Below are 202,067 nucleotides of genomic sequence, written 5' to 3'. Positions count from 1 at the left end.
TAGCTCTGTAGAAACTTGCAACGCCAAACTGCTACTGGTCAGTGGGGAGTCAATTTGGAGTGGGTAAATCCACTGTGGGAGCTGTTATGATCCAAGTTTGCAGGGCCATTAATCGACTTCTACTAAGAAGGATGGTGACTCTGGGAAATATGCAGGACAGAGTGGATGGTTTTGCCGCGATGGGGTTCCCGAACTGTGGTGGGATGCTAGATGACAAACATATCCCTATTTTGGCACCAGACCACTTTGCCAAAGAGTACTTAAACCGAAAGGGATACTTTTCAATGGTGTTGGAAGTGCTGGTGGATCACAGTGGCTGTTTCACCAACATCAATGTGGGATAGTCAGGAAAGGTGCATGATACATGCATCTTTAGGAACACGGGTCTGTTCAGAAAACTGCAATCCAGAACTTTATTTCTGGATCGCAAAATAACCATTGATGACGTACAAATGCCAATAGTGATCCTGGAGACCCAGCCTACTCCTTGCTCCCATGGCTCATGAAGCCGCACACAGGCCACCTGGACAGCAGTAAGGAACAGGTCAACAATAGACTAAGCAAGTGCAGAACGGTGGTGGAATGTGCCTTTGGATATTTAAAGGGTCGCTGCTGCAATTTGCTTACTATGTTAGACCTCAGAGAAAGCAATATCCCTATTGTTAGCACTGCCTGCTGTGTGCTCCATAATATGTGAGGCAACGGAAGAGAAGTTTCTGCAGGGGTGGGGTGTGGAAGTGGATAGGCTGGCAGCTAATTTTGAGCAGCCAGATATCAAGGCAATAAGAAGAGCTCAGCAAGAGCTCTGCAACTCTGGGATGCTTTGAAAACCTGTTTCAGTAATGAGCCACAGTAATGTGTGCCGGTTATCTACATTGTGCCTTCCCATACCATTCCTTCCATTGCATCAGTTTCCCTGTACCTCCCCTTCCCCTCCCCCAAACCCCAATGCTTGGAATAAATAAAGAGTAATTAGTCTCAAAATACTGATTTTTATTGTCCATAGAATCACAGAAGATTAGGGTTAGAAGAGACCTCAGGAGGTCATCTAGACCAACACCAACTAAATCCGGGGTGGGCAAACTACGGCCCATGGGATGGATCCAGCCCGTCAGGGCTTTGGTTCTGGCCTGCGGGACTGCCACCCTTGTGGTGCCACGGGCCCCGCGCCACTCTGGGAAGTGGCCAACACCGCGTCCCTATGGCCCCTGGGGGAGGGAGGGAGGGAGAGGGCTCCATGCGCTGCCCTCACCTGTAGGCACCGCCCCCTGCAGCTCCCATTGGCCAGGAACGGGGAACCGCGGCCAATGGGAGCTTCAGGGGAGGTACCTGCAGGTGAGTACAGTGCATGGAGCCCTCTGCCCCCACTCTCCCAGGGGCCACAGGGACGTGGTGCCAGCCGCTTCCTGGAATGGCATGGAGACAGGGTAGGCAGGGAGCCTGCCACCTGGCACTGCTCCAGGTAAGCAGCGCCAGGCCAGAGCCTGCACCCCGAGCTCCTGCCCTGGGCCCCCTGCTGCACCCCGCATCCCTCCTGCACCCCAACCCCCTGCCCTGAGCCACCTGCTGCACCCCTCCTGCACCTCAACCCCCTGCCCTGAGCCCCCAACCCCCTGCCCTGTGCCCCATCCTGCACTCCGCACCCCTCCCTGCACCCCTGCTCTGAGCCCCCTCCCGCACTCAGCACCCCCCACTGAAGTGCAAGCCAGAACATAATTGGAATCTCTAGCTATTCAATGAATCGGTTTGATTTTCCAGCCATGGTGAGTATGGCCCAGCAGCACAGGCAACAGGCCTTGTGCTGCAACTTGTGGGCAACCCGCACTGGGATCACAGGTGGGCAGGTGAACAGTGCCCCCTTCCCTTAGCAACATGGACGGTGCTTGGAGACCGGGGACCAGCGTTAAATCTCCCAAACTGCAGCTTTTGTCAGCAGCGGCCCTGGGGCCGGGGGGGAGGGCGCGGGAGGGGCATGAGAGAACACAGGAAACCCAATCCCCGATGCCCCCATCACTGCTTGTAGCAGTCACCCTTGGCTTGTAGATTCTGAGGTCAATGCCAATCCCTGCCACCCACACCACCGGCATGTTAGGGAAATTATGGTTGAGGGACCCGGAAATCACCATGCATTGGGGATCACATGCTCTACTGTTTGCAGTATGAACACTTGTAATGAAAACTTCCACCATCCCGTCTCGGTGTCCCTATGTGGTATCAGTCTCCTGGGGGTAACAAAGGGGGCAAGGCAGCAGATGCTGCAAGCATCTGGGTACAGACCTGGTCCTTATGCTGCTGTGCTGTGTACCACAATGATGCCAGAAGAGTTAATACTGGAGTGGCATGGGAAAAAGTCCTACCGTGGTGGAAGAAATAAGGCAGCCCTCCCTAGAAACCTTCTGCAAAGGATTGCAGAGTACCTCCATAAAAATTTCCTGGAGATCTCCATGGAGGATTCCTGGAGCACATAAACATCCCTGTGCACATAAACAGTCTTTTCCACAGGGAACTCTCTGTGTAGCTGGAGTGCACACTGGGAAGCAGATACCCACAGCACCTCACTTTTTCTTCATATTAAACATAAGATATAAGAGCATGTAACCCCTACCGTTTGATTGGCATTCACACTCACCAAGGATGCCTTCCCCACCATCACCGTCAGCCATGCTGTCCTGCAACCGGTTGGATCCCCTGCTCTCCTCCTCCTCCTCTTTCTTGTCCACAATGTCCTCCTCATTGTTACTTGAGGTGGACCGGGGGTCAGACTCCTGCGAGGTATCCATGCTGCGTTTGGGGGTAGTAATGGAGTTTCCACCAAGAATCGCATGCAGCTCATTGTAGAAGAGGCACATCTGTGGTGCAGAACCAGAATGACTGTTCGCCTCCCTTGTCTTCTGGTAAGCCTGCTGCAGATCTTTGATTTTCAAGCAGCACTGCTGCGTGTCCCTGGTGTAGCCCTTTTCCCCCATGCTCCGTTCGATCTTTTCATAGATGTCTACGTTTCTTCGGCTGGATCAGAGCCGTGCTTGCACACACTCTTCTCCTCACAGACCAGTAAGAACCACCACCTCCTGTGTATCCCAGGCTAGAGCGCGTTTGGGACATTGAAGCACTAGGATCAGCTGCGTTGCTGAGCTCTCCATGCTGATCAAACAGGAAATGGGAATTCAAAATTTCACGGGGCTTTAAGAGGGGAGTGGATGTTTCCTGTGTACCTGGCTGCTGTGCAGCAGAGTTGAAAATGATCACCAGATCCGTCACAACAGAGCATTGAGAGACACTTCCTGGAAGCCAATTCAGTTGACATACACACTGCTGCGTCTATATTGCCTCTCTGTTGACCGATCAACATCAAATTAAGTGCTATGCCTCTCGTGGAGGTGGAGTAATTAAGCTGACATAACAGGTGAGTTAGGTAGGCAGAAAGGACCAGTGAGTGTAGACACATACATTATGAGGTTGATGGAAGGCAGCTTCCATCAACCTAAGTTTGTAGTGTAGACCAGGCCTAAGATAGCCCTACCTCTACCCCAGAGCTTATTGTACCTATGCACTGAAAGTCCCCTAGCCTGACTGTAGCAGCCAAAAAGAGTATAGTAAGGGAGAGAGGCGATCAGTCGAAAGGATTAGATTATGAAGGGCTTTTATTTTATTACCACTATTAAGACCTTAACTTGTATCCTTTGCTACATAGCAGCCAGTGTGGATTGCAGACCCCATAATAAAAACCTTGTTTGTTCTAGTGCCTAGAAAAAAAGGAACAAATTCAATAGTTCTGTGCTAGCCTTGGCTCCATATTTCCTTATTTATGGGAGTTTTGTGTCTCTGTCTTACATTAAACTCAGATATTTAAATAATGTTAAATCTGATTATCAGGCCATGGAAGTTGTGCTCCATAATCCAAGTTGTCATTTAAATTTAAAAAAAAATATATTCTAGACATTTAAATGTGAGGATAACCTTCCTAAAGCAACCAATGCTGAAAATATTTGTTTGTCTGTGAACAGCCTGCAATAAGATCTCTGCCCCTCTCAAGTGGGTGTTAACTTTGAAATCTAATTATGTAAATTTCACGGTCAGCTGTTTAAGTATGAACTATTTCACTCCTGATCATACTAATCTGCAGTTAATGTGTTTATCCAACAAACCCAGAATGCCTCCTATATCTTCCCACATTCAAAAGGCCCCAGCTGTCCACCACTTTCCAAGACAGTCATGGTCCCCAACAATTTCTATAAATACTATTTGTCAATACAAAATTCTCCAGTGTATTAAAAACGTAGGGGCAGAGTAACTAGATAATGTTGGGTTTGTATTATTCATTTTCATATTTCAGTAAACAAACACCTAAATTTTAAGCTTATTGGAATCTGCCAAAGAAAGTCCAATCTCCTGCAATGGAGTACTGCAGAATGCAGAGTTCTTGGTGTACAATTTACACAGGTTATCTGTGGAGTACAGAGCCTTCCCTATTTATTAGCCTGAAGGGGAAAGTAATATGAGAAGTTATGACCTCACCCCCAGCTGGCTCTCTGTTGGTACAGGATTTCCCCATGCAGGATCAGGGCCTAAGACTGAAGATTTGTAGGAGATCTTTTAAGGCATTATCATTTCAATTTTTTTTAACGTGTGAAATAGGGTTTTGGTTTTTTTAAAATATATACTAGAAACGTATCTTTTGTGTAAACATTGCGAGGCTACCCACCAAAGTCCACGGTCAAAAATATTGCAACCGTTTAGCCTTATGGTGGACAAAATCAGTTAGGTGTGGAATGGAGGATGTGTCAAAAAATTGTTTGCAGACTTGCCAAAAAATAATAAGGGTGAATCCAAACAATAAACAACACTCTCCATAGCAAGGGGAGAGAAAAAAGGCATCATCATTACCAAGGTGGATTAGAAATTATGTAATACAGCATTGCCAACTCTTGCAATTTTATTGTGAGCCTCACAATATTTGGTTTCAGAGGAACAGCCGTGTTAGTCTGTATTCGCAAAAAGAAAAGGAGTACTTGTGGCACCTTAGAGACTAACCAATTTATTTGAGCATGAGCTTTCGTGAGCTACAGCTCACTTCATCAGATGCATACCGTGGAAACTGCAGCAGACTTTATATACACACAGAGAATATGAAACAATACCTCCTCCCACCCCACTGTGTTTTTCTTAAAGCCCCAGCTCTTGGATTCAGGTGAGTAGGTAAGAATCTCAGCTTTCATTTTTTAAAAAAAGTAAGTTTCTAGTCCCATTGGTTGCAAAGACAAACTTGAAAATATGACCCTTGAAGGCTCCAACACCAAAAGACAAATAAAAAGACCTCAATTGCTATTAAAATCATGATTTTGGGGGGCCTAACATGTAAATTTTGAATTCCTAGAATTAACAACATTGTTAATATAAATTAAAGACCGTCATGAAACTGACCTGGAGAAGAAAATGGAATAATTCTCTTTTTCAATATCCTGAAGTACATAAAACAAAAATAGAAAATATGGGGAAGAGTTATAGGAAAATTAATTAGTTTACAAAGGGCTGGTACCAATGATGAACTATATTTAGTGGTTATTCCCCTTATGCAATTAGTTTCCCTACAATTATCATCCAGTACGTAGGTCTGTATTCTTTTATTACCAGGAGTATAGACGCAAACTTTATCAATGTATTTAAAATGTCATTCACTACAATAGACTCATAAACAGCAGATCTCTTTTTAAGTCAGGGTCCCAAGAGGGAGAAACTACTGCAGGCTGTTCAGACTCAAGCAGACATTGCAGCATTGGTTTGTACTCTCTTCACAAACTTAAATGGCTAGAATATTTTTTAAAGGACAGTTTGGATTATGAAGCACAAGGGGTAGATTCTGCGGCAAATTCCACAGCCTGGTAAGGTTTAGCATTATTTTAGTTTCTCAGTTTAATTTAAAACAGACACACAAAATTCCCATAAATAAGGAAACTTGGAGCCAAGGCTGGCACAAAACACAGAGGTAATCTACCAATATCCTTCACATACCAGCTGGGCTATTGCTTCCAGCTCTGTATTTATCATCTCTCTGAAGAAGCATAATTTATCATTTCTTGGTTTACTCCCGGTAAAAATATAAAACCTTGTTACTTTCTTGGAACAACCATGCTGTCTAGAAGCCCTCTCTTCGATTACTTAATGATAATAGTATGTGAAACAATAAAATTGGTATAATGATACAACCAGTATCATTGACTGCACAGTCCTGTTTGTCACTTTTGACCCACTCCCATGACTACAGATTTAATGTAGCTGGAAAACAGGATTTTTCTCATAAATTTAGTACAAACAAAGGGCCTTTCTTATATTACACTAGTGGGCAGCCAGTCACCAGTAGGGTTACTGTGATTATTGGACCTAAAAATGTACCCTGAGCTCAACTGTGTGAAGTACATAAAAGTTCACAAAATGTAACAACCACCTAAGACTTTTTGCCTGCCTAGGAATTAACCATTGAAAACGGGTCAAGTTGTTTTCAATAAATGAATGTTATGGACAGGTGCAAGAAAACCAAATAGAAAAATTGAATTAGTCCAAATAAAAATGGCCTACTGATATAAGTCAAGGACTGTGGTGAGATATTTAGTAAACAAGAAAACGTGGGAACAAAGTTACCTATGCCAAGTGTGGTTTTACAGAAATAGATTTAATTGGTGTACAAAATAACGAGGATAAAATGTGTCATCCACTGTTACTCCCATTTTTGGGGGGAGAGGGGGTCGAGGGGAGATCTTAAAAAGACACTATCCCCAGCTCATCTGCCAGCTTGCCAGCATTGCAACTCATCTCAGCTGCCTCAAGTCAGAAAGAGCAGATGAGGCTAAGGGACTTTCTTCTCAAGAGGAAAACCAGCTACCCTTATCCTTGTTTAAGGAACTTTGTTTTCATCTGAGAGTGCTGAAAGTCATTGCATCATCATGACATCCAGTCTTCATATCAGTGGGGAATCTCTAATTGCCCCTTCCCTTGTTGTATTGCTTTCTATCCCCCTTCTTTACTCTCTCATTCTCTGGGCTTTTCACTGAATCCTGAAATCAACTATAGTGCATTCATCCTTCCTTGTTAAGGAGAAAGGATCCAATCAGATGACATCCATGACCAGAGCTTGAACCAGGGGGTAAGCAGCAGATGTCATGTTGACTTGTCAGCTAAAGCATCCACTTGTGATTAACCAGCTGTCCAGTCTTCCAAAAATATCCACAAAAGACATGTTTCATCCATTTATTTTCTATCCTGTTTCTACACTACCTTGTCTCTCTCTGTTAACAACAGGATAAGTGAATGCCCTTCACACATCAGGAAGATTATTAATGATGTTTTTACTCTAAAAGGAAGGAGACTGATAGGGTCTGACTAAGTTTGTTTTGTATAATCACTCAACCACAGTTTCAATATAAAAGTTTGTTTTAATTCCTTATTCTCTTTTTTGTTTAATCAATAAACTGTCACCCTGAATGAATGCTTTTGCATGTCTGCCAGTAACCAAGTAAATCCAAGGTTTCTGTGAAAAATAACTCTGAGCCTATCACCGTTTAATGCTGGACAGTGAAAGAGTTTACGAAGATCTTTAACACCTTAGGCCTTTAAAATCAGTATCAATACAACAGGGCCCACTGTTCTAGGTGCTATACAATCATAATAAATAATGGTCCCTTACAATTAATGATACAGTTTTAAAAACTTTTATTTAAATAAACAAAATAAATATTTGTAAAAAATATACTTTAAATAAATCGAGACCACAGCAGTTTTTAAACATAGGAATCCAGCACCACCTTGTGGCCATCCAGTGAAACAATTATTTGTTAGAATCATAGTATCATCCAGTTCAGATTCAGAACTTTTAGTTAATGGATACATTTTGGAACCATCTAGGTTTTGCAAAAACAAGGTTTTACTAACTCTCATAATTTTTTCCATGGTTTTGTTCAGATGTAGTTATTCCCCTCTAACACATACAAACTCACTTATTGCAGGATTGGGTTAACACAGGAAAGCTAGAAATAGTGAAACTGACTTTTTTATATTCAGTGCCCAAGCTGAGTGATATGAGTAGTAAACAAACCATAGAAGTGTTATAAAGTATAAATTTGTAAAGCAGCCTAAGAATAAAGTGCTTTGGAGTGTGTTCTTTCAAGGTTCTCTCTGTCTTAAGACCACCATTTGCAAACCTGTACTCATGAAAAGACTCCTGCTGGGAAAGCACTTACTAGACCAGGGTCTACACTGGTAAAGCCTAATATAAATGTTGAGAAGTACATCAGAAACACAGCTTCACTATTCATACACTGACAAACAGCACTGAGAATAACTTGCAGCCTTATTGAGTATTTGATGTAGTAGGGTCAGATGAGTTCATTCAAGTTGTTCAGAAAAAATTGGATCAAATGCTACTCGCAGGTACACCTATTCACCCCACTGGGAGTGAAGGTGCATTCATGGGAAGTTACCAGGACTGCATGAGTATTACCAAATGTGGCCCACCGTGTCTCTCTTCACACAATCTAAACAAGGGAATCAGAAGTTATCTAGTTTGTTTTAAGTAAGTTTAGCTTGGTAGCCATAACCACGATTGCTTAAGACTCTAGGACTAAAGATGTGTTTACTTTAATGCAGCAAGCAACAGATATGACAGGTTCAACAAATAAGTTGTACCTACTGAAGGCAGAAACTGCAGCTGTTTGTTTCTAACCAGAACACTTTCTATTGCCCAAACCAGAAAAATTCTTCTACCATTCTAACAGTCCAACTTTTTCCATGTGTGAACCATTTTGTAACATATATAATTAATAGAGCCAACCTTTTCTTAAGCCCCCAACGGTTGATAATCCACGTATTTCATTCTGTGCAGATACAAGGTCCAGAGACTGGAGAATAGCTACTCTTTAGCTAGGTTTAGCATACAAATTTCACAACCTTATATGCAATGGACTGGAAAAAGCTTTTGTTGATTTGCATCCTATCCTGGAGAGCTTCTCAAAGTCTTAAAACATTTTACAATCATTTAAGAATTATATGCTTTCAGGCACAAACCCACTTATGTTTTGGCTACTAGAGACAATTGATAGTAGCCAATCACTGCACTGATATTTGAGGAGCAAACATCTCCAGAAGTACAGAACTCTGCGAGTCTTTTCCACATTGACAGCCAAACATTGGGGTTTTTTTGTTCAAGAAGAGCAGAGTCCATATAGCATTCATCAGCATTTAACCAGTTCCTTGCTTGTAGGTGCTGAGACTACTTCACCACACACAAACTGTTCCTAAAAAACCAAAAATGAATAGTGTTATAACTAATTTCCACTGCCACTCCCACAAGCAGTACAATGTAAGATAATTTTGTTTTATGGCAAAACAGTTTTATTATAGGCACGGTTGAAACTGAAGCCTGAAATTAAACTTTCATATAAAAATATGCAAGAACTGATAACATACAAGTTTGTTTAAATAGGCTTGTCACTTAGCTAACTAAAAAACATCATTGCAAATTTGGATTACGGAGGCGTTACAATTAAGGTTGTAACTAGCTTCCTCTTATAAGAACCATTTTATCTACCCTCCTACCAAAAAGGAGTTTATTTTAAGGTATGTACTGACTGGGTAAGAGGGAATTGGGGAAAACAATTAACGTGAATTTTGGAAAAAAATTCTAATTCAATATTTATTTTCAAAGTTTGAAAAATAGTATCAACAACAACTAGCACACGTACATGGCATAGAAACTTCACATTTGATTTATGTGAACTCCTTGACATGATCTAGTCAGCGCACAGGACTGTTTCTGCTAGTTTGAAATATCTATTCACTCTGGGTTTTTGAACATATGCATATATGATTAGATCTCAATGTTTATGAACTTCAAAGCTGTGCTGATGGACGGCTGGGGCAGTGAAATGTGAAACACATAAGAAAACAAAATTTATTTACAATATATGACTTTATCCTTAGAGAGCCCCTTTAATCTATAAAAAAGCACAAAAAAATGCATCTACAATGACTCTTTTTTCTCATGGAAGATCTCCCACCATTGCTGGCAGTGGTGGCAGCATAAATGTAAACTGGCTGTTGGCATTACCACTGTTATGCCACATAATTGTCTGGAACAGATCTAGCCACATGATGGAAAGACTGTCTGCAGCCATCTATACTAACTCTCATGCGGGTGGTACCACTGCAACCACACTGGTTGCTGAAATACAGGTAAGAAATTTCCTAATGTAGGCAGGGCCTGAGCGCAACTTCTCAGGAGACAGTGACCTACCTGGATGAGCCATTTATAGCTACCAGTGGCAGCTGTATGCCTGCAGTCAGATGTCCTGGCTCAGAACATGTCCAGACGAAAACAGTGTGTCAACCAACGTGTTATAATTAACATGTTTTTAAACTAGTGTGGAGGTTTAACATCTTCACAAGTGTTTTACACAGTCACAGCTGACCATAGGGGAGCTTGGGGTCCTCTGGGACAAGCCAGCATGCTGTTAATGTGATAAACCTTGATTGGATTTAAAGATGTACCAGACACCTGTTTGCCTCGATGGTGTCTCCCGCTGCCACAAAGCCACTGAGGAAGACAGACACTTGTGTCCCCACGCTCCCGCTCACCCCTAGGCTGGCCCCATTCTCACCTGGTCGTAGATCACCCTCACAATCAAGGAGCAGCTGGGGCAGGTGGCCACATCCTCCCCATTCTCCAAATCCTCCTGCAACAGATCCAGGGACACAGTCATTGCTCCGCAACTGTGCAGCACTACTGGTGTAAGGTTGCATTCCTCCGCCTGAGCCAATGTGCTGCTTGGCTATTATAAGCTTGCTCATGTGAGCTAGAGTGCTCACTAATATTTGTTACCCTCACTCTGCCCTTACTGAGGATTAGCTGCCTTGCTAGTCACAGGGACTAAAGGGAGTAAATTGGAGGGGAGGGATGGGCAGAATCTGTGTGTGTGTGTGTGGGGGGGAACCGGGACCGAATACACAGGAGGATTAAACAGCTCGAGGAAGGAGAAGGAATGAGAGGCAAAATCGGGGACAGGGTTAAGAACCAAGGTGCCGCACTGCCAGATGGTGGCAGAGGAAAACTCTGAGATAGGGAGGGGGAGAGGTGACATTACCCCAAATGGGAGCCATTTGCAGTGGTTACAAAACTACGGCAGGGGGCTGCTGCTCCCACACCCTCCACTTCAGCACCCACTTCCCAATCTATGTTCTTAAAAATTCAGCACCCAATGCCTAGACAAGGCAGCTCTTCCCATCTGATATGATGTACTGATCTGCTAAAGGAGTGAAATATTTTTACATGTACTCTCCTCCAAAAGTTATAATTGTCACACATGTTTAGTGTTTAAAAGAATCTCATATTAGTTTATATCTCTGCATACAGCCACACAGCAGTTCACAGATTATCCTAGCTGCTGTTCTGATTACCTCGGACTGCCTTTTTCTACATTTACAGTGGATTACAAGTTTCACTCCTTTAAATGATTCTTTTAAAATGTTATTTTTGTTACTCTTAGTACTTCATCATTTACCTTTGTTAACACTGTGCAGATGGATGTTACTTTATTTGCTATTAAAAATATAAACAAACACAGTATCAGTGAAAATATTTATAGTTGCTAGTAGCTTTAGCAATCACATCTCACAACATTTCTAGTATTGTGATATTCGTTTTTAATTCTAAATTTGTGTTTCTGTTTTTTTTTATTACACAATTTTATTCTTTGGCATCATGTGACTTCCAGACTGACTGATTTCCTGGGTTCAGTGTCAAAACTTCTTCAGTTTCCTTTGATCTGCCAATGGGGACTGTTTTTGTCAACTGTTATTTGCCTCCCTATTCAGCACCCTAGTGCTTTTTCCACATGTCACCACTTATGTATAGAACGTGGCTCCAAAATAATCACTAAAGGCCAAATTTTTAAAGGTTGAAAGCACCTAGATACCTTTGAGAATCCCCCTAGTAGCCTAAATACCTTTAAAAATCTGGTCCCAATGGCACTGTTCTACCTTGTATGAAATCCTTCTCACAGGCAAATTTTTACTGTTATTTTTATATGCAATATACAATAAAATATACAACCCCAAAATGGATTCTTGTGGCTCTCAATCTAACAATCGTGTTATGCACCTGAAAGTCATGCAATTTAAAAAAAAAACATGAAAGTCATGCAATTTAAAAGAAAAGGCTATTTGCCTTTTTGTTTCTGTGCCTTCAGGGGCACTAGCTTCATACTTGTGCTGTTACCTCTCCCAAAGAATCCATATACAGTAAAAGCTGTTTTATCTGGCATGCTGGGGGGCTGGGGCATGCCAGTAAGTGAAAAACACCAGTTAACTAAGAGGGAGGGAGTTTGGGTGCGGGGCTTGGGCGCAGGAGGAGGCTTAGGGTGCCGGATCTGGGGAGTGCTCACCTCGGGCGGCTCCCTCCAAGCGGTGACCTGTCCCAGCTGCTCCTAGGCGGAGGCACGGCAGCCAACTCTGCACACTGCGCCTGAGTGCTGGCTCCACAGTCCTACTGGCCGGGAACCATGGCCAATGGGAGCTGCATGGGCAACGCTTGCTGGCAGGGGCAGCACGCTGAGCTGCCTGCTGCGCCTCCACCTAGGAGTAGCCAGGACAGATCGAGGCTTGTGGGGAGCTGCCCAAGATAAGTGCTCCCCGGATCTGGCACCCCGAGCCCCCTCCCCTCTCTTGTACCCAAACTCCCTACCAGAGCCCACACCCCCTCCCTCACTCCGAACCCCTCCTGGCCGTTCTTCTGCCCAGGAGCGGCAGGGACAAGTCGCCATTTCCGGGGAGCCACGCGGAGCCAGGTAAGGAGCCTGCTGACCCTGAGCTAACCGGACTATAAACCAAACTTTCTATGAAGATTAGAAATACCAGCTGATAAAACCTTCCGGTTGGTACAGGGCCGGATAACACAGCTTTTACTTTACCTAAAATGGATGTGCATTCCTATAACATTAAATATGGGTTTGGACCTCCAGGAATGTGACCCCCACCCATTGTAACTGAAAATTTATTAAAAATCCTAATTTCTGTAAGTAAACTCCCATCCTCTAAACACTATGGTGCACAATTTACTCTTCTATTACTTCACTTGTTGCATACATAGATGTTGATTTTTCTAGTAGATTATTTATACTTCTAATTGCATATTTCAATTTCACACCCTTTTATGTATGCTACATATTTTGTTATGATACATTTCAGTGATGTTCTTCATTCTGACATATTGACTGTTCTGTACTGCCAAAAATAAAGGATTCTTAAAAAATGAATGATCCCATTACTCTTTTTCATTGAATTGGGTGGGAGGGCATACTGCTGATCTCATCTAGTTTGCTTTTTGGTGGAACTAAAGTGCCTTGTCTGACTCTACACTACGTTTTTACAAGGGGATAGGTAATACATGTTCGTTACCATGGTGGAAAAATACACGTCTTCTTAGCACTGAGGACACAGATTACAATGCTGACTCAGGTGTTAATGAATCATTATTATTCATAGTCGACAACTCTAACACTCAGACGTTCTTGTCAACTGCTGGAAATGGCCCACCTTGATTATCGCTACAAAAAGTCCCTCCCCCCCACCCACTTTCCTGCAGGTAATAGCTCACCTTAAGTGATCACTCTGGTTACAGTGCATATGGTAACACCCACTGTTCCTCATGTTCTCTCTGTATATAAATCTCCCCACTGTATTTTCCACTGAATGCATCCAATGAAGTGAGCTGTAGCTCATGAAAGCTCATGCTCAAATAAATTTGTTAGTCTCTAACGTGCCACAAGTCCTCCTTTTCTTTTGGGGAACACAGACTAACACTGTTTCTAAGTCATCAGAGGTATTTGTCTCTGAATGTCTGCAGCCCCACCCCATTTGTACAGGTGTCACAGATAACTAGTTAAAACTGGGGGGATAAAAATTGATGAGGAAAAGGCCTGAGAAACAAAATCGGAGGGCAGCCTGGTCATACGTTTGTGCCAAAATTACTGCAGACTCTCTGTGGCCTACCCTGCAGTGGAAAGAGGCTAAGGAGGACAGACAACACCTTCCTCCCGGGTTTTACGTACAAGAGCCCCGCGGCTAACTCTGCAGAACGCCTGCCCAAGAGGCAGGAATAGCCTGACTTTACCCGGGCCACGCCGGCCGCAACCCGCCCTCTGCCCCCAGCAGCGCAACGCTCCGCCCCCGGCCAGCGAGCGAGCGAGCGAGCGCGGCAGCCGCGGGGCGCAGCTAGCTCTCAGTAACGGCTACCGCGGGCAGGCCGCGCCGGCGGCCGTTGGTAACGTTTCCCCAGCACTGGGGCGAGGCCGGACTCTGTGCACTGCCGCCCCGCGCTCCGTACCCGGGTGATGAGGAAGCGGTCCCCGCACGGGCACGGGTAGCTGTATGTCTCGGTCTCCTCATCGAACTCAAAGTCCTCGATCTCCACCTCATCGTGAAACACCGACATGGCCCCACGCCGCCGGCGCCTCTCAACTGCGCATGCGCCGTCCCTTTTCCCCGGCACTTTTCCCCGACAAGTACGCCACCAGTCCACTTCCGGGCTTGCTCGGCTGTGTGCGCCAATAGCCTGTCAAGCCGGAAGCGCACTGCGCGTGCGCCGGAAACCGTTTTCCGGCCGGCCACCGCTCATGCGCCATTCACGGTCGAGACGGCGGGGTATTTCTGCCACAGCCCTCCGCCACATACGTCACAGCCAGCGGGGAGCCAATGGGGAGAGAGCAGGGCTTGCCTCAGAGCTAGCGGGGGGAAATGGGGCTGCCGCTCCCCTGTGAGCGCAGCTTCAGGGGCGAGAACAGTTATTCCCCCCAAGCCCCCCGCCCTGGGGCGCAGCTTCTGGTGGGGCAGGCGGTATTTCGCCTGCGCTTCGGACCACGGGTCCGTAGGCGCCAAGGCGAGCGGCGGGGGCGTAGCCTTGATCACGTGACTATGGCACTGGCGTCGCGGAAGGCGGGCGCCCCATCACGTGATGCGGATGCGCCGCCGGTAGGGCAGCTGGGGTGCCGGGTGCACGTGCGCGGGCGGGCGGTTGCGGGAGGAAGGGGGAATGAGTGAGTGAGTGGCCCGCGTGAGTGTGAGCGCCAAACAGTCACGCAGCGGCCGCGCGGAGAAACAAGTCCCCGACTCAGCCGCCGCCCCGGCTGAAGAAGAGGCGGAGGCTTGGCTGGGCCCCTCTTCTCTGTCTCCGCCCGGGACCGGGGCCGGGACCTGCTGAGGCAACCAGTCCCTGGTGCGGGCGGAGAAGCGGAGCAGGGCCTTGCCAGAGAGCGAGGGACGAGAGGTGCGTCGTGCCGCACTGAGCGCCCAGAGCGGCGGCGGCGGGGCCTGGCCTGGCGCGGCGCGGGAGCCAGGGACCCCCCAAACCCGGGCGCTGGGCCCGCGCGCGCCGAGCTGCGTGTGAACGGCGCCCCCCTGCCCGCGACGCTGCCCTGCCTGCGCGGCGCCGCTGAGCCGGGCCCGGGACTCCGCCAGCAGAGCGAGCAGGGAGGCCGGGGGGTACATTGGGCCCAGCTGTCAGCGGGAAGCTAAGGCGGCCGGGTAGGACCCGTGCACTTCCTGCGGGCAGTGCCCTGCTCAGGGGGAAGGGGCGGAGTTAGTTTGGCCCTAGCTTTGGTCGGATGTTTCCTGTGCCGCAGGTTCCACCAAGCGTGACAGAAATATAATACAGGCAAATAGCGATATCGGTTCCAAAAGTGACATTCGTAAGTGGGTGTGAGTGGCTGAAAGCAAATGTTCCCACGTGATGCTACAACCTAATCTAGCGATGTTGGTCCCGTATAATGGGTTGCACACATGTATACACATACATAAAACCTATTGCTTGTATATGCTCATTAACAGTGACAGCAACCAGTTTTAGGATACCTCTAAAATAAAAGTTTGCAATTATGACTCTTCTATAGAAGCAACAATATGTTTTTAAGGCCCTCTTGTTATGCTATTAAGAAAGAGGAAAAGACGACTGGCAGCTTTTTGTAGGTACAGTAGAATCTCAGTTATGAACACCCTGGGAATGGAGGTTGTTCTGAAATAATTCTGAAATGTTCATAACTGAATAAAACATGGTTCTTTCAAACGTTTACAACTGAAAATTAACTTAATATGGCTTTGAAACTTTAGGGAAGAAAAATACTGCTTGTAACCGTCTTAATTTAAATGGAACAAGTACAGAAACCGTTTCCTTACCCTGTCAATTTTTTTAACCCCCCCCCCCTTTTTTTCAGAGTAGTTTATGTTTAACACAGTACTGTACAGTATTTGCTTTTGTGTGTGTGTCTGCTGCTGCCTGATTGCCTGCTTCTGGTTCCAAATGTGGTGGTTAACTGGTCATAACTTCACCGTTCATAACTGAGGTTCTACTGTATATTGTTTTCTAACAGAACATTAGTGGAGTGAAATTTATAGTAGTGCACTCTGCAAACATATTTTACTGTCATCTTCTAAAATGGCTTGCTGTCCTTGAGAAACTGTTTGGAAAAAATATATATGCTTACCGTGGTCAAACAGAATTTTAGCCCTGGGTGAATGGGCCAGGAGCGAAGCATCTCCTGAGTTACTTGCTCCGTTCTTAGAGAGGGAGCAAGCAGACTGGGTCCACTGTAGTGCTGTCCTGAGTGGAAGGAGAGGAACAAGGAAGTAGCACCACATCTCTAATAGGATGGAGGGGGAAAGGGAGGAATAGAGTGATTGGAACTGCTGCTGCTTTTCTTGGAGGGAAGGGAGAGGAGTGGAAATGGGAATAAGGAATGGAACAGTTCAAATGAAGAGGTGCTGGGCAAATGAAAGCCCTCGTGCCCATCTAGGAGGGCAGTAGCTCCAAAATAACGTATTTTGTAGAGTGCTTATTGTCAGAGCACTTCATAATCTTTTCTTTAAAGATGCACTGCAAAAACATTCAGTTTGTCTGGTTTGTTTTAAACAGTTGTGGTTTGAATGTGTTTGTTTCCCTTCAGTAGTTTGATAAAGTTGAAGCTAAATCTTCTTTCCACCTTTACTTGATAGTGCTATGGTTCATTAATAGGTAGGGGTGGTTGTCCTTAATTCATTAATGGGAACAGAAAACGTCCAGAAGTAATTTCTAGGGTGGAATTTCTAGCGCAGAATTCATTCACTTAGGGAGAGGAACTCAAAACTCATTTATAGGAGAGTTTGGAATTTATTATAGGGTGATGTGTTAGAATTGATTTAGTTGGGGGTGGGAATTGATTACATGGCAATGTAAATTATGTAGGGGTAGCTTTGAGGGAGCATGCTTGGCGGAACAGATTTTTTTCTACTAACTAGTAGGGCTTAGCCTTGGTCTGTGCTACCAACTTATGTTGGTATAACTATGTTGCTCGCAGGTATGGAAAATCCTCATCCCTGAGCCATGCAGTTATACCGACCTAACTCCAGGTGTAGACAGCACTATGTGAGCGGGAGAACATAGCTACTGCCTTTTGCGGAGGTGGCGTACCTATGCCAATGGGAGAAGCTTTCCTGTCGGTGTCACAAAGTGCTACAGAGGCGCTGTAAGTGTGGACAAGCCCTACGGTCATGTTTACACTACCACTTGTGCCGGCAAAACTAATGTTAGGGGTGTGAAATAGAACACCTCCTGAGCGACTTAAGTTTTGCTAGCATAAGTGATAGTGTGCATAGTGCTATGTTGGTGGGAGAGCTTTTCGTTGTGGTTTTATTATGTTGACAGGAGAGCTCTCGCCTCTTGACGTAGAGTGGCTACACGAGTGATCAGTACAGCTATGCCTCTACAAGCTCGCTGGTGTAGACACGGTCTTAGTCTTTAGCTGACTATTGTGTGTGCTAAGGGAATCTTTCAAGCCCTGAGTATTACAGCTCTTACAGCAAAACTCAGTCTATTTTTTTGTGTTCACTATAATGACTTACTATTCAGCTCATGTTTTGGCCTTGCCTTCCCCCATTTTTAAAGTCTTAGTTTAAAGATAAAAAGCACTCCCCTCTTGAAGGAAATGGCACTGTCAAGCAGGGCTGGCCTTACCATGAGGTGAACTGAGGCGGCCGCCTGAGGTGCCAGACTGTGTGGGAGTGCCACTAGGACCCAGGGTGTAGAAAATTGTGTCTGCTGCTGGTGCATATGTACTCTCTCTGCTCTAGATGCACAGAGATGGTGGAGTGCTGTGCTGGAGGAAGGAGGGCACAAGAGACATAAGAGGCAGGCAGGAGAAAAGGTGAGAGGGAATAACAAAGCAGCAGGAGTTGCAGGGAAAGAGAAGGAGGAGCCTTTTATGTACCTTTCTAGCACCCCAGGAGCCTGGACTGATTAACACCAGCTTCTCAGGGAGTTTCCTGTTTCCTGCTGCTTCCCTGAACCCACTTGAGGCGAACAGGCAGTCAACTGAAGTAGCAGGAACCAGTTAGGCCCTTAAGACGCTGATATCTTCCCTCACTCAGGCCCTGCTACCAGCCTGCTTATTTGTCCCCTTTAACTGAGTGTTGAGAGCCACTATAGCTGGCACAGAATAGCAGTCATGAGTGAAAGAAGAAAATGTCCCTCTGGGGCAGGATTCAGAAAAAGAAAGAAAGCAAAGGAAGCTTTTCTATCTAAGCAGGAAGGAACTCTCCTGAGATACATAGACACAAATGTTCACGGTGAGCCTTCTGGCCCCAGTGAGGATGTGAGTGGTGAGGAGATGCCTGATCTTCCAGTTAGAGCGCAGGTGACCTGGCAGCTACTGCAGCATCTGTATCTCCATCTCAAATGGATGTAACCATGCAGATTCCTGAAGAAAAGTGTAGATCAGAGAAGAGTGTGGTGGAGGTGCAAGAAACAGCTGCTGCTGAGTTTAGTTCCTTAAGTCTAAATGATCCAGGACTGTGGACCCACTTGAGCAGTATCCTGAGGGACTTCCTTGTACTGCATGGGCCACAGCAAGTGAAAAACTTCATGTTCCCGAAAGACAATGAAAATAGAAGTTTCCATCCAACACGTTACTGGTGTGAAATCCCTAATGGTGACAGAGTGGAGAGGCCATGGCTTATGTACTCAAAAACCCAGAATGCTGCATACTGTTTTTGTTGCAAACTCTTCCAGTCTAATGTTCCAGCCACATTGGGTTCTACAGGAACAAAGGACTGGAAAAATCTGGCTAGAAATCTGGCATGCCATGAGAAGGCAGCAAATCACCAGAGAGCATTCCATAGGTAGAAAGAGCTTGAGATGAGACTAAGGTTAAAGGCCACCATAGATGATCAGCATCAAGAGAAGATTGCATCAGAGTCTCTTTACTGGCAAAATGTTCTGAAAAGGCTCATTGTCATTGTGAGAGTGCTTGCTACCGAAAACCTAGCACTGCGTGGCACTTGAGATCAGCTGTATGTGCCAAACAATGGAAACTTCCTTAAAACTGTGGAGCTGATGGCTGAGTTTGATGCAGTACTCCAGGAGCAACTAAGCGGAGTCACCACCCAAGAAATGTACGCACACCACTACATTGGAAAAACAATTCAAAATGAGATCATGCAGTTACTGGCAACAAAAGTCAAACAGAAGATTGTGGCAGATCTGAAGTCAGCAAGATATTACTCGGTTATTCTGGACTGCACACCTGACACGTGCCATATGGAACAAATTACTTTAATGGTGCGTTTTGTAACAACAACAACAGAATCTACTGAAAATGTCCTTGCAATGGTGACTGTCAGAGAACATTTTCTAGAATTTATTGACATTGATGATACTACAGGAGTTGGTATGACAAATGTGCTTCTTAAAAAGCTGGAAGATATGGGAATTGCGATAGCTGACATGAGAGGTCAGGGCTACGATAATGCTGCCAACATGAGAGGAAAGAGCAGAGGAGTGCAGACACGCATCTGAGAGTTAAACACTCGAGCTTTTTTTTGTCCCATGCAGTTCTCATTCATTGAACTTGGTGGTCAGTGATGCAGCATCAGCTTTTAATGAGGCTGCTGAATTTTTTAATGTAATTCAAAGCATCTATGTATTTTTCTCTGCATCAGCTCATTGATGGCAAATTTTGAAGCAACATTTGGGAACATTCTCTCTGACACTGAAACCACTGAGTGCCACACGATGGGAAAGTCGAGTGGAGGCGATAAAGCCTATCAAACACCAAATTGGGAAGATAGATGATGCCATAGTTACCATTATGGAGGATAATGCTATGACAGGAATTGTTCATGGGAGGACAGTGGCAGAGGGCAATGGAATCACCAGAAACATACGTAACTTCAAATTTCTGTGTGGCTTAGTGTTGTGGCATGACTTACTGTTTGAAATAAACGTTGTAAGCAAGAGACTCCAAGGTGTTGACCTTGATATATCTGGAGCAATGGAACAACTGGACAAAACAAAGTCATCCTTACAGTCTTACTGGTCAGATGAGGGATTTCAAAATGTTCTGAAGAGTGCACAGAAGTTGGCAGAGGAACTTCACACTGAAGCTATTTTTCCACCAATTCAAGAATACAAGAGTCACCGAAGAAGAAGACATTTTGATTATGAGGCATGGGATAATCCCATAAGAGACCCCAAACAACAATTCAAAGTTGAATTCTTTAACCAGGTGCTAGATTGTGCAATACAGTCAGCTGAATGTTTCATGCAGCTCAAGGGACACAGCAGTATATTTGGGATGTTGTATTCCAAAACTCCTCACTATACCTGAAGAAGACCTACACCAGCAATGCAGGGCACTAGTCAGTGTTAACACATAATGACATGCATGATATTGATGCGAGCGATTTAGGTGATACATTTCAGCAGGATCAACTCCAAAGGCTGTTCTGAAATATATGTGCACAAATAAGATGACTACCCTCTTTCCAAATGCTTTTGTTGCGCTGCGCATACTTCTAACACTTCCTGTAACAGTTGCCAGTGGAGAACACAGCTTCTCCAAGCTGAAGTTAATAAAAACACATCTATGCTCCACAATGACACAGGAGAGACTGGTCGGCCTTGCAACCATCTCAATAGAGCATGAGCTGGCCCAGACTGTGGACCTTCAGGAGGAAGCAGTTCAAATCTTTGCAACCGAGAAGGCACAGAAAGCACTACTTTGATTATTCAAACAGATAAAAATGCCAGTGTTTTTACTATGCAGACAAGAAAAGTTACGTTTGCTGTGCAGGCATTTGAAAATTAATTGTTACTTAAAATTTTTGAACAAGGCATTTGAAGTTGTTAGTTCTCCTTTATTGGGACAGGTAGCAGAGGAGTACCATGAGAGGAGTAGAACAGGAAGAAGGCAGAATTGAGACCTTTCTAAATTTTGGCCCAAGTGAGGGGGCATGGAAGCATCAATTTGAGCTCCCCGCCTCAGGTGCCAAAATGTTGTGGGCCGGCCCTGCTGTCATTTAAAGGTGGAAAGAAGGTTAGCTTCAATGTTATCAAACTACTGAAGGGAAGCAAGCACATTCAAAACACAACTGTTTAAAACAAACCACCCAAACTGAATCCCTAAAAGTAAGTTGCAGTGGGATTCTGAAGTTAGGCCATTTACCAGCAGATGTTGTTATGGTTAGTAGAACTGGTTTTTAAGGATATTGGAGGATTAAACAAGAAGCATCTCTGAAAAAGGACAGTGATGTTACTTGTTTTATATTTTTGTCGATTATGTCAAAAAGCCTTAGATATTCTGATATCCGTTATTAACAGTTGGCTGTTGATTTTCTGAAATGTACTTAGCATCTTTGCTATTGTGGTGATGTCACATGATGTTACAGTTATCTGCCAGTAGCAGGGTTTGAAGTTAAGGGAAAAAGCTAACTGCTGTCTATTCCAGTCTTTTCCTATGCTGATGTATTCCAGTCTTTTCCTATGCTTTTCTTTTTGCAAATACAGACTAACACAGCTGCTACTCTGAAACCTGACGTATTACTGTGGCTCTTTGGCAATGTACATTGGTAAATTCTGGCTGCTTCTCAGGCTCAGGATGGCCCCTGTTCTAAATCATATACTGCAGGAAAAAGTTTTGATAAACCATTGTTCAGTTCTGGTGCCTTATGACAAGACACTTTTATAGAATCCTATATTAAAAAGTTGTAGTGAACTGTGCAGATAAATGCTACAAAGTTATCACTAATTGAGAAATGTTAAAAGTAGCAGCAGCAGCAAACACTTCTTAAATCTGAAATTGGGCATTTTAAATAAATAATAAATGCATTCTATTTCTGAGGGATCTACTTAAGAAAGCTCTGCCTTCGATTTTCACGAGAGTATAAACAGGAGACTTTATTCGGTAACCAGCCAATGCAGTTCTTAGTGAAAGCCTAGGAACATACAGTATAATCAGTCAGGCATACCGGATTGTTGCCATTTTAAAGAATTCAGAGTGGAAAAAAAAATCCTTTCTAAAATCAATACATAAATCCAGTGTATGTCAAAGTAAGATTTTTAAATGTGAATGAGAGATTAAGAATACTTGTAGAGCTGCAGGAGGCTGCAACATCAGTGAAATGCATCCTGAAAATGAGATCATGAGTTATGGTAATCCAATCTCAAAAAAAACAGAGGCATGTACTAACAGAAAGACATATTGGTTCATTGGGGACCTAATGCTGAAAGTGAAGCCAAGGGGGTTTCCTAGTTTGTTTTCTTGTACTATTCTTGATCACTTTGCTTTTGTCTGGTCGGTTGGTGCAGCTGCTTGTTCAGATAGTAGGTGGTTTTGAATCTTAAAAGCTATATTCTCACCGTATTATGTAACTGTCTGCACCTTCAGATGAAAATGTACTGCTCAGGCTTTTATAAACATGAGTCTTATTGAGGATATACAAATCACTATAGTGCAATATTATGCTTATTGTATCATCATGCTGTACATTCATCGTTTTTAAAGGTAATTTTTGAATCGTTAGGAAAGATCAGGGTGTGTGCAAGTGTCCTAGGCACTTTGCTTTATAAGCTTTCCCTTGCTGTCCAACCAGTATGCCCTCAGTGATGACCTGGAGGGACGACTTGTAAGGGTGAGAAGATAGTTGTCTCCGTGCCTGTTCAATTCTTTGCTATCTTTGATATTACAATTTTGGTTGTGATTTTTATGCTCTGGGCACCTGCCCCTTGGGAGCGAACTGTGACCAACCCATTCCACATGGACGGCTGAATGAAAAAAACTTTAAAAAAAAAAAAATTAACTAGTATTTGATGGATATAAAATATATACTCAAAATTAACTATGTTCATAGTTTAGGATAAAGGGGAGATGTTTACTGGATATTGGAGGTTTTGAACTGTTTTCAAACCTGATGCCTGTTGATTTACAGATGAAAGCAATCAAGTTGAATAATAAGAAACTGTTGAATAATTATTTTAAATTGAATTTTTTCAGGAGCTGGTGACTTTGACCAGGGAACACCATGGCCCACACTACCATTTTTGCTGTTCCTCAGTTACTGAGAGGTACTGCTCGAATTTTCCCCACTCTTTCTGCATTGTTACGGTTGAAGTACTCTGCTTTGTTACACTGCACAATGAATGGGTAGGTTATCAGTCTCCAAACACGACTAAATATTTTGTTTTTAAAGAGATTGTGATGATAAATGTCATGAGTGTCAGAGGCTGAACAAACTTTAAAGAACTATAGAAATACTCTATCAATCACCTGGTTGTATTTTAAAGACATTAGTAAATAAGGCTGGCTGTCAAACAAGAATTCCATTCACAAAAAATGTTGAGGTGTTCAAACTGGGTTTTTGAAATCTTTCAACAATTTTTGTGAAAAAACATGAGAGGGAGACATGAATAACCTAGTGCTTAGGGCACTTACCTGGGTTGTGGGAAACCCTGGTTCAAGTCCTTGCTCTGCCTGACCCAGATGAGTGCCCTAACCACCAGGCTATAGAGTTAGTCTCTGTCTATCTCTACTATTAGAGTTGTTCCATTTTGTATAACTAGGTAAATATTCATGGACAAGAGGTTCTACAGCCCAGTGGTTCTCAACCAGGGGTACATGTACCCCGATGGTACTCAGAGGTCTTCCAGGGGGTACATCAACTCATCTAGATATTTGCGTAATTTTACAACAGGCTAGATTAAAAGCACTAGCGAAGTCAGTACAAACTAAAATTGCATACAGACAGTGACTTGTTTATACTTCTCTATTTACTATATGCTGCAATGAAGTATAATGTTTATATTTCAGTTGATTTTATAATTATATGCTCAAAATTAGAAAGTGAGCTATTTCAGTAGTAGTGTGCTGTGACACTTGTATTTTTAGGTCTGATTTTGTAAGCAAGTAGTTTTTTAAAGTGAGGTGAAACTTGGGGTACACAAGACAAATCAGACTCCTGAAAGGGGTACAGTAGTCTGGAAAGGTTGAGAGCCACTGGTGGTTAGGGCACTCACCTGGTATGCAGGAGATCCAAGTTCAAGTCTCTGCTCTTAATCAGGCAGAACATGGACTTGAACTTTGGCCTCCCAAATTACCGGTGAGTATTCACCAGGCTTGGTTGTTATGGGGTGTGTGTGTGGATCTCTCTTTCTCTAGTTGTGACCAGAATTTCCACCCTGGACCAGAGAAACCTGTGTGATGAAAGTTTTGTCAAAACAAATGTTTCTGTGAAAAGTTTTGTTTTTGGAAAACGAGTATTTTCTGTTGAAAATTTCCCAACCAGCTATTAGCATTCTAAGATTAAATCTGAGGTGAGATTAGTGTCTGACTTCTTTTAATTTTTGTTTAAATTAACATTGTGTAGAATGGCAGATTGATTAAAGTGTTTACATTGTCAATAGAAATTTCTACCTTTTAAGCGAAGCACTAATACTTTGCAGTTGCAATAATGATGTTAATCTTGATTTGCTTTTTGTTGAAGCACAATGAAATCCAAAAGGAAAACAGATCATCTGGAGAGAACGGCAAATAACTTTCGACAGGAGGTTAGTGTTCTGTTCTACAGAAGGGAAATATTTTTTTTGTGTTATGAAGAGACTAGATAATCCTATTTGATGGTGATTAGGCTTCTTTTTTTTCTATATGAGATTTTGTGCCATTTGTCATTTTTCTTTTTTGTATTTATATTACGAAGACACTGTTATAAAAGGGCATGTTTTCTTTTGGATGGGTGAAACAAAATGATGTTAAAGAATCAGTGTCTGTCATTCCTTTTTGACATGTTTAATCAGGAATTAGTTGTCCCCTAGTTCAGTTTGGATTGTTTTAGTTAGGGAAATCTTAGGCACTTATTGTTTTGTAGTACCATCATTGATACATAGGCTTTTAAGGAACCATGCGATTTTCCCCTGTTTTTAATTTTATTTTCTAGTGTTTTAAAGGTTACCTGGAAAGGAAGAAAAATAGCTCTTGCCTTCTTATTTTATGATGTATAAAGAAGGGCTGAAAAATTCAGAGATCATTTGGTGAGGGAAGGATTTTTTTGCTTCTGTTAGGTTATAAATGTAAGGAATGTCAAGTCTTGTCCTTCATCAGAACCAAAGAACATCTTCAAAAGGTATCTGATACGTACAGTAACTCCTCACTTAACGAAACATTAACTGGGACGTCATTATTAGGTCGTTGGTCTATTAGAGAACATACTCCTTTTATGTCCTACAGTGTTCCCTTAGAATGTTGTTTGGCTCCCGCTGCTCCGCCCACCCGGTGCTTCTGCTGGGGAGTGGGGAGAGAGCACGGGGGCTTGCCCCATTCCGCCTTCCCAGCGCTCCTGCTGGAGTCCACTTGCCCCGACTTCACTCCCTGCTGGAATGCTGGGCAGGCGGAGTGGGGCAAGACCCCATGTCCTGACCCTGCTATGCCCCTGCCTCAGCCAAGCTTCACAATCGTCATTGGTGGGTACAGTATTACATGGTTTGTTTAAAGTTATTTAAAATTTATACAGTATATGTATATAATGTCTTTTGTCTGGTGAAAAAAATTTCCCTGGAACCTAACCCTCCCTGTTTACATTAATTCTTATGGGCAAATTGGATTCGCTTAAAGTTGCATTTTTCAAGAACATAACTAGGATGTTAAGTGAGGAGTTACTGTATTGTGAACTTCCCTATACTTTGATTTAAGGGATGAAAGTGCTGTATCTTTAACATACAATTTTTTTCTTTTGTTTGTAATAAATTAGTTTAAATAAGTTAACAAAAGAGTTGTAAATATTCTGAATATAAATAACTTGCTTTCTCCATTAATAAGGTTTCACTACTAAAGTGATTCTACATCCTTTTTTGAATTTCAATGTGTCTGGGAAGTGGAGGTGTGTTAAGGGATGGGCATTGGTTAGCTTGAAGAGGGTATGAAGAACTGTGCAGGGCAAGTAAAGGAAGGATGGTTCAGTGCTGCGACCTCAACTTTCTGGAACATCTGGGAAATTTTTCTCCCATGCTGAATTTATTCTTAGTTGTTACATGTTGTCACTTGATTTCTGACCGGTTAGAAACTGGTCAGTTCAAATCTCCTGTTCAGCTGTATATCCTATGTAATTCGCTTCCGTCTCCACATTACCTTGCTTGGTTTTTGTAATCCTTTGGAAAGATTAGTGTAGGATATTTGTGTTGCAGTAATGTGGATGAGTACACTAACTATCACATACTCAAGGATGTAGCATAAGTAGCAAGTGCAAGAAAGAGGAGCTGAAACTTTGTCCTCCTTCAGTGAAATCCAGATTAAAAGACCCAGACATTCATTTTTTTTTTTTTCTTCTGCCAAATCTTGATCTGGGCCAGTTGGTTACTCTTATGGATGGTGAGAATCTTCTTTGAAGGTCCTTGATCACCCTACATCAAACTTAGTTTTCTGCACCAACTTACTACTGAATAATAATTAAAATTCCAGTGTTTTGTCAAAAAGGCCAAAGAACAACTCGGGGGGGTGTTGGGGAGGGAAGGGGAGAAGGGATGTCAAAAGTGTGTGCACATTTCCTGCACTAAGACCTTTACATAGGAGAAACATTTAAATAGCCTACCTGACACTTGTCTCGTTAACCAGTGTGACTGCATTTCCTGTTTAATATTGTCTATTAAAGTGGAAAAGAAAAGTACACTACTCTAATTTTGTTTTAAGTTGGCAAGTGTTCTGTTCTTTTACTGGACAGTAGACATGTTCAAATGTTGTTTTATGGAGAAATTCATTTCCTGTCATGTGTTTTAAATCAGAGCAAGACTGGTTAAAGTTTCATTTGTTAAATTATTTGATCTCGTACAGATGAGAAATGGCACAATCATGTGTTATAGGAAACATCAGACTGGGAGAGCTATTGTAGTAGATGGCATTAAACATTTTTAAAATGCTTTACAGCCTAGGACATAGACTGGCCTATTTACTAAACTAGTTATAGTAATTCTGTTTTGCTGAATTTTCAACAATAACTAAAAAGTCTGTGGGGGAAGGAGGATGGACAGGTATCATGCAAGTTAGCTGTTAATATTATAAAACAAGAATTGTATGTTTTGATACACATTGCTGACAGTCTGTTTGTATCCCTGTATTATTGAACATTAGTATGATTGATTGTTTTATCCTGTAGATCGGGGCGGGCAAACTTTTTGGCCTGAGGGCCACATCAGGTTTCTGAAATTGTATGGAGGGCTGGTTAGGGGAGGCTGTGCCTCCCCAAACAGTCAGGTGTGGGCCAGCCCCCGCCCAACCCCCCCTGTTCCCTGTCTTCTGATGGCCCCCCTGGAACCCCTGCCCCATCCAACCCCCCCTCTCCTTCCTGACTGCTGCCCCCATTCAACCCCCCTTGTTCCCCACCCTCTGACCACCCTGACCCCTATCCACACCCCTGACCACCACTCCGAACTCCCCTGCCCTCTGTCCAACCCTCCTGCCCCCTTACCAGTAAGGGTTCAGCATTCAGGAACATCTTAAGGCTGCCCTCCCTGGGACCCTTTCTACCACCCACTTTGTTTTCCAAGTTTTGCTCTCTGTTGTGAAAAGGTAATAGAAAAAGAGTCTAGCAGATCAGCTCATCTTCTCTAAGAGTTGGCTTGTGCAGTACCCCTCACAGGAGCTGGCAGGGTAGCCTTCTCTCTGCCTTGTAAACAGCTCTCACCTTCTGAGCTGTTCGGCTTCCTTTTAAGCTCCACCTTAATTTGGAGCATGCTCTGCAGCTGCGGCTGGGCTGGGTCATCAGAGCACAGAATTGCTCTTTAACCCCTTCAGCTTTTGTATGAGGTTTCCCATCACACAGAGAAAAAGTTTGGGAACCACTGGTGGTAGCCCCAAATTCACCAAAGATCACCTAACATCCAATTTAGCAAGCACAGTAATAGTCCCATGAAAACTGATGGAACAAGTACCTTGCTGAGTCAGGGCCATAGTGACTGTTTATAGTAGTTCCATTTTAGAGATTTTTGGATATCTGAAAAGAGTCTTTATTTTGAAGATTACGATTTCCACTGTCATTCAGTTCACACTATTTGCGGTGTGTGAATGTTGTACATTATAGATGTTCAGTAAAAATAGCCAGATGGGGATAATGTTGCACGTTTGTATCTAGATCAGGGATGGGCAAATTTTTTGGCCTGAGGGCCACATTGGGGTTCCGAAACTGTATGGAGGGCCGGGTAGGGAAGGCTGTGCCTCCCCAAATAGCCTGGCCCCTGCCCCCTATCTGCCCCCTCCCACTTCCTACCCCCAACTGCCCCCCTCAGAACACCCGACACATCCAACCGCCCTTGTCCCCTGACCGCCCCCTCCCGGGACTCCTGCCACTAACCGCCACTCTCGAAACCCATCCCCTATCCAACCCCCCCAGTCGCCTGTCTTACCCGACCCCTATCCACACCCCCGCCCCCTGACAGGCCCCTCAGGACTCCCATGACTATCCAACCACCCCCTGCTCCTTATCCCCCGTCTGCCCCTTATCCAATCCCCCCACTCCCTACCACCTTACCATTCCATTCAGAGCATCAGGACTGGCATCCGCGCCGCCTGGCTGGAGCCAGCCACACTGCTGTGCAGTCTAGAGCACTGGGGCAGGCCGGCGGCTCTCGCAGCCGCACTTCACGGCAGGAGCTCGCAACCCCACCACCCACAGTGCTGGCTGCACGGTGAGCTGAGGCTGCAGAGAAGGGGGAACAGTAGGGGAGGGGCTGGGGGCAAGCCTCCCTGGCCAGGAGCTCAAGGGCCGAGCAGGAGGGTCCCGTGGGCCGGATGTGGCTGGCTGCCCGCAGTTTGTCCACCTCTGATCTAGATTTATCTTACTTTTGTTTTAAGAGGTAACCAATAATCTAGAATGTATATAGTTACATCATTTTAATCCAGATTAAATTGAATTTTATACACAGGTTTAGATTAACCCTGATTAAAATTACCAAAAAATCTTGGAGTTGTAATATACATTTAATGAGGTGTGGTTTTCTGTGTGATTCAATTATTATTTTGCCACTGTGGTGGATACTTCATAATGTTTTAAAATTATGAAATGCTATAGTTAATGACGCATAACTTCCACGGACGGTCTCGAGGACATTTGCTGAAAATGACACCACTGTAATATAATGATTCATTCTTATTTCTCTAGGTTATATCTCCAGCAAAAGTGTGTGGCATCACCAATGAATCTGAAACAGTTAAAAGACTTCGCTTGGCTGTCACAAATAAGGATTTTACTTTTAAAGCAGGACAGTGGTAAGACTTCTCCCTGATTTTGTGGTGGGAAAATTGTTTACAGAAAACCCAGGATGATGAAGTGATAAAAGGAAGATACTGGGATAATGCATCTCCATTATATTTATATAACATACTATTTTAGTCATAAATGATATATAAAACAGCTGATAAATTCAACCTCATAATTGTAAACTGTTTTATTAAATACATCCATATTTCATACAAATAGAAAAAAATAAAAATTAATATTTGTCAGTTTTCATTTTCATTTCTTCAGTGATGACCTGTGGTTTATATCCATTAACTTTTTGCTAAATGAACATCTTTACACACTACTTGTATTCCATTACTCTAGCTGCACAGTGGAGCAGAGACTGAGTGCTGCAAATTTGAAAGTTAATTTTAATTTGGTTTTACAGTTTTCTAATTAAAAAACCCCAAAAAGTAATGTTGACCTTTGTCCCCCTAACGTTAGATCTGCTGGGTTAGTTTGGGTAGGCGTATACTTGAAAACAAACCCAATTCACTGCTTAGGCCATTCTATCGATTAACTGTTGACACTTCCCAGGGATACCCAGGGCTTTATGGCTCCTTGCTACCACCTGTCTTTATCATGAAGAATCCTTGTCTGTGACTTTTGGGGGTCAGCTCCCCAATTCCACTGGCCATGAGCAACACAAGTACTCCCCTCTAAGCCTTACAAGTCCTGTAGTTACTCTACAAGTAGTAATTAGCACACACTAATCCTCTAGCCCTCTAATCATTTCACTGGAGTGACCAGCCCCTCGTTCGCTGGTTGCTTGCAGTGTTCACAGATTTGCTTCTTCCAAAGAAACAGTACATCCCAGTTTACCAATTCCACCTCAGATTGCTGCTCTACTGAACATGGAGCTCTTAGATATATTTATGGTGAAATCAGGAATAAGTTTCTTTAACAAAGCATGGAGATTCAAAGTAATAGCAAATAGAAGTATTGGAAACAAAAATGGTTACATATAAAATAAAACTATAACACGCATGCTAGACTCTAAACATAATTAACAAGATATTTCATGTCTTATTAAGCTTTGCTCACCCAAAAATCCTTGCAGCGATTTATAGCTAGGCTGGCTGTGATCCTCCTTTTACGAGATAAGCATGCTGTCAGCTTGCCTTCTTGGTGAAGGACCTGGGGGTTTGCTTGCATCCAATATATAACAGACCCATCCTTTTTATTTATTCATAAACCAGAGCACCCCTCACGTAGGTGTTTGTTTGCCTCCTGGGAATTCACTCTCTTCTAGATTTTGCACGCTCTTAGTTAGCGTGTGGCTCAGACGGTAAATAGGCATCCATTGTGAGGTATACAACACACAGATGACCAGACAAGGACATAGGTGTCTGTTACCTCCTGCCTGAATGGAACATTTCTGCGTTATGTCACCTGCCTTAATTCAAGACCTCAAGAATGTAATTTTTAGTATAGATATATAACTCCTTAAATATTACTTTGTGTACATTTTGCGCTGAGTATGATGACCAGTGGGTGAACTATTATGCATACATCTGACGGATACTTGTAAAAACCTATGCACCCCCTGTACCCTCTGGCAGTTGGCACCAAGCAGTCCCTGGGTTACAATTGCTATTTAAACAATGTTACGGTTTTAGGAGTGTTAGAATTTTTCAGGATCAGGAAGAATTTCATGTTTCAACTCAAATACTATTTTGTAGGATTAGTTATAATCTGGACCTCTCACTCTTGACAGTGAGAGACAAGGTGGATGAGGTAATATCTTTTATTGGACCAACTTCTGTTGGTGACAGAGAGAAGCTTTCAGGCTTACACAGAGCTCTTCTTCATTTCCCAGATCTGAAGAGGAGCTCTGTGTAAACTCGAAAGCTTCTCTCTATCACCAGCAGAAGGTGGTCCAATAAAAGATATTACCTCACCCACCTTGTCTCTCTGATATCCTGGGAGCAACACTGCAAACAACTCTTCACAGTGATCCTTTAACTTTTTTTTTTTTTAAACTTCCTGTTGGCTTAGTCCAGCTGGAAACTGCTTTTGCTGGAATCAAAGTTTAACTGCTAGGGTGTTAACAGCATGTGCTACCAGTGTAGTCTTAATATCCAGACTTTTACATTTAGAACCAGAAAAACAAGATGTTGATTGCAATAATTTTTGTTTGTGGAGCAATTTGTTGCAGTTTTTGCACATGTGGAGTGACGCATATTAAATTCTTGCTTGCCAGTTCTTCGAAAAACACATTTAACCATCAAAAATGTTTTAGCAATTATCACTCTGAAAAATGAAAGCTTTAATTATAATTACTCTTTTCATATTTTTTTTCCTTGAAAGTATTCTAAGGCTGTTTTTTGGCATGGCAACTTCTCTGTACTGGAAGCTATAAACTGAGGTCATGTTTTCTGAGGAACAGTGCCAAGAATCAACAATTTCCTGAATAGAAAACCCTAACATGTCAGTGACATGTGATAGTGAGATGCCAGAGCTAAAGTTTGTCTTCACAGCATAAACACAAAAAATGCAGTTTACATAAGCAAAAAAAGTTGATTTGTTGTCCCAGGATATAATAGACTTTTGTTGTCTATCAAGTTACAAGTAATAATTAAAATGAACAAGAAGAGATTTATTACTGTAATAAGGCATTTTGAATGTGACAGATTGTGCATGCATATGTTTGTTTGTAAGTATCATGAAGGACAAAGGACCAGTAACTTTGAACTCATCTTAATACTTCTAACTTCTTATTCCAGCAACTGTTGGATATTTATCTCTTTTCTGAATCTTTGACTTTAAAAAACTTTTAAGAGACAAAGGAGGATATGTGACTGAGACATACCTAAAAGTTTACAAATTCTCTTTCCTCTTTTTAAATGCAGCATCTTCCCTTATCTTGGCTTCCCCTTGTTGGATGGAGATAGATAGATATATTTCTAGAATTACTCCACTTAAACCATCACCAGTAGTGTATTACTTTGGAAGTCCTCCCATGTCTTCTCATACACTGTTAAAGTAAGGCAAGCCTTCAGAAGCAGCAGTCAGTTTAAGATGATATACTACAACATAGTACGTAGCCTACTAAAACATCTGCTGTCCGGAGTGAGCTAAGTTTAAAAAATTATGTATTTTTTTTTTAAACTACACACTTGCATAAATACTGTTTTAGAAGGTAAAATCTTTACTTAAAAGTCATGCTTTTTAATAATTTTTGAATTTAATGTGATCTCAAACAGGGTTTTAAGAAACTAATAATTTCTGCTGTCCATAACCAGAATACTTACTTTGGCATGATTGTGGACCATGATTTGTGGTTTAAGTGCCCTCCATCCTAGTCTGAGCATTCCAGTTTATTCCTTTCCTGGAGACAGTGGTACAGAGCTTTAGTATCCTCAGTTGAGGTGTTCTTTGGTATAGTAAGTATTACAGCACAGAATTGGATCATCTTTACTCAACTTCCCAGTCTAATTACTTTAGAGCCTGTTTACCAGAAGTGCTCAGTACCGACAGCTCCATTTGAAGGCAATGGGAGCAGCAGGCACTGAGGACATCTGAAATTCAGGCCCTTAATTTCTCTAGATTAGGCAGTCTCCTCAGGCCTCCTGTTCTGTAAAACAATGTTTCTCAGCCTTTTCAGGTTGGCAACCCAAAAAATGACGACCGTACATTTACTATAAAAGAGTAAAAAATGTATTAATGATAAGCCTATGTAACGTGTGTGTGTGTTTGAGAGATTGATGAAGAATACTTCTCTCTGAAGGGCAAGGGTGTGCTGTGAGTGGATATGAAAGATTTTCTGTGCTTTAGATAATAAAATTGTCAGTGCCTTGCCCTACCTGCCGTTTTATAATCTCTTTTGGGATCACAACCCACCAGTTGAAAACACTGCTCAAAAACACCCATGCAATAGAAGTTAAACCACACTATTGCCATCCTCATTTAACTAGCCAACTTAATAACTCATTGTGAATTATCTGGGGCTATTAAAGAAGCTGACAGACATAATTTTGATCAGAACTGAATATTTACAGCATTTTGTGCGGGGTGTCATCTCAGGCCTTAATTGACTGATCAGTCATTCTCCCATATTTAGCAGTCATTACCACTGTGCTCAGTTCACAAAGGGAGCAGCCCAACTGACTTTAACATAAAGTTTATAATAAGAGTCCAAATTTTGGTGTTTGCAGCAGAGAAGTGGGAATATTATTGATTGAATATTAAGGCAGCTCTCTTTAGGAGTTTGAAAAGCACCAATAGAAGATTCCAAGTTAAGACCCTGATTTTCAAAGATGATGGAACACCACAACTCCCATTGACCTTGGTTGATGCTCATCACATCTGAAAATTACCCCTAGTTTTCTGAAGTTATTTAAACTGAACTATGAGTATCTGTCTTTCATTTGTGAGTGCAGCTGGATGAAAATGGAAGACAAAGAATTGTAATGTTGTTGAGCATTGAATTTGACTTTTAGCTGCTCTGAAAGTAACATGACCTTATTTTTCAATACGATGTGAAACACATTTACTAAGACTCCAAATTTTTTTAGTAGGCTTCTTATATTTTATGATATATTGTTGTTCTATAGCTTTATTAGCATCATTTGGGAATGATCCACATGCACAGAGAGAACCCCTGATGGCAAAGGCTTGTCTTGTAACTTGCCAGCCACTGATATACCTAGCATTCTATAACATGTTAATTTCTGAACTTTAAGTTCTTAAGCATGTGTTTTAAATTTAGTTTAGACCAACACACATTATAAAAATGCTTCTTGTACATTATCAAAATGTTGTATGTCACTAGAGGGTGCTGCAGTTTAGCATGTGAAGCACTATCACTTATTTTAGTAGCTTTCATTTTTTGACATTTAAAAATAAATAGGTATGTAAAGAATTTTTTACAGTCCTTTTTCTTACTCTCAGAAGAATGTATGTGTATGCCATTAAAATCTGTTTTCCTAAATTAGTTTTCCAATCCCTTTCCCAGTAAGGTACAATAGTTTGAAAATGAAAGGGAGTATCTGTGGTGCTGAAAATGGTGGAAACTGAGTCCTCTGGCTGGACTATATTGACTTTTTAAATACATAGCTAGACTTAAGTAAATGACTAATACTTAAATGACTAATAGTATTAGTAAATGACTAATACTTTTATACATTGCACTTAAGCCTCAAGAACAACCTAGAAATGTGCCAGTATAATACAGATGTAATTTACTTTCTGGCAATCTGGAAATAAAAAGAAATAATCCTGTCCCTTTACATTCATAGGGGAAAAGAATTCTGATTTGATGGCATTACTCAAGCTGTGTGTTCGGATGCCAAATGCTTATTATTAAGCTAGTAATAACAAGTGGTTACTCAACTTTGTAAAAATTTTGTTCAGTTATTTTGTTATCAAAACATACAAATACAAAAACTGCTAGTGCACTATCTCTGTTGGGTTCTGAACCTTATAGAAATCAAAATGCACACGTTTTGGTAAACACAGAGTAGCTGAGATCAAGCCAACCGCTTTGTGTTGAAGGAAACTCGGCGAACATTCTCTCACATTGTTTTTAAAGTTCCTTTTATTTAATTGTTTCTTAGGGTAGATTTCTTTATCCCTGAAGTTGCCGTAGTTGGTGGATTCTCAATATGTTCCAGCCCTGGTCTACTGGAACAAGAGAGAGTATTGGAACTGGCAGTAAAACATACTGTACATCCTCCTGCTCACTGGATTCACACTCAGGTAAACATTTGCAGATGATTACACACTGAACAAGTCATTTTTCACTTAGAACTTGATTCTGTCCCGTTGAAGTCAGTAGCAAAACTCCTATTGACTTCAGTGAGTAGGGTATGGGCCCTTATTAATACACAATTTCTAAGCATCTCATTTAATTGGCCCTAACTTTCATCATGAATAAAATAATCTGCTTTGTAAGAGGCCATGAAATAACGTAATTCGTGTATGGTAACCTGAGTCTAAAGTTGTGATCTTCTAACTTGTTGGTGCCTCTCTTCTGAATCTGGCTCTTAGATACAGCTCTGTTATATTACATAGATATATCTAACATCCTGAATTTGTAGAACTTTCCAGCAATCATGTCTAACTGAAGGGTCACAGTTAGTAAGTTTAAATGTTTATACAGTTACAAATGGTTGACAGACAAAAATCTTATGTTATAAAAGGGACCCTTATGTCAGTAATAAATAATTGGTAAAGCAACACAATACTTCAGAGCTGACAAAATCCCAATACTCTGGATTACACTTTGAGACAATTTAAAGCCTCTTTTTGTTTGTTTTTTTCGTTTTTGGTCATGCTAAGAGTGGTCTGATTCTTTTCTCCCCTGCTGTTTTGTGATGGGTGGTACTTGAGGCCTTGGAGCATTTTTTACATTCTACATTTTACATACATTCTCCTATTTACCACAGTTTAATTGTGGTCACGAGATTTCCTTCCACGCTGTTGCTCTTTCGTTCAGATATCTTTCCTCCTACTTACTATCCTATGCCTGTCATCCATAGTTCTCTAAGTATGGCTCCAAGGTCTAGGCTAACAGAGTCTTCCAAGGTTACAGCAATTGCTGCTCTGTTTATTGACCAGAAGAGTCACAGTAAAAATCAAGCAGTGAGAATCCCCAGGTTGATCCTAACCCAGCAGTTACCATGTGACCTTGCACTGCACTTCTGCTGCTGTTAAATCAGGTTAGTTTCATGCATCACTGGACTTCAAAAGAAATGACTTGTTTTGAAAGGCTATGTAGAAAATGTAGGACCAATGTCACTGGCTACACACTTAATGATAGGAAACATCCCTGTATACTATTCCTTTGGTGTTGCTCAGTACGTACTACTGAAAGCCTAACTTAATTTTCCATTTCTGAGGCATCTCTGAAGCTGTTATCCCTCCTTAACACTGCTGTTGAATTTTTTAGGTGAATTCACAGGAAAATACTCAGTTCACATGTAAACTAGTTCAAACGCTGATGCTGCAGAAGAATCCTCAGGATATGAGCTGAGTTTTCTATTAAGCAAGTGCTTTATTTCTGTAATGAGGGAAGGGGAAGGAAAAAATTTAATGACCTCTTTGAATCTTGTGACATTTATTTGGTAGAGAAGCCGTGAGATTTAATTAATTAAAGTTAACTTGTAATGCATTTTGAGATTCCAGGATATAGGACACTTTAGAAATGCTAAATATTATTTGTCTTATTTACTTATTGCACCTGTTTTTTTCAAATTGATTTTTTCATATTTAACTTTTAATACCTTATTTATAATATATTTCATCTGCACATTTCTAGTACACTTGTGTATAATCTTAACAACTTCAAGAAGATACACTTCTGTGGATGAAGTTGTAGTGTAGTTTTTTTGCTTTTGATCCATCTTCTTTTTCTCTCTGCCTAAGCCATTTCAATGCAATGCTTGCAATTTTAGTAGAATATGCTAATTCTATGCTACAGGGTGATGCTTCCCCACCAAATCATCCCAGAATTAATAGTCTTCACTAACATGGTGACTCTTAATAATAAGCTTCTTCTCTAATGTGGTTCCATTAGTAGAGATGCCTAGGTGTGTCTTGCTCATCTGTCAGTCAGGTTATTCCATTGGTCCCTGAACTGCACAGGGGGCTGCTGGTGTAAAAAACAGTTGCCTAAGTCAGAGCCACGCCCCACCCTGAGGCCTGACTGTGCTCATTCTACAAGAGGCCAAGGTGGTGAGGGATACAAAGTGGACAGGGATGGGCACTTTTGTCTCTTCCTGTTTTATTTTCTGGGAGAAAGTCTGTCTTCCCCTATTCCAAGTGGTACTTGACCTCTTCTGAGGCCTGGAAGAAAGAAGGTGCCTCTGTGAGGCATGGAAGAATTGAAAGAGCCTGCCAGTGTGTTGGGAAAAGGAGGAGGAACTGGGCTCAGAAATAACACATACGGATTGTCTAATACCACTTGACTGACAGATAAGAGGAATTTACTCATTTGTCCACATTACACAGTGCAATTAGCAAGGAAAGAAACATTTTGGGCTTTAGGGTGATGATGGTAGCCACTGAAGATGCAGCACACCAATACGTGATGATATTAGCTGGCATGATATGACTTTCGAAGACCAATCCTTACTGATGATAAATCTGACTCCTCCAACATTTCTAGCATCATCTCCCTTTCCGAGCCTCACAGCGCTTCCATCCTTCCAGTTGACTTCCAACTCCTTCTTTCGTCAGGTTTCACAGATACCGAGGGTATCACATCTTATCCTTTTCTTCTTCTCCATCAGATGGTTTAACGTTTCCTCCCTTGCCAGTGACCTACAATTGTAAGAGTACACAGCAAGGGTTGTCCTTTTCCATGTTGGCCTAGCACCTGACATTTTTAGCAACCTCTCATTGCTCAATTTTTCCTCCACCACTGTAAAACAGTTCAATGATGCGCAGGGAACTAAGACCCATTTACTCATGTTGTTTTAGCCATTAACTTCAAGCCATACCACTGGCTAGGCGGGCAGGCATGCATACCTCCTCAAGCTTAGCTAGCCTTCAACCTCTAAGGAGAATGAAAAGCGCTCTTTCCTCAGAGAGCAATCCCCCTCCCTGGATTGGATAGTCCGAAACCTTTGTAGCATGGTTAGACCTACCAGGGCATATGCCCCGCTACCATAGCTGTCAGACGGCCAGGGTCACAGCTGCACCACGATGAGGTGGTGAGGTAGGATTTTGCAGTGGCTTTTGCATCTTCAGATGGAGTCAAAAGCGACCCTCAAGGTCATCCAAGCCTACAGTTCCACAAGTGCAGGTGAGGACGAAGAAGTGGAAGAATTCTACCGAGAGCTCGAAAGAGCCCTTGCGCAAAAGTTCACTTACACTGTCATGATGGGAGATTTCAATGCCAAGGTCGGGCGAGGGAAAGCTGGCAAAAAGTTCATAGGGAGGTATGGCAGTGGCGAAAGGAATGAAAGAGGAGAGAGCCTGGTAGCGATGGCAGAAACGAAAGAACTGTACGTGTCAAACGCCTGGTACAAAAAGAAGACCGCAAGAAGGTGGACATGGATCGCACCAAACGCGAAGAGCAAGAATGAAATTGACTATATTTTAGTCAATAAAAGGCGCATCGTTCAAGATGTCTCTGTGGTGCAGCCTTTCAACACTGGCAGTGACCATACCTGCTTAGAGCGAAGTTGATTTTCGACAAAGCAGTGGAAAAGCAGGTATAACAGATGGCAAACGAGAAACAGCGGCTGAAGACATTTGATGAAGCAAAGCTAAAGAAAGCGATTTCTGGGTTTGACTGGAGCCAGATGGAAAAGTGCGAGGAGAACTGTAGTATCTTTGCTGACAAGCTGAGACGTTGCATAAAAGCAGCTGAAATTGAAAAGCTGAAGAAGGCGAAGGGAAGACTCTCGAATGAAACAAAAAGCTTGTTGGAGAAGTGGAGAAATGTGAAAAGGAGCTCTGATAATAACCTCAAGTACTCCATCCATTCTGTGCAAGCTTATACGTCGAAAACTGAAGGACAACTTTGAGAACTTCCGGAAAGAAAAGCTCCTCAAAACAGCTGAATCATGCAAGAGCCTCAGGTCATGCAAGCAGGAATTGATGCAATATAGATTGAGCGTAACAGCATTGAAGAGCAAGGACGGAGAGACGGTAATTGACAGAGCAGGGATGGAGGAGGTCTGCAAGGACTTCTCTACAGAACTGTTCAAATCAAGAATCAACGTCCCTCTCCCAATGCTCCAAGAGTCAGAAGAACGCATCCCCCCAGTAATAGTCAGCGAAGTCCGAAGCCCACTACACCAGATGAAGAAGGGAAAAGCTCCAGGCAAAGATGGAATAACGTCAGAAATGATTTCTGCTGGAGGCAAAACGCTTTGGAAGGCCCTCACTTTAAGATTTAGTCGATATCTTGGAGAAGGAAAGATAACATTAAACTGGAAGGAGTCGAATACCATCTTGCTGCACAAGAAGGGTGATTAAGAAAATCTTAAGAACTACTACTCTGTATACCTGCTCTCTCACATCTACAAGCTCTTTACAAAGAAGAACAGTCTCTCACAGAGTCTGGATGAACAACAGCCGAGAGAGCAGGCAGGGTTTTGAAGAAATTTCAGCATGATTGACCATATATTTACCCTTAGGCAGCTCCTAGAAAGAGCGAGGGAATACAGACTCCCGCTGTCCATTGCTTTCGTCGACTATGAAAAGGCCTTTGATAGCGTCGAGTTTAACGCAATATTAAAGGCACTCGCAGAGCAGGGCATTAACATGCAGTACATCAGTTTGTTGAAGGAAGCAAATACTGGATGTACAACAGACATTACTCTCCTCGAAACTCTCCTCCGCATCCCAATCGAGAAAGGCATAAAGCAAGAAGATATGATTTCACCGAAACTATTCACTGCCTGCCTCGAAATGGTTATGAATAAGATCAATTGAAGGAGTGGTGTCAACATAAACAGAAAACGATTATCCCATCTCAGATTAGTGGACGACATTGTACTAATTGCCGAAAGCACCAACCAACTGCAGAGCATGCTACGAAGACTTGACAAGAAAAGCAGTCAGGTCAGCCTGAAAATGAACCGCTGCAAAACGAAATACATGCGATCAGACATCTTACGAAAAGCCCGAATAACGGTAAGAGGAGAAGAAATCGACAAAGTGGTACAGTACATATATTTGGGCCAAGAAGTTAATATGCGCCAAGACCTGAACGGAGATCTCTCACGAAGGATTCGGGCAGGATGGTGTGCGTTTAATTCCATCAAAGACATCCCAAAGGAAAAATCGACAAGACCACACGTACAAATATCTTCAGTTCAACAGTGCTGCCAGCCATGCTGTATGGCAGTGAAACGTGGGCACTGACGAAGAGAGAATAGCAGCTGTCTGTAGCTGAAAGGGCAATGGAACAAGCTATGTTGGGAATTTCCCTTCTGGATCACATCCCAAATGAAATGATCAGAGAACACAGAGGTGTGAAAGGTATTGTTGTGGAAAGCAAACATAACAAGATGCGATGGGTGGGCCACACAGCACGGCTCACGAACAATAGGTGGACCACAATCATTGCTGAGTGGTACCTGCGAGAACAGAAAAGACGACCCGGTTGGCTTCCAAGAAGATGGGAAGATTACATTGTTAAACGTTTTGGATGAATGTGGAGAAGAAAGGGAAGAGCGCGAGAAGAATGGCAGACGTGTTGTGATCAGCGCAGTCTTAATGACAGCTGAAAACCAATTGATCCAGGTGATGGTAGTCACCTTTAGGGGCCTCCTGCTTCCTTACAATCCTAGTTGTATGTAACACTCTGCTTCAAAGGATCTTTCCTCATCTTGGTACAGGTAGTCTTTTGGGGCATGGACCTTTACTTAATATATGCCTTTCGCTGATGGAAATCTACTCTTCATAGTAGACGTGACTGACACAATGTCACTTAACTCTAAGCCCAAGATTCGCCTTTTTGATTTTGCTTTACTTCTTGGTTTGTAAAGCACTTAAGACAGTAATTTCTCGGTCTGTTGGAGCCTGACAAGTGACTAGCTTAATCTTCAGGTTCACTTCATAAATGGTTTTGTAGTAGTAGCATCCCACCAAAATGACAAATAAGGGTCAGTCTTTTAGCCTCCTGCCTCAACATTTTCTTTTTAGTTTTTTCTCACCTTAACATGAAGTGATTTGGCCTCGTCTGTTTCAATTGCTATTTCCTGATAGTAGAAGCGACTTTCTGGAGGCAGCACTTTTTGTCTGTGACTGATGAATTGCTGTTCCTGGAAGATTTTTTTCCCCTTTTCTTGTATTTTTACCTCTCCTTCTTTTTTTGTTTGTCCCTCTTTCCTGTTCTTCCCCGTCTGCGTGGTCTAGAGTGAGAACATACGATTCTGATCAGGAGTTCTGTCTTCTGTTCCTGGTACTGCTGCTAACTCGTGACCTTGGACAACTTGCTTAATTTCTCTATCTCCATTTCCCCCTTCATGCAAGGGTGTCAGTCTGAAATTGAAAAAGCTTTCTCATATTCCAAGAGAACATTATCCCAGTGTCAGAGTAGCAGCCGTGTTAGTCTGTATTCACAAAAAGAAAAGGAGTACTTGTGGCACCTTAGAGACTAACAAATTTATTTGAATATAATCTTTCGTGAGCTACGAGTTGTAGCTCACGAAAGCTTATGCTCAAATAAATTTGTTAGCCTCTAAGGTGCCACAAGTACTCCTTTTTCTTTTTATTATCCCAGTGTGATATACTTAAGGCAGTTTCACTTTTCCATGTAATAAACTTTCTTTGCAGAGTTGCTCCCAGAAACTACCTCTATTCATATGTGGCTGGAATTTTGATTTTGAGGGGGAAAGGGTTACCATGTGATTTTTGTAGTAGTTTAATAAAGCAGATAGAAATATCACTATAAGAGAAGTTTCTTTTAGGAGGTTCTCTCCTTTTTTTGGAGTGGCAGTGGGGAAGACTGTCCTTTTAGGTCCACAAAACTGCAACATGACTTCCTCCTGTAGCCTGACTCCTTTCCCCTTAGCGGAGCCTTTCTGAGAATAAGGGTCCTGGACTTAATGGGAATCTCAGACTTTAACCTTGGATCTTCACAACAACACACATTTTCATTGTGAAAAAATCCTAACATAAATCACTCCTTAGTGTGAAATATCCTGCATCAGCCCTCATAGGGGAATGTCATCAGTCCTTTATCAGGGCAGTGCCTTGGCCTGAAGGCAAAAAACAGGCCCCTTCAGGGCACTCAACCAACTGACTTCAGATAACTGGGTTGATTTTGAGTGTGTGTTTTTAAAATACTTGGGCTTCCCCTCACGGGTAAAATATGTAAAAACTAACATTGATTATCTTATTCTGAAGCCCAGCTTGTCTTATGATTTAGTGATGAATGACAACTTGTATTTTGTCCATTGCTTTTAGTTAAAGTTAAAATATTATCTTTTTTTTCTGCCCCTAGTGCTCCCTTGACTCAGTAGTGGCTCTGCGAGTGGGAGGCAATTTCTTCTTTGATCCTCAACCTGCTGACTCCCCTGTAAACCTTGTGCTGATTGCAGGGGGAGTAGGAATCAACCCATTGTTTTCCATACTGCTACATGTAGCAGATTTTCATAGAAATCAAGAGAGTGAAGAAAATGGGTATAAAATGGGAACAGTGAAGCTGTACTATAGTGCAAAAAACACAAATGAACTCTTATTTAAGGTAGGTAAAAGGAAAGAGGTTTTTTTTAATTGTTTTTTCTTTTCAGAAGGCTTATTGTTCAGTTTGTTTGTATTAATGTAGTGAGGAGGAGTGCTACTCATAGACCAGGCCCCTCTTGCGCTAAGTGCTCTACAAACCCAGAACAAAAAAAACTGTCCCTGCCTCAAGAAGCTTGCATATCTTTTTTCCTGCTCCCATTGACTTCTGTGGTGCAGAATCAGGCCCTGTATGTGTAAATGTTCTGCCTTTCCCCCCTTGTTGCTATTTTTATTGAACTTAAATACCTTTGATTTGCTTTCTGTTTGCGAACATCTGACCTTATGATCCAGTGTAATGGTTGCCAAAGAGACGATTGAAAGTTAGTCACAGGGTTGTCAAGTCGATCTATAAAACCAGTTCTACTGGAAAATGTCTTCTGAAAAATTCTTGCTAAAATTACGTACAGGCCCATACATGTTTGTGTATCTTCAAGGTGCCCACATTTGCAAAAATTGCAGTCAGGAAGCAACATCAGTACATGCGGGGGAACTTCTAAACTAATATAGGCTTGTGGCATTAACCACAGTTGCAGTTAAAGCACAAACGTTTCCAAAATAAGCCTTTCAAATTTCTAGTCAAAAAGCTATGATTCTTGTACAGATCTAGACAAATTACCTCCTCAAAGACAATTAGCCAATTTTTCAAAAGTTGCATCTTATTTTTGATGCCTCTATTTCTGAGTACTCTTCTTAAGACACTGATTTATCATTCCTGATAATCAGACCTTTGGTATTTAAAGCTGAGTATATGAAACTAGAGACCACTCTTGAAAACAAATTGTATAGTTACACTGATGGAATTTCAGAAAAGCTTGATTCAGCTTTTTTCCGATTATGTGATTCACATTCTTGGCTTGTACAATAAGAATTTATCAAACTGATCAAAATCGTTGCTCCAAAACATTTTTGCTCCATGTACACCATAACTGAATATTGAGGTATTACACCCTGTTGAATATATCTGTACACATCGAATGGCTGAACATATTTATTGGTATTGTTTCAAAAGATTTGGTGAATGTAGTGCTGTTGTTGGATTGATAGCCCCGCAGATTGATGTCCTTTCCCCACAGAACAGCAGCATGTGTTATGCAGCATTATTTTTCAGCATGCAGAAGAGGTACAGGTGAAGTGTGAAGTGCAAGTTTGTCAACAGTATCCCGCAAATGTGTGTCAGAATCCTGGTCCAGAGATTAAAGGGTTATTTGGTCTCCCTGTTCATTTGGTTCTTGCCCTCCCAACAGAGGTAGCAGCAGTTCTCCTCTGCTTTTTTGTGATGTGAACATATGCACTAGGACAGGTGGGAGGGCCACATCTGAGTATAAAAATTGCATGGCGGGCCATGAATACTCACAAAATTGGGGGGTTGGGGTGCAAGAGGGGGTGAGGGCTCCGGCCGTGGGTGCAGGCTCTGGGGTGGGGCAGGGGGTGGGGGGTGGAAGGGCTCCATCTGGGAGTGCAGGCTCTGGGGTGGGGCTGGGATTGAGGGGTTTGGAGGGCAGGAGGGGGATCAGGACTAAGGCAGGGGGTTGGGCCCGGGATGGAAGAGGGGGCTCGGGTGCAGGCAGGCTCTGGGAGGTGCTTACCTCAAGCAGCTCCTGGAAGCAGCAGCATGTCCCCCCTCTCGCTCCTATGAAGAGGCACGACCAGGCAGATCTGTGTGCTGCTCCATCTGCACGCGCCACCCTCGCAGCTACCAGAAGCAGCGGCATGCCCCTCTACAGCTCCTACGTGGAGGAGTGGCGCCGGCCATGTGGCTCTGCGTGCTTCCCCGTCTGCAGGTACCTCCCTTGCAGCTCCCATTCGCCGTGGTTCCTGGCCAGTGGGAGCTGCAGGGGTGGTATTTGAGGCGGGGGCAATGTGTGTAGGAGCTGGAGTGGGGACATGCCACTGCTTCCAAGATCTGCGCAGCAAGACCCTGACCCCACTCCCCGGCGAGAGCTTGAGGGCCAGATTAAAAGGCCTGATGGACTGGATGTGGCCCACGGGCTGTAGTTTGCCCACTCCTGCACTTGGAACTGGAGTAAATTATACATGGACCACTAAACAGCTGTCATATAGTCATGGCTTGTTCATTACAGAACTGGGCTGGATTTAGTGACCTCATGGTGAAAAGTTCTCATTAACAATCTACTCATTGCTATTATTTTTAATGTATCAATACTATTTCAACCAATGGAAGGAAACTTTTTCATAGAGGTATAGTGTATTTTTATCTGTATGCTCTGCCTTACTGATGTACCCTGTATTTTTTTTTTTTTACTGTACTATTGTTGACCTGCTATGTCAGACATGCCAACCCTCCCTTATTTTTGGTAATCTCTTGATTTTTTTTTACATGTAATTATGAAATTACTATGTCAGCCTTAAATCTTTCAATTTTTCAAGTGTGCACACACGCGCATATATATATATATATATATATATATATTTTTTTTTTTAAATGTATGCCTGTCACTAACCACCACTCAGGTCCTACGAATATAGCAAATAGTATTGTGGCCCCTGTGGCACATGCCCAGACTGCACAGTGAGGGTCTGATAAGAGGCAAGCCATGATGGTTTAGAATGGGTTGGGGCACTGCTGAATTAACCGCTCAAACCACAGGCTGTGTGTTGGGCTCTAGCTGCCCCGTGTATACCCTGCTGGACTATGTTAATGTGCTATATATACCTAGAGCATGCCAGGAGGGGCCGCCTGCAGCCGTGAGAGCACAACATGCAGCCTGTGCTGTGGCCCTACAGATAGTCACTGCAGCTTGTCTTCCATTAAACCCTTACCAGGGAGTCTGTAGGGGAAGAGAAGCCAGAGGGGTTGGAGGAGGCAATGACAGTAAGAGTAGGAGAGAGGGAACGTGACAGAGGAGAGAGAAGAGGAGGATCATCATCCTGGGAAGGAGGTCCAGGGCGAGGACTGACCAAGATAATTGAGGCTCTAAGTGGCATAGGCGGGCAGCTTTCCGCTTCCCTCTGCCTGCCTTTGACCATAGACATGGAAAGGATGGGGGAGGTCCTGGTTTCTTTAGGGGGAAGGGGAGGGAAGGGAGGTGGGAAGAGGTCCAAGCAACTTCCCTAATTTTTTTCCATAAACATCTCTAAAAGTCTCAGAGCAAAGTTGGCATCTCTGTTATGTTTTGATTATATCTGGATGTAATAAGCTGAATCTATAACATTTTTAAATGTAACCAAATTAAAAATAACATAAATTTCACACCCAGAAATGTCAAGAGACTGAGAATTTTCTTGCATAATTTGAAAACACAAAAAGTCACTTTTTTTTTTTTTGCATGAAATTTTGCATATGTGAATTTCAAATAGCTGGGTTTGGTCAAATTTATACTCAAGAGTTTTGACAAAATTAAGTAGAGATGGTAGCACAGGGCTGGGAATAACGCTTTCTTACATCAATGGGGTGCCAAGGCTAAAAAATATTAGCAATTATGAGGTGCTCAGAATTTGCTAATGCTAGGTGTGTAAGTACCGATATAGATTTTCTTCAAACAACATTTTTTAAGTTGCTTCTGTTTCCTAACTCAAAAATGTGAAAACACAAGTTAATTGGGGGAAAAAGCTGTTAGTTCTGTGTTTTTGCCAGCCCTAGTTTTGATCAACCATCATGTTGGTGCTACATCTCATAATACTGTGTTCGTTGTTTAGTAGAATAGAGTCCTTGTGATAATACTTTGCCATCATCTCAATGTTTGTGTGACAGTTTAAGAATTGAGTAGTACAGCACTTGGATGTAGGGTCGCTGATAATACTGTTAATGTCCAATCAGCACAGCTTCCATAAGGGAAAATTGTCTCTCTCTAATGAGTTAGGTTTCTCTGAAGAACTCAGTGGCTTTTGGTCATAAAGGATTGAAGAAAATAAATACTAGGTAAAGGGCAAAGATCTGTGTGGATCTGAAAAATGGCTGATCAGTGTGATCTGCTCCTCTGAATGTGGATAAGTAAATGGGTTGAATGCCTGAGGCTGGGGTCACTACTGGGTTTGGTTTTATATATTAATGACTTGGAGGAAGTAGACAGTGAATGGGTGAAAACTTCAGGTGAAACAATATTTTGGTTTGCAAAGACTGAAGTTTAGGAAATTATCACATTAGGGGATTGAGTAGCAAGATGGCTGAGGTTAACCAAGGTAAAATGCAAGGTGAAGCCTGTTAGTATAACATTGTCTAAAGTGCTCATATCTGCCGGTAGACTCTGACTTCTGTTATTCTCCTGAGTGAAAAAAAGAGTCAATCTATCCATTGCATAGCCAAATTAGAATAAAATAATTTCTTGCATATGAAATGAGTAAAATAATGCAGAAGCTGTTGTGACATTTGGCAATGATTTGCCCTCATCTAATGAATTGTCTGCATGTTTGATCACAGCACTTTAATGATATAGTTACAAAGGCAAGGAAGATGGCTATAAGAATGTCAGGGCTACTTGTATCCAGTGATTCTATAGTGGGGTTGTTTAGTGTCTCAGGGACAGGAGTTAGGGACTTAATATATTAAACTATGCAAAGAACTGATGAGTCTCTCTTCTTAGTTACTAAAACCCTGTTGCATAGTATGAGATGACGCTATGAAATTAAAAGACAGGCTATTTAGATATAAAAAGTAATGTTTCTTACAGTGTCTGTAAGAAAAAAAATCTGGAAACTGTATGATGCTTGCAGCAAGTCCTCTGTTTGTCATGCTATTTAGATTACAAGGTCTTTGGGATGCAGACCATCTCTCACAGTGGGTCTGTATAGTGTCTAACAGAAAGGGGCCCCTTATTGGGGCCTATAGACTTCATTGTAATACAAACAATAAGCAATACATTGAGGGGGGGAAGTGGGTAATTACATCATCCTTGTTTCTCAGTTGTGCTAGGCAAGTCAAAATTAATCAAACCTTATGCATCCAGTTGAAAGGTAGATTGTCTGCAGGACACAGTAAAAAATTTTCCTTCTACACGCAGTATTGCATAATTAAGCCAGATGCATCCTGCGGGGCAGAGAAGATGTTTGCTTCCACTAAAGCATCTAATGTTCTTTGCTGCTGGGGGCAGAACAACACACTTGCATCAATAGCTTCATTCAGTAGAACAATTACTAATGTTCCTGTGTGTTTTATAAATAAATATATACCATTTTTAATGGGGGTGGGGGTGTCCATACGTTCTAGAAAATCTACCTCTGCAATTTTGTGAGAGCATAGCCTTTGTATTTGAACATTTTTGCAAGAGAACGGAGTGTGATAATGAGATGTGACTAGAGATTGCATTGCCACATTTGAATGATTTATTATGCATGTTCTTTCTTCATGATCTCTTGAAATTTAGCATTCAGAATATGTATGAAAATGCTTTGATAAATTGGTACACCAGGATGGGGCACACATGATCATGGCTTGGTGCTCCTTGTTATGAGACAACTCCATAGTAAACTCCCCAGGAAACCTTTAGTGCTTCAGCAAGGATACAGAGGACCCTTTAACCCCCAAGAAAAATACTTGTGAAGTAGACCTTCCTTTCTGTCACCTTGTCAAGTTACAATAAATCATTGCTCTGACAGTTACTCTTTTGCATGCTCTTAAGCAACTTCATAGGCAGTTACTGTTGCTTAACTCTTTGAAAATGTAGCTCTATGATATATTACCCACTATATACATTATGCCATATTAATGTAGTTCCTGCCAGTCTCTGCTTAAATAGCTCTCTCAAGTTTCTTTAAATGTGAACGTGACTGTTCTTCCCTTCCCACCTCCCAGTCACTATGCGAAGGGAGATCTTTTCCCCAGTGGGGAATCTCATTGTCCAGCTGCCATATCTGTTTTGTACATTAGTTGTCAGTTGGCAGATTCAGCCAGACAGAATAAAGAAAACCACCTCTGGCGCAAGGATGCTGGGGAAGCACTGCCTTTCTCTGCACCAGTTTTTGTCCCTGAGGTTTGTGTAGAATCATGGCCTGCACTCCTTGAGAGTGAATGTATAGGCAATACATGCACAAGTAAGGGGGAAGTCTGTGAATCTGCTTGGGAACCTGCTTAGCCAGGTCCTGATGTCTCCAATCTTTGGGAGAAGATTTGTCTCAAAAGTACCACAGAACACTGCACAGTTCCATATTATTGCTAACTTCCGTTCTGAAGATATGCAGGGAAGTAAAAATGGGTCCGTATGAGGGGTATTGGCAGAGCTGTTTGCAGAATTGTCTGCCTGTATGCCTTATCCTATTTGAAGTCCTCTTACTTTCATGAACACTGAAGTTCACCCCCAAAATTAAAAACAAGTCTTCAAAGTGAGTTCAAGAACTTCTCTATATACCTCTCTGTATATACGCTGCAGTCAGTCTCGTTCTTATTGACTGGGAGACCCATGACAGTTTGCTCATACTAGTGGGTAAACAAACAAATGATAAAACAATCCAGGATACTATCACAGAATAGTTTGGTTTTACTTCATAATAATCTAGCAAATATACTATAATATACTTTCTTTAAAATGAATTTGTAGAGCACTACCAATGCCTTTTATAGTTATGAAAGCCCTAAGTAGCTTAGAATCTAGATCAGGGGTGGGCAAACTACAGCCCGGGGGCTGGATCTGGACTGCCAGCAGTTTTAAGCCGGCCTTGGAGCTCCCACTGGGGAGTGGGGTCTGGGGCTTGCCGCACTCCAGCCGGGGAGCAGGATTGGAGGGTGCTCCACGCTGCTTCCAGAAACGTAGGAGCCAAAGTGGGGACATAGCTGCTGCTTCTGGGAGCTGCTTGAGGTAAGCACTGCCTGGAGCCTGCACCCCAAGCCTCTCCCCGCACTCCAACCTCCTACCCCAGCCCTGATCCCCCTCTTACCCTCTGAATCCCTCGGTCCCAGCCCGGAGCACCCTCCTACACCCCAAACTCCTCATCCCCAGCCGGAGCCCTCCCGCACCCTGAACTCTTCATTTCTGGCCCCACCCTGGAGTCTGCACCCCCAACCCCAATTTTGTGAGCATTCATGGCCCACCAAACAATTTCTATTCCAAGATGTGGCCCTTGGTCCAAAAGGTTTTCCCACCCCTGATCTAGATAGTAACTGATGAAGTCGTAGTTGTGAGATCTCATTACAGCACTTGTCTAGTACGTTTTCACTGAGGCTTGGCATGAGGCCACTGGGGTTTTGGTGAGAATGATCACATTTGTGGATTACAGAATTGAGAATTAGTGAGTTTCTACTCAGGGTATTAATAGGATTAAAATTTATCCTGTAGGTGGTTTTAATTTTTTTAAAAATAGGCCAGTAACATTACCAAGTGAAGGTGGTTCCAGGCTTGGACCTAAAGCACTGAAATGTACAACTTGTTCATTTTAAAGTAAAAACATCAGGTTTCTGGAAGGTGGAGGGAAGAAATGGGGACCACTTTGCCTTTTTTGACAGCTTCACAGCTGCAAGAGGAGAAGCCACAAAAGAGCGGAAATAGTTATAAGATGCAAGTGTGGATTAATTACAAACAGTTGCAGAAATGGAGAAAAACATCAGCAATATAATTGGTTGCATATTCAGATTCCAGATAAAGAAGTCCAAAGTCCTTAAAGTTCTGGCTTGTTAAAACTCAAACCATCAAATTCTTAAATAGAGAGTATGATGTGCAGAATCTTAGTAGATAGTACAATCAACCATGTTCTGGGATTCTGTGTACACATCTGCTTTGATTTAATAGACTCTGTGGTATGACCAAGTATGTTTAACATTCCAGAATAATATCTTTGGTTTGATGAACGAATTTCCTGGAAAGATCACATGCAGTTTCCATGTTACCCAACAGAGTTCACAAATCTGTGAAGAACTTCAGCCGTATATCACTGGTACGTACTTTGTTGATGCCTAGAGATGTTAAAGTAATTGATTCAGTGGGAGTTATGACTTTAGTGTTGTTCAGCCTATACTTTTAGAGAGGTTTGATGTGCATAATATAATGCTTTACAATATCTAAAAAATTATCATACAAAATGGGTAGGAGCCCAGTGGAGAATGGGAAAATTTGTACATGAGAAACATGAATGATTTAATTTTATGTACTTTTTGGTCCTCTGAATTATCTCAGGAGTGCTTGCACAAGTTCTGTGTTACACTTATGGCTGAATTGCTTCTACTTGCTGTTAATTCTTATTTACATTTCATACCCAGTCCACTTCCCTGTGTGTTCAACACTTATATTTACTTTGCTTAAAGCTGCAATGACAAAGCAGGATAAACCCATGGCCTTTAAGGTGTCCTTGGCATAGAGAGAGAGATCTATTCTCAACGAAATATGGGATATTTTAGTTTTACAGTATTGTGTTACTCTTAATGGTAGTTGAAGAACTAATGTCCTGTAAATTGACACTGTATTTTCTTAAACACTGATCTACGCTTTCAGCTTACTAAGTGGTTTTGGATGCCTCTGTGTGGGTGTGGTTTCCTAACTTGAGCAACCTTAAACAGGCCTGATTTTCAGAGGACCAGTGTCAAAATGCCAGAATCACTACTCCATGTTAGATATTTATACAGTCAAAAGGCAGTGACCTAAAGTTTCTATCTTCATATGAATTTCTGTTCTTAACTACGTATGTTCTCTTTGGTAGAGGGAAGAATATCTGAAAAGGAACTAGAAAAACATGTGTCTAAGGATACTTTATGGTACATCTGTGGTCCACCTCCAATGATAGAATCTATATCCAAACTACTAGAAAACTTTGGTGTTTCTACAGACTGCATTTACTTTGAAAAGTGGTGGTAGCAACAGCTACTTAGCAGAAAATAAAAACTGAAAACTAATCTATGTATTTTGATAGATAAAAAGTGCCTGAAATGCACAGAAGATGGACTCTACTATGACCTCACTGACTGCAAGATTTCACTTTAGGCACATGAAATCTTCTTGTATCTAGTATCAATTCTTAAATTATCCTATAATGCACTCTGATTTGGGTCATTATTGTTTGATTGCTTTTGAAAAAAAGCATAATGTATTTTATATTAAAGACATGAGCCATTTGATTTTTGTATTTCACTCATTTGCTATTGATTTTGTGTAGTACTTTTTTTTGTTAATTAGGCAGCTTTTTAAACATTTAAATACTATTTTCATTACAACTATAACTTGCAATTAACTAAATGTGTAAAAATGACCAGATGTAGTCTGTAATGTATTAATTCAGACCCTAATTTTGTAAGCTAAGCAAGGCCAGACTGGGTCACTAGTTGGTGAGGGTCTCATCTCCCAGCTTTGCAGATATTGACAATACCAATATTGGCACAATTCCTAGAGTCCTATTTAGATACCGCAGCCTGATAAGGGTGCTGTTTTCCTGAGACAACTCTTCTTCGAATGAGATTTAAAATAGTTCTTGACCACTTCCAGGTATTAAAGATCTTATAATTATATTCAAAAGACTAGAGCAGTCTCACCTTTTCTTGGGCTAATTCTAAATTACATTCTGCTTACCTAAACTTTCTTTTATTTAATGGGCTAATTTACCCATTCACTTTCTGTTGTACAAGGGAAAAACCCATTTAGAAGGACTTCTGTATGCCACTGCCAACTGTGTTGGTGGTAAGTTAAATGATCATTATACTCTGGTATGAGTATAGTTTGTAATTATGTGAAACGTTTTGAGGCCAACAAAGTGCTAAATAAATTGCATAATACAGTAGAATGTCAGAGTTATGAACTGATCAGTCAACCACACACCTCATTTGGAACCAGAAGAATCAAGCAGCAGTAGAGACAAAAAAGTGCCAAATACAGTACAGTACTGTGTTAAATGTAATTACTAAAAAAAAAAACTAAAGGGAAAGCAGCATTTTTCTTCTGTATAGTAAAGTTTTAGAGCTGTACGAAGTCAATGTTCAGGTCTTTTGAAAGACCAACCACAATGTTTTGGTCAGAGTTATGACCATTTCAGAGTTATAACATTTCAGAGTTATGAACAATCTCCGTTCAGGCCCAAGGCGCGTTCATAACTCTACTGTAGTATGATTTGTTAAGATACTTAAACATGCATGTGATTTGTTTGTTGAAGACTTTTCTCTTTCCTAAGATTGATAATGAGCTTACTGATTTTCTCAGCATCCACGCAGAAGAGAGGATTCCTGATCCGAGGAAGATCACCCCGGAAGGATTCAAATCATCTTAAAGCTTTTTTCACTCTGGGCCTCAAAGACTGAGAAGAAGTCTCACTTACTGCTACTTAAAGCATAGAGTTAATAGGAGCAGTGTAAGCTTACCTTCCAACAGGAGCGATTCCAAATTATAGTGACTCTCATTGACTGACTTAAAGCTCACTTAGACACCTCCCCCTACCAAGCCTGACAGTTGGTGGCTCACCTACAAATTTAGGAAGCTTCCTACTTCCAAATTCCATGGGAAGCACAGCTACATATAAACCACTTAGAGCTTAGTGCCATCCACTTGGCATTCAAAGCCTTCCTACCTCCATCCCAGATAGCCACAAGCCAGCTGCTGACAGACAGCGCATTATGTTAGGAGACAGGAAGGACCAGGTTCTCTCTGCTCTGCCAGAAGCCCAGTTGGCTCTGGTCTTGGTGTATTTACCACCAGATCACACCACTGCTCCTGCATCTGCCAGACCCTCAGAACTCACTAGCAGATCACTTCACCAGACAGGTCTCAGACAACACTGAGTGGTTGATCAAGAACCCAGTGCTACAGGGAGTCTTTCACAAACAGAGCTCTAGACCTATTTATTTGCCACAACAAGAAATGCCAAGTGTTCCGCTTGAGCGGGGAGCTCCAATCCAAGCTCACGGTCAGACACTTTTCTCATCCCCTGGATACTGGGACTGAGGTATTCCTGCTCCCCGATCTCCATGATACTTAGGGACTTGAGGAAACTAATGCAAGAGGCAGGGTTGATTATTGAGACATCTGGCCAGCAGTTCTCATATTTCGATCTGATGAACCTCTCAACACATTGCCTCAGTGGTTCTCAACCTTTCCGGACTACTGTACCTCTTTCAGGAGTCTGAGGCAGGGCTGAAGCATGTAACTTAGCTTCATGGGTCCCAGGCAGTTGCCACCCCGTAACACCGGCCCTGCACTTGCAACACCCCTAAACTCATCCCGCAACTTCCCTGGGGGTCACAACCTCCAGGTTGAGAAACACTGATTTAGAGTTAATGTACCCCCGGAAGACCTCTGCATACCCCCAGTACATGTATCCCCGGTTGAGAAACACTTTTATGTGCTCTGCCTGACAGACCCTACACCCAGACCCAGCTTTTTACATTTGACTGCCTAGATGCTTGGCTGGATGATATCACCCAAAAGAGTCTGTTCACCTAAAGTTCAGAACATTGTGCAGCAAAGCAGGAAACCCTCAGCTGGAATGACTTATAAAGCTAAGTGGAAGAGTTTTCTATGTGAGCATCTCAGCATCCATTTCTTTCACACCAGTTTCAGCACTATTGGCCTATTTGCTATCTCTGAAGCAATCTGGACTTTCTGTAAGCGACAGAAGTGTTCGTTCAATGGTAATAGCTGTGCATTACCCTCCTACCCAGTGCCACATATTTTCTCATCCTAAAGGTCCGGATTCTTTAAGGGCTCTATTCATGTTTTTCCTCCAGGCAGAAGCCTCCCCCCCCCTTGAACCTCAATATCATAGTAACAATATTGAGGAGTCCTCAATTTCAGCTATTAGCAACCTATTCCCGTTACCTCTTATTGATGAAAATTGCCTTTTTAGTAGCCATTACATCAATTTTAGGGATAGAGGAGATTCAGGCCTTCATGGCAGGTTCCCCTTATAAGGATCAGGTTACTTTCAGGCCTCAGCCCAAGCTCCTGGCCAAAGTGGTTGCAACGTTCCACATGAACGGCGGATGGAAAATTTGTTACTGATTTCCTTTCTGTGACTGATTTCTCTCCCAGTCCATTACTAGCAGGCTGTAGGGACCAGTAAGGAGAAATAGTAGGATACTACTGTTTACACGGGGATCATCTTATTTCCAAAGGATGCGACACAATAATAAAGAGCTAGCTGGTAGTGTATTGATATGGGGCCATCTAGCAACCTTAGCAATTTCCTGTGTGGTAGTTGCTCTTTGGGTTCAGGTTGCTGCCCAAGAGCATTAGGTTTTATATTGTCACCTGTCATTGTAATAACTGGTTCCTGTAGCTCCTATTGCTTTTCCTGGAGCCAAATATGGTTCTCTGATGCACTATTTTATACTTCTGCCAGCACCATGCCTATCTAACAGCACCCACGAATGGGGGTTTCCTACTGCCCCTAACAACAGTGGGGCCCCTGGAAAAATGAACCACACCACCTCCCAGCACTCTGGGAGAAGGGATTAGAACTATTTGCTTTCCATGGGTCAGGGCTGTGGGAAGGCGTCAGGTGTGCGGTTTGCATTTGACAGCCGGCATTCCCACAGACAGCAAATGTAAGTTCAAAGGGGTCCGTGTGGCAGCCTGATATTGCTGTTTTAAAGAAAAAGTGTCTGGTTTGCTCACACCAGAAGTGCAGAGGGAACAAAGCAGTTGTCCACATAAATAAATGTCAGGATCTGTTGTGTTAAAGAGATCAGAACTAGCGTTTCAAGGCTTAGTTTGGAGGGAAGCCATCATCTTCCTGAAAAGTGAGATTCTGTGCCATTGGCCGTGCTAGAGCCCTAAAGAAGAGGCCAGAAACCAGTTTCCAGTGTGCTTTCCATTTCCCAATTAAAAGTCAGTCTTTAAACATGGATTCCCATTGACTCTTAAGCTATTAAACCGGTTTACACTATATCAATAGGGCATATTCTCCTTGTATCACAAATATCATCCCTTTCACACCCTGCTCTCTCAAACATAAACATTAACAGAAAGTTAAACGAAGATGGCCACTTAACAAATGACATTTCATATCCTTTTGCTTTTGTAATTATCACCTCCCCAGCACCTCTGGCATCCCATGTTACATGCAGATTGAGACAGGGAAAAGGACGTCTTGTTTATTGTAAATGGTTATGTACAGCTGAAGTATTACAAAAATAATTTCAGCAACATGACCATCTGCACTAATAGGCTCAGAACTAACAGATGTAATTCAAAAAATAATCAGATTCATAATACATGTTTTCTTTCCTTGTGACCTTTTAGCCTGTTGGCGAACGCACAGGTTTCCTTTGATTACCCTGAGCACAGAACATCTTAAATTCATACACAACATGGCTGTTCAAATTCTGACCTACCTGGAAAATTTTCTTGTGGTCCAAAAATCCCCATGTAATTGCTACACTAAATTATGTTCTTTAGACTGTGGCAAATTGCCAGCACTACTTTGATGGGTCTTGCGCTTTCTCTTTTTGGGGAGGGTTCAGGGCACCATTTCTTGCCCTCGAACGGGGGTATAAACTGCCCCACTAGTGTCCTAGAGGAGGGGAGTGGAGAGGGAGGGACCCGGGCCCGCTCTCTACTCTGGGTCCCAGCCCAGGGGGCCTTAGGGATAATGGTAAACTGCTTGAACTAGCAGTTCCTTCCCCTGGGCTTCTTCTTTCTCCTGCCCTTCAGCTTGTGGGGCTTCCTGCCCACCCTCTGCACAAACCAGGTGTCCCTTTACCTAGGGTCTTGGTCTTCTTAGCCCACCGCAACATTTCTCCGAACTCTCCTCTGCTTCCCTCCAAACTGCTCTCTGCTCCAACACCACTTCACTCTGCTTCAACTCCTTCCCTTGTCTGATTGGAGTAGGGGGGTTTTATCAGGTGACTGGCTTCAGGTGCTTTAATTAATATATAGCAAACTTTCTTCCCTCTACAGGGAATAAGGCTCCCTTCTAACACTCTCCTGCTGCCCTCTGGCCATGCTGTATCACAAGACTCATCACTAACTAGTTGTCTGTGGTGATTGTTTACTTATGAAGAGTTTGGCATCTTTCTTCTGCATCTTAATGGTCTAATAGTGAAACACCAGCATTTTCAAACCACATAGTAATTTATAATTCATTTGCTCTGAAGCCATCTTAATGGAAGAATTATTCGTGCAGCATACAGACATTCAGGCCAGTAGCAAAAGTGTTTATTTAGCCTATAGTGATAGGAAACACGAAGAAACCTCTGCTCTTTAAAGGGCACAAATTTAAAGAGAAACAACAATCATTCTGCTGATTGTGTTGAAGAACCATAGCATTTCATTTTGGAAAAGTGTTCTTCAAGCTTTGTGTGGTAAACAGGGATGGGCTGTTACTAGAAAAAGTGAGACACTAGAAAAAAAACCACAATTTTGATGAGCTACAGCTCACTTCATCTGATGAAGTGAGCTGTCGCTCACGAAAGCTTATGCTCAAATAAATTGGTTAGTCTCTAAGGTGCCACAAGTACTCCTTTTCTTTTTGTGAAGACAGACTAACACGGCTGTTACTCTGAAACCTGACAATTTTGATGAATTCTTATATCTTTTTAAAAAATGGTTTTCAAGGTACCTTGTGTTGGTACTATTATTAAATTAAATGTATTCCTAATTCCCTTTGTATCACTCACCATGAGCTCATTTAGTATTGTGGGTGTGATGAGATACTCTTATAGGCCTTCCATTAATTAACTAGAAAATGTTTTATGGCTAGTTACCATTAGCACATCACAGATATCCACTGCCTTCGCTAACGGAGTTTTAGAACAAATAAAAGAAAGCTCTTAAATTGTGAAGACTTTTTCCTCATATGGATGAAGTGCTGAACATGGTAACTGACTCCAGTCAACAGTATAGGTACACTGCTGCTGCTGACAATTTTTGCACTGGTAGTCAGCCCCACTTAAATGAGACTCATGTCACCATTAGCAGGCTGGACCTAAATGAATTAAACTGTGGGTAAAAGCTGTAGAAAGTTTGCTGGTTTAATAAAGGTACATTTAATGCTAAAATAGTCACATCAGACCTGCGCATCACTGGCATGGTGTGGTATTGGCACACCCTTTGGCTGAGCTTTCACTGCGCCAAGCACACACAGACCAGGATTTAACTCACCTGGAAGCCCTTTCCTCACTGTGCAATCAGTGCTCTTTGTTGTGATGTCAGCCCTCTACAAGGCATACAGCTCACCCTCTGGCATGGAGCAAGTCCCTGGGTTGCTCAACCTTGGTCTTCCCTTGGTTTCTTGTTCAAGACATAGGCATAACAGGTAGCAGACAGGCCTGTCCCACTGAGTACTAGAATCTGTTGACCACAGCAAGGTAATTCTCTGTCCCAGCTAGCTCTGGCTTGAGGATGGTGCGGGGAGGGGTAGGAAAGGGGACTAGCTACTCTCCCTGCCTCTTGCCTCTGAGAACCAAATTGGTTTGTGGGAGAACTATCTGAAGGGGGGACACTGCTGTAAAGCTGGGTGCTTGTAGTTGGTTATGTTCCTCTGGCTGAGAAGCAAACTGGAGCTCTCTTTCCTACAATGCACAAAGCAACAGAGAGACCTTATCCCCTGCAGCTGGAAGCCAACTCCCTTATCTTGCCCCAAATACCATGCTTGTTTGGATTGGATACCCGTGTCTGGGCAGTCCCAGCCATTTGCAGGCTAGACTGAGTATGATTGGTTGTGTAGGCATGTCAGTCAAACTCCTCACCTAGCAATTCCTTTTCTCTGGCCCAGCAGCTCCCATTGTCCAGATTTCAAGCACAGCACCTGGGCAGTCTCTTTCACGTTCTTTGCCTCTGTCCTGCTCTCTTTCGAGTCTCTGAATGGCAAGGAGAGCTAACACTGACTAAATTAAACAATTGCATGATCTTATCATTGGAACCTTGCTCTCTCTCCTCCTTTCTCCACCCCCATCACAGCCACCCTTGGGACAGTGAATGAGAGTTTTCAAAGTCAATTATGGGATTTACCCAAACAGGTCCTGTTCATTTCAGTGGAATGTGTGTGGATAAAGCCCTACTTGCCTTTGAAAATGTCAACCATTGCACTTGGGTACTGGTAAGTAATAAAAATCTGTGACTATGAGGTGTCTTGGAGTGGAAATCATTGCCAAAATTGGCCCTCTGAATATTTCAGGATTTGGAAATAGTACACACAAACTGCTAGGGTGTGAAGAGGTCAAATGCTCCCAGAGAAAGGGTTTTTAAATTTTCAGTAATTATAACCCAATAAAAGAATAGAGAACTGTTTTTTCTAATCGTCACTGAACCTGCAAGTGACTGAAAAGTACATCAATTGAAAAAAAATGTATTGTACCTTCTAGGGCAATATCTCCTCAATCTTGTCTACATGGAGGAAGTGGCATCAGTTTAACTGCATAATTTTAAGCCAATATAGTTAAAGTGGTACAAACACTTTGTGGTTTCAAAGCGGTTTATTGCAGTTTAGATTAAACAGGTTCCTAATTGATTTAACATAGACCACATTAGCCTAGTTTAAATTGAAATTAAACAGGAGTTTAATTAAATCAGTTTTAAATCACACCTTTAATCTGGTACAAGGGTTTAAACTCAGATCCTTATGGATATTTAGGCTCCTAACTTCCATTAAAATCAATGAAAGTTAGGAGCCTAAATATCTCTGAGGATCTAAACCTTAATAGCCTCTCCTTAATTCTTTCAAATAAGGGCCAGTGAACTAGTTAACCAGATTTGTAACATCAGCAATTAATGCTAATGGAATATTGCTTAAACCACCCACCAGCATGACTGATCATGCTTATTTGTAGGCCAAGCTAATGGCAAGAGTGTAAAATAAGATGCCTCCCACTCACATTTGTTTCTTCTTTTAGTTTTGTAAACGTTTGGCATCCAATTAGAGCAAAGTACATCATAATGTGCAACCAAACAAATGTTTTCCAGTGGAAATTCACTATTTAACATACATGGCCATGATATAACTATTTTCCTAGAACGCTGGTTGACGTAATTTTTTAATTCAGAGAAACTTAATAAGACACAGGTTGCATTTTAAGGACCAGCTTTATACTCAGTGAAAAGATACTGTGCCAATAAAATCTGCAAACAAATTTTGCTAACTATCCAGAGCACAAAGAAAAGGAGTACTTGTGGCACCTTAGAGACTAACAAATTTATTTGAGCATAAGCTTTCGTGAGCTACAGCTCACTTCATCGGATAATAAATGAAGGAATGTTTAGGGTATGGGAACAAACCTTTGCCTCAGGGTACAGAATGAACTCACTGTAAAGTCCCATAAGGTATTAAAATTATTTACAGTCCTGTTTTTTTAATATTCCATTAAAATAAATACTCTTCCATTACTATGGGGAAAAAATACTAACGTTTTCTGTGCATGAAATGGAGTGATTTAAATCTAGCCGTGATTATCCAAATTACATGGGCATTTGAAGTTGTATGATTATTTTCTCCCTGCAGTGTTCTGCAAATTGCATTATTGCTTTTAGATGTGGACTGTAGTTTAAAAAAATAGCTTGAACATGCATGGTGTGCACTTAGAAAACATTTTATTGAGTCAAAATACTGTGCAAAGAAAGACTAATGAGAATTACCAGGCACAAATCAGCCTATGGGAAAAACTACATTGAACATAAGAACAGTCATACCGTGTCAGACCAATGGTCCATCTAGCCCAGTATCCTGTCCTCCAACAGTGGCCAATGCCAGGTACTTCAGAGGGAATGAACAGAACAGGTTATCATCAAGTGATCCATCGCCAGGTGCCCATTCTTAGCATCTGGCAAACAGAGGCCAGGGACACTTCAGAGCATGGTTTTGTATCCCTGCCCATCCTGGGGTAATAGCTATTGATGGACCTATCCTCCATGGACTTAGCTTGTTCTTCTTTGAATCCTGTTATAGTCTTGGCCTTCACAACATCCTCTGGCAAAGAGTTCCACAGGTTGACTGTGTGTTGCATGAAGAAATACTTCCTTTTGTTTGTTTTAAACTTACTGCCTATTAATTTCATTTGGTGACCCTTAGTTCTTGTGTTATGAGAAATAACACTTCCTTATTTACTTTCTCCATACCAGTCACGATTTTATAGACTTCTATCATATCCACCCCTTAGTTGTCTCTTTTCCGAGATGAAAAGTCCCTGTTTTATTAATCTCTCCTCATATGGAAGCTGTTCCATACCCCTAATTAATTTGTTGCCCTTTTCTGTACCTTTTCCAATTCAAATATATCTTCTTCTTTTTTTGAGATATGAGGCAACCAGATCTGCACACAGTATTCAAGATGTGGGCATACCATAGATTTATATAGAAGTGATATATTTTCTGTCTTATTATTTATCCCTTTTCCTAATGATTCCCAACATTCTGTTAGCATTTTTCACTGCCGCTGCATATTGAGTGAATGTTTGTAGAGAACTAGCCACAATGACTCCAAAATCTCTTTCTTGAGTGCTAAGAGCTTATTTAGACCCCATCATTTTATATGTATAGTTGGGATTATGTTTTCCAGTGCGCATTACTTTGCATTATCAACATTGAATTTAATCTGCCATTTTGTTGCCCAGTCACTGAGTTTTGTGAGATCCCTTTGTAACTCTTCACAGTCTGCTCTGGACATAACTATCTTGAGTAGTTTTGTATCATCTGCAAATTTTGCAACCTCACTGTTTACCTCTTTTTCCAGCTTATTTATGAATATGTTGAACAGTATTGGTCCCAGTACAGACCCCTAGGGGATACCACTATTTACCTCTCTCCATTCTGAAAACTGACCATTTATTTCTATCCTTCATTTCCTATTTTTTAACCTGTTAGTAATCCATGAGAGAACCTTCCCTCTTATCCTATGACAGTTTACTTTACTTAAGAGCCTTTGGTGAGAGACCTTGTCAAAGTATTTCTGAAAATCTAAGTACACTGTATCCACTGAATCACCCTTATCCACATGCTTGTTGACTCCCTCAGAGAATTCTAGTAGATTGGGGAAGCATGATTTTCCTTTACTAAAACCATGTTGACTCTTCCCCAACAAACTGTGTTCATCTATGTGTCTGTTAATTCTGTTCTTTACTATAGTTTCAACCAATTTGCCTGGTACTGAAGTTAGGCTTACTGACCTGTAATTGCTGGGATCACCTTTGGAGCTTTTAAAAATTGGCATCACATTAGCTAGTCATCTGGTACAGAAGCTGATTTAAATGATAGGTTACAGATCACAGTTGTTAGTTCTGCAATTTCACATGTGAGTACCTTCCGAACTCTTGGGTGAATATCATCTGCTCCTGGTGACTTATTGCTGTTTAGTTTATCAATTTGTTCCAAACCCTCCTCTAATGACACCTCAATCTGAGACAGTTCCTCAGATTTGCCACCCAAAAAGCATGATTCAGGTTTGGGAATCCCCCTCACATCTTCAGCTGTGAAGATGGATTCAAAGAATTCATTTAGTTACTCTGTAATGGCTTTATTTTCCTTGAGTGCTCGTTTAGCTTCTCGATTGTCCAGTGGCCCCACTGGTTGTTTAGTGGGCTTCCTGCTTCTGATGTACTTAAAAATGTTTTGCCATTATTTTTTGAGTCTTTGGCTAGCTGTTCTTCAAATTATTTTTTGGCCTTCCTAATTATATTTTTACACTTCACTTGCCAGAGTTTATGCTCCTTTCTATTTTCCTCGGTAGGATTTAACTCCCACTTTTTAAAGGATGCCTTTTCCCCCTCTCACTGCTGCTTTTACTTTGATGTTTAGCCATGGTGGCACTTTTTTGGTCCTCTTACTATGATTTTTAATTTGGGGTATATATTTAAATCAAGCTTCCATTATGGTGTCTTTAAAAAGTTTCCATGCAGCTTGTAGGGATTTCACTTTTGGCACTGTACCTTTTAATTTCTATTTAACGAACTTCCTCATTTCTGTGTAGTTCCCCTTTCTGAAACTAAACGCTACCATGGTGGGCTGCTTTGGTGTCCCCCCAACCCCAAAGGGATGTTAAATTTTATTATGTTATGGACACTATTACCAAGTGGTTCATCTATATTCAGCTATATCCTGTTGACCAGATCCTGTGCTCCACTTCAGATTAAATCAAGAATTGTCTCTCCTCTTGTGGGTTCCAGGACTAGCTGCTCAAAGAAGCAGTCATTTAAGGTGTCAAGAAACTTTATTGTTTATGGAATTACTTTGTTTACAGAAAATGAAAAACAGAAGGTATTTTTTAAAAACACCACGCAGGACTGCCTAACTAATTATAAACTGGGACTCTTTGCTTATTAAGAAAAGAAAAGCTACTACATGTTACATTTTTAAGCTGACTAAAACTGTTTAAGAGTATATTCAAATATGATCTAAAAAAACTGTTACACGTACATTTTACTGTAAAGATTTTAATATACCTCCAAACATGAAAATGTTGACCATTTTACATCATAAAGTTTGTATGTCAGCTGAAAAACATGGTTACCTGTTGTAAAAGAAAGGTTTAGTCATCAGGTTGTATTCTTGAGGGTCATTTGGTAGCTTTCACTGACATTTGCCTGGTAGCTATTTGATTTTAAAAAAACCCCATCTTTCATGTGACACACACTACTCCAGTTGATAAACGATGAAAAGTCACATAATAGCAGTGCTAGCAGATGGTGAGCGTATCCACTGTTAGTGAATATGTACAATTAATGAGTTACATTTTACGTGCAGTTTTCATTTTCTTTTCTATTTCTTGAAACCCCAGCAAGCATTGCCAAAGGGCTGATTAGCAACCTAAAAATCCAGAACACCAAAATGAGAGAATAGGGAATCTTAGGCATTATGTTAGAGCCATCTGCTTAACACACAACACGCATTCATCAAGAGGTTTGTTTCCCCATCAGGTTCCCGTTATGTACCTACAATATTTGTGGTCTGTTTATTGCTTTATATATCTGCAAGAGTAAACTAAATTCAAGAGAATAGCAGTGAGTAGATACGTTATTGAAGATAAATACAGCTACAGCCACTTTATCAAACTTCCCAGTTCCAGCCTCTGTAAGCCTCAATACCATTTTCTTGACAACACAACAGGGCAGGGTGCAATAACTATTTCAGCAATGATACTTTGATAAAATTATTACATAAGGAAATTGACTAAAAATGCTTCTCCTAAACTAATATGAAATACTGAATACAAACCTGTTTTTGTTAAAACAGCACAGAGCAGTTTAAATGTCAGTGGTTTTTCTTGAGTCACAGAACAAGCCTGACTATGTTTTCATTCCCAGCTTGGTAATCACAATACATTTCATCTGTACCTTTAGAAACTAAGGGCAGTAGAGCCAGTCCCATTCTCAGTAAAGTCAATGGAAATTTTGCCATTAACTTATGTGGGAACAAAAGCGGGCCCTACAGTTAGTTGGAACTTTAAAGATGCCTGTGTATGTTAATTGGAGAGAATAAAATTGTATAGGGCAGGTACAAAGCCAAATTAAAAGTTGTATTAAGCAATGAAGCTAGTGAGGATGATTAGCAAAACTTGTCCTTTAGTTTGGCAAAAGATCTGCAACTCTTTCAATAATCTCGAGATGCAGGTGATTAATTGCAGGAAGCATCCATGGCTCCAGCCCCATTGTCCCCATCCCAACTGTCAGTTATTAGAACACAGCTTCCTTCATGCATGATCTGGTTCTCACAGTTGTCCAATGCATCATTGTGACTCAAGCACACTTCCACTTCTTTTTGATCAGTATCATGACTTGGATGCCATTTTTCTTCTGATTCCTCATTGCCATGGATCGATGTGTCTTTGTCCTCTCGTATCTCAGATGCCTTGTCTGAGACACTATCCAGCTGGTCATTCAAGACTGGTTTGCAGTTCCCAACATTTTCAATTGTTGACAATTGTGCTTCTAAATTTCTTGTGTTCTCTATAACTTCACACTCTGGTTTTTCTTCTGCTGTTTGTTTCTCCCTCGAACTTAGTTTAGCCTTGATTGATTTCTTCGTTTGTTTGTTGTGCATCTCTTCTTTGGAGAACCTCCAGTGAAACTATAAATAAAAGATTTGAAAGTTAAAGGTCACTTTAAACAAAAATAAAAACTCAAGTAGAGATTTGCTTTCTGAAATAATAATGGTTGATCTGGCCAAAGGATCCAACCTCAAAATATATATTGTATATGAGTACCCAGACTACTTAAAATTGTTACATTTGTAGCTATTAGACACATGTAGATACAAAGCTTCTGTTCCTTTCTGTCTCTACTGCTTTGTATGCTTAGTAAGTTTCTTGATGAAGGATATTTCAGTGCTGAGGTAATAACCCACAACATCCTGGCAGACATTCCAAACTGTTCTGAAAGCAAGAAAATGGAAAGCTGTGCTAATGTAGACAAACAGAGGAAGAGATCCTGGAATATTATTCCAGTTTTTCAACAAGTTAGCAGTAGAAGTAACAAAGCCTGACTGAGAACACAAGCGCACACATTCACTAAGCATGTGAAGACAGCAACTCAGAAAAATTAGAAATTCAGCTTTTAAGGTGGAATCCCACTGCTTGTTTTATGACTATTTATCCTCTCTCTCAGATACGTGTAAGTGTGTATATAAAGTGTGCTATGTACACATTGATATAAAACCAAAATGTGAAAGAGCTGTGCAAGAACAGTTTTATAAGAAAATCATTCAAGTATTGTCTATCACATAGAAAAGTACTGTACTTCTATCCTATGTACTGTTTGGAGTCTGCCACAAAATAACTCTAAAGGGTATTCTTTTTCAGAAGCCCACAGTTCCCACAAGACCAGCATTTGCAAGATTAAACCAACATTTTGAAACTTTCAGGAACTTTTCCAAGTCAGTTTGTGGACTAAAAAATTCCAAATGTATAATCTGAGCTGCTTGTGCTAAGCCATACATACAGTGCAGAATCCAGAAGTGATTTTACAGTACAATGTTTTAAACACTGAGCATTTAAAAGACCAAGTGATAAACAGTGCAAGTAAGTAGCAAAACATCCTGAGCCATTTGTACAAAAGTTTCTGGGGGAGAATGCACAAGGCCACCTCATACAACACACACCACAAGACTCATCTTGACCACCATTTTGGATGATCTGTGTTGACTAATGCTGAAGGCTCTATTTTGACTAGCAATAAAAGTAACTATGGTTTCTTGAAATGTTGATGCAATAGTCATAGAATTAAAATCAGAAGGGACCACCAGATTGTCTAGTCTGTCCTCCAATATATCACAGGCCACCAAAACCACCTACCACTCACACACTGAACCCAACAACTGAAATTAGATCAAGGTATAGCCCTCAGGAGACTATTGCGTGCCACAGGCAAAGAATAGGAGAGACTGAGGTGCACCGATGCCCAAGGCCCCTGCAAGGGCAGGAAATTGATTGAGAGGTACCCAGATGAACCTGGCAGGCAACTTGGACCACATGCTGCAAAGGAAGATGAAACCACCCCAAGACCACTGGATAATCAGTTGAACATGAGCTCCCAGTGTGATGCTGTGGCCAAAAGAGCTAATGCGATCCTGGGATGCATAAACAGGGGAATCTTGAGTAAGAGGAGAGAGGTTACTTTACATCTGTATTTGACACTTGTGCACCCACTGCTGGAATATTGTTACTCTTCGGGGGATTCTGCGGGACTGTGCACCCGCAGAAAACACCCTCCCCCTGCAGATTTCCTGCTTTTCCCTGCAGAAAACGGCAGGGAAGCTGCGCTTGGGGGAAGGGGGGGGCGATCATGTGTGCAGTTTTTTGCGGGGGAGCACACGGGGTTACATTTCTGCAAATGTAGAGCTGCCCAGCTCCCCCAGACAGAGCTGAGGCATGGGCGGGGGAGCACACGGGGTTACATTTCTGCAAACGTAGAGCTGCCCAGCTCGGAGGCTGCATCTCGGGCTCCGCTGACTCTGCATGCAGCCTCCTGGCGCCAGTCGTGCTCCCCGTCAGTGTGCTGGGAGCCTTCCTGTTTTCTGTGGAACAATGAGTGCCCGCAGCGGGGCTGGGTAACGGTGGGAAATGAGGGAAGGGGGCTAAGGGGAAGGGAGGAGTGGAACAGGGCCGGGAGAGGGCAATGTGGGAGTGAAGGGAGGGGGAGGGAGAAGAAAAGGGAATAGGGGAATTGTGGGGGGGAAGTGGGAGCCTAACATGCTTGTCCCCTTGGCAGCAGCTGGGGCTCCCCCGTTAAGCAGGCCCATCAAACTCTCACCCTGACAAGCCGTACCCCCCGCTACACCTGCACCCCTCTGACAAGGCCCTCACCCCACTAAGCCCCAACCAGCTGCACCTGGACCCCAACACCCAGACCACCCCGCACTGAGTCCCCATCCCCCCACACTCAGACCCCCACCCCCGCTGAACCCAACCACGGTCACCTGAACCTCCTGCAGAGTCCCATTGTCCCTGCACCCGGAACCCCCCAATGAGCCCCTGTGCAGCCAGATCACCCATTGAGCCGCCCACACCCAGACTGCCCCACACAGAAACCTCTCACCCCACACCTGGATCCCCCCACACTAAGCCTCTCCACACTTGGATCCTGCTGGGCTGAGCCTGCCCAGCCACACCTGGCACAGGGGGGCATGACCCCAGGGTGCTTCTGGGGCAGGCCCAGCCCTTGCACTGTGTCAGGGTCAGTTGCAGCCTCACTGCTGAGTCCTTGTACTGGGGGAGGTGGTGATCTCCCACCTCAGTGAAGCCAGTGGCCTGTGCTGCCATGCTGGAGCCACATTTATTTACTGACAAATAAAACTTGCAGAATTTTAAAATGTTGTGCACATAATTTTTAACTTTTTGGCAAAGAATTCGCTTAGGAGTAATATTGTGTCCAGTATTAATGCCCACAATTCAAGAAGGATGTTGATAAATTGGAGAGGGTTCAAAAAAGAGCCACAAGAATGATTAAATGATTAGAAAACAGGCCTTATGGTGATAGCGTCAAAGCGCTCGGTCTATTTAGCTTAACAAAGAGAAGATTAAGGGGTGACTTGATTACAGCCATAAGTACCTACATGGGGAACAAATATTTAATAATGGGCTCAGCTGCCTAACAGAGAAAGGCATAACACATCCAAGCGATGGAAGTTGGAGCTAGACAAATTCAGACAGGAAATAAGGTGTAAATTTTTAATGGCAAGAGTAATTAACCACTGGAATCATGTACCAAGGGTTGTGGTGGATTCTCCATCACTGACAGGTTTTTTTTACTCAAGAACGGATGCTCCTCTAAACGACATGCTCTCAGAATTATTTTGGGGCAGTTCTGAGGCCTGTAGTAAACAGGAGGACAGACTAGATCAGGGGTCGGCAACCTTTCAGAAGCGGTGTGCTGAGTCTTCATTTATTCACTTTAATTTAAGGTTTCGCGTGCCAGTAATACATTTTAATGTTTTTTTAGAAGGTCTCTCTCTATAAGTCTACATATTATATAACTAAACTATTGTCATATGTAAAGTAAACAAGGCTTTCAAAATGTTTAAGAAGCTTCATTTAAAATTAAATTAAAATGCTGATCTTACGCCTCCGGCCCGCTCAGCCCACTGCCAGCCTGGGGTTCCGTTCACCTAGGCCAGCAGCAGGCTGAGTGAGGCCTGCGGCCAGGACCCCAGCTGGCAAGGGGCTGGTAGCCAGAACCCCAGACCAGCAGTGGGCTGAGCGGCTCAGCCACTGCCATTCAACCCACTGCTGGTTTGAGGTTCCGTCCGCCGGGAGGGTCCCAGCTGCCAGCCCCGCTCAGCCTGCTGCCAGTCTGGGATCCCGGCTCTGCCCACATAGAGTGGGTACCTACCATCTCCCTGGTTCTAGCCCATTCTCTTCCTCTCTCTCTCTGCATTGAGATGAGGGTGGGAGTGCGCTGAGCACAGGGCTGGGGGTGAAGGAGCAGGCTGGGGGTTGGGGTGTAGGGTCTACCCGGGAGCTAGAATGAGGGAGGGGGCTCAGGGTTGGGGCAGGAGGTTTGGGTGTGGAGTGCTTACCTGGGCAGCTCCCATTTGGTGCGAGGGGTGCAGGTGGGAATGTGGGAGGCAGGTGCAGGAGCTCCCATTGGTGCTCAGGGTGGGGGTGAGAATGTGGGGGTGAAAGAGTCAGGGCACAGGGTGTGGGGGGGCTAGGTATGTGTGGGGGGGTGCAGGGGTCAGGGCAGAGGGCTGGGGTGTGTGTGAGGGGGGTGCAGGGGTCAGGGCAGAGGGCTGGGGGGGTGGGCTAGGGTCATGGGGGTGCTCCCAGCCCCCTGCCCAGAGCGGCTTACGGCAAGGGGCTGGAGGGGATATACCCTGATTCCACCCCACTTCCCCAAGGCCCCATCCCCACCTCTTCTCCGCCTCCTCCCCAGAGCAGCGAGCTTCTCCCCCTCCTCCGCAAGGGCCATCAGCTGATCGACGGCAGGAAGGGAGAGGAAGGGCAGGAACCCAGCACGCTGGGGGAAGAGGCGGAGGAGGGGGGACCTTGCCTGCCCTGCAGCAGCCGCCGGCAGGACCAAGCTTCTTCACCCTGCCCCCGGGAGAGGGTAGGAAGGGGGCAGGATTTTTAATGGCATGCTACTGTCTGCCAGGGTCCCAACCTGGGTTCGGCAGCAGGCTGAGCGGGGCTCGCGGCTGGGACCTGGTGGGCCGCAGCGTGCCATTAAAAATCGGCTCGCGTGCCATCTTTGGCATGCATGCCATAGGTTGCTGACCCCTGGACTAGATAATCATAATGATGTCTTCTGCCTTAAAATGTATGAATCTATTAATCAGACCTAGGGGAAAATTCCTTCCTGACCCCATATATGGCAATCAGTTAGATCCTGAGCACGTGAGCAAGAACCAGCCAGCCAAGCACCTAAGAGCACTGGCCAACTCTGTCCAGTGTCCCATCTCCAGCTGTGACCATCTCTGAGGCTTCAGAGGGATGAAAAGAAAAAAGAAACAAGGGGGAGGAGAGAATCCCTTCCTGACCCCTAATAGGTGTAATGTGCTTATAATATCCAAAAATTAGTCAGAGGGCAAAGGATTTATCTGCCTCATCCCTGAAGGAAAAGTCAACCTTCCCAAGCAAAGTCAGCCGAAACTTTCAAGTGGTTAGTTACTTCACCATTTAAACAAATTGCCTCACCAATTTGCCAGCACCCAGGTCCCACTCTGCATCGTGCTGCATGCCAACAGCATGCCAGCTGTCAAAAACTCAGCAGCAGCTCCTATCGGGGACTGGGCAGATCCAGGAAGTGGGACGGACCCATTACCTGAGAGCTCACCAGCAGGGAGGGTAAACTAAGGAGTCGGGGGAGAAGGGAGGGAGTCCAGGAGGGTCAGGTTGGTGAGAGGAGGGGAAGGTTAGGCTGGTGAAGGGCACTTTGCCTCACACATTTGCAGTTCTTCTGGCACCCATGCTTTCCATACTACATAAAATACGGGAAGCTGTGGACCTTAGCTTTCTCCTCTGCCTGTCCAGCTGGAGTCCAGAAGTCATTTTCCCAATGCTACAGGTCTATACCAAAGACCACCAAGAGGACAGCTCACGTTCACAAATCTTTTGCCCTCCTTAGCAATCTGATGCAAGAGGACCACCCAAAACCATATCTTAGAGATAAAACATTTTCCAAACGAAATTTTGAAAACCAGACTTCCCCATTTTGCACCCACAAATAACCTACAAATAACTGTAAGCACAAAGTCTGCCATTTGTGATCCGGTTCTGCTCACAGATAAGGTAGTTGTGTAAATCCCATATGTTATGCCCACAGTTAATTGCACATGCAATTGCTTGCAAGCATACAGAGGCATGGTTGAGACCCTTACTTCATAATGACAGGTTTCAGAGTAACAGCCGTGTTAGTCTGTATTCTTAAAAAGAAAAAGAGTACTTGTGGCACCTTAGAGACTAACCAATTTATTTGAGCATGAGCTTTCGTGAGCTACAGCATGCGATGAAGTGAGCTGTAGCTCACGAAAGCTCATGCTCAAATAAATTCGTTAGTCTCTAAGGTGCCACAAGTACTCCTTTTCTTTTTACTTCATAATGCTGAAGTAATGCTCCAGCTGGTCAAACTCGGAGGGAGCAAAAAATCTCCTAACAGTAGCTAGATTTAGCCTATATTCTTTTATGTTTTATTTGAGCCTAGATGTCGTTCACCAAATGTATCTTGCATATAAATATATTAAAGCAAACACTGCAATTTTTTAACTTGAGTGTCTAAATTTAGACACTCGAAAAAAGTGTCCTGATTTTCAGAGGTGCTGAGCACCCACAATTCCCATTTAAATCAGTTGGAGTTTTCCCTGAATAGAGGCTACATATCAGGCCCAAAATGTTAAAAAGTTTCTTCTGAACTAAGGTCAGCCTTTACAGGGTTTAATGTTCATGAAGCCTAATTTCTGCTGAAATGAGCCTTAATTTTGTCTCAAGAAACAGCAGATAAACTTCATGAGTAATTAGATTAAATCTGCAGCCTGTGATGGGGCAATGAGAGATACAGTTATCGCTGTCTTACAGGAGAGTTTGTACAATTCCTTATACGTTTCCTTTCTGTTCTGCTGGCTGAACTGCATAGCACCAGACTAGTTCATATGTAGGATTTAGTTTCCACCCCTGCAATTTCATTTTAATCTTATCAGCACCTCATATTTTCCCCCTCCAAGTGTTTATTTACAAAAAAGTTTTAAACATGTAATCAAAAATTAAATAAAACTATCTGATCTTAGTGCCTATGCTTTTGTGCTGTGCAGAATGCTTAGCAACTGAATCAAATGTAAGGAGGTTTATGTCAGGCGTTTACCAGCAGCTGAATAACAATGATAGCTTTTTATAGAATTAGTATGAATTTGGATGATTTTACCTCTCCCATATTTTTCTTGAACCTTTGACTGAAAACCATCATATTTTATTACTTGTATTTTTGTACTACATTTATTTCAGACTCCTGCCCCATCCAACCCCCCCCGTTCCCTGACCACCCCCCGGGGACCCCTGTCCTCTGACCGCCCCCAGAACCCCTGCCCCTGACTGCCCCCCGCCGTCCCCATCCAACCCCTCCTCTCATTCCTGACTGTCCCCCCAGGACCCCTGCCCCATCAAACCACCCCTTCTCCCTGCCCCCTTATTGCCCCCGGAACCCCTGCTCCTGACTGCCCCCCGCCGCCCCATCTAACCCCCTCTCTCCTTCCTGACTGCTCCCCCAGGACCGCTGTGCCCATTCCCCGCCCTCTGACTGCCCCAACCCCTATCCACACCCCCGCCCCCGACCACCCCTGCCCTCCATCCAACCCCTCGCTCCCTGCCCCCTGACCGCGCTGCCTGGAGCACCGGTGGCTGGCGGTGCTACCGCCGCACGGCCCGGCTGGAGCCAGCCACGCCGCCGCGCAGCACAGAGCACGGGTCAGGCCAGGCTCTGCAGCTGCGCTGCCCCGGGAGCTCGCAGCCCCGCTGCCCAGAGCATTGCGCCAGCAGCCCAATGAGCTGAGGCTGAGGGGGGAGGGGCCGGGGGTGAGCCTCCCGAGCCAGGAGCTCAGGGGCCGGGCAGGAGGGTCCCGTGAGCCAGATGTGGCTCGCGGGCCGTAGTTTGCCCACTTCTGCTTTAGGTGGTGATCCACATTGGCACCAATGACACTACACCTGGCACTATTCCAGAGACTTCAGGGATCTAGAAAGGGAGCTGAAGGAGAGGAATATCCAGACTATCTTCTGGGAATCCTTCCTATGCCTCAAGTGAGAGAAGAAAGAAGAAATCAGAGGTGAACAGTTGGTTAAGTAAATGGTGTAGGGGAGAAGGTTTTGTGGGATACTGGGGCACCGATCTCCTGGGTGATACACCAATGAGGGTATCTGGGAGGGCTTTAAACTAATCAGAAAGGCAGAGGGTGTTAATGGAGCAATCGTGGTGCCAACACCCAAATATGTAAACCAGCCACATGGGTGTCATGCAAATCCAAGCACAAAGGGTAAAGGTAAGGGACACATTTTTAATCAATATTCTGATGCTAGGAGCCTAAGTTATAAACAAGAGGAGTTGGAGATGCTCATGTATGAGAAGAAGTATGATATGGTTGGTATTACTAGAACTTGTGGGATGGTTCATGTGACTGGAACATTAAAACTGATGGTTACAACTTATTCCATAGAAATAAAGGAAAAAAGAGAAGGGAGTAACACTTTACATCAAAGACACAGGAGAGTGTTACCCAGGGACCTCCTGATGCCAACTGGCAGAGGGCACAGGAGATGCACAGAGTTTTACATGGATCCCCTGCATCAGGTATGCACATAATAATTCACCAAAGGGTGATAGGTGAGGACTCTACTGAGAGCCAGTAGTCCACTGATCATCATAATCATTTTGAAATGTATGTACAAGTTAATATTTAAGGAGCTATGTATCTATAATAGAAGTTATAGTCACAAAGCCTAGGCCTTAAGGCCGGTAACCAGGAGATGATGTGACTCAGACTGATTCCTTCTGGACAGGATGTAATAAATGCTTATTGCCCTGTCTGGGCATTGTGTATTGTCCATGGCACAATATAGATCTATTTGCATCTGGAGCCAAAATGCTAATCAAGGGATTGTGAAATCTTCAAGAGAGGAAATTTACAAGAAGAAATAAAACAAAAGGAGGGGGATCCTGTTTATGAGTAAAGAGAATGAATTGTTGGAGTATATGTGGGGGGCAGAGTTCTCCCCTGCACAGTATCCCCCCGCACCCTTCCTTGAGTAGGCAAGCTGGCAGTGTGACTTGTCTCACAAACAGAAGATCACAACTGAGCCTGGCTTGTGAAACGCTGGGAGGACTTTGGGATGGGCGTTGCTATATAAGACGGGAAAGTAACTTGTTAAATAAATCCAGGTTCTAGAATGCAAGTTATGAAAGTATTTTATATGTAACTATTTGTTTCCAATATTTCTATTTGCCGTCATTTGAATCTCTTCTCTTTGTTAAATAAACTTTTGCTTGTTTTTCCCATAAATATATCTAACTGCTGTGTGTTAAATGGAACTGTGATCTGAGGTGAAACTGGTAAGCTGGAGTGCTCTGCTTCTTTGGGAACAGCAAATCTGTGAATTCTGTGAGTGTCCAATGGACCAAGGGCTAGACGCTCCTGGGGGATGCTTGGAGGGCTTGGCAGTTGAGTGTTCCTATCACTGACTTGCAGAGGGCCAGAGAGAGGAGTGCTTGTGTTGCCCAGGGCTGGTGGAGTCAGGGAGTTGACACATGACAGACACAGATAAGGCTTCTTCATGCTAAGGGCAGGTGGTAGCGAGGTGCCTCCCAACCCTGGCTAGTCTTGGGAAGTGTTAGAGTCATAGAGGATTCAGAATCACAGAACCTTGAAAGCTTACGGATTAAAGTTCTAACTAGTAAAACCAAAGATGGGCTACTGGTGGGCATATGTTACAGGTCACCAAATTCCACTAGTGAGCAGGATGAACTGCTCATTAGGCATCTGCCCATAAAGGGTAGAAGGAAAAAATTGTGTTATTGTGGGTAACTTCAGCCTGGTGGACATTTGCTGGACATTTCATGTAACCAGTAATGAAATGTCCTTAAAGTTTCTAAACATTAATAGCTGATGATTTCTTAAAACAGAAAGTCCTGAAACCAGTATGATGGTGTGAGGGAACTCAATAGTGGATCTCATTCTGATGGCCAAAGGTGACTTCATAGCAGGCCTAAAAATCAGTGGTTGCCTAGATACTAGTGATCATGATCTGATTATATTTACTTTGTGCAAACAGAATATGGCACCAACTAGTAATATGTTTATTTGGAACTCTAAGAGGCCAACTTTTCAAAGAATAAGGCAATTAATTGTCAGTATAACTGACGGAATATAAATTTAAAACGGGAAGCGTTAACAAAAATTGGTAATTGATCAAGAACATCCTATGGATGCCCAACAGCCACGAAAAAGGTTATCCTGGACAACAAATCATCCTGGTTAAAAGCAGTCCACATGGTGGGACTACCCCAGAACTGTAGACCCTGGGAGCCCTGGCAGTAGGACAGTGAAACCGACAGTCTTGCCAGTTTTGATGCTGCTACTAATAGTGATGAAACTGACAAGACTGTCAATTTTACTCAGTAGCTGTCTGAGACTGGGGAGCAGATTTTACTTTGGAAACTCCGTATGTCAGTGATTCTGAAACAAATTTTGGGGGGATTTCTGATTCATAGGAAATAAAAAACAAACTGAATTAATTCCCATTCGGAATGAAACCAAATTTTAAAACTATAAAATTTCCTGTGAACTGGAAATCCTGTGTTTTGGCCAGCTCTGCTCCTAATGTCCAACTCCACTTAATAAGCAGGCTCAACATTCTGCACTAGCTGAACTTCTGAACGGTCCCCGGGTGTCATCCCATTGCATTGGTAACTAATGTCAGAGTAGCTGCAGTAGATAGAGCAGGAATAAAATGGAGGCAGCTCTAGTAGCTTCTTCATCCTCTGATGGCTTGCTTTCACTAGATGGGTTGTATTTCATCTTCATACTTCACTTTTTTGGCTCCCTTGCATGCAGGTTGGGAAAGGTGAAACACATGTGAACAAGACCTGCTGGTCGGCAATCTGCCATTTTTTGGCTTGTACAAATCTCTGTATTTTCTCCTATCCTTTAAAGTATGACATGTTTGGGCCAGGATTTCTGCATGCTGCTCATTTAATAAAGGGAAGTGAAACACCTCAGGGAAGTGGGAATAAAATGAAGATGCACTGATACCTGTCAGCTGCATGCTCCATTAACGCTAGCTTGGTTTGGTTACTTTTTATAGGTTAGTGAAATTCTCCCAATCTCATATGTTAGTATTTATTTATATTTCAGAAGCACCTAGAAGCTCCAACTGAGATTAAGGCTCCACTCTACCAGACTCTATCCAAAAATATAGCAAGAGACAGTCCTCTGCCCCAAAGAGTTTACAGTCTAAACAGATAAGGCAGACAAAGGTGGGAGAAAGGAAATATTACGGTCCCCATCGCACAAATCATGAACAGGGGCAAATAGAGATTAAGTGACTTGCCCAAGATCACATAGGAAGTCTGTGGCACAACCAGGCATTGAGCCTACATCTCCTAAATCCCACTCCAATTCCTCGCTGTGTTTACTGTTTTTAATAGACCACATACTCTCTAGCTCCTTCCAATGGAAGGAAGAGTGAAGGACAGCACCTTTCATGTCCTTTGAGTATTTTGTTATTTCTTTGGTTTAATAGTTCACACCAGAGTTCTAAAGTGTTCTGATAATATTCAGCAAACCTTCTAAGTCATTAGAAATGTTGAAACTGATGTGGAAAATCAATTAGAATATTAGAGTACTGCCACAATAAACCTACACAGGAATTCAAGGTCATTTACCTTAGATTCTTTCTTCTTTGCTTTCTGGGGTAGAGAGGGTCTCTGAAGAAAGACAATCTGCTTAGTGGCTAAATTCCCCTCCCTGTAAAACATAATCCTGAAAATGAGTCAAGCTCATACAAAGTAGGATTCAAAATCCAAGAAATACCTCAGTCATTTACTTAAACTGGGCAAAAGAGAACCACCAGAAATAACCTAAACATCTGACTGTCTCAAATGCATATGAATAGAATGGTATTTGTTGGGAACCATCATCTTAATTTAGGCTCATGTCTAATTTGATACACCTAAAATCCCAGTTCAATCGCTGATGTTTTTTCTGCCAAATGTTTTAGAATTCAAGTATCAACACAGAATAAAGTTTTTGAAAAAAAAATCAGTCTATGTGACAGGCATAATAATCTTTATGTGCACTACAATGTCAATTACACATTGCAGTGTGCTTTTACTAGCCAAGCAATAAGTGCTGCCAGATTCTGCAATAGTGATAGCACTGATTAATGCACAGCTCGGGTGTGTAGGAAAGCACAAGGCAAAGCAAAATGCCTCCATCACTCAGGCTGTGCGTTAATCAGCACTAACGACCAATCTGAAGCATTTTATGGAGCTAATTATAAAATGGTTGACAGAAAGGAGTGGAAAGAAGGGAGAACACAGGACAATGTTGCAAAAAGGGATTAAAAATCCTTATTTGTGATTTTTCATCCACTGATTTATTCAAGAGTGTATGAAAAACATTAGATTAGAATAACTCCTTCCACTGGCTTTCCCAGCGTGTTTGGTCTTTATAGACTGTAAGCATTCAAGGACAGGAACTGTCTTCATCTGCGTCTCATACACCACTGGACACAATGTTGGTGCTTTAATAAACAACAACTTGGCAGATCTATTTTTTTTATTCATGAATGATGAAGTCACCTATTTGAAGAGCAGTTCTGGAATGTGCAGTAGTAAGGATCAACTGCTGTCACATGCCTGTATTTTTAGCCAGTCCCCATGAAGAATGTTTTAAAACTATTTACATTTCTATTAATATAATTATGCTTATGATGTAAAAGTAGATATAAAAATGACCAAAACCCACCAACAAAGGAAATTCCAACTGAAGGCTACTACAGTACTATCAGTATTATTTCACCCACTTTGCTGAGCTACTACAGCAAACGATATATAACACCACACACTGTTCTGATAGCTACTGATGAAAGACAACATGTGCTTCTACCACTAGGCCACACCACTCTACAAAGGGAACCACAGTTAGTTTATTTTTTTTTTAAATGGAGCTAAGAACTTACACCTGCAACCCGGCACTCCACATACAAGTCTGGCAGCATTCTAACACCCACCCCCACCCCCTTCCTGCCCGCAAGATTTGTGACAGGGCTGAGGTGGGGACAGAAGTGCTCAGACTGGCCCAGTGGCAGCTGCAATGTGGCTTTCTTGGACAGTTTAGTGCACATGTGCAAGGAACTATATGCTAGGAGAACAGGGAGCTGTCAGCACAAACTATCATGCTGATACAGAGACTTCCTTAACCAAAATGCAGTGCCCACACAGTACCTGTTTGTCTTTACAATTGGAGTAGGAAGCACACAAGTCAGCTGCCAACCATATACCGCGAGAGAGTTCAACAGTGGAATATAATCTGTCTGCACTTCAACTCCCTGGGAAAGAAAAATCAACTGTTAGGATTATCGCTTGATGTGTGACAATTTTTTTTTTAAACAGTGTTTTGTGTTGTTTCTTTACAAAGTTAGATCATTTTTGCAAGTTAAGAAAATATTTGAAAACGCAAGACATGTAGGATCATTCTCCAGTTCTCACTGAAGAGTTAAATATATTTGTTTAAACAGTGCAAATATGAAATTTCTTTTTGGGCTCTAAACCGTCCATATGACAGCTGATGAATCAGATAAACAGGGCTAATTCATTTTGTTTTATCAGAGCTCCCTTGGACAAGTGGCCTCCTGCAATCTTCATTGAAAAAAGAAGAATTACATCCTTGCAAACAAAAAGGAATTCATGAGGCACAAAAACGCATTACACTGTGTGGTCAAGATTCTGCTCTTGATTATGCTGGTGCAAATCCTGAGCAACTCTCCTGAAGACAAGCAAGTTAACTTCTGCTTTACACCAGCAGAGCTGAGAGCTAAATTTGGCCCTCCGATTTCAAAGCATTTCATGGGGAGTTAAATGATAGTATGGTGGTAATGAACCCATGTTATTTGCATCCAGCAGCAGAAAGAAAATATAAGTACAATTTGTTTTATTCCTTTTGTCACCGCAGGCAAATAAACATTGCCTGTTTGTTATTCTGAATCAGGAAATATGTGGGTGAGACCAAAACGTTACCTTTTAGTGTAAAAGTCTAGCTTCACTCAGAGATGCTGTACAATAGACCCTTGCTAATTCTCCCTCTGCTAATCTATAAACCCAATAATTCGCTCGAAAGGAACAAACAGTAGTCTCAGTAAAGATTGCTACAGGGAGCACTAATCGTACAAAATGATCTATTGCACATTTACTCTTCAGTGTTACCAATCTTACTGAAGTATTATCATAAATTGCTAATACACTTGTCACTACAAATACTATTACACTACATGACAGTATAAATTCTGCTTGCCAAAATAAATGCACAAATACATTCTGTGATGCTGTGAGTGTGTGTGTGTGTATTCATTTTCTTGTTAATTCTCAAAATAGGGTAAAGCATCATAGTTTTACCAGTGATCAGTGTCAATCAGTAAGGTACTAGTTCAAATCAAAGTCTATACATATTGTAATAACAATAATTTGAACAGACATAATTCATATCCTACTGTAGTATTTTAAACAGAGGACCTGATTTTCAGTCTTAATTGGGCTTTCCTTTTTGTGCATGCGATTTATGTCACTTAGATAGCTATATAACTGAAAGGCAGCTATAGCTGGGTAACTAATCACTTACATGACCTAAACTGCAAAAAGAAAAGGAGTACTTGTGTAGGAGTACCGTAGAGACTAACAAATTAGCTCACGAAAGCTTATGGTCAAATAAATTTGTTAGTCTCTACGGTGCCACAAGTACTCCTTTTCTTTTTGCGAATACAGACTAACACGGCTGCTACTCTGAAACATGACCTAAACTGTATATGAACTAACTAAAGGAGCAAAACTGTACCCATTTAAAGGAAAGCCATGATTTGAAAATCTGTCCTAAAATATGCACATGAGCACACATTGGATTAACCTTGCTTTGGGTTTCTTCACAAAATCTGTCAGATGCTCACAATGATACACCTACTTACAGAGGTGAGACATATTTGCAAGGACTGGCAGCATCACCTTATATAAGACAGCATGAAGGTACAGGAAAGGAAGAAGATGGCTTTTAAGAGAAAAGATAAATTCTAATTTAGCTTCTGACTCAATTCCTCAGAAGCTTATCAGAACTTCTTCAAGACTACCATGACAGCAGAAGTGTCATGTTTATGGAGCTGCAGAGCTGCACCAATCAGAGATTCCACCAACCCCACCATCTTTGTCTTCCCTCCCTCCAGCTGCCAAACTGACTTTTTCCTCTTTTCAGTTTTTAAAATGGCCTAGTGCCTGAGGAAAATCTATTAAAGGTACAGACAGATGTCCAAATGCCTTTGAAAGCAAATACTAGGAAAATACTAGTTATTTTGGAATGAATTTATAACAAAATCGGAGATTTGTCAGAGAGCTCAACAACTCCTTATTTCCAGAATTATCCAGAAAAGAAGATAGTAATATCCAGAACAAGGATAAAGACTGAAACCAGAACATTTGCTGTGGCAGGCACGCCACTGGGCAGCTGCAAAAGGAGCTGATTGAAAAAAATTCCCTCTATTGCACAGTACCATGAGCAGGAAAACTTTTGGGACTTAACAACAAAGGACATGCAAAGAGTGGCTCAGGACAGACAGGGATGGCGGAGCCTTTTTTGTGCCCTAAGCGATGTCTGATAGTGCAGGAAGGATTCAGACTTCAGATTCAGCACCTCAGGGCTAAGATTATCAAAGACAGCCTTCCTGTTTCATCGAGAAATGTGACAAACATGTCAAAAACCGAGAGTAGTTATGGCAACCAGGAAGAGCACCACGACAACACAAATCACATTTGGCTGCTGCAGGAGTCAAACCATTTCAGCAATGCGTTGTCTCCTGCCACAGCCAGTTTTCTCAGCAGGCTCCTGCAGCCGCAAGACAATGAAACCCTGTGGGATTTTGACCTGTCTGACTTGTCAGATCTATGCATCACCTGTAGCAGATGATGTTATATGTCTCAACAGACGCTTAGAGAGAGAAAAGAGCAGGCTAGGGTTCAACAAAATTAAAGCATTTATTAGTTCAGAAGGTTGAAGTGTATAAGAAAATTGAAGGGGAAGGATTAGGAGAAAAGGGTGGATAGAAATTGTTCTAAAGGTGGTTTCTGTTTTCTGTAAGTGTTAGTCTCATGATGCCTTTTTATCCACCCTTTTTTCCGAATACCAGTCAGCTGGGTTTCTAGCACCCATGAGAAAGCATGTCCATACCCTGCCAAGGTACATACCTGGCCCTAGAATCACTTCCATGGCCCTCCTTAACAGTTCTGCTGGAAGTCACTCAATGCCTCTGTGGAATCAGCCAAAGTACCTCTCCCCAGGTCACCATGCCAGTGATCTGCAGGCACACACCTCCTGCCCCATCCCAACTAGCTCTGTTCAGTGGTGGTAGGTAGGGGAGAGGACAGCAGCCTTTTTTCACCTTAAGTAATTTTTTTTTTCAAGTGGAGCTCAAACTCTTCACTGGCAGTACTAGCAGCTTTAGAACCAAGAGCCACAGAGGCACTAACATGGAAGGGCAAAAAGAGGCCATGATGTGTAATTGTATCACAGCTGGAACTTGTGTTCCACCAGGAGGCATAGCTGACTACGACACATGGGAATACACATATTCATAATAAGCCTGAGTGTGGTACCATGCCCAAGTGTCACCGTTATAGTTCTTTCCAACACAAAAAACAGCTAAATACAAAGTAAATTTTAGCACAATCTTGCCATGCACCAAAAAGCAGTCTCGAATCTTTTAGTAAATGTAATTTATATTCTTATATTAAATGTAGCTATATTAAGTTCAAATACAGAAGAGCATGAGATTTAACTACTGTAATCAGGATGTTTTTGAAGCTCAGGGTTGGTTAGATAGAAGAAGTAGAAAGTACATGACAGAGCTCTGATGAAAAAGAAGGTGCACAAATAATACCCTGTATCAAACTGGGAGACATTTCATTCTGTGAAGGGAGCAAAACTGTAATTAACTCACTTCCCACTCTCCTGTGGTTGATAAGTAATCTCTGATCACACCTTGAGTGTCAAAAAACTAGAACACATTGAGCTGTGTTTTTTCCCTGATTTGCAACACATAATAAGATTTCATTTTTATTTATTGTTTTGCTGTTTGGTTTCAACATTTCTTTCCCCCACAATAGTCTCAGCTCATTAGAAAACTAGAAATTCCTAAAACCTGATTTTAAAAAAAGGTAAAGATAATATCTAGGGCAAACCATACAACATACTGTATTCACAATATTCATTTTCTTCTACAGTTGCAGTTTTAGCCACCGAGCAACACACACACAAAAAAGACTGCTAAGTTCTTGTACGACTGAAAAAAATTCAGTCAAAATGATTTATTTTTCTTGAGTTAAGTAAATGTAGTTTAGTTACAAGTAAGCCAACTTTGGTCACTGCCTAATGTATATTTTCTTGCAATGTGGAGATGAAACAGACCAAGATTAAGGAATAAAAGGTGGAGCATCCCATTAAATAAGTCTTAATAAAGCACGTAAGGCAAATCCGGATGAGCTGTGCACTGAAAAGAATCATAGGGTTTGGAGGTGGAGAAGGAATCCTGGCAATCAGGATGGGGAGCAGAAACGCAGACAAATTGTAACTGTCCCCTGCTTCTCTGGGTTGGGAAATGGGTTGTCAATTATTTTTATTTATTATTTGTATTGCCATAACACCTAGCAGCCTCATAATCATACAGGGAATGCACACCCCTGTATCAGATTCGGACAACCTGCCCCCAGTCACACTGCAGTTATGACTCTCCATAGCCCCATGGGAAGGGGAAGTGGGGAGAGCAGGATTTGCACCACAGAAAAAGAGAGAGGAATAAAAATGTGTCTGGCTTGCTGAGAACAGGCTGGTGAGGGTCTGCGGGGAATGTTTTATGTCCTCTGTGCATTATGAGGTGAAATAATCCCTAATATGGAGTTGTTAATGATATTTCTGTTCTATTTTTGCACTCTTCCCATGAAGTCATTTGGGCTGATCATATAATATTATTGATCTATTTTAAAAAGATATTTATTGTTAGCAAAAGATTAGTTATGTGTCTGGGTAGGGTACAGCAATAAAAGTTGAACTATCCTGCTCTCATATTGGGATCATCCTAAATTTCAATACATAGCACAACAGAACATTGCTAGTTTGCACTGACTGGGAAGTCCACGATGGATTACCAGCTTTCTAAATTAGACACAGGTCCTGCAAACTCATCAGCTTGGGCAAACCCCTGCATCTATATAGAGCCCAGTGACTTCCAGCTGGTGTGAGTGATATCTACGCAAGCAGATCAGTTTGCAGGATTCAGACATCAGTGAGTAACAACAACAAAATCGCAGGGAGGCCTTTGCAAGTTATTCTGGACAGGTGTAGTTCAGACAGTTCATGGTACACGTGCACTGTGTATATTTTGAGAAAGTAACAATGCCTTAGTACAATCACTACAGCACATTGCTATGACAATTTAACTGAGAACAGGGGTGAGAGACTACCAGTTGTTTTGTAAGAATTTTGGATTTGCGGATTAGCTAAATGAAGATGAGAAAAATTCTGCTCTATCAGTTACATCTTCATCCCCCAGCTCCACTGTGCATGGGCCAAATTGCATGCTCCTAAATGCACCCAAATGTCACAAGTCCAAAACTGCGTGTGTTGCTGAACAGTCTTAACACCTGTGTGCATGTCAACGGTAAATCTCCTTTCCTAGTGGGTTTTGTGGATGCAGATTCTAGCCCGACACATGCACACGTATTAGGATTGTTCAAGTGCTCACACTTGGTGTTTGCACCTGCAGAGCACAGACATGTTTATGTAGAGATGCGATTTGCACAATGGAGGAAGAGTATAGAGGCTCAGCTGTAAATATGGCTCTATGCGGCTAACACACCGATACAGTTCACTCATCACTAGAAAGTGTCTTTGTAAATGTTTTAAACTAACATTTCAATGGCAATTCTCACAGCCAGTACTGTGGGAAACTTTCACATTCTTGGCCATAGGGTATGAGAAATATAATCCAACAATTTTTTATCAGTATATTTTTTTAAACCAATTTATCTAGACCATAAATGCATCTGGTGTATTTCAGTAGTTATATTCTTGTGACACCTGTTTAATTAGGCTCTACTAGACTCTCACATAGCTTCACTTTGGTACTGGTTCTACTATCTGTCAGTCAACAATGTTTGGAAAAAAATTAGCTCATTTATTGTTCAGGAACTGATATCTCTGATGATAGCCAGGCACACTTCATAGCAAACACTGTTCAATGTTGTTCATTCAGATTCCCACTGCAAGTCATTCAGGGTGAAATTCATCCCCCTGCCTGGACAACGCCCAAGTAATCAGCCTTTGTGATGACAACTCCATGAGTATGAAATTTACCACACACACCACCACAGTCTTTAGGCAGTCCACAGAGCTAAAGAGCAGACCCTTCACCATCACTATTCCAGTCGATGGAAGAGCAGCCATTGCCCTCCTCTATGCAGGGTTGGGGCTACTGGATAGGCGTTGTCATGGATCCCCTGGCCTGCCTCCAAAGATCCCTCCAACATACAGGCCTATTCAGAGTTAGTCTGGAGGAGGGGGATGCACAGCACCCAATTCCCTGTTCAGCTGCTTCACTCCCATCTCCACTGCATGGCTTAAAGGTGACCTGATGAGGGAATGGAAATGAATTTGTGCCTTTTTGGTTCTTTATGAAGTATAAAGAAGGGCTAGAAGAGTTTTTTTCCTGCTTGTTTCCAGATGGGAAATTCAGGTCTGCGTCTGCCCTTCCCAATTTTTTCTTGAAGACTCTATGGACGAGTGGACAGTTAACACGCTTATGACAAAATCACAGACACCAAAACAAAACATGAGTCAGAGGAAAAGTGATCATTATTAAGAGTGTCTAAAACTCTGTATTTTGTCTGCTTTTGGCAACACCTATTTAACTCAAGCCCCCTATAAGTAGACAGAGAAAATGCTGTCTCTGTTAGAATTTTAACATTCCTGTCCTTGCAGTCAAGGGCTGAAAAAGGTCTGAATACACATTTCTAGATTCCCCAACTAAGACCTCCAGCAAAACCAAGGGAAGATCAGACTTGGCATTTCTGTTATTTTTTTAAGATAAGAAACAAACATTACAAAAAAAAACCCCAATGCCTTTCCCCAAGCTTTTTAGCTGTATATACATGATAAAGGAGCAAAACAAGGACAAAGGGCCAATATTTTCCCCACTGAGCAGACTACTTTTATGTGGTACAGGCCTTTCATAGGACTGAATTTAGTAGTCATCACCTTCAACCCTCCTGCTATTCTAGTCATGGGTCTTTCTCATGACCACAGACTGACAAGTGTAACAAAGTGAGGAGATCAAAGTCACTGGAATCTAAGGTAGATCAGATTTAAAACTAAATTAAGGCCCGATGTCCAGAGAAATTTCCAGAAAGAGCACTGAATTAAGGAAACTTGTGACCCAGGCTTAGCTGAAGAAATAACTTTGCTTTGTCTATTGGGATAGGTACCACATTATGAACATTTACCACACCTATAGCTGATACTATATCACATGACTTCCATTCTACCAGACACTGAAACATCACAATATATCTGGGAGCTTATAGTTTAATTCGAGTCAACACGCTGCAGACACAGAAGAAAAAAAATATTGAAGCGAGAGCTGAAGATGCACAGTGGGGAAATAGCCTTTAGTCAAGGAAAATATTTTCAGAATGACTGTTACTCACGAGTGAGAAACAATGCAAATATTTGAAATAATTGTTTATAGCACTTCATTTTAATAAAGTACTGGTTAATTTGTCAACATGTTGTTTCTTGGGTACAGGAAAGAGAAGGTGACAGATTGGAGTTGGGGAGAAGGGAAACCAGACAGTTCTTGATTAATCAGAGCTGCCTACCCACATTTGCCTGCACAAGCAGAATTAAAACCATCAAAGATGTTTTAATGCTAGAGCTCACAGACTTTAGTGAAAATAATGTGGCCTGACATTTTTAGGGCTAAAGCAATACGGTCGAGGGAAGCATTTAGTCATTAAGAGTTCTCTGGTCATTTGCAAAGATACCACAGTTCTGTTCTGTCTGAGTGGAAACAGTTAAATAACTCAGAACTATTACATCCTGTCGGTTGCTTGGCGGACCGCATACTGTGACAGCTGCAAGCTTTACATCCTCTTGCAAACTGACATTTTACACACATACCAAGTGCATCAGAGTGTTCAGATTGTTCTCGCCATTAGATTTGGAAGCATTACTGTTGTTTAATAGCAATTAAACAGGCAATATTTTCTCTGTAAAGAGGCATGCCAATTCCCCCTCATTTGCCTTTATGATTATTGGAAAGTTTACCTTTTATTTAGTCTCAATAGATTCACTTATCTTTGTAAAGCGCGTTGAGATCTGTTGATGCAAAGCACTGTATAAAAGTGGGGTATTATCATCTTTTTATTTATTACTTTATTATTGATGGGACTGGAAGATATATGGCATCTTTTCTTTCATAGTTGTGGCTGCATTTTTTTAAACTGGAGTACACTTAAAGAAACAACATATTTGATAAGACAGTTCTCATCCCCAGAAGGAGCACACAAACAAGGGAAGTTGGATAAGCTCTGCAGAAATTACACTGAAATGTACATATAATTCTGATTCCATCCCCAAAATTCTGAAGCTTCAAGATAAGCAGGTCTGATATAAGCTCAAAATGGGAGTCAATTTATCCATGAATTTCTGACTGTCCAGGGATGTTTCTTCCATATGTCTGGTGCAAGACAGACATGTTCTAACAGGATGGAATTTTAGAAAAGATGAGCATAGCCTATACTGCTCCAACCATGAGCTTGCATAAGGATGAGAAAGTCTGGATTAACCAGACACTTCACCCCTCTGGAAAACTCTGCTCATGATTCTTTGGTGTAACTGTAGTAGAGGCAAAGCACTTATTAAGGTTCCAGATAACTCCACTGTGTCTCAGTGAGTTCTTCTGTCATCCATGAACCTAAAGTCCCTCTCTCTCCAGCTGTGATCTAATCTTCATCTCTGGCAGCTTGATTTCCCTGCATTTGTCTGTGAACAAAGGTGAATTCTAAGAATATCTGGCTGGGAGACAGTTTGGTCTACTGGACAGAACACTGGCGTAGGAGTCAGACAGCCTGGGTTCTAACTAGAAATGGTTGGGAAATTTTCAGTAAATGTTGTTTTTTGGTGGGGGGTCAGAAAATGCCTATTCATTGAAACATATTGGCTTTGACAAAACTTTCTCAGGTCCAGGATGGACTTTCTGGTAGAAATCACAGAGAGAGACCCATTCCAGAATAGCCAACAGCCCAGTGGTCAGGGCACTCATCTGAGACACAGGAGAGGCAGATTTAATTCCCTGCTCTGAATTAAGCAGACTTGAACTGGGATCCTTCCAAATGCCAGGGGAGTGACCTAACCGCTACAGAGTCAATCTTGCTGACTCAGTGAATATTTAACTATTTATATAAGTGGAAAAATTCCACCAAGAAAGATGGAGAAGAGAGTGAGAGACTAACTTTAAAAGCCTGAGAGATTAGGGCACTTGCCTGGGATTTGGATATCCCTACTTTGAAGCAGGCAGAGCAGAAACTTGAACCTGGATACCCCATATTCCAGGATGAACACCCTAATCACCGCCCTAGGTGTTAGTGTGTCTCTCATTCTCATAAAAGTTTGTTCTAATGGAAAATGAAAACAAAGATCAAAACCTCAACATTTTTCTGAATTCTTCTTTTTCAGCCATTCCCAATTCCAATACCACCTCTTCCACTGACTTGCAAACTTCCCCTCTCTGCCTCTGTTCCACCTTCCACTGTCTACCCTGTCTATTTAAACCAGTGGTGGGTAACCTGTGGCCCGTCAGGGTAATCCGCTGGTAGGCCACGAGACAGATTGTTTACATTGACCATCTGCAGGCACGGCTGCCCACAGCTCCCAGTGGCTGCGGTTCACCGTTCCTGGCCAATGGGAGCTGCGGGAAGCAGCGCGGGCCGCAGGGACATGCTGGCTGCCACTTCCCAGAGCTCCCATTGGCCGGGAACGATGAACCGCGGCCACTGGGAGCTGCAGGCGGCCATGCCTGTGGACGGTCAATATAAACTAACTGTCTTGCAGCCCGCCAGCGGATTACCCTGATGGGTCACAGGTGGCCCGCAGGTTGTCCACCACTGATTTAGACTATAAGCTCTTCAGGGCCAGGACTGTCTCTTAATGTGTTTGAACCTAGCATAGCGGGGGCCCGATCTCAGTTGGGGACTCTAAGGAAAACAGTAAGAATTATAGGAATACTAATACTGGGCTAAGTCTCTTAAGGGAAAGGATGTCATGGATAGCCAGCTTACATGGCTTCCCAACAAACCTCTGAGATACTTTTCTAGCTATAAGGAAAGAAGTACTTGTGGCACCTTAGAGACTAACAAATTTATTTGAGCATAAGCTTTCGTGAGCTACAGCTCACTTCATTGGATGCATTCAAATAAATAAATTTGTTAGTTTCTAAGGTGCCACAAGTACTCCTTTTCTTTTTGCGAATACAGACTAACACGGCTGCTACTCAAACTTTTCTAGCTATGTGATAAATTCATTGGTTCTCAATCTTCTTGAATTGGTTTGGATGCAAGAGTTTCTTAGGATCAACACAAACATAAAGAGCAGGATTGCCAGGTAGCATGCAAGCCATCCTGATCTCAAGTTACATCAGGTGATGATTTAGCCATGGCACCTGAGTTATATAAACCTAGATCCTCCCAATTGAAATCCACATCCTAACCCAGTTAATGACCTATCTCACAACCAAGTCAAGGGAACTGCACAAGGGATTAATTTGGCCCACACGATGTGTACCCCATCTTATGTGCATGCTACCTGCTGTATGAGTACGGATGATTTTAACACCTAGTCTACTACAATTATACCTGGATATCCTTCTATAGCTTGAATAATGCTGCATGCAAAGAGCCTATCTTACTCTGCATTTTGATGAAGTGTTTGCTCAAGAGGATTACTTAGCCCTAGAAAAGGCAAAAAAAAAAAAAATCTGAAAACTTTTTTGTACTCAAGAGACTTGGAGAATCTGTCCAATTAGCACTGGGTCCAAAATCCATCCCAAAAATGTTCTATGAAGAACCACTGTGGCTGACAGATAATTACAAAGGCAAAATGTGAGGGGTGAAAGAACTGCACACCCTGGATACGGATATGCATGGTACTCTTTTTTAGGTCAGTCATTTCTGCTTGTTGGCCCATTGGCTTCTGAAATGTGTTCATTCTTGCCTTTTTTTAAAAAGTCTTTTGAATTGTTTCCACTCCCTCAGAAGTCACTTCCAAATTTCACTTCTCAAAAGTCTTAGATGGTTTGAGGGGAGTATTCTCATGCCTCAGCCAGTGAGGAAAACCTAACCCAAAAATTTATCAAGATAAACTATCAAGTGATATAATCAATAAAAAGAGAATACAATTGCAACAATCCAACTGAAGCAAATGCTATAAATGTTTAAAATATTATACAGCAACAATAGCAAAGAAAATATATAGTTTTAAGGCTTGTACCTTGAAAGAAACCAATAAGACTTCCAAAGGTTCCTGTGGAAATTCACAAGACGAGTATTTATTGTTTTCTCTGAGTCGCCTGATACTTAACACCCAAAACAGTTAAAATTTATGAAAACCAAAGTAAAGCATTGTTTATAGCAAGAAAGGCTTTGTAGCTTTCAAAGGGTTTTAATTGTTTATATATCCTCTCTTTAACAATTCAATTTATACAATTGGAATATTTATCAGGATAAAAGTCAAGCTCTTTCAAAAATAAATGCTGAAATAACTTGGTGTTAAAATGCATTCTTAAAGCACAGACAGGCTAGACTGTACCTAGCCCGTATGTGGGTAAGCAAGACAGGGGAGGTCAGAAAGAACCTTTCTCCCTGACTCTCACACTTATATAAGAAAATAAAGGCTGACCACAGTTTTATTGTGTGCTCCTGAGCATGAGGACTGCTTCTGTGTAGCACGGTTACAAGCAGCAGTCACCCTAAAACTGGAAAGGCATAGGCAAGGCCATGGAGGTATTCCCCTCCTTACCCTGGAAAGGAGCATATGCTGCAGCTTCTGTAAGAATTTCTGCAAGGGCACTCCCTAAGAACACCTGGAGGCCTAGTGCACAACTAGGATACAATGCCTCTGTGAGATGCAAAGGCTCACAGGCACTCTTTGCAAAGCTCTGTCTTAATGCCAGAATTTAGCCCTAAAAATGTGCAAAAAAGAGCCTGTTCCAACTTACTTTCAAGAGTATAACTATCTGTATTAAGAGTGAACAGAATACCCAAATTATTTATTCAGACACTTTTAGCCACAAGAGGACCCACCACTAGCTGGTTAACACAATGCCTGTATTGTTCTTTGATTAGATCTCTGAACATTACTGTATGGCCATTTTATTTCACTACGCCACAAGCCATCCCTTGATCACCACTAAAATCGGTGGTGCTTACTTTTAATTGCTTGGGATTTTACATATTTAAACTGGTTGTTGCCCAACATTTTTTGTTATGCATACTTGTCGTGAAACCATGCTTTGTTTAATCCTCTCTCCGGATTTTATACCCTTTTACTCCACATAGCAAACTAGACGTGTAGCCATTATCTTTTTTAATACATATTTTTTTCTGGCAGCACTGACATAGACATACAAAAAGCAAATTAAAGTAAAAATGTGGGTGACAATACACACGCATTGTTCCATTTGATCCTTCATTTTAGATGCAAAGAATTCTGAAGCTCAGTTTCGTTGAACTAGTTTTGCCTGCAGTTGGAGATATACACCTTTTGGCCTGATCCAAAGAGTCTTTCTACTGACTTCATAGTAATAAGGTGATATGCTGCATGCTTAGTTTTTCTGCACTCTGCTCCCATTTCTCACCTTTAATCTGCGAACACTCAACTCTGGTTAGTGCTGACCGTCATTCTGGCCAAAGACGCATCTCTGCTCATCCCTTGTCAGTTCTTTTTGTGTTGGCCAGAGAGGTCACTACAAAGCGAATTACTAGTTATGTGTACTCATGGCATCTATATCTATCTAAGATCTTTTTAGTACCACTATCCCCGGGATGAATGTAACGTTAGAACTTGAGCTAGCATGTGTGATTATGCTGCCATGACAACTGATGGAGATTCTCTTTATAGTTCATGTAGCAAAGGCATGTTTTTGGAACAGAAGGGTCTTGAGTTCTATCTGTCACCACCACTCATGCCGCTCAAACAGTTTAGCTGAGAACTCCAATGTACAACACACGAAACATCTCTTATTAAGCCACGTACACATCCCACTTACGGTTAACTTACCATGTCATTATGTTTTCAAGCCCTCTTTCCTTTACCTCAGGGAATATCTATACTACCCGCTGGATCGGCAGGCAGTGATCGATCCAGCGGGGGTCGATTTATCGTGTCTAGTCTAGATGCGATAAATTGACCCCCGAGCACTCTCCCATTGACTCGCAGGCAGAGTCGACGGGGAGCAGCAGCAGTCGACTCACCGTAGTGAAGACACCACAGTGAGTAGGTCTAAGTACGTCAACTAAGTTGCGTAACTTAGATCAAACCCACCCCCCCCCCTCGGTGTAGACCAGGCAGTAACCCATGAAGTATGTGGAAGTCTATTACACCAGCTTGCCAGCTTGTGATTTAGAAAAATATTACAATACCGTGATGGTGGAAACAAAATTATAGTAAATGATATACTTACTTCCAGGACAGTCCATTGTTCCACAACAATAGCATCATAGCCCTGTATAGTTTTACTGTCTTCCATGGAAAGATCTTCAAAGACAAACACTCCATCTGTCAAGTCCTGCATGGAATCTACAAAAACAAGAGGTTTCTGTAAGCTGCATGGTACATACCTTACACACAGCAAGGCATTTTACTTTGTTAATGATCAAAATCTGATCTTTTCCCCCAGCATGTTAATAAAAAAGGACACAGGAGGAGACCCCCATACATTACAGTTCAGCTAAAGTGAATGAGACTAATTCATCTTGTAGTTTTAAATAATACCCTTGATTCTGTAAGAGCAAGGTTCATGATCACTTATGTGTTCATGTGTTTATTTTCAACAACATAACTACTTCAGTTTGAACATGCAAAATGAAATATGCCCACGTTAGGCCCCAAACCAATGGGACTGCTCACATGCTTAAAGTTATACACATACTTATACTCTTATGGATGAAGACCATATGACATAATATTTACTGCCAAATTTTCACAGGCCTCATTATTTATGCTTACAATATTAACGAATACATCTACTAGTCCACACAAGTCATGTAATCCCACTGCACTTGCAAGTGCAATTACCTAATCTACATGCACAAAGTAACTATTAGCATATGCAAATTAAGGATTGTGTGAGAGCAAAGATGTGCTCACAACTATTGCATGAATTATGAAAGTACTTTGATCACTAGGGCCAGTGTCCCCTACCCCTTTTCAATCATATATATAACTGCATGTTCAGCCTTTCTTTTGGTTTTCATAGATCATTACTAAGTAATTTTAGCAGCATGTTCTCCTAGGCCTTAGTCATGTACTCATAAGTAGAAGTCACTAACCAATTCCTTTCTTTAATGTTTTGCAGTATGTGCTCTATTAAGGAGCTATTTTGTAAGATACACAATTGAGAAGCAATTGAGTTACTATTCCTTGTAAGATAAATAATCTAAATTATGAAATAATCAACATATATTTCAAAAACTATTACAAAAGATTACTCTGTGTATGATAGAATGTACTGTGAATTATTTTTACATTGCTTAGTAAAACATGTTTTCAGCCAGCCTGCCTTAAAATAGCTCCTAAATAACACATTTATTTTGGATGACTGATTATAAAAGATCTTGCACATGTTTTCTCTCCCTGCAAAAAAAAAAATGACATTTTATAGCGTAATTTCTTTTAATTTTTAATTAAATTATTTTCTGCACATGGCCATAATTTGTCATTTTGGAGGGGAACCAGATATGCCCAAACAATAGATCACACAGAGCTGATATGATAACTAATGAAAATCACACACATCCAAATAAAAGCAAACCTAGTGATGGATTCTCCATACAAGAGTGACTCCAAGGGCACATTTTGTTCAGTAAACCTGTTATTAAAAGGTTTTAGTAGTTGTCATATTTGCTATTGGAAATATTGCAGGTAAACCATACAAATTAGAGCTAGAAAAGACGTTTTCAGTCTGAGCCAATGCCTATATTTACTGTCTAGTGCCTTGTCAAGGCTCTGATCATTTCCTTTAGTTGGGGTCTTTATTCATCTACATTTACCTGGAGGGAACAGAAACTATCCACACAGCATTTCTTTGACAATTACATGAATGTAGAGCTGACAACCCATTTGGACAAACCCACTGGCCTCTTTTAAAGGCCAATGATAAAACCATGGGCTCAACTGCTGCTTTTTGTCCATGGCTCACAAAGGAGGTGATGTAGAGCCTCGCCATTCAATAGGAGAGCCAGGCATCACAGTACCCCCCAGAACTCCCAGACATGCAGGGAGCAAGTACACCCACTGCTGCGCCCCTGACATATCTGCTTGTCCATAACAGTCTGCTTTGCTCTGATCCCATCTCCTTCCCACACCCCCTTTGGAATGTCTTGAACTCACGGGGTGCTAGAAAGATAGCACTGCTGCCTTCAAGGGAGAACACATCAAAAGTGTGCCCAGCTCAGGGGTGGGCAAACTTTTTGGCCTGAGGGCCACATCTGGGTGGGGAAATTGTATGCAGGGCCATGAATGAAGGGCTAGGGCTGGGACAGGGGGTTGGGGTGCAGGAGGGGGTGCGGAATGCAGGAGGGGGCTCAGGGCAGGGGGTTGGGGTGCAGGAGGGGGCTCAGGGTAGGGGATTGGGGTGCAGGAGGGGTGAGGCAGGGGGCTCAGGGCAGGGGGTTGGGGGCTCAGGGCAGAGGGTTGAGGTGCAGGAGGGGTCCGGCAGAGAGCTCAGGGCAGGGGTTGGGGTGCAGGAGGGGTGAGGCAGGGAGCTGGGGGTTCAAGGCAGAGGGTTGGGGTGCAGCAAAGGTCTCAGGGCAGGGGTGCAGGAGGGGTTCAGGGTGTGGGCTCCAGCCTGCTGCTGCTTACCTGGAGTGGCTCTGGGGTGGCAGCAGTGCGCAGTGGGGCTCACGCAGGCTGCCTGTCTGCCCTGGCCCCATGCCGCGCTGCTCCCAGAAGCGGCTGGCACCATGTCCCTGCGGCCCCTGGGGCAGGGAGGAGGGGGCAGAGGGCTCAGTGTGCTGCCCTCGCCTGCAGGTACCTCCCCCAAAGCTCCCACTGGCCGCAGTTCCATATTCCTGGTCAATGGGAGCTGCAGGGGGCAATGCCTGCAGGCAAGGGCAGTGCGCGGAGCCCTCTGCCCTCCCCTCCCCCAGGGAACGCAGGGATGTGGTGCCGACCGCTTCCGGGAGTGGTGGTCGGAGACCCCCTCCTAAGTGGGACGGAGTCAGCCATCTGCTGTTCAGACTGGGAAACTTGAGAAGTGTGCTGCTTGCCTGGAGCTAGAATTCAGGATGTGATGAAGTGTCTGCCGAGACTGATCAAGCCCTCAGATCGTTACCCCTTTCTAGTTCTCCAAGTGGGCACCAATGATATTGCCAAGAATGACCTTGAGCAGGTCACTGCAGACTATGTGGCTCTGGGAAGAAGGATAAAGGAGTTTGAGGCGCAAGTTGTGCTCTTGTCCATCCTCCCTATTGAGGGAAAAGGCCCAGGTAGGGGCCATCAAATTGTGGAAGTAAATGCGTGGTTGCGCAGGTGGTTTCGGAGAGAAGGCTAGATTCTTTGACCATGGGAAGTTATTCCAGGAAGGAGGATTGCTAACGAAGAGAGGGAAGAGCATCTTCGCAGGCAAGCTTGCTAACCTAGTGAGGAGGGCTTTAAATTAGGTTCGCCAGGAGATGGAGACCTAAGCCCTGAGATAAGTGGGGAAATGGGATACCGGGAGGAAACACAAGGAGGTGGGTGAAACAGTGGAGGCCTCCTGATTCATACTGAGAAAGTAGGGCAACCAGCTAGTTATCTTAGGTGCCTGTGCATGCATGCAAGAAGCCTGGGAACCAAGCATGAAAAATTGGAAGTCCTGGCATAGTCAAGGAACTATGATGTGATTGGAATAACAGAGACTTGGTGGGGTAACTCACAGGACTGGAGCACTGTCATGGATGGGTATAAACTCTTCAGGAAGGACAAGCAGGGGAGAAAAGGTGGAGGAGTTGCACTGTATGTAAGAGAGCAGTATGATTGCTCAGAGCTCCAGTATGAAACTGGAGAAAAGCCTGTTGAGAGTCTTTAGGTTAAGTTTAAAGGTGAGAGCAACAAGGGTGATGTCGTGGTTGGCATCTACTATAGACCACCAGACCAGGAGGATGAGGTAGATGAGGCTTTCTTCAGACAACTAATTGAAGTTTCCAGATCATAGCCACTGGTTCTCATAGGGGACTTCAATCACCCTGACATAGAATCATAGAATATCAGGGTTGGAAGGGACCTCAGGAGGTCATCTAGTCCAATCCCCTGCTCAAAGCAGGGCCAATCCCCAATTTTTGCCCCAGATCCCTAAATGGCCCCCTCAAGGATTGAATTCACAACCCTGTGTTTAACAGGCCACGGCTCAAACCACTGAGCTATCCCTCCCCACCTCTGCTGGGAGAGCAATATAAGAGTGCACAGACAATCCAGGAAGTTTTTGGAGCGTGTTGGGGACAACTTCCTGGTACAAGTGTTGGAGGAACCAACCAGGGGCGGTGCTCCTCTTGACCAGCTGCTCACAAACAGGGAAGAATTGGTAGGGGAAGTAGAAGTGGGTGGCAACCTGGGCAGCAGTGACCATAAGATGGTCGAGTTCAGGATCCTGACAAAATGCAGAAAGGAGAGCGGCAGAATATGGACCTTGGACTTCAGAAAAGCAGACTTTGATGGGCAGGATCCCCTGGGAGGCTAATATGAGGGGGAAAGGAGTCCAGGAGAGCTGGCTGTATTTTAAAGAAGCCTTATTGAGGGCGCAGGAACAAACCATCCCGATGTGCAGAAAGAATAGCAAATATGGCAGGCGACCAGCTTGGCTTAACAGAGAAATCTTTGGTGAGCTTAAACACAAAAAGGAAACTTACAAGAAGTGAAAACTTGGACAGATGACTAGGGAGGAGAATAAAAATATTGCTCGAGCATGCAGGTATGTACTATGAGCTCCACCTATTGAAGCTACTAAAGGTATGTCTACACTTCGAGCTGGAGTTGTAAATTCCAGCTCAAGGAGATATACCCACACTCGCTCTTTTTGAGCTAATGCACTAAAAATAGAGTGTGGCCAGAGTGGCATGGGCAGCAGGAGGGGCTAGACACCCCAAGCACATTCCCAGCAACTTGGACAGTTATGTACTTGGGTTGGCTAGGCCATCCTGCCGCTTGCACTGCCACAGCTACACTCTATTTTTAGCACAATAGCTTTATCAGAGCTAGTGTGGGTATGTCTCTGTGAGCTGGAATTTATATCTTCAGCTCAACATTGTAGATATACCCTAAGTATATACCCTAATATGCAAGCACGTGTGTGATCTGGGACATAACCATCATGTCTCAAGTCGAGAAAAATAGCCATCCAAAATTTTGCAGGCCACACAACAAGACTCTCTTTTACAATTCCTACAGTAATCTGCAGTAGTTACACCATCTACCATGCCAGCAACTTAACTTCTCCCTGATTCCTGTGTGTTTTACTCATCTTTCAATAATCTCTTCATTAGTGTGATTAATCTCTTGGAAGTCAGTGTATTACATTCAACCAGTTAGTTCTCAAATACTGTTAGCAAGCCCTGTGCTGCAATCAAACATTGGGCCATTTCCATTAGTAATGGTTCATTGGGCCACACAGCTGGTCATGCTATTAAAAGAAACCCTGATTCGATTTTGTCTGGTTCATGGTGTCATTTTCCTCTCCATCCTCCTAGCTCATGCAACTTCATTCTTTCTCAGAGTGAAGGCTCAGAATACAAAGGTTAAATCACCCTCCTTCACCAGCAAATGGTCCATTATCACTGCATTTTTTATTAAGGTAAAGATTCTCCCCCACTGTGCACAATAAGCTATTTTCACTCGGCTGTATAAATATTTGATGCAGATCTTTTGGCAAAATGCTGCTGTAATGTTCTTGCTTGTGATTTAAACAAAGGGTATGGAAAAAGATTTCTTAGCTATACTAGTTTTCCCCACTGTTGTCTTTGAACTATTAAGCCACCACATCTATGAAGCTAACCTTTATGTTGTTATTGTTTTAACTGAGTGAAACATACTGGCATAAACTCTACTTGGCATGTGATCTGTGTGTTAGCCTTTGGCTGAGCGCTCTCTCTCTCTCTCACACACACACACACAAATTGAGCATAAGTGACAAGAATCCCAGCCACATTAGCTAATTATATAGGGAAATAATAAGCCAAATGCATCCTGGGCCAACTCCACTGAGGTCAGTACAGTCACACGAGCAATGATTATTGTCCAGTGTGACCAGTAATGTCCCAAACATTTTGTTTTTCCAAGCAACTCTTCTATTTTGCTTTTGTTTTTTTTTTGCACATTGTAGATATTTTTTAAAAGTCCAAAAGTTGGAAATTCAGAGTTAAGGTAACGAGCAAATGTAGGAAAACTAAGAATTTGGAGCAGTGGTCCTCAAACTAGGGCCGCCTCTAGTTCAGGAAAAGCCCCTGGCTGGCCGGGCTGGTTTGTTTACCTGCTGCGTCCACAGGTTCAGCCAATCGCAGCTCCCACTGGCCGTGGTTCGCCGCTCCAGACCAATGGGGGCTGCGGGAAGCAGCGCGGGCCGAGGGATGTGCTGGCCACTCTTCCTGCAGCCCCCATTGGCCTGGAGCGGCGAACCGCGGCCAGTGGGAGCCACGATCGGCCGAACCTGTGGATGCGGCAGGTAAACAAACCGGCCCAGCCCACCAGGGGCTTTCCCTGAACAAGCGGCGGCCCTAGTTTGAGAACCACTGATTTAGAGGACTATAAATCAACAAAAAACCTAAACAACATAAAATCTGGAAATACTCAGCTAAGGTATCAAACACCAAGCTTAACTCTGACCCATTTGCCTTCATCTAGCCTCTTCTTACTGGTGGAAGAATTGCACTAGCTGTCACATGAAAATCTTTGTATATTATGACAGGTTTCAGAGTAACAGCCGTGTTAGTCTGTATTCGCAAAAAGAAAAGGAGTACTTGTGGCACCTTAGAGACTAACCAATTTATTTGAGCATGAGCTTTCGTGAGCTACAGCTCACTTCATCAGATGCATACCGTGGAAACTGCAGCAGACTTTATATATACACAGAGAATATGAAACAATACCTCCTCCCACCCCACTGTCCTGCTGGTAATAGCTTATCTAAAGTGATCATCAGGTGGGCCATTTCCAGCACAAATCCAGGTTTTCTCACCCTCCACCCCCCCACACAAATTCACTCTCCTGCTGGTGCTAGCCCATCCAAAGTGACAACTCTTTACATAATCAAGTCGGGCTATTTCCTGCACAAATCCAGGTTTTCTCACATCCCCCCCACCCCCATACACACACAAACTCACTCTCCTGCTGGTAATAGCTCATCTAAACTGACCACTCTCCAAGTTTAAATCCAAGTTAAACCAGAACATCTGGGGGAGGGGGTAGGAAAAAACAAGAGGAAACAGGCTACCTTGCATAATGACTTAGCCACTCCCAGTCTCTATTTAAGCCTAAATTAATAGTATCCAATTTGCAAATGAATTCCAATTCAGCAGTTTCTCGCTGGAGTCTGGATTTGAAGTTTTTTTGTTTTAAGATAGCGACCTTCATGTCTGTGATTGCGTGACCAGAGAGATTGAAGTGTTCTCCGACTGGTTTATGAATGTTATAATTCTTGACATCTGATTTGTGTCCATTTATTCTTTTACGTAGAGACTGTCCAGTTTGACCAATGTACATGGCAGAGGGGCATTGCTGGCACATGATGGCATATATCACATTGGTGGATGTGCAGGTGAACGAGCCTCTGATAGTGTGGCTGATGTTATTAGGCCCTGTGATGGTGTCCCCTGAATAGATATGTGGGCACAATTGGCAACGGGCTTTGTTGCAAGGATAAGTTCCTGGGTTAGTGGTTCTGTTGTGTGGTATGTGGTTGTTGGTGAGTATTTGCTTCAGGTTGTGGGGCTGTCTGTAGGCAAGGACTGGCCTGTCTCCCAAGACTTGTGAGAGTGTTGGGTCATCCTTTAGGATAGGTTGTAGATCATTAATAATAATGCGTTGGAGGGGTTTTAGTTGGGGGCTGAAGGTGAACGCTAGTGGCGTTCTGTTATTTTCTTTGTTAGGCCTGTCCTGTAGTAGGTAACTTCTGGGAACTCTTCTGGCTCTATCAATCTGTTTCTTTACTTCTGCAGGTGGGTATTGTAGTTGTAAGAAAGCTTGACAGAGATCTTGTAGGTGTTTGTCTCTGTCTGAGGGGTTGGAGCAAATGCGGTTGTATCGCAGAGCTTGGCTGTAGACGATGGATCGTGTGGTGTGGTCAGGGTGAAAGCTGGAGGCATGCAGGTAGGAATAGCGGTCAGTAGGTTTCCGGTATAGGGTGGTGTTTATGTGGCCATTGTTTATTAGCACTGTAGTGTCCAGGAAGTGGATCTCTTGTGTGGACTGGACCAGGCTGAGGTTGGTGGTGGGATGGAAATTGTTGAAATCATGGTGGAATTCCTCAAGGGCTTCTTTTCCATGGGTCCAGATGATGAAGATGTCATCAATATAGCGCAAGTAGAGTAGGGGCTTTAGGGGACGAGAGCTGAGGAAGCGTTGTTCTAAATCAGCCATAAAAATGTTGGCATACTGTGGGGCCATGCGGGTACCCATAGCAGTGCCGCTGATCTGAAGGTATACATTGTCCCCAAATGTGAAATAGAAATACCCACCTGCAGAAGTAAAGAAACAGATTGATAGAGCCAGAAGAGTTCCCAGAAGTTACCTACTACAGGACAGGCCTAACAAAGAAAATAACAGAACGCCACTAGCGTTCACCTTCAGCCCCCAACTAAAACCCCTCCAACGCATTATTATTAATGATCTACAACCTATCCTAAAGGATGACCCAACACTCTCACAAGTCTTGGGAGACAGGCCAGTCCTTGCCTACAGACAGCCCCACAACCTGAAGCAAATACTCACCAACAACCACATACCACACAACAGAACCACTAACCCAGGAACTTATCCTTGCAACAAAGCCCGTTGCCAATTGTGCCCACATATCTATTCAGGGGACACCATCACAGGGCCTAATAACATCAGCCACACTATCAGAGGCTCGTTCACCTGCACATCCACCAATGTGATATATGCCATCATGTGCCAGCAATGCCCCTCTGCCATGTACATTGGTCAAACTGGACAGTCTCTACGTAAAAGAATAAATGGACACAAATCAGATGTCAAGAATTATAACATTCATAAACCAGTCGGAGAACACTTCAATCTCTCTGGTCACGCAATCACAGACATGAAGGTCGCTATCTTAAAACAAAAAAACTTCAAATCCAGACTCCAGCGAGAAACTGCTGAATTGGAATTCATTTGCAAATTGGATACTATTAATTTAGGCTTAAATAGAGACTGGGAGTGGCTAAGTCATTATGCAAGGTAGCCTGTTTCCTCTTGTTTTTTCCTACCCCCTCCCCCAGATGTTCTGGTTTAACTTGGATTTAAACTTGGAGAGTGGTCAGTTTAGATGAGCTATTACCAGCAGGAGAGTGAGTTTGTGTGTGTATGGGGGTGGGGGGGATGTGAGAAAACCTGGATTTGTGCAGGAAATAGCCCGACTTGATTATGTAAAGAGTTGTCACTTTGGATGGGCTAGCACCAGCAGGAGAGTGAATTTGTGTGGGGGGGTGGAGGGTGAGAAAACCTGGATTTGTGCTGGAAATGGCCCACCTGATGATCACTTTAGATAAGCTATTACCAACAGGACAGTGGGGTGGGAGGAGGTATTGTTTCATATTCTCTGTGTATATATAAAGTCTGCTGCAGTTTCCACGGTATGCATCCGATGAAGTGAGCTGTAGCTCACGAAAGCTCATGCTCAAATAAATTGGTTAGTCTCTCAGGTGCCACAAGTACTCCTTTTCTTTTTGTATATTATATATGAATCACAATAATATGGTCTTTTGTTCTCCAATGACATAACCTGCAGCTACACTTCCAACCTTCCTCAAGTACAGGAGGATTTCAAGCCCATCTTAGAAGGGCAATTAGAATATGGAGGGCCCATAACTCATTAGTTCTGAATGAATATAGAAAATTTGACTTCTGACCTGTGTTTGGAATATGAGGTTTCTGACTAAGACTGGGAGAGTAAATGGGTAGAGTCAAGTGCTATCATCTCATGGAGAAGCAGGGACACCTAGATGTTTTATTTCAGAGTAGCAGCTGTGTTAGTCTGTATCCTCAAAAAGAACAAGAGTACTTGTGGCGCCTCAGAGACTAACAAATTTATTAGAGCATAAGCTTTCGTGGGCTACCTTTACCATGAAGGTAGTGAAGGGGCAGGCTTCTAGCTGCTACTTAGTGGGTTTAGCCACAGTTTATACAATGTTCTATGGCCCAGAATTGAAAGAGATTAAGGATAAAGGGCAGAGTTAAGGACAGTGTTGGCACAATACTGACTATTTCTAAGCCTCATGACATTTAGGTTGAGTCTACAACAATGTTCTAAATTCATTATTTCCACACTTTTTTCTTGATTTTCAAACTTTTTGCTTTCACAATAATAAAATTCTAATAATATTGTAAATTAATGGTCTGTTTACAACCTTTACTCTAGCTTAACTCTGGATCTGGTCATTTTTACACAGTTCTAAACTAACTGTACTATTCTGTTTGTTTATAACATTTAAGACTTACCCTCTTCACCGCTGTGTGTAGGCATTTTCCAAGCACTCCTCAACATGGTATCTGAGTGCATGAACCTCCCCCAGAGCAATATTATGTAAAAACACTTTTAATGTTTAAATAACATAAGAATACTTTTCATATGCTGTGTTTAACAGTACACTGATGAGGGGCCAGGAATAAATACTTGCATTAAAAAGCAGACATAATTGGGCATATCAGGCTCAGTGACTCATACTTTATAAATTTCAATTTTATATACACAAAATAAATGACCATTTGTTTCTAAGCAAGTTAACTACCAATTACAGGATTTGCCAGGAAGCTCTGAGAAATCATTCCATCATGTGAACTTTGGACCTTCTCTTTGCTGCTATTTGCTGCAGAATGAAAAATTAGGACTGACTGTTAATTTCCCAATTGAATTTTAACAGGATAAATTAATTTTCTTGTGTTTTATCATTGGCCAGGAGACTTCTGCCAGCAGCAAAAGAGGAAGAAAACCTTCTGGCAGCAGTCCTTGTCTCACTTTGCCACAAACCTTGTGCCCCTAAATCAGCGCTCTAGCCAGTGAGTTAATACTAAGGAATGGCTAAACAAACTCAATGAAGACAGTAGAATGTGAAGGCACTCAGCATTCATAGGATCAGGGTCTTACTTCTCTAGTCTTGAGAGGACTACTACCATATTCTTCCAAGAAAGTTAGTTTGTTGTCTATGACCTGCACATTTCATTTTTGCCTTACATTTTCCCTCCGTTGGCCCGTCTTTTCCTTTCCATCCTTTCTGGGTCCGGAACACCCCTAAGTCAATATTGTACTTCTCTGTAACAGGGCTGAAGGCTTGACTTTAAGTAAAGCATTGTGGCCAAGTATGTTCTAAGTACTGGTTATGGAACCAAGAGAGCAGGGTTCAAATCCTGGCAAAGATGCTTAATTTTCAGAACAAAACCACCCATTTATTTGATCTACTCTTCTCGCTATAACATCAACAAAACAAATGAACCACCTCCATTTTCCAGCACATATTCCAGATCGGAGAAGGCAAAGTAAAAGAGAGATTATATGTACATTTTGTAATTTTGTGAAGAACTCAGGTGATGGGTGCTGCATAAGAACCTAGACAGACTGATTAGATAATGGATAAACAAAATCAATAGTGTCTTTGCAGTCACCTACACTCAGACCCAGAAGCAGTGTACAGCAGGGCAGTTTATAGGAAATGCCTCCCTTAGTTTATTTCAACTGCTTTAAAATGTTGAGATATTATTTCACGAGCTGCTGTGGGGGTGAAATCTACAAGTAATCTTCACGTATGGTATGTGATTCCAGAGTGTAGTTAAAAAAACAGGCTACTCTTTGTTAAAACCTCAAAGATTAAAGATCAAAAACTGACTCATGTAAATAAGCAGAAGCTATCTATGTTTCCATACTTCTGTGAATGCAGAAGCATCTCTACAATGTACACAAAATATAATGCATGATCTCAGGTTTCCTCATTCAATCACCAAAGTATTTCCTGTACTTGGTATTTCCATCACTGAAATAGGTTGATCAAAACCAAAATCTGCTTTGGCTTTTATCCTAAAAACACCTATCAAATGTCTTCTCTTCAACTACAGTAAGCCCCTTAAAAGGAAAAAGAGAAAAAGAGTCACAGGGTAGTGCTTTCAGTAAATTCCATACCATTTACCATTCCAAGGCTGAAGATGGCGTTCACCAGCAAGCCTCCTTTCCTGAAGTGATCTGTCATATGCTCCAGCCAATTTGCTTCTAAGCCGTTGACAGTCTGCCCATTCCTGGAGATCTTCATAGGAATCATCACAGTATAGTACTGGCTGCATCTTTGTTGGGTCTTTGGCTTGTTGAAGATAGCAAATATTTCCACTGCTAAAAAAAAGTTTTTAAATAGTAATACTAGAATAAACATATTGTGATATCATTATTGTTTCCTATTATAACTATCATAATCACATCCTTCCCCTTTTGTCTGCTTGTTTTTCTATAGTAACCCTTCAGAGCTGGGTCATCTCCTTTACGTGTTTATACAACGCCCGGCACAACAGGGTCCCAAATCCTGACTGGGGCCTTATCATAATATAAGTATTTACTAGTTGTAATATGGAACTCCCTCTCAGAGGGACAGTCGACTAGCATAAATAAATAACATAGTGGAAACAAATGAGCATTACTAGTAGAATTTATCATCGTAGAATTAATGTATTATTAGCAAATTCACCCGAATTGTATACTTGTTTGCCTCTGTGTAAGCGCCACAAAGGAGATAGCTACTAACTGTGATATCAAGGACATAGCTCAAATCTGAGATCTTACTGCAAATTTAGGGCAAGTTACATTTCCAATGATGTGACCTTCCACTAAAGAAGTAAATAACTTATTTTGGTGTTATATGGGCTGCGCACAGAAATGGCAAGTGGGAGAGCCAAAATCAGGAATGTACAGTGTATCAAACAAATATTGAGGCCAAATGGATTATTTAGTTGATTTACTCCGTGTCTGAGAAGAGGCAAAGCAGTAAGAGATGAGCAGATGAATAGGGAGGAAAAATGGAATTCCGAAGATCCTTAAAGATGAGGACATTAGCTAGATACCAGTGTGTGTGATGTAGCTTCCAGCCCACCTGAGGAGCGACGAATTTAAATCTCATCATTAGGTAAGTCTCTGTAGACAACAAAATCATCACAGACATCTGCAGTACTGGGGCTAAGTGGAAGTTAAAGAGACAATCAAAATTCCCAGGAAGAAAGAAACACTAAACTTAACAGTAAAATTTCTACAATGTAAACTATTAATATATTGTTATTTTACATATTAGTGGCCCGATTAATGGCCCAGTGAAGTCAATGGTAAAGCTCCCATTGATTTCAAACACAGCAGGAATGGAACCCCAATTGAACTGATATTTTTTTTAAGGAAATAAAAATAATAAAAAATTCAGGCAGCCCATTAACTTGGAAGTATCTCATATTATATTGTAAAGATAATATCTTCTAATCCCAGGTGTTACTATGAGAGAGTCACTCTGACAGTTCTTTCTTATGGAGGTCTCATCATGGAACTAAAAGAACACAAAGCAAACAGGGACAATTTACAGTAAGTCACTACTCAACATGAACAACGATGGTGGAACTGGGTTCCATGGGATTATAATGCCAATGACTTAGCTAAAGCCTGGTTGAAGTAAGCATGGTGGGGAGCGAAAAGGGAATGAAGGCTTAATCAAGTATAGAGAGTGTACCTCAGAGAAGAGCTTAATACTCTCTCTATATAAAGGAAGGCTGGGAAACAACAGTTCATGAGTCCTGGAGGAAGGAGATGCAGAGAAGAGACATAACTCAAAATTAATACCAGCAAAGGGAATGTTAACAGGAATTCACTCACTACACACCACTTGTTTAGAAAGAACAAAGTGATGATAAGGTGACTCAAAAGGGTATACTACTCAAAAAACCATATGAACAGAGAACATAAATAAATCAGGAGAGACGTTAACTATCTGGAGATAAACCAGGACATGATTATTAAAGGTAGAAATAGATGGAGAAGGTTTTTTGTGGATATGATAACTATAACACTTTTCAACTTGGAAATGACGGGAAGTAGGGAGGTAGCTATTTTGATTTGGTTTTGAGCTGTGCAGGTCTGATCCTACACACATTTGTGGTCAATTGGATTCTTTCATTGGCCTGAATAGGCATTAGACCAGGCCCTTGATGACGTGAGTGAAAGTGTAAATGTAGGCACAAACAATAGCAAGAAAAATCTGGTCTGGTTTGTAATCAGAACTAATTTGATACCAAAGAAGTCCTGTCTACACTTGAAAATAGACCATTGTTCACAATGACTTTCAGCAAAGTGTAAAAAGATCAAAATCCTCTTCAGTACAGTTTCAGAAAGCATGGTATTTTCTGAAATGTTATTCAAAATATTTTATCCTGGTTACACGTGCACTTAAAATCATTTCCAATCCAGGTTTGGAGGACCCCTTGATGAAAGCCATTGTCAATAATGGTTCAATTGTTGACAGGTATACAAGCAGAAAGGACAAAGATTCTGAATTTCAAAAGCCATAAGAGAAGTGAGGAATGGAATTCAGTGAAGAAGAAAAACATAAAAGAGAAATGTTCAACTACTACTACTATTATTTGTGTAGCTAAGTTGGGGGTTGGCTCTTTACAGGTATAAAAATAAACATGTTGGCTCAAGAATGTAACAATAGATACAGATAATAAAGTCAGAAAACAACTTCTACATAAGGGGGGGATTAGCTAGGTGACAAAACAAAGGCAGGTGGGGAAAGCACTTGGAAGAATTTCTTGTGAGAAAGTACTGTATGCCTGTGAGTTGTATAGAACATTTGGCAATACATACACATGAGAATAGAAAAAGGTCAATGTGGATAAACAAAGACATGCAAAGAGTAATAAAAATGAGAAAAAGGCATATGGGCTCTACAAAATATTAGGCAAAGACACAAATCGGCAAACGTAACAATGACATTGTAAGAGTGTAAGAATGAGAAACCCAAAGGGTTCATTTATATTGCAGCTGGAGATGTAATTTCCAGCTCAGGTAGACATACACATGCCAGCTTTGATTAAGCTAGAGCACTACAAGAGTAGTGTAGCTACAGTGGCAGCACACGCTAGCTGCCTGAGTACAATCCCATCCAAGACCCTACATAAGTACTTGAGTGGACAGACTACCCTGCTGCCCATGCCGCCATGACTACCCTGCTGTTTTTAGCACACTAGGTCAATCAAAGCTAGTGCAGGCATGCCTACACAAGCTGGTAATTATACATCCAGCAACAGTGTAGATGTACCCTAAATTAAATAATAAAATGAAGACTGCACAAACTGTAACAAATACTACAACCATTTCCAAAAGATGAATTCAGGAGAAGAAAAGTCCAAGAGAGAGCAGAGAAAGAAAAGGTGAAAGAAAAGGGAGACAACGCAAAAATTATGCAGGGATTCCGTGTTTACAAGGGTGGGTGCAGGATTGATGCCAAAGACTGAAAGTCATTTTCCAGGGAAGAAAAAGGAAGTGCTGAAAGAACTCACTGTCACTCAAGAATAATAAAGAAATCAGCTATATGGTGGCGACAATATATTTGGAAAAATCCAGCTACAGGTGAGTTACTTCATAAAACTGTCTTCTCAGATCCCCCTTTTTGGAAAATGGAAGCATTACCAACCTGTACACTGGCTGAGAAGTACTCTCAAATCAGAAAGCACTCAGGAGAAAGAAGTTAAACAAAGGTCAGCAGAGACTGAGAAACTGAAGATCTTGTCTAGTGAATCAGCAGCTGGGGTGAAATTTTGGGGGGTTTCAAGAAGGCCTTAAAATAAGTTCCACAACTAAAAGTTTCAGTACAATTGTCAGAAACCTGGGCACAAATGAGCTATCTCAGAGTCTGAAGATAGACGGAATTAGGGAATGGAAACCGTTTGTGCCAGACAGACAAGTGGTGCCCTTTAGGAAACCAGATTGGAACCGGTTTTTCCTCACTTTATGTATCCAATGTCCTGGATAAACTTCATAATACATTGTACAGACTACAAGAATGGGAAAATGCAGTAAGAGGCTCATACAATTCAGTGTAGAAAAATGTAAAGCTAAGGAGAATATAAAACATGGGAAGTGAGTATTCTCAAAAGTACTCTTATGTAAGAAAGAGAGAGTAATTTGCCTGGATGAACTGGATGTACCCGTTATTTAGAAGCAATTGTAAATGCAAATACAATGCTGAGATGCGTAAGGGTCTAATACAAATCTGGATAAACTATTCTAATAAGAGACAAATGCAACCACTTTGGGATATACTTTGGATAAATCTGGCAACTTTACTGTCCCACAAACAATGAAGAAAGTTCAGTAAAAGGTGGCCAGTTTGAGTAAGCCCTCCCCCCAACCTAGTTATGTAAAAATACAAAAAAATCAGGCCAATATTCTATGGAGGAGGCTAAGAAGTCACTCTCACAGTCAGATACAGAATCCTGAGAGGAATAGAACAGTTTGGATGAGCTTATGTAAAATATAAGGCATGGGAATAAACTACAACCAAGGAGATGATGGTTCTGAAAATAAGTTAGGTGGAATTTCATTATATAAAGTAATAATTAATACCAAATGGACAACTAAGCAAAGCAGTAGTGTAAAAAGTGTTCTATAAGAAGCTAGACAAGATAGGGAAAAATATTGTAAGGTCTAATCGTTAATCATGAGATTCAATTCAGAATAATTTGGGAAAAGGTAAGAGTACACATTTCCTTCCCCCAATGACACTGTGTGTTTCTAAATTGTTCTAACCCGTATCTTATTTGTAATTGCAGGTGAAGTTATTGAATTGCAATAATTGCAGGTGAAGCTACATAGAAGTAAACAGATGAAATAGGGAGTCCAGTGGCATCTCCCTGCCAAGATATTTTTTTTTAAGTGGTGAAAAATGGCCCATTTAAAGTATAGTGTGCAACTAGAGGACAACAAAACAGACACAGGAAAATAGTTTATGATGAACCTCCCTCCACGAACAAATACATAAGAATAAGAAGATGAAAATGATCAAGTGTAATGAATTTATGAGAATGAACATTTACCATGAATAACTACCCCTTCCCACTTACTGCTATCTGACCCTGTCCTAACTGGAGATCTGCAACTACCATCTCCACCTGTCTGAGAATCTAGATCCTCTGTGTTCTCAGAACTTTTGGGCTGGTTTATTTTCTGCTATGTGTTCACCTACAGTGGTGTTGACACACACTGAAAGGGTTTGAGGATTGTCCCTTTTGTGACTCAGAACTGTAAAGCCTACTCGGGCACCTTATCATCTTTTCAGATGGGCAAGTAGCAGATGGAAATCAACCAAGCTCAGGAGCTCTGAGGACTTCAATACCACAAGCAGGGAGCAGTAGCACACAAATCCAGTTGAACAGCAAGCATATGAACTTTCCACATGAGAAAGAGGCAAAAATAAGTTAAAGAGGGAAGCCCAAATCTGAGATGACAACTGCCCCCTGCAAACGACAACCCCACTAAAATAACACAGAAGGATTAACCTAATTGGTCAGAATGGAGTTGCACCTGATCGTCTGTTGCTCCTGTGAATGCCTAAACACTTATGATTAAATGATCATGAAGTGTGCAGCCAAGTTGAAAAGTGGGTTAAAAGGTTTTATTATTCATAGTGTGCATCTTTTCCCTGTTGCAATGCTACATTTACTTTTCCAAGATGCTGTGAACATAACAAGGGCAGTTTAAAACTTGCTTGTTCATATCAAAGGTCACCTCAGTACTTACTTCCAGTAAGTGGTTCGGCACATAATGCTGATGTGTCGCTTTGAGCTACCCCTTCTTGATTGTCTGTTGCTTCTCTGAGTCTTGGTGAAACACTTGGGCTCTCTCCTTGAAACTGCTCTCCATTCTCCCCTGCAGAGTTTAAGCTCAGATGCTCAGTAACTGGTTCTTCCCCTTTTACATCCCCACTGGGCTCTACACTCTGGTCAACATTTTCCTCACTTGGGGCTGGTGCACTGCATCCATTAGCATCATCTGCTTTCTTGCTATCCAATGAAGCGTGATTCTCTGAATAGTTTGATGCATTTTTGACATCTTCTGGTTGTGCAGAGTTGTTACTGGTGGGTGCCACAGTGGTGCTGGCCTGAGAGTTCACCGGGGAACTGTACTGAGGTATAATTCCAACAAACTTCAAGCCTTGACTTGCTGCATCTTGAATCTACAAATCAAAGGAGATTATGTTTGAATCTGCATGTTGTCTTATAGGACTAGACATATTCTGAAAATAACACACTTAAAGGGAACTAGCATGTAATTTTACTATTTCATCTGCTACTATAGGAAATTCTCATAATTAGCTTTACATAAAATGTTAAATTCTAGAGAAACAGAATGACAAGTTCCTTCAACTGTCTGTGAAATGTGAAAATCAAAAAAGAAAGAGAAAGGCCTATGCAATAACATGCATTGGATTTCTTCATTGGGAATGAATATCTGTGTTTGAAAGGCTTTATTTATGACACATTACCAGATGTAGTTTTGCCTAACCCAAGTTTTATAGTGCCAGCTTAAAGACATTTGGAGTTGAGGAGCAGAATGTTATATACTCTGATTACTCGATGGATATGCAAGTGAAAGTCCCACAAATTCCCTGGGCTACATATACATCTTTGTTAGCCCCTTATTTTAAACTGAGGAACAAATGACGAATTTTCACTTAATGAGAGTACAAAGAACAAAGTTATTGTAGTACCTTTTTAGTATTTGAACTAGTTCTAGAGATAGAGATACATTTGGAGTAAAAATGTCTGTGTGGGTAAACAAAGAAAAATAATGAATAATCATCTTTGGAACCCCGCTTCAGGTAGTTGAAGGCTGCTATCAAATCCCCCCTCACTCCTCTCTTCTGCAGACTGAACAAGCCCAGTTCTCTCAGCCTCTCCTCGTAAGTCATGTGCCCTCTCCCCCTCATCATTTTCGTTGCCCTCCACTGGACTCTCTCCAATTTGTCCACATCCTTTCTGTAGTGAAGGGCCCAAAACTGGACGCAATTCTCCAGATGTGGCCTCACCAGTGCCGAATAGAGGGGAATAATCACTTCCCTCGATCTGCAAGCAATGCTCCCTCTAAAGCAGCCCATCATGCCGTTAGCCTTCTTGGCAACAAGGGCACAATGATGACTCATATCCAGCTTCTCATCCACTGTAATCCCCAGGTCCTTTTCTGCAGAACTTCTTCTTAGCCAGTCAGTCCCCAGCCTGTAGCGGTGCATGGGATTCTTTTGTCCCAAGTGCAGGACTCTGCACTTGTCCTTGTTGAACCTCATCAGATTTCTTTTGGCACAATCCTCCCATTTGTGTAAGTCACTCTGGACCCTATTCCTACCCTCCAGTGTATCTACCTCTCCCCGCAGCTTAGTGTCATCTGCGAACTTGCTGAGGGTGCAATCCATCCCATCATCCAGATTATTAATGAAGATGTTGAACAAAACTGGCCTCAGGACCAACCCCTGGGTACTCTGCTTCTTCAAATTTTAGATAAAGATGAATGATGGGAAAATGTAGGAATGAAATTGTAAGAATGCAAGAACAATAATGAGACTGTACAAGTAATAACAAATATATATGAATGGAGCAGGAAGTAACAGATGGAAGGTCCAAGACAGAGCAGCAAGAGGCTGTTGAAATTCTCCTTCTAGTTAAACAGGCGCAATGCTACTGACTCAAACTCCCATTGACTTCAATCTGTTTGCACCAGTAGAATTGAGAAGAGAACCAGGAGAATAAGCTAGACTTTTAAAATGTCAGGGAGAGAGGTGACTGGCTGCTAATTCATGCATCAGTATTCCCCCTCTCCCCCGCCCCCCTCCGGGAGAAGAAAGACACTAGTGACTAGTGGATTTCTGGTGCATATTCTTAGTTATTTTGATTTAAGCAAAACCCCAAATTATAAAAAGAAATGGCCTCAGAATACAGGAGTTCTTCAGCCTCAGGCTAATACTGTGTTTTCAAGGCAAATAATCCAGCCGAATCGGAGCATCCTGGTTATTCTCTACAGTTCTGATTAATATGAACCTAAATAAAAGCAGCTCAGGCTTTTCAATTGCAAGTGAAAGAATGAATTATCCATTGAACCCATCACATTAGTTCTACAGCACTGGGAAGTGAGGTGGGCGGGGTAGACGTTTGAGATATTAACAATTTTATTTAACACTAAAAAATAAAGAGGAAGCTCATTTCTGCATTTTGCCCCCACCCACAGACATTTTTTATGAATCATTATTTCCTGAGAATCACATTACTGTGCTGAATATATACACAACCTACAGGTGACATCTGATCAACACAGAGAACTTCCTCTTTCAAACGACTGGGATTTTTCATGTTTAATTAACTCTTAAAGAGTGTGATGGTAGGAACTGAAGCATGGTTCCCCAGGAAACAGGGTGACAGTCAGCAGGGTGAGTTTGCAGATGGACAGGAGCTGCTGACTGGAGTGAGGCTCATTGCTAAAATGTAATAATTACCACAGCGCAATCTCATCTCAATTAACAGGAAAGTAAAAATGCTATTACAGTGGCCTATTTAATAGAAGAAAGCCGGACAGCATTAGAGGTCTCTATAAATAAACTGAAGCATGTTATTAGTATTGGGCTAGAAGAAAGTCAGCACCTGACTGGCTTGCTCAGTTGATCCAAGTGCATGCAAACGATATGATGCACTCATAATAGCCTAATGTGTCTGACTCCTTGTTGCAATTTTACAAATACTTGTAATACACTCATTATTAGCAAGTGTTACAAAGTCTCTTCATCTTCCAGTGCTAATCTAAACTGCATTCGTATAGTAGAATGTCAGATCAGTTAATTATAGTAATTTAACTAGTAGGCAGCTGCCAGAGTTTGAGCACAGTACAGGTATAATAATTTACTGGTCTTGGAACACTGGTTGTCACCCCATAGCAGGCTAACGCACACTGTGCACTGAATTACAGCAGCATTCACAGGTACTGCAGCAAGATCTCAGCACATCCAGAAAAGGTGTTTGTTCTTAGAAATATCAGTTCTTGTAAAATGGCTCTTGTTTTTAGAAGGGACAGAGGGGAACTGAGGATAGACTGATATTCTCATCATGATCAACCTAGGATTGTAACCATATCGTAGAGACTTAAAAAACCCATGTAGAATTTATTTCAAGGCACTTTACAAATAAATTAACCAGCAATAAAGCAGTAACCAGGATATAGTGCCTTGTTTGAAATCCCATTGTACATGGTCCCAATAAAATCAGTGGGGCAAGCATCTAATTAATTTCAATGAGGCCGGGATAGTGAAAGTGTTACACTAGCAGTGCAATGAAAGGTATTATACATCAGCAGATGTATCATTTTACTGCAATAATGCTTCCTCCCCACTCTCCACAGAAACGTGTAGGAGCTGACCCTTGGCACAAATCAAAGAATCAACTCCTAACATTTTACATTTCCAAAATGAGGCAGTTTTTATTTAGAATTTGATTTTATTTTTAGAATCCTACCTAGAGCCCTAAGAAATGTAGGTTTTGTTGGCCTAGTGGACTAATCAACTTAAGCCATCTGCGTGGAGTCTTACAACCTCTGGGCCATGATTGGACTGATGCATTTTCAAAACAGCTAGTATTTATTGAAATCTCTCATATTTTGAAAAGTTATTACTGCATTTATTCAGTAATTATTTTTCAAATATAAATATCTCAAACTATATATACACATCAGGTCATTGGGGCTTACCATGCTCACCCTTATTTTAAGTTTCAATTACCCACTGAGCTTCATTGCTCAAATTTTAAACCATTTTTTGAAATCAGAATGTTTATGATGAGTTCAAGCAACTTGCAGCATAGGTTCTGTTTCATTTTATTTGTTGCTGTTGTTAAAAATAGACAGTCACCAACTTCTCCAACCCCCACTTCTTTTGAGGCTGAAACCATGGATGCCAAATTTCAGCTTCAGTGACTGGGAAACAGCTGACGGTAACGAACAATCAAGCTTTGTAAACAATATACTGGAGCTGGTGTGGGTGCTAATACCAAATAATCTGAAGTGTGAGCTTCCTACCAAAGGAGTTGGAGTTGGTGACAGGATATAAGCTGGCACTTGGGGGAAAGCCTGAACCTTGTGCTGCTGGCTGAAGTGCGAGTAACTTGTGCAGCACATCTGCTAAACTTGTTTTAGGTCATTTGGACAAATTACTTGATGAAAGTAAATGGCTTGACTGTAGATGTAAAAGTAGCTTTCACACCTGCTTCTGTAAGGACAGTCAGGTACAAGCTTCCCTCGCAGGCTGAAGACAAACCTTCAGCACTACCACCCAGCGAGTCAGCAAAAGGTAGAACAGGCTTTCTTGTTATTTTCTACCCAGAGAACTACTTGGCTGGTTACATCTCTTCAGAAAAGAAAAGGAAGTACTTCATGTGCTAGAGCTGCAACTTTTCTTCATCACAAACACTCAAATGTAACAGTAAAAGGGTAGCAAAGCAGGCTGCTGTTTTATACTTAAGCATTAGGCAGATCAAAGGAAAACTCACTATGCGCATGATGAGAGACTGTACTTACTAGAAGTCATAGAAGATGCTTATAAGCACAGAGTTTAAAAAAAAAATCTCCCCAACACCATGACAGGTTGTGCCCAGAAGCTGTGTGACTACATGGAACAAAACGCACGTAAGTCAGCTGCAAAATTCTTTGAAGCAATGCAGATTTTTTTTTTAACCCTTCAAGGCACCACACAGGAAATCAAATCTGTTCCAACATACCAGCCTTTGAGGAAAATATCCCAGCAAATGCACAATTTAGAATCAATGTGGGGGAAATACATGTAGTGAAGCGGGACTGAATGAAAAGAACACTTTCATTTTGGCAGGCTAGTGCTGAAAGTATTCCAGATTGTACAAATATTACAATTGGTTGTCTTTATGTGCCAATCCACAGCACAAATAGTGAAAGGTCCTTTTCACATTATGTTCTATTGCTAAATGAGAAAAACAAGAGCATAAAAACACAGAAATTGCACCTGTACAGCATGCTGCAGCAGAATGAACTCAACATAACAAAAACTTCCCTACAATACATGCTCCAGGTTGACTGAGGCTTTTATTAACGTTTGTTGGGTTTTTGAACATGTTATACGCAAGTTAGCATTTAATTCTTGGAATTTTTCAAAGGGAAGCTCCAATAAGATAAAAAAAGGATAGAAATTTCTTGTTTCATTCCTCGGATACATACAGAAACATTTCTAGCACCTAATAAAGCATTGTTTAGTTTTTTAGTTTAGCCATTATAATATGGGCTGGTTTACATACACAACGTATTCCTGTTTAACTAGAATTTTCAAACCAGTTTAGTTCAACCAGTGTAAATCCATAAGTGGACTCATTTTAAATCAGTTTACAGCTGTCTTATATTAATGGATTTGCACTGATTTAATTACGTCAATTCAAAAACAGGTTCTGTTTAACCAGGTGCAAGTTTCATGTGCAGCCACAGCCTATATATTTTTGGAATTTAATGTTGCCCATGTAATTTGCTTCATAAAAATGGCATTTTGTCTTGATGACAAACAAAACAAAAAAAGACAGCTTTACCCATTACTGTCAGTAAAGTAAATGGCAAATCTCCCGTGGACTCAAGTGGGAACATGAACAAGACCTTCATCAAATCTCTCCTGTAATTACCCAACTTGGAATTTGACCAGGACACTTTGACTAACACCTCCTAACACTTGTGAAAAGAATCATGGATTGTTTCCTAAGTGGTTGGGACTTTAGTTTTATGCCTCAGCTGAAAAAAGGCATTGTCAGCAGCACAGTATAGTGCGGACAAACACTCTGCTGAGGCAATAGCTCAGAGTGCCACCCTACTGAATCAATTGCTGAGGCACCTGTGATTTCCTTGGATATCTCCTGTCTAATTACAGACCCATCCCAACTTTGCTTTTAATATGTAGTAAAATCACATCTCATGGTGGTATAGCTGATTTACAAAATGCTATTTTCAAAAAATAATCTGTTTGAGTTACAGGCACCAAAAACCATCACAGAAATCCAAATTTTAGGGACTGGGGGAAGTGTTAGTTTTATAACTGAACAATTATAGATAGATTTTTTTTTAAATTATTTAAATGAAATCTCCTGGAAAGTTTACTTTGGATTGTATATTTATAACTGCATTATCAACTGTCAAATAATCTCTGATATATAATGGACAAGGTGACACCGCTGTCAATTCAGAAACATGACGACTGCAGATATAAACACTGAGTAGCATACTGTTTTTTAACCAGTTTCTGTAATTGTTCCCAATAGCAGTCTGTGCATTTCTCCCATGGGCTGACATTTGCGGGTCAAACATTTCTTTCAAATTCAGAACAGTATTTCATCTAAATCAACAAGCATGGAAATTACAGCAGAACAATTTAATAATGAAAACCCGTCTCTTGGAAAGGGTTTTCAAGCACAAATGGGCAGTTGATTTTAATAAGACTAGTGTTCTAAACTTCTCTTAACTTTTTGATGCCAGGAGCTAGAATTTCTTGGCATGCATTCAAAGTAAATATACATTGTACTAATGCCACCAGTATACTCTAACTCATCACAGCTGGCAGTGTTTCTGAGGTTTAGACTCCCTGGTGACTTAGGTAATAATTTTTCAGAAACTAGTCATTACATCTGAGTGGTTATTTCATTAATGCTTTATAGACTGGTTTGGTATATGATTCATGCTAAAATAAGGTGCCCAGTTAATGTAGTAGCAACCAATTAAAGGGGACTGTTGCTAACACAAAACAAACAACAGAAAACATTTACAGAGAACAGATGAAGCAGAATTCCATTTGGACAGAGGAAAAAAGTCACTCTCTGGTAACAATCAACCAATTTTCCACAAGCCAGATGCATTAGGGTAGGCCTGTAATAAGTTCAGAGACAGAAAGTTGCTACTTAGTGCTGCTGATGAGAAAATACACTGCACTAGAAACAATGGGTTGGTCAAATTTGGTCAAAAGATATTTTAAAAAAACAAGTCTAGGCTGTCCCAGTTAATAAAAGAAATATTCCTATTTTTTATAACAACTTCATGGTCATCTCTCAAGTCCCTGTCACAAGTCATGCAAATGTACTTTGATAACTGACATACCCTCAAAGGTCTTGAGGCAAAGAGTACATGCTGGTGAGGAGAAAGGAGAATAGTATGTGCTGTATGTCAGGAATTGGCATGAAAATACTGTTCCAGGCTACAAGCATTACAACTGGATCATTCCTCATTAGGATTTATTGGTGAATATTTTATCATAAATACCAAAGCTCCCCTTTTTTGTCACCTTGGTTTCTGTATTTGTTTCTGAAAAGAGATATTTAAAATTAAAAGCATCTTTTAGTTAGTCTTGGACACTTTCTGTAAGTCTGCTATACTCATGCTCATTTCCAAAACAGAAACAATAAACCAGGATTTAAGGCTCATTTTAAAATAGGCTAAGCCCAGCCAATGGCATGAAGGAAGATTTTTAGTTACTTCTATAACCACCCAGAAACAGTGTTAAACTTTATACTTCCAGCACTTTTGCATCCTGAATGTTAGGTTGCAGAAAGTGAAATCTCACTTACTGTGACAAAGTGCTGGGAGCTAGCACCTACTGAGTTCTGGGGGTGGGCAGGCGCCAGCCCACCCACAAGCTGGGAACTAGCAGGTGAGCACTCTGGTCACTCTGGCACTAATTAGTTTCCCCAGGGAGGTCTGACTGGGGAATATAATGTAATTGGCAAATCAAGCTGGCCGGCTAGGTAAGGTAAGGATTTTTCACTTCACAAACTTATCAAACTATTTAATATGACTGGCAATTTTTGCTCAGCAAAGGCTCCAACCTTAGGGGCTCCAAATAACTCAGTATCCTGTCAAGCAAAACTTCCACTGAAGTCAAAGGAGATTTGCTTAAGTAAGCACTGGGTACTAAAATAGTAACAGGAGTTGAAAGTTAAGATTGTGGTACAATAACAGAGATCAGGGATTTACCCATCTCAGTACAGCTCAACCTTTCCGGCCATGCTGTTGGTGACCTTGCCTGAAATAAGATTCTTCTGAAATTTATGGTCCTAGCACCAGAGCAAGCTCCATTAGAGCACTAGTGGAGACTGTCCACAAGTGTATTCACCACTGTGTCATTAGAGCAGTGTTAGATGACATAATTATAAGAATTCTAGTGGCTACTGTAACCTCAGGCCAGCACGGATGCTAGAACTTCAGAAAAAAACCTCAGCCTAGCCATAGCCTTATTTTGTATAAGATTTACGTTTTAAAACTTGTATACACCTGGAACGTCCTCCAGGCTTCAACCATCCTTCTCAATCCCCACAAACCTCTGCATATGCTTTAACCACAGGGCACTTTGGATAAATCTTACCAGTGACCTACTGGAGGTTTGTTAATGGTTTGGTATAGGCTACAGATTTGTGACTGTAGCTTTGAAGTCTGAACACCGCCTTGAATCTGAGTCTTCTGTTAAAAACAGTTTCTAATGGGTGAATACAAGTCGAGAACAAGTAAAGATTTATGCAAATACAAGTTTGAAAATTGCTTTCAACAATCATGTCAGCTGGCTGAATATGATTCAGTGGTCAGTGTAATCATGACAAACTGTGTTCTATGCTGGGTTTACTTATAGTCAGTTGACACAACACTAAACACTGACTCAGTGTATCTTCATTGTCCAAGCTGGGAAAAACACAAAATGTAAAGTGTAATGGACACAAATTAGATATTACAAGTTGCCTTAGTTTTAGTGATCTACAATGTTATTTGCAGGAATTAAGTATTATTTTTAACCTGAGAATATCAGTCTCAACCCATACTTGCTTTCACTTAACAACTATCTAGTATCTACAGTAGAAGCTGCAGTTCAACAGACTGAACAATTTGCCCATACCTTCGTTCAGGACAATACCAAATACAAACAGATCCACTGTTACCAAATATTTTCTTTTTTTCCAGACAACTACTGGAACACTGAAGCCATAGACTGTATAGTTTACAACATCTATTTTTACCCTGGTCAAGAGGATGACCCCAAAATCTGCTGGGGCAAAGGATTCCAAGGCCCCTGGGAACATCATGAAAATAGTTTTGTGACATTCATGGAGCTTATATCTCAACACCAGAGTTAAATGGCTGAGTCAAAAGAACTCACATTGAAAGAAGTTTAACCAGGAACAGATGTTTCCCTTCACACTATACTGCTTAACATACAGTATATGTGATTTTTCACCATATTTTTGTTTTACATATTCTTTCAAAATGTTAACAAAACACACTTCAACAAATACCATTATTGCAGCAGACAGCCAACAGCTGGGCCATTGCTGTCCAGTTTTAACCATTGCTTCTAGATCATATCTACACCAGGAACCCAAATTAAAAAAAATTAAGCATTACTCTGCACTGAAAACATGCAGAAAACAAAGATGGTCTAAGATGGTTTTCATTACAATGTGTTACAGAAATAAATGTATTGTTCTCTTGTACGTACACTTGAGAAACAAGGGTCTGAAGGATGGAAATGATTTGAAAGAGTTTCAGATCACATCGAGATAAGTAATCCCTCTGAGTAATAAATGATACTCTAGAGGTGTAATTTTCCAACCATCCAAGTACATTCAGACTGTTTATTCATTTGAAGAATGACTGCTACGACCAATATTCATGGTCCAAATTCTTCCCCCTTTTCATCTTTTATTTCCACCTGCTCTGCCCATCATCTGATAGGCTCTGTAATAAATTTCTAAGCAAAAAGCATATCAAGAATGCCAGTTTAAACTACAGAATAATGTTTGATATTTTTACAAAATATTTTTCTACTGAGCTTCAACAAAGACAATGTACTCAGAGAATACAGGGAAGAGCTCTTTGTACCACTGGGCAGCAAACCATTAACCAGCCCAGCAACAGCATTAATAGACTCCAAAAATTGCCATGTCCAGCTATTCTTTCCTGCTGAAAAGAGGGTTAAGTCCAAAGCAAAGTACTAGCAATGAAGAGTTAGAGATGTGGAATAAAAGAACCCAAAACTGGAAGAAATCAGGAACAGTCATCTAACAAAATAAAATAACCTGAAAGATTTTTTGTGGGTTTTTTTGTAGAATATATAAATAATTGATTAGAAATCAAAGTGTTAGTACCTTTTACTTAAAAACAAAGTTGTTGTTAAATGTACTACAGAGTGTAGCTCTTTAGCCTTTCCCCCTCTCCAGTTAATACACATGTATCTTGTCTAACTCCACATGTGTCCTATGACACAATTGCAGTCTTCCCCATCTATCTGCCCTTTCATGCACTTAAGGAGAAAGGTGCTTCTGGAACAGCTCCACTATTGTAACTATGCGGCGACAACGATGGAGGACGAGAAGGATTTCTTTGCTTTCCTACATCGTTCTGGCAAAGGTTTGTACAATCGCCTTGTGATGCTGTCCCACAGATTCAAAGCTGCCCTTCCTCCAGCAACAGTCCATTATCCGACCTTCCTGTTTCATCTGTTGCAGCTTGCCTTTGAGCCAGGGAGACCTGGATGGGGTGCTGACTCCTGGGTTTAAGTAAATCAATGACTATGGGTAGCAGATGATTAATGGCCTAGCGATCTGGCAGTTGTGTGGTATACCTCTTCCAGATTGCCTAGAATCCCACTGCATTCTAATGTCTCAGAAGGTAGACTATCACTGCCCTGGCTCGGCACTTCCATTTGTAGAAGATGAGTACAGCCAGCAGTAAAGATCAGGGTCAGGCTACATAATTTGCTTGGGAGATCAAAGGGAAGAACCACATGCTGAATATGGACAGATTCTGAGCCAGTGTTGGAGATGTCATCTGTGCGGTCACTGAAGTAACCAAAGACTATGACTACAGGGGGATGCTAAAAACAGGCTTGATAGCAGCTTGATTAGCTCCAGTAGGAAATCCACAGGAGTGTGGTTATATACAACTATCATATGGCTACTCTTTAACCTGGCATTCACATACCATGCAAACACATTTGAACTAGTCCACTGTTGAGAGTGCAAAACTATGGCTGCTACTCCTTCCTTGTCCCCCCTAGAGTCAGGCATCATAAAGTTACCACTTGGCACCAGCTGTTAGTACAGGTCCACCAGAGTCATCCAGCCAGATTTCAGTGATACACAGTGAGTTTAGGTCATGAGTTACAGCCCTGATCAGGTTGTATATGGTGCTCATTCTGCTGAAGACCAGTTAAATACAATAAGCCGCATCTTAAGGTCACTTCAGCGAAAGTGGACAGAGCATGGAGTAAGACTTAGGTGTGGTTGGAGAGATCCAAAGACAATGCCCACCACTGGGTTTCAGACTGTGGCTTTTGGTTCAGCCTTCCCCAGGCCAATCACAACTGGAACAGTGAAGGATACTGAGTTCAGAGGAGGTGAGGGAGAGAGAAGCAGGCTGTCCAACCTCCGCAGTGGGATCAAACTGAAAGTTTTCTATAGAACATTATTTGGCTAGGAGACAAAGGTGCAAAATGATGCGTATCAGTAATTTTTTACAGCCAAAGAGCAGAAAATGAATCACAACTAGCAACTGCTTTTTAACCTGAATGCCTCACTAATCTAGAATCTATCGGGAATGTATGAATCCTCTATGTCTGTTACAGAACTTCTACAGAAGAGGATGGCAGATTGATGTGTAAAGCAAAAGTCCTGAGAGCAGCATATCTATTTTGCAAAGTTTGGTATTCACATATTGATACATTTCGAAAATTACTATCTCCTTCCTACAGACATCAGTTCAGTTTCCCCTTCCCTACACCTCTGTCTCCACAAAGCTCCATAACATTTCCTTCAACACTTGTCTCCATAACACTTCCTTCATGCATCTAGCCATGGCAGATCATTTATGGGAGGTCAGAATAAAAGTGGGAGGCTAGAGGGAGGTCCAATCATAGAAGATTCCTAACACGAGTTACACCTAGAATACAGATGTGATTGAAAGATTTTCTTGGGCTTCTTGTTTTGTTTTCAAGTAAAGAGAACATATGCTCATATCATGTCTCAGTGTCTTTAAAGAAAAATAGGATATTTCACTTGAATCAATCAAAACTTTTTTTCTTTTTATAACTGCCAATGTTTGTTCAAGACCTATGGCTATACCAAGCAGAATTTCCCCTGCATTTTCCAGGAACAAATAGTCCAGTTGTATGCAATGTGATGGCTAGTGTCTGGGGTGAAGCAGAGAGTCAACTGAGGATAGACACTATCAAAGATGTTCCTTTGCTCAGAGTCAATGTTAATCACCCTCGTTCAGCATTGCATAATAAAACTCATATAGATAATTAAGTTACTGGAAAAAAATCTCCACTCCAAGAAAAGTCACTGGTAAGTCAAAAGGTAGTAGGAATCCACATGACTGAGGATCTGAATATTCAGTAATCAAAAATTAAATAGCTTGTATAGTGTTTCATGCTTTGGGGAGATTAACGGTGGTGTTCTCTTTTTAAAACAACCAACAATCCTGTGCTACCCTGGCATCCCCATATTCACCACTGTCATATAATTTTGTAATGTTTTATACAAAGTATGCCTTGTGAGGTGTCATTCTAAAAGTCTTGATCTGCTAGACATTAATATCTCATTAGATTGTATGTGCTATCATTGTATGTGAAGTTATGAAGTTTGGCCATGTATGTGCTACTGAAACATATGGGGTTGAGAACACCCACAAGCAGCCTTTCAGGTACAACAATAAAAAGGTCAAACAAAGGTGATGGCTTATTGAGGATATATGCACAAGCATAAGGATTACCCCAGGAACTGTGTACGATAGAAACCTCTCAGAGATAACACTACACAATGGGAACTGTTTGACCCAGGTCACAGAAAAAGAGCTTTCCAGCAAGTTGGAATAAGATATAAAAGGGGGAAGTGACATCATGACTGGACCTCACTGCCTCACTGCCTAGGGGGGCATGGAGAAACATTCAGGGTGGGGAGGCGACCTCCACGGGGTGGGGGTGGGGGAGGAAGCGCCACGCTTCCAACCCCAGCTCTGCCACCAGCCTCACTCCTCCCTCAACCCCATTCAGCCCCAGTCCTCCAGGCCCAGCCCCATCCTCATTCCCTCTCTGCCTCCAAACCAGCTCCAACCCCAGCCTCAGCTCCTCGCGGCCCCCAGCCTGGTTCTGCCCTCATTCCCTCTCCACCCGCAGACCAGCTCTGACTCTAGCCCCAGCTCCTCCCCCAACCCCAGCTCTGCCTTCAGCCCAAGCTCCGCTGCTGAGGAAGCCTTGGCTGTGCAGTAAAGGGGGAAGGGCACAGAGAGATTCCTTTACTGGTAAGGGCGGGACCACGACTGAAAAAGTTTGAACACTTCTCGCTTAAAATAATTTTATGCAAGGACAACTCTGGGAAATAATGAGCCTCTTTATCTACAGTATTATCCCAGTGTTAAACTCAAATAATTCCGAACAATTGGCACCAAAGTGGAAATAGATATTATTTTAGCTGAGACTGTGCCCAACAGTCAATTACAGTGCAGGGATATATTGTACAGTAGTAAAACGAGTTAATTAACATCTACTTGAGATCACTCACCCTGTGGTACAGCAAGTCATTTTCTCATAACAGAATGGTCAATGACTTGTTTCACTGGTCACTATAACTGCTCGAGAAGATGCTGTCCAGATATTGGAATCATAAAATAAAAGAGTAGCAAACTCTACTGAAGCCTTGTTAATGTTCGAAATATACAGAATATGGGGAGGAGGAGGAGGAAAGATGAACTTGCAGTGGCTATTTCCCCTGACGGACACAACTAGCAGCAGTCATTAGGCATGTTGTGTCCTTTTCAAGTTGTTTTCCTTATACTTACTTTCTCAATAAAATCTGGTATCTTTTTTTTGTCTGAGAGTTGGTCCGAGGAGGAGCACAGTTCTATCTCCAGTGTGTGTCCTTCACTGTGAACATCACTTTTCACAGGTCTGAAGAGACAGAAAAACACAAGTAGAGCTTTTAAAATTAGATCCCCAAAAATCCTTAAGTACTTGTTCTTAATAAAGTTTGGTTCCATGCAGAACTATCATTCAGTCCCAGCACATGTTACACAGAACCCAACACAGCTTCATAGCTCAGGCGAACCTGCAGCTTCAGAGAGCTATGTATTACCTAAAGAGGGAAGCTATCCCCAAATGATGGCTGGGTTATGCCTAAGTGGCTGCCTAATCCCTTCATCTGCCCAAGGTATCATGCCCCAGCTAGGGTCTTCAGAATGATATTAGGGAAGAAGTAGTACGCATGTGCCTCTTGGACTGTGGAGGGGCCAGGTTCCACCCTGATGGATTGACAGTGGATCTGACTCCACACAGACAAGCATAATAGGCCTGCTTTACCAGTATGACAGATGAGCTCCCCCTTCTCAAAGTGAGAGAGCCAGGCATCACAGAGATCTAACAGAGGGACAGAGCTAAAAGGAGAGAGTGTTTTGTGGGCAGTGATTTCTTTGTAAGTTAAAGTAGGGAAATCCCTTCCATCATCGCCTATCTGGCTCCAAGAACCAGATTTTGCCTCCTTTTAGGAAGAGTCAAGAGTTTATTAATGTGTCACAAACAAAAAATCAAATAACCCAGGGCTTTCCACATTTTAAAAAACAAGAATGGTGGTTGACTTTACAGAATAAGGAAATAAATATAAAATGTGTCATTTTCTGAGCAAATCATAGAGTCAATCTGGTTAGGTAAGAAATAATTTCCAGCCCACGCAACATAATAAATAAATAATACATAAAAGTTTTCATCCATGAATCTTAAAGCATTTTACAAACATCAAATAAATCTCATAATACCATTCTGAAGTAGTTACTAATATCTCAGTTTTACAGATGTTTAAACACAGCCACAGAGACCCCAGTTTTGCAACTCTTACTCCCACTGTGTTATTTAGATCAGTAAGAACATAAAAACGGCCATAGTGGGTCAGACCAAAGGTCCATTTAGCCCAGTATCCTGTCTTCTAACAGTGGCCAATGCCAGGTGCTTCAGAGGAAATGAACAGAAGAGGTAATCATCAATGATCTATCCCCTATCGCCCATTCCCAGTTTTTGGCAAACAGAGGCTAGGGACACCATCCCTGCCCATCCTGGCTAATAGCCATTGATGGTCCTATCCTCTATGAACTTATCTAGTTTTTTTTTTTTACTCTGTTATAGCCTTGGTCTTCACAACATCCTCTGGCAAGGAGTTCCACAGGTTGACTGTGTGTCATGTGAAAAAATACTTCCTTTTTTTTATTTTAAACCTGCTGCCTATTAATTTCATTTGGTGACCCGTTAGTTCTCCTGTTATGAGAAGGAGTAAACAACACTTCCTTATTTACTTTCTCCACACTAATCATGATTTTACAGACCTCTATCATATCCCCCCCTTAGTCATCTCTTTTCCAAGCTGAAGAATCCCAGTCTTATTAATCTCTCCTCATATGGAAGCCATTCCATAACCCTAATCATTTTCGTTGCCATTTTTTTAACCTTTTCCAAATCCAATATATCTTTTTTGAGAAGGGACAACCACATCCTCATGCAGTATTCAAGATGTGGGGGTATCATGGATTTATATAGCGGCTATATGATATTTTCTGTCTTATTATCTATCCCCTTCTTAATGATTCCCAACATTCTGTTAGCTTTTTTGACTGCCACTGCACATTGAGTGGATGTGACTCCAAGATCTCTTTCTTGAGTGGTAACAGCTAATTTAGACCCCATCATTTTAGATGTATACTTGGGATTATGATTTCCAATGTGCATTACTTTTCATTTATCAACATTGAATTTCATCTGCCATTTTGTTGCCATTTTGTCACCCAGATTTATGAGATCCATTGGTAGCTCTTCGCAGTCTGTTTGGGACTTAACTATCTTGAGTAGTTTTGTATCATCTGCAAATTTTGCCACCTCACTGTTTACCCCTTTTTCCAGATCACTTATGATTATGTTGAATAGGACTGATCTCAGTACAGACCCCAGTACAGACTCCACTATTTAACTCTCTCCATTCTGAACACTGACCATTTATTCCTACCCTTAGTTTCCTATTTTTTAACCAGTTACCAATCCATGAGAGGATCTTCCCTCTTATCCCATGACAGTTTACTTTGCTTAAGATTCTTTGGTGAGCCACCTTGACAAAGGCTTTCTCAAAATCTAAGTACATTATATCCACTGGATCCCTCTTGTCCACATGCTTCCTGACCCCCTCAAAGAATTCTAGTAGATTGGTGAGGCATGATTTCCCTTTACAAAAACCATGTTGACCCTTCCCCAACAAATTATGTTCATCTATGTGTCTGACAATTTTGTTCTTTACTATAGTTTCAACCAGTTTGCCTGGTACTGAAGTCAGGCTTACCAGCCTGTAATTGTAGAGATCATCTCTGGAGCCCTTTTTAAACATTGGCATCACATTAGCTATCCTCCAGTCATTTGGTACAGAACCTGATTTAAATGATAGGGTACAGACAACAGTTAGCAGTTCTGCAATTTCACATTTGAGTTCCTTCAGAACTCTTGAGTGAATAGCATCTGGTCCTGATGACTTATTACTGTTTAGTAAGGCTGTCAAGTGATTAAAAAAAATTAATTGTGATTAATCACACTATTAATAATAGAATACCCTTTATTTAAACATTTTTGCATGTTTTCTGCATTTTCAAATATATGGATTTCAATTACAATACAGAATACAAAATGCAGAGTGCTCACTTTATATTTATTTTTTATTACAAAGTATTTGCACGGTAAAAAAAACAAAAGTAGCATTTTTCAATTCACCTGCAAGTACAAGTACTGTAGTGCAATCGCTTTATCATGAAAGTTGAACTTACAAATGTAGAATTATGTACAAAAAACTGCATTAAAAATAAAACAATGTAAAATTTTATAGCCTGCAAGTCCACTCAGTCATACTTCTTGTTCAGCCAATCACTCAGAAAAACATATTTGTTTACATTTGCAGGCGATAATGCTGCCCACTTCTTATTTACAATGTCACCTGAAAGTGAGAACAGGCATTCTCATGGCACTATTGTAGCTGGCAATGCAAGATATTTATGTGCCAGACGCACTAAAGATTCATATGCCCCTTCATGCTTCAACCACCATTCCAGGGGACATGCATCCATGCTGATGATGGTTTCTACTTGATAACAATCCAAAGCATTGTGGACTGATGCATGTTCATTTTCATTATCTGAGTCAGATACCACCAGCAGAATGTTGATTTTCTTTTTGGTAGTTCGGGTTCTGCAGTTTTTACATCAGAGTGTTGCTCTTTTAAGACTTCTGAAAGCATGCTCCACACCTCATCCCTCTCAGATTTTGGACGACACTTCAGATTCTTAAACATTGGGTCGAGTGCTATTGCTATCCTTAGAAATCTCACATTGGTACCTTCTTTGCATTTTGTCAAATCTGCAGTGAAAGTGTTCTTAAAATGAACATGTGCTGGGACATCATCTGAGATTGCTAGAACATGAAATATATGGCAGAATGCGGTTAAAATAGTGCCAGGTACATACAGTTCTCCACCAAGGAGTTAAGTCACAAATTTAATTAACACATTATTTTAATGAGCATCATCTGCATGGAAGCGTGTCCTCTGGAATGGTGGCCAAAGCATGAAGGGGCATACAAATGTTTAGCATATCTGGCACGTAAATACCTTGCAATGCTGGCTACAAAAGTCCCATGCAAATGCCTGTTCTCACTTTCTGGGGACATTGTAAATAAGAGGGCAGCACTATCTCCTGTAAGTGTAAACAAACTTGTTAATAACTGATTTTTTTCCTAGTTAATAAGTCTTTAGTTAGTTTATTACAGGATTGGCTATAAATGTTGTCTTTGGTTTGAGATCTGAGGTACAATTGGCCTGGGGTAAATGACTGGTCTTTTTGGACTTAGAGTAACCTCAATATTATTGTGATTTTTGTTGTAAAGGACCATCTATCACAAAGGCAGGCTTGCCTGGGTGGCAAGGTAGACTGGAGTGCCCAAGGGGACTGTCCGTGACTCCAAGTTAAAGCTGTTATAGTGCTTAAGGAATCATAGAATCATAGAATATCAGGGTCGGAAGGGACCTCAGGAGGTCATCTAGTCCAACCCCCTGCTCAAAGCAGGACCAATCCCCAATTAAATCATCCCAGCCAGGGCTTTGTCAAGCCTGACCTTAAAAACTTCTAAGGAAGGAGATTCTACCACCTCCCTAGGTAATGCATTCCAGTGTTTCACCACCCTCCTAGTGAAAAAGTTTTTCCTAATATCCAACCTAAACCTTCCCTACTGCAACTTGAGACCATTACTCCTTGTCCTGTCCTCTTCTACCACTGAGAATAGTCTAGAACCATCCACTCTGGAACCACCTCTCAGGTAGTTGAAAGCAGCTATCAAATCCCCCCTCATTCTTCTCTTCTGCAGACTAAACAATCCCAGTTCCCTCAGCCTCTCCTCATAAGTCATGTGTTCCAGACCCCTAATCATTTTTATTGCCCTTCGCTGGACTCTTTCCAATTTATCCACATCCTTCTTGTAGTGTGGGGCCCAAAACTGGACACAGTACTCCAGATGAGGCCTCACCAATGTCGAATAGAGGGGGACGATCACGTCCCTCGATCTGCTCGCTATACCCCTACTTATACATCCCAAAATGCCATTGGCCTTCTTGGCAACAAGGGCACACTGCTGACTCATATCCAGCTTCTCGTCCACTGTCACCCCTAGGTCCTTTTCCGCAGAACTGCTGCCTAGCCATTCGGTCCCTAGTCTGTAGCTGTGCATTGGGTTCTTCCGTCCTAAGTGCAGGACCCTGCACTTATCCTTATTGAACCTCATCAGATTTCTTCTGGCCCAATCCTCCAATTTGTCTAGGTCCCTCTGTATCCTATCCCTGCCCTCCAGCGTATCTACCACTCCTCCCAGTTTAGTGTCATCCGCAAATTTGCTGAGAGTGCAATCCACACCATCCTCCAGATCATTTATGAAGATATTGAACAAAACCGGCCCCAGGACCGACCCCTGGGGTACTCCACTTGACACCGGCTGCCAACTAGACATGGAGCCATTGATCTTACTACCCGTTGAGCCTGACAATCTAGCCAACTTTCTACCCACCTTATAGTGCATTCATCCAGCCCATACTTCTTTAACTTGCTGACAAGAATACTGTGGGAGACCGTGTCAAAAGCTTTGCTAAAGTCAAGAAACAATACATCCACTGCTTTCCCTTCATCCACAGAACCAGTAATCTCATCATAGCAGGCGATTAGATTAGTCAGGCATGACCTTCCCTTGGTGAATCCATGCTGACTGTTCCTGATCACTTTCCTCTTATGTAAGTGTTTCAGGATTGATTCTTTAAGGACCTGCTCCATGATTTTTCCGGGGACTGAGGTGAGGCTGACTGGCCTGTAGTTCCCAGGATCCTCCTTCTTCCCTTTTTTAAAGATTGGCACTACATTAGCCTTTTTTTCCAGTCATCCGGGACTTCCCCTTTCGCCACAAGTTTTCAAAGATAATGGCCAATGGCTCTGCAATCACAGCTGCCAGTTCCTTTAGCACTCTCGGATGCAACTCGTCCGGCCCCATGGACTTGTGCAAGTCCAGCTTTTCTAAATAGTCCCTAACCACCTCTATCTCCACAGAGGGCTGGCCATCTATTCCCCATGTTGTGATGCCCAGCGCAGCAGTCTGGGAGCTGACCTTGTAAGTGAAGACAGAGGCAAAAAAAGCATTGAGTACATTAGCTTTTTCCACATCCTCTGTCACTAGGTTGCCTCCCTCATTCAGTAAGGGGCCCACACTTTCCTTGGCTTTCTTCTTGTTGCCAACATACCTGAAGAAACCCTTCTTGTTACTCTTAACATCTCTCGCTAGCTGCAGCTCCAGGTGAGATTTGGCCCTCCTGATTTCATTCCTACATGCCCGAGCAATATTTTTATACTCTTCCCTGGTCATATGTCCAACCTTCCACTTCTTGTAAGCTTCTTTTTTATGTTTAAGATCCGCTAGGATTTCACCGTTAAGCCAAGCTGGTCGCCTGCCATATTTACTATTCTTTCGACACATCGGGATGGTTTGTCCCTGTAACCTCAACAGGGATTTCTTGAAATACAGCCAGCTCTCCTGGACTCCTTTCCCCTTCATGTTAGTCCCCCAGGGGATCCTACCCATCCGTTCCCTGAGGGAGTCGAAGTCTGCTTTCCTGAAGTCCAGGGTCCGTATCCTGCTGCTTACCTTTCTTCCCTGTGTCAGGATCCTGAACTCAACCAACTCATGGTCACTGCCTCCCAGATTCCCATCCACTTTCCACTGATGCATGTTTAGTTTTTCCACTAACTTTAATGAGAGCTGAATCGAGTCCTTCAACGACGTGATATCCTGCCATCACCCCATTGCTTCTAAAGAATTAACATGCTTATATTTGTTTATGCATCATCATCATTAATAATGTCCATAATGCAACGTAAATTTTCATGTTGATTGAAAAATAGCTGTTGTCTTTCTAATATTCTTTATAACAAAGTTAACATTTTAAGGGCAAAAACCTTCCTTTAGATGCATGTGGCTCCCACTATCTGCTATGAATGCTTCCTTCTCATATACATCCAGAAGGAGAATTTAGCCCTATTTCATTATTCACTTGAAATGGGTATTGTGGCAGAGGAACCATTCACTCCTGCCTCTGCTCAAGTCCACAAACTGCTCAGAGACCTTTATGCTGGTAAAACACCTGGTGCAGTTCATTTACAATCTTGATACCCAACCACCCTTGTACACCATACAGTCTTACTCCTTCAGTCTTAGGGAGCCTTCAGCTCCTGAGGCAAGAAGGGAAGAGTAATCTCTCCCTCCCTCTGTCTGCTTCCCCCTGTCCCGACTTCCTTCCTGCCAGTGTTTAATTGGACCTGCAGTGACCAGAGCACTGGCTCAAGCTGCTATTGCCCAGAGCTCTCTCACAAACCTCCCCCCCTTACCTGACAGTAAGTCTTCTTTCCATGTTCTCCCACCCTTATTTGAGGTGTCACCCTGTGAGAGTCTCTCTCTGTCCTTGGGGTGATCATCTGGGTTGCCTTGTGGGGTCTGCACATTCTCCACCCACATAAATCACACTTTGTCAGAGGAGCAGACCTCCACCTCAGCCCACAAGTCTTCACACCAGGGCACCATGGGAAATTACAAAGGGGGAGAATAGGGGGAGTATCTGGCAGAAGATCAAGGTTACTCCCTTTATCTCCTGATCCCTCAGAGTCTCAGATTCTCCCAAACCTCCAAACAGTGCCTGGGTTTCCTCTCCGTGGGATTGTGTTGCAGGGACCACCATATGTCCCTCAACCTCTCCTAAGGAGTTTGGGCTGTCTATTTCCCCATACCTCCTTCCTAAATTCCTATCCCCCCACCTTCAATTTCCTGGGGAGGTCTCTTTTCCTCCTGACTTGGGCTTTGTTGTTTAAGGGTTTCTACTGTTTCTCCCATGGGCTTATTCTTTTCTCTCCCTTCTGGTTTCCTTTTCCCCAACCTGGGATTCTTTACACCACCTTGTTTCCATATTGGGAAGGGACTCCAGCCCCTCCACTGCTGCAACCTGTTTCCAACTAAACCTCCCTTGGCCTTCCGGGGCATTGAGCCATAGGGCAGTGTCTCTTATCCCCATGGACACATTCTATGTCCATAGTTGCTCCTGGAACCATCCAGTGAGACTTCACCAGCTCCCTCCAGACAAGAGAGCAACCTGAGGCCATATCCACAAGGCCCCTCTGGAATGTCCTCCCCACCATTACCGAATTGGTGGACAGTTTCTGTCATTGTTTCTTCCCTCCAGTTCTGGCCCAGCCACAAAACTTGGCAAAACCTCAGTCTCTGTATAAGGGCAGTCCCTTTTTATGTGCCCCTGTCACCTGCACTGATAGCATGTAATGGGTCAAGCCCCAGCCAGAGCTCCTTGGGGTTCTTCCTTCATCCTCTCTATGCCCCTTCTTGCTGTGGGTTCTCTGCTCTTCCTCCCACTCTCTAGATCCTCTTTTCTGGGTTGTTCCTCTTTCTTGGGAAAGTCTGTCTCTGTATTCCTCCATCAATTTCATGGCCACATCCACCATACCTGGTCGAGGCCAACTGACCCACACTCGTATGTTCTTAGGGAGGCCCTGAAGGAACTGTTCTAATACCAGAACATTCATTATTTCCCCTCTGGTTTCAACCAGCAGGTGGCCCAGTCCAGCAACCTTTGGGGAACTGCCCAGGGCCATAAACCCCCAGTCCATCTTGTGGATCTGAACTTTTCGCAGTACTTCTCAATTGACAGATCCACCAGATCCAGGATGGCTGCCCTCACCATCTCGGAATTCCTGGCCTGCTCTTCACTCAGAGCCATATATCATAGAATAATAGACCTTAAGGTCAGAAGAGACCATTATGATCATCTAGTCTGATCTCCTGCACAACACAGGCCACAGAATCTCACCCACTCCTGTAACAAACCCCAAACCTATGTCTGAGCTATTGAAGTCCTCAAATCATGGTTTAAAGACTTCAAGGTGCAGAGAATCCTCTAGCAAGTGACCCATGCCCCTCGCTGCAGAGGAAGGCAAAAAAGGATTGGCCTCTGCCAATCTGCCCTGGAGGAAAATTCTTTCCCGACCCCAAATATGGCAATCAGCTAAACCCTGAGCATGTGAGCAAGACTCACCAGCCAGACACCCAGGAAAGAATTCTCTGTAGTAACTCAGATCCCACCCCATCTAACGTTCCATCACAGGCCATTGGGCATATCTATCGCTAATAGTTGAAGATCAATTAATTGCCAAAATTAGGCTATCCCATCATATCATCTCCTCCATAAACTTATCAAGCTTAGTCTTGAAGCCAGACATGTCGTTTGCCCCCACTGCTTCCCTTGGAAGGCTGTTCCAGAACTTCACTCCTCTGATGGTTAGAAACCTTTGTCTAATTTCAAGTCTAAACTTCCTGATGGCCAGTTTATATCCATTTGTTCTTGTGTCCACATTGGTACTGAGCTTAAATAATTCTTCTCCCTCCGTGGTATTTATTCCTCTGATATATTTATAGATAGCAATCATATCTCCCCTCAGCCTTCTTTTGGTTAGGCTAAACAAGCCAAGCTCCTTGAGTCTCCTTTCATAAGACAGGTTTTCCATTCCTCGGATCATCCTAGTAGCCCTTCTCTGTAACTGCTCCAGTTTGAATTAATCTTTCTTAAACATAGGAGACCAGAACTGCACACAATATTCCAGATGAGGTCTCACCAGTGCCTTGTATAATTGTAATAACACCTCCTTATCTCTACTGGAAATACCTCGCCTGATGCATCCCAAGACCGCATTAGCTTTTTTCACAGCCATATCACATTGGCGGCTCATAGTCATTCTGTGATCAACCAATACTCTGAGGTCCTTCTCCTCCTCCGTTACTTCCAAGTGACACGTCCCCAGTTTATAACAAAAATTCTTGTTATTAATCCCTAAATACATGACCTTTCACTTTTCACTATTAAATTTCATCCTATTACTATTACTCCTACTCCAGTTTACAAGGTCATCCAGATCTTCCTGTATGATATCCCGGTCCTTCTCTGTATTGGCAATACCTCCCAGCTTTGTATCATCCACAAACTTTATTAGCACATTCCTGCTTTTTGTGCCAAGGTCAGTAATAAAAAGATTAAATAAGATTGGTCCCAAAACTGATCCCTGAGGAACTCCACTAGTAACCTTCTTCCAGCTTGACAGTTCACCTTTCATTGTGACCAACTGTAGTCTCCCCTTTAATCAGTTCCTTATTCACCTTTCAATTTGCATATTGATCCCCATCTTTTCCAATTTAACGAATAATTCCCCATGTGGAACCGTAGCAAATGCCTTATTGAAATCGAGGTAAATTAGATCCACTGCATTTCCTTTGTCTAAAAAATCTGTTACCTTTTCACAGAAGGAGATCAGGTTGGATTGATACGATCTACCTTTTGTAAAACCATATGCTGCTTGGGCTTCCCCTGACAGATAGGGAGTCAGAATCAGGGCCCAGGTTGCCTTATACCAACCTGCACCCATAGCTACCCTCTCAATAGTGCACAGGAATGCATCAGGATCATGTCTCAGGGCCCATCTTACATAGTCTTACGCCCTGTGTCCAGGCACCACCCCCCACCATGGGACTTATCACATTCTGTAGGAGGTGTTGCTGCATGTTGGCTTGTTCCCTTATGAAATCTTTCAGGCTTTTCCGCCTGCCAAGCAAACAAAGCCTGCCTCTCCCTGTGGTGGGATTGTTCAAAACTTTGCAGGGTCTTCTGCATTTATTCTCGATGTTTTACCAGCCATTGCAGGGTCTCCTCCATCATGCAGGCTGCCAAACCCTTGCACTGGCTAAGAATCCAGACAAGCCTCCATGTGTGGCAGGGCCCCCTTGCTCCTGCTTCTGCTCAAGTCCACAAACCATTCAGAGACGTTCATCGTGGTAAAACACCCAGTGTAGTTTATTTACCATGTTGATTCCCACCACCCTCGTACACCAGACAGCCGTACTCCTTCAGTTTTAGGGAGCCCTCAGCTCCTGAGGCAAGCATGGAAGATATATATATCCCCCTGTCCCCATCCTCTTCCCTACTTCTTTCCTGTGCCTTTTTGTACCTCTGCCTAATGGCTTAATTAGCCTTCCAGGTCTCCTCCACCCACCAATTAGGTACAGCTCTTCTTAACAGAGTTTGTTCTGCAGTGTTTAATTGGAGCTGCAGTGATCAGAGTGCTGGCTCAGCTGCTGTTGCCCAGTGCTCTGTCACAGGTACTCTATAAGGTTAGCAGAACGGGGTCAATAAAAATACCTAGGTAAGTTAATGGAAATGTCCTGGTAATGTTAAAAAAAAGCCATACAATGACGTTGCAAACCCACACTGAGCATGTTAAAATGCAAAGACAATGCCAGAACAACAGCAGCAGCAGTAATATACTGCACTTACATTGCACCTTTATCCATGGATCTCACCGTACTTTACAGGATGGGGTAAGTATTATTATCCCCATTTTATAGCTGGGAAAACTAAAGCACAGGAAGACTACAGTGAGTTGCTGGAAGCATCAGGAAGCTGCCTTGACATCCATCTCCTGCTCTGGCCACTAGGCATACCATCTGCTAGCACATGTCTAGGAGGGGTGATCCCACGAAAAACAAAATTCTAGAAATGCATGTCAATAGCAACCATGTTAAAATATCAGTCTGAAATAAAATGGAGTAATGCTGATGGAAGTATATAGACTAATTCAAAGGTACAATTAGATGTCTAGGTACACACAAATACCTGATTGATAGTACTGCACAAAAAAGAAACTAACAAAACTCTTTGATTTCTGCTATCTTCAGAAAGCAAGGAAGGATGTGGGAGAAAAACAGGACAGATAATGATCACTGTAAGAGAACTGAAAGTTTAAACAATAGCATCAAAACAATCAGTGTTAATAAGAAGCATTAGAAAAATAAGTAAGCTCTACAGTCTTTCAGATGCACCATACAGAATGGCAGTGAATAGTGAGATTGAGTGCTCATGAAAGCTAAAAGATTTTTTTTGACTTAGCACAGCTCTTGTGTGCATTCTTGGTGATATTACAAAAACAGAAAGAGGCCATTTCTGGTTCAAAGGGTAGGTGACTTTGCTAATGAGTTTATGCTTGGAGCTGGACTGCCTACAATCTTCTAACACTAAATGTAAGCTCTCATTAGGTATAGTGTGTTCAGCAAATACAACAATCATCTTCTTCCACCCAATTGTTTAATTTAACAAAGGTGATTGTCATAAATATAAAGGGAAGGGTAACTACCTTTCTGTATACAGTGCTATAAAATCCCTCCTGGCCAGAAGCAACATCATGTTACCTGTAAAGGGTTAAGAAGCTCAGCTAACCTGGCTGGCACCTGACCCAAAGGACCAATAAGGGGACAAGATACTTTCAAATATTGGGGATGGGGAAGGGTTTTGTTTGTGCTTTGTTTACGTGGTTGTTCTCTCTTGGGACTGAGAGAGGCCAGACAGAAATCCATCTTCTCCAACCCATCCTAATCCAAGTCTCCAATATTGCAATCAGTATAGGTAAACCAGACAAGGCGGATTAGTTTATCGTTCGTTTTATGTGAATTTTCCCTGTGTTAAGAGGGAGGTTTATTCCTGTTTTCTGTAACTTTAAGGTTTTGCCCAGAGGGGGATCCTCTGTGTTTTGAATCTGAATACCCTGTAAAGTATTTTCCATCCTGATTTTACAGAGATGATTTTTACCTTTCTTTTTTTAAAAATAAAATCCTTCTCTTAAGAACCTGACTGATTTTTCCATTGTTCCAAGATCCAGGGGTTTGGGTCTTTGATGATTTTGTAACCAATTGGTTAGGATATTATTCTCAAGCCTCCCTAGGAAAGGGGGTGTTTTGGGCTTGGGGGGATATTTTGGGGGAAGACGTCTCCAAGTGGTCTCTTTCCCTGTTCCTTGTTTAAAATGTTTGGTGGTGGCAGCATACTGTTCAAGGACAAGGTAAAGTTTGTACCTTGGGGGAGTTTTTAACCTAAGCTGGTAAGAATAAGCTTAGGGGGTCTTTCATGCGGGTCCCCACATCTGTACCCTTGAGTTCAGAGTGGGGAAGGAACCCTGACAGTGATAGATGTCAGACCTTTGCCAAACTTAAAGATACTTAACTGGTCTTTTTACTTGATCACAGATTAATCACATGTCCTTTATTTTATTTTATAAAATGTCTTCTGATAAGGATGATTTTTCTGAAGCAGCCTTGAAATCCTTTTTTTCTGTCATGTAAAATCAGGGTTATTCCATTTAGACTGCAGAACAGACTGCGCAAAAAAGCCTTCTGCCCAGCCCCTCGCCACAGCTATCTGAGTTTAGTCAGCTGCCCATCTCTCTTCATTCTGCTTGAGATCTTCAAAATTCGCATTTCTCCCTTGTTCTGTGGCAGTAGCCACCATCACACATTTGGCCAAAGTCAGAGGCCACCTAAATGATTCTAAGGGAGTCTAAACTGGTGTAATTCACCCTTCTGTTGGGTTTTTTTTCTGCTATACCTCCTTTTCATTGCCTAAACACATAAATTACACCATCTTAGACCCATTCAGACTCAGTGAACCAAACTGAGAGATGGGAGTTAAGGGAATGCAAACAAATAGAGCGTGAATATAACAGGACTCTGACTGACTCAGACTCTCCACTTCCTTATATCTTGTATACTCATTCACAGATATGCAAAGTGGGTGTAAAACACTGTCCCCAGTACAAGTGAGCAGAGAATTCAGATTTGGTTCAGTTTCACGCAGGTGTAAATTACTACACAAGGTGCAAGGCACTGACAAATCAAGCTCACTGAGTGTAAGATAATGTCATGTACATGCCCACTAGCCCACTTTTACAGTCAATCCTGAAAGGTGCTGAGCTCTCTAGCCCAACAAAACACTTAAGCATGTGTTTAATTTAAGCAAGTAGTCTGAGTAACTTCAAGGGAGCTACTCATATGGGAACTACTACCCATTTTGCAACTGGAGAAACTGAGGCACAGCTCTGGTCAGTGACTGGCCCAATATTATGCAGGACATCTGTGGAAGAGACAGGAACAGACCCCACATCTCTTTATTCCCAGTCCCGTGTCTCAGTCACAAAACTGTGATCCCTTTTGTCAAGAATATTGGTAGGTTGCAAAACAGCATGAAGTTCCTTATTTATAAAAAGAAGGGCTGGTCTACACTATGTGGGGGGGGAGGTGGAAAATGGATCTAAGTTACGCAACTTCAGCTATGTGAATAATGTAGCTGAAATCGACATACTTAGATCTACTTACTGCAGTGATTTCACTGCGGTGTCCCGTCGATTCTCCTTGCATTTCTCGTTGACGTGGAGTACCAGAGTCTATGCAAGAGCAACCGGCGGTCAATTTATCATGTCTAGTGTAGACATGATAAATCGACCCCCACTGGATTGATCGCTGCCCGTTATCTGGCCGGTAGTGTAGACAAGCCCCAAAGCAGGTCCGTATAGAATGACAATTCTTTTAAAAAGTCAATCTACCTGGGATACTTAATGCCTATATGTAATTTGTAATGAAACATGGAGCCTTTCTCCCTTAGGCCACTGGCTCAAATTTGGCCCTATCTGCAGCTGGTAGGAATGGCAAGTCACTACTGTCTGATGATCATTTGGTAGGCTGTATGAAGTGAGACAGTGGTCTGACTCCAATTTCTATTGAACAAGTATCCAAACCACAATTAGCCTCCTTGCCTGAATCCTCAGCAGAAAAAGATAAGGACAAGAATAGGCAATGGAGAATGAAATACCCTCTAATTCCTGGAAATTATTCCAGCATAGTAGGGCTTCTTCTTCTTATGGCTGATGTAGATGTAGAACAACAACTATAATTTCACATGTAAATGTTTAAGTCAGATAATTGAATCAGGAGTAGAGGATTGTAATGCTGTGATGCCTCCTTCGTATTTGTGAAGCAGGCATTATGTTGTTATATGTTCCACAGTCTGTTTGAGGTGCCCACAGTTACATATTGGAGGGCTTTTAATTTTCCATTTGTGCATCAAGTGTCCACATCTGCCATGGTTTATGCAAATTCTGTTTGGTTCTGTCCATAAGCTTCACGGAAGATCAAAGCCAGGGATCTTCTGCATCAGGTCTTTCACAAGGTGTTTGTGACTTCTTGCGAACTCCACTCAGCTTTCCAAGCTCCATCAGGGTTGAAGTCACATTGTTATAAGTTAAGCGCATAGGTCCAAAAGGGCTTGCATGACTTCAAGCGGTGGTGAGGGACATCGTTGAGGTCCTAGTGGATGGGGAGACATTAGTTTTTCTCGATTCGCTGGACTTCTCAGAGGGTTCTGGCATTGCGGTGAATATATGGGAAAGCGATGTGCAACAGCAGGGGCAGCCAGGGTGTTGGGGTCAACTTGAGGGTTCCAGTGATACATCACATTGCAATGTTTAGTTGGACATCAACAAGTTGAGTATGGCTATTTCAGTCCACACCGGTGCACAGTACTCAGCTCGGGAATACACAAGGGCCATCACTGATGTCCATAGCACTAATGCTCCTCAGCTTGTGCTTGCCAGTTTCTGGACCGGGTAGACCCTTGTCTTCGTCTCAGGGGCTACCTTCTTCAGCTGGTCATGGAAGGTTAGTGTGTGGTCCAGCTTCACTCCTATATAAGTTAGAGAGAGGTCATGTTGCACAGTGTTGCAGCAGAAGGTCACCTTCAGGGTGCGCTTAGAATTCCTATTATCAAGATGGAATGCGGTGACTGCTGTTTTGTGAGGGTTTGGCCTGAGCCTCCATTTCCGGAGATTCTCCTCCATGGTGTTTAGGTCCCCGTTCAAGGTCGACTTGATGTTATTGAAGGTGGTTGCTTGTGTTGCCAGAGCAAAGTCATCCACATATACAAATCTGCACGACTTCATTGGTGGCATGTTGCTCGTGTAGGCATTGAAGAGCGTTGGCATGAGTACTGAGCCTTATGGCAATCCATTGTTGAGGAACCGGGGCGAGCTGACTTTGTCGTCCAAATGGACACGTATCTGCCTATTGCTCAACATCGTCCACAGCAGGCTTAGTGTTTTGAGGCAGGGGATAATCCTTGCAAGCTTCAGCGTCAGGCCTTTAATCTAGACCGTATCGTAGCAATGCTGAGAAGCATTTGTGATATGAGAAGACTGCACTGCTTGTTTGTACTTGTCCTGCAAATAGTGGACTGTGGTCCCCATGGCTATCAATCCAGCATGAAACGGATTCTCTTTGAAGTCTTTAAATAAAAAATGTGAGGACTTCAGTAACTCAGCCAGAGGTTATGGGCCTACTACAGCAGTGGGTCAGTGAGGTTCTGTGGCCTGCAATATGCAAGAGGGCAGACTAGATAATCATGATGGTCCCTTCTGGCCTTAAAGTTTATGAGTCTAAAGGTATTTTTCAAAACTCTTTACTAAAAATTTTAATTCTATTATGAATGTTTATTCTCAATTTCTCTCTCTCTCTGTTTGGAATGACTAAGCAGAAAAATCTATTGATTTTTATTAAATTGGGAGATTAAAACATAGAAGGAATTGTGTTCCCTTTTATTTATTCATCCCTAGCCACTGAATGTATTACACAAAAATACTCAGTACAATTTTAAACACAGAATAAAGCAAACAGACTCATTTTCTGTTGATTTTAAATGAGTTGTACTGGGTTGGAAAATTAAAAGTACTTTTATAGTTTTGGGGGTAAAATTTGTAGATAGGTACAAAAATGCACGTTACTTTACAATTTTCAGATTAATTGTGTTATCCACTGGCTGTATGCCTCTTCAAAGTAAATATTTTTCTAGCTGCATTTAATCCAATAAATTATTAGAGTAAAGGACACAAAATGGACTGTTTTAGCAAATTATTAGTCACAGGGATTGTTTGCTTTTTCATGACAACACATTCCAAAATATAAAGCAGATTTCAACTTGTTATTTTCTGTCTTAGCTGACAAAATGCAGATGGATTATAAACATGAAGAACATGTTAAGTCTATTCAAGCCTACAAATAAATATCCAAGCCTTGCACAGCAAACATTAGCAATGACATTGCTATAATTTCCTGATCTAGGTCAAAACTCAGCAGGAAATCTCATTGTCTATTTTTATCCCAGCTCACTGGAAGTGCTTTACCTTTCTGTCTTCTTGATCAGCACAGCCCTGAAGATTTGTTCCTGGGGAGTCCTCTCTTTTTTATCAGTTGGCTGCACAAAAGGGTGGACAGCAGCCAAGATGAAACCCTGCTGATACAGTTCTTGCAGCTGAGATGGAAGATCACACCAGGAAGAGAGCCTGATTGCAGAGGATCTTGGTAGCTCAGCTGGAAACAAAAACAAAAAACAAACTGATCAATAATCCTAAAGTAAACTATCTTTTTTTGTATTCCAGCCTCTTTGGAAGTAAGCATGCTTCACACTGATGTGCACCATTCCATCTGATTTACCTGTAGCTAACTGAGGTTTACTTGATTCCAGAATTGTTAACAGATTGTTTTGCAAAAGGGTTAATTACTGCATAAATGATTTGTCCAATTAGATGTAAAGGGTCAGACTCACAATAAAATACAAAGTTTGCTGGATTTTTCGTGGATAGCATGGGGAGAGAAGACTTAGTAAAAATGCAGCAGTAGGCACCATTCCAAGTTTCAGGAGACATCATTCTATCCCACTATAATGATCAGCACCAATGGTCAAAATGTAACACAAGAACAAGGGGACATTCATTAATGAATGTAAAAGATGACAAATTCAAAACTAATAGAAGGAAGCACTCTTTTTTCCGCACAATGCACAGACTGCGGGACTCATTGCAACATAATGCCAGTGAGGCCAAGATCCCAGCAAGATTTTAAAAAATGGATATTCATATGAATAAAAAGAATATCCAGTCATAATAAGTGGGATAATCTTCCCACCCACACTCTACCTACTGCGGATTATTATCCCTTTCTCTGAAGCACTTGGTGCCGGCTACTACAAACAGATGAACCTTGGGTCTGATCCAGTCTGACAGATCCTATCTTATCCCAGTAGCCCTGCATACTTGACAAGAGACTCTGTAAATCATTTACAACAACCTTCCTGCACCTGCCTCAGCCACTCTCCATACTTTTTCAAGTGTTATCTGCAAACACATCTTTCCTCCCTGGCTTTGCTGTTTAATTCCTCTCTCCCTCGGCTATCATTTATTTTTTTAACTAACTACAACCCAAGAGCCTAGTTTTGTGAGGTGAGGTGCCAAGTGCCCTCAATGCCCACTGAAATCGATGGGAGTTGAGAGCACTCAGCCGTTTGCAGGAAGTGCTCTGCTCCCCACAGGACTGGACCCTTGCTGTAAGTTGCACTGGAATAGAGTTTGTTGAAAGATGCTAGTTATGCAAAATAAAGGTTTATTGTATTTCATTTCCCATCAGATTGTGTGGGTATCCTTTATGAATAATGAAAGAAGTTATCAAAAACTAATAAATATTCAAAACCAATAATAGTGAGGAATAATTTAAATAATAATAGGATAGCTATGCCATGTACACTTTTTCTTAACACATAAGAACGTGTTCCAGACAAGGATAATGAAGCTTTTGATTGAAAGCTATATGACAGTTTTTTAATTGTGTAAATAAAGAGAGAAACCTAAGAAATGTACATGGTGACAGACACTTCAGCTCTCTAAGATCTATAACAGCACACAAATCACTTGGGGTTCATAAAAAGAGCTATCCAATAAATAATGTATAATAAATATAAATAATGAAACACGCTGTTAATTATATTGGTCCTATTAGGGAGTAAAGTGGAGGGAAAAGCCCAAGTGTCCAAACTCTACTTATGTGTTGTTCAAAACGCCTACCTCCTCTGGAGAGCTCTCCCTTCCACTTCTTCTAATGACTATTCACTGTGAGCCCCAGAGTATACGAGAAGTAATTATATTAATAAAAAGAAAATGTAGGCTGAAATAGCTTTCTAACAGTGAGATCTATCAAGAATGTGGAATAGTTTCTCAAAGGGAATGGTGGGAGCCCTATTGTGTGAGAAATTTAGAACTGACCTCGACAAACCCCTAGAGCATATGTAGTAGAGAACAATGCCACACTAGCCAGTGGACAGTAAAGAGCTAGGTTATCTAGTCTACCCTATGTTTTGAGATATAAAAACTCACCCACAGAACATTTCTGCTAAAATGTTGACAGTTAATGTTGACATTGATTTATCCTCAGTATGCTTCAGAGTTAACACCCTACATCAATGAATAGGGGTGATTTCACTTCTCAGAGCTATTGTTTAAGGAACAATGGGAGCTGCAGGGGCCATGCCTGCAGGCAGAGGCAGCGCACAGAGCTGCCTGGCCATGCCTTCACCTAGGAGCTGAGCAAGGGGGATGTCACTGCTTCCGGGGAGACTCCCAGGTAAGCGCTGCTGAGAGTCCGCCTCACCCCGTCCTCTGCCCCAACCCCTGTCCCCTTCTATACCCAAACTGTGCTGGGGGTGGGGGGCAGTGGCCCAAGAACTGCCCCAGCAGAGGCCGGTGTGACTGGTGCAGGGGCTGCCTGAGCTGCCTCTGATCCAGGTGCACCGGCCGCTGCAAAAGTCACGGAGGTCATGGAAAGTTGCGGAATCTGTGACAAACTCGCAGCCTTACTCATGCTTACCTTGGGCATGGACACTGAATGTGTCTTTACCTATGTCTGGATTATTTTGCATACACCCTAAAAGAAAGATTTGGGGATCTAAAAGAAGGTCAGCACCAATGTTCCCTCTAATTTTTGACAGGCCATGTGCGCAAAATATTTCTTCTGTGCAAATTAGTGTGCGCGCAGTGTTTTGCCGTGTGCATGGGGTTTAGGATCTGTGTGCGCACGCACACGCACACAGCTTAGAGGGAACAGCGGTCAGCACATTAGTATGAGACAGTTGCCTAATTACTTCCTCCCAAATGCCAAATACGATGGGAAAATGTCAAAGCAAACATATTTGTGCCCCAAGACAAGCACTTTAAAAATCCTTAGTATTATTTCCATCTATCTTAACACTCTCATAGAGCCTCATCCAACCCCCAATTAAAGTCAATGGAACAAGTCCTATTGACTTCAATAACTGATAGCATCTTTCACCTGAAGATCTCAAAGCATTTCAAAGTATGATTTATCCACATTTTAAAGATGGGAAAACTGAAGCTGTGAAGTAAAGGTCACACAGCAGGTCAGTGGCAGAGCAAACCTTTCCACAATTCCAGTATTTACAATAATTACACACGGCAAACCTGTGTATCCTGCCACAGGTCCAGTAAATTCTGAACAGGTTTTTCTGTGGTATCAATCTTGGTTTTAAAGTGACTGTAGCTCTACTAACATTTTTGCAGATTCTGCTCCACATTTCCATGTTTATAGTTACACTTCACATCCTGACCTCAATGTTTGCTCTGTTTATTCAGTCTAGGTTTAGATGAGAATGTGAGAAGCTTGTAAATGACAGATGCTGTATTTTTCAATTTAGCTAAAGTTGAAAGTAGAAACAGAAGTGTGGGGTGTGTTTGGAACTGATTCCCAGGCAAATTAGGTTGCTGCTTGGCTGATAATTGAAGCTGCAACTATTTCCAGCAGTACTCATTACCAACAGATTAAACAGTATCTTACAGATCCTAGAGAAGGAAAAGAATATTCCCCCATGAAACAACTGACATCCATAAGGGCCATGAGATTCCTGGAGTCTACAACTCCAGGGTTAGCCCATAAATTCTATATTGCTAATAGGAGAGATCTCAGATTGTTTCCCTCCTGCAGAGAAACACAGGGAGGCAGAGCAGGCACAGAATTCTATAGGGTGAACTGTAAAAAATTTGAAGGGGATTGTTCCCTCAGGTGCTTGGGCCTGTGCAAGGTGGAGGTGCAATTTCCCAACCTCACAGATCCTGAGGTCCACAGGGAAGCAAAGACTGAGAATCACAGATGAAGAGGCAGCTACAGCAAAGGGACTCCTTGGAGTTGTTCTGGTGGCCTCATCTTCTCCTGACTGCACAGCTCTTTCTGGAACAAGGCTACCATTTGGTGAACACTTTCTGGCTGCAAACTAGTAGCTGAGCAGGAGAATCCACAGAAATCAACACTGCTTCCAACAGCATTAACTTCCTCTCGGAATTTGAAACAGAACTCAGAAAGGCTAGCAAGGAATGGCACCACAGAGAGCGACTAGTACCTAGGTCCATCTCCTTCTTCCCCAAAACCCTGCAAAGCCTAGTCCCTGCAGAGAGGCTTCTAACAAGTTCTTATGATGGGCAGATGATGCCATAAATCTGCAACTCCCCTAGTGTCCCACAGGACAGAGTCCAATGGATCTCTGTCTCCTCTGCTTGTTGCACCAGAGGGGATAATTTGGACTTCTTTCCTTTTGTCAACCATAGTGACCCTCTCAGAAGCCACGTAAAGATATGGAGAGTATTTACTTTGGTAGCACTGTCCCCGTGTTTGCATAGAAAATGGCACTGGTGATGTCCAAAGCTCCCAGTGTTCACCCACTTATGGCTATCCCAGGTCTTGTCCCTGAATCACAAGGTGATCTGTTCCAAAAGACAATGAGCTAAATCCACAAAAAGGACTTAGGCTTTGCTGAGGGCAGGGGTTCTCAAACTTCATTGCACCATTACCCCCTTCTGACAACAAAAATTACTACATGACCCCAGGATGGGGGACCAAAGCCTGAGCCTGCCCGAGTCCCACCACCTCAGGTGGGGTGAGAGGGGGGCCCGAGCCCCACCACCTTGGGAGGGAGGGGGGCAAAGCCAAAGCCCCAGGGCTTCAGCCCAAGGCAGGGGGCCTGTAACCTGACCCCCAATCCCCAGGACTGAAGCCCTTGGGCTTGAGCCCCTGGCGGTGGGATTCAGGGTTCTGCTTCAGCCCCTGGCCCCATGTAGTCTAAGCTAGCCCTGGTGACCCCATTAAAAAGGGGTCCAACCCACTTTGGGGTCCTGACCAACAATTTGAGAACCGCTGGCCTAGGGAACTTTAATGGTGGAAACTGAGGCGCCAAGGGATTTTAGGAATGAACAGAATTAGGCAGCAGATGAGTGAAGTTTTGATGAACTCTGGTGCCTAAATGTTGGATTTAGGAGCTTAATGTGACAATTAGAACAAGTCTTTTTGTGGTTCTGGGCCAATGTTTATAAATACTGTTGTTCCCTTAAGGACTCCATAACCCCTGGAATTAAGCCAAAACACCCATAGCAATTGTGCTAGCGTCTATGCTGAGATAAGCAGATGCATCCTTTATCAGATATTAAGAGAGAAGAATATTACAAATGCAGTGGGCTGTTCCACCTGTATCAAACAATTAGACTTGGATAACTCTGGGAAGCTGCAGTCTACACCTTTCACAAATAAGAACTATAAGGAAATTATGTGAAATAATACATCAGTTGTCCGCACCCATGATTAGGAGGACAATCATATAAATATATTAAACTTTTCATATTATGCAAATATCTTAACAAAATCTGAAAATAATCATAGAATCATAGATTCATAGAATTGTAGGACTGGAAGGGACATCGAGAGGTCTTCTAGTCCAGTCCCCTATACTCATGGCAGGACTAAGTATTCTAGGCCAGTCCTGACAGGTGTTTGTCTAACTTGCTCTTAAAAATCCTCTAATGATTCAGATTCCACAGACAATTTATTCCAGTGCTTAACTACCCTCACAGGAAGTTTTTCCTAATGTCCAACCTAAGCCACCCTTGCTGCAATTTAAGCTTCTTGTCCTATCATCAGAGGTTAAGGAGAAGAATTTTTCTCCCTCCTCCTTGTAACAACTTTTTATGTACTTGAAAACTGTTATGTCCCCTCTCAGTCTTCTCTTTTCCAGACCAAACAAGCCCAATTTTTTCAATCTTCCCTCATCCGTCATGTTTTCTAGACCTTTAATCGTTTTTAGAAGGAGTACTTGTGGCACCTTAGAGACTAACCTATTTATTTGAGCATGAGCTTTCGTGAGCTACAGCTCACTTCATCGGATGCATACCGTGGAAACTGCAGCAGACGTTTGTTGCTCTTCTCTGGACTTTCTCCAATTTGTCCGTATCTTTCCTGAAATGTGGCACCCAGAACTGAACACAATACTTCAGTTGAGACCTAATCATCATAGAGTAGAGCGGAAGAATTACTTCTCGTGTCTTGCTTACAACACTCCTGCTAGCACATCCCAGAACAATGTTTGCTTTTTTGGCACCAGTGTTATACTGTTGACTCATATTTAGCTTGTGATCTGCTATGACCCCCAGATCCCCTCTCGCAGTACTTCTTCTTAGGCAGCCATTTCCCATTTTGCATGTGTGCAACTGACTGTTCCTTCCTAATGCAGTACTTTGCATTTGTCCTTGTTGAATTTCATCCTATTTACTTCAGACCATTTCTCCAGTTTGTCCAGTTCATTTTGAATTTTAATCCTCTCCTCCCAAGCACTTGCAACCCCTCCCAGCTTGGTATCATCTGCAAATGTTATAAGTGTGCTCGCTATGCCATTATTAAGGATACGATTCTGTCACAGAGGTCATGGATTCCATGACTTTCTGGGACCTCTGAGACTTCTTCTGGGGTAGGGCTAGAGAAACTGTTAGTACCGGGGCTGCCGGAGCAGCGGCCACCAAAACATCTGGCTAGCGGTCAGCCCCTGGTCTGTTGTTGCAGCAGCCAGCAGCCAGAGCAGCAACCAGCCCCAGAGCAGTGGCCCCTGGAACATCTGGCTAGCAGTCAGCCCCAAGGCCACTGGAAAAGCAGCCAGTGGCCAGCCCCAGGGATGCTGGAGCAGTGGCCCCCAGAAACCTGACCAGAGGTCAGCCCCAGGACTGCCGAACTGCTGACTGACAGCCTGCCGCCAGAGCAGCAGTCCTTGGCCCACTGGAGCAGCAGCCAGGGCTGGGTGAGCCTCTGCCGCAGGAGCAAGGGCAGGGCTGGAGCAGCTGCAAGCCCCAGCAGCGCTCTGTTTGACTTCCCCTCAGGGTACTTGTAGAAAAAGTCAGGGACAGGTGGCGGGCTTCCGTAAATTTCTGTTTATTGCCCGCCATCTGTCCCTGACTTTTACTAAAAATACCAACAACAGAATCTTAACCTTAGCCATTATCTAAATCATTGATGAAGATATTGAACAGAAATGGACACTTGATATGCCCTTCCAGTAAACCACTGATAACTACTCTCTGGGAATGATTTTCCAACCAATTCTGCACCAACCTTATAGTAGCTCCATCTGGTTGTATTTCCCTAGTTTGTTTATGAGGTTATGTGAGACAGTATCAAAAGCATTACTAAAGTCAAGATATACCACATCTACCACTTGTCCCTTATCCACGAGGCTTGTTAGAAATAGTTAGAAAGCTATTGAGTTGGTTTGACTTAATATGTCTTTCCCCCGAATTTTAACCTTTCCCATTTGACAAGGAGTAATGTCCCTCTCCATACCTTATGTTTCTAACACAGCTAAAGTAAACATTACTCCTTTTGTTTTCTTTCTACTTGTGCAACGACATAATCAAGGAACTCAACATAGCCCCGGGAAGAGCATTTGTTAGTTATCTGCCAAAGTTGTATTTATTTAATCTCTCTGCACTAGAGGAGTATTTTTAAAAATATTTTTAAGATAGTTAGAAAACTAGAGGAAATCCCTCAACCAGATTATAACATTTTTAAGACAAGTGAAATTTAGAGCCTCAACTTCTGAGCACTGCCACTTAAAAAATTAGAAAAAGGAGAATGGGCATAGTGCTTCACTATAAGCTGTAACAACCTATGTTATGGGATTTTTCTTTTAAAAAAAATCTATTTATTTATTAATATTTTTACTTAATGTGACTTTAGAGCATTAACTTTTAACATACTTCCTAGATTAAGCTTTTTAGCCCTTGGCCACAGTCACCCACAACTGCTAGAGACTAATTTACCCCGTGAGGACAGTGACACTGCTGATAAAATTGTTGCATAAAATCAATGTTTATTTTTTTGGACCCATTTTAACTCACTTGTGTTCCCTTGTACAGAAGTTTTCATGCCTGCAATTAGGCAATAATTGCATTAGGCAATTATTCTAAAATCCCAAAAGATCTAGATGGCTGCCCAGTTTGCAGTGTGATGTAATAGAAAATGGTCTATTTGGAATTTTTTATAACAAAAGGCAAAAAATACATATTTAAAAAGAAATATGTATATGCAGAATATACATATATCTTCTCTGTTATGTGGTGCAAAGGCAAGCAGTCTGTAGTAGCACATGGCTAAAACATGGTGCACACTTGGTGCATAAGATGAAAACAGGTAAAGGCAATGCTCCCCTAATACAGCAGTAAAGCTGCAGTGCGCCAGCCCACATTAGTGGACATCCTGCAGGGTTTTACAATGGAGCAGGCAGACCCCGGCATCTAGAAGGAGCTGATTGCAGGCTTGACGTCTACGTCAGCATCAGCTTGCTCTGTTGCATCCTGCGAAGCTCACTCGCAGGGTCACAGCTACAAATCTGCTGGGAGGAAGCTAATGGTAGCACATCCAGAGAGCAGCAGTGAGGCCAGCGCTAGGAGAAGAGGGTTTACAACTGAGCACAGGCATGGATGATGAATAAATTAGCCCTATGCTCACAGGGTTTCTGACATTTTTACTCACAAACCCTGGGTCTATGTGTGAATTCCTGGCCATATTTACTGCCTCTTTTAGCAACCCATCAGTTGTATAGACAGAATAGGAAGATGTGGTGAATGACTCTGTTCTATGTAATTATCTATGCTCTGTATGTAGGATCTCAGAGGAAAGCACATGACATTTAGTTCGCATGAGGACCGGTACTTTTATTTAATATTTACTCCTTTCCAACACACCCTATTTTGCTTAATTTAAATAAATATAAATAAAAAACAGGGTTTAGTTTCCTTAAGTCCAAGTTCTAAACAGGTTTCTAAAGTACAACCTTCAATACTTGAAGGCATATCCATGGGCACGTACAAAAAAAATCTGTATTTGCAATAAATACAAAAAAAGTTTGTTTTTCTGACAGAAGAGTTTTCTGGTGGAAAAGGAAGTTTTATCAAAATCTAAATGTTTCACAGGAATGTACCAATTTCAACAAAAATGTTGACTGGATAAAATCTACTTATTGTTTAGACTTTGTTTCAATAACATCAAGACATTTCTAGCTTATGAATTTGATTCATTTTGTTTCAACTATTTTATTTATATAATATATATTTAAATATCATAAGCCATTGACATTATCAAAATGATTCAACATTATTGAAATGAAATGTTTCTGTGGTTCTGATTAGAAATTTTGGAGAATTTTTGTCCCACAGGAAGTTTCAAAATTTTGGCTGTTTTGCTCTGTTTCAGAACAAAGCAACAAACAAAAATTCTAATTTCAGAATTTCCCATGAAACAGAAATTTGGTTTCCGACCAGCTCTAATTTGCATGAACAAGTGTGAACAAGTTGCATGAACAAGTTTGACAGGTAATTGTCCACAAGTATTGAGGATGCATTTTATCAGAGCTGCTGAAATTACGACCTTTTAGCAACCTGTAGTACACATAAAGTCAGCACAGGTTGAAGATGCTAGAACTGGGGAAGAAATTGGTCTTTGCAGAAAAGCCCATATTTCAAGAAAAGAATCTTGAAAATCTTTATTCAGATCAGGAAAAAAAATTACAAAAAATTACAAAAAAAATTTTCCTGAGCCAAATCAGCTTCACCCTGACAGCAAAGCCTGCCCAGCTTGATTTTAAAGGAAAATTCCAGTAATTACTTTCAATGCATTAGATAGATAAATATTGACTAGGACATGTTTTTAAAGAATTTTCAAACAGGCTTTTAATTGTCACTATTTCAGTTCTCCATTTAGTGAAGGGGGCCATGTTGTCTCTCTCAGCAAGGATTTCTACTCTAGACTCTTAAGTTCCCCTCCTGAGTAAAAATACACAAGAGTGGAACACTTCCATGAAAAACTGCTGTGAGGGAGGGTGAGTAGCATCACTGTATCCTCCCTTGCACTACAATGCTAGTGGCAATGTAGGTGGGACAGAAGGTGTGGACACACAAGTTACTAAGGACCACACACCACTGATCCCTGAGAAGATGCTGAGAGGGTCATCCTCTATGTTCCTCTCAATCACCCCTGGCCCTGACAAGCTCCCTTGCTACACAGTCATTTATTCCTGGGGTACAGTTGCGTTTAGTCACTCTTCTGTGTGGAGAAAGGTGTACACAGAGCTGCAAGGAGGAGTTAATGGGCTCTGAGCAGCATTTTTTTTTTAAATGCAGACATGAGGCCACATTAGGAGGAGAAACATGCGACTCACTACTCTCTGACCTCTCCCAGTTGTTCCCTAGCCATTCCCCCTTTTTTTGCCCAACAACCACACAGGGTTTCTCCAGACAGGACATTGGCAGCTACATGAAGGAACAACTCACAGAGCCTCACTTCCACTTCACACAGGCCCTAACCTCATTCTGCGGGATTAAGGTGTGGAGTATATAGCCCTTAGTGATAGAGCAGTGGTTTTCAACCTGTGGTCCGCAGACCCATGGGAGGCCGCCAACTATGTTTAAGGGGTCAGCGAAAGGTTGTCATTACCATAGAAGAAGGGTCTTCGACACTGTGGGTCTGCAGACTACGTCTAAGATTTCCAAAGGGGTTCACACCTCCATTTGAAATTTTGTAGGGGTCTGCAAATGAAAAAAGGTTGAAAACCACTATGATAGAGCATTGACCTTCCCAGCATGGTGTAATGATACAGCATAGGCCTGAAAAGGTCAATTTGCCCTCTTATAAATCAGAAAATTTAAAAGCTACTGTAATGCAAGCACTATGTATTTTTCAATAGTTAATTGAACAGTTGGTTTTGAACACTGAAAGGGGTCACCATCACCATTCCTTCCAACAATTAACCTTCAATAAGTCTAATTAGTTATTCTGAAGAGGAGTGGTCAAGAAGGTTATATTTGAACATGGTATAAATATTACCAGAGAAATATTGCTATTCTCTGAGGCCATGATTCTGCACAATTAAAGCCAACAAGAGCTTTGTCATTGACATAATAAATGTAAGATCAAGCTTTAAATGCCAGTTCCAAGCAAAAGGAAATAAACAGTTGCCCATTACAAACAAAGTTTTTTCCCACGTTACATATGACAGAGCTGAACTTTCTTTGGCACAACCGTAAATAGTTTGCATTGGTTTGCCATACAATCAAGTTGTTTTTTTCTTACTGTTAAAAGCATTTCCTTATTAAGGCTGCAAATAGGTTCTTGTCAACAGCAATGAAAGTGTCATCAAAGAATCACAATATACAAGAAATTTTCTTCATCGGCAAGCAATGATAACATTGTTAGTACAACTTGGAGAAAACACAAAGCAGAAAACACATTTCCCATGAGTATTTGTGTCTGGACAGCATTGTAAAATCATAAAATAAAATAATAATAATTCCTAAGAATGCTTGAACTGAAAGCAAAGTAAACAATCTGACTGAAATGCTAAACTAATTAGACTTACAGAAGATAATAAGATGTCTCTGACACGATGTTGCTTGGATTTAATCATTTGAGACATTAATATTAAAATGCAATTGTTATGAGCTGAGCCCAATGGTTTTAAAGTAATATTTAATTAAACCTACATTATTGACTTATTTATTATTATTATTATTTTAAAGAGATGAGAATGGAGAGCAAAGGAGATTCCAAAATTCTAAAGAACCTCCAAGCAAAATAATCTCAAAGCAGAGTTCAGACTCCGTCATAGTCAGGCAAGAGACTGGCTGTTAATATTTCATGCTGTTTTCTTGATTTATTATGTTAAGTGACATTCTCAGTAGTTTTTCTTTTGACTTTGAAGGGCAGTATATTACATATTCCCAACAAAGAAAACAGTGATGAATATGCAAGAGAAATCTGGAATTTAAATAAGATAGAATGTTCAATAAGCTCCTCATACTTACTTTTATGACAATATCTAATAAATGTTAAATTTAAACAACACATTCAAACACAAAATCGTAGTATCTCAGGAAGGCAAGAACTGAGCATAAAGGACACTTTTAAAAATAAATATATATTTATTCTTCTGTTACCTCCAGGAAATAACAGAGATATCATTATTAGTCAATCTAGAAAGTGTTCCGATTACCCATCAAAATTTAATTTGATAAGACAGTAAAGTACCACATCAGAAATTGTATAATTTCTGCATAAGTGATTTTCTCTCCCTAGCTCCTGTTCTTACAGTCTCTGTCCAGCAGGATGAGTTTATAGGGGACATAGCAGCTTCTCCAAAGAATATTAAAACATGTGAGACTGCACACTGGCTGGGCTTGTTTTAGTTTTTTTAAGAGAAACTAAGGAATTCATCTGATGCTCCTCCTGCAACTATCCACAGCCTGTCAGACAGCTTCTGTTCAATCTACATGCCCCACTAATTATGCTAGTATGACTCACACCTTCATCTGACATTGGCAGGGGCACAGAGAAAGAAGGAGTGCAAAGTGGAGGCAAGTCTAACCGACCAGAGTAGGGATAAGGGAGAAACAAAAGGGGAAAGAACAACAGGCTTGAGGGGAAAAAAATTAGTGGGGTTATTTTATGCACACTCTACCCTGTGTACAGCATTCTATCATGAAACTGCCTCCAACAATGAATAGTAAATCGAACTTCTTTGGACTCATCATGGGAAACAGGGGATACGATTACTTCAGTCATTTCCACTACTGAAAAAGCTGTTGCTTCCACATCTTCTGCCCATACTGAATTGCATTTAACCTTTATGACCCATGAACTTGGAAGAATGGGGAAGGCCCACACCAGGTGCAGGAGCATAGCACTTCGGCTCAGGTGGCCCTGAAGGTAGGAAGAGCCCAACCTCATCCTTCCAATGGTAGAATTCATAGGGAGCTCTGTGAAGAGAACTTTGTGATTATGTCCCTTCCCACATAACAGCAATGCAGGAGCGGATGATTTGCTGCCATTGCCCAAGTTGATAGGGAGTTTCTCCTCACATAAGGACTACAGAACGAGACATGTGGAGGCAGAAAGATAATTTACATGCCACATGCTAAAGTCTAATTATGCTTAAATTGAAAAAATTGTTCAAAATTATAACATTCCATCCATGTACAAATGTGAGCCACAAACTGGAGAAAGTGGGTAAGTGGCTGAGTTATGGGGTGAGTGCTGGTCATGTTATTTAAAGCTACTTAGGCCCAGCTTCAACCAATATACCGCATTCATTTCAAGATTTCAACATCTTTAGAAAGGAATCTAGGAATTGTCATATTGGCTCACACCAGTAATTCAACCAGTCACATCCTGTCATAGCCAGTGGACATTACATGTGCTTTAAAGTAAGATTCAAGAAACCCAACAATTATGAAATAACTTACCATCTGGAGAAGTTTCTTCCAAAATCAGGTAATTTGTGGTAGCTTGACATGCGAGGGTTGATACACCTTATTATTTCATATTCTCTTGCTAATGTATCTGTGAATGCTCTTGTTCATGTACTTACCATTCATTTATTATTATATTCTTATGCAATCATTTTTAATCTTTCTAAGATCTTTGCCTCAATAACAATTTATGGCAATGAGTTTCAGAGGCTAACTATACACTCTGTGAAACTTTTCTGTTCTTTTTAATATGCACTTCTTTTCATATGGGCATTTCACACACTTTTTTTTCTGGCTCCTTTTGATATGCTTTCCATGTACCTGGCAAGTTTTTACTCCACATTCTACTGCTAGTGAAACAATAGAGAAACAAACTGAGAATCTTTGCCAATCTAAATTAACCAAGTTTGGCCCAAGACAGATGTTTACAATATCACGAGCATATTTGTACCAAGTATACACATACTATAGCTTTAAATAAATAGCAAGCTATACAAACTTTGTTCATTTTATTGCATTCTACAGTAAATGAGAAATAATCTCCTCAAAAAGGAAATGTACAATTTTTGAGAGCCTCTTATGTATTATCACTGAACCCTATTGTCATTAAAATTTGCTATCTGGTAACTGTGAGGAATTAAAAAGGTACAAAGAACACTGCATCAGCCTACAAATTTTCATCCAAACCAACAGAGAATAATTTTGGAATTATTGTTTTTTCTTAATCAAGCATAGAGGAACAAAGTAGGTTATATGCATTATATTATGAGGCTTTTCCATATTCACAAGATAATTAATACACAGAAATCTCACTGAAGCTTCAGGGATGGTTTCCAAAAGGTAACAAGAGAATTTCAAATAATTCATGAAAAAGGGGAAGACAGAGAGTGAAGTCAACAGCAGTTTTGATTGAGTAAACAGGATTTGAGCCTTTATCTTTAGAAAGTACATTTATTGGTGTTACAGTTTTCATGGTACACTTAAAATGAAAATTGAGGACAACGCTTGGCCTATGCATTAAATTAATGCAGGCTCCAGTATAAAGATCTAAATTCTTCAACAGCACATCCACTCGCCCTTGGAAAAGACCTTTGCATTTATCAACATAGTCTTTGTTCCACAAGCCAACTCGTGCAACAGAGGATTGGTAGCCTCCAGGGAAACCACAATCCTCTTGGCATATTATGCCTATATATTTTATACGTACTGCAAGGTGCAACATAGAGAAAAAGGGACAAATGACTGTATAAATGTTTGAGGGTTTCATACAAATGTTACCTGCCGGTTTATGTTTCCTTTTACATTAAATCTACACAGTTTCGTACACATTTTCCCTTCTGTTTTTGTTGTTATCTTCAGTGCAATTTAGAAAATTATTTAGGATGATACTGGTACTGTGCGCTAAGTTTAGGGTATTTTTTAATTTAGATTTTTTTATCCAATCCTATTACTACTACCAATTCATGTCCCTGTTTCAAATGTTCTTGTTTTTCAATTGCCTCTATTTATAACATTCTTTCTTCTGCATAGGCAATGATACTTACCAACCACTTAGTACTTTAATTAGATCAAATAAGGCACAGCAGTCATGTTCATCTTTTTATTTTACTTGATTTAAAATATTTCAATTTTTAGATAACTTTCTTCTCTTTATTTCAAGCTTTATTCACATTTTTCATTTGATTGAAAACATTTTATTCAAAGTATAATTTTCTGATGTGCTTTCAAATCAAAATTCTTTTATTAGGGCAATCTTGTACGATTTCTCATAAAAGTAAATTGCCCTGTTTCAGCTTTAGTAGAGATATTAAATACTCATAAGTTATGCAGTCAGCAGTATTTAGACAGAGCATGCATTCTGCATTGTACAACTAAGAACCCAGTTTTATTTAAAGGCACTGTAAACTGGACTTTGCCACCCAAATTAGGTTTTGTTTACAAAAGGGAGAGGGGATGGGTTGGGTCTTGATGACATAGGGCGACCAGATAACAAGTGTGAAAAATCTGGACGGGGTGAGGGGTAATTGGCACTTATGTAAGAAAAAGCCCCAAATATCATGACTGTCCCTATAAAATCAGGACATCTGGGCACCCTATGATGACATGTAATATGAACATGTTCATAGCGAGAGGGGATTACATTCAGAGAAAACTAAGGTTGGCAGTGTTTTGTTTTTTAAAAAGCATTCCCTTGCAGTGATGTGAACACAAACAATACCATGGCCTTGTACATGTGAACCAGAATACAGTGTAGATTATAAACAAAAGTGAAATGGCCCTATCTAGTTTCATGCAATTTTCCACATAGAGTGAAATGCAAAATAAGTGAACAAAACAGCATGAAAAGATGAAACATACGTTAGATTTTTTTTTATAGTAATTCCAGCTGGTTGGAAAGTTGTGATGAAAAACAAATGAAGTTTCTCAAAAAAAATGTTTTTTTGTTTGCAATTTCCCCTTTATCCCCATCCTTTTTTCTGACTAGCTGTATTATTAATGGGTGTATTCTTCCATATGTAGGAACACCCATGTTGGGACAGGGTGTGAGTTTCATCCTGGAGTTTCCTTCTTATTGTTGTGTCAGAGGTGCAGGTGTTTACTTCCACTCTCCCAGCTGATCTTGGCCTGCAGAGGCCCACTATCTTCACACAGTGGCTATGATTGCCTCCTAACCCCAGCAGTTAGCTGCTAATTGTAGTCTTCTCTGTAGCTACTAGCAGCACAGGAGGAATTGACCCAATGGGAGTTAATGCTGATCAGATATTTGCAGGAAAACTTGTCATGAAATGGCTGCTCCCCTCATCCAGCTCCTTCAATCTACAAATCCTCATGGAGCCCTGACTGACTCCCAGGCTGTAGTCACACAGAGGTAGGCCTGTGCAGGGACAGGTGAAAACATACAGAGGTAATGATTCCTACCATGCCACTCCCTCAGCAGCTTCTGTTAGGCTTGGATGTAAAAGTAGAGAGAGAAACTCAGCCCAGGATTTTTATGATGGCAGCACAAACTCAAATAAATTAATTCCAGAAAACATCAAGCTAGAGGAGAAAGAATAGATTCAACACATTTAGGACTAAAACTAGGTAATTATTTCCTTTAGAATCGTGGCAGGGGTAGGCTACATCCATAATGAACAGTAGCCACATCAGAAACACGTTACTGGATGTGCTACGGTTGCCAACCTCCAGGATTGTCCTGGAGTCTCCAGGAATTTAATTAAAGATGTCATGTGATGAAACCTCCAGGAATGCATCCAACCAAAAATTGGCAACCCTAGATGTGCCTACCCTTTTTAGACTGGAGGTTTGTTAAAGATATTATGTAACTTATTAGTAAATTACTTATGGTATGTTGAAACCAACAAAGCCTTTATGATGCCTACTACTATTTTATACAGCACTTTCTCCACAAATTGTTACTTAAAAAAAAAATAAAGCTTACTACACAACTAAAATCCTTTGAGTCAAAGTCTGCACCTCTAATTCATGCAAAACTCCTACAGAAAGGTCTCCAGGATTTTGCCCTTTATCTTTAGCAGCACATTTATCAGGCAAAAGGTTTTCATAGTACACTGAAAATGGCAATCAGGGCAGAGGCCGTGGCTCAGCATTGGCAGCTGAGAGAGATATGTCACCACCAACGCACCACATCACATCAAAGTAAGCAGGAGAACCTGTTAGGAAGCCAAAGAATAGTGGAAAAGGCACTTAAATATTAGCAAAACACTTCCCAAGCGTACCATTTTGTTTTGTTTTTAAGCACGCCAGCCAGAGTACGGGTGATGGATTCATTAAGGAAAAATAAATTTCTGTTGCCAAAAAAATTGCTTTTCTTTTTTCTTTAACTCAAACCTTGCTGTTGCCCTCCAGCAGTTGAACTTCTACTCCCCTTCTGCACAAAAATGTGGCCAGTTTCATTTGTATGTGAATAATTCTCACAGAGTTATATTGGTAGTTTGCAAGTCTATTGGAAAACCACCTCGTAAACCCTAAATATGGGTCATAGGAGCATGGTAACAAACTCCAGCACCAGAGAATAGAACTGAACTGCAAAAACAAACAAGAGGCCAGTGCTGACAGATCAAAAACAGAGATCTGGACTATTTTTAATAATAATGCCTGCTAAGAATAATAGAGCATTCCCCCAAAAATATCTGATGAGAAAACAGAAGTTTAACATCATTGCTTTGTACAGTCAAGAGTCCACATGATCCTTTCAAAAACAGTGCAACATGTAAAAATACTTGGTGGAAATAAAAATGCAAGTACCAGAAACATCTTGCTTTCAAAGCTGCCAAAGAATCAGTTACTGGAGGTATAATAATCTTATCCGAAAGTAATAAATGCACACAATAAAGACATAACAGATGTCCCATCTAACAGTGGGGTAGGATTCTACTGCACTATGAAGATGGTAAACATGAAGCATCATGCTGTCCATCTTAACAAAATATAAACCTCTTCCTCACCCCCTGAAATGTTCAGGCTCTTACCATCCTTTACGACAATCAGTGGCATTGAAATTAGTTTTATAATCCCACCTCCTGCATATCATCTTTTTAAAAAAAAAAAAAAAAGGTCAGATTCTCAGTTCCCTCCAATGAACAGGTTAAAGGGGCTTTAAAGGCAGCAGGATACCCCAGCAACAGGGGTCTCCTGAACCAGTGGCAGAAGCAATGCAACAACCTAATAGCAGCATCCGGCATGGAATGCATGGCAGGAGTGAAACAGTGCTCTGGTTAGCCTTGGCTGTTCACAATCCTTAGCAGGTCACAGGAAACCCAGGCACAAGTTAAAAGCAGCCGTAAAGCTGCTCTGAGTTCCACTGGGGGCCAAAAAGCATCTCAGCAAGGTCTCACAAACCAGAGAGTGCAGAGGTGGCTTAAAAGCCACCTTTCTTCCTCTCCTCTCCATTCCTGTGCTGAGTGAATATCAGCTGGAATGGAGAATTGCTCCCAATGTGTATATAAAGCTACCAAATTCTAAGTAGTATTAGGTCTCCATTGCCCAATAATGGAATTTCCTAAGTAGAGAAATCTTCCTACATGGTTAGGACTTCTGAATAATGCCCTATGAGCAATTAACCAAACTCAAAGGAAAGGTAGCTTGAGCTTCTACCACTGGTTTTGGAAAGGCTTTTCCTGGAAATATCAGCTGCTGAGCAGATAATTTCTCCTCCCCAAAATTTACTAAAACAAAAACCTGACAAATATTCTAAGGGTGCAGCTTGATAACAAAAAGTCTGACAATTATAAAGTATTTTATTCAGTGCACATGTGGTGAAGAACAATGAAAATAATCCTGCAGAATATATACAATTTTATCTATTTGATCATTTGAAAGGCTTCATCAAGGCAGTCAACCCAGCTGGAAAAAAATCGGATAGAAGAAGGACCACAGAGAAAGACAGATGCTGCATCTGAGCTTAGCATTCCTAAGTAAATAAATAACAAAAACAAAACAAAAAAGATTCTGACACAGTTCCAAACTTTACACAACAATAACTTAACAAAAGACCATTTATTCTGTCGGTCTCTCTTTTCGTTCTTTTGTTTTGTGTTGTTTGATATAAGTAGATGCTAATTTTTTGCTTTTTAATAAATTGTACAATAAGTGGTGGTGAATTAACCCATGCAATTTAGCACCATTTGTCAATTCTTGTGTCAGTTGTTCAGAAATTCAGGAAACAATTGTTTAAATAAAAGAGAACCAATATAGGGCTTAGCAACCAAAGAATAACAACAGCAGACTGATGTTTATTTATATTTCATGAGTAACCATTTCTTGACTCATCTCTAACTTTTTCAAAACTCTTTCTATTTAATTTGTAAACCTCATACCTCATTCCCTTTCAGATTAAGGCTTTTATCATTTCATTTCAAAACACATGGCATCTTTAGGACTCCTCATGTCCTTGATGCTTTGAATTTTTTATGTACCACATACCATGTAAAGGATCTGTATTTTCAGAATTGAGATGAATTCCTTTATGCAATGACTGTTTAAGAGAGATGGGTAGAATTTCTGCCATTTTTAACGCACCTGATGACTGTCACGCTTGTCTTTAGTGCATTGATCAAGAGCTGTAGTTCATAGCAAAGACTTAATGAGAATTTTTCTCCCTTGAAGAATGTGTTTCTTTCAAGAAAAATCTACAGCTGATATGTGCATTTCTAAATTTTTTATTTATTTATTTTAACGATAAAGAAAAGCCTGTTTATACTAGGGAGAGAGGTTCTACAAACTACTGGTTGGAATGCCTTGAGCTTGCAGCTTCAGTACAGTACCTTACTTCTAAACACGACAGCCATGCTCAACATTTTACAAAAGCTGGTCATACCAGTTGGCTGTGATGGCTAGGAGGGCCTTAGATCCAGCTGAATCTGTACAGTTTTCAACAGATTTCTCCACCATGTAGCTGGAAAACTACGAATACTGCAGCTCTACTGGTTCAACTGGTCTTTTTATCCTTACCCCACACTAGAGTGCCTCACATTTCCCAGAGTGCACTTGTGTAAGCATGACTGCATGTGAACATGCCAAAGTGGTTGTCAAAGGCGTTGCTGTGTGGATGAGCTAAACCATTGTAAGGACAAATGAGACAACTACCCATTTCAGGCAATGATCTCTTCATTTGGTCTCCACTCATGAAATGAGATCTGAAATAATGGACTCCTATGAGCCATTGAGACTCCATGTGGGCAAAGGGTTTTGCACTAGAGCGTCCCATTTTGGAATGAGGCTTTAGTGTCAGTACATACTAACTGGAGAAGAAAACTGACAACCTTATTAGAGAATTCAAGAAAGCCCATATGTTTTGTACACATTATGCATTAAAAATAGAAAACAATTATATTTAATCCCTCCTAGTAAAATATTTTCCCTGGAGCATGTGCTGCAATTCCTTTTTACTCTCCACTGCAAACTTCAAACATTCATAAGCCATAAATCAACTCCTCCTTCCCCAAAAAATTCATCAGAGCAACTTAAAAATGATAAGATTTTTAAAAAATAATACATTGCAGGGGTTTTTGGTCCGTCCTGATTTTTGAGCCATATACCTCTAATTTTTGGAGTGATCATTTCAGTTCAAAATTCAACCTTGAATGCACAAACAAGACCACGCACCACACTGTTAATAGTCCAGAGCAGAACTCTACTTAACCTCGCCTTATCTCTTGTAGGAGGGTAGCTGCCATTCTCGCTGAATGGTCATCACTACCTTGTTGCCCGCTCCCTGAGGAGGTACTAGCCCATTGGGGGCCCTAAGCAGAAATATTAGGGGGGCCCACACAACACATACTATAAAAGTGAATAAGGGGCCCCCTTGAGCTGCTCAGGGCCCTAAACAGTTGCTTAGTCTGCTTAATACCAAGCCACAGCACTGCCTACTCCTCTCCTCCTTCTCTGCCTCGCTCACATTCTCCCTGCTATCCCCTATGCCCTACTGTCTCCTATCTGTCCCCTACATTCATGTGGCCACATTATTGTGCCTCCATCTATAGCACCCCCGACTCCTGTCGCTCCTTCAGTGTCCTCCTGCGCTCAACATTTCCCTGTTCTTCCAACAGTTTCTGTTCTACCATTATATTCTCCTGTCTCCACACACTTTCCCCATACACTCTCCTAACCACAAAACCCAGGAGGCAAGTAGCTTCCTGGTGTGCAGCTAGGTCGCAGTCCCACTGGAAGCAATAGGCAATGGCGATTATTATTACGAGGGCAGCCTCGCTTCCCCATGCCAATGTTGTAGGGAAATGGTGACCGTCTTGACCGAAGGCAGCCTGTGGTTGCTAGGGTTGCCAACTTCCTAATCACACAAAACCAAACACGATAGCCCCTTCCCTTTCCCAAGGCCCACTTCTTGCCCCAACCCCTTCCCTGAGGTCCTGCCCCCGCTCACTACATTTCCCCTCCCTCAGTGGCTCACTCTCCCTCCATCACTTTCACTGGGCAGGGGGTTAGGGTGCAGGGGGGATGAGGGCTCTGATTGGGGGTGTGGGCTCTGGGGCAGCTGGGTATGAGGGTTTTGGGGTGCAGGAGGGGGCTCCAAGATGGGGGGTGGGGCTGAGGGATTTGGAGTGTGGGAGGAGGTGTGGCTTGAGGCAGGGGGTTGGGGTGTAGGAAGGAGTATGGGTTCTAGGCTGGGGTGGGGCTGGGGATGAGGGGTTCAGGGTGTGGGAGGGGGCTCTGGGCTGGGGCATGGGGTTTGGGTGTGGGGTGGGTTAGGACTCCTGCTGGGGGTGCAGGCTGTGGGGTGGGGCCAGGGATGAGAGGTTTGGGGTATAGGAGGGGGCTCTGGGTTTGGGGGGGCTCAGGGCTGGGGCTCAGGGTTGGGGCACGGGTTTCCCTAGAGTGGTTCCCAGTCAGCGGCACTAAAGCAGGCTAGTCCCTACCTGTCCTGGCTCCGCACTGCGCTGCACCCTGGATGGGTCAGTAGCAGGTCCGGCTCCGAGTTGTGGGGGCCAGGAGGCTTCACACGTTGCTCTCGCCCACAGGCACCGCCCCGCCACCTCCCATTGGCCATGGTTCCCAGCCAATTGGAGTGCAGAGCCGGGGCGGGGGCAGCGCATGGAACCCTGTGGCCCACCCGCCTAGGAGCCAGACCTGCTTCCGGGGTGTAGTGCGGTTCCAGGACAGGTAGGGATTAGCCTGCCTTAGCCCTGCAGCACCATCGACTGAACTTTTAAGGCCTGGTAGGCGGACCTGACCGGAGCCACCAGGGTCCCTTTTCAACCAGGCATTCCAGTCGAAAACCAGATACCTGGCAAACCTAGTGGTTGCAGTCCCATTCAAAGTAACGGAAGTGATGGCCATCTTGAATTGAACCCACATTTTGCAAGTTTAGTGCCCACAACTGGTAGATCATGAGAATTTAACACAAAATCAAATCAAATATCACAAGACTCAGTAACTTCATTCACTTTTATTTAGTCAATATCTTAATAAATAGCAAATATGTCAAAACACTTGATTTACAGAGTTATATCAGACTTTTCATGTACATTTCTCAGACTTTCTAAATACATTCCAATATCTAATTATCTAATAACCTAAAATATCTAAAAGGGAAGAAAAAACAAGTAATAATAAAAAAGCCTGAAAAATTAATATCTCTATTAAATCAAATGTGGAGTTAACACTTCAGACTAAGTATGACCATTAAACATTATATATATAATCTGGTCTTCTTAATATAAACTATGGTGCCCAATCCTATACTCTTTACTCAGGCAAAAATCCCACTAATTTGCAGAATCAGGCCCATAAGTGACTATATTGCAATTTCTAAGCACAATGGGAGATGGCAGCAACATTTAAATTAGCTAAAGACAATTCTCATCTTATGTTTCAGTTTTTGTTGTAATTTAATGTCACTTCTTCCATTTGTGGGTTCAAAACAGGCTTTATGCTGCTCAATAACTTTGGGAGGGGGGGTTATCTCAAAACTACACACATCAGAGGAAGACAAGATTTGAAACCATAGATGTCTTGTATTGCATTGGAGAAGCCATTTTACTTTTGACCATAACACTGCAACTGCCTATGTACCCAATGCTGTGGTCCTTATGTAATGCCGACAGACCCCCGGTCATCGTCGCACAGGATCAAACTGGGGATCTCTGGAGCTTAGTGCATGAGCCTCTACAGCATGAGCTAAAAGCCAACTGGCTGTAGAGCAGACTCATTTAACACACACACACTCTCCCTCTCCCCCTCTCTCGTCTCAGTGCCACTAGATGGGACAGACCACCACACAGGAGGTATGTGGGTTACACTTACACAAGCAGAACTCTCAGAGAAGTCAACAGGAAGTTTTCCAGAATGACTGCAGAGTCACTTAAATACTTCCTTTTTATTACTAAAATGGTGGAGTTCCTTATTTGTCCATGGAGTAAAAAAAAAATCTTTTTTGCTTACTATTCCTGTATCTCTAGTTGCTTGACTGTGGCTGTATGTAGATTGTTACAGGTAGGATTATTTTGATCCTATGCCTTTCTGTTATAGTAACAAGGTCTGGTGTCAGCATGATGACACCAAACCACATGCAGCCTATGATTCAAGACTAAACTGTTCACCCACACACTCAAAAGCAATTATGCTTTTTCCTCATGGGCCTGTCATGTGTAACTGCTAACGGTACAAGTTGTTTTTCTCATGGAGAGGTTTTTACTTCCCCTGTAGTTGGTGGGCTTACAATGCAAACTAAAAAGAAATGAGTTATATTTCCTCCAGGGTTTTCTTTCAGTACGATTAAGAAAAGTGACTTCTTAGTCAAGAGCTAGGTGACACCAAGATTTCCTGTTTTCTCTCAGCAGGGAGGCTGTCACCACTCAATATTAATAGATTTTAACCTTCCATCCATCATGCTACAGTTGCACAAATTTCCAGTCAAAGATCAACTGTTGTTCTCAAAGTAAACTATTCAGAACTTCTCCATTAAAGTAAGTGTTGCATATATTTTTATGGTGTCTGTTACTTGACAAGTTAAGGGATATTTTCTCTAAATATGCAGTTAAAAATTATGGAAAACCCCCCTAAAATTTTACCTCAGGGTTCCTTCCCACTTACCCCAGCACCATCATAAAGCCATTATGGTTTCATTATTTAATCCATAACAAATTACAAGCAACTCTGGGGCCTGATTCTACTCCAATTTAAATCAGTGGAAATCTTGCCACTAATTTGAATAGAAAAAGGATCAGGCCCTTCTGGCTTGTAGCTGTTGAGAAATTTTCGCCATTCAATCACAAACAAAGCCTTTGCACTTGACAGCTGATAAAACCAATTCCTTGATTTAGCAGATAGAAACCAGGAGAAGACTTAGACCTATGTGACCAGAAAGCTCTCCACAGTCCAAGTGCTTTGCAAGGCATCGAAACACTGATCTCTAATACATACGCCATAAGTTTACATACACCATAAGTGTATATTCATAAACTGCATATTTACACGTGTCCTTTATGAGCAATTGTTAGGTTCACAAGAAATCACCAAATCATAGCCAGGTTTTCATCTACCGTACAAAAAACTACCCTGTTGCTGATCCTATTACAACATGGCATTTCCCCAGAGCAGTTTGGTCTTGAGTGCACAGGCAAGACTGATGGCTATTTTAAAAATTTCAGGGCATTTGCATGTTATTAATAAGACCTCAGTACAGAAATTTTGTAGCATACTGAGTAATAAAGCCAGTCTGACCTACTCCTTACTTTAGATCTATTGATGAACATGCATTTGGGCAAGACCATGGCCAGGTAGGTAAAATACAGGACTCGGTATCAGGTTAGGATTCTATTCCTAGCTCTGCCTCACATATAACTTTAGATAAGGCACTCAAGTTCTATATGCCTCAGTTTCCTCATCTGTTACATGAGATTAATCTTTCTCTACCTCATTAGGATGTTGAGATTAATTGATGTTTATAAGGTGTTTGGAGATCCTTGCATGAAAAGTATTATTTAACATTTTGTTTTACAAGAGAAGGCAAAATGATTAAATCATCTGAGACACATGCTGTTGGAATACTTAGCATATATCATCAGTAAAATATACCTTGTCAAGAGGTATGAGGCTGCAAACAAGAAACTACCTAAAAAAACAATTTTTTGAGTCTATCATACTGTAGCTGTATACACAAAAAGTATGAGAAGCAAGTTTCTATTTAAAAACTAGAATGTAGTTGATATACTTTCCCAAGCTATTAAACTTTAGTTAAAAGCCAAACAGGGTAAAGAAATCTGAAGTTCTACCTACCAATTATACCAATTATTTTTAATAAATGCAATAAATCTGCAGCATATAACACTAACATGTTTAATGTTCTTTTTATGTCATATTACATATAAAAATGGTTTCTATGCCTTGGAGAAAACATTTTATGCATTGCTGTAGTCTGATAATTGGGTTTTGCTTTGACCTATAGTAGCGAGCAATTTTACTGCAGATTGCTTTGAGCAGCTGTAATTCATTTGAGGAAATGCTGATGCGCTTATCAGAAGACAAAAAGTAGAATATTTGCTTTCATATTTTATTGTGATTCTATTACTGGAGAGGGAGTAACGCCCTTATCCTGCAAACATATGTGCTTAATTTTGCACATGTATGTAGTCCAATTGAAATCAGTGTGAGCATATGCATGAACAAAGTTGAGGCCACATGTAAGTGTTTGCAGGATCAGTGCCTAGAGCAATACAACATTTAAATTCAGATATATGAGTGATAAAAATTTTCAGACAAGTAATCCATCATCCCCTTCTCCTTCCCATCTTACTGCTCTCAATCTGTGGATTTCATCTTTCCATATTTATCTGCTAGGAAGCCAGATAAATATGAGAAAGTAAGTTTATGAGAAGTAAGTTCCTTTATAATTTATCTGTGTTTTATATATGGTGCATGATCTCATTGTAGCCAATGCGCAAAGATCTCTGAACTAATAATATTTTACCATGCTAACTTCATTTAATCACTCTCAGGAACAAAATGGTGGTAACCTACCTGGTCAAGTGGAAATACAAAACTAGAATACTGATTTCCTTTAGACACCTCTGCTTACAAAATGAAAGGAGGTAATTAAATAACTTCAAAAGGGAAAAAAATTGCTTTTACCAGTCTTAAATCAAATAAAAACACCTGCAAATGCAGTATTTTTTAAAATGTACAGCCACATACTCTAATACAATTTTTAAAATGAATTGTGAAAGGAAACAGAAGGCAGAGACCAGGCACAAGCAACTGTTTAATGTAATATCAAAATCACTGCTAGAAAGGGAAGGTAATCAATGAAGTAAATAGCAAATGTGATATCCTGCAGAAAATAGAAATTTGTCGATGAAAACTTGCATCTTTTTCAGTGCATGAGGTGTCCAAAACCCAGCTATGAATACAATTAGATTCCCCCCAGTGAGATTGTGATCAGTTAAACTAAGTACCTTGTTGAGACAATAACTGAAATATGATACTAATTTAAGTATATTTCAATAGTAAATGTTCACTTAACTTTTGATTTTACAACATAAAATATGACCTCATAAAAGGCTCATCTATACCATAATGGTGTGTTTTGATTAAAAAAAAACACACTGACTTCAATAAATCTGAAACAACTGTTGTTTGAACAATATAATTGAACACCAAAAAAGTTACTTGTCTCATGTCCAACAGTGTGTCACATATTTTAAAGATATATACAAAGATATAATCTATTCAGAGAATGGACCTAATCTAAGACCCCAGTTCTGCAAAGACATATGCGTGTACTTTAATTTGCACACTACGAGTAAAGAACTGGGAATATAATCTTAAGAAGACAATACAGAAAAAGAAGTGGGGATGGATGTAACTCAAAAGTTCTCCTTTTCTAACCTTTATCTCTTTGCTTTTTTTTTTTTATTCTGCTCTCTTTTACTATAAAGATGCTATCTGTTACACTAAGGAATTCCTTACCATACAAACACACACAAGAAAAGAATCAGTTAAACAATATGCAAAACTAAATCAATTTCTGACATCCTCTTTTGAATACAGGCTTTGCAGCAGTGTGTTTATAAAGGGACTGATCCTGCAGACAGACCCATGGACATTCTTGTATATCTCCTGTTTCAGGACTTTTGCACACAAGACCTAGCATGTGAACCTGCTAACCAAGGGACCAAGTGTGGGAGGATGGATGGTTTTGTGGCTAAGACACTTAACCTGGACGCAGGAAATCTGGGTTCTGTTACAGAGTTCTTGTGTGGCTATTTGCAAATCACACCATCATTCTGTGCCTCAGTTCCCCATCCGTAAAGTGAGGATAACAACATCTCCAAACCTCAGAGTGTTAGGAGCAGGGCTTAAATTCAGTCAGAGCCACCCCGCTGGTGCACCCCACTAGGCTGAAACCCCGAGCCCCAGGGCTCCAGAAAATACTTGGGGAGAATTTAAGCCCTAGTTAGGAAGATACATCTAGTAAAGATTCTGAGGCACTCAGATATGGTGGTGATGAGTGACATAGAAAAGACTATAAAACAAATGTCCCCACTATTAATTCATTTCCACTAGCTCCACAGTATGCAATATATCACAGTAAGATTGCTTAGAAAATCAAAGTACAGACATGAAGGCTCTCAGAATTTCAAAATGAGCTACTTGACTTGATTTTGTATTTATTTACTTCAATTTCAACACACAAATATAAAAAGAATGCCTAACCCAGCCTCTTGATGTTCTTGACAAATAACTAGAAACGCATTCCAATTAAGACAGAAGCAGCTGTAAAAATTCAACATCCCTTCTCCAGCAAAAGAAACTAGACCACAAAGCCAAAATTTCTCTATCCCACGTCCCCAAACTCCATTTCACTCAAATTCACATTCCTACTCAACCACCCCCTCCAAATCTTCAACTTTCTCCCAATGCCTGGCCAAACAGAAGGGCTTTGCAGCATGGAGGATAGGTCGATCAATAGCTTTTAATCAAGATGATCACAGATGCAATGCCATGCACTGGGAGTCCCTAAACATCTGACTGCCACAAGCTGGTACTGGACGGGTGGGGATGGATCATGTGATAATTGCCCTGTTCCGTTCCTTCTCTCTGAAGCATCTGGCATTGACCATTGTCAGAAGACAGGATACTGGGCTAGACAGACCACTTATCTGACCCAGCCTGGCCATTCTTATGTTCTTATGCCCTAAAGGTTAAACAATTCATGCTATTTTGGATGAAAAGTGAGTTTTAAAGTCAAGAGGCTCTCAAGGAGAACATCTTGCCAGCAATGCCCGCTCTCACATAAGTGACTTGCAGCTTGAGCTTCTACACTGACAGAGTTGCACCAGGAAAGAAGTGATCTCTCAAACAGACAGGTCCCTAGTCATTTAGCACTTTATAGGGCAGAACCATGATTTTAAACTCTGTCTGGAAACCAACAGACAGCCAATGCAGATTCCAAAGCACAGTTGTCATATGTTAAGAAGTGGGCCACAGCCCTCCGCACCAACTTCGGTTTCCAAAGAAGTTTAAGGTATAGCCCAATGTAGAATATACTATAGTAGCCTAATCTTGAAATAACAAAAGGCATGGATGACTGCAGCCTGGCATTTCTGGAAGATCTTCTAGGTTCATTGATGTTAACAAAAGAGAAAATAAATGGAATATTCATGAGCAGTCATCGGATTAAGATGTGGAATATTTGGCATACTGTTGAAAGGAAGAGGCTCATTGCTGGACAAAGTTAAGAGATATATTGAAACTACAAGGCTGTGTGCCTTTCAGCTGTTTTTTTTTTTTTTAAAGTGGGCTTCTGTCATTTTCCATTTTTCCAAGCATATGAATGCCACAGGCATTAGTCACAGCCTGAGGGTTATGAATGACAGGTCAGCAAAGTGACAACACTGAATTTAACCTCTAAAAACAGCTATCGAGGGTGACAGTGGGAGGGGGAAACGGTGGAAAACTGTCCAACATTCCAGCTCTGAATCACTTTACCAAATGAAATCTGGATAATGTGCAAAGGTAAAGGAATCTAAACATATCCTTTCATATCAAATACACTCAATATAAGGAATCCCTTCTAAAATCTGAAGAGCTACATTTTATGCACTAGTTTAAAATCTATGGTAGAAAAAAATATTGAGTAAGATATTGTCAAGGTGGTAAAATCATCAAGATCATTGTGACTGCATGTATTTAAAAGTTATTTAAGACCAAAGAGATTAAACAAGACTTTTTTAAAAAACTCTAAATACTCACATGTACCATACTAGTTAAAAGCATTATGAATGGATTGGCTTCTCAGTGTCATCAAAAATAAGCGAAAAGAAAAAGACTTTTGTACTTACCATCATTCAGAGTAGTGAACTCCAGGAAACGATATTCATAGGAAACATCTATCTTGGTTTCTACCTGGGGCCTCTTCAAAGTTGAATAGATATTACCAGGCCGTTTTTCATCACGTTTCTCTAATTTGTTTAGTCCACAACCCATTTCAACAGCTGCTGATTCAGAGAGGTAGGGGAAGGGGAAAGAAAAAAATAACAGGACTCATTTTTTAATTTCATATGCCAGTCTCAAAGTTTCTGTGATTTATATTTATTTTAAATACACTATCCATAGACCTTTTAAACAAGCATATTTATCACTCCTGACTCACTTTTTTAAAGATAAAATTACCAGGTGTACTATTATTTTATTGAAAGCTGAAAATGTAATTTACCTGTAATATACTCTGAAGGACACATGTTTAGTAAAAGACAATGATATAAAATGCAATATAATGTTATTAAGCAGTCAACATATATATATATATATATATATATAAAGCAACAATTCTATTATAGATCTACGACTGCTATAGGAAAATATAGTTATACCTATCCAACTGCAAGATCTGTCCTAATATTAAAAGTTATCACTTAGATCTATATTTAAATGAAAAAAACATGTATCTCAAACTAGATGTTTCAGCTTTTATGGGTTTTTAGATAAAAATCTTGTATTTATCCCATCCCTCTCATCTTTTTCAGGGTAAGCTACAGGAAATAAAAGTTACCTTAGGTAGTCAACTTTAGAATAGAATAAAAGCTGGCTGAACGCTAATGATAGCCTAAACACAAATTGGAAACAGAAATCAACATGTGCTAAAAAGAAGATTTGTTGCTTCAGTATGAAAGTGTCCAGAGAAATGTTACATAAATGTGTGTTACATGTTGTGCCAAGCTTTAAGTGTTTTGCCATTTACCCTATAGAAAAAATAATGCTTCTCTGTTTATTTTGGCAGAATTACATGAACTTCATTATTTTAAATCATTTCTATAAAGCTGGAGTTAGATATTTTACTTAGTCAATTAAAAGCTAAGCATTGCTAATGTTTTTTCTATTTTAGATAGCACAGTCTGCGATCAATGAAGATAGTCAACATTTCAAAAACGTTTGGTAGCCAAAAATATTTAACAGAGTTACGTAATGACTGAGCTTCCTTTTACAAATAAGAATTCCTTTGCTTTGCTTCTTTAGCTATATCCATTCACAGTACAACAAAGGATCTTGGTAATATGGCTAGCACAAAGAAAACAATATGTTAAAACAATGTGACAAAGCAGCCTGTACTTTAACGTACTGATTTGATAACGTACTTTAAGCATGAGAGAAGTCCAACTGACTTTAACAGGACTACCTTAAGCATATGCTGAAGTTCCTTGCTGAATCAGGGCCAAAGGCCGCAAGAAGTCTTATAAAGAAAACCAATATTCGGCTGTATTTCAGTGGTGGATGAGATAATCCCTATGTACAGGATTGCCAACTGTCTAATTGCACAAACCCAAACACCATTGCCCCGCCCCTTCCCCAAGGCCATACCCTTGTCCCACCCCTTCTCTAAAGCCCTGCCCCCCACTAATTCCAGCCCCCTTCCCTCAGTCACTCACTCTCCCCCACCCTCACTCACTTTCACCAGGCTGGGGCAGGGGGTTTAGGGTGCGGGAGGGGGTGCAGGCTTTGGACTGGGGGGTGGGGCTGAAGGGTTTGAAGTGTGGGAGGGAGGCTCTAAGCCTGGGGCAGAGGGTTGGGGTGCAGGAGGGGTGTGGGCTCTAAGAGGGAGTTTGGGTGTGGGAGGGTGTGTGGGATGTGGGCTCTGGGAGAGAGTTTGGGTGCAGGAGGGGATGCGGGCTCTGGGAGGGAGTTTGGGTGTGGTCTCACACCTGGGGCATGGGGTTGGGGTACGGAAAGGGGTGAGGGGGGCAGCACTTAACTTGGGTGGTTCCCAAACGCAACTGGAACATCCCTCTGGCAGCAGCTCCTAGGCCCCTGCCAGCAGGCACCGTCCCCGCAGCTCCCACTGGCCGCAGTTCCTGGCCAATGGGAGCTGTGGAGCCAGCACACATTCCTGCAGCCCCTCGGGGGGGGGGGGAACAACAGGGAGCTCCGCGTGCTGCCCACCATCGGTGCCGACTCCATGGGTGCTCCAGGGCTGGAGCACCCATGGGGAAAAATTGGTGGGTGCTCTTCACCCACTGGCAGCTCACCTCCCTGACCTGCCCCCCCGCCCCAGCTCACCTCCACCTCCGCTCCGCCTCCTTCCCTGAGTGCGCCACAGCTCCGCTTCTTCCCCTAGCTCCCAGCGCTTCCCACCATGAAACAGCTGTTTTGTGACGGCAAGCACTGGGAGGGAGGTGGGAAGAGGGGGAATGCAGTACACTCCAGGAAGAGGCGGGGCGGGGATTTGGGGAAGGAGACCAATGGGGCAGGGAGGGGGAGGAGTTGGGGCAGGGACTTTGGGGAAGGGGTTGGGATGATACAGGACAGGGGCGGAGTCGGGGGGCCTATGCTGCCCACGCCTGCAGGCTCTGACCCCGCAGCTCCCATTGGCCACAGTTCCCGGCAAATGGAAGCTGCGGAGTTGGTGTTCAAGGCAGGGGCAGCGTGCTGAGCCCCCTGACCCTCCCCCCAGGGGCCACAGGAACGTGCTGGCCGCTTTCAGGAGCAGCACAGAGGCAGGGCAGGCAGGGAGCCTTCCTTAGCTCCGCTGCGCCGCCAGGCTTTTAGTGCCTAAAAACTTCTGGTTTGTCTGCAGTAACCTCTAGGAGATAGAGCCTTATTCCAGGAGACTTCCGGCGAAACCAGGAGGGTTGGCAACACTAATAAGTATGCAAATGTTTATAAAGCACTCTGGATGAAAATTGCTATGTAAGTTGTTAGTATTACTAGTTCAGGGCCTGCAACCCTTCTTCATGTGAGGCGTCCCAGTGAAATCCATAGGATTCCTCAAGTGAGTAAGGGGTGAAGAAGGAAGTCTTAAAAAGTCTCTGTAATGACTTGTGAGAAATTACTAAAAACTTTGTTCAATTTTACAGACAATTTTGCATTTTTTCTGACTTGAGTTGACAGTCCTAGAGAATTAATGTCTCTGATTACCACAGAAAGATATAGCAACACAAGCTTCCCCAGGCTTCCCTGTCAATGTTTTTCAATCCTGTTCTGAGAGGACAATCTTTTGCGTCTTCCTGCTCATTCAGATGTTGGTGTCTCTGCTGAAAACGGTGAGTTTTAAGATGTGGACACCTTTGCATTTGGGACTGGATTGAGACCACCAACTATTTTCATTCTGATGCACTGAATAATTATTTAAGCAATGGCTATAACTTTCAATTAACTTCAATTAATGACCTAATGGTGAAAGATGCCATAACCCATATCTAATCCCTGAGACAGCAAGTCCCCACCTTTCTTTTAATTAGGTATTTTTAAATGCCTGGGGTAAGGGTATGAAAACAGGATCTTTTCTCAGGAGTTAAAAGAATAAATAAGAAACAGAAACAGGTTCCACAGTGACAGCACAATGAATTGCTATGGAAACGATTATGATGTCACAGAGGTTTATGATTCAAGTGGGGTGACAGAAGAGACAAACTCTTAAAAAATAAAAGAACCTGCATTCACATGAGAATTCTTAGTAATAAAAAAAGATTTTAAAAAACCTGGAAATCTATAAATCACTAGAATTTTTCTTAGAGTGTTTTTCAAGTTTTCTATAATTTCCATCATGCCATCTTTTTAAGAGATCGTTAATTTTAAACAACAACTAACAACATGCTCTTATTCACAATTCAACAAGAAGAATTTGATTATTGATCCTTATTTACTTTTTAGTATGGTAAGGTTGAAAAATAATAATTTTCCACCCATTACATTTAGTATGAAAATGAGAATAGCAAATATTTGTCTGTTCTAAATTTTCAGACAACTGCATTTCATTAAGAATGCATCTTCATTATCAATACAACAGCTTCATGTTTCTAGAAATTACTTGAATGATTTTTTTAAATGGCAAAATCTAATGAAGATTGCTAAATAGTAGAAGTGAAGACTTATTCATGGGTTCTTACAGTTGCAAGAAATAAAATCTCTTGGAAGTTTGTTTCACAGCATTTTGGAAGACACTGTTTTCAGTGGCAATTGTAAGGGCTAGGAGCCGGGACACTTCATTCTATTTACAGGTCTCTCTGTGACCCACTCCCTGACTTTGAATAAGTCACAACTGCCCACTGCATCAGTTTCCCGTTCTGTAAGACAGGGACAATATTTACCTACCTTACAGGGATGTTGGAAGGCTTTTTAAAAAATAAGTACAGGGCTTTAGATTTGCTAGGCAATCAAGGGGATCACACATTTTTTTAAAGCTCCCACAATTTTAATCCTCCCATTTTGGAGAGGATCAACTGATGGACTCCATAGTGAAAAGGGCTTTGGTTCTGACCCTGCTCAGTGCTTTGGCCAGCCATTGGCCTAATACATCACTGGAGAAGGAAGCATCTAAGCTCCTCTGAGAGTATGTTACTCAGTTACAGAATGGCTCTTAGGGAGGGAATTGGTAAAAGCAGCTTTGCTGTGCAGAAGTTTTAGCTTAGCTCAGTTACTGCCAGTCTAGGCATGGCTTCAGTTCTCTCCTCCCTACACTGACTGAAGAAACATAAAGAAGTTCTCAGCCCCAAACCCACTCAGCTTTTAAGCTAAATCCTGAGGACAGGACTTGCTTGAAAGCTGATTCCTTCCTCCACCACGGTTAAACAAAAGTGGTTCAATGTGAAGCAGAAGAGTGACAAGGGGGGCAAGAAGTACTGGGGAGAGAACCAAGACTGGGGAAGATGATGGACAGCACCAGACTTTGGAAATAGGGCACACAATCAACTAGAGCAGGGAGCACATTGTGCTGAAAGTGGGCATACAGAAGGGACAGTTGACTCCTGCCAAGCTCTCACAAAGTGTTTGAATTCATCCTTCTTTTACAATTTGTAATCTCTCACATACTTCGTAAGAGTTTTTAGGACTTCCCTTCCCATGATAAAAGTGAAATTGTCTTGAACTATCTACATGTGTTTTATAAGTGTGTTTACAAATAACTTTGTATATAAATATACAAGAATAGTAGGTGACATAGCTTTGTTACACACAGGTAGACAATGGTTGTTTATGTCAGTGGCTCTGAACCATTCCAGACTACTGTACCCCTTTCATGAGTCTGATTTGTCTTGCTAACCGCAAGTTCACCTCGCTTAAAAATACTTGCTTACAAAATGAGACATAGAAATACAAAAGTGTCACAGCACACTATTACTGAAAAATTGCTTGCTTTGTCATTTTTACCATATAATTATAAAATAAATCAGTTGGAATATAAATATTGTACTTACATTTTAGTGTATATAGAGAAGTATAAACAAGTCATCGTCTGTGTGAAATTTTAGTTTGTACTGACTTTGCTAGTGCTTTTTATGTAGCCTGTTGTAAAACTAGGCAAATATCTTGATGAGTTGATGTACCCCCGGAAGACCTCTGTGTACCCCCAGAGGTACATGTACCCATGGTTGAGAACTACTGGTTTATATAATTTATGTTTCCAAATTATTTGAAAAAGAAAATTATTTAATTATGTTTTGCAGCACAACTCAAGGCTGCTATAAATATTTAGTAATATTTATACATACTTGCTCTGCACTACATTTTCATTCTCAGGCCAGGGGATTACCAATGTTCAAGGGGTGGAAAACCCCATGCCTGATGTAACAAATTTATGAGACCCAGTTAAATGTTCCTCTAAAAAAATGCAGGGAAGGTAGACTGAAATAAAGTCATAAATGTGACCACAGGTATTGTGAAAAAATACATTATTCATATAATTTATTACTAATGTCAAAAACTGAAACTAATAGATGTAAAAAGCTTAACAACATTTTCCCCTTGTAAACTGAAGATCGTTTATGTCTTAGCAATGTTAATTATTTTTCTATTAAGTCAAAAAAAGGTAACTGAGTACTATTGGGTTCCAAATGGAACAACTGGCAGTTTCTTTTAACCAGATAAAATATCCTTTAAAATTTTCAAATAAAGTTTGGAAACTACAGTATAATGGAATATTTACAGTTTACTCCCAATAAATATTTTGTAGGATAAAACACATCTATCAATCCAGCTTGGTGGCTTAGTTGGTGCACTGCACTGCCATACAGCAGCCTCTAGATCCATTTGCTTTCCCCTTTTCTGAGTGCCATAGGAAGAGCATACTGAGTCCTACAGAAATCCTTTGGCCAAGTTGTGAACATTACAGATGAGCTCATCCAATTCCCATTCCATCCCAACCCATACACTTCTCCTTTTCCAAGAGTATGCGGGGCTACTGGGCCAATGACAAGCAGAGAAATTAATAGCTCTTACAAGGATGCAGATTAAACAATGCTAGGGAAAAAAAAGTACATCATTCCCATTTTCTAGATTAACCAAGTTCATATTCACACTCACACATAAACACATTCCTGTACACACATATTTAATAACTGTTGTCCTACACTGCCAAAATGTCACTGATATCCATTATCTCTGTGAACCTTATCACATCAGTGTGTCACTGTTCTTGAGTCTCAATTAATTTACCGAGGAATTTCAAGCCAGAAAGACTAACAAGCCATGACCACACTGGTCCTCAGGCATCCTCCTCTGCTTGAAGCCAGAGTGAAGCTGTACTACAGAGCTTAGATTATGTACATGGTAGCCTAAACTGGTTTTGGTCATTGTGTTGCTTACCTAATGGGGAAAAAAAATCTCCAATTCCTTCCTCATTTCGGCCCTTATCATGTGTATTCAGTTCTGGAGACGATATCTCCACCAAGGTGGAAACTGTGACCTGACTTACCAGCCCTAGGGGTATAACTGCAATGTCCTGAAATCCAGGACACACAGCATCAAAGAATCAGAAGAGCAGCCATGAACTAATGTGTCAATTTTCAGCTAAGAGTATTTTGAATGAGCTGCCAGTTGAGTCCCAACATCACCATTAAGATGTACGGGCTGCTTGTCAGAGATGAATCAATGCATGCGCTTGGCTATTTGGGGCCTGATCCAAAGCCCATGAAAGTCTGGAAACCCCAGCTGTCTTCATTGGCTTTGGATCAGGCCCTCGCACAACAAGGAAACAAAGGCAAAGCTGGGCTTTTTCTGCCCAGCTACCGTTCATAACCCACCCCAACCCCAGAAGTGCCCTGGCGGAACTGAAGGCATCCAGCGGCTCATTAAAACAACACGCAGGAAAAGCCCGTTATCCCCTTGCGGCCGCCTATCACTCAGCTCCCTGTTCAGGAGAGGCGGGTGCCCGGGGATCCCCTGTCAAACTTCAAGAGGACGCACAGGAAAAGCCTGAGCGCCGCTTCCCTGAGGGGCTGCTCCCCGCTCGGCAGCCAGGGAGAGCGGGCTCCCCTCCCGCCCAGGCGCACACTCCAGCCGCAGCGCGGGGCAGCGCTTCCCCCAGCCCGGGCGCTGGCTGGGACGGTGACTGCAGCGCCCCGCGCCCTCGCACCTACGCCCTGGGGGCGGCGGGAGACCCAGCTGGGGTCTCTGGGGGAAGTCTGCCGGGCGAGCAGGGCTTGGAGCCAGCCGTAGCCCCACGGGCTGGGGACGGGCGATGCCGGGCGGGGCTGAAAGGTGCCCGGCGGGCGGAGGTAGCGGATCCCTTACCTAGAGCGGGCTCGTCTCTGCTGGGTCGCTGCCCCTCCCCCGCTCAGCGCCCGGGCAGGGACATGGTCGAGCCGCCGCCGCTCGCAGCCCGGCTTATAGCAGGGCAGAAAGTTTGTGCCGCGCAGCCCCGCTGGAGAGGTGGGGAGCGTAGACCGCCGCGCTGCCGCTGCCCGGGGGAGGCAGCGCTTCTGGGACTGGGAGGCGCCTCGGTGGCTCCGCGCAGAGCCCGAGCCGAAGCCGCTGCACTTCCTCTTCCTCTCAGCTCGGCGGCACACGCTGCTCCGCAGCCTCCCGCCAGAGCGCACGGGCCGCGGGGCGCAGGAGAGGGGCTGCTGCCCCCAGCCCTCCCCCGCCTGTGAAAGGCACCCCCCCCGGCCTAGAACTGCCTCTGCTCCTCACACCCACCGTCCGCTCCCCTTGGCCTGCTCTAGAACTGCCCTCCCCCTCATCACACCCAAAGCCCGCTCCTCTTGGCCAGTCTAGAACTGCCCTCCCCATCACCACATCCAAACCCTGCTCCCTGCTCTAGAACTGCCCTCCCCATCGTCACACCCATTGGTCCCCTCTAGAACTGCCCTCCCCCTCATGACACCCCAAGCCCCACTCCCCTTGGCCAGTCTAGAACTGCCCCATCATCATACCCAAACCCGGCTCCACTTGGCTAGTTCTAGAATTGTCTCCCGCCATCACATTCAAACCCTGCTTCCCATGGCCAGCTCTAGAACTGCCTCCTCCTCATTACACTGAACCCCACTCCCCTTGTCCAGTCCAGAACTGCCCCCCATCACACTGAAGCCCCACTCCCCTTGGCTAGTCTAGAACTACCCATCTATTATCACACCCAAACCCTGCTCCCCTTGGCCAATCTAGAAACCCCCCCATCACATGCTTCTCCCTTTGATGAGTTCTAGAACTGCTGCTTCCTCATCACACTCAAATCCCGCTCTCCTTAGCCACCCTACTCCTACCAGGATGAAGCCCAACTCCCTTGCCTGAGGCTGGAACTTCTCCCATTATTTAGTTTAGCCTCACCTTCAAGCCACACAACCAGTGGAAGAGTGGTGAAACAAGAAGTGATTAAACGTACCTGAACTAAACTCCATATTCCTCCAGAGAAGTCAGTAAACTCTCTTTACTCAAATTACCCTCAACTACACTGCTGCAAGTACACTGCCCCACTTTGACCCTTAATGTCAATGGAAGTCTTTTTGCAACCAGCCTTCCTCCATGCTATGCTCATTGTGGCTTCTTAGAGGCACATTGTGCTTAAAACAGGTGAGGGGGAGACTGTACGTAAAGTGTAGAAATCCAGTTGCCATTATTAAAAACAAAATCTATTGTGTATTAATAGAAAACACTGCAGTACCAGTACTGTAAGCTGCAATATTGTGACCATGACTGCAGAATACTAATCGTATTTAAGGCTGGTGCTGTGCACACATGAGCTCTAGTCACACATACAACTCCAGACTGAACTGTCCTCCTATCACTTTTCTGTCAGGTGCTAAAGAATATAACCATTGTTAGTGGAGAGTAGCACAGCTTTTATACCACATACGAGTTCTCAATGCACAGCCCACAGAGTTGGCTAATTAACGGTAAAACAGTGTGAGATGTAAACATAAAATATTATTCTAAATTATATTGGGTAAAGAAGACACACAAAATAGAGAAAAGATTAAAGTAGAGGGAGAAACAGAAGATTAAAGACAACATCAATCGTATAAAATGCTTCTTACCTATTCTTAACTATAAAGCAATCACCTACCGTACATTTTTGTGTACGTTTTCCAATAGCTTTACCTTGTCTTTCAGTCCCTCTTCTCTTTCTTCTTCTCTTCTTCTCCTCTATCCTTCCTTATTCTCGCTCTTTCCTTGGAGTTTTCCTTTTATTATTTGCAGTGTTTTTCCTCTCTCTCCCCCTCTTTCTGTACCTCATCATTCCCCCCCCCCCTCAATGGCTTGTCTGGCTTTCTGACTGTGTGAGAAAGCAGCATGCAGTCACATCAGGGGGCCATGTAATTACGCTGTTTTTCTGATACTGGTGTTAAAGCATATGGGGAAGAAGCACAAAATCTGTGGGCAAGGAGTGAAAGTACAGCTTTCCCAGTAGCATAATAAGCAAGTCAGGTCATGAATGGCTCCAGAACCCAGGTCCTGGATGCAAGGCAGTGGTTGCGGATGCCACATGATTGGTGAACTACACATCACAGATTGAACTTGAAGAATACCTTGCTTCAAAGCGATTAGGGGCTATTGCTATGCAAATACTTCCTCTGTCATAAGAAGGGACTTCAGCCAAAAAGAGAAGGTAACCAATCAAAATGAGTCCAGAATACACTGCTGGACTCTGTTCCTGCCATGAAGCAATTTTTACTTGAGAAAAGGAAAAAAAACCTGTTTTCTAATTTCTTTTAAAATTTCCACTGGGTCATCTTTTACAAGCCTATAGACCAAACCATAGTTTTGCCAGCCACTATACATAAAAAAATTTTTTACTAGGAGCGGCCAGCTACTTTGAAAACTGAGGACTAACATTAGAACTAAGCTGTCTAGCCTCACTGGCTCAGCTCCTTCCGAGTACTGAGCTAATGAACTGCTTTAACCCGCCTTTGCACTTCTGGCCCTATGGAAATCAATGTCAACATCAACAATCCCATGCAAAGACATTCCAATTTTTTCACAAAAGTCTCTGGAGATGCTAGAAAGAGTCCTGGACTGAGTTACAATGAACAAAAGACAGAGGCTTCAAGCTTTGTGCCAGAAACAACTATGCACCTGAAAGTGCTCTGTGACCTACCAGAGGTATACAGCCTTAGTTTGAAAACCACTTTGCTAGGCAAAACTGACCTAAAGCTGCTGTAGGTCCTAGGAACCCTAGTCATGGACCAGGACTCCATTGTGCTAGGTCAATGGTTCTCAAACTAGGATCAACGCTTATTCAGGGAAAGCCCCTGGCAGGCCAGGCCAGTTTGTTTACCTGCCGCATCAGCAGGTTCGGCCAATCGCGGCTCCCACTGGCTGTGGTTAGCTGCTCCAGGCCAATGGGGCTGCAGGAAGCGGCGCAGGCCGAGGGACGTGCTGGCCGCCCTTCCTGCAGCCCGCCAGGAGCTTTCCCTGAACAAGCGGCGGCCCTAGTTTGAGAACCACTCTGCTAGGTGGTATGCAAACAGAGAACAAAAACACTGCCCCATGGAGGTGAGTCTAGAACCAATTTAGGACCTCAAGTAAAGCCCATCTTGTAAGTGGGCAAGAGGACTGAGAGCAACGTTTCCCTCAAAAGAGAAATCTGATGCTTGGTGAAACTGTCACAGTATGAAAAAACCCAAATTGCTTAGGCTTATGGCCATCAGCGTACAGGCTCCTGCTACACTTGCACCACATCCTGAATCCCCTCTATAGTACCATGTGCTGCAGACCACTTTGGACAATTCCATGGTTGGCAGGCCCATGCAATTGGGACTTGACAGCAGCTAGCCAGGGCAAATCTGCCCCATGCTGACCCCCCACCCGCCCCTCCCTTGCAGGCCTGCACTCATGTGAACAGTGCCACCCCCTGATGCGGCACCAAGTGCACACTAAATGTGAAAGGAGAATGGGAGGCCAGGGGACGTGCAACAGTAGGGACTTATTGTTTGGAACTGGTTGCATTGTACATGAACTTTATTTTTGTTAAAAGTTTGGTGTTAATTTATTACTGCTGCATTGCTGTGCTAATGGTAGCTGGCCTGCCTGACAATGGTTTAATATTGCACTTTTCTAATATATGTTCAAAAATAAAGATTTTTAATTTATTAAGAAATGTCATTGCCATCACTGCATCACATCATATAATTTGTATTTCAAATAATAAAAAGGTAAATATGATAAGGGGTAACTGGGAAGTAGTAGGCAAGTACTTTTACTCAATGCATTTTTCTACATCAAGCCATAAATGTAAATGCACAGTTCTTCCCACCCGTCCTCCACCCTTACTTCATCAACAGTCATGTCATTCACAACTACAATGTGTGACAATCCACACACCTCTCCCTAACATTTCATAAGTGGTCACATCATTCATAATGACAATGTGTGGCAATTCACCTCCTACACACATACATTTCATTCTATGATGTGACATAAAAACAGCCACACTGAGTCAGACCAAAGTCCACCTAGCCCAGTATCCTGTCTTCCAACAGCAACCAATGCCAGATGCCCCACAGGGAATGAACAGAACAGGTAATCATCCCCTGTCACCCATTCCCAGCTTCTGGTAAACAGAGGCTAGGGACACCAACCCTGCCCATCCTGGCTAATAGCTATTGATGGACCTAACCTCCATGAACTTATCTAGTTCTTTTTTGAACCCTCTTATAGTCTTGGCCTTCACAAAATCCTCTGGCAAGGAGTTGTTGTGTGACAAAATACTTCATTTGTTTTAAACCTGCTGCCTATTAATTTCATTTGGTGACCCCTAGTTCTTGTGTTACAAGAAGGAGTAAATAACACTTCCCTATTTATTTTCTCCACACCAGTCATGATTTTAGAGACTTCTATCATATCCCCCCTTAGTCATCTCTTTTCCAAGCTGAAAAGTCCCAGTCTTATTAATCGAGTTATTCTTCCAGTGCTTGCTCATGTCGATTCCAAGTAGGTGACTCCCAAGCCTTACCTAGACGGCAGGGTTGGAGTTCATGGAAATGCTGACTGAAGCAGCACTCTGCCGAATGCTGCATCATCCCTGGCATGCTGGGTAACGGCATAAGAAGTGAAAGTGTGGACCAAGGACCACATTGCCACTCTACAGATCTCCAGGATTGGGACCTGGGCCAGGAAAACGGCTGAAGAGGCCTGTGCTGTAGTGGAATGTGCCATCAGCGCAGGGGCAGGTATCTTTGCAAGATTGTAGCATGCTCGGATAAAGGACATGATCCACAATTACATCCTTTGGGAGGACACTGGGAAGGCCCTTCATCCTGTCTGCCACCGCGACAAACAGCTGATTCAATTTATGAAACTGCTTTGTTCTTTCAATATAAAAAGCCAGTGCCTGCCGAGCATCCAGAGAGCGGAGCTTCTACTCCCAGCTGTTAGCGTGGGGCTTCAGGAAAAAAAACTGGGAGAAAAATGTCTTGGTTGGCGTGAAAATGTGAGACGACCTTAGGGAGAAAGGTCAGGTGTGGCCAAAGCTGCACCTTATCCTTGTAAAAGATGGTATAAGGATATTCAGATGTGAGGGGCCTTGAGCTCGGACACCCTTCTAGCTGAAGTTATAGCGACCAGGAAAGCCAGCTTCCATGACAGGTAGAGCACTAAACATGTTGCTAAGGGCTTGAAAGGAAGCCTCAGCCTTGAAAGCACCAGATTAAGGTCCCAAGCCGAGGTCGGTTGCTGAACCTGTGGGTATAACCTATCCAGTCCTTTAAGAAAATGCCACATCATTGGGTTAGTGAAGACCGAGCGGCCTGCTTCTCCTGGGTGGAATGCCAAAATGGGGGCCAGGTGCACCTTTATCTACGAGAGGTGAATGTAGCAGGTAGTCCAAGATAAAGGGTACTGATGATTGCATCTGAGAGGTACAGCTTTGCGAACACCAGATTGAGAATCTCTTCCACCTGGCTAAATAGGTAGTCCTGATGGATGATTTCCTACTGCCAAGGAGAACCTCCCTAACAGGAGCTGAGCATTTGATCTCTATCGGGTTTAACCATGCAGCTTCCAAGCCGTGAGCTGGAGAGATTCGAGATTGGGATGCTGGAGCCAGCCGTGATGCTGGGTGATCGGATCTGGAACTAAAGGTAGGGTGATTGGGGTGTCCATTGATAACTCCACCAGCATCACTGAGGTTCCATCCCTCCAGATCTTGAGGAGGACTTTGTGAATGAGCAGGATAGGTGGAAACGCGTAGAAGAGGTGGTCCTTCCACAGAAGGAGAAATGTATCTGCAAGTGAGCCCAGACTGATTCAGGAAAGAGCAGAACTGTAGGCACTTCCTTTTGCTCTTTGTGGTGAACAAGTCATTCTGGGGAACACCCCACCATTGGAAAATGTTGTTCACCACATGTGGGCAAACAACCACTTGTGATTGTGAAAGGCTCTGCTGAGGTGGTAAGCTAGCTTGTTTTGAGATCCAGGGAAGTAGGAAGCTTCTAGGAGTATTGAGTGGGCTATGCAGAAGTCCCAGAGCTTGAGAGTTTCCTGACATAGGGGAGAGGAGCATGCTCCACACCATCTATTTAAATAAAACATCACTTGTATTGTCCATCAGGACTGATACGCATCTTCCTTCCAAATGAATCTGGAAGGTTTGACAGACAAACTGCTCTCAGCTCCCCGACATTGATGTGAAGCAACAGCTCTGCTGGAGACCAGAGGCCCTGAGTTCTGTGCTCTCCGAGGTGTGTTCCCCATCCCATTGCCAAGCATCAGTGACCAGACACAGTGAGAGATGCAGTTTGGAGAAGGGGACCAATGAGCACACCACTCGTGGATCGAGCCACCACTGAAGAGTCTCGAGAACCCGCAGTGAGAGTGACTACTTTGTCCAGAATGTGTCTGAGCGATCAATACGCTGATGCTAGCCAGGCCTGGAGTGGTCTGAGCCTCACCCTTGCGTGTTGCACTACATACGTGCAAGATGCCATGTGCCTGAGAAGCTTTAAGCAATTCCTTGCAGTAGTTATGGGGTACTGGGTGATGCCTTGTATAATGTTGTGCATAACTTGAAAATGAGACTGTGGAAAACCCTGGCTTGCCTTGAGTCTAACACTACCCCTATAAACTGTATTCTCTGAGTAGGGGATAGAGTCGACTTTTGCACATTCACCAGGAGACCCAGTGTCAAATGTGGACCTTATCAATTTGACCTGTTGTTCCACTTGCATCTTGGAATGGCCCTTGACCAACCAGTCATCAAGGTACCAGAATATCTGTAACTGTCTTTTCCTCAGGAAGGTGGCTATGACTGACATGCACTGGGTGAATACCTGAGGGGCCGATGACAGGCCGAAGGGGAGGACTGTAAATTGGTAGTGAGTCTGCAAATCTAAGAAACCTCTTGTGAGGCAGGATTATGGAAATGTGTAAGTATGCGTCCTTCAAGTCGAGGGTGGCATACCAATCCCCTGGATCCAGGGACGGGATGAAGGCGGTCAAAGAAACCATACAGAACTTTAGTTTCTTCATGGACCTGTTGAGACTGCACAGGTCTAGGATGGGTCTGAAACCCCTTTCACTTTTGGTATGAGGAATTACCAGGAGTAAAACCCCTGCCCCTTAGTTCCTGTGGAAACTCCTCTACTGCTCCTGCCAATAGGAGGGTTTGTACCTCCTGTATTAGGAGTTGCTCATGAGAGGGGTCCCTGAAGAGGGACAGGGAAGGAAGGTGGGAAGGAGGGGTTGAACTGCATTGGAGGGAATATCCCAGTTCTACCATGCGTAGTACCCAATTGTCCAAGGTAATTTGGGACCACGCATGGTAGAAATGGAATAGACAGGCCGAGAAGAGTAGTAACAGATCCAGGATTTGGGTTGGTGTGTCGCCCCAGACACATTTTCAAAAAGCGTGCCTAGGGCCTGGGGGTTGTCTCGATGACCCCAACCCCTGGTTGGTAGGGGGTTGAGACGGGCGATCCCAATGGTTTCTGCTTCTTCTATTGAAGTCCTGCCTTGAGTGCCCCTGATATGGGTACAGCATAGGCTGGGGCTTAAAATGCTTGTGCTGGGTAGCAGGTGTGTGCAACCCCAGAGATTTTAAAGTGGTTCGAGCATCTTTTAAGCTATGCAGCTTCGAGTCTGTTTTTTCTGAAAACAAAGTGGAGCCCTCGAACGGGAAGTCACAAATAGTCTGTTGAACCTCCCCCCGAAGGCCTGAAGCCAGGAGCAATGACGCATCGCAATCCCCAAAGATATGGTGCAGGTTGCTGAGTCCGCCGAGTGCAGCGAGGCCTACGATGAGGTCCTCGCCTCCACCTTGCCCTCATCAACCAAGGCAGAGAACTCAGACTTCGAGTCTGCCGACACAAAGTCTTTAATTTTAAATCCTGGGATGCAATGAGAAATTTATAGCAACTGAGATAATTTGCTGGTTCACAATGTGAAGCTGGAGCCCTCTGGTGGAGTACACTTTCCTCCTAAAGAGATCCATCTTCTTCACATCCTTTGGCCGGCAGTGTCGACGATGATGTCATCTGCGGTTCTGATCACGGTGTTGGTAGTGGCACCGTGAGAGAGATCTCTGGCCCTGGACGGGGCTCGGTTGCATCAGATGGACAAGAGGGATCACTCTGAAAAGGACCCCTGGGATTGCTGATATGCCCACAGGGTCCAAAAGGGACACTGCACTGGCATCTGCCACTACACTGGCCACAGCTCGAGTGGAAAGGATTGTGCCATTTCTGGTCTCCGGGGATGCCACTGTGCTCAGCACCGGCTCCTCCTAGACATAGGACTCCACCTCGAGTCTGATGCAGAGGAGTCCAACTGCAGAGACCATGGTGGCGCGGTGTCGAATGGCGCCGTGGAGGGGGCGAGCAGTGCTGCATCATCGTCAGCTTGCCCCTTGATGACACCAGTGGTCTTTACAGTGCTGGAGGCTTTGGGACTGATGATCTCTCGTGTTGGTCGGGAGAGTGAGGATCCATCAGGGCTATCACTGGCTGCCTCAAAGGATCCATCAGGGCTATCACTGGCTGCCTGACATGGAAGGGAGATCTAAATCTTCCACTTGACCCTCTTCCACTGCGCTGGACTCGACGAACCCCTCTGTGGGCCTGGAGTCAACGGTGCTGCCTCCTGTATAGATAAGGCAGAGTGGCCTGGCACAGGTCATGCTCCATTAGCAGGCTCATGCTCAGTCACTTGAGCGGGTGAGCGCCCTCTGTCCATCTTTCTATGCTTCTTACGTTGCACCAGCGAGCAGTGCCAAGACTCTGCACATGAGGCACTCTTCGGTGCCAGGGAGTGGCGCTGCCAAGGGTCTCGGACCCCAGAGTCCTTCCTCCCTGTCACATCCCTGATCGAGGCCAGCGCTCTGCAAACTGATACCGAAGAACCTTGTGCTGGATCCATAGGGCTTGACTCCAACTGCTGCCATAGGGCTGCCTCCATCAGCAACAGTTTTAGACTGTGATCCCTTTCCTTCTTGGTGCAGGGGTGGAATCCTCTGCAGATTTTGCACCTATCCATCTGATGGGATTGCCCCAAGCATTTCAAGCGGGACGTGTGCAGGTCGCCCCGGGCATCGGCTTTTGGCAGACCTCACACGGCTTAAACCCCTGTGTGCGTTTAAGGCATGGCCCGGCCCCGGGAAGAGGAAGGGGAAGGGAACCCTGACTAACAAGGGACCCAACTGCACTAACCAACTATAAAAAACTATGTACAGGTACACTAGGGGATCATTTGAAAACGAGAGGAGAAGAGAACGCTCCAACAACCATCACTGCTGGTAAGAAGGAACTGGAGAGGCGGTGGGTCGGCAGGGCCCTATGTGCAGCGCCATGAAGGCACGACTCCAGAAGGCACCTGAGCCAACCCGATGGGTACTGCTAGGGGGAAAAAACCTTCTGGCGGCTGTGCATGTAGCACGCACACACCTACCTGGAATTGAAATGAGCAAGCACTTGAAGAAAGTAAGGTACGGGATGGTTAAATGACACAGCCAAGATCATTAGAAAGGCTGTATCAGGAAGTGAACATTGAGGGTCCCAGAAAGCCATGTACAAAATTGGTAACGTATCAGTTCTATTTTATGCACCAGATTTATAATTTTGATAGTCTTGCTTCAATAATCAACAACATTTTAATGCTCATGATATCTAAAAATAAATTCTTCTTCAAATTGTGAAATCCTGTGCAAATGAAGATGCCCAGGACTCTTTCTCTCCCTCTGTAAGTGGGTCTACAGCAGGGGTCGGCAACCTTTCAGAAGTGGTGTGCGGAGTCTTCATTTATTCACTCTAATTTAAGGTTTTGCATGCCAGTAATACATTTTAATGTTTTTAGAAGGTCTCTTTCTATAAGTCTTTAATATATAACTAAACTATTGTTTTATGTAAACGTAAATAAGGTTTTTAAAATGTTTAAGAAGCATCATTTAAAATTAAATTAAAATGCAGAGCCCCCCGGACCAGTGGCCAGGACCCGGGCAGTGTGAGTGCCACTGAAAATCAGCTTGCGTGCCGCCTTTGGCACACATGCCATAGGTTGCCTACCCCTGGTCTACAGTGTTGTAACTAGTAAGCTGGGGGGGATATGTGGACAGGGGCCCTACTTAGTGACTGCATAAGTCTTCCGAGGCCAAAGACCCATCAGGGATTCCTAAAGTAGGATATTTCCAAAGAAAGCCAGCAGCAAACGGAACTTCTAGCACTAATTAAGTCCAGACGGTATTTCTGACAGTTTCTGAATTTGTTGAAATGACAAGTATAGACATTTAAATAAGAAAGAACTAGATTTCTTGGAGGAGGCTGTCCAATCTTACAAAAAAAAAAAGAAAGTGATGCTAAAATGCATTGCAGGCTCCTGATGAGAGGAGTTGCTTAGACTGAGGGACCTGAAAATAGTGAAAAATTCTAGATAAGGATTGGGGGTGGGGAGGAGGAAGACCCCATGGACTGAAAATAAATTCAGAAGTAAAAAGTAAGTACCATGAGTCTTAGAGACTAGAGAAAGAATCACTAAAAAAATAGCTCCAGGGTGTGATGAACCTCTGAACTACCACAATTAAAAATGTCTGACTCCATTCTTTGCACTGCTTCTGCTCAGAACACACAAATGGAAAAAGCTGGCAATAAGCTTCAGATTGTTTATATCATAGCAGGATAAAATATTAAGATGTTTACGCACAGATTTTGTGCCATGTGTATATTATACCCTATTCCCACACTATGTCTACCTTGTCTATTTAGATTGTAAATTCTTTGGGACTGGGACCATCTACAACTCTGTGTTTGTGCAGTGCCTAACATGATGAGGTCCCATTCTTGGTTAAAATGGTATAGCTTACTAGGGGAGACAGAGTTTATCAGTATACAGGTGCTTACAAAGCTACAGCTTATTTCTGTGAATTTATGGGGAATAAGCTACAGCGATATAAGCACTTATATACTTGTATAACTGTATTCACACTAAGGGGTTGCACCACTTTATATCTGTTTCTAAATAAATATAATTAAAGCAGTACATAAACAGTGCATGTGGGCAACTCCTTAAGGAGACTGTCCAGTACAGATGGCAAACACCAGCTGCAGTCAGCAACAAATTAAAAGTCTTTTAAACACCAAAACAAAACTCCCACCCCCAGCAGAGTCTTAAAAAAGAAGTGCAAGGGATTATATGAAGTCCAGAAGGAACTTCACTAACCTCTCAGAATAGGACAAGAAGCAATGGGTTTAAATTGCAGCAAGGGCAGTTTAGGTTGGACATTAGGAAAAACTTCCTAACTGTCAGAGTGGTTAAGCACTGGAATAAATTGCCTAGGGAGGTTGTGGAATCTCCATCATTGGGATTTTTAAGAGCAGGTTGGACAAACACCTGTTAGGGATGGTCCAGATAATACTTAGTCCTGCCTTGAGTGCAGGGGATTGGACTAGATGACCTCCCGAGGTCCCTTCCTGTTCTATGATTCTATGATACTATTGCAACTGATTTTATAGGGAGATATAAAAATCTACAGATACTACAGTAATAGGAAGCAGTATAAATCCCAAGACGGATAGAAATACTGTATATTCTCTGTAGTAAAATAGTTCAGGATGGCTGTGACCTCAGTTTTTAAAGTGATTAATTTCTATCTGAAGGCACATGGAACAACAATACAGAACAGATTTTCTGTATGTTTTAGAAATGTAAAGAAAAAAAGGAAATATTTTCAATAGAATTAGAAGCAATCTACAGATTTGAGATGAAGCTGTGTACTTTTACTTAGTTTTGGAACAGACATATTGTACATTTCCACTCTTCTGGAAATGGCAAAAATGGATTCTACATAGCTGCAGCTTTACTTTCTGCATTGGCTGCTTTTTGGCATATGAATGTATTGAATATTTTAGTTTTGACTTCCAAAGCCCTTAACGGATGGGTTTCTACTGTAAGTTACTGTTCACGCTTCTGCACTCTACCTTTGCTCTGTGGGGCTGGGGACACAAATGGTACAGCTCATCTAAGTGTCTCTCCTGCTACAAATCTCTAGAATGTCTGTTCCCCTAACATGATGAGTGCCATGGGCTATATTTTTGGCTCCTCCTTAAAAGGATATAGGACTTGGGAAGAAGTTTGCCCTTAGCACTGTAATTGATTTTGTTTGATCTGTTTTTAAGCTTGTGAGAATTTCAGTCCCTGTTGCCATAACTGAACTGTTATGTCTGTGAAGTGCCTAAAATGCACTTGGATAATACAGGCAAAATTATAGGGCTAGGTAGTAGCCCTACTGTCTATTCAGATTTCCTCTATGTACACAAAAGGGATTGGGGTCATTCTTTCCCCTGCACACAGAGTGCACTCCACAAGGTTAAAGACAGAGCTGGATGGAACATTTCTGACAAAAAGAATTGTCAAGCCAAAAGGAAACATCCGTTTTGACAAATTTCAACAAATGTGGGGGTGGAGGGAGAGAGATGAAGGATGGGAAGAAGAGAGAGACATGCCTATGGTTAGGACACTGGCCTGAGATGTGGGAGACAAGTTCAATTCCCTGTTCTGCCTGGATTTAGAACAGAGACTCAAACCTGGGTCTCCCACAAGTGCTCTAGCCACCCAGATGGGGGTCGATGGACAGAGACACGCACATGCCTCTTCCCCCATCAAAAGCTCAGATTTCAAACAAAAATCGATATTTTGACACAATTCTGTTTTTTGCAAAGATGTTTGAAAGGTTTTTGTTCCAATGTGAATTGCAAATTCCAACACCGCAAAAGTTGCTGTGAAATGGAATTGTCATCCTCTGGCCAGCTCTAGCTAAGGATCTGCTTGTGGGAGAGCGCACTGCTGGAGCATTCAGAATTCACACTCCTCTACCACACATGGCAGCCACACTGGCTGGCTCTCGAGGACAAGGAAGAAACACTGGCATTAAGTATTTACTAAGAAATGGAAAGAAACTGCTGGTATCTTGTGTGGTATCAGACGTGTGGATTAGCAAGACGGCTGTATTTTTGCTTACTGTGAATGGTGCACATTTAAATTCATAATCAGCAAGGTATACATTTGTATATAAATGAACCTTAAGAATTTTTTTTGAAGCTTACATGGTCAAAGTTATTTACAAATAACTACATAATAATTTTTCTAAGAAATGGACTTTGTCATTGGACAATGTTAATTCCAGAATGAGAACATTTCAGAAGAAATTTTCTACTGTAGAATCAGCCATGGAAGCTGAAACACTGAAAAGTCCCTGATCCTCAGCTGGGAAATCCCCCAAACAATCAAGTCAGGGCACAGGGGACTGATCTTGCAAGATGCTGCACATCTGCAGCTCCCATTGGCTTCAGTTGCAAAGACTTAGCACTTCTCAATATTAGGCCCTATATCTGGCACACTTAGCAACAACTGATTGTATTTTAAATGAGTGGGCAAATGTCAGTGTCAGACTCCTACCTGCTCATATGAACGGAACAGAGGGAATTGGCAAAAATTCTGAAGAGTCGAACAACATTCTTATCCATTTAAATCCTAACTCCACCTGGTAAAGGAGGAGACAATGCCTTTCAGCTTACATTGCTAAAGATAACTATTGTGGTGAATTACAATATCTTACAACAAAAAAACTTCAAATCCAGACTCCAGCGATAAACTGCTGAATTGGAATTCATTTGCAAATTGGATACTATTAATTTAGGCTTAAATAGAGACTGGGAGTGGCTAAGTCATTATGCAAGGTAGCCTATTTCCCCTTATTTTTTTCTACCCCCCCCCCCCCGACGTTCTGGTTAAACTTGGATTTATGCTGGAAATGGCCCACCTTGATTATCATGCACATTGTAAGGAGAGTGGTCAGTTTGGATGAGCTATTGCCAGCAGGAGAGTGAGTTTGTGTGTGTGTGTGGGGGGGGGGGGGTGAGAAAACCTGGATTTGTGCTGGAAATGGCCCACCTTGATTATCATGCACATTGTAGGGAGAGCGGTCGCTTTGGATGAGCTATTACCAGCAGGAGAGTGAGTTTGTGTGTGTGGTTTTTGGAGGGCGTGGGGGGGGTGAGAAAACCTGGATTTGTGCTGGAAATGGCCCACCTTGATTATCATACACATTGTAAAGAGAGTGGTCACTTTGGATGGGCTATTACCAGCAGGAGAGTGAGTTTGTGGGGGGGGGGGGGGGGGGCGGAGGGTGAGAAAACCTGGATTTGTGCTGGAAATGGCCCAACTTGATGATCACTTTAGATAAGCTATTACTAGCAGGAGAGTGGGGTGGGAGGAGGTATTGTTTCATGGTCTCTGTGTATATAATGTCTTCTGCCGTTTCCACAGTATGCATCCGATGAAGTGAGCTGTAGCTCACGAAAGCTCATGCTCAGATAAATTGGTTAGTCTCTAAGGTGCCACAAGTACTCCTTTTCTTATTGTGGTGTGGTCATTTGTACCCTAGGAACGGTAATGAAAGACAACTTACTTCACATAGCTAAACTGATATTTCTTACTTTTAATAAAATGAGTCAGACTAGCTCAAGCTTTGCAGCACGCTGTGCTGCAGGATTCACATTATGAAAGGCAGTCACCCTAGAGTCCTAGTAGGATAACAGATATTAGGTTTTTGTTAGCTTAAAGCCCCATCTGCTGGCTGATTATTAAATTTCATCATGGCCCCTACCAAAGGAAGTCATGAGACTATTATTCTAATACCTCAAGGTTGCAATATGCTCTCACAGCAACTCAGAAAACTATGTGGAAGATGTGATGCCTGGTTGGGTGAAGTACTTTGTGTATAGATTAAAAAATGGTTACGTACCCTACAGTAACCAGGATTCTTTGAGATATTTTGTCCACATATATTCCACTTTGGATGCACATGCACCCCATTCCCATGAGACTAGAATCTTTCTGAACAGCACTTTCCATTGGGGCCAAGCTTGCTATGTCCTCTGGTGCCCCATAGCAGAGGGCATAAAAAAAAACAGGGTGGCTGCAACCATTCTCCAGTTTCTTCATTCATGTTGAATCCAAATTGGCAGGGATTCTGCAATAGTGGGGAAGGAGCATGGATCATAGAATATATGTAGATAATATCTCAAAGAACTACAGTTATTGTAGGGTAAGTAACCGTTCTTTCTTGAGCTCTGGTACAATGGATCTTAATGAGCTCAAGTGAGTCTAAACAGGCCTCTGTGTAGCATGGCTTTCAATACAGTCCAAGACCCATTTTAATAGTCTTTGGGTAGAGATAGGCTGACCCTTCATTCTGATGGCAAATGCTGGGAACAATCTAGGAGAGTACCTAAAACAGTTTTGTTCTGTTCCGATAGCAGGAAAGATAACTGATAAATGTCCAATATGTGGAGTTAAGCCTTTCCCCAGGTGATGTGAGGCTTGGGAAAGAATGCAAGTTGGTGGATCAGCTGGTTAAGATGTAAGTCAGAAACTACTTTGGGTAAAAATTTTGTGTGAGGTTTTAAACACACTTTGTCCTTGTGGAATACAATATATGGTGGTCCTGTCGTAAGGAACCAAACCTCTCCTAATTTTCTGGCTGAGGTTATGGCCACTAGGAACACAGTCTTCATAGAACAGTACAAAGAACAGGTTGCCAAATGTAATAGAATGCTAAACTGTATTATACTCAAATAAATGTGTTAGTCTCTAAGGTGCCACAAGTACTCCTTTTCTTTTTGTGGATACAGACTAAGGGTATGTCTACACTACGGAATAAGGTCGAATTTATAGAAGTCGTTTTTTTAGAAATCGGTTTTATGTATTCGAGTGTGTGTGTCCTCACAGAAAATGCTCTAAGTGCATTAAGTGCATTAACTCGGCAGAGCGCTTCCACAGTACCGAGGCTAGAGTCGACTTCCAGAGCGTTGCACTGTGGGTAGCTATCCCACAGTTCCCGCAGTCTCCGCTGCCCATTGGAATTCTGGGTTGAGATCCCAATGCCTGATGGGGCGAAAACATTGTTGCGGGTGGTTCTGGGTACATATCGTCAGGCCCCCGTTCCCTCCCTCCCTCCGTGAAAGCAAGGGCAGACAATTGTTTCGCGCCTTTTTTCCTGAGTTACCTGTGCAGACGCCATACCATGGCAAGCATGGAGCCCCCTCAGGTAACCGTCACCCTATGACTCCTGGGTGCTGGCAGACGCGGTACGGCATTGCTACACAGTAGCAGCAACCCCTTGCCTTGTGGCAGCAGACGGTACAGTACAACTGGTAGCCGTCATCGTCATGTCCGAGGTGCTCCTGGCCATGTCGGCTGGGAGCGCCTGGACAGACATGGGCGCAGGAACTAAATTTGGAGTGACTTGACCAGGTCATTCTCTTTAGTCCTGCAGTCAGTCCTATTGAACCGTCTTATGGTGAGCAGGCAGGTGATACGGATTGCTAGCAGTCGTACTGTACCATCTTCTGCCAGGCAGGCAAGAGATGAGGATTGCTAGCAGTCGTACTGTACCATCTTCTGCCGAGCAGCTATGAGATGTGGATGGCATGCAGTCCTTCTGCACCGTCTGCTGCCAGCCAAAGATGTAAAAGATAGATGGAGTGGATCAAAACAAGAAATAGACCAGATTTGTTTTGTACTCATTTGCTTCCCCCCCTCCCCTGTCTAGGGGACTCATTCCTCTAGGTCACACTGCAGTCACTCACAGAGAAGGTGCAGCGAGGTAAATCTAGCCATGTATCAATCAGAGGCCAGGCTAACCTCCTTGTTCCAATAAGAACAATAACTTAGGTGCACCATTTCTTATTGGAACCCTCCGTGAAGTCCTGCCTGAAATACTCCTTGATGTAAAGACACCCCCTTTGTTGATTTTAGCTCCCTGAAGCCAACCCTGTAAGCCGTGTCGTCAGTCGCCCCTCCCTCCGTCAGAGCAATGGCAGACAATCGTTCCGTGCCTTTTTTCTGTGTGGACGCCATACCAAGGCAAGCATGGAGGCTGCTCAGCTCACTTTGGCAATTAGGAGCACATTAAACACCACACGCATTATCCAGCAGTATATGCAGCACCGGAGCCTGGCAAAGCGATACCGGGCGAGGAGGCGACGTCAGCGCGGTCACGTGATTGATCAGGACATGGACACAGATTTCTCTGAAAACATGGGCCCTGCCAATGCATGCATCATGGTGCTAATGGGGCAGGTTCATGCTGTGGAACGCCGATTCTGGGCTCGGGAAACAAGCACAGACTGGTGGGACCGCATAGTGTTGCAGGTCTGGGACGATTCCCAGTGGCTGCGAAACTTTCGCATGCGTAAGGGCACTTTCATGGAACTTTGTGACTTGCTTTCCCCTGCCCTGAAGCGCATGAATACCAAGATGAGAGCAGCCCTCACAGTTGAGAAGCGAGTGGCGATAGCCCTCTGGAAGCTTGCAACGCCAGACAGCTACGGGTCAGTTGGGAATCAATTTGGAGTGGGCAAATCTACTGTGGGGGCTGCTGTGATGCAAGTAGCCCACGCAATCAAAGATCTGCTGATATCAAGGGTAGTGACCCTGGGAAATGTGCAGGTCATAGTGGATGGCTTTGCTGCAATGGGATTCCCTAACTGTGGTGGGGCCATAGACGGAACCCATATCCCTATCTTGGCACCGGAGCACCAAGCCGCCGAGTACATAAACCGCAAGGGGTACTTTTCGATAGTGCTGCAAGCTTTGGTGGATCACAAGGGATGTTTCACCAACATCAACGTGGGATGGCCGGGAAAGGTACATGACGCTCGCATCTTCAGGAACTCTGGTCTGTTTGAAAAGCTGCAGGAAGGGACTTTATTCCCAGACCAGAAAATAACTATAGTTATCCTTGGGGACCCAGCCTACCCCTTAATGCCATGGCTCATGAAGCGTACACAGGCAGCCTGGACAGTAGTCAGGAGCTGTTCAACTACAGGCTGAGCAAGTGAAGAATGGTGGTAGAATGTGCATTTGGACTTTTAAAGGCGCGCTGGCGCAGTTTACTGACTCGCTTAGACCTCAGCGAAACCAATATTCCCACTGTTATTACTGCTTGCTGTGTGCTCCACAATATCTGTGAGAGTAAGGGGGAGACGTTTATGGCAGGGTGGGAGGTTGAGGCAAATTGCCTGGCGCAGCCAGACACCAGGGCGGTTAGAAGAGCACAGGAGGGCGCGGTACGCATCAGAGAAGCTGTCATAAATATAAAGGGAAGGGTAAACCCCTTTGAAATCCCTCCTGGCCAGGGGAAAGCTCCTCTCACCTGTAAAGGGTTAAGAAGCTAAAGGTAACCTCGCTGGCACCTGACCAAAATGACCAATGAGGAGACAAGATACTTTCAAAAGCTGGGAGGAGGGAGAGGAACAAAGAGTCTGTCTGTGTGCTGCTCTTGCCAGGGACAGAACAGGAATGGAGTCTTAGAACTTTTAGTAAGTAATCTAGCTAGGTATGTGTTAGATTATGATTTCTTTAAATGGCTGAGAAAAGAATTGTGCTGAATAGAATAACTATTTCTGTCTGTGTACTTTTTTTGTAACTTAAGGTTTTGCCTAGAGGGGTTCTCTATGTTTTGAATCTAATTACCCTGTAAGATATCTACCATCCTGATTTTACAGGGGGGATTTCTTTATTTCTATTTACTGCTATTTTTTATTAAAAGTCTTCTTTTAAAAAACTGAATGCTTTTTCATTGTTCTCAGATCCAAGGGTTTGGGTCTGTGGTCACCTATGCAAATTGGTGAGGCTTTTTATCCAACATTTCCCAGGAGAGGGGGGGGTGCAAGTGTTGGGAGGATTGTTCATTGTTCTTAAGATCCAAGGGTCTGGGTCTGTAGTCACCTAGGCAAATTGGTGAGGCTTTTTACCAAACCTTGTCCAGGAAGTGGGGTGCATGGTTTTGGGGAAGTATTTTGGGGGGAAAGACGCGTCCAAACAGCTCTTCCCCAGTAACCAGTATTAGTTTGGTGGTGGTAGCGGCCATTCCAAGGATAACGGGTGTAATATTTTGTACCTTGGGGAAGTTTTGACCTAAGCTGGTAAAGATAAGCTTAGGGGGTTTTTTCATGCAGGTCCCCACATCTGTACCCTAGAGTTCAGAGTGGGGGAGGAACCTTGACATGGTGGCACAGTGGTGGGATTAACCTGAAATCATTTGAGATCCAGTTGAGATTTTTTGAACTAGAAATACAGATTTTAAAAAGGAAATTTTTTTTTCTTTGGAAAGAAAGTCCAGAAAGCAGCTTTGAAACTGAAAGCAGCTTGGTTTCTCTCTGCTTTGTGGCCAAGCAGAGACAAAAGGGGATTATCTTGTGAATTGCAGGTTTTCTTTGCCTGGAGGCAGGGTACTTAACTCCAGCAGGGAAATTCACAGTCTTCCAACCCAGGGTTGTTTTTTTTTCTTTTCTTCCTAAAAGTAAATAGGGGGTGTGTGTTCTACCCATTTGCTTTTTCTTTGGGCTGGGTAAGCAGGTTTCCAAGCAGTTGGAGGTTTTTTGCTTTAATTTGGGCCCAGAGCAGAGACAAGGGAATTGTTTTTTTCTGTAGGCTGACAGTCACTATCAGAGAATAGGTATTCTATTCCAGCACAGCAAAATTTTACAGCCACGTTTTGTTTGTTTATTTCTAAACCTCGGGTGTAAAGTTAGTTAAAAACAGAGAGGTTAGAATGACCAAATCCTCAGCTCGACTACAGCTGGAATTAGCCAAATTTCAGGCTGAGGAAAGACAAAGGGAACATGAAAGACAGATAGAACTCATGCAGCTGAAGAAGGAACAAGAAATGGAGGCAAGGAAGCATGTGGAGGAGGAGAGGGAAAAAGAGAGGAAGCATGTGGAGGAGATGGAGAGGATAAAGGCCCAGCAGAATATACCAACAAACCCTAGCAATCCTTCTCCAGGTACCACTTCCCATCCCAGAAAGTTCCCCACCTACAAGGCAGGTGATGATACTGAGGCCTTCTTAGAAAACTTCGAAAGGGCCTGCCTTGGGTACAACATCTCTGCTGACCAATACATGGTAGAGCTGAGGCCGCAGCTCAGTGGACCCTTAGCTGAGGTGGCAGCTGAAATGCCTAAAGAACACATGAACAAGTATGAACTGTTTAAATCCAAGGCGAGAGTCAGAATGGGGATAACACCCGAGCAGTCTCGTCGGAGGTTCAGAGCCCTAAGGTGGAAACCAGACATGTCATTTACCCGACATGCCTACCACATTGTGAAACATTGGGATGCCTGGATATCAGGAGCAAGTGTTGAATCTCCAGTAAATTTGCCCTTCCTAATGCAAATGGAACAATTCTTAGAGGGTGTTCCTGAGGAAATAGAAAGATACATCCTAGACGGGAAGCCCAAAAATGTAATCGAGGCAGGAGAGATTGGAGCCAGATGGGTGGAGGTGGCAGAGAAGAAGAAAACTGGTCGCAGTTGGAGCGGAGACCAGAAGGGACCACCCCAGACCACACCCTATTACCGGGGGCCGCCCAAAGCCCCACCTACCTCCCAAAGAACCCTCCGGACCCCTTATCGTCCCACCACCCCGTTCTCCAGCAGCCCTCCTCGCCCCAGTGACCCGTCAGCTGGACGATGTTTTAAATGTAACGAGCTGGGGCATGTAAAGGCCAACTGCCCCAAGAACCCCAACAGATTACAGTTCATTGCACCGGAATCACACCAGAGGTCCACAGGCCCAGATACCTCCCAGATACCCTTGGAGCGGAGGGAAACTGTGAGTGTGGGCGGGAAGAAGGTCACCGCGTGGAGGGACACCGGAGCACAAGTGTCAGCTATCCATGCTTCCTTAGTGGACCCCAATTTAATCAACCCAGAGATCCAAGTGATGATTCAACCCTTGAAGTCCAACTCTTTCAATTTGCCTACAGCCAAGTTGCCTGTCCAGTACAAGGGCTGGTCAGGAATGTGGACTTTTGCAGTCTATGATGATTATCCCATCCCCATGCTGTTGGGGGAAGACTTGGCCAATCATGTGAAGCAGGCCAAGAGGGTGGGAATGGTCACCCGCAGCCAGGCTAAACAAGCCGTGAGGCCTAGCTCTGTTCCGGAAACTTCTATCAGGACCCAGTCAGAGGTGATGGACCTGGACCCCAGGCCAATGTCTGCAACAGCAGTAGTGGATCCAGTCCCAGAGACCCAGACGGAACCAGTCCCAGAACCGGAACCAGCCGAACAACCAACACCAGACCCCGTGTCAGCACTGAATCCAGTACTTGCAACCTCAACAACGGAGGGCCCCACCGAACCTGAACTGGCAGCAGCCGATAACCCGACCCAAGAGGCTCAGCCGGAGCCTGAATCCCAACATAGTGCACCAGCGGAGAGCGGTTCACAGTCAACAGAAACAGCTCCATCCCCTATATCGCTTCCAGAGGGACCAAGCCTAGGTCCACAATCCCATGAGGAACTGATGTCTCCAGCATCAAGGGAACAGTTCCAGACCGAACAGGAAGCAGATGAAAGCCTCCAGAGAGCTTGGACGGCGGCACGGAGCAACCCACCGCCTCTCAGCTCTTCTAATCGATCCAGGTTTGTTGTAGAAAGAGGACTTTTATACAAGGAAACTCTTTCTGGTGGACACCAGGAAGACTGGCATCCTCAGAGACAGTTGGTAGTTCCAACTAAATACCGGGCCAAGCTCTTGAGCTTAGCCCATGATCACCCTAGTGGCCATGCTGGGGTGAACAGGACCAAAGACCGTTTGGGGGGGTCATTCCACTGGGAGGGAATGGGCAAGGATGTTTCTACCTATGTCCAGTCTTGTGAGGTGTGCCAAAGAGTGGGAAAACCCCAAGACCAGGTCAAAGCCCCTCTCCAGCCACTCCCCATCATTGAAGTTCCATTTCAACGAGTAGCTGTGGATATTCTGGGTCCTTTTCCGAAAAAGACTTTCCAGAGGAAAGCAGTACATACTGACTTTCATGGATTTTGCCACCCGATGGCCGGAAGCAGTAGCTCTAAGCAACACCAGGGCTAAAAGTGTGTGCCAGGCACTAGCAGACATTTTTGCCAGGGTAGGTTGGCCCTCCGACATCCTCACCGATGCAGGGACTAATTTCCTGGCAGGAACTATGAAAAACCTTTGGGAAGCTCATGGGGTAAATCACTTGGTTGCCACTCCTTACCATCATCAAACAAATGGCATGGTGGAGAAGTTTAATGGAACTTTGGGGGCCATGATACGTAAATTCGTAAATGAGCACTCCAATGATTGGGACCTAGTGTTGCAGCAGTTGCTCTTTGCCTACAGAGCTGTACCACATCCCAGTTTAGGGTTTTCCCCATTTGAACTTGTATATGGCCGTGAGGTTAAGGGGCCATTGCAGTTGGTGAAGCAGCAATGGGAGGGATTTACACCTTCTCCAGGAACTAACATTCTGGACTTTGTAACCAACCTACAGAACACCCTCCGAACCTCTTTAGCCCTTGCTAGAGAAAACTTACAGGATGCTCAAAAAGAGCAAAAAGCCTGGTATGATAAACATGCCAGAGAGCGTTCCTTCAAAGTAGGAGACCAGGTCATGGTCTTAAAGGCGCTCCAGGCCCATAAAATGGAAGCATCGTGGGAAGGGCCATTCACGGTCCAGGAGCGCCTGGGAGCTGTTAATTATCTCATAGCATTCCCCACCTCCAACCGAAAGCCTAAGGTGTACCATATTAATTCTCTAAAGCCCTTTTATTCCAGAGAATTAAAGGTTTGTCAGTTTACAGCCCAGGGAGGAGACGACGCTGAGTGGCCTGAAGGTGTTTACTACGAAGGGAAATGTGCTGGTGGTGTGGAAGAGGTGAACCTCTCCATGACCCTTGGGCGTATGCAGCGACAGCAGATCCAGGAGCTGTGCACTAGCTACGCGCCAACGTTCTCAGCCACCCCAGGACTGACTGAACGGGCATACCACTCCATTGACACAGGTAATGCTCACCCAATTAGGGTCCAACCTTACCGGGTGTCTCCTCAAGCTAAAACTGCTATAGAAAGGGAGATCCAGGATATGTTACAGATGGGGGTAATCCGCCCCTCTGAAAGTGCATGGGCATCTCCAGTGGTTCTAGTTCCCAAACCAGATGGGGAAATACGTTTTTGCGTGGACTACCGTAAGATAAATGCTGTAACTCGCCCAGACAACTATCCCATGCCACGCACAGATGAACTATTAGAAAAACTGGGACGGGCCCAGTTCATCTCTACCTTGGACTTAACCAAGGGGTACTGGCAGGTACCGCTAGACGAATCTGCCAAGGAAAGGTCAGCCTTCATCACACATCTCGGGCTGTATGAATTTAATGTACTCCCTTTCGGGCTGCGAAATGCACCCGCCACTTTCCAAAGACTTGTAGATGGTCTCCTAGCGGGATTAGGAGAATATGCAGTCGCCTACCTTGACGATGTGGCCATATTTTCGGATTCCTGGGCAGACCACCTGGAACATCTACAAAAAGTCCTTGAGCGCATAAGGGAGGCAGGACTAACTGTTAAGGCTAAGAAGTGTCAAATAGGCCTAAACAGAGTGACTTACCTTGGACAACAGGTGGGTCAAGGAACTATCAGCCCCCTACAGGCCAAAGTGGATGCTATCCAAAAGTGGCCTGTCCCAAAGTCAAAGAAACAGGTTCAATCCTTCTTAGGCTTGGCCGGTTATTACAGACGATTTGTACCGCACTACAGCCAAATCGCTGCCCCACTGACAGACCTAACCAAAAAGAAACAGCCAAATGCTGTTCAGTGGACCGGAAAGTGTCAGAAGGCCTTTAACAAGCTTAAAGCGACACTCATGTCTGACCCTGTACTAAGGGCCCCAGACTTTGACAAACCGTTCCTAGTAACCACAGATGCGTCCGAGCGTGGTGTGGGAGCAGTTTTAATGCAGAAAGGACCTGATCAAGAATTCCACCCTGTAGTGTTTCTCAGCAAAAAACTGTCTGAGAGGGAAAGCAACTGGTCAGTCACTGAAAAAGAATGTTACGCCATTGTCTACGCTCTGGAAAAGCTACGCCCATATGTTTGGGGACGGCGTTTCCACCTGCAAACCGACCATGCTGCACTAAAGTGGCTTCACACCGTCAAAGAAACTAACAAAAAACTTCTTCGGTGGAGTTTAGCTCTCCAAGATTTTGATTTCGACATCCAACACATCTCAGGAGCTTCTAACAAAGTGGCTGATGCCCTCTCCCGTGAAAGTTTCCCAGAATCAACTGGTTAAAATCGTCCTTGAGATGTGGAAAATATTGTTAGTCTTTATGTACTTGGTAGTATATTTAGAGATGCATGTGTCTTATTAACTCTGTTTTCCTAGAGCTCCAGGAAGAAATCCCAGCCAGTGTTTCACCCTAGCTGAGATTTGGGGGGCGTGTCATAAATATAAAGGGAAGGGTAAACCCCTTTGAAATCCCTCCTGGCCAGGGGAAAGCTCCTCTCACCTGTAAAGGGTTAAGAAGCTAAAGGTAACCTCGCTGGCACCTGACCAAAATGACCAATGAGGAGACAAGATACTTTCAAAAGCTGGGAGGAGGGAGAGGAACAAAGAGTCTGTCTGTGTGCTGCTCTTGCCAGGGACAGAACAGGAATGGAGTCTTAGAACTTTTAGTAAGTAATCTAGCTAGGTATGTGTTAGATTATGATTTCTTTAAATGGCTGAGAAAAGAATTGTGCTGAATAGAATAACTATTTCTGTCTGTGTACTTTTTTTGTAACTTAAGGTTTTGCCTAGAGGGGTTCTCTATGTTTTGAATCTAATTACCCTGTAAGATATCTACCATCCTGATTTTACAGGGGGGATTTCTTTATTTCTATTTACTGCTATTTTTTATTAAAAGTCTTCTTTTAAAAAACTGAATGCTTTTTCATTGTTCTCAGATCCAAGGGTTTGGGTCTGTGGTCACCTATGCAAATTGGTGAGGCTTTTTATCCAACATTTCCCAGGAGAGGGGGGGGTGCAAGTGTTGGGAGGATTGTTCATTGTTCTTAAGATCCAAGGGTCTGGGTCTGTAGTCACCTAGGCAAATTGGTGAGGCTTTTTACCAAACCTTGTCCAGGAAGTGGGGTGCAAGGTTTTGGGGAAGTATTTTGGGGGGAAAGACGCGTCCAAACAGCTCTTCCCCAGTAACCAGTATTAGTTTGGTGGTGGTAGCGGCCATTCCAAGGATAACGGGTGTAATATTTTGTACCTTGGGGAAGTTTTGACCTAAGCTGGTAAAGATAAGCTTAGGGGTTTTTTTCATGCAGGTCCCCACATCTGTACCCTAGAGTTCAGAGTGGGGGAGGAACCTTGACAGAAGCTTTGAAAACCAGTTTCATGACTGGCCAGGCTACGGTGTGAAAGTTCTGTTTGTTTCTCCTTGATGAAACCCCCCGCCCCTTGGTTCACTCTACTTCCCTGTAAGCTAACCACCCGCCCCTCCTCCCATCAATCACCGCTTGCAGAGGCAATAAAGTCATTGTTGCTTCACATTCATGCATTCTTTATTCATTCATCACACAAATAGGGGGATGACTACCAAGGTAGCCCAGGAGGGGTGGTGGAGGAGGGAAGGAAAATGCCACACAGCACTTTAAGCACAGCACTTTAAAAGTTTACAACTTTAAAATTTATTGAATGACAGCCTTCTTTTTTTTGGGCAATCCTCTGTGGTGGGGTGGCTGGTTGGCCGGAGGCCCCCCCACCGCGTTCTTGGGCGTCTGG

At 42.5% G+C, this 202,067-nt stretch overlaps 3 protein-coding genes across 11 annotated transcripts; 1 reads left to right on the top strand and 2 right to left on the bottom strand.

Annotated features, from left to right (window-relative positions):
- Window positions 1-7,687: 7,687 nt before the first annotated feature.
- Window positions 7,688-14,588, bottom strand: DPH3 (diphthamide biosynthesis 3). The gene is made up of 3 exons (XM_048838531.2): window positions 14,369-14,588; window positions 10,647-10,721; window positions 7,688-9,284 (listed from the first exon to the last, which is right to left on the bottom strand). Exons 1-3 carry the CDS (start codon window positions 14,474-14,476, stop codon window positions 9,222-9,224), a joined length of 246 nt encoding a protein of 81 aa, XP_048694488.2. The 5' UTR covers window positions 14,477-14,588; the 3' UTR covers window positions 7,688-9,221.
- A 156-nt stretch (window positions 14,589-14,744) lies between these two features.
- OXNAD1 (oxidoreductase NAD binding domain containing 1) lies at window positions 14,745-51,787 on the top strand. Of its 6 annotated transcripts, none has more exons than XM_048838523.2 (8): window positions 14,745-15,012; window positions 23,340-23,410; window positions 24,826-24,889; window positions 29,485-29,591; window positions 35,163-35,304; window positions 42,512-42,754; window positions 50,505-50,613; window positions 51,373-51,787. In XM_048838523.2, exons 1-8 carry the CDS (start codon window positions 14,779-14,781, stop codon window positions 51,525-51,527), a joined length of 1,125 nt encoding a protein of 374 aa, XP_048694480.1. In that variant the 5' UTR covers window positions 14,745-14,778; the 3' UTR covers window positions 51,528-51,787. The 6 variants fall into 6 exon arrangements, with proteins under 6 accessions (XP_048694480.1, XP_048694482.1, XP_048694481.1 ...); XM_048838525.2 differs by having other exon boundaries at window positions 14,882-15,012; window positions 23,340-23,489; XM_048838524.2 differs by lacking the exon at window positions 14,745-15,012 and adding an exon at window positions 15,032-15,307 and having other exon boundaries at window positions 23,340-23,489.
- Window positions 51,788-62,771: 10,984 nt separating this feature from the next.
- RFTN1 (raftlin, lipid raft linker 1) lies at window positions 62,772-178,165 on the bottom strand. Of its 4 annotated transcripts, none has more exons than XM_048838520.2 (10): window positions 178,102-178,165; window positions 168,639-168,791; window positions 139,549-139,735; window positions 122,683-122,791; window positions 108,574-109,009; window positions 102,934-103,137; window positions 91,036-91,151; window positions 77,498-77,601; window positions 75,935-76,016; window positions 62,772-64,646 (listed from the first exon to the last, which is right to left on the bottom strand). In XM_048838520.2, exons 2-10 carry the CDS (start codon window positions 168,781-168,783, stop codon window positions 64,194-64,196), a joined length of 1,836 nt encoding a protein of 611 aa, XP_048694477.1. In that variant the 5' UTR covers window positions 168,784-168,791; window positions 178,102-178,165; the 3' UTR covers window positions 62,772-64,193. The 4 variants fall into 4 exon arrangements, with proteins under 4 accessions (XP_048694477.1, XP_048694479.1, XP_048694476.1 ...); XM_048838522.2 differs by lacking the exon at window positions 178,102-178,165 and adding an exon at window positions 176,299-176,533 and having other exon boundaries at window positions 102,934-103,134; XM_048838519.2 differs by lacking the exon at window positions 178,102-178,165 and adding an exon at window positions 176,299-176,531 and having other exon boundaries at window positions 168,639-168,794.
- Window positions 178,166-202,067: the final 23,902 nt, after the last annotated feature.

Source organism: Caretta caretta, chromosome 2 (assembly GCF_965140235.1).
Source record: "Caretta caretta isolate rCarCar2 chromosome 2, rCarCar1.hap1, whole genome shotgun sequence".
Classification (NCBI taxonomy): Eukaryota; Metazoa; Chordata; order Testudines; family Cheloniidae; genus Caretta; species Caretta caretta.
Note: the sequence above shows the minus strand (reverse complement) of the source record. Positions and strands in the feature narration are given on the sequence as shown.

Excerpts from the sequence above, each read along its gene's own strand:
- DPH3 (XM_048838531.2), bottom strand. The coding sequence starts at position 14,476 with ATGTCGGTGTTTCACGATGAGGTGGAGATCGAGGACTTTGAGTTCGAT. Across the intron at positions 10,722-14,368 it reads ACCGCTTCCTCATCACCCGG|GAGGATTTGGAGAATGGGGA; the intron begins GTACGGAGCGCG and ends GATCTGTTGCAG. Across the intron at positions 9,285-10,646 it reads TGAGGGTGATCTACGACCAG|GAACAGTTTGTGTGTGGTGA; the intron begins GTGAGAATGGGG and ends TTGGTTTTTTAG.
- OXNAD1 (XM_048838523.2), top strand. The coding sequence starts at position 14,779 with ATGGGGCTGCCGCTCCCCTGTGAGCGCAGCTTCAGGGGCGAGAACAGT. Across the intron at positions 15,013-23,339 it reads GTGATGCGGATGCGCCGCCG|GAGCTGGTGACTTTGACCAG; the intron begins GTAGGGCAGCTG and ends GAATTTTTTCAG. Across the intron at positions 50,614-51,372 it reads ACTTCAGCCGTATATCACTG|AGGGAAGAATATCTGAAAAG; the intron begins GTACGTACTTTG and ends TCTCTTTGGTAG.
- RFTN1 (XM_048838520.2), bottom strand. The coding sequence starts at position 168,783 with ATGGGTTGTGGACTAAACAAATTAGAGAAACGTGATGAAAAACGGCCT. Across the intron at positions 103,138-108,573 it reads TGCCGAACCACTTACTGGAA|CAGTGGAAATATTTGCTATC; the intron begins GTAAGTACTGAG and ends ACTTTTTTTTAG. Across the intron at positions 64,647-75,934 it reads CAAAGAAGAAAGAATCTAAG|TTTCACTGGAGGTTCTCCAA; the intron begins GTAAATGACCTT and ends TTTTATTTATAG.